Source organism: Chiloscyllium punctatum, chromosome 10 (assembly GCF_047496795.1).
Source record: "Chiloscyllium punctatum isolate Juve2018m chromosome 10, sChiPun1.3, whole genome shotgun sequence".
Taxonomy (NCBI): Eukaryota; Metazoa; Chordata; class Chondrichthyes; order Orectolobiformes; family Hemiscylliidae; genus Chiloscyllium; species Chiloscyllium punctatum.
This window is the reverse complement of record NC_092748.1, coordinates 75,141,455-75,397,432: the sequence shown is the minus strand read 5'-3', so window position 1 is coordinate 75,397,432 and position 255,978 is coordinate 75,141,455. Positions and strand designations below refer to the sequence as shown.

Genomic DNA, 255,978 nt, shown 5'->3' with positions numbered 1-255,978 from the left:
ACAGAATGTTTCACCTCATGTGAGGGGTCTAGGACCAGAGAGCCTATTATTAGAACAAAGGGCGACCAATTTAAAACTGAGATGAAGTGGAATTTCTTCTCTCAGAAGGTTGAGGGCCTTTGGAACTCCTTACTAAAGAGTTCTTGTAGTTAAGTTCTTATAGTTAAGATTGTGATAAATAGAACATAGAACATAGAAGAATACAGCTCAGTACAGGCCCTTTGGCCCTCGATGTTGCGCCGATCCAAGCCCACCTAGCCTACACTAGCCCACTATCCTCCATATGCCTATCCAATGCCCGCTTAAATGCCCATAAAGAGGGAGTGTCCACCACTGCTACTGGCAGGGCATTCCATGAACTCACGACTCGCTGAGTAAAGAATCTACCCTTAACATCTGTCCTATACCTACCACCCCTTAATTTAAAGCTATGCCCCCTCGTAATAGCTGACTCCATATGTGGAAAAAGGTTCTCACGGTCAACCCTATCTAAACCCCTAATCATCTTGTACACCTCTATCAAGTCACCCCTAAACCTTCTTTTCTCCAATGAAAACAACCCCAAGTGCCTCAGCCTTTCCTCATACGATCTTCCTACCATACCAGGCAACATCCTGGTAAACCTCCTCTGCACCCGTTCCAGTGCCTCCACATCCTTCCTATTGTATGGCGACCAAAACTGCACACAAAACTCCAGATGCGGTCGCACCAGAGTCTTATACAACTGCAACATGACCTCAGGACTCCGGAACTCAATTCCTCTACCAATAAAAGCCAGTACGCCATATGCCTTCTTCACCACACTATTTACCTGGGTGGCAACTTTCAAAGATCTGTGAACATGGACACCAAGATCCCTCTGCTCATCCACACTACCAAGTATCTGACCATTAGCCCAGTATCCCATCTTTTTGTTACTCTTACCAAAGTGAATCACCTCACACTTAGCTACATTGAACTCCATTTGCCACCTTTCTGCCCAGCTCTTCAGCTTATCTATATCCTGCTGTAACCTGCCACATCCTTCCTCACTGTCAACAACTCCTCCCACTTTTGTATCATCCGCAAACTTGCTCACCCAACCTTCTAACCCCTCCTCCAGGTCATTTATAAAAATGACAAACAGCAATGGTCCCAAAACAGATCCTTGCAGAACACCGCTAGTAACGGCACTCCAAGATGAACCTTTACCATCAACTACTACCCTCTGTCTTCTTCCAGCCAGCCAATTCCTAATCCAAACCTCCAACTCACCCTCAATGCCATACCTCCCTGTTTTTTGCAGTAGCCTACCATGGGGAACCTTATCAAACGCCTTACTAAAATCCATATACACCACATCTACTGCTTTCCCCTCGTCCACCTCCTTAGTCACCTTCTCAAAGAATTCAATAAGGTTTGTGAGGCACGATCTGCCCTTCACAAAACCATACTGACTATCCTTGATCACATTATTCCTATCCAGATGTTCATAAATCCTATCCCTTACAATTCTCTCTAAGACTTTGCCCACAACAGAAGAAGTGAGACTCACCGGCCTATAGTTACTAGGGTTATCCCTACTCCCCTTCTTGAACAAGGGAACCACATTTGCTAGCCTCCAGTCTTCTGGCACTATTCCTGTAGACAACGAGGACATAAAATTCATGGTATCATTCAAGTAAATCTCCTTTGAACTTTCTCCAGGGCTTTAACATCCTTCCTTAAATATGAAGACTAGAACTGAGCACAATGCTTCAAATGTAGTCTGAACAATGATATGTATAGGTGAAGTAACACCTCCTTGCCTGTGTACTCAATACCTCTACTTAGAAACCAAGAATCCCAGAAGCATTCTGAACAACTGTCTCAGCTTACCTAGCCACCTTCAGAGAATCATATATATGAAACCAATGGTCTCTCTGCTCCGGTACTCTCCTCAAATTTGTATGATTGAGCTTGCATTGTCTCTCCCTGTTTCTTCTAACAAAATACATCATATCCAGCTTTCTGAAATTTGAAATTAAAAACAGAAAGTATCTGAGAAACTCAGCAAATCTTGCAGCATCTCTGGAGAGAAAAAGAAAATTAATGTTTCGACTCCAATATGACTCTTCTTCATAACTGAAAGAGATTTTTAAAATGCTGCTTTTTATACTGTTGGCAGAGGGGAGAAGCAAGTGGAACAGATTATGAGGATGCCAAGTGACAAGTGGCGTTCCTCAAGGCTTAGTGTTCAAACCACAACTTTTCACTTTTCACATTACAATCAAGATGAAGGAACTGAGGGCATTCTGACTACGTTTACAGATGATACAAAGATAGGAAGAGGGACAGGTAGCATTGAGGAGGTGAGGAGACTGTGGAAGGATTTGGACAGGAGTCTATTATAAAGGATGAAATTATGACACATCTGGATAGTGGTAACAGGATAGGTCAGAGTCAGCGTGGATTTATGAAGGGGAAATCATGCTTGACTAATCTTCTGGAATCTTTTGAGGATGTAACTCTGAAGATGGACGAGGGAGATCCAGTAGATGTAGTGTACCTGGACTTTCAGAAAGCTATTGATAAAGTCCCACATAGGAGGTTAGTGAGCAAAATTAGGGCGCATGGTATTGGGAGCGAAGTACTAACTTGGATTGAAAGTCGATTGGCTGACAGGAAACAAAGAGTAGTGATAAACGGCTTAATTTTGGAATGGCAGGCAGTGACCAGTGGGGTACTGCAGGGATCAGTACTGGGACCGCAGCTTTTTACAATATATGTTAATGATATAGAAGATGGTATTAGTAATAACATTAGCAAATTTGCTGATGATACTAAGCTGGGTGGCAGGGTGAAATGTGAGGAGGATGTTAGGAGATTACAAGGTGACCTGGACAGGTTAGGTGAGTGGTCAGATGCATGGCAGATGCAGTTTAATATGGATAAATTTATGGTTATCCACTTTGGTGGCAAGAACAGGAAGGCAGATTACTACCTAAATGGAATCAATTTAAGTAAAGGGGCAGTACAGAGAGATCTGGGTGTTCTTGTACACCAGTCAATGAAGGTAAGCATGCAGATACAGCAGGTAGTGAAGAAGGCTAATAGCATGCTGGCCTTCATAACAGGAGGGATTGAGTATAGAAGCAAAGAGGTTCTTCTGCAGCTGTACAGGACCCTGATGAGACCGCACCTGGAGTACTGTGTGCAGTTCTGGTTTCCAAATTTGAGGAAAGACATTCTGGCTATTGAGGGAGTGCAGCGTAGGTTCACGAGGTCAATTCCTGGAATGGTGGGACTACCTTACGCTGAAAGACTGGAGCGACTGGGATTGTATACCCTTGAGTTTAGAAGACTGAGAGGGGATCTGATAAAGACATAAGATAATTAAATGATTGGACACTCTGGAGGCAGGAAACACGTTTCCGCTGATGGGTGAGTGCCGAACCAGAGGACACAGCTTAAAAATACGGGGTAGACCATTTAGGACAGAGATGAGGAGAAACTTCTTCACCCAGAGAGTGGTGGCTGTGTGGAATGCTCTGCCTCAGAGGACCGTGGAGGCCCAGTCTCTGGATTCATTTAAGAAAGAGTTGGATAGAGCTCTCAAGGATAGTGGAATCAAGGGTTATGGAGATAAGGCAGGAACAGGATACTGATTAAGGATGATCAGCCATGATCATATTGAATGGTGGTGCAGGCTCGAAGGGCAGAATGGCCTACTCCTGCACCTATTGTCTATTGTTTTGGAGGCCAGATCATTGAGTAGATTTAAGACTGAGATAGACAGATTCTTGAGTATCATGGGGATCAAAAGTTACGAGGAGAAAGCGGGATAATGGTGTTAAGAAACTTAACAGCCAAGATTGAATGGCAGAGCAGACTCAATGGGCTGAATGGCCTAATTTCTGCTCCTATGTCTTATGGTCTTATGATGCCCAGAGCAAAAGACAATGGGGTTGTTAATGGCAGTGAAGTTGAGATAGAGATATAAAATGGGTGTAAATGAGGAATTAGAAAGGAGAAAAGTTAACAAGACTCAAACAAGGCACTTTGAGGAGGATTTTTAAGTAGAAGAAAAAGATAATGCTTTGTAGTTATGGAATTCAATATTGAGTCCTAGCGGTTGTAAAGTGCCTATTTGGAAAATGAGGTGTTGTTTCTCTGACTTGTATTGTGCTTTGCTGCAACATTGCAGCAGGCCCAAGGCAGAATGTTAGCATGAGAACAAGGTGGGTCATTGAAATAGAGAACTGGCAGAAACTAGAAAAGATGGAACACTTTAGAATGACAAGTCATTCAAAGAGGGGACAAAGTTAGAGGGAAGGAAGGGAATGGTGAATGAAAAGCAGAATAGGTTAGATTTAGAATCCATTATTAGCTGTAAGTGTTGAGTGGGTGAACTATCTTAGTCTCTTTCCAAGCGTTCCAACCTCACAGATGCCAATTTTGTCTATGTTATGTGAAACCAAGAAATTATTGAAGGTATTGGATACAACTCCAACTACTGTCCTAGCAACATCCTAACTGCAGCATTGAAGACTTGTGTTTGAGCACCAGCTGTTCCTCTAGTTAACCTATTCCAGTAGGACAACAACACTTACATTTTTCCAGTAAAGTAGCAGATAAATGATGTATGTCCTATCCACAAAAAAAAAGCACAAATCCAATCCAGCCGTTTAATGTGTCATCAGTCAAGAGTATTATTAAGCAGATTTGCTTTGAAATAATCTATTGTGTTATTCAGTTTGGAATTATCAGTACCAACTTCTCAAGGGTAATCAGGGATGGGTAATAAATGCTAGCACCACCCACATCCCACGAGTGAATTTTAAAAAAGTGAGTCCTACTACATTGGAAAAACAACCCAGGAGTCAGCCAAATGCAGAATTCTGTAAACAAGCAATTGCAACATTTAAGGAAAACAGAATCAGGCTCCTCTGGACAAGTGTGTGTGCTTGGAAGCCAGTGCCTACACACATGCCCCTGAAGTGGTTTTATATGTAACATTTGTGATTGGTTCTGCATATCAAGATTAGATTTAACAACATGTTAGACAATACTAACCTAAATAGTCCCGAATCACAGAATGACGGAAATGTTGCAGTACAAAAAAGGACGTATGGTCCATCATATCTACACCAGTTCTATTACCTAATGCCAATCTCCTGTCTCTACCCCAATCCCTGCACATCATTTCTATCCAAATAATCAGTTAATACCCACTTAAATGCCGCAGTTGAACCTGCTTCCATTACATTCCATACTTAACAATTGTTGAGTGAAAATGCTTTTACCTACATCTTGTTTCTTAAATCAAACCTCTCTCATTCTTGTTCCTTTTATGAGCAGGAATATCATCTCCCCCTCTACTCTTCCAACCTGCTCATGATTTTGAAAATCTGTACCAAATCTCTTCTCAGCCTGTTTCTCTTCGAGAAGGACAGCCCCAAACTCTCTCCTCATAACTGGAGTTTCCCATTCCTGGAACCATTCTTGTAAATCACTTCTGCATTCTTTCCAATACAAACACATCTTTCCTATATTGTGGCACCCACAACTGTGGGTGAGCTGAGGTCTAACAAGTGAGGTCTCCAGCTGAGGTCTAACAAATGTTTTGCACAAGTTCAACATCAGAGAACACAGCATGGTTTAATAACTGCTCTCCACCTCTCCTGTCACCTTCAATGATCTGTACACAAATACACTCACAACCCTCTGCTCCTGCTCTCCATTTAGAGTTGAGGCCGTCTTAGATCTGGTATCCTTGCTGTCCATTCATCCACCATAGTGACAGAAGATATATTCCAATATATCACCCCAGAATCTACGAGCCCTTATGCTGTACATTAACCTTTTGTGTGACATCTCATCAAATGACATTTTGAAATTACCAGTATTTAAGATCTTCTGACTCCCCTTATCTCCCCCGTGAGTTAAAATTTTTGAAATAAAACATAATAAGTTGTCAAATGTAATTTCTCTTTCATAAATTACTTGATATTTTCTGATCATACAATGATTTTCTACAAGCATCGTTAAGAATTCCTTCATAAATTATTCCAGCATTTTTCAGACTATGCCATAAACTATGTGGTGCCCTCCTGTGTTGTTGAACAACAGCTGCCAGATGCAACAACACAGATTTTTGTTTGGTGACTTGCTCTTGCAGCCACAGAACTTATATGACAGCCCATGTAACTATATCTCCCTAACACACCTCCCCCATCCCATCCTTGACAATGAGGGATTCAGCAATCCTAATGTCATTGAATGTCAGGGGATGATGGTCAGATTTTGAAATAAATACAAGGATAGGACAGTGAACATGAAGTATGCAAAATTATTTTCTTTACACAGACAATAGGCCTAATTAAACACATCTGGTTTTCTGATGCTCAAAGGTAGAAGACAGAGAGTGGTGAAGGGTTGTTTTTCAGACTGGAGGCCAGTGGAGTGTCACAAGGATTGATTAGACTCCCTACAGTGTAAAATCAGGCCCTTTGGCCCAACTAGTCCACAACGATCCGCCGAAGAGTAACCCACCCAGACCCGTTTTCCCCTAACTCTACGGGCAATTTAGCATGACCAATTCACCTAACCTGCACATCTTTGTCATTGTGGAAGGAAACCAGAGCTCCCGGAGGAACCCACGCAGACACTGGGAGAATGTGCAAACTCCACACAGACAGTCGCCAGAGGCTGGAATCTAATCCGGGTCCCTGGCGCTGTGAGGCAGCAGTGCTAACTGCTGAGCCACTGTGCCACCCCTGGTGCTGGGTCATCGACTTTTTGCCATTTACATAAATGATTTGGATGCGAGCATAAGAGGTACAGTTAGTGAGTTTGCAACTGACACCAAAATTGGAAGTGTAGTGGACAGCGAAGAGGGCTACCTCAGATTACAACAGGATCTGGATCAGATGGGCCAATGGGCTGAAAAGTGGCAGATGGAGTTTAATTCAGATAAATGCGAGGTGCAGCAGTTTGGGAAAGCAAATCTTAGCAGGACTTATACACTTAATGGTAAGGTCCTAGAGAGTGTTGCTGAACAAAGAGACCTTGGAGTGCAGGTTCATAGCTCCGTGAAAGTAGATTGGATAGTGAAGAAGGCATTTGGTATGCTTTCCTTTATTGGTCAAAGTATTGAGTACAGGAGTTGGGAGGTCATGTTGCGACTGTATAGGACATTGGTTAGGCCACTGTTTGAATACTGCATGCAATTCTGGTCTCCTTCCTATCAGAAAGCTGTTGTGAAACTTGAAAGTGTTCAGAAAAGATTTACAAGGATGTTGCCAGGGTTGGAGGATTTGAGCTATAGGGAGAGGCTGAACAGGCTGGGGCTGTTTTCCCTGGAGCGTTGGAGGCTGAGGGGTGACCTTATAGAGGTTTACAAACTTATGAGGGGCGTGGATAGGATAAATAGGCAAAGTCTTTTCCCTGGGGTTGGGGAGTCAAGAACTAGAGCGCATAGGTTTAGGGTGACAGAGGAAAGATATAAAAGAGACCTAAGGGTCAACTTTTTCACACAGAGGGTGGTACGTGTATGGAATGAGCTGCCAGAGGAAGTGGTGGAGGCTGATACAATTGCAACATTTAAGAGGCATTTGGATGGGTATATGAATAGGAAGGGTTTGGAGGGATATGGGCGGGGTGCTGGCAGGTGGGACTAGATTGGGTTGGGATATCCGGTATGGATGGGTTGGACCGTAGGGTCTGTTTCCATGCTGTACATCTCTGACTATCTATCCACATCTTATGTAAAGTTAATAGAAGAAGTGATTTATTTTACTTAAACTATTCATATTTCTTTATGATTTTAGTTTGGTTCTACTCTTGTAATTTCCTACCAACCTTTTGGCATAAATAAATTTGCATAAACTTCCTGTTCTAGTATTTTAATTGCTATTAATTAGGTGCTAATCCAAAACAGATCTATGCTCAACCCCACCAGCCACATCCTCCAGAGTTCCCATCCAACATCCTTCTTCTTTATCTCCAATTTCCTAACCAGGTTCATAATCCGACCTGCAATTCTATGAGCTTGAACCTTAGCCTGCTATCCGCTGTAAGTGACTTTATCAGAAGGTACTCCATTTAAAAACAAACATTTTAATAGTCTACAGTCCACTACTTCAGTGAAATCTCAAATCAGATTAATCAGCATGACTTACCCATTTCAAATCCATTCTAGCTTGCTGATAACTGAACACTTTAAAGTGTTCAGTCATTCCACATTTACTTACAGATGTGAGTGATTTTGCAGAAATCAGATATTAGACTATCTGATCTGTAGTTCCCTGAAATTACTCTCTCCAAATCTTAAGTAGTAGAGTGACGTGCAGAACTTCCCAATCTATAGGAATGCTGCCCAACCAAGAACACTTTGGAAATAACTGCTCACATGGTAGCAATGCACTCATCAATTTCATTTCAAAATCTATGATGAAAACCATTTGCTGCAGGAGATTTTATACTCTTCAATGCCATTATTTCCTTCATTGCTTTTACTTTACTTACATGAATCTTGGAGGATACTTCCTTCATTTAATGTTGGTTTCCTTGGGATATTCTGGCATCAGGTTAGATTCCGGTTCAAATCTTCAAGTCAGCCTGAAACTCTTGGGTTTCTGAGAACTGATATCAACTGACACTACCAGGGAAGTAACAAGGAGTAAGAAAAACAGAAATTGCCGTTAAAACACAGCACATCTCACAGCATCTGTGAAGAGAAATCAGAGTTAACGTTTTGGATCCAGTGACCATTCTTCAGGAAAGAAAATTGGTATTTATGCAGCAGATAGGGGAGAGGACATTTACATAGGAGGAAGATTAAACAATATGTAGAGATCGAACCCAACGAGAGAGAAAGACAAGTGGACAGACAAAGGAATGGGGAAAGGTCAACCTGGGGAAATGAATAGCTGGAGTCAGAATATGGGAGAAGGTGCCTCAAGCCCTAAAATTGTTGAACTCAACATTGAGTCCAGAAGGCTGCAGAGTTCCCAAGCAGAAAATGCAATGCTGTTTTCCAGCATGCGCTGAGTTCCAGCAAGCCTGAGACAGAGATGTTGGCCAGGGAACAGGGTAGTATGTTGAAATGGGAGGCAACTGGAAGTTCAAGACATTTTTGGGGATTCTTTTGAGTATTCTGCAAAGTGGTCACCCGCTCTATGCTTCATTTCCCGCATTGTGAGCAGTGAATACTGGATAGCATGAAGTGCAGGAAAAGTGCTGCTTTACCTGGAAGCTGTGTTTGAGGGGGGAAGGAAGTAAATGGGCAGGTGTTACACATTCTGTGATTGCAGGGGAAGGTGCTGTAGGACTGTGGCAAAGGACTGGGAGTGAAGGAGAAGTCAACCAGGATGTCCCTGTGGAAGTCTGACAAGGGAGGGGAAGGGAATATGTGCCTGGCAGTGGCATCCTGCTGGACGTGGCAGAAATGGTGGCTAATGATCCTGTGGATGTGGATGCTGGTGGGATGGTGGATGAGGATGAGAGGAACCCTATCGCTGTTATGGGAGGAAAGACCTCTTCCATCAGACAGAAGATACAGAAGTTTGAACACATACACACACACACACACACACCAACAGGGTCAAGAAAAGCTTATTCACTAGCTTATTTGACTGATGAATGGACTCTCTAACCTCAAATAAAGTTGAGCTTGTTAATGTTGATCTTGCTTCGCACACATCCTGCGCAGAGTAACCTGTCTGCTTCTTCACCCTATGATCCGTATGTCCTTACTTACTATGATCTGCCTGGACTGTTCGCAAGCAAATCTTTTCACCCTACTTAGGTACACATGACAATAAATCAAATCAAATCAACTCAGATGCCACCAGTCTTGTGGCATTTTTCTAGCAATTTCTGTTTTTGTTTCTAATTTTCAGCATCCGCAGTTTCTTTTGGTTTTACATGTACTTGGGGGAAAAAAGATCCGCTGTACTTGTTTATAAATGATGTGGAGGTGCTGGTGTTGGAATAGGGTGGATAAAGTTTAAAAGTCCAACAGATTTTTTTGTAAGAACAAGCTTTCAGAGCGCTACTCCTTTCTCAGGTAGCTCGTGGGGCAGGATCATAGGACACAGACTTTATAGTAAAAGATCAAAGTATCATACAACTGATGTGATGTATTAAAAAATTTTGATTGGTGTTAATCTTTAAATCACTTCAAATGGGTTGCAAGGGACTATAACTTGGTGTTGTGTGATTTTAACCTTGTTTATAAAGTGCATTGCTTAAATCTATCAGTGCATCGGATCTAAATACAGAAAGACCAGCAGTGAAACATATCCTTTCACATTAAGGAAGAAAATGCTGTTACTAGATTGATGTGAGTGCGACTGATGTGAGTTCTACTTATAGTATTAAGTAAACATCCGGTATTTGGATAGTAATGACATCAACTCACTAAAGAAAACCTGACAACACATCAAGTTACTTTGGCCTCAGTATAAATAATTCTTATTTAACTGAATAGGTTGAGACTAAATAAGTGCAGTCCACTGTATGACTCTCTAATCTCTAATAATGAATATGTATTTCATTTTAATGTTGTAAAATCCAACATGAAAAGGAGTCAACATATTCTTTCCTCATGCTGTGTTTTCCCTGGATGCTTCCTCAGCAAAGAACAAAAATGTCCAACTGCATTGCAAAGCGCCAACTACATCTACTACATGGCAGCCTGAGGAATGGAAATAGCTATCACCCAATGCCCCTGTTTGTGTTTAGCAGAAGAGGTAGCAGCTAGTGGAGGTTACAGTTGGAAGGAGGGAAATTACAAAGGGAACACTGAGACAATGGTATGCCGACTGCTTGAATTTTCTCCCATTCTTTTGTATGATCCCACTCAACGGGATCACATGGAAGAGGATTCCACCAGAATGTGCCCTTGGACTACAATTTTTTTTCGCTCTTGACACTAGAAAATTTTTGATTCAAGTTTTCATGTATTGATGTTTCCCACATTACCCAGAGAAAAAAGTGTTGTCTACTTCTATTCTTTAAGTTTCAAAATCCATGTAACTGTTTGGGTTTACATATCTTATGGAACATTCAATTAATTGTTAAAGTTATGAGTTTTACTAAGAGCAAATTTCACTTTTTAAATAGCCCTTCTTCTCCTAGGCAGAGTGGGGGACATCACAAACAAGTACAGAATGATTTGTCACACATATAGAACAGGCAGAAACCATAATCCACGTTAGAAAGTAACATTGGATGAAAAAATCATGAAGTTCCACTTACTTTGTCCATATTCAGTTTGGATTATTTTTATTGCTGTGGCCTTTAGTGATGTACAAAGATTTGGAGACTACACATAGAGGAAGTAATTCATAATTTGCTTTTAAGGAACAATGCTTGAGCTAGCTTTTGATTGATGACCTCAATGATCAAAGGTCTATTTGTACAGTAATTGTGCAAATGCACTATGCATTATTGCACAAAGAGTAAGGACAGAGCTAGATGATGCCAGCGTTGTGTGGATCTGCTAAATGGAAAGTGACAATGGAAATTTAGCAAGAATGGGACCAAAGTTTTCATCTAATTCAAAGGTGCCATACCTTAGCCAAAACCATGCAGCACCCCTCGGTAAATGGGGCATCCATCATATATTATTTCCATTGGTAGGAGAGGCGAGGACCCAAGGGCATAGTCTCAGAATAAAGGGAAGACCTTTTAGAACAGAGATAAGGAGAATCTTCTTCAGTCAGAGACTGGTGAATTTATGAAATTCACTACCACAGAAGGCTATGGAGGTCAGGTCACTGAGTATATATAAGACGGAGATAGATAGGTTCTTGATTGTAAAGGGGATCAAGGGTTATGGAGAGAAAGTGGGAGAATGGGTTTGAGAAACTCATCAACTATGACTGATCGGTTGAGCAGACTTGATGGGCTGAATGGCCTAATTTATGCTCCTATGTCTTATGGTCTTATGGTCTTACTATGGAGTGGAATAGTGTTTAGGAGGTGGGAAGTCTTTCACTCAGTGGTGAATCATGAAAGCAGCAGTACGTTTTAAAGTACAGCTGCTTTGATTCAGAAATACTTTTTGTCATCCAAACAACAAAAAACCTACGGCTCTATGAATTTTAGGAAAGGTCTAAATCTTTAGAGTTTGAAAAAGATCTAAAGTTCTTTGGAGAGATCAGCTTCATTTCAAAAAACGTCCAGACACTGTTATGGAGGGTTCAAGGAACATTTTTTGAGAGATTCAGATATCCCTTTGAAATTGTTAATAGGAGCAGTTAACGTTTGTAAAAGAAGAGTGAACTTTTTGGAACTGTCAAGTCATTTAACTATACCACCCTTTAATTTTTTGGTGAGATGTAAAAACAATGTGCATTAGTCAGAGGGAAATGGGTCCGGGTGGGTTACTCTTCGGAGGGTCGGTGTGGACTGTTTGGGCAGAAGGGCCTGTTCCACACTGTATGGAATTTAAATCTAATCTAATCAAACAATTAGTGCTTGCAATTTCATTATGTGCTTTCTGGCATAAGCCTGAAGATTCTCATTTGAGAATCAGTACTGTATGGCCGCTTCCACATTCTTACAGTATTGTCAATAATATTTTATCATTTCTTTCGCTTTGCTAACTATGTTACAGCAGTATGAGATGTCTCTTTTAGATTATTCCCTGTGGAATACCAAATGACAGATTAAACCACTATTTTGAAGAAATTTATTTTTGAAATGTTTTGACCTCCTTAGAGATTAATTTGCCAACTCATTTTGAAATTCCCATGTTTCCCATCCATCATTTTTTAATCTTAGTCATAGATCATCCTGGGACAAAAGAGTAACTAAATTAAGGAGTAGAGGAATGTTTAAAAAAAAAGGGTAATGACAAAGAAATGGGACTAACCAGTTAAAAAACTTTTTTTTTCACAGTGTGTATTGCTAAAGCCTGTGGATTGGGTCTAAATATAGAAAGATCAGCAGTGAAAAAGTCCTTTTATCACAATGTAAAAATATGTGAGCACAACTTCTCGTACTGAACAAATATCCAGTAGTCAATAGAACAGGAACTACAGCCACTCTGTAAGAGCTGTATAAGAATTATAATTTACTTTAATGCAATATTCCTCTTTATCATGGGCATTTGATTACTTCTAAGTTGTCAGCAATATAGGATACTAGATAGCTTTTAAAAAACAAATTTGTGGTTTTTAGAACGCACATTCTACATATGTGGTTGCAAATTTACCCCTTACAATTTGCCTACTGATACAACAGGTCCACAGTCATCCACAAGGACACTTATGTCAAACTCCTGCTCATTGACTACAGCTCAACACTATTATCCCTTTCAGACTGATCTCAAGACTCCGAGACTTTTGTCTCAGCTCTGCCCTCTGCAACCGGATCCTCAAATTTCTGTCCCACAGACCCAAATTACTGAAGACAGACAACTGCATCTCCTCTATGATAACACACAACATTGGAGCCTCCCAAGGATGTGTCCTCTGCCCCCTAGGATACTCCCTGGACACTCACGAATATGTTGCCAAATTCTGAATGAACACCACCTACAAGTTTGCTGATGACACCATTGTAGTAGATGAGTCAATATATAGAAGGGAGATAGAGGGCATAATGAAGTGGTGCAATGAGAACAACATCTCTCTCAATGTTGGTAAAACAAAAGGACTGATCATTGACTTTCAGACTGGAGGCCTGTGACTAGCAGTGTGCCACAAGGATTTATATAAATAATAAAAGCAAATTACTGCAGATGCTGGAATCTGAAACCAAAAAAGAGAAAATGCTGGAAAATTTCAGCAAGTCTTGTAACTCTGTAAGGACAGAAAAGAGCTGACGTTGAGTCTAACTGACCCTTTGTCAAAGCTAAAAAAATGGAGAAGTAGAGAGGTATTTATATTAGGCTGAGAGAAGGTGATTCATGGCTCCAGAAGCAAAGGTAACAATAAAGAGGTGATAATGACAGAGATTATAGGGAGATTAGGAGCTGTGAATGACCAAGGCTGAAGCAGGTGCTATGTGACAAACATGTGGGGGATGGGTGAAGCAGAGGCAAAATGGAAAACAGGGGAGAAGGGTAGCAAACGGGGAAGAGGAGAGGAAAAAGGTGATGAGAGATTGGGGAGCGAGCGAAAGACAGACAATCAAGAAATAAGAGGTACAGAACAGTGAAAGAAATATATAATGTATGCTCACCATCCAAGTCCCCAAACACTCATTTCAGATTAAGCAGCGTTTCACTTGTATCTCTTTCAATTTGGTCCATTGCACTCGTTGCTCCCAATGTGGTCTCCTCTATATTGGAGAGATAAAACACCGACTGGGTGACCGTTTTGCTGAGCACCTTCGGTCTGTATGCAATCAGGTCCCGGACCTTCCCATGGCTTGCCATTCTCTACAGTCAGGCCTGCCTCAGCTGAGGGCCACACTCTCTCAGAATTGCTAGGTGCCCACTCTGTACAACATCCTCAGGAGAATTCATACTCTCAACAAACAGTATTTCAATTCCATCTCAAACATCAAAAACTAAGTACAACAAACTTTTATCTACCCACCTCTATAACCAACGCTCCTCAAACATTCCAGAAGATTCTCCTGGCCTCAGAATCTATTCCACCATTAGCCATGTGGCTGATGCAGCTGTCACTCCCACGCTGATTGATGATATCACTTCCGCCCCCATCATGGCCACTCCCACAACCACTTCCACCCTTCACAATTCCTCATGCATCACACGTGACATCACTTCTGCCCTTCACATCATCGCTGATGCCACATGCTCAGTGACTTCTGCCATCCCTACTGCCGTGGTCACCACCACTTCTGCCCCCACCAGTGCCACTCACCCGCATTCTGCTGACAAGCCCCCCACAGACCCCACTGTCACTATCTCCACCCCCCAGAATCCCGAGGGGAACACTACCCCTGCTCATGACTCCACCCCCATTCCCCCCACCATCACACCCACTCCCAGCTCTACACCCACACCAGATCCCAGCTCCCAGCCCTGCTGGGTTTTCACCATGCCCCCCAGACCTCCCCCTCACTGAGGACGAACGATCAGTCCTCAGCAAAGGACTTACCTTCATCCCCCTCTGTCCATGCATCAATGAATTTAATACACGCCGTGACGTCGAACAATTCTTCCATCACCTCCGCCTCCGAGCTTATTTTCACAATCAGGACTCCTGCCCACCTTCCTAGGACCCCTTCACCCACCTCCAACACACTGCATCCACCTGGACACCCCGCGCTGGCCTATTACCTGCCCTCGACCTCTTCATTTCCAACTGCTGCCGGGACATTAACTGCCTCAACCTGTCTACCTCCCTCCCCCACTCCAACCTCTCACTCTCACAACGCGCAGCCCTCCAATCCCTCTGCTCCAATGCCAACCTCACCATCAAGCCAGCAGATAAAGGTAGTCTGGTGCACTGACCTCTACACCACTGAAGCCAAACGTCAACTTGAGGACACCTCTTCCTACTGCCCCCTCGACCATGACCCCACCCCCCCATCACCAAACCATCATCTCCCAGACCATACAGAACCTTATCACCTCAGGAGATCTCCCATCCAGAGCTTCCAACCTCATAGTCCGGGAACCCTGCACTGCCCGGTTCTACCTCCTTCCCAAGATCCACAAGCCTGACCACCCTGGCCGATCCATTGTCTCAGCATGCCTGTCTCTTTGGTGGCTACGTGGAGCAGTTGATCTTCCGTTATTACACCGGCACCACTCCCCACCTCTTCCTCCGCTACATTGATAGCTGCATTGGCGCCACCTCATGCTCCCGCGAAGAGGTCGAGCAATTCATCAACTTCACCAACACATTCCACCCTGACCTTAAATTTACTTGGACCATCTCTGACACCTCCCTCCCCTTCCTGGACCTCTCCATCTCCATTAATGACGACCGACTTGACGCTGACATTTTTTACAAACCCACCGACTCCCACAGCTACCTGGATTACACTTCTTCCCACCCTACCTCTTGCAAAAATGCCATCCCGTATTCCCAATTCCTCTGCCTCTGCCGGATCTGCTCCCAGGAGGACCAGTTCCACCACAGAACACACCAGATGGCCTCCTTCTTTAGAGACCGCAATTTCCCTTCCCATGTGGTTAAAGATGCCCTCCAACGCATCTCGTCTACATCCCGCACCTCCGCCCTCAGACCCTACCCCTCCAACCGTAACAAAGACAGAAGGCCCCTGGTGCCTTCCTTCCACCCTACCAACCTTCGCATAAACCAAATCATCCGCTGACATTTCCGCCACCTCCAAACAGACCCCACCACCAGGGATATATTTCCCTCCCCCCACTTTCCGCCTTCCGCAAAGACCGTAGCCTCCGTGACTACCTGGTCAGGTCCACGACCCCCTACAAACCACCCTCCCATCCTGGCACTTTCCCCTGCCACCGCAGGAACTGTAAAACCTGTGCCCACACCTCCTCCCTCACCTCTATCCAAGGCCCTAAAGGAGCCTTCCACATCCATCAAATTTTTACTTGCACATCCACTAATATCATTTATTGTATCCGTTGCTCCTGATGCGGTCTCCTCTACATTGGGGAGACTGGGCACCTCCTAGCAGAGCGCTTTAGGGAACATCTTCGGGACATCAATCAACCACACCGTCCCGTGGCCCAACATTTCAACTCGCCCTCCCATTCTACCGAGGACATGGAGGTCCTGGGCCTCCTTCACCGCCGCTCCCTCACCACCAGACCCCTGGAGGAAGAACACATCATCTTCCGCCTCGGAACACTTCAACCCCAGGGCATCAATGTGGACTTCAACAGTTTCCTCATTTCCCCTTCCCCCCACCTCACCCTAGTTCTAAACTTCCAGCTCATCACCGACGCCATGATTTGTCCGGACTTGTCCTACCTGCCTATCTCCTTTTCCACCTATCCACTCCACCCTCTCTTCCTTGACCTATCACATTCATCCCCTCCCCCACTCACCCTTGTACTCTATGCTACTTTCTCCCCACCCCCACCCTCCTGTAGCTTATCTCTCCATGCTTCAGGCTCACTGCCTTTATTCCTGATGAAGGGCTTTTGCCCGAAATGTCGATTTCGAAGCTCCTTGGATGCTACCTGAACTGCTGTACTCTTCCAGCACCACTAATCCAGAATCTGGTTTCCAGCATCTGCAGTCATTGTTTTTACAACCTTTATCAGTATCCTGTTCCTGCCTTATCTCCATAACCCTTGATTACACTATCCTGGAGAGCTCTGTCCAACTTTTTCTTAAATGAATCCAGAGACTGGGCCCCCACTGCCCTCTAGAGCAGAGCATTCCACACAGCCACCACTTTCTGGGTGAAGAAGTTTCTCCTCATCTCTGTCCTAAATGATCCACCCGGTATTTTTAAGCTGTATCCACTGGTTCGGCACTCACCCATCAGGGGAAACATTTTTCCTGCCTCCAGAGTGTCCAATCCTTTAATAATCTTATATGTCTTAATCAGATCCCCTCTCAGTCTTCTAAACTCAAGGGTATACAAGCCCAGTTGCTCCAGTCTTTCAGCGTAAGGTAGTCCCACCATTCCAGGAATTGACCTCGTGAACCTACGCTGCACTCCCTCAATAGCCAGAATGTCTTTCCTCAATTTTGGAGGCCAGAACTGCACACAGTACTCCAGGTGTGGTCTCACCAGGGCCCTGTACAGCTGCAGAAGCACCTCTTTGCTTCTATACTCAATCCCTCTTGTTATGAAGGCCAGCATGCTATTAGCCTTTTCACTACCTGCTGTACCTGCATGCTTACCTTCATTGACTGGTGTACAAGAACACCCAGATCTCTCTGTACTGCCCCTTTATCTAAATTGATTCCAGTTAGGTAGTAATCTGCCTTCCTGTTCTTGCCACCAAAGTGGATAACCGTACATTTATCCATATTAAAATGCCACTGCCATGCATCTGACTACTCACCTAACCTGTCCAGGTCACCCTGTAATCTCCTAACATCCTCCTCACATTTCACCCTGCCACCCAGCTTAGTATCATCAGCAAATTTGCTAATGTTATTACTAATACCATCTTCTATATCATTAACATATATTGTAAAAAGCTGCGGTCCCAGTACTGATCCCTGCGGTACCCCACTGGTCACTGCCTGCCATTCCAAAATGGAGCCGTTTATAACTACTCTTTGTTTCCTGTCAGCCAATCAACTTTCAATCCAAGTTAGCACTTTGCCCCCAAAACCATGTGCCCTAATTTTGCTCACTAACCTCCTATGTGCGACTTTATCAAAAGCTTTCTGAAAGTCCAGGTACACTACATCTACTGGATCTCCCTCGTCCATCTTCAGAGTTACATTCTCAAAAGATTCCAGAAGATTAGTCAAGCATGATTTCCCTTTCATAAATCCATGCTGACTCTGACCTATCCTGTTACTACTATCCCGATGAGTTGTCATTTCATCCTTTATAATAGACTCCAGCATCTTTCCCACTGAGGTCAGACTAACTGGTCTATAATTTCCTGCTTTCTCTCTCCCACATTTCTTAAAAAGTGGTACAACATTAGCCACCCTCCAATCCACAAGAACTGATCCCGAATCTATCGAACTCTGGAAAATAATCACCAACGCACCCACGATTTCTCGAGCCACCTCCTTCAGTACCCTGGGATGTAGACCATCAGGCCCCAGGTACTTATCAACCTTCAGAATCTCCAACAGCAATTCCTGGCAAATATAAATTCCCTTAAGTTCAGGTCCTTCAGCCGCTGTTACCTCAGGGAGATTGCTTGTGTCTTCCCCAGTGAACACAGATCTGAAGTACCAATTCAATTCTTCTGCCATTTCTTTGTTTCCCATAATATATTCCCCTGCTTCTGTCTTCAAGGGCCCAATTTTTGTCTTAACCATTTTTTTGTCTTTCACATACCTAACAAAGCTTTTGCTCTCCTCCTTTATATTTTTGGCCAGTTTACCTTCGTACCTCATTTTTTCTCTGCATATTTCCTTCTTAGTAATCCTCTGTTGTGCTTTAAAAGCTTCCCAGTCCTCCGTTTTCCACTTATCTTTGCTATGTTATACTTTTTTGCTTTTAACTTTATATGTTTCTTAACTTCCCTCGTCAGCCACAGCCACCCATGCCTCCTCCTATGACCTTTCTTCCTTTTTGGAATGAACTGATCCTGCATCTTCTGCATTATACACAGAAATATCTGTCATTGTTCCTCCACTGTCATCCCTGCTAAGTTATTGCACCAGTGAACTTTGGCCAGCTCCTCCCTCAGAGCTCCATCGTTCCCTTTATTCAATAGAAAAATTGTCACTTCCGATTGTACCCTCTCCCTCTCAAATTGCAGATTGAAGCTTATTGTATTATGGTCACTACTTCTCAATGGCTCCTTCACTTCGAGGTCCCTGATCAATTCTGGTTCGTTGCACAATACCAGATCCAGAATTGACTTCTCCCTGGTAGGCTCCAGCACCAGCTGTTCTAAGAATCCACCTCAGAAGCACTCCACAAAGTCTCTTTCTTGAGGTCCTGATTCTCCCAGTCTACCTGCATGTTGAAATCCCCCATAACAACTGTAGTAACATCTTTGCGACAGGCCAATTTCAGCTCCTGATTCAACTTACATCCGATATCCAGACTACTGTTTGGGGGCCTGTACATAACTCCCAAGAGGGTCTTTTTACCCTTAGAATTTCTCAGCTTTATCCATACTGACTCTACTTCCCCGATTCTAGGTCCCCCTGCGCAAGGGACTGAATATCATCCCTTACCAACATGGCCCCCCTACCCCCTCTGCCCGTCAGTCTGTCCTTACGATAGCACGTGTAGCCTTGAATAATCATTTCCCAGGCCCTGTCCACTTGAAGCCACGTCTCAGTTATCCCCACAATATCGTATCTGCCAATTTCCAAAACAGCCTCAAGCTCATCCATCTTATTTCTAATGCTTCGTGTATTCATATATAGTATTTTTAATTTGTTACTGCCCTCACCCTTCCCATCAACTCCTATTTCACTCAACCTTACAGCATGATCCCTTTTTGAGTTTTCTGCTTCATTGATACAGTTGTCTTTCTTGACTTCCCTTGTTCTCACTTTCCCTTCAATTTCCTTCATAAACATCCAGTTTGTCCCCTCCCCTCCCCCCACTACTTAGTTTAAATGTAGCTGTGTTGCAGTAGCAAACCTGGGGAGACTGAGTGCCTCCTAGGAGAGCGCTTTAGGGAACATCTCCGGGACACCCGCACCAATCAACCACACCGCCCCGTGCCCCAACATTTCAACTCCGCCTCCCACTCTGCCGAGGACATGGAGGTCCTGGGCCTCCTTCACCGCCGCTCCCTCACCACCAGACGCCTGGAAGAAGAACGACTCATCTTCCGCCTTGGAACATTTCAACCCCAGGGCATCAATGTGGACTTCAACAGTTTCCTCATTTCCCCTTCCCCCACCTCACCCTAGTTCTAAACTTCCAGCTCAGTAACTGTCCCCATGACTTGTCCGGACTTGTCCTACCTGCCTATCTCCTTTTCCACCTATTCACTCCACCCTCTCCTCCTTGACCTATCACCTTCATCCCCTCCTCCTCTCATCTATTGTACTCTATGCTACTTTCTCCCCACCCCCACCTTCCTCTAGCTTATCTCTCCACACTTCAGGCTCACTGCCTTTATTCCTGATGAAGGGCTTTTGCCCGAAACGTCGATTTCGAAGCTACTTGGATGCTGCCTGAACTGCTGTGCTCTTCCAGCACCACTAATCCAGAATCTGGTTTCCAGCATCTGCAGTCATTGTTTTTACCTCTGCAGTAGCAAACCTGCCTGCCAGAATGCTGGTCTCTGACCTATTAAGGTGCAAACTGTCTCTCTTATAAAATTTATGCTTACCACAAAACATACCCCAGTGATCCAAGAATTTATATCCTTGTTTCCTGCACCAGTTCTGGTCTCCTTCCTGTCGGAAGGATGTTGTGAAATTTGATAGGATTCAGAAAGGATTTACAAGGACAACCCTGTTGTCAGGGTTGGAGTGTTTAACTATTGAATACAAATCATAGGGTGAAAATGAAAAACTTAGACAGTGCCATACAGGTTACATCACACAGAGCATGCACTAGGGAAGAGTTGAAAATGTGTTGCTGGAAAAGTGCAGCAGATCAGGCAGCATCCAAGGAGCAGGAGAATCGACGTTTCGGGCATGAGCCCTTCTTCAGGAATCAGCCCTTCTTCGGCTCATGCCCGAAACGTCGATTCTCCTGCTCCTTGGATGCTGCCTGACCTGCTGCGCTTTTCCAGCAACACATTTTCAGCTCTGATCTCCAGCATCTGCAGTCCTCACTTTCTCCTTTTGCACTAGGGAAGATCAATGTTAACAAAATCATCATTATTTGAAGTTAGAGAGTCCATTCATCAGTCTAATAATGGCTGGGAAGAAGCTGCTTCTGAACCTGAATAGGCTGGTATTATTTTCCCTGGAGCATCAGAGGCTGAGGGGTGCCCTTATAGAGGCATGGATAGGGTAAATAGACAAGGTATTTTTCTTGGGGTGGGGGACTCCAGAACAAGAGGGCATAGGTTTAGGGTGAGATGGAAAAAATTTAGAAAGGACCTAAGGGGCAACGTTTTCACGCAGAGAGTGTGTGTGCATGGAATGAGCTGCCAGAGGAAGTGGTGGAAGCTGGTACAATTATGACACGTACAATTATGACCCATCATCTGGATGGATATAAGAATAGAAAGGGTTTAGAGGGGTATGGGCCAAGTGCTAGCAAATGAGACTAGTTTAGAATATCTGGTTGGCATTGTTGAGTTAGACCGAAGGGTATGTTTCCACGCTATACATGTTTATGACTCTATCGCTTCAGAAAGAATGGAGGAGAACATGCCCCCGTCTACATCAGTGAAGGTGAGGTTGAGAGGGTGGAAAGCATCAAGTTCATAGGAGCAAAGGTAATCAACAATCTGTCCTGGACTTTCACATAGATGTGACGGTATAGAAGGCGGCACAACACCTCGTCTTTCACATGTGGCTTAGGAAACTTGACACGTCCATAACTGCCCTCACCAAACTTTACAGATGCACCATTGAAAGCATACTGTCCAAATACATAATGGCCTGGTGTAGCAATTGCTCTGTCCAGGACCGTTAGGAACTACAAATCATGGTGTGCACAGCCCAATCTATCACAGAAGCTGACTTCTATCCATGGACTCCACTTACACAGCTCGTTGCCATGGAATGGCTGTCAACATCATCAATGACCCTTCACATCCAGGTAATAATCTCCTGCAACTCTTCCATCAGGCAGAAAATTCAGAAGATGGAAAATTCACTCCAGTAGGTTCAGGAGCAGCTTCTTTCCAGCCATTATTAAACTTATGAATGGACTCTCTAACTTCAAAAAATGCTGATTTTGTTAACGTTGATCTTCCCTAGTGTACGCCCTGTGTGGTGTAACCTGTATGGCTCTGTCTAAGTTTTTCGTTTTCACCCTATGATTTGAATGTCCTTGCTTACTATAATCTACCTGTACCGCTTGTAGACAAAGCTTTTCACTGTACTTCGGTACACGCGACAATAAATCAAAATCAAATATTTAGCTGATTGATTTTTGTCACCTGCAGGTGATTCTAACTATATAAATTAAATTACAATTCTTTAAAAAATATACATCTAGGCAAAGATGACTAAAACTCAGATACAAGTACCAAACAGCATTAATTCAAATTGGAAAGCAATTCCTATACTCTTGCAGCCTGTCCTACAAAACAAAATTTGTACCAGCAAAGTTTCAGCATAAAACATTCCTCCTAATATGACTACATTGTAAAAAAAAATCAATAAGTAGAACAAAGAATCAAATTTATGATCTGAACTAAATCTATTCAAATGTCAAAAAAAACTGGAATTGTTACATTAAAACTTTTGGATTTAAGTTTCATGATTTGGCTTGATTGCTTGGATCATGAAGAAAAGATTTGTCTCAGTACTGAGCACTTCTTAAGCCATGTATAGTTACTGGCTTATTACCCAAAGAATGATGCTGTTTTAATACAGCCAAGTGGTAATCAAAGAATCAATAATAAAATGATTTCCTGATGCAGCAAGTTTATGAATATGTAGAAGGTGAATTAATGAAGATGTTTCAAGATGGCTGTGGTGGATTGGCGATGTTGGGGCTACTGAGCCCGGAGAACATCCACTTCTGTCTGCTTTTCATTCTCCTTTTCCTTTTTTCTTGTTACTTTTGCACTTTTTGCTTTAAAGACTTTTCTCTTACCTTTCCATTTTGGTTGCAGAAGCGAGAGTGGACACAGCGTGGAATGGAGGACAAGGATAACAGCACAAGGCTGAGATGCAGCGAGGCTGAGTAAATGATAAAGAAGAAGGCATCTGGTGGGCAGTAGCAGCAGTGCCAGGACAAGACGGATACAGGTCCACTACATCCCAATGGCTCCCGGCGAGCGAGGAGCAGGTCACAGGCTTAATGCCCTGGTTCAGACTCGCAGGCCGAGCCGAGGCTCCAGCTATGCAGCTAGGCCCAGATGCCTGATGACGGAGGTGAAGATGAAGGCAAGCAAGTATGGCCCCAGTGCAGGAACCTGTGGCACCAGCAGCGGCTGCATCAGTGAGATTGGCCGAGTATCAACTCACGGCAGTGGTAGCATTGGTGGAGGTGAGATGGTGCTGGAGAGTGGCGACTTTTTTCTTCCAGTGAAGTCGATGGTGTGGCAAAGCATGGTTGCAGCAGTGTAATCTGTTTACAGGCTGGGACGCAAGGCATTGGGGGTGGAAGAGCCTGGAATTAGGCTCATGGCTGAGCTAGAAACGGGAGCTGTTCTAAGGCCACCTAACTTTATTGAGATAAACTCTAAAATGACTTGATTGTTTTATATTTCTGGCTTTATATTCTGCATTTTGTTTAGTTTAGTTTCCCTACAGTATCGAATCAGGCCCTTTGCCCCAACAAGTCCACATAGCCCCTCCGAAGAGTAACCCACCCAGACCCATTCCCCTACCTTACATTTACCATTGACTAACACACCTAACACTATGGGCAATTTAGCATGGCCAGTTCACCTGACCTGCACATCTTTGGACTGTGGGAGGAAACTGGAGCATCTGGAGGAAACCCACACAAACACAGGAAGAATGTTCAAACTCCACACAGACAGTCACCCAAGGTGGGACTTGAACCCAGGTTCCTGGTGCTGTGAAGTAGCAGTGCTAACCACTGAGCCACTGTGCCACTCATTTATGGCTCATTTTCTGTGTTTAAAATGGCACCAGAGAGTGGCAATACTAACACAATTTTTCACTATATTTATAATAAATACATGTGATAATAAATCAAATAAAACTGGAAGAAAAGAGGATCAAATTATTTACGATATCATTGGAGAACTCATTCAAAAGATTGCATAAATATAGAGAACTGGTTAAAAAAACAAACAGGTGAAAGCAAGTGTCAGAATAACTTTGAAAAGGAAGCTATGTTCAAAACTATGTTTTTATTTTAATTGTCATATACTAATAGAGTGTCCACAGTGCAGAAAAATACCCTTCAGTCCGTTGAGTCTGCACCAATCCTCTTAAAAGTATCCCACCCTGACCCAGCCACCTAATGTACCCCCATTTTAAGCATGGCTAACCCACCTAAACTATGCATTCCTGGACACTATCGGTAACTTAGCATGGTCAATTCACCTAACCTGCACATCTTTGGACTGAGAGGGGAAACCGGAGCACCCAGGGGAAACCCACACAGACATAGGGAGAACGTACAAATTCCACACTGACGGTGCCCTGAGGATGGAGTCAAACATGAGTCCCTGGCACTGTGAGGCATCAGCGCTAACACTCAGCCATATGTCAGATGCTCAAAAGCTAAATAGGCTATATTACCATGTTTAAGCATTTCTGAACCAAGCTAATCAGAAATTTATGTGGAAGAAATTCTATCTGCCCATTTAGAACGATTGTGTGTCTGTAGTAGCAAAAATACCTTAACTAGGGCTAAAATATTTAGGCGTACACTGGCAAAATATAAAGCTTGAGGAAACCCTAGAACATATATGTTGGAATTCAACTTATTAGCTTATAGAGAACAACCTATTGACTGAAGCCATGAATCACCTAACCCATCAATGAACTGGCTTGCATGGACAACAGTAACAATAAAAAAAACACAATATTGGGCAAAAAAAATTGTAAATCCATTTATATGATCAGTACTTTTGCAGAGTAACTTGTAATAAAAAAGACTATGGGTAGAACCTTATTGAGGTTTGATTGACATGAGCTATGACACAAAATACAGCAAAACACATGAGAAATCCAATAAGATCTACTTGGCGGGCAAAAGTAATTTATATTGTTCTATATTTTAGCTAAGTTCTGGAAGTCAAGGCAAGATTCTTGCAAGGCAGTGGCAAGTTCCCTGTTAAGGGGGAATATTGCTTGTTAATGATCTTCATGCCTCATTAATATACAACTGGCTATCATACCACCTGCCATGAGCAAACTAGACTTTGAGAATTCTTGACTTGGAAGTCAGAGTAAAAACTTGGTGGCTTCAATTCACTGCTTGCTTTGAAAGTCCTCCATGTTGAACACCGGGCATCAACATATCAGTGTATGTACCGTGGGCACCGACCACACACATCCCAATCCATGCACGTTGGCAATCAATATGTACCAGCCTGTAAGAATCTTTATGGCACAACTCCAATTGACTTACAATATTCTTCTGCACTTCAGCACACACACCCAGCTCTTAGCCTCGACCAGGCTGCATCTCTGTGCAGTTTGCTTGCCCACTTAGCACTGACTTGCTTTGAGCCTAAGTGGTTACACATAGCATCCTTGCCCTGCCTTTTTATGCCTTGCCATTTCACGAAATACTATTCTCATTGTACTCTGATTGTTGTGCCAATTGGGGCAGGCATGAAACCAGAAAGCTTGCGAAGGTTGACAGCAGTCCTCGATCAAGTCAAGGGAGATAGCCTTCGCTCAGGAGGTTCCAGCTCACTAAGCCAAGGGCAACTTCTGACACCGGGCCAGTGGCTTGGAAATGTTCAGTCAGCTGCTCAGGGTGGTTAGAGTCAGGATTCCCTCCTCATGAGGGGTGAGGAGTTAAATGTCCAATGACTGTTTCTGTACTGTTATGAGCTGTTTTCCTCCTGGAATGAGAGACATGTACCAAGGGAGATAGAAGTATTTAACACAGCCATTACTTTTGGTTCAGGTGGGGAAGTGTGTCCTGACCTAGAGTGTATAGGGTTTGGGGTGGGTGACAATGAGACAGGCAAGGTATTCCAAGCAATAATAAGAGGGGTAGACTATGAGTCTTGGTGTGAGGTGGATACAGAAGCTGAGGTACAATGAGTGAGAGGTATCAGAGAGAAGATAGTTGTATTTATGATGGTGGTGTGAAGAAGGGAATTTACCCTTTTTTCTACAGTGCTGCAGATCTCTCCAGATGATTATGACTGCACTGACCCATGTGGGAAACTCAGATCAGACTGTCATGCAACGTCTGGGAGAAGAGAATGTCTGTGCTCTGCACCACTACCAGAACCTCCAGGACTCTGTCCACAAAGCTGGGTGCCAATTTTCCCTTCTCTGCCTTGCCCAGGGGAAATGTCAGGAACCACACAGTGGAGCTATTGACTGACAATGCTTGTCTAGGTGCACAATCGATGTCACTGACATCAGGAATGCCAGTCCATTCTGGAATATTCTGGAATATCCTAGAATCCGAAGTGGCAGCTGCTATTGGGGTGGCAACAGTAGTTGATAAGGCAAGTTTGATAAGATACGGTGAGAAATCTCACTGGCCCGCAAGGACACTCATTCTTGATGAGACTCGACAAAACAGAAACATCAAAAAAAGCAAGATTCAGCCCTGTAAGCCAAATGAATGTGTTTTTGAAGGTATAGTAGAATATCGATAACTAAACTTAACAAAAGTAAGATGTCTATAACTGATCATGTATAATTACTTCAGATTACAATGCATCAGTTTCGTAGTAATGGGCGTCATTTTTGTATTTTAATTATCATATTGATGCCCTGAAACAAGCTTGTTTTGTGACCAATATTATATTAACAAATTAACTATAACTACACTGAAATGCCTACTATTCTAATTTTCCGAAAGACCTCAGTGTAGATGGCCAGCAATCCTGCTGGAGAAAATTGGGGGGGGGACTCAATAATATAAGTTGGGGTCAAACAACAACAGGAACACAAACCCCACTCTCCCAACTCTATTTTTGCATCCATCTGAATTTTTTTTGTCTTAGTTTCTATTCTCTACAAACTCTGATGGTACAAATCAGGAGGTGGCTATTTCAGTGGTAATTATACTAATTCTTAATTGCAGTCAAGGAAAACTCAAAATAGATCTTGTGTTCATCCTTACCACAGTCACTTATGGGTCTTATAGGTTTATAATATTCCATGCCCTTGTTCCTGTAGGTGCATAAAAATATTCTGCTGCTCATAATTACTGTTTATATCATTCCAAGCCTTTGGTCATCTGTCCACAGAATGTGCTGGGCATAGTCACTGAACAGAAGTTGCACATAAAAAACTATGATTTTAGATTGCTCCATGTCCCCAGCAGATGGAGATATTCCATCAGTCTTGAAAATTAAAAATAATATCACTTCTGCGAAATTTTCATTTTTGTTTGGTTTTGATTCGCATTTATTGAAACCAGAAAGCTTGGGTGCAGCTGAATCAGCCAGATTTTGTTATATTGACCCAGTTTAATAGTCTTGGACTGCTCCCAGCTTCAGCTGACCGTTTGTTCAATAGAGGCAGAATTTCCATTATTTGAATCAGCTTTTACACAGGAGACTAATCTTTGTCTCTCATAAATTCTACATTGAAGAAATATTGTGAAGTATTGTAGCAGTTCCAGGCAAGCTTCGTGGATGCAGCTGTGGGGGTATAACTCTAACAAGTCAGCCAGAGGAGGGTTACTATGATCAATCCACCAGATAGCCTCCCTTTGAGAATGCGGATTAGCTATGTAGTGGACATGGTATTGGAGGAACCATTTAGAACTTATTAGCTTAAACTTCACCAATGAAAACTTGTGAAATTGCATCCAATTATATTGGCAAGTTCTGAGTTAGCACCACGAAAAGTAACCATCCAAGTATAAAATTATAGTAAAAATCTTGATGATTTCACTAAAGTGTTCTTTTGTAAAGAAAATCTGCTTCTTCATACCCAGTCTTGTCAATATTTTACTCTACTTACACAATATCAATACTGACCTGATAGTTCACTAATACTAATCTCGAGTTCTAATGAAACAATCCATTCTCAGGCCTTTCTGAAGCCTTAATCCAGATTTGGATCCTGGAGTAATTGAGTGATACTGTATTAAATAATTTGCTCAGCATTCTTTTTGGTTTAATATCAAACATGTATAGTAGCATCATGTGGTTGTAATCAGTAAGTAAATTTGGTCATCAGCCCTCATTAACATTAAATAAGGAAGCTGTCAACATAGAACATTACAGCGCAGTACATGCCCTTCGGCCCTCGATGTTGCACTGAACTGTGAAACCAATCTAAAGCCCATCATTCATATGTTTATCAAATGACCACTTTAATGCCCTTAATATTGGCAAGTCCACTACTGTTGCAGGCAGGGCATTCCATGCCCTTACTACGGTCTGAGTAAAGAACCTACCTCTGACATCTGTCCTCTATCTATCACCCCTCAGTTTAAAGCTATGTCCCCTTGTGCTAGCCATCACCATCTGAGGAAAAAGACTCTTACTGTCCACTCTATCTAATCCTCTGATCATCTTGACCTCTATTAAGCTACCTCAACCTTCTTCTAATGAAGACAGCCTCAAGTCCCTCAGCCTTTCCTCATAAGACCTTCACTCCATACCAGGTAACATCCTGGTAAGTCTCTTCTGCACTCTTTCCAATGCTTCCATATCTTTCCTGTAATGCGGCAACAAGAACTGTACAATACTCCAAGTGTGCTGCACCAGAGTTTTGTACAACTGCAATATGACCTCATGGCTTAGAAACTCAATTCCTCTACCAATAAAAGCTAACACACCATATACCTTCTTAACAACCTTATCAACATAGGTGGTAAATTTCAGGGATCTATGCATATGGACACCGACTAGCGATTATTACTATCAATTGGTATCTTGCACAATACAAAGGAAATATTACAACACCTTATATATATATCTGTTAAAGGGCAAGTGTACTTTACTGTTATTGCAATTTTAACAACGCCAAGCTAAAAAAAACTGAATGTGTTACAGTCCTTGGATGCGCTTTTGGAGGATTTGGTAGGGGAGGTAATCCTGATGAACTGTTGACAGGAGAAAATGCAGTAGAGCAGATTAGCACTGTTACTAACTTCATTTTACAGACCTGGCTACAATTTTCAAATGATTAGTGATATGATCAGGATTGCTAAGGGGTGACACACAACTCATCTCACAAGACTCTGCTTAACACTAAATTTCTGGCTGCTTCAGCACTCAAATTTTTCTAATCCACTTGAAGAAGGGTCACGGGACCTGAAACATTAACTCTGATTTTTCTTCAGAGATGCTGTTAGATATGCTGAGCTGTTCCAGCAACTTCTGTTTTTGTTTATCTAAAGCATATTCTACACGTTGCATCTTATCTCATTGCATCCACCACTGCTCTTAATTACATAATTCTACTACTAAGGCTCTCTTCATTCACTTCTCACACACCAACAATATTTTTCAGGATTGAGATAAACATGTTTAAATCTATTCTCGGGGTTCGTTCTTGCACTTTCACATCCTCTCTGCAGGAGAAGCTCACAACTAACACTAGGAACATCATGAACACAGGGAAGGGGATAGCATCATGATGATCATGGGACAGTGTTATGTCAGGGCTCTGGTCAGTGGCAACAGGAGACAATTGATCACACAGGGATTTTGGCCATCTGACATCATGTCTGAACTTAGTTGCTGCTAGTGAGGAACATTGCAGGTTAGAACCTGATTTACTCATGAAATACCTTAGCTTTAACTTAGCTAAAGATTAGCATATCTTCTCAGGTTGCCCAATCAATTGTGAGAATTGATGGGAAAAATCATCTACTCTATCAGAAAAAGGACTTCCAGTTAAAGACACCAATAGAATGGTGTAGAGTAACTCAGCTGTACTTGGAATTTGAGGCTGCAGAATGCTCAGGAATGATATAGATGTGTGGGAAGGCTGGTCCCCATGCCCCTCACTCTTACATGGAGGTCCTGCTGCAGTGTGATCATTGCCAAGGATGATAGTAAGAGAACAAAGTCTCCAACCAAACAAATTTGATTGGAAGTGATCAAGGCAGCACATGTTTGGTCTCCTAACCAGGACAGAGTTTAGAAACAAGTTCCAGAACCTTACAAAGGCAGGAAATATAAGTGAAGTAAGATTTTCACATGAGACGTCCTAAACTTTGACGGTTGGGACTTTGAGCTTTCTACTGCACAGCTCTCCTCAGAACTACACACCTTACAGCTGCACTCATTTCTCTCCATACAGGCACCGCAAAGTGCCCACCCCAAAAAGCCAACAGGCACATTTCCCTTCATTTTATTTTCCTCTCACATCATGTCTTATAGTTACCCTTCATAAACTATGATCTTTCCTCCTCTCTGTACAAGCATTACAAACACTCACACTTTTCTGCTTTCAGAAGAAAGCAGGCAGCTGAGGCACGGATGGATTTGGAAAAAAAATGATCCAACAGTGAAAGGTGTCTTGTCAGTCATTGGCAAAGTGTCAGTCATTGAAAAAACATCTTCTTTCCAGAAGCTGCAGGTATCAGCAGTAACCTACCAAGAGAGTCTCACTCAGGAGAGCTAATCCTCCACTGGTAGACTGCATTCTGAGGGGGGGGGGGGCGGTTCTTACCTTGTAACCATTGGATCCAGTCTACATCTACTCTGCTGTGATTCTACAACTGTTAATAATGATGTGGTCTCTCTTGTCCCTTATCAGTGGTAAGAAGTGGAGCTGTAGAAGCTGCTCCCATACCATGTTGAAAGAAAGCAGTAGAAAAGTGCAGCTGAAGGCAAGTGAACTGTTAGATATAGAGGAAGTCCCTTCCAAAATGCCTGCAATCAGTGACAGTAATCTCTGCTGGAAGAAATACTGTGAACCACATTCTCTCAACGGTTGTAGTTACACTTCAGTGTAACTATGAGCCTAAATAGTTACACTTCAGTGTAGCTGATCAAAATCTCTCCAGCTTGATACTTTCATGGGAAAAAGTCCTTCTTGCTGTGTCCTCATCTTGGAGATCCTTTTGAGTTGCTGATGGGTCAGGAAATAGTATGCTTACTGGAAAATCCGGAAATCATGGATAAAACAATTATTCTTTCCAATTTTTATGCACCTTAGTAACAGACTCAATGATTTTTCACTTGTTTTCAATTGCACAGCACAGAAACATGGAAGAGGGTGATAGGATAAGAGGTCAGGATTTTTACATCAATTTCAGGGAAGTTAGTCACCACAAGCACAAAAAGCCCCTCCTTTTGACTCAGAAATCCTTCTCCCACCAAATGACTTATTGTATTATAATTGGTGATGCGAATAGCCTGTATTACCAATACTACTGTTAGTTAGTTGTGCACTTGCTAACATTCAGTACAGTTTATTGCCTATTAAGTGCACCAGGATATCTTCAGGTTGTAAAAAGTGCTACATTAAAGTAATTTATTTCCTCTAAGTACAACAGAAGGAACACACCAAAAGAAAGTTATCCCTTACATTACTCAATAATACCTTTAAAGAGACTCTCCACAAGGCTGTGAAAAGTAAAGTTCAAGTGTGCTTTACCAGAGCAATGGAATTTCTTCTCTAAACTAAATCACACAGTATTAGGTGGAGTAGTCCCATTTTCATTTACGTAATCTTATGAGCCTAAATGGTTTGCATTGCGATGTCATCCATTGTCTGATGCTAACATAATTGCATCAACAGAAATCTATTTAGTTCCTAGTGGACAAAATAAGCTGCATCTGGGAGTTTCTGAAGCCTCTCCCACATGGTTGCACATGTGTGATAACTGCACATCATACAAAACTCTCCTTTACAGCCAAACTTTAATAAAAATGAGACTTAACATTATTATTTGTTCCGCTGCATGGAGACTGCTTTAGGTTTTTGGATGCAACTGCAATGTGAAAGTACACTGTGTGCTGTGGAAACCTCTATTTTCTACGTATAAGCCTTTCATATTTATATCCAATTTGATCCTTCTCATCTTAAATATTGTGGACCTACTCAGGATTATTATTGACAAACATAAATATCACAACAGTTGCACAGGCTGCTGGATTGGCTGAAATCACTTCAGACAAAGATTGGAATTTATAAATAGAGAACTTGAGAAGCAATTTTTGTCAGTTGAAATAGACACGTTTCATTGCCTAAATTAACATACAGATCAAATTACTTTGTATCAGATACGGTTCTTCTTACTGGCGTGCATCAATGTGAGGAAGTTTAACTGACTTGCTGTTCGGTCTCTGAAGGCAATCTCTGTGCTGATTGTGAGGGGGCATATGGAAATTTGAGTGCTGGAATACTATCTTCCACCCCCTTATAGCACCCAATACACAACAACAATACACTGCGTGAAGCAATTGTTGTTTATGCAAATTGTGAAAGTGATCCTTTCAACAAATATACTCCAATTGATCTCGAGAAAAGAGTTGTATTAAAAGGCACATATTATGGGAAAATCATGGGTGTGAAAATCTAAAGTTATAAAATTTCTTAAAAAGGTTGATCAGATACAGCAGATGAAACCCTATTTTTAATTTGGCCCTTTCCATTTTCTTGTCAGGTTTCTACCCTTACTTTTTATCTCCCGGAGTCAGTTATTGATGTTTGCGATGAAACTTTTTCATACATTATTTGGAGAACCCGGTGTTGAACTAGGGTGGACAAAGTTAAAAATCACACAACACCAGATTATGGTCCAACAGGTTTATTTACTCGCTTTCGAAGTGTTGCTTCTGACGAAGCTGATGACCAACCGATGAAGAAGAAGCACTTTGAAAGTGAGTAAATAAACCTGTAGGACCATAATCTGGTGTTGTGTGATTTTTAACTTTTTCATACATTGTTATTTAAGGGAATTTGTGTTCTAAAGTATGGATAAATAAGGTTTTGTTTTTCGGTGCAGTGAAGTTCTGATTTTCTTAAACCAAGTGTCAGAATGTAACTAAAAGCTAAATACAGCCTTCCCAAGAAATTATGTGACATAAGCAAATGACACAACAGCTACCTTGTGAGATCATTCTCTCCTCATAGTTGATTTGGATTCTTAATGACCCACAGAAAAGACAGGTGGCCAGGGGTCTGAAGCAGATTAAGTTCAGAAGTAAACTGTTACTCTCTCTCACATTGACATGCTTATTTTGACTACTTAGATGCTGCTAAAATAGTCTAAGACATCTTCAGGTCATCAGAGGTGGAAAGACTTATAAAAGAAACTGTCCTTCTGCTAGAATGGATCTTTTTTAATTCAATTCTGAAGGACAGGCATATTTTGGGCAGCACGGTGGCACAGTGGTTAGCACTGCTGCCTCACAGCGCCTGAGACCCGGGTTCAATTCCCGCCTCAGGTGACTGACTGTGTGGAGTTTGCACATTCTCCCCGTGTCTGCGTGGGTTTCCTCCGGGTGCTCCGGTTTCCTCCCACAATCCAAAGATGTGCAGGCCAGGTGAATTGGCCATGCTAAATTGCCCGTAGTGTTAGGTAAGGGGTAAATGTAGATGTAGGGGTATGGGTGGGTTACGCTTCGGCGGGGCGGTGTGGACTTGTTGGGCCGAAGGGCCTGTTTCCACACTGTAAGTAATCTAATCTAATCTAATCAGACTCAAAATATTATCTCTATTTCTCTCTCCGTAGATGCTGCCAGACATGCTGGGTATATCCAGCATTCTCTGTGTTTGTTTCAGATTTCCAGCACCTGCAGTATATTGTTTTAATTAATTAAAGTAAGCAACGTGTAGCAGGCAGAAAGGCACATTGCCATTTTCTCAAGGGTAATTGGAAGTGAGCAATAAATGCCACCCTAATCAGCAATAATCACATCCAATGAATAAATAAATCAGGGCATGGTTAGGAACATGGGACTGGGACATCATAGCCATTACAAAAACATGGTTCAGGGATGGGCAGGACTGGCAGCTTAACGTTCCAGGATACAAATGCCACAGGAAGGATAGAAAGGGAGGCAAGGGAGGAGGGGGAGTTGCATTTTTGATAAGGGATAGGCATTACAGCTGTACTGAGGGAGGATATCCCGGAAATACATCCAGGGAAGTTATTTAGGTGGAACTGAGAAATAAGAGAGAGATGATCACCTTATTGGGATTGTATTATAGACCCCCCAATAGTCAGAGGGAAATTGAGAAACAAACTCGTAAGGAGATCTCAATTATCTGTAAGAATAATAGTATGGTTATGGTAGGGGATTTTAACTTTCCAAACATAGACTGGGGCTGCCATAGCGTTAAGGGTTTAGATAGAGAGGAATTTGTTAAGTGTGTACAAGACAACTGTCTGATTCAGTATGTGGATGTACCTACCAGAGAAGGTGCAAAACTTAACCTACTGTTGGGAAATAAGGCAGGGCAGGTGACTGAGGTGTCAGTGGGGGAGCACATTGGGTCCAGCAGCCATAATTCTGTTATTTTTAAAATAGTAATGGAAAAAGATAAACCAGATTTAAAAGTTAAAGTTCTAACTTGGAGGATGGCCAATTTTGATGGTATTAGGCAAGAATTTTCAAAAGCTGATTGGGGCAGATGTTTGCAGGTAAAGGGATGGCTAGAAAATGGGAAGCCTTCAGAAATGAGATAATGAGAATCCAGAGAAAGTATATTCCTGCCAGGGTGAAAGGGAAGGCTGGTAGGTATAGGGAATGCTGGATGACTAAAGAAATTGAGGGTTTGGTTAAGAAAAAGAAGGAAGCATATTACAGGTATAGACAGGATAGATTGACTGAATGCTTAGAAGAGTATAAAGGAATTAGGAGTATACTTAAGAGAGAAATCAGGAGGGCAAGAAGAGGACATGAGATAGCTTTGGCAAATAGAGTTAAGGAGAATCCAAACGGTTTTTACAAATACATTAAGGACAAAAGGGTAACTAGGGAGAGAATAGGGCCTCTCAAAGACCAGCAAGGCGGCCTTTGTGTGGAGCCGCAGGAGATGGGGCAGATAATAAATGAGTATTTTGCATCAGTATTTACTGTAGAAAAGGACAGGGAAGATATAGACTGTAGGGAAATAGATGGTGACATCTTGCAAAATGTCCAGGTTACAGAGGAAGAATTGCTGGATGTTTTGAAACACATAAAAGTGGATAAATCTCCAGGACCTGATCAGTTGTACCCTAGAACTGTGGGAAGCTAGGGAAGTCATTGCTGGGCCCCTTACTGAGATATTTGGATCATCGATAGTCACAGGTGAGGTGCCGAAAGACTGGAGGTTGGCTAACGTGGTGCCCTGTTTCAGAAAGGTGGTAAGGACAAGCCAGGGAACTATAGATCAGTGAGCCTGAGGTCGGTTTGGGCAAGTTGTTGGAGAGAATCCTGAGGGACAGGATGTACATGTATGTGAAAAAGCAAGGACTGATTAGGGTTAGTCAACATGGCTTTGTGTGTGGGAAATCATGTCTCACAAACTTGATTGAGTTTTTTTGAAGAAGTAACAAAGAAGATTGATGAGGTCAGAGTGGTAGATGTAATCTATATGGACTTCAGTAAGGCAATCGACAAGGTTCCCCATGGGAGACTGATTAGCAAGGGTTGATCTCATGGAATACAGGGAGAACTAGCCATTTGGATACAGAACTGGCTCAAAGGTAAAAGACAGAGGGTGGTGGTGGAGGGTTGTTTTTCAGACTGGAGGCCTGTGACCAGTGGAGTGACACAAGGATCGGTGCTGGGTCCTCTACTTTTTGTCATTTACATAAATGATTTGGATGTGAGCATAAGAGGTACAGTTAGTAAGTTTGCAGATGACACCAAAATCGGAGGTGTAGTGGACAGCGAAAAGGGTTACCTCAGATTACAATACGATCTTGACCAGATGGGCCAATGGGCTGAGAAGTGGCAGATGGAGTTTAATTCAGATAAATGCGAGGTGCTGCATTTTGTGAAAGCAAATCTTAGGAGGACTTATATACTTAATGGTAAGGTCCTAGGGAGTGTTGCTGAACAAAGAGACCTTGGAGTGCAGGTTCATAGCTCCTTGAAAGTGGAGTCGGAGATAGATAGGATAGTGAAGAAGGCGTTTGGTATGCTTTCCTTTATTGGTCAGTTCTGAGTACAGGAGTTGCGACAGTACAGGCTATTGGTTAGGACACTGTTGGAATATTGTGTGCAATTCTGGTCTCCTACCTAGCAGAAAGATGTTGTGAAACTTGAAAGGGTTCAGAAAAGATTTACAAGGATGTTGCCAGGGTTGGAGGATCTGAGCTATAGGGAGGGGCTGAACAGGCTGGGGCTGTTTTCCCTGGAACGTAGGGGGCTGTGGGGTGACCTTATAGAGGCTTACAAAATCATGAAGTGCATGGATCGGGTAAATAGACAAAATCTTTTCCCTGGGGTCGGGGAGTCCAGAACTAGAGGGTATAGGTTTAGGGTGAAAGAGGAAAGATATAAAAGAGACCTAAGAGGCAACTTTTTCACTCAGAGGGTGGTACTTGTATGGAATGATTGCCAGAGGAAGTGGTGGAGGCTGGTACAATTGCAACATTTAAAGGGCATTTGGATGGGTATATGAATAGGAAGGGCTTGTAGAGGTATGTACCGGGTGCTGGCAGCTGGGACTAGATTGAGTTCGGATATCTGGTCGGCATGGACGGGTTGGACTGAAGAGCCTGTTTCTGTGCTGTACATCTCTACAACTCTTTGACTCTAAATAACAAAAAGGCCTAGGATCTCTTATTTCATTTGCTTCCTTTTGAAAAGTAAAGTAAAATATTGGGATGATTACACCACTACCTAGATTAAATTAGCTATTTCAGCACAAACTAGCCATCAAGACTGTGAATTTTCTATTTTCACATGTCATATGTTTTGTTTCACACTGTGGCTTCAGACAAGCTGTATTTTTAAATCAATATCACCAAGTGAGCTCAAGACATTGTACAAAGTGGTGAAAGTGGGTACTGCAGATGCTGGAGATTAGAGTCAAGATTAGAGTGGTGCTGGAAAGCACAGCAGGTCAGGCAGCATCCGAGGAGCAGGAAAATCAGCATTTCGGGCAAAAGTCCTTCACCAGGAATCAAGGGCTTTCCTGAAGAAGGCCTTTTGCCTGAAATGTCAATTTTCCTGCTCCTCAGATACTGCCTGACATATTGCACAAAGTGTTTGTTTTACTTGTACTAAATAATGCTACAGTACTGAGTTTACTGAGCTTCAACTAATACTTAATCAGGGGAGCCTAATGTCAGTGTATATTTTGGGGTCAGTTGTTTTGGCATTGGGAATTTTGAAACTACCATTTCAAACAAAATAGACTGCTATATAAATACAATGATAAGTTCCATTTGTCTAGAATTCACGAGGCAACAAAAGGCTCTTCTTACAACTATACGCTGAGATATTTAAACAAACTACCTACATCCAGATTTGATATTTCTGTCTCTGAACTGATAGTTCATATCTTAATTGATAAATTCCAAACCAGAGAATTGTTAGGCTGGGCAAAGAATCAACAAGTATTTTAAATCAAATATTGGGAAGAACTCAAGGACTCTATCGTGGAGCATGAAAACAAACCAACCTTACTGTAAAACTGCTCTTGAAAGCACATGGATATTTGCATTGAACAATCAGTAAATCGGACAATGCCGCAATGTAATACAATGATGAAAATGTAAAATAACATACAAGATTTCTTCATGAACAACTTTATATGAAGTTCAGAATATATATACATTTATGAAACTTAGGTTAGCACTGTAAATGTACTCCAAGAGGTCTGGTCTCTTATTAGAATGAGACAACTAGTGATGTGTTTAACCTGAAGGTCACAATGCCTCGTGTGAGGGCTGAGGCTGAGAAGGTGGGTCCTTCATAATGAACTTAGCTGATGTGGGAATTGAACTTAAACTGTTAACATTATTCTGCATTACAAAACAGCTATCCAGCCAAATAAGCTAACTGACCCCGAGAGCCAACAGCTGTCACAATAAGTGTTAACAGTTTCAGAATACTAAAATAAGTACTAATTTGAACAATAAACTATTAGAAAATCATGACTTCTGTTAAAGTCAAACATTCTACCAGCACTGAAACAGAGCCTTTCGTCCAACTCGTCCATGCCGAGATGATACACTAAATTAATCTAGTCTCATTTACCAATATTTGGCCCATATTGTCAAAATACTTCCTATTCATGTATCCTTCCAGATGCCTTTTAAATGTTGTAATTGTACCAGCCTCCACTTGTTCCATACATGCACCACCATCTGTGTGAAAACGTTCCACTTCGGACCCTTTTCCCCTCTCACTTTAAACCATGCCCTCTGGTTTTGGACTCCTCTAGACTGGGAAAAAGACCTTGGCTATTCACCCTATCCATGCCCTAAAGATTTTATAAACTTCTATAAGGTCACCCCTCAGCCTCCGACAATCCAGGGAAAATAGCCTCAGCCAATTCAACCTCTACCTATAGCTCAAGCCCTCTAATACCAGCAACATCCTTGTAAATGTTTTCTGCACTAGTTCAAGTTTAACAACATCTTTCTTGTAGGAGAGAGACCAGAATTAAATACAGTATTCCAAAAGTGGTCTAACCAATGTTTTATACATCCACAACATGACCTCCTAACTCCTATACTAAATGCACTGACCAAAAAAGGCTAGTGTTTCAGACATCTTCTTCACTACCCTGTCTTGCTGCAACTCCATGTTCAAGGAACTATGGACCTACACCCCAAGGTCTCTTTGTTCGGCAACTCTTCCCAGCACCCTACCATTAAATGCATAAGTCCTGCCCTGGTTTGTCTTTCCAAAATACAACACCTCACACTTATCTAAATTAAACTCCACCTGCCACTCCTCTGCCCATCTGCTGTACCCTGAGATAACCTTCACTGTCCACGACACCAACAATTTTGGTGTCATCTGTAAACCTACTAACCATATCTCCGATATTCACATTCAAATCATTTATATAAATGACAAAGAGCAGCAGGTATCCTTGTGGCACACTGCTGGTCACAGGCCTCCTGTCCAAAAAACAATCCTTCACCATCATCCTCTGTCTTGCATCTTCAAGACAATTTTGTATCAAAATGGCTAGCTCTCCCTGGACTTATTCTGATTCCAACCAGTCTACCATGCAGAACCTTATTGAATATCTTGCTGAAGTATGGATGGACAATGTCCACTGCTCTGGCTTCATCAAATCTTCTTTGTTACTTTTAACCAAAAGCACTAAAATTACAGTGATACATTTCCAAGTGAGAATGGTGAGTGTCATGGAGAGGGACATGTTTGTTACAGCTGGGGGACTTGCTTTCTAATGCAAAACAGAGTTAATTGGTTTAATGATGCAATGAAAAGCCTTTGTTAATCTATGGCATACACTTACTATTATATGACTGCAACAAAGTCGAGAATGTGGTGCTGGAAAAGCACAGCAGATCAGGCAGCATCTGAGGAGCAGGAGAATCGACGTTTCAGGCAAGAGCCCTTCATCAGGAATGAGGCTATCAGGAATGACAGCAACATCCTGTCCTTCATGAAACTGTTGAGAATTGTCAACTGCAAAGTGAATTTTTATATTTTGTACTGATCTTGTTGTGAAGGCAGAAGGCAAAGGAGTACTGATACCTGCTTTACATTAAACATGCAGGTCATTTTCAGCCATTACTCACATTGTACTTGATTACATGTCTCCATCTCAGATTCTATGCAGTCATATCAGGCAGTTTGTCTCCACTTTACTTGGGATTAACAAGCTGTGTCTGCGGTGATGACTAGTACCTGCTATTTGATGGTAGTAAATAGGCCAGTAGAGCAGGATTGGGTGGTTATTGCACAAATCTTATTAGATGCCTTCAGCATTAGAACAGTCCTTTGTCTCACTAGACTGCAATATCTAGGTCTGCTAGATTGTATAAACATAGCCCTTGTATAGATTTGGATCACATTAAATGATCCAATGTACAAACCAACTGAACAGAGAAAAAAATAGCTTTCAAGTGCAAAATAGAGTTAATTTATTAACAGTGAAAAAACTTCATTAATCTACCAAACAAACTTAACTTCTTATTCAGATCTCCTAATCTTGTGAGCCCTGGATGCACCACATTTAAATAACTGAACAATGGTTCCTCTTAATAGGAAGCTCTTAATATGCTGCTATTCTGAATGCCGGGTAAAAAAATTGTTTCTGCTTTTGGCAAGTTTTTGCTTGGCAAGGTATATAAGATCATAACACATATGAGCGGACCTAGGCCATTAGTCTGCTCCACCATTTAATCTTTAGCTGGCTGATCTGATAGTCCACAACTTTCCTGTCTTTTCTCAATAATCCTTCACTCACACTAATTAAAAATCAGTCTGGCCATGACTATACTTAATATCTTAGCCTCAATAGCCTTCTGCAGTAAAGAATTCACAGATTCACTACACTACCCCGCATTTCTATCTTAAATGCTTAACCCTACTTCTGAGATTGTGCCTTTTTGTCCTAGACTCATTCACAAGGGGAAACAATTTATTTGCTTTAATTCTATCAAGTCATTTAGGAATCTTGCATATTTCAATAATGTTGTCATTCTTTGATATTCCAATGTGTACAAACCCAATATTCAGTGTCTCCTCATATGAGTGTCCCTCCATTCCTGGTAGCTGCCTGGTGAACCTTCTGTAGATTATTTCTGATGACAATATATCTTTCCTTAGGTATGGGACCCACAACTATTTACCATATGTAAGTGTATATATGTTCACAGTATTCCAGCTGTGACCTGACTAACGCCTTGCACAGTGGCAGCAAAACCTCTGTACTTCTATATTTCTTTCTGTTTGTGATAAAGGTCAACATTCCATTTCCTTTCCCTATTACCTGATGAACTCAGATGCTAGTTTTGTTTTGTGATTCATGTAAGGAGAATCCAAAATCGCTCTGTTCTACAGTCTTCCTCCATTTAAATAACACTCAACTCATCTATTCTTCCTGTCTAAGTGCAACACATTACATTTTCCTATGTGATATTCAATTTGCCAAGTTTTTGCCCCATCACCTAACTTTTCTATATCGCTCTGCATAATCTTTGTGTCATCCTCACCACTTGCTTTCACACATATTTTTATGTCATCCGCAAACATAAATTTTCCTCATTCAAGTTACTCATAGTAAATAATTATGGTCCCAGTATTGATCCTTGTGGCATTACTAATTATAGATTGCCATCCTGAAAATGCCCCTCTCAATCCCAACTCTGTCTTCCAGTCAGTTAATCCTCTATCCATTCTAATATACTACTTTTAACATTATCTTATTCGAGTCATAGAGAGTCATAGAAATGTACAGCCATGCCGACCAGATATCCCACCTGCCAGCACCCGGCCCATTTCCCTCCAAACGCTTCCTATACATATATCCATCCAAATGCCTCTTAAATGTTGCAATTGTACCAGCCTCCACCACATCCTCTGTCAGCTCATTCTATACACATACCACCCTCTGCTTGAAAAAGTTGCCCAATAGGTCTCTTTTATATCTTTCCCTTCTCACCCTAAACATATGCCCTCTAGTTCTGGACTCCCCGACCCTAGGGAAAAGACTTTGCCTATTTACCATATCCACGTACCACATAATTTTGTAAACCTCTATAAGGGCACCCCTCTGCCTCCGATGCTCTAGGGAAAACAGCCCCATCCAGTTCAGCCTCTCTCTGTAGCTCAAATCCTTCAACCCTGGCAACATCCTTGTAAATCTTTTCTGAACCCTTTCAAGTTTCACAACATCTTTCCGATAGGAAGGAGACCAGAATTGCACACAATATTCCAACAGTGGCCTAACCAATGTCCTATACAGTCGCAACATGACCTCCCAACTCCTGTACTCAATACTCTGACTAATAAAGGAAAGCATACCAAACACCTTCTTCACTATCCTATCTACCTACGACTCCACTTTCATGGAGCTACGAACCTGCACTCCAAGGTCTCTTTGTTCAGCAACACTCCCTAGGACCTTACCATTATTTGCTTTCCCAAAATGCAGCACCTCGCATTTATCTGAATTAAACTCCGTCTGCTACTTCTCAGCCCATTGGCCCATCTGGTCCAGATCCTGTTGTAATCTGTGGTAACCTTCTTCGCTGTCCACTACACCTCCAATTTTGGTGTCATCTGCAAACTTACTAACTGTACCTCTTATGCTCGCATCCAAATCATTTATGTAAATGACAAAAAGTAGAGGGCCCAGCACCGATCCTTGATGCACTCCACTGGTGACAGGCCTCCAGTCTGAAAAGCAACCCTCCACCACCACCTTTGAGCCAGTTCTGTATCTAAATGACTAGTTCTCCCTGTATTCCGTGAGATCTAACCTTGCTAATCAGTCTCCCATGGGGAACCTTGTTGAATGCCTTACGAAGTCCATATAGATCATATCTACTGCTCTGCCCTCATCAATCCCCTTTGTTAATTCCTCAAAAAACTCAATCAACTTTGTGAAACATGATTTCCCACACACAAAGCCATGTTGACTATCCCTAATCAGTCCTTGCCTTTCCAAATACATGTACATCCTGCCACTCAGGATTCCACCCAACAACGGGGCGGCATGATGGCTCAGTGGTTAGCACTGCTGCCTCACAGCACTAGGGTCCCAGGATCGATTCTCAGCCTTGGGTGACTGTCTGTGTAGCATTTGCACATTCTCCCCGTGTCTGCGTGGGTTTCTTCCCGGTGCTCCGGTTTCCTCCCACAGTCCAAAGATGTGCAGGTCAGGTTGATTGGCCATGCTAAATTGCCCATAGTGCTTGGTGCATTAGTCAGAGGGAAATGGGTCTGGGTGGGTTACTCTTCGGAGAGTCGGTGTGAACTTGTTGGGCTGAAGGGCCTGTTTCCTCACAGTAGGGAATCTAATCTAAACTTGCCCACCACTGACGTCAGGCTCACTAGTCTATAGTTTCCTGGCTATTAAGTAGCTCCAAGTGTGGTACCTTGTTAAAAAGCCTTCTGAAAATCCAAATAAATTACATCCACAGCTTACCCTTTATCTCTCCAGTTTCTTACCTCCTCAAAGAATTCTAGTAAATTCAGACATGATTTCCCCTCATATGTATCTCTAACTGGTCTGCTATTATATTCTTTATAACAGGCACCAACATTTTCCCAGCAACAGGCATTGAGCTAACTGGCCTGCTGTTACCTATTTTTGTCTCCTTCCTTTTTTAAATAAACTTGATGCATTAGCAATTTTCAAATCTTCTGTGACCTTTTCCAGAATCAGTGGATTCTTGGAAGATTACTAGCAGTACACCCAACTATCTCTGGAACTACTTCCTTTAATATTGTAAAATGCATTTCATTAGGTCCAGGGAACTTATTAGCATTTAGCCCCATTAGTTTCCACAGCACTTTTTCACTCATGATATTTATTGCATTTATCTGCTCTCCTCCTATCCTACCCAATCATTTGTCATATTTGTCATCACAAAACGGAACAAATTAGAGGAAACCTACAACATCATCAACAATATCCTTAATGGCATAAAGTTCACCAAAGAGGAAGAGAACAACAGCAGACTCCCCTTCCTGGTTGTCAGAGCGGAATGAACAGTTAATGGAGAACTTCACACCAGTGTCTACAGGAAAGCAACACACACAGACCATATACTTAACTACAGAAGCAATCATCCCAACACCCACAAATGGAGCTGCATCAGGACATTATTTAAACAGGTCACACCACATTGCAGGACCCAGGACCTACAAGTAGCAGAAGAAAACTACCTATACAGTATACACAAGAAGAATGGGCACCCAATAAACACAGTCTGCCTATTTCTAAGCAACAAACTCAAACAAGCAGACACAATGCGCCCAGAAACTCTAGCCACATTACCATACATCAAAGACATCTCTGAAATGACTACCAGACTACTCCAACCCTTTGGCATCATGGTAGCCCACAAACCTACCAACACACTTAAACAGCGGCTGATGAACCTAAAGGACCCTATACAAACAACCAGCAAAACAAATGTAATTTACAAAATATTATGCAAGGACTGTAACAAACACTACATCGGACAGACAGGCAGAAAATTAGCCACCAGGATACATGAACACCAACTAGCCACCAAAAGACATGACCATTATCACTAGTATCCTTACATACAGATGACAAAAGACATCATTTTGACTGAGGCAATACATCTATCCTAGGACAGGCTTAACAGAGACATGCACAGGAATTCCTAGAGATTTGGCATTCGAACCAGAACTCCGTCAATAAGCGCATCGATTTGGACCCCATTTACCAACCTCTGAGAAAAAGAACCAGAAATGATATCACCCACCTTAAGAGACCAAGACACATAAAGAGAAGGCAGGACATAACACCAGCACTTCATCGGAGGCTCACTGGTGATGTTACCTCGCATGGTGAGGAAACATCTGAAAACAAACCTTCCAGCTCTGCAAGCAAACTTACAACGTGAACCTCGACCCAAGCTATAAATCTTCGCAAAAATCGCAAACTTGATGCAATCTTTAAATTCCCTGTTTGACCACAGTTAGCTTTCTCCCTTCCCAGAATCTTTTTTGTCTTATTGAGTTATATCTTTCCTGTGGCCAAATGGCCTATTTTCCTAAATGTCTTTCATTGTGCCTCAACCACTTTTACCGCTGAACACCTTTCCTATTCCACTTCAGTCAGGTCTACTCTCATTCATTTGTAATCACCTTTTTTTAAGCCTAGCGCATTTCTTTTCAACCAAAGTTTCTCTCTCTTACACTGAATGTATACTCTACCATGTCATGGTCACTGTTTCCTGAGGGGTGATAAACTCCAACAGAGACAGAAGGATAGAAACATACACAGACAGAGAGATAGCAAGAGAGAGAGCATGCGCGGGAGAGAGTGTATTTTAGGTGCTGGCCTGAGTTTCAACTGAGTCTGAGTTGGAAGGGGAGGCATTGTTGTCCCACTAGTTTCACTGGGCTAGTGATCCAGAACTCCACGGGTTCCAATTGTATCTTGGCAGATGGACAAATTTAAATTCAGTGAAGAAAGAATCTGGAACAAAGGTGACCATGTAACCACTGCTGATTATTCTAAACATTCATCTGGTTCATTAATGTTCTATTGGGAAGGAAATCTGTCACCCTTACCTTATCTAGTATACACATGAAACAGATCCGCAGCCTTCTGGGCAATTAGGAATGGGCCAGCATCATCCCATGGATCTTTTTTTAATTTTTAATTGTACTGCTCATTTCCCCTATAGCCACTTAAAACAATCCACCAGCTACTGCTGGGTGGTTTCCAAAGATGCTGCCACTTAATCTCATTAAAAAATCAATCCTGTTTCAGCTGTTGGAGGACATACAGTTCTGCTTGTTATGCACCAGACCAAACCCCCTCAAAATATATTAAGAAAGTAGCTTAGACCCTAATATTTTCTTATTTTAAAGGTAGATGTAACATGCTGTGTTCCAGATGCAATTTCATTGGTTGAATTACCAGATTTGAAGCAAAGCGTACTTTATTCATATGCTCTAGTTAAAATACAAAAAGGAAAAGAACAAAGAACTGGCTTTGCTGTAAATCTATTGAAATGCATAACAAAATATTAGATACAGTAAGCATCAATAATTAACTGTCCTAATATAGTAACATCCCATAAACACAATCTTGACAAAAAGGCAAATTCAGCAGTAGGCAGTGAACTCCTAGATTTTAGCTGTAAGTAGAGAGCGAGAAAATAGCTTCCATATCTTTAAGACTCCAGCGGTAACTGTTACAGAAAAGCTAAGAAACTAAAAATCCATACGTGCTTGACCATACCCATTCAGGTTGCTTCTATTATTCCAACATTAAAAAAACTCCCAAGACCTCACAATGTTTCCTTTATTACAGACTGCTCAGCACTTCACATTCAATCTCTCTCTTAAATGAAACCAGGACAAAATACACCTCTTAAAGCCATAATATCATCACACACTTTTTCATTGAATTCTAATAAAAATATTAAAAACTTAAACTTCACATTTCCAGTTTATATTTTCACATAAAACATGTTGTCAGTCATACAGCACAGAAACAGATACTTTGGTCTAACCAGTTCATGCTGAACATAATCCCATACTAAACCAGTCCCATCTGTCCACTTCTGGCCCACATCCCTCCAAACTTCTCCTTTTCGTGGACTTATCCAAGTGTCTTTTAAACATTGTAACTGTGCCCACATCCACCATGTTGTCAGGAAGTTCATTCCACGCGTGAACCATCCTCTGTGTAAAACGTTGACCTCTCACGTCTCTTCTGAACCTTCTCTAGTTTAGTAATACCCTTTCTATAACTGGGTGTCCAGAACTGGACACAATATTGCAAAAGAGACCTCACTAATGTCCTCTATAATCTCAACATGACCTCCCAACTCCCATACTTTAAGGACTGAGAAATAAAGGTAAGTGAGCTAAACATCTTTTTAACTACCCTATCTATAAGTAATGCAAACTTTAAAGAATTACGTACCTGAATCCCTAGGTTACTCTGTTCTACAATACTACCCAAGGCGAAAGTGAGGACTGACGATGCTGGAGATAAAAGTCAAGATTAGAGTGGTGCTGGAAATGCACAGCAGGTCAGGTAACATCCAAGGAGGAGGAAAATCAATATTTCAGGCAGGAGCCCTTCATCAGGAATGAAGCAGCCCTTCATCAGCCTTTCACCCTTCCTGATGAAGGGCTCTTGCCCGAAAGGTCAATTTTCCTGCTCCTCGGACGCTGCTTGACCTGTTGTGCTTTTCCAGCATCACTCTAATCTTGCTCTTAATACTACCCAAGGTGCTACTGTTAATTATGAAAAGTCCTACTCCTGTTTGTGGGACCAAAATGCAATACCCTAGCATTTATCCAAATTTAACTCAATTTTTCAGCCCACCCAGTTGATCAAGATCTCTTTGTAATGTTTGAAAAATTTCTTCACTGACTACTATGCCACCAGTTTTGGCATCAATCCACAAACTTACTAACCATGCCTTTTATATTCTTATCTAAATCATTTATTTAAATGAAAAACAAAAGAGGAACATCATTGGTGACAGATCTCCAGTCTGAAAAACAACCGTCTACCAGCACTTTTTGTTTCCTGCTGTTAAAACAATTCTGCATCCAATTGGCAAGTTCACCCCGAATCCCATGTGACTTAACTTTACAAATTTATCTACTATGCAGAACATTTTCAAAGGCTCTACTGAAGTCTAAGGAAAGGCTCATCAAACTTTTTGGTAACTTTCTCAAATAATTTAACTAAGTTTGTGAGACACAACTTTCCTCACACAAAGGCATGCTGATATCCCTAATTAATTTTTGCTTTTCTAAAAGTTTATAAATCTTATCTTTTAGAATCACCTCCAACAACTTACCCATAACTGAAATCAAACCCACAGGTCTATAGTTCCCCAGGTCCTCCTTGCAGCCTTTCTTAAACAAAGGTACAACATTAGCCACCTTCCAGTCATCGGGCACCTTACCCGAGGTTATAGATGATCCAAATATTTCTGCAAGGGTCCCTGCAATTCCGTCCCTTACTTTCCATAATGTTCATAGGATGCATTAGATCAATCCTAGAGATTTATCCACTTTTATATTCTGTAATACCTCCAGAACTTCCTCTTCTGTAATGTGAACTATTCTTAAAACATCAATATTTATTTTCCTAAGTGCTCTAGCCTGTATTTCTTTCTCCACAATAAAAACTCTTTAGATTGATTAAAAGATTCATTTGAACTCCAGTTGTCTATACCTAAGATAAGATTATCTTTTATTCTTGAGTAGAACCTCAAGATCTTTATTCATCTATTGTTCCTTAATCTTACCAGCCTTACCCTTCACTGCAACAGGAACATAATATTGTTCAACTCTTGTCTTGAAACCCTGCGGCCTGTCAGATGTCCTCTTACCTGCAGTCTACTCCAATCAACTTTTGAAAGTTCTTGTCTTACACCATTAAAATTTGCCATATTCCAATTAAAACTTTTAACTTTTAAAGAAGGCTTATCCTTTTTCACAACCATTTTAAAAGTAGTAGAATTATGGTCACTAGACCCAAAGTGTTCCCCTTTCACTTCAGCCACCTGCCCTGCCTTGTTGTCCAAAAGAAGGCCAAGGTTTGCACCTTTTCTAGCAGGAAGGTACACATTCTGATAAAGAAAGTTTTCTTGAACACATTTGACAAAGTCTTCACCAGAAAATCTTTAACACTAGGGTAGCCCCAGTTTAGGTTTGGAAAATGTTTAGAAATCCACTATTACAACTGCCTGGAACTGTATTCTTCACTGTCACTGAGGCGAAGCCTTGAAAGTCACACCCTAACTACACTGTCAGATATACAACAGTGGTTTAAATAGGTGGCTGTTCACTCCCCTCTTAAGGTCAATAAATCTTAACTGTGTCAGCATGTTCACACTCAATGAATGAATTACCAAAAATAATAACAGGTAAGACTCTGAATTGGCTTGACAGGAAGACTCAGTGTTGGAGGAATGGCCTAGTGGTATTGTCACTGAACTATTAATCCAAAGACCCAGGTAATATTCTGGGGTCCAGATTTGAATCTTGCTATGGCAGATGGTGGAATTTGAATTAAAAAAATATCTGGAATTAAGAGTCTAATTCATGGTGATCATGAATCCATTATTGATTGTTGGAAAAACCTATCTGGTTCACTAATGTCCTTTATGGAAGGAAATTGCTGTCCTTACCTGGTCTAGCCTTCATGTGATTGCAGACCTACAGCAATGTGGTTGACTCTTAACTTCCCTCTGGGCAATATATGCTGACCTAGCCAGCAATGTCCTCATCCTGTAAATGAATAACAAACTATGTTTCTTAGCTGACATATCTAGAATATGGGGCCACAATCTCAGGACCTTTTGATTATCAAATGTTGAATGCTGTGGATTCACCATGGGTATATCATGAATCATATGTTGTTGTGCTGTATCAGTTAGATATGATATAGAATCCCTACAGTATGGAAACAGGTCCTTCAGCCCAACAAGTCCACACCAACCTTTCGAAGAGTAATTCACCCAGACCCATTCTCCTGCATAATGCACCTAACCTCCACACCCTGAACACCACTGCAATTAACCTAATCCACACATTTTTGGATTGTGTGAGGAAACCAGAACACCTGGAGGAAACCCACGCAGACACAGGGAGGATGTGCAAACTCCACACAGACAGTCACCCAAGGAGGGATCAAACCCAGGACCCTGGCTCTGTAAGGCAACAGTGCTAACCATTGAGCCACCATGCCACCCCTGCAGGTTTGTTCGGGATGAACTAGACAGACGTTTCGACTCGCAAATAACCAAGGCACAAATCAAAGGGTGGTATTATTATCACAAGACTCCAGAGAGGTAAAAACAAGGACTGCAGATGCTGGAAACCAGATTGTGGAGGTGAGTGGTGCTGGAAAAGCATAGCAGTTCAGGCAGCATCCAAGGAGCAGTAAAATCGACGTTTTGGGCAAAAGCCCTTCATCAGGAATACAGGCAGAGTGCCTGAAGGGTGGAGAGATAAGTGAGAGGAGGGTGGGGGTGGGGAGAAAGTAGCATAGAGTACAATAGGTGAGTGAGGGTGGGGATGAAGGTGATAGGTCAGAGAGGAGGGTGGAGTGGATAGGTGGAAAAGAAGATAGGCCGGTCGGACAGGTCATGCGGATGGTGCTGAGCTGGAAGTTTGGAACGGGGGTGAGGTGGGGGGAGGGGAAATGAGGAAACTGGTGAAATCCACATTGATGCCATGGGGTTGAAGTGTTCCGAGGCGGAAGATGAGGCGTTCTTCCTCCAGGCGTCGGGTGTTGAGAGAGCGCCGGTGAAGGAGGCCCAGGACGTCCATGTCCTCAGCTGAGTGGGAGGGGGAGTTGAAATGTTGGGCCACAGGGCAGTGAGGTTGATTGGTGTGGGTGTCCCAGAGATGTTCCCTAAAGCACTCTGCTAGGAGGCGTCCAGTCTCCCCAATGTAGAGGAGCAATGGATACAATAAATGATATTGGTGGATGTGAAGGTAAAACTTTGATGGATGTGGAAGGCTCCTTTAGGGCCTTGGATAGAGGTGAGGGAGGAGGTGTGGGCGCACGTTTTGCAATTCCTGCAGTGGTAGGGGAAGGTGCCAGGATTGGAGGGTGGGTTGTAGGGGGGTGTGGACCTGACCAGGTAGTCACGGAGAGAACAGTCTTTGTGGAAGGCAGAAAGGGCTGGGGAGGGAAATATATCCCTGGTTGTGGGGTCCGTTTTGAGGTGGCGGAAATGTCAGTGGATGATTTGGTTTATGCGAAGGTTGGTAGGGTGGAAGATGAGCACCAGGGACGTTCTGTCCTTGTTACGGTTGGAGGGATGAGGTCTGAGGGCAGAGGTGCGGGATGTGGACGAGATGCGTTGGAGGGCATCTTTAACCATGTGGGAAGGGAAATTGCGGTCTCTAAAGAGAGGAGGCCATTTGGTGTGTCCTGTGGTGGAACTGGTCCTCCTGGGAGCAGAAACAGCAGAGGCAGAGGAATTGGGAATACGGGATGGCATTTTTACAGGAGGTAGGGTGGGAAGAGGCGTAATTCAGGTAGCTGTGGGAGTCAGTGGGTTTGTAAAAAATGTCAGTGTCAAGTCAGTCATCACTAATGGAGATGGAGAGGTCTAGGAAGGGGAGGGAGGTGTCAGAGTTGGTCCAGGTAAATTTAAGGTCAGGGTGGAATGTGTTGGTGAAGTTGATGAATTGCTCAACCTCCTCACAGGAGCACGAGGTGGCGCCAATGCAGTCATCAATGTAGCGGAGGAAGAGGTGGGGAGTGGTGCCGGTGTAACTACGGAAGATGGACTGTTCTACGTAGAAAACAAAGAGACAAGCATAGCTGGGGCCCTTACATGTGCCCATGGCTACCCCTTTGGTCTGGAGGAAGAGGGAGGGTTCAAAGGAGAAATTGTTAAGGGTGAGGACCAGTTCGGCCAAACGAATGAGAGTGTTGGTGGAAGCGTACTACTCGGGAGAGGAAGAAACAGAGGGTTTGGAGGCCCTGGTCATGGTGGATGGAGGTGTAGAGGAATTGGATATCCATGGTGAAGATGAGGCGTTGGGGCAGGGGAAACGGAAGTCTTGGAGGAGGTGGAGGGCATGGGTGGTGTCTCGAAAGTATGTGGAGAGTTCCTGGACTAGGGGGGATAGGACAGTGTTGAGGTAGGTAGAGATGAGTTTAGTGGGACAGGAGCATGCTGAGACAATGGGTCAGCCAGGGTGGTCAGGCTTGTGGATCTTGGGAAGGAGGTAGAACCGGGTTTGGGTGGAGGGCATGGCTGGTGTCTTGAATGTATGTGGGGAGTTTAGGTGGAGGGCATGGGAGACCCTCATAATGTTTTGGAGACCAATGTTTAAATTCTACCACAGCAGGTGGTGTAATTTGAATTCAACAAATATCTGGAATTAAGAGTCTAATGATGATCATCAAATCATTGTCGATGTTGGGGAACTCCATCTGGTTCATTCATGTCCTTTGGGGAAGGAAATTGCAAGTCTGCACATGACTCCAGACCCACAGCAGTATGGTTGACACTTAACTGCCCTCTGGGCAATGAGTGAATGTTAATAAATGTTAGCCTGTTCAGTGACTCCCACATCCCATGATTGAATGAAAACAAAAAACAGCTATGACCACATTGAACTTTTGTGGGAGGCTTGAGGGCAGTATGATCTACTCTTGTTCCTATTTCTTACCTACTTAAGAATAAGCAGATTCTGTACCGTCCATTTGTGTCAAAAACTTTGACATTACGATACATTATGAGACCTCAGAAGAGTGAAGTAAAGGCACATGTGGGACAAGGTAAATTGAGCAGATCAGGTCAGTGTCCCTTGTGAGAAGTTTTGCTGTACAGATGCATAATTTCTTTTTCCCAGAGTTGGGAAAGTTGCCAAAATATATATTTACAGCTTTATGCTGTATCTAGTTAACCAGTTTAGCATAGCTACAATAAGGATCTCAAACAGCTGCATTTTGACTTTGTGACCATATGTTTCTTGTTTGAGACATCCAGCCTTGTTCACGCCATCACACATTACTGATCTGTGACTTACCTTGCATCTTTCAAAGAAATATATTGTCGCTATCTCATGCAAAAACTTAGATTTCTTAATGTTTACAGCAACAGTAACTTAGAAGCTTCACATACTCAAAACCTTTGTTGTATATTGCATGGGAGGAGAAAGTGAGGACTGCAGATGCTGGAGATCAGAGCTGAAAATGTGTTGCTGGAAAAGCGCAGCAGGTCAGGCAGCATCCAAGGAACAGGAGAATCGACGATTCGGGCATCAGCCCTTCTTCAGGAATGAGGAAAGTGTGTCCAGCAGGCTAAGATAAAAGGTAGGGAGGAGGGACTTGGGGGAGGGGCGTTGGAAATGCAATAGGTGGAAGGAGGTCAAGGTGAGGGTGATAGGCTGGAGTGGGGTGGGGGCAGAGAGGTCAGGAAGAAGATTGCAGGTTAGGAAGGCGGTGCTGAGTTCGAGGGATTTGACTGAGACAAGGTGGGGGGAGGGGAAATGAGGAAACTGGAGAAATCTGAGTTCATCCCTTGTGGTTGGTACAGGTATTATGATGCCGGGGCTTCCAAAAGTTACCATTTTGCAAAAAGGTTGTTTTACAATAGGTGAAATGAAATATTTATACAGTTGCATTAATGGGAATAATTTCTTATTTGGCATGACTTTAGTATTCAAACAAAATAGAGGCCTGCTACATAAAGCAGTTCAGTAGTTATGACAAATGCACCATTGGATTAAAACTGTTAACCAACCTGACTTGTGATTGAACGTATTGTGCATGCATTTTTTGTGAATCTTTCATCACATACCATATCCCCTTGCTAGACTTCTCACAGCAAAAAGCAACATGTCTGTAAACTTGGGTGACATTTTAGAATGGGGTGGTAAAATAAAAGTAGCGTTTAATTTGTGAAATTACCATTTGATGATACCTTATAACATATTGTGGTTCACTTTTAACTAATCTTGTAAAAAAAATTTCATGAGATTTAGCAAATCTTGCAAAAGTAAAGATGTTGCAACAGAAAATCTGCCCACCTCACAATGATTAAGATATCATGCTTTTGAGAACAATTGAGGTAAGAATCCAGAGAGATTCAAAGTACATCTGTTATTTTATCATCTTAACATAGGAAACAGGAGTGGTACATTCAGTCCATCAAGCATGTCTCAGCATTCTAGATCATGGCTGATGATCTCCTCAAAACCCTTCTCAAACACTCACTCCTAATATTATCAATCTCCAGAAACGTACTGATTTTTTTGTCCTTTAACCTACCAAAATGATTGAATTTCCACAATGCTTTGGAGTAGAGAATTCTGAAAACTCACTACTTTGAAGAAGAAATTCTTTCAAGCCTCAGGCGATAAATGACCTAACTCTTATCCTGAAATTATGTCCCTTGGTTCCGGAGTCACTAACCAGGGGAAATATGCTATCCCGCTCCATTTTAAATATTTTCAGTGGTCTAGCCTCCAAAAATCTCTGGGGTTGAGAATTCAAGACATTCACTACCCTCTCAGAGAAGAGTTCCTTCATATTTCACATATAAATGTGTTCTTTTTTTCTGTAACTATGTCCCCTAGTTCAAGAAGCTCTCACTGGTGGAAACATCTTCAACATCTACCCTGTCTAGCCCCCTAACAGTCTTGCATTTTAATAACATCACCCCTCGTTCTTCAAAAATTTAATGAATAAATAAAACCTGTTTAACTGTTCTTAAAAAGTCAAAGCCTTCATCCCAGAAATTAGCCAGGTGTCATGCTGTCGCCATATTTGAATCATTTATATAAATTGTGAACAGTTGTGAACGTAGCATGACACTTGTAGTACTACACTAGTTATAGCCTACCATTCTGAGAATGATCAATTTAATCCTTCTCTCTGCAAATTAAGCAATCTCAATCCATAGAGGTATATTCCCCACAATCCCATGTGCTCAAATTCTGCTTATTAATCTCTTGTTTGGTGCCTTATCAAAAGCTTTCTGCAAATCCATATCCACTAGTTCCCCTTTATCTAAGCAAAAGTAAAATCTTTAGAAAACTTTACACTAAGATTATTTATTAGCCTTTTCTCACTACACAACATTAAATCCAAAATAGCCCAATTCATTGTTGACTCAACATATTGTTCAGGAAACTCATCACATTCAAATTCCAGATACTCATTTTCCACAGTATTAGTGTGGACTTGGTTAACCCAATCTACACTGAAAGTCAAGTTGAAGTCACACATTATTACATTATTACATGCATCACCAATTTCTTATAGCATCCTTGATATTAATAATACAATTTGGTGACCTTTGAACAATGCCCACCAAAATTTGCTTCCTTTTTTTGCTTTTGTTGCACTTAAACTGATTCTGCATTGTGAATCTTTGTCTATCTTATAGTTTTGCCCACTACTCTTCTATTTTCATTATGCTTCCCTTGAATCTGTTCTCCATCTTAGGTTCCCATACTCCGGTCAATCTTGTTTTAACGTTCTATAACAGTACCAGTAAATATCCCTGCATGAATGCTAATCTCAATCCAGCTAAAATACAATGCATTCATCTTGTTCAGGTCTCAGTTCCTGAGAACCAATCCTGATGCTCCAGAAATCTGAAGTCCTTTCTCTTACACCAGCTTTCCAGCCTTTACTCAATCACTCAATTTTCCTGTTTATGAAGAAGGGTCACTGGACCAAAATATTCACTCTGCTTTCTCTTCACATATGCTGCAGACTTGCTGAGTTTCTGTTTTTGTTTTGGATTTCCAGCATACACAGTTCTTTGGTTTTTGTCTCCTGTGTCAATGCTCACTAGCACATGGGATTTGGAACAATTCTGAGTCGACTGCTTTCAATCTTCTACTCAGCTCTGAAACCTGCTTCCAGGACCTCAGCCATTTTCCTAGCTAAGTCATTGGTAATAACAAGGACCATGACTTCTGGCTGCTTATGGTCCACCAGAAGAACAGCTTTCAGCTGTCTTGTAACATCCAGGAACCTTGCACTAGTTTTGTGACTGGCTTAATTCTTACACATTTTTAACTAGTTGAATAGTGGAGCAGGCTTAGGGTGTTGAGTGGCCTACTCCTGCTGCTGTGTTGCTCATTATTTTAGAAATTTAGATGGCCATGTACAATCAAGTGTGACACATCTGACAAACATGTGCATAAGTTGTTTTTCAAAAAATTGATTTTTTGCACATTTTTAATCTTTTGCTTCCAAATTAGCAAAATGCATCAAAAAAAAACATAGGAGCAAAAGGAGTATGAAATATTTTTGTAACTTCCATGTATAGAAAGAGTACAAGGCAGTCTCAGTGCAATGAGTGTTACACCAACCGGTTGCTTCTTTCAGTTGATTCACCAAATGGAAAGATATTATGGCCATGGGCTATTGGCCACATTGCCATCAGAAAGCACTTGAAAGTATTATTTCTCTTATACTTGAAAAATATACATTATTTATACCATGCCACAAATTACTGTAAGCAATGCCATCAAATTCAAAAATATAATTAAAATGTTTCAGGACTGTCCTGAGTATGATGTTTACTGCTCACAAATTCATGTTTAAAAATAAGTTATGTGCTGCAAGTTTAAAACACTTGATTCCTTATGAAATAGCTTTGGACATCAGGCACTGATTGAATAGTTGTTAATTTATGGAAAAATATACAATTTAATTCAAATAAAAAAAGACAAAACAATGCAATTAAAGTTGCAACTTTTTCTAATTCTTTCCCATTTTTCTTTGCTTTTGTCTCAAAAGTGTTTTGCCAGGCTGGAGATAGAGGGGCACTTTTTTAAAGCATAAGGCAGGTTTTACAGCAATCCAAAAGTTTTCAAGTCACTTCAGTTTTATACAATCTAAAATTAACAGTTTCCTTATGATGGAAATATTTTGTATGTTTTCTTTGCACCCTCTCAAGAATGTTGCTTAGTAGCATTGAAATCATGAAAGGTCATCACCACAAAAACTAAACATTACAAATGCTGGAAATGTGATATAAAAAACAAAAAGATTCCAGAAATACTTAGGGAGTCAGGCAGGATTTATGGAGATCCACTTCAAATCAACCTCAAAGAAGTCTTGTGGTAAAGCATGTTGTTACCCTGCCTCCGAGCCAGGAGCTCTGCATTCAAGCCTTACTTTAGCACTTGATAGCCAAGGAAGGTGTGTTCATGACATGACCAAACAGATCAAGTGCTGAAAATGTGTTGCTGGAAAAGCACAGCAGGTCAGGCAGCATCCAAGGAACAGGAGAATCGGCGTTTCGGGCATCAGCCCTTCTTCAGGAATGAGGAAAGTGCACTAGAATTGTGTACTAATTATCCAAACAGGTTGATCAATAATATCTGAAGATTTAGTGAAGGTCTCTTGTGGCATAGTGGTAGTGTCCTTCCCTCTGATCTGAAAATGTGTTGCTGGAAATGCGCAGCAGGTCAGGCAGCATCTAAGGAACAGGAGAATTGACGTTTCGGGCATCAGCCCTTCTTCAGGAATGAGGAAAGTGTGTCCAGCAGGCTAAGATAAAAGGTAGGGAGGAGGGACTTGGGGGAGGGGCGTTGGGAATGCGATAGGTGGAGGGAGGTCAAGGTGAGGGTGATAGGCCAGAGTGGAGTGGGGGCGGAGAGGTCAGGAAGAAGATTGCAGGTTAGGAAGGCGGTGCTGAGTTCGAGGGATTTGACTGAGACAAGGTGGGGGGAGGGGAAATGAGGAAACTGGAGAAATCTGAGTTCATCCCTTGTGGTTGGAGGGTTCCCAGGCGGAAGATGAGGCGCTCTTCCTCCAACCGTCGTGTTGCCATGGTCTGGCGATGGAGGAGTCCAAGGACCTGCATGTCCTTGGTGGAGTGGGAGGGGGAGTTGAAGTGTTGGGCTACGGGGTGGTTGGGTTGGTTGGTCCAGGTGTCCCAGAGGTGTTCTCTGAAACGTTCCGCAAGTAGGTGGCCTTTCTCCCCAATATAGAGGAGGCCACATCCGGTGCAGCGGATGCAATAGATGATGTGTGTGGAGGTGCAGGTGAATTTATGGCGGATATGGAAGTGTCCCTTGGGGCCTTGGAGAGAGGTAAGGGGGGAGGTGTGGGCGCAAGTTTTGCATTTCTTGCGGTTGCAGGGGAAGGTGCCGGGAGTGGAGGTTGGGTTGGTGGGGGGTGTGGACCTGATGAGGGAGTGACGGAGGGAGTGGTCTTTTTGGAACGCTGATATGGTAGGGGAGGGAAATATGTCCCTGGTGGTGGGGTCCGTTTGGAGGTGGCGGATTGTAAGTCCAAAATATGCCAATGGCAAGGGAGTAAGTGGGAGACACTCCTGGTCAGTTATGGAATGAAAATTGGAGTCTCTCTATCATTATTCACAGCTCTGGACTTGAGGGGAGGTGATAGCATGGCGGTATTATCACTAGACTAGTAATCTAGAGACCCAGGTAACGTTCTGGAAACCTAAGTTCAAATCCCTCCAAGATAGCTTGCGAAACTTGAATAAAAAAAAAGTCTAATGATGATCAGGATTGTTAGGAAAAAAAACAAACATCTGGTTCACTAGTACCCTTCCTTTAGGGAAGCAATACGTATCTGAAGACTACCAATAATTTGGTCAACATTGAAATGGCTTAGCAATCCACTCAGTTATGTATATCAGTTATAGACAGCTTGGATTGAGTGAATCCCTGGAGGAGTATACTTAAGAGGAAAATCAGGAGGGCAAAATGTGCACATGAGATTGCTTTGGAAAATAGGGTAAAGGAGAATCCAAAGAACTTCTATAAGTATATTAAGGGCAAAAGAATAACTAGTTAGAGAAGAGGGTCCCTTAAAGAACAATGTCATCATCTACGTGTGGAAACACAGGAGATGAGTGAGATACTAAATGAATATTTCACATCAACATTTACTGTGGAAAAAGACTTGGAAGCTAGAGAACTTGGGGAAATAAACAGTGATGTCTTGAATAGAGTTCATATTACAGAAGACAAGATGCTGGAAATCTTAAAGCACATAAAGGTTAATAAATTCTCGGACCTGATCAGGTGTTTTCCAGAATTTTGTTAGGAAGCTAGGGAAGAAATTGTTGGGCCCCTTGCTGAGAATTTTGTATGACTGATAGCCAGGGAAGATTGGATATTGGCTAATATTGTACCATTATTTAAGAAAGTCTGTAATAAAAGCCAGGGATCTAAAAACCAGTGAGCCTCATGTCAGTGGTGGGTAAATTAATGGAGGGGTTTCTGAAAGACAGGATTTACATGTATTTGAAAAACAAGGACAGATTGGGGATAGTCATGTGCATGGCATATCATGTCTCACTGACGTGATTAAGTAGTTTTTGAAGAGGTGACAAAGATGATTAATGAAGGCAGAGCAATAGATTTTGCCTATGTGGACTTCAGCAAAATGTTTGACAAGGGTCTGCATGGTGGACTGATTAGTAATGTTAGATCATATGGGATCCGGAGGAACTAGGAGATAGAGGGTGGTGGTAGAGGATTGATGCTTGGACTAGGGGGTCTGTAACCAGCAATATTACAAGGATTGGTGCTGGATCCACTGTTTTTCATCATTTACATAAATTATTTGGATGTGAATATAGGAGATTTGGTTAGTCAGTTTGCAGGTAACACCAAAATAGGTGGTGTAATGGAGAGTGAGGAAGATTATCTCAGAGTACAACCAGACCTTGATCACTTGGCCAATGAGCGGTAGGTGAAGTTTAATTTAGATAAATGGGAGATTTGGTAAAGCAAACTAGAGCAGGAATTATACAGTCAATCGTAGATCCTTGGGAAGTTTTGTGAACAAAGATACCTAATGGTGCAGGTGCATAGTTCTTTGAAAGTGGAGTTGCAGGTAGTCAGGGTGGTGAAGAAGGCATTTGGTATGTTTGCCTTCATTGGTCAGTGCATTGAAGATAGGAGTTGGGATATCATATTGTGGCTGTACAGGAAATCGATGAGGCCACTTTTAGAATACTGCATTAAGTTCTGGTCGCCCTTCTATAGGGAAGATGTCATTAAACTATAGAGGGTTAGAAAAGATTTACAAAGATGTTACCGGAACTGGAGGGTTTAAATTATTGGGAGAGGCTGGATAGGCTGCTGTTTTTTTCCTCTGGAGCAGCAGAGACTGAGAAATGACCTTATAGAGATTTATAAAATTATTAGGGGCATGGATAGGGTGAATAGCAAAAGTTTTTTTCCTAGGGTGGGGGAGTCCAAAACTGAAGGGCATAAGTTAAGGTGAGAGGGGAAAGATTTAAAAAGGATCTGAGGGTCAACTTTTTCATGCAGTGGTTGGTGTGTGTATGGAATGAACTGCCAGAGGAAGTTGTGAAGGTGAGCACAATTACAACATTTAAAACACATGTGGATGGATACACGAATAGGAAAGGTTTAGTGCGATATAGGCCGTTGTGAGCAGCAGGGTAGCTCAGTGGTTAGCACTGCTGCCTCACAATGCCAGGGACCTGGGTACAATTCCAGCCTCAGGCGACTGCCTGTGTACAGTTTGCACATTCTCCCAGCACCTGTGTGGGTTTCCTCTGGGTGCTCCGGTTTCCTCCCACAGTCCAAAGATTTGTTAGGTGGATTGGCCATGCTAAATTGCCCATAGTGCTCAGGGATATGTAGTCGGGTGTCGGGTCAGTGTGGACTTGTTGAGCCAAATGGCCTGTTTTCACACTGTAGGAATTCTATGATTTCTGTAAAACGCTGGCAAATAGGACTAAATCAGATTGGGATGTCTGGTCGGCATGGACAAATTGAACCAAAGAGTCTGTTTCTGTGCTGTATGACTCTACAAATTGCTAGGAACTGTCAAAAAAACCGAACAAAACCAGAAAAATCAATTGACACCTAACTAGGCACCAAACATTACAAGGAAAACGTCCCTATTGACCTAGTACTTACTAACATCTGAGGGCTCATGCTAAAATTCAGAAAGCTGTCTTAAGACTAGTCAAGCAGTAGCCTAACAGTCACTATATCATTCCTTACACATAATGACCCATACACCACGATCACCATCACTGGTAATGTCTTCTCCCACCAGGAGAATACACTCCACAGAGTGGCATACACTCAGGAGGGAAGTCTACCACATCGAGTCTGGTCTTCACAGAGTCCCACAGCATCAGGTCAGACATAGGCAAGAGACCTTTCTGCTGACTATTACTTACTGTTCCCACCATTGAGCAGCACTATTGATTGAGCTGATGGAGTCTGAAAGGACATTGCTGCTGGATTAGGTCTATGTCAGGTGGTGAGTGAAACAAGAGGGAAAAACATACTTGACTTCGTCTTCACCAGTCCATCTGCCGCAGTTGCATCTGGCTCTGATAACATTGACAAGAATGACCACCAAACAGTCCTTATGGAGACAAAATCACACCTTAGCATTGAGAATACAAATTTTGTTTATCACCATCACCATGCTAAATGGATAGACTTCAAATAACTTAGCAACAAGACTTTCATGAGGCACCATGAGCCATCAGTAGTAGCAGCAGAATTGAGATTACTGCTTTCAAGAGGTCTTGATTTTCAATCTTCTTCCTAGTTCTTTAGAATCTATTCTCAGAACCACATCCTTCTTGCAGATAATCAGCATTGATGTAGTCCACAACTCTGGATGCTCACTGTTCCCCAGAAGAATGTCCACCGTGTGGAAGTAGCAAGAACCTGACATACTGCTGCATGATGGGATACTTGACCAAGGTAAAAGGTATCTTGGCACTCAGGCTCTCAGTGTTAGTGGAAAAATGCTGTTAGAGATAAAGCCTGAGCTTGTGTAATTAAAATTTGATGAAATATAAGGAGTGTATCTGCAGCTGTTTAGTGGGGGTGAAACTTGAGCTTGTTAGTTTCCCTGTCCGTGAGCAACATCAATGAACAAAAGTGATAGCTTCCCTGTGCTTGTCTTTAACTTAAATTATTGTAAAGTGCTGAATGTTTGTATCATTGTATAAATACAGGCTGACTGTTCAGCGAGAGAGGGAGTGCTGTGAAACAGTAAAAACTGTAGCAGCCTTTCTATAAATTCATGAAAAATAAAGCTTGTTGAAACAAGTCTTGAAGTCTCAGACTAAGTAACTTCTTTGACATTCCACGACAGCCTTCACTCTGTCACCTGTGAGAAAACCTACCCTTCTGAAGTCACATCTGTGGTCAAAGACACCCTTATCTGTTTCCCCATCTGACATATCCCTTATCATTACTGCTCTTCCACTCTTTCTGTGCTCTTATTCAGCTGGGTCATCCAAGGCATCCCTCCAAACAGCCAATGCTCTAATTTGCATCCAGAGCAAATAAAAAAAGTGCAAGAGTCCCCTGAGAACGCTGGTTCTCTTGGGTTGCCTGGGAGTCACTCATTTCCTTTCTGATTCTATGCCCATAGTCTGTAATATGAGCATCTCTCCAAAAGGTACTATCCACATAGTTCTTCGCTTCATAGATTCACCAGTGACTCCCTTCCAGATATTTTCTAATCAACCAGTTTAGAAATGTTTGCACAAAGTGCTGGATGATGTAGGACTTGAAACCAAGCTTCCCTTGGATCAGAGGGAAGGAGAAAGTGAAGACTGCAGATGCTGGAGATCAGAGCTGAAAATGTGTTGCTGGAAAAGCACAGCAGGTCAGGCAGCATCCAAGGAACAGGAGAATTGACGTTTTGGGCATCAGCCCTTCTTCAGGAATGAGGAAAGTCTGTCCAGCAGGCTAAGATAAAAGGTAGGGAGGAGGGACTTGGGGGACCTCCCTCCACCTATCGCATTCCCAACCACCCACTCCGGCCTATCATCCTCACCTTGACCTCCCTCCACCTATCGCATTCCCAACATCCCATATTCCCAATTCCTTTGTCTCCGCCGCATCAGCTCCCAGGAGGAACCAGTTCCAAAACCATACCACCCAGATGGCCTCCTTCTTCAAGGACCGCAATTCCCCCCCAGACGTAGTCGATGATGCCCTCCACCACATCTCTTCCACTTCCTGCTCCTCCGCCCTTGAGCCCCGCCCCTCCAACCGCCTCCAGGACAGAACCCCACTGGTCCTCACCTACCACCCCACCAACCTCTATGTCCAGCGTATCATCCGCCGTCATTTCCGCCACCTCCAAACGGACCCCACCACCAGGGACATATTTCCCTCCCCTCCCCTATTAGCGTTCTGAAAAAACCACTCCCTCCGTGACTCCCTCGTCAGGTCCACACCCCCCACCAACCCAACCTCCACTCCCGGCACCTTCCCCCGCAACCGCAAGAAATGCTAAACTTGCGCCCACACCTCCCCCCTTACCTCCCTCCAAGGCCCCAAGGGACACTTCCATATCCGCCACAAATTCACCTGCACCTCCACACACATCATCTATTGCATCCGCTGCACCCGATGTGGCCTCCTCTATACTGGGGAGACAGGCCGCCTACTTGCGGAACGTTTCAGAGAACACCTCTGGGACACCCGGACCAACCAACCCAACCACCCTGTAGCACAACACTTCAACTCCCCCTCCCACTCCACCAAGGACATGCAGGTCCTTGGACTCCTCCATCGCCAGACCATGGCAACACGACGGTTGGAGGAAGAGCGCCTCATCTTCCGCCTGGGAACCCTCCAACCACAAGGGATGAACTCAGATTTCTCCAGTTTCCTCATTTCCCCTCCCCCCACCTTGTCTCAGTCAAATCCCTCGAACTCAGCACCGCCTTCCTAACCTGCAATCTTCTTCCTGACCTCTCCGCCCCCACTCCACTCTGGCCTATCACCCTCACCTTGACCTCCCTCCACCTATTGCATTCCCAACGCCCCTCCCCCAAGTCCCTCCTCCCTACCTTTTATTTTAGCCTGCTGGACACACTTTCCTCATTCCTGAAGAAGGGCTGATGCCCGAAACGTCAATTCTCCTGTTCCTTGGATGCTGCCTGACCTGCTGCGCATTTCCAGCAACACATTTTCAGGTCAGAGGGAAGGACACTACCACTATGCCACAAGAGACCTTCACTAAACCTTCCGATATTATTGATCAACCTGTTTGGATAATTAGTACACAATTCTAGTGCAGGTGAGTCTTGAACCCAGATCTGTGGTATAGGATGTAGATACACTACAATTGCATTTCAAGAACCCATCACTAACCCATCGAAACCTTCAGATAAGTTACTGTAGCTAGTGACACTATATGTGCACGGTTATCCAGGTCACCAATAAAATCCATAACTCCCTACATATTGCAGAATATACATTCCACATGGCCAAGTTACTCTGCTATGTCTCAACCTAACTTCACTTAGTAACTTTATTAAGCTGGTTTTGAATGTAATAAACTTCGCAGATAGTCCTATTTATTAGTATTCTATCACTTTTCAAAGTTTCGTACTGGTTGCAATAAACCTTACGCAAAACATATTTACTGAAATTCCAACATCAAGCTAATCCACTAACTGCATCTCAAAATCACACGACATTAGGTTTTAATCCAACAGGTTTATTGAAATCACAAGCTTTCGCAGCGTAATCCCTTCGCCTGACTGTGTGCCCTTTACTGACCCTGACTAGTCACGAATTAGTTTGAAATCACACAACACCAGATTATAGTCCAACAGACTATAACCTGGTGTGTGATTTTTAATTTTGTACACCCCAGTTCAACACCGGCATCTCCAAATCACGAATTAGTTTAGCTTCCTGTCACAGTAATTAACACCGATTGAACTATTTTTAGCTGATTGGCAGATTACTGCCACGACCAGGCAGTTCCCTGTTGAACAAAGCAAACTAACTTACTGCAATGTTGTTAGTTTCGTGCCAGAACCTGACTCTAAAATTCAACCCGAAAACAAAGCTTGCCTGAACTCACGCGTGAACCTAATTGGCTACTCTTTCTGTTTACGTCTCATCGTGCGCCTCTTCTTGCAACAGTATGCAAAAAAAAATTAGGTATACTGACAAATCACTGCTGGCCTCTGAAATAAGTTTCGGCCAATGCAGACCTGCATCGAGAATGCTTTACTTTAAGTGCATTTGCCGGCTGTACAAGCACGGCTCTATGGATCCCCTCAAAGTAGCCGTAGATAGCGACTTGGTTTGCAGAAGGGAGACAGTCGCGGAACCGCAAGGGTTAACGGTGCGCGCCGCGCTGATTGGGCCGGGATGTGCGAGGAGGGGTGGGGATTGGATGGCGCGGCGAAGGAGGCGGGGTCTAGCGCTGTCCCGGAGCTCGCGACTGAAGAGCAACAGAAGTGTTTTGGGGCGGCCGGCAGAGCACTATAGCGGCTGCACGGTACTCAGTCAGCTCGTAGCCATGTGAGCTTCAGTCCCTGGTGAATCCCAGAGGCACAGCGGGCGAGAGACAGAGGGAGAAAGGAAGGAAGGAGTACATGCGAAGTTAGTGCTGGGAGTTGGACATCGGGCATCGTTCGGCACTTTTCGACCCGGCCCCATGTCAGCATGAGTTTTCGAGAGCTCGACCGCACAGAAAAGTCTGGGAGACGCGAAGTGTCGAAATGTTTGAGTCGAAAGTCCGATTGTGATTGCTGCAGCCAAACGTCCGACTGTTTTTAACTGGAGACTTGAGCGCTGCTCGGATCGTTTTGGGGGGGGGGGGGGGGGAGAAGAGATATGTTTTGAATCCTTACGTCGACAGATGCAAAAAGCCATGTTCAAGAAAATGAGTTTAAATTATTTGTTTTTACCGTATCTAGTTTTTTACCTGTTGTTGCAAGACGTCAGCGGTAAGTTTAAACGATAGTTAAACCGTTTAGCTCGATGTCGTTAATTGTAAATACTAGTGATGTCAGAAGTGTGTCTTATGTTTTGTTGCTGACGCTTCACGTTTGAGGGATAAACCTTGATTTGATTTACAGTGTTGGCTCTGCTGAATTTCAGCATGAACATATCTGAAGATGTGGAAAACAAGCAATTCACACCCTTACTCAATGGTCACTCATAGGAAAGTGACGTCTTTATTTGTATCGCAGGTTCCAATATTTGTACAAGTGGACGTGCTACCTCCTGCAAAGAGTGTTTGCTTATTCATCCTGACTGTGGCTGGTGTGTTCAAGAGGTAGGCTGCTTAGCAAACTTAAAGATTTGCTATAAACTCACAAGCTATCAGTTTACGAACCGTTATATTTTGCTGTAACCTCCATTTTCACTGTTGAATGGAACAGTTAGGTTGGCTCGTGATTGAGGTTATTTGTCCTTTGGTTCTATGGCTGCTAATGGCAATGGCCTTTAGGGAAATATATGGATAAAAGTGTGGGAAATTTGTACAGCTTAGTAGTGTCAATAATAAGTAATTACGATTGCACTTTGTCAGTGAGTTTGTAATGTTCAGCCTGGCAGCAGATTATCAAATATAATAGAATTTGCTGAACAACTTTTCCTATTATGATGGGAAGTAACAATGAAAATTTACCAAATACTTTGACCGAGTGGAGGCACTGCAACATCGCCACTGGTAGAAAGGTATAATCGACAGATGAATTCTCGTAAATACAGTACGGACTTAGAGTTATATTGGAAGCAAAATATGTCTTTTTAAATAACTGGATTGCAAATCCATTATTTATTATTATTATTTTATTATTATTTTTGATCTTTAATCTCACCGGTGTGTTATGTCGATTTCAGCCACACGTACACGTCATAACACGTTTGTTATTAACATCTGCTTAAAATGGAATTTCAGATATGTGCCGTCACACGGCATGAAAAGAGTGGCATGATGTTTCAGTAAGTAGCACGACTACCTCATAGTGCCAGGGATTCGGGTCGATTCCAGCCACAAGGTGAACTGTCTGTGTGAGTTTGCACATTGTCTGCGTTGGTTTCTTCCCACAATCCAAAGATGTCCGGCTTAGGTGGATTGGCCATGGTAAATTGCCCCATAGTGGTATTAGGTTAGGTGCATTAGTCAGGATGAATGGGGATGGGTTTGTATGGACTTATTGGGCTGAAGGGCCTGTTTCCATACTGTATGCAAGTTACAGAATGTGTGAGAAGTTGTGATTCTCTTCGTTTTCTGGTTTATACCAATTAAGAGTTTTTCAGAGTCAACAAGGTCTAAGAATGTGTAGTTCTATGCTCCCATTTGGATTGAATCAAACAAAAATACTTTCAGGAACTCCGTAAAAATGTCTAGGTGTCTACTCGTTATAGAAAGGAGGAGGCAGTACTGATTCACAAGACTGATCTGCTGCCGTGATACATCAGGATGTTGTGTTCTTTAGATCTGTTTACCTGCCTTTATTTTATGACTTTTGTAAAGTCATGGTCTTCCAAAGATCTATAACTTGGTTTTGAACATTTCATTGATCCAGTATTCATTGCCTTTCATGGGAATGAGTTCCAGATTTCTGTGACCATTTGTATGAAAAGTGCTTCCTGATTTTGTTTCTCAATGACCTGTTCTGTTAATAGTATTATGCCCTCATGTACTGCTAGCCAACAATGATTGTAATTCTGGAGTCTGAACAAAGTTGTACCTAACTGAAGTCAAGAGTGTAGTTCTGGAGTGGAGTGCTTCATCAATTCCTGATGAAGGGCTAATGCTTGAAATGTTAATACTCCTGCACGGATGCTGCCTGACCTCCTGTGCTTTTCCAGGAGCTCACTCTCGAGTCTGACCTCCAGCATCTGCAGTCCTCACTTTCTCCTCCTTGTACCTAACTGAAATATTACTTGCTAACTGTTGAATTCTAATCTGTTTCAGATAACATCAACACTCTATTAGCTTATTTTTGGTCATTTAGACTAATTTGAATTCACTTGCACACATGGAAATGAAAGTCTTTTTTTTGCTCTTGTGCTTACAATCTCTACTGAGTTTTATAACTAAGATTGATTTGTCTTTGGTTCTGAAGTGGATGATTCTATACAATTCTTCTTTGAACTACAACTATCATAGTTTTGTTCATTCTCAAAATCTGCCTGTGATCCTTCAGCTCATTTGCGCTGTGTTTCTTCTAAGTTAGTGTCACCTGCAAATTTTTATGTATACCACCCTTTGTCCCTTTCTTCAAAGCTGTGTCAATAACAAGCAGACTTCATAAACCCTTCTCCAACAATAATTGCAAGGAAATCTTTGTCACAAAGCAGACATTCATTCATCTACAAAACCCCTTTCATTTCTACTGTGTCCAACTTTCTCCAAAGATCTCCCACCACCTTGCACTATTGCGGAACTTGGATACCTTTCTACTTTCTCTCTGTCTCCAATCAGATTCTGTACAACTCTTCATGTCCATATGATTCACCTTCTTTTGCCTTGATCCAATTAAAATGCTGGCTTTGTTAGCTGATATTGTTAATGGTTTCAACTTCTTGAGCTTTTTCTCTTCCTTTCAAATCTTCCATCACCTACCCTTTTCTCAGTATAAGCCATTCTTGACCCCTTCTTGATGCCCTAACTAATGCCCAATTTCCAATTGCCTTTTACTTTCCAAAGCCATTTAATGTCTATACTTTCTGCAGTTCCATGTTTGAAGCCATCCAATCAAGTTTCTAACTGTGCTGCAGTACTGAAACAGTTGCAAATGGATCCCATGACAGAGTGACCAAGATAAAGCATCTCTTCTCATTCTTCCTAACCTTTATACTGCTGACTGCAAATATTCACTTTCAACTTGTCCTCCATTGTCCAGTTTGTGTGGGATTTCCCTCACCTGGTTCCAGTCTTACCAACCAGCCATGGTCAGAAAATTAATTGTCGTGTCTTTTCCTTAAACTCCTGGTCTTTTAGCTCTGGAGTTTCCAAATAATCTGTTCATGGCTGCCTCCTATTTCTCATTGATATTCTGCCACATCAAAACTCCTCCGGTTCCACTTGTAAGCTCATAACATTCTTGATTCCACTGATGTCTCTGATTTGTTAAATTGTCCAAAATACAATACTAAAGCACTGAGGTTTGTTCCAATTAAATATTGGGAAAACCAAAGACATTACCTTCATTTTATTTCCCTAGTAATGAACACTATCCAACTTCCTAACAGCTATTTGTTTATTGACACTGTTTGCAACTTTGACTGCAACTGACTCTGACACTTGTCTTCCAAGCACATAGCTACTCCATCATCATAACTGTCTGCTTTTACCCTGCATCATTGCCCATTTCAAGACCTTTGAGCTAATCTGCTGAAACTATCATCCATGTTCTTAAATATTATTTCCATGCTCACCTGACCCACTTCCCATTTTCAGTGCTACATAAACTTGAGGACATACAAAATTCTACTACCTGTATTCTAACTTCCAACAAGTTCCAGCAATCATCACCTCTCTGCTGATTTCCATCAGCTTCTGTATGGCAAAACTTTGGGCGGCACGGTGGCACAGTGGTTAGCACTGCTGCCTCACAGTGCCTGAGACCCGGGTTCAATTCCCGCCTCAGGCGACTGACTGTGTGGAGTTTGCATGTTCTCCCCGTGTCTGCGTGGGTTTCCTCCGGGTGCTCCGGTTTCCTCCCACAGTCCAGAGCTGTGCAGGTCAGGTGAATTGGCCATACTAAATTGCCCCTAGTTTTAGGTAAGGGGTAAATGTAGGGGCATGGGTGGGTTGCGCTTCGGCGGGTCGGTGTGGACTTGTTGGGCCGAAGGGCCTGTTTCCACACTGTAATGTAATGTAATCTAAAAAAAAACCTCAATTTAAAATTTTGACTCTTGTTTTCAAATCACTGTATTGCCTCTCTCTCTTTCTCTCTAACAGCCTCCTGGCTCTTTCTGGTCTCTGATCCCTATTTTAAATGGCTCCACCTTTGATAACCATGTCTCATAGAGACCTAAGTCCTAAACTCTGAATTCCGTCCCTAAACCTCATTGATTCTTTATCTCTTTGTCCTTCTTTTAATGACCTGCAGACAACATACCTGTTTGATCAAGCTTTTAAAACACCTTTGAATCCAGCTTCTGCATCCCAATCAATTGCCACTAATGCCATAGGATTATCATGAAAAAAATGCACTGTTGTTTTGCTAATATTTTGATTTATTATTGTCATGTACCGAGGTACAGTGAAAAGTATTGTACTGCATGCGAACCAGACAAATCATACCTTAATAAGTACAACAAGGTAATAGAACAGAATGCAGAATATAGTGCTAGACCTGCAGAGAGGATGCAGTGAAAGATCAACTGTAATATATGAGAGGTCTATTCATACATTTGATAACAGCAGGGAAGAAGCTGTTCTTAAATCTGTTGGTACATGTCTTCAAACTTTTATATCTTCTGTCCGATGGAAAAGAGTATAACTGGAGTTATATGATTATGTTGGCTGCTTTCCCGAGGCAGCACAAAGTATAGATAGAGTCAATGGATGGACGGCTGGTTTTCATGATGGATCGGGCTGCATTCACAACTCTCTAATTTCTTGCAATTTTGGGCAGAGCAGTTGCCGTACCAATTTGCGATGAATCCCATAGGAAGTTTTCTATTTTTCTGTAAAAATTGGTAAGAATCATTGTGAATGTGCCAAATTTCCTGAGCCTTCTGAGGAAATAGAGGAATAGGTGAGCTTCCTTGACTGCGGCATTGACTTGGACCGACAAGATAGATCATTTGGTGATATTTACTTCTTGGAACTTGAAGCTTACAACCCCCTCCAATTCAGCAGCATTGATACAGATGGGAGTCTGTCCTCCACTCTATTTCCTGAAGCCAATAACCAGCTCCTTCATTTTACTGGTGCTGGGCGAGAAACTGTTGTCTTTACAGCATGCTCTCTGTCTCTTTCCTGTACCCTGTCTTGTCCTTGGTTGAAATCCAATCCACTCCATTGGTGTCACCAAATTTAGCTCTAACTCCATTTACAAATTTGGCCACATAGTCGTGAATGTATAAGGAGTACAATAAAGGCTGAGTGCACAGCCTTACAGGGCATTGATGTGGAGGGCTGTTGTGGAGGAGGTTTTGTTCTATACTAATCTATACTGATTATGGTTTGCAGGTCAGGAAATGAAGGATCCAGTTGCAGAAGGGGAGATCAGAGTCCTAGGTCGCAGAGTTCAGAGATAAGTTTTGTTGGAATTATGGTGTTGAATGCAAAGCTGAAGTCAATAGGAGTCCGATATAGGTCTTCTTGTTATCCACATGTTCCAGGGATGAGTATAGAGCTTGGGAGACTGCGTCTGTCATAGACCTATTTTTTGACCTTGGTGAATTGTAGCAGACTGAGGCGATCTGAAGGGTTGGAGTTGATGTGTACCATTACTAACCACTTAGAGCATTTCATAATGATGGGAATGTTAGAGCCACTGGATGGTAGTCATTAAGGCACATTGCCTGATTTTTCTTTAGGATGATACTGGTCTTCTTGAAGAAATGGGAACCTCACATCTTAGTAAGGAGAAATTAAAAATGTTGCCCTCAAGAAGCCAATCTAACATCTGCAGTGGTGACAGTGGGTACAGGTGCACCTGAATTTCTTCTCTTTTGTGGAATGGTCCACTCAGATAGTAACCCATTTGCATTCCCCATTCTGCCATGCTAACTAACTACATAGCCAAACATGATCTCCTCTTTATAAATCTATGCTCATTCTTTTCGATCAACCAGTGTGTCTAACTGCTCAGTTACTGTATTTAATGATATGCTTCAGTAATTTTCAATCTCTTAGTTATTCTTCTTCCTCCTTTAAATAATTAACAACATTCACAATTTTCTTTTATTCAAAAGTACAATACCTGAATGCAGAGAGTTTTCATGAGCAATTTTCTTTAAACCTTGGATGGAAGCCGTCTACTTCAAGATATTTCACTGACTTAAAATGCATTTTCTTTTTTTAAAACTTGCATTAAATGTAGTGACATTCCTACTGTGACCAGTGTTTAGATTCCACCGTGCTGATTTTTTTCCCCTTTTCTCATGTGAAAATAAATACAAATAATTCATTTAGTATATGTTTTATTAGCAGGAGTATACTTTCCTGCATCCATTTGTAGTGGATCTATATTTGCTTTTTCATTAAAGCCCTGTGCTTTGAGTTTCAATATCCCTTGCAGATATTTTTGTTTCATTTATACATCCCACCACTTCCTTTGTTAACCTTTTTAATAAAAGTCTCCAATTCTGGATTTTCACTTTTCATTGTATTTATTTACTTTTTTTCTCTTCCTTATGTACTCAAATATCTCTCACATATATTTACATTTGGTTACAATATTTAAGGTGCTCTTTGAATGATAGATTCTCAGGGACAATGCACAGATTGTTCTGCAAATTAAATCAAGTCTGCATCAGTAAGGATGACAATTAAAAGATCGTAATAAACACATATTTACATGGAGTTTAATCAATGCTTCATGGACTTTGATGTTCAAATTGCTTTTCTAAAAAGCAAAAATGTTCACTTTAATTGTTCTTTTTTTATATTCCACAATATTCTTACAATGAGTTACTTATAAAGAAGCATTGAATTGAAAATAAGTCTGAGTCACCACTTTAGAAGAATAAAAATATGTGTGTCTGTGATTTTGTTCTTCCCAATACGAGAAATGAGGCCAACATGAGGAATTTTTTTATTTTGCAATTTATACTTGGTGGTTGGAATAAACTTGATTTTTCAATTCTGAGCTAACAGTAAAGCTTAAAGATGGGGTTCTTTAGCTGAGAATTAACCAGAGGTCAGGGTGGTATTTTAAGCTTTTGAAAGTAAAACTGGAGTTATTGATTGCTGACTGTGAGCTACAAAGACTTTAATTCAATCAAGAAGATTTGAGGGTACTACAAACCACAGAAACAGTACAATGGTGGTTTAGAACTAAAAGGAGAGCTTCCAATTTGAAAAAATATGCTAATTGTCAAAGCCAGCTAATTGTTTGTTTGTGGTCCACACTTATTCATAAACCATTTTATGCTGGTACTTACCATGAAATGATTAAAAAGATCTCTGATTAAATTGGTGTGATAAGTGAAAGGACAGCTAGTCTGATTTTTAGTTATCAGTATCTGTGGGGATCAATACATTATTTATCCATTTGTGTGCAAACATTTTACATAATTCATTTATCTGTTTAAAGATTCCATATGATTTGATGGAGATGAATAACATTTCTAGTGTTGTATTAGATGAATAGTTATCTCAGTTTTGAAAAGTTGGATGTTCCATCCAACCTATCAATGCAAGATCAATTCTTAGGATAACATGAATTCTGATATTATAAACCAATGAATGAATTAACATAAAAAGAGATACTCAGCAGGTCTGGCAGCATATAATGGGATAGCATGGAACAGACCCTTCGATTCAACTTGTCCATACTGACCAGATTTCCCAAACTACACTAGTTCCATTTGCTTGTGTTTGGCTCTCACTCCTCGAAATCTTTTCCATTCATATACTTGTCCAATTGTCTTTTAAATGTTGTAATTGGACCTGCATCTACCACTTTCTTTGGCAGTTCATTCCACATATGAACCACCCTCTGTAGAAAAAGTTGCACCTCAGGTCCCTCTTAAATCTTTTTCATACCACCTTAAAATTATGCCCTCTAGTTTTGAACTCCTCCCACCATAGGGAAAGGACCATTAGCGATTTATCTTATCTGTGCCCCCCATGATCTTATAAACCCAAAAAAAGTGGAGAATGAAACAATAATAATTTGAGTCGAATGACTCTTTAGAATAAATTGTTTTTTTTCTCAACAATGTACTTAAATGCCAATTATATTGGCTCCAGTATGGTGTTTTGACTGTATGCAGATGGGCTTGAGTTTCTTCCTTCTCTGCTTTAAAGATCATTGTTTTTTGTCCATTAAAATAATTGAGTGGATATTTGAGGCTTGGAAAATAAAACCGTAACCTTTTGAAACTATGCAAGAACGATACCCACAGCTTGCATTTTTGTAGTGCCTTTAGCATTGCAAAACATCCCAAGTTAGTTCAGAGAAGATAAAATAGATAAACGGTGGCAACTGATTTTAGCCAATGTTGGTAGGAATTGGCAAGATTGAATGGGACTGGCACCATTTTACATTCTATCTAAAATCAGTGCGGAATAAACTTTATGGGACCCATTCTGCCTCTGTTCTACTGAAGTGATGGAGGATGCAAAAGGCATGAAAAAAACTAAGGCTTGCCTATGCTCAGACAAAAGGAATTGTAGTAATTGGGAGGGATGATATCAGGAGCAGCATGATGGCTTAGTGGTTAGCACTGTTGCCGCACAGCACCAGGGACCTTATAGAGATTTATAAAATCATTAAAGGGCATGGACAGGATAAATAGACAAAGTCCTTTCCCGGGGGTGGGGGAGCCAAGAACTAGAGGGCATAGGTTTAGAGTGAGAGGGGAAAGATATAAAAGATTTAACACAAAAGGTGATATGTGTATGGAATGAGCTGCCAGAGAAAGTGGTGGAGGCTAGTACAATTGTAACACTTAAAAGGCATCTGGATGGGTATATGAATAGGAAGGTTTTGGAAGGATATGGACCAGGTTGGGCTATCTGGTTGGCTTGGACGAGCTGGGATTGAAGGGTCTGTTTCTGTGCTCGATGACTCTATAGGAAATGTGGAAGAGGGAGAGACTGGCATGGACAAATAGGTACACCCATATAGGTCCCTCAGATTTTCTTAAGCTTGCTCTTCCACATGGGTCATTGTACTCCAGTTGAATGCAGTAGCTAATCTTCAACAAACCCACTCCCAAAGTAGACAGCTGTAACAATGACTGTTATAGTAATCATGCATTTTTCACGCTATTTAGGGTCACAATGCTGGTTGCTATGGTTTGCTGTCCTTGAGACTACCTTGTACAGCTACAACTCAGTTTTTATATTCTGTCCCTGCACAGTAGCACTTTGTCATATCAGTTTGCTTCACACATGCACAGAAGTTCAGTAGACTGAAAAAATCTTGGAATAATGGCATTTGAGGTTTGTAAGTACAACTGTGGATTGTTGATGTTCTTTTAGTATAATTGCAATTCTTTGCCGCCCAAAAACGTGAAGTAAAGATTTATATTGAATGATGGTAATGATGTTAAAGAGTTAAAAGTTGACTAGAAAATGCACAGGAAGCATACATCATGTGAAAAGGGCATTCTGTATTAGAAAAGCTGTAACAGTCCTAAGATAGTTAAGCAAGAACGGTGGTTGAATTGTCTTTTGTAACTCATTCTCTTGAAAAAACAATTTTCATGTGGCCTACTCTGTCCATTATAATTGCTGAAGTGTTCTTATCTTTTGTTTGCTTTTGATCTTTAAGGAATTTGGCAACAAGGGAAGCTTCTCATCAAGATGTGACTTTAGGGAAAGTTTGATTAAAAGAGGATGCAGTATTCACTTTATAGAAAGCCCTCAAAGCAACATACAGATAGAAAGAAACTTACCATTGAGCAATAAGGGATCAGGATCATCGCAATCAGATGTCATTCAACTTGCACCTCAAAGGATTGCACTCACACTAAGACCAGGTAAAATCTTGTATTACATTCTCATAGATTCATAACTTGAAAAGGAAAATTGAACTTCCAGCCTTCAGCTGAAAGGATGACACAATTTCATCTTTTTAAAAATATTTTAATCATGCTTTTAGGCATTACTGTATTGAACACTACTGTAGGCCATCTATACTTAAAATGATGGAAAAGAACTTCCCCTTTCATCTTTCACAGAATGGATGGAAAAAATGTATTCACAAGTATACTTTACAATTTCCTGTGAGTAGACTGGGAAATTTATGTGGAACCTTAGAATTAATCTTTGGCTTGGATATTTGCAGTCACTGTGTCTCAGAAGCCCTTAAAAATGACAGACTATTCTCAATTCCAGCACAGATGACCTCATTCCCATGCTTTCCAGTTTCAGGATTGCCTTTTTAAGGGTGTGGGCTGGATCAGATCACAAGTTTGCACCTGGCAGACCTGACCTGACTGATTTCCACTGCAGGGAATCAGTGCAATGTCCTTCTCCATAATTTTCGTAGAGTCAGTTCAGCTTTTTAAAAAAATGCAGTTTGAGGTGTCATGACCTGTAGTCTTAATGAAGAAACGTATTGAAATGTAATTCAAAGGATCCAACTTATGCTCCCCAAACCAGCTCTTATGGTCCCTCATGCTCAGGTATAGGCCCTAACAACCCCATGCAAAGGCATAACATTTTCATGTTATTCACTAACTATGCACTTCATTGAACTAACAAATACTTTTGTGAAAGTAGGATATGTGAAATAACTTATTTTTCAAAAGGCCACATTAAAACTCCTGACATCCCAATAATGTGCTTGATTGACATCTTTGGCTTTGCTCTGTGCTGTTCATTGCATAATGCTAATTTGTACAAGATGAAGAGGTTTAAGTTCTTGCACTTTCACTTTGTGATACTTTCAAGGATCTAGATGATTGATACTTCTATTGGGCTGTGCTTAAAATTAATATTTTTCTCAAATTGCAAAGTTATCAATGCATAACCTTTTTTTTAAATCTTGTTTTCACATATGGTATTGTCACTGGTTTCATACAGTGGGAAAGGAAATGTTGTACTTCAGGATGAAAACATGAGGGCCACAGTGGTTGTTTGAGGAGAAAGAAATACTTTGGCATTTCTCCAGAGGCAGGCGGTGCTGTTAATATTTTCTTGACTCCCACTACCTGCCTTGAGTTTGAAAATTCAGGCAGTGGCTTCTGAGAATTTAAACCTGGAACTATCTTTCATTGTGAGAGCAAACTATCCAAGTTTCCAGCCTAAGTACAAATACTCATGATTTTGTTTCTCTTTCAATCTGAGTGAATGTTCCTTCCGCATTTCTGCGTGGTGGACCGTACAGCATTTAACCTTTAGTGGTCCCTTCACTCCTGGATCCTGGCAGGCTGCCTGTTTCTGTGAGTTTCACAATTATTTAAAAGACCTGATCTCTGAGCCCATTTTCATGGCAATATGATTTACAGGAACTGTGTATCCAGGAAAAAAAACACTATCAGCTATCCTTGAGACCCCAACTCTCCTCATCTTGGAAGTAAATCAACATTTTGAAACACAACTATTTCAACATTCCCAACAATTCTCTGGGACATTAGAGACTAGCAGTCTGATAATAATGAACACAAATGCCATTACCTCCAAGTGTGAATATATTTATAACTCTTCTCAAGCCAAGTTATGACTTTTAAATCTTTAATAGTCACATTACCCAGAACAGTTGTTACATGGACCTTTGAATAGGTCACCTGGTTCCCTTCATTTTCACTCTGAACAAAAGGCAAGTCCTACAAAGTAACAATCTTATGAAGCTCTATACAGTGACACTTGATTCCATGCAATAATGCCAGAATACAACAAATTTATTTAACTGGCACCTTATGAACTGGCAAAAATTATACACCTCAGATACTGGAGGTTTTCTGTATTGTCACAATCTGTAAGATGTCCAAGTAGTCATTTAAGGGTGCAAATGAGAAAGGTCTCTGCCAGTAAATTTTATTTAAGGCAATGTTGCATTATTATTTAAGTGATTTATGCTGTTAATAAAGTATGAGAGGAGTGTGTGTATACCCTTTGCATTATATTTCTATTATTTAGTGTGTTTTTACAATAATTATGTGGACCTCTTGATCAACTGGTACACTCCTGGTTCCATAGGTCCTGGTTAATAAAATGTTTACTGTATTTGGAATTGAAAGCTCGGTCTGTGGAAGATCAATGTTACATTGTATCACCCAAACTGCTTTGTGATTTGTCTTTACCGTTTCTAGATAGATAAAACTTCTATCACAGTTTTATTTATTCTTACTATGAAGTATATGTTTTTGAACATTGCAGAAGATTGAAAGCAAGATAATAATAAAAAAAAAGACAGTAAACTGCTCATGAACTATAAGCTTTTGCTGTGGAAGGAATGAAAGAAGGTCATCAAGTTGAAAATATTTAACTTTTTTATGTGTCATGTAATTACAGTGGAAGTTAGACCTTGAGGTTGGATCATGGGAGCCTCTTAAAATATTTTTAACTTGTGCATTAGACTCATCCTATTTTGTTTGCGCATAGTCTCCAATGATCACTATACTAGAAAGCTGTCTTAACTATGTTAAACTAAATCAAATATATTTAAAAATTGCTTTAGTTGCTGCTGAATATTCAACAGGTTAAAACAATGTGGAATCAAAAATGTTGAAACAACAGTGCAAAAAATCTTAGTTTGACAAATTTACAGAGTCATAGAGATGTACAGCACAGAAACAGACCCTTCAGTCCAACCCATCCATGATGTCCAGGTATCCCAACCCAATCTAGTCCCAGCTTCCAGCATCTGGCCCATATCCCTTCAAACCCTTCCTATTCATTTACCCATCTAGATGTCTTTTAAATATTGCAATTGTACCAGCCTCCACCACATCCTCTGGCAGCTCATTCCATACATGTACCACCCTCTGCATGAAAAGGTTGCCCCTTTGGTCTCTTTTATATCTTTTCCCCTCTCCCCCTAAACCTATGCCCTCTAGTTCTGGACTCCCTGACCCCAGGAAAAAGACTTTGTCCATTTATCGTATCCATGCCCCCCATGATTTTATAAACCTGTGTAAGGTCACCCTCAGCCTCCGACGCTCCAGGGAAAATAGCCCCAGCTTATTCTACCTCTCCCTATAGCTCACATCCTCCAACCTTGGCAACATCCTTGCATCAAGGGGTCCACATAATTATTGTAAAAACACACTAAGTAATAGAAATATAATGCACAGGGTATACACACACTCCTCTCATACTTTATTAACAGCATAAATCACTTAAATAATAATGCAATATTGCCTTAAATAAAATTTACTGGCAGAGACCTTTCTCATTTGCACCCTTAAATGACTACTTGGACATCTTGCAGATTGTGACAATACAGAAAATCTCCAGTATCTGAGGCGTATAATTTTTGCCAGTTCATAAGGTGCCGGTTAAAAAAAAATTGTTGTATTCTGGCATCATTGCATGGAATCAAGTGTCACTGTATAGAGCTTCATAAGATTGTTACTTTGTAGGACTTGCCTTTTCTGAACCCTTTCAAGTTTTGCAATATCTTTCTGATAGGAAGGAACCCAAAATTGCGCACAATATTCCTACAGTGGCCTAACTAATGTCCTGTACAGTCGCAACATGACCTCCCAACTCCTGTATTCAATACTCTGACCAATAAAGAAAGCATACCAAATGCTGCCTTCACTATCCCATCTATCAGTGACTCCACTTTCAAGGAGCTATGAACCTGCACTCCAAAGTCTCTTTGTTCAGCAACACTCCCTAGGACCTTACCATTAAGTGTATAAGTCCTGCTAACATTTGCTTTCCCAAAATGCAGCACCTCGCATTTATCTGAATTAAACTCCATCTGCCACTTCTCAGCCCATTGGCCCATCTGTTCAAGATCCAGTAGTAATCTAAGGTAACCATCTTCGCTGTCTACTACACCTCCAATTTTGGTGTCATCTGCAAACTTACTAACTGAACCTCTAATGATCACATCCAAATCATTTATATAGATGATGAAGCGTAGTGGACCCAGCACCGATCCTTGTGGCACTCCATTGGTCACAGGCCTCCTGTCTGAAAAACAACCCTCCACCACCACCCTCTGTCTTGTACCTTTGAGCCAGTTCTGTATCCAACTGGCTAGTTGTCCCTGTATTCCATCAGATCTTGCTCACCAGTCTCCCATGAGGAACCTTGTCGAGCGCCTGAATTATATTTAAAGTAGCTTCTTTGAATCTGTGGTTTTGACAGAGCAGTTTCTGTTCAGTGTCAACTGTCAATTCTCCAAATATCTACAGAGCTGCACCAGTTACTTACTACTGCTAAAATTATTTTAGTGTTCTTTTTTAATATTAACATTTTTGTTTGTAGGAATACATTTTTACATATTTCCAGTAAAATATAATTTGTTTCAGACTAGAACATTTCAATTGTCGCTGCCAATTAGAGTATGCAATAACCCTAATTCATGATGGTTCAAATAAAGTGTCATTTGTTGTAGTATTGCAGATTCCAATTTGGTATTTAACAAAATTCAAATGATGGTTGACATTTAGTTGTCAGCCATCATCAACTAGTGTACCCACCATGACCACTACCAATCAGAGTCCACTTGCCAACTGATCACGCTCCACTCATAATACTGTCTTCAAGTTTTCGCATTTCTTTCAAATTGCTCTGAGTGCAAGACAAAACAATATCTGTCACTAATACTCATATATAAAATGCATTGAATGTTTTGAGTATGAGACATTGACAGGAGATTGACTAATACCAATGAAACCGACCAAATGCCAACATAAATGTGGATGCATGTCTGGTGCTCTCCTGCTGAAAATTCTGTTCTTCCATCATCTTTTTTCATGAAAAGAAATTTCCCATTAGCCACGCACACTTACATAGGTCTATATTTTCTCTTTTGTCCCTGAGCCTAAAAAATACGAGCATATGAATTTTTTGCAGTTCCTTGTGTGTACCTAATGGTGTTCATTTTTGTGGAGGTCATTATCCTTCCACTGATTTGATGGATTGATCACAACTACATGGCCAAACCTAATCCATAGCCAGTTAAGAGAATCCCACATCTGGGAATTGAATTCGGGTTAGGATGAGTATATTTTTATTTGTTCACTGGATGCCAGTATTCCCCATCCCTCCACATACAAACCATCCTCTGTGTGAAAGTAGATACCCCTCAGGTCCCTTATAAATCTTTCTTCTCTCATCTTAAAAATATGCCCCCTAGTTTTGAACTCCCCCACCTGAGGAAAAAAAGGCCTTCACTATTCACCTTACCGATGCCTCTCATGATTTTATAAACATCTGTTAGGTCACCCCTCGGTCTCTTACACTCAAGTGACAAAGGTCCCAGCCTATTCTTGACATTCAAACCCTCCAGTCCCAGCAATATTCTGGTAAATCATTTCTGAACCCTCTCTAATTTAATAATATCCTTCCTATAGTAGATCAACTAAAACTGTACATAGAACTCCAAAAGTGGCCTCACCAATGTCCTGTACAACCTCAACATGACATCTCAACTTGCATACTCAATGCTGTAAGCAATGAAGGCAAGTATGCTAAGTGTCTCTTGACCACCCTGTCAACCTGAGATGCAACTTTCAAAAAACCATATACCTGAACCCCTCGATCTCTCTGTTTAACACTATCCAGGCCCCTACCATTAACTCTATAAATCCTACCCTTTTTCTTGTTGTACCAAAATGCAAGATCTCGCATTTATCCAATTTAAACTCCATCTACTACTTTTTAGACCATTGGCCCAATTATCCCTTTGTAATCTTAGATAACCTTCCTCACTGTTGACTAGACCAACAATTTTGCTGTTGTCTGCAAACTTATTAACCATGCCTCCTAAATTCTCATTCAAATCATTTATATAAATAATAAACAAAAGTCACACGCACATACATAGATGTACACTTTCTCTTTTCTCCCTAAAAAGTAAGAACATCTGAATTTTTTGTAATTCCTTGTGTACCTAATAGTGTTCATATATATTTGTGGAGGTCCATATCTTTCCACTGATTTGATGGATTGATCATAACTACATGGCCAAACCTAATCCACAGCCAGTTAAGAGAATCCCACTGATCCCTGCAGAACATTGCTGGTCACTAGCCTACAGTCTTGAGGAAAAGCCCTCCATTATCACCCTCTGTCTCCTACCATCTCACCAATTTTATATCTAGTTAGCAAGCGCTCCCTGCATACCATGTGATCTAACTTTACTCATTAGTCTATCATGCAAAACCTTTCCAAAGGCCTTACTACAGTCCATGTAGACAATGTCTACCTCTCTGCCCTTGTCAATCTTTATGGTTATATCTTCAAAAAAACTCAATCAAGTTTGTGAGACATGGTTTCCTCCACACAAAGCTATGCTGACGATCCCAAATCAGCCCTTGACTGTTCAAATGCACATAAATCCTATCTCTCAGGACCACCTCCAGCAACCTAGCCATCTCTGATTCAGACTCACATGTCTGTAGATCCCAGGCTTCTCCTCACAAATGTTCTCAAATAAAGGCAAAACATTAGCCCCTCCAGCCCTAAGAACTACCCATCATGTTGTTGGGGAGAGAATTCCAGGATTTGGAACCAACAACAGTGAAGGAACCGTGATATATTCAAGTCAAGATTTAAACATTCAGTGTCAAGGTGTTTAGAATTAATTGACTCATGGCATTATCGAATATTTTATTTAGCAATTCTAACTTTGATTGCTCAACTGGTTTGGTTCAGCATTCTATCAAAAGGTCATCAGCTCTTAACATAAATAAAACATTTTTAAACAGCTGTGAAATGCTGAACAGTGCTAATATCTGTCATAATTCTGATTAACAATTAATCAGCCTCTTGCAGTAGAAATTTAACAAACATCTCTGTTCAATTTTCTATTGATCAGACCTCATTTGTTGTTGAAAGTAAATTTAGAATCTGCTACATTGCCCTAATTATAAAACATTGAAGTAACAGTATGTTAATTTTTTTTATTCAACAGAATTATTAGTAACTGTTTGTTACCCTTCTGGAAGAAGTGACATAAGGATAAATTAAGTAAAGCATATTTGCTGTGGATTCCATCAAGCATAAAAACTAACACACTGTTGTTTCTATCACATTACATAGACCATGAGACAACTTTTCGTATGCATGTACGGCAGGTGGAGGATTACCCTGTGGATTTGTACTATCTTATGGATCTTTCCCTCTCCATGAAAGATGATTTAGACAATATCCGTGTGCTGGGTACAACATTATCCCGAGAGATGGCAAAGCTCACCAGCAACTTTCGTCTGGGCTTTGGAACATTTGTTGACAAGCCAACATCACCATTTTCGTACACAGGACCGAAATACCAGAACAACCCATGTGTAGGGTGAGTGATTTTTCAGTGATTTCCTAAGTATCCTATCACAACAAAGGGATCCCTGGTAGCATTCAAGGGTAACATTTTCCACTAATTTATTTCTGAGAGTATATACTGAGCAGTTAAATCACGGACTTCTTAAATTATGTATTAATCACTCAATATTCTGGAAAAGCAATTTGTAGCTGATGCTTTTCAATTAATTGTCTAGTTCATTAATTTTCAATGGTTTGCATTATAATCTCATAATTTAAAAATAACCTGAAATGCTGCATTATTCCTGTAAAATTGAGGCTGTGAATCAAAACATTGTGGCTGGATAACAATTAAAGTTTTAGACAAATGTAACAAGGCAAGTTCATACACTCACTAAATCTGCTCCACAAAATATAACAAAATGAAATATTTTTGTCCTGTTTGAATTTGTTCTTTCATTCAATCACTATGTGCAGAGATTAAAAACTATTTGCACTGTCAGAAATCATGCCCTAACTTGACACATTGAGCATTTAGGAGTTTGAAGAAGTGCCAACTGACACACAATTGAAACAGAAGCATCTGTGGTTCATTCACATGTATCAGTTTGGTAATTCTGAGAGTGAAATAGAATTAAGGTTTGCTTAATATAAGCTTTTAGTTTCATGTCACCTTGCTCTTTACTTGATTATTTATGTTGTTTTAGGTCTTTTTGCACAAGAAAAGGGTTTCAAATATCTTGAAACACTCTAAAAGTGTTAACAATCCAGGTATTTCATATTTGGAAAGGGTAAATGAAAAATAAATAACTTGGATTTTTCTAGTATTTTTCATGTGTCTAAGGCCATTTATGAACAAGTGATTTGATTTGGTCTAGAGAATGTGAATATTTATTATTTTCTATACATAAGTATGTTTATTACATTCCTGTAACTTAGTTATTACTTTAATTCTCAAACTAAATTGCTAGTTAAATCTGAGATCAAGGTCTGTGTGATGTCATTCTGCAGCTTCTCAAATGTGAGAGGAAGAGCCTCTGTTGACATGGGATATAACTAGGAGCTAGAACCAACTAAAACTTGTTTTCTGGCAACCTAGCAATCGGGCTGGATGTGAATTGTTCATTAATGAAGAACATTCAGGCTTCCTTCCAAAAGTCGTCTGAAACACCTGAACCTAAAATATACTGAAACTTTAAAAAATTGGAAAACACAATCTCACCATTCTGTGAGGGACTTTTTGCCATTATTTCATCTCTTAGAAATATTTTTCAGTATTCTTCTGTGGTCTATAAAGCTTGATCATGCAGAGTTCCTTAACATCTTCTAAATTTTGATCTTTTATTAAATATCTTTGGAAATAGTGGTTCAGATCTTCCAATCAGCAATGATGCAATATGCATTGCTGCTACTTGTAAAGACTTGTGAAACCAGACTTCATTGCACACTTTTCAGCTGAGTCTTCTTTTTCAGGCTGAAGTAGCAATGAGTCAGTATGGCCATCCATGCTTGATGAGTATAAAGGATGAGAAAAGAAGGCACCCCCTTTTGTTATGACATTAGCTTCTGTATTTATATAAAATGTTGTGAACAGTTTGAATAGTTTTTTCAGTGAGTGGGTGAGAATGTGCATGAGTCAGTTGAGGATGGGAGGGAGAGTGGTGTGTGGCTGAGGGAGTGAGTGGGCAGACAAGTGGGTGGTGGGGATGGTAGTCAGGTTGGGTGAGTTCAAGGTTGCTGATGTAGCAGTGTGGAGGGGATAGTCTGGTATAGGTATTGTTGGGTAAAGAGACAGTTGTGTTTGATAGATTGGAGTGAAAGTGTTATGGGAGTAGATGGGTGCATCAGTTGTGGTACACAATTCAGAGATACTTTTTGCTGAGTTAGACCAGTATTAATATTTTCTGTGTAATAGTTAGGTTGGCACACCTGGTTCGAGTCTCTGACTCTCAGCTCATTATTGGAGACTTCTGTTTAGTTTCTGATCAGTACAAATAAGATTTGTGTGCGCATCAGGACTCCTGCAGGTATTGTCGCACACTGAAAAAGTTTGGCTTAGAGTTTGACACTATAGTTCTGGAAGATCTGTGCCTGTCTTTCTTGGTTGAAAAATGTAATGCTGGAAAAGGCTAACAGGTCAAGATCTGCTGTGCTTTTCCAGTGCCACACTTTTCAACTCTGATCTCCAGCATCTGCAGTCCTCACCTTCTCCTATCTTTCTTGACGCTTATAAAATCTCAGCAATTTAAGTATCATTACATGAAACATTTTCTCATTACTTTCTGATTACTGTAATATAATACATGAGGAAAATTGAAATATAAAAACTAGTTTTTAAGTTGGTTCCAACTAAGTTTGTAATTTAAACAGTGCTAGGAAAGAATCATCCTGCTTGATAGCACAAAATGGCAATAGTAGAACAGCAACCTGTTATGCATTCTACTGATTTTCTTCATTGACTTAAATGTTGCATGTAAAATTGTTTGCCAATTTATTAGTATTCATTTTGCACTCCCACCCAATGACATTTCTGATTTTATATTTATAACAACAATAGATTTCCCAATGCCTGCACCACCCAAATCATAAAATATACCATTTAATGATGTTTGGAGCATGTATTACAAATTTCCTGAAGGAAACTGGACAAGAATGGTAAGGTCCTAAGGAGTGTTGCTGAACAAAGAGACCTTGGAGTGCAGTTTCATAGCTCCTTGAAAGTGGAGTCACAGGTAGATAGGATAGTGAAGAAGGCGTTTGGTATGCTTTCCTTTATTGGTCAGAGTATTGAGTACAGGAGTTGGGAGGTCATGTTGCGGCTGTACAGGACGTTGGTTAGTCCACTGTTGGAATATTGAGTGCAATTCTGGTCTCCTTCCTATCGGAAAGATGTTGTGAAACTTGAAAGGGTTCAGAAAAGATTTACAAGGATGTTGCCAAGGTTGGAGGATTTGAGCTACAGGGAGAGGCTAAACAGGCTGGGGCTGTTTTCCCTGGAGCATCGGAGGCTGAAGGGTGACCTTATAGAGGTTTACAAAATTATGAGGGGCATGGATAGGATAAATAGACAAAGTCTTTTAGGGGGAGAGGGGAAAGATATAAAAGAGATCTAAGGGGCAATATTTCATGCAGAGGGTGGTACGTGTATGGAATGAGCTGCCCGAGGATGTGGTGGAGGCTGGTACAATTGCAACATTTAAGAGGCATTTGGATGAGTATATGAATAGGAAGGGTTTGGAGGGATATGAGCCGGGTGCTGGCAGGTGGGACTAGATTGGATTGGGATATCTGGTCGGCATGGACGGGTTGGACCGAAGGGTCCGCTTCCACGCTGTACATCTCTATGACTCTTAAGAAGTTACCAGTAAGGAGACTATATAAATATATTTTATAATAAATTCAGAATCCAAGTTTTGCTCCTTGGGTATACCTGTCTGTAACTTTGATGTTTTAGGAGTATAGGCTTTAATGGTCAGGCCGTTTTGTGACCTGTATGTTCCACTTTTCTAAATTAATCAAATGTCATTTTTCCAAATTGATCTCTCTATAATGGTTGTGACAAAGATATGATACCAAAGAAAGCATAAGCACAAAAATGAGCTGAACTGTGTTATTACTACATTGTTGAGAAGTTGAATATAGTACTGTCTTCTGAAGTGCTCAAATATCTTCCTCAATGAACAGTGTCAACTGTGTATGCCACAAAGACCAGTCTAGATGATGACAATTTTTGCATCCTCTCTTTCTACCCTGTTCCTTTCCTGAAGGTTTTGACGTTAATTGATTCCAGTAATGGTATTACAAGTAAACACAATAGAAGCAATGACTTTTTACTTACAGAACGTTGACCTTCAAGGATGGTTTGCTCAGGACCTGGAGGTAAAGTGAACTTAATTAGGTACAACATTGTGGATTGGAAATCTATCACTTTCTTGTCCCTGTCCAAATTAACTTCTGAGTGGAGAGGCTCAATCCCCCATCTTACTTCTCCTGCCAATTGAGGGATGTGACAGAGTTGGTCTATCAGACTAGTTAACTAGTGCAGTAATGTTATTATTTAGGCTCCCTAAATCTATACAGAATGTTGGGATGGCCTGGGGCACAGTTTGGCTGCTGTGGGCCATTCCCCAGATCTTTAAGAGATTCCATCCCCATGTCCCTCACCCCTCCCTTCCATTTACTCTGTTTGAGAACCCCCTCACCTTCCCCAAAATAAGTCCTTCCTTTCACAAGAGGGATCCTTTAAGCCTGGGGTTGGTGTCCCAGCAACAGCCACTGCATCTGCTGAGTTGTGGAACTGTCGGCCTCTGATTTGTGATGTTTTGGATTTTAAACATCTGAAAGCATGCTGGTGTCCAATCAGCTTCTGGTTGCTGGAAGATCTCACAGGCTTTCTCATTTTTGTAGGCTTTGTGCTTCTTTCCTGGAAAATCACTTTCGTGTTTAATCAGAAATCAGGAAAATCTTGACCCAGGTTGATATGGTGTTGTCAGTTAGAAATACTTTATTTCAGAAGACTGGAACAAAGTGGCTTCATCAGCAGTATAAGTAATACTTCTTGTAAGCTTATGCAGATCTTCTACTACTCATTTTTCTTATGATCTTACTACCTGTCCAGGGGCAAGATATATATTTGGCTACAAAATGTGAGAATTAATTTCACATTAAAATTCATATTGCAGGAAATAGGGAATTGATTATTCTGCAACTTTTTTTTATATCAGCCATTCTTCTTGCAGAGTCACGAATAATTCCAAGTGTCCTGCAGAGTATCTTTGTATGCACTTTGTTCTTGGGCAACTATTTTTGATACTAGAAATAGCTTGATATGGTCTTTAAAATGTGGAACAGTCATTTAAAAGTGGTTGGATATGGTCACTTTGGGTTTGTGTTTCCTAAATCATTTTGTGTTTAGTAATGTGTGGTTTACTAGACTAATGCATTGTCTTCCTGATGAAGGGCTTTTGCCCGAAATATCGATTTTCCTGCACCTCTGATGCTGTGATCCTGCACTGCTGTGCTTTTCCAGCGCCATTCTAATCTTGACTCTAATGCATTGTGTAGTCATCTTGGAAATCCATAGTCTGACGACCAACAATGATCAGAGCTTTTGGTGAGTAACAACTCCTTCCACATGTGATATTGAATTCCTTTTTTCAGATATCATGGAGAACTTTGGAAATACCTACTTATCAAAGTTCCATGGACTTCTGCTTGTGAGTTTGTAGACAGGGCTATTTATTGAATTACCTCAGTGACCTGCCTGTTACCCTCCTATCTGCCCACAACCTGTCCTCAATTTTGTGGATTGTGGTGGTGGCGGAGGAAGATGCAGGCCAGACCTAGGATGGCCCAACATCCCATGTCCCAGTAGAGTTCCTTAAGGGGCCAATTAAACAATGTTGATTTCCACCCCACCCTCTCCATCAAGAATCCCATAAACCTGTAAATCCCCTCATTCGAGAGATGACCTGAAGGTCACCACACCTCAGGGGAGAGGAGAAATTGAGAAGAAGAGTCCTCTGTCATAACCTTAGCTCGTGCATAAATTGAGTCCACACTGTGACATCACTCTGCTTTGCAAACCAACCACCTAAGCTAACAGAGTCCCTGTCTCCCTTTCCTGAGGAAATGTGTGCCCAATAAGCACACTCTTGAGCAAATTAGGGATATTTGTATCGTTCTTTTGTTCAAACATTTTCCTTCAAGTCCAGTTAATATCTAGTCCAAAACTCAGTTACGAATAGAGCCTTGAGTGATTTTTCTTTATCTATAGGTCAAGCTGTAAACTCTATTAAAACTATTGATGGAAGACATCAACTGGCCCAACAGAAATGATCAGAAGTGTAACAGCAGGTAGACCACTTTTTGGAAGAAATAAATGTTTTCTTTACTCTTTAAGCAGAAGGTAGGGTTGTTTATATCTTCGAAGATCAGTTCTGTCAGGGACACCACTTTTTTTTTTCTGGTCTAAAAAATAACATCTTGGAAAAGGTGCTGAAACCCAGACTATATCTGCTGTGCTGAGCTGGCAGCCCAAATAATCAGTAGACAATGTGGTTAATGCTATAATTATACCATTTTTATTAAAGGTAAAACATGAGGTCATTTATGAGTTGTGTTGTAGATGTGCTGGTCCTAGTGATCTGATAATAAAGATAGATGGTTCACAACTGAAGTTTACCAATAATTGGTAGAAAAGTATAATTGAATTAATATATTGAAAGAAATTAAATGTCATAGTTGAAATCATAGTTGACGTGTGCTTCTTCAACAGAATGTCATGAGTCTTTGAGATAATTATCATGATTCTTATAGTGACTGTAAAATACTCTATTGGACCAAAGTTAACCAATTGTCGGTCCAAAATCGGAATATTTTAGATTTACGTTAGGATTGAGGATTTCCAGTTATAAAGTTATTTTTCAAAGTTTGGGAGAAGATTTGTAGCTCGGGTGCTCGTTGTTGTGGTTCTGTTTGTCGAGCTGAGAATTTGTGTTGCAAACGTTTCGTCCCCTGTCTAGGTGACATCCTCAGTACTTGGGACCCTCCTGTGAAGCGCTTCTGTGATGTTTCCTCCGGCATTTATAGTGGTCTGTCTCTGCCGCTTCCAGTTGTCAGTTCCGATTGACAACCGGAATCAGCAGAGACAAGCCAGTATAAATGCAGGAGGAAACATACAGAAGCGCTTCACAAGAGGCTCCCATACACTGAGGATGTCACCTAGACAGGGGACGAAACGTTTGCAACACAAATTCCCAGCTCGGCGAACAGAACCACGACATAAAGTTATTTTCTTGCTTTTACCCTATTAGTCCTTTGCTGCCACTCGCTGGTTTGTGTTGTATGTGTATGAAGAAGTGGAAGTATTACTAATTCACTCTGGTGTGAATTTGAGTATAGCTTTATCTCTGTACTAACTGCTACCTTAATACTGTCATAACATAAGTTAATTTGTTGACTGTGACAACGACCACAGCAAATGTGTTTTAAAATTAGTCATCTTTAAACCCAAGGCATGATGAGGTTCCTGACACAGCAGAAAGATGGGCAGAGACCAGTTATGGCTGGTCCATCGTTTTGCTTTACTCAGCTCCTACACAGTAGCATCCAATGGAGTGACTATTTCTACATAAGTCGAGCCAAGCCAATCAGGCAGTTGTGACAAAATAACAAACCGAAGAAAGTGTAAAGAGAAAGAGACAATGAGAGCTTGAGCTACGGGTGACATGCAAAATGAGAAGCAGCTGGAATAAAATTAACAGTAGAAAGGAAAGCAGAAGAGGAAGCAGACGAGCCTAGTGATGGGAGGAAAATTGAGACTTTTGGGACAGTGGGAATTTAAGGTACGAAGGATGGGTATGAGTGACCGATATGGGAGCATCTCCTAAGACAGATATATGATTGGTCAGTTATTTCCATCAGTAGTGTTCCATTTCCCTTTTCCTTCGTAATTCTGTCTATCACCCACTCTTTAAAAATTCTCTCTATTTGTTTGCTGAGTCCAATATAACATTGCAAAGTGAACAGAAGATGTACGTCCAGGCAAAAAATTTTCAAACTTATAAAATTATAAAAAGTATGTTTGTCTGTATGCTGGATTTATTTACAGTTCTTGTTCCCAGCTGGTCATTTCAGAGATTACCAAAGGTATAGCAAGGAGGTAGTTAATCATGTAGGAAGAATAGGGAAGTTTTTTTTAAAGACTGCAGCACAGTACTATAAGAAAGGGGCATGACATTTGATGGATAAACCTCAAATATTTGTTGAAACAGTGGCTGGGTTTCCTAGGCTGAGGAGAGAACCCAGAGGTACTGGCATTGCAGAAATCTCGCCAAACCTAATGGCAGGACCTATTTTATAATTTATTTTCCTCCACTTTCTGCTCAACAAGACTTGGCTTGGCTCGATTGACGAGCTGCCAAGCAGGAAAAAGAATAGTTGAATGTTGCAGCTTGGAAGCAGGAGTTACTGGGAAACATTTGAAGGTATATGGGTGTAGAGTGGCCAGGAAACATCACAGATTGTGTACAAGCAATTGGGGAGAGAGAACCAAGAGCTATGTCCTGATAGCGTGGGAAGTCCGGCTACACCAAGTGGACTTCAATGTTTAAAGAAAACCACTCACCACCTTCTCGTGGCCACTAGGGATTGGCAATAAGTGCTGGCCCAACAAGTGAAACCCAGAACCCATGAGCAGTTTTCTTTTTAGAAATTGCAGCTGTTGCCAATTATGGCAAAAGAATTGTTTTAAGGGGCTAGGTAGATCTTCCTCTTGGCCTACAATCTAATCAACATTTACCAGTCTGAAATAACATGCCATTGTCATCAACGAGGAAGCAAGCCAGTTTACTCCCACTTCCCAGCTCTTTTTTTCCATAGCTCAGTAGGCTATGGCGTTTCAAGAGTATCTAAGTTTTGTTTAAAATGTGAAGATTTTTGTCTGCATCATACTTTTCTTTCCAGGCAGTGACTTCCAGACTCTCTCTCACCCTCTGGTTTAAAAGTAGTGTCTCCCCAGGCCCACTCTAATGCTTCGATTAATTATGGAATGTTTATGTCCCTGATTATTACCCTCTCTGCTTGTTAAACAAATGCCACCATATGTAGTCACCTCATAATATTACATGTAATTTAAATCCCCCTCCCCCCCCCCCCCCCCAAAAAAAAAAATTAGATTTATGTTTGGCTAGACATTTTGTCAGTTTCCACAGTGAATACTTTTGAAAATCCTTGAATTTGCTTCAAGGTATTCATTTACAACAACATACTTGAATTATACAAATCAGATATATGTTTAAATATTCATATCAATGCAGCTGCACTGTTGTGTGCCATAATCCTATTGTATCCACTAATTTCGATAAGCTGAGTAAAGCAGCTCATTCAGATGTTATTTTCAGTTGAAATCTGGCATTTTTTTGAATCAATGTGGTGTCATGGGCTGAATTTTATCAGATATTGGCTGTCAAGTTTAGTGGTTCTATGGAGGGTTTCTCCTCTTGAAACCCTACAAGAGTTCTCCCTTACAATAGACAATAGACAATAGATGCAGGAGTAGGCCATTCAGCCCTTCGAGCCTGCACCACCATTCAATATGATCATGGCTGATCATTCTCAATCAGTATCCTGTTCCAGCCTTATCTCCATAACCCTTGACTCCACTATCTTTAAGAGCTCTATCCAATTCTTTCTTAAATGAATCCAGAGACTGGGCCTCCACTGCCCTCTGGGGCAGAGCATTCCACACAGCCACCACTCTCTGGGTGAAGTAGTTTCTCCTCAACCTGCCTTCCTAAACCTGCTTCAAAACCTATGTGCTAGGCCTGTCAGGCACCCTGCTTGTTGTATTCTCCCACTCATTTGTAGGTGGCAATATTCTCCACTGCTAGAACTTCCCAGGATTCCCAGTAGCAGCACCATCTTTAAAATGCATCCAAACACGCACCCAGTGAAGAGCTGGCAATTCAGAGCTCCCCTGCAATGTTTGTGTGAATTGCCCCAAACATGTAGCGCAGAGAGAAATTGACCCCTTATTTGCCAAAAGGGACGTAGTGGGTATGCTGGTCCAGAGGAGAACCATTCTGTTCTCTCCGGACAAGCCAAGAAGACCATGTCACTAGACATTGTCACCTTGATTTGAGATTGCCATATGGGTCAGTGATGTTTCTATAGTCTAGAGGAACACCCAAAACTGCTGTAAGTAGGTCTGTGACCAAGAAAGTTCATGGCTTGTCACACTCACTATTGCTTGCAACATCTTCCTTCGCTCACACTTTCACCTATCCAATCCCTAAAGCATTTACACAGAATGGCCCATGCACTGCCTACTCACTCAGCTCTTGACACCTCACCACAAGTATTACTGCTATGCTGAATGAACATGCTGCGCATTCTATCGACATGCTGACGCAGTGAGTTCTGGTTTCAAAAGTCACAAGTGCATGGACGTCAGAGCTGCATGTATTTTAGAAAAAGAATATGAGGGAGTATTTCTCAACATCTTTCGTACAACACCTTCCGCAATAATAGCTGTATCAGCTACTTCTACCTCACTCCATCCTTACCTTTGTCTCACCCAGGAAAGAGCGGCCCACAATAGGGAAAAAAGAGCCAAGCTGAATGGTGGGGTGCCGGACATTCGGCTTTTTCTCTCCTATGATGAGAGGATCATGACTCCTACAGTGCCATGTGACTAACTCACTATTCTCAAGCCCCTGGGCTGATATTGGAGGTTGTTCTTTGACATGCTGTGAAGGGAACTTGGCCTGAAGGGCATCTTCCTTGATTTAATTCAGGATTACTTCCACTCCTGACATTTGAGACATGGTTATTTATTTGTTGCATGTTTGCCACATTATGTTGGTGACACATGATGAAGGTGTGAGATTGTGCAGAACCTGGCTGTATCAGCAACATGTTTGCCCTCTTGTTTGGCTACTAACAAGTATGTCGAGAGTGTGGTGCTAGAAAAGCACACCAGGTCAGGCAGCATCCGAGGAGCAGGAGAATCAACTTTTCAGGCATAAACCTTTCATCAGGAATCCTGATGAAGGGCTTATGCCCGAAAAGTCAATTCTCCTGCTCCTCGGGTGCTGCCTGACCTGGTGCGCTTTTCCAGCACCCCACACTCTACTCTGGTCTCCATCTGCAGTCCTCACTTTCTCCTACCGACAACAATGACAAACTGCCTTTGCTTTGTCAATGTGCTAAAAGATAAGCCAGGGCAGAAGTGAGCCTTTTAAGCTGTGGTTGAGAAGGGCATAGTGCAAAAAAAGACAAAGCATAGTAGGGAAAAGCAGAGCTGCTGTGGACAGGTGCCTATCGCTGCATACTAAGTGTCTTGACAGTAGCATTGCAGTGATAGGTGCTAATGTGTATTGAAGTGCAGAGTGATTTGTAAGTGTATCAGAGATGTGCAGTAATGCTGCTGTCCTGTGCCAATGTTCGTAGGTGTATGTGTGTGGGTGGTAGTGGTGGAGAGGAGGTGTGCTGTCCAGGTGTTCGCTGCTCATGCAGCATGGCTGAGATAATGTGAAATACTGTCCACAAAGGGTTAAAGGAGCAAATGCTGAGATAATCGCCACCCAACTTCTATGTGGCAGAAGAGCAAATGGGGAACGTGTATATTATAAGATGATACTGCTGATACATGCTGATGTATCAAATCAGCCTCTTGGCACTCAATAGTTAGAATCTCGCTGACATTGAACACTTGTTTGGGAAATGAGTCTTTTTGCTCCTGATGTCAAAGATCCCCATTGGCTTTTTCACATGACTTTTCTCAACTTTCTCACCAACATATATGTCATTCAGTGCATGAGAAGATTCTGTTCATAGACCTTGAATGATTCAAGCTTCAATTAATTTGTTTTTTAAATTGAAGCAACTAACTTCTCTTATTTGTAGGATAGCCCAGAATTTATTGCCCTGGCGAAGGCAGTGGTGAGCTGCCTTCCTTATCTCCTGCAGACCTGGTAACCTACAATGCTGTCAGGAAACAAATTCCAGGTGTGAGAACAGCAATACGTTTCCAACTAATGGACTGTGTCTTGGAAGGGAATTTGCAGGTGGTGGTTTTCCAATGAATTGGATCCTCTGCTTATTCTAGGTGGTAGGGGTTGTATATTTAGAAGGTACTGTCTGAGAAGCCTTAATGAAATATCATAGTGGATCTTATAGATGGTATTTGTATACTGCTACTGACTATTTGGTGGTGAAAGAAATAAATTTTGAAGGTGCTAGATAGGGTGCCAAAGAAGAACACACGCTGCCTTATCAAGCTGCTTGTGTGCTATTGGAACTGGATTATGATGACACTGTGCCTTTTAAGAGGTGTGTTCTGTCCTGTTTCTTACAGAGCGGTGTAGTCACAGCAGTGCCAAAATGGCTCCTCTGGACAGGTAGTCGGTAAACAGCTCTGAGTTTTCCTTGGGTGTTTTGTTTTTAAAGCTAGACAAAACAATCATGAGGGGATTTGGTCAGACTTACACGTTAGTTTTGCTTTCAGTTAGTTGAATAGGCTTTTTGCTGGCTGCTGGAGCTGAAAGCTTGAATTCCTTTGCTAGAGTGAAATCTTATTAAGAAAGGCTTCCTCTTTTTAAAAAAACAAACAAGGGGCAAATTGTTCCTTTCTACAGGACTGGAGAGAGGCAACACACGAGAATAATAGCTGTTGCTGAATTGCCTTTGTCAAGGTTGTGTTTATTGGATGCTGTCTATATTGGATCAGTTGATGCTTAGTGGTTAAATAATACACTATCTTCTTTAGTATTACAATAGAATGAAGTAATGCCAATTCTTTTTGTTGTATTTAACTGTAGTGTAAGAATAAATTGTGTTTTGATTTATAGCTTAGTGGTGGTGAAATCAAATCATATCTGGAACACACCACCGAACACTTGCCTTTTTGAAAAAAATTATAAAATTTAGGATCTAGGCTATCACCACAATATACGTTTGGAGGTTCTGGTCTGGTCCATAACAGCACCTGGCTAGGCAAGTCAGCAGTACTTCTTTTCATTTCTGAATTTTGACTTGTAGATGATAGACAGGCACTGAGAAGATTTTCAATGTTTCAAAACTAGCATTATAGTGCTTCTTCCAAAATAACAAACATTTATTTCTGCCAAGTTATTGCTACTTCGTTCATTGATCAAAATTATTAAACTTATGGAATGTAGTCAGTTGGCATTTGCAGTTATCAATTGCAAATTGTAAAGTCTTAAGATGGACTTGCTACTTTCAATATTTAACATTAATATTTTAATTGTTCATGATTACTGCAGTCATTTTCACTTCAGGAAATCTTGGGTCGTAAAAATATGTGCATCTTTTTAAAATAAAACGTTAAAGAATCAACTGGTATAGTTCTTCCGACAAGTTTTGAAAATTATGGTTTTAATTAACAATCTAGTTTAAATTTCAGTACGTCATTGAATTCATTTACCTGTGAAATGTTCTCTTCCATATTTTTTACTTTATTGAACATAAATTTGATTCATGTTAAAATCAAACCAACTATTTGTTAAATTTACGTGAAAATGTAACTTTGCAAAAATTCTTCATGCATTTCATTTTTTTGTCAGTTATGATAAATGAAAGCAAATCTTTATCACCCCTCCGGAAGGTTAGAACATGCACCAACATTGAAGTATTATTGAGCACTTCCTTAAGTAACAGTTTTATAATTCTAGCTCTTCTCATAGGCTATCAATCTCTTTTTTGTGATCAATTATTTAATGTGTAATTTTACTTGTAGGCCAAAGTTCAAATAGAAATGAATGAAGGAAATATTTGAATATTATTAAAATTTAGTTTAGTTATGGAAAACTTAATCTGTGTTATTAGCTATAAAAATCAGGAACCTAAACTCTTAAAACCAATAATGAGTTTCCCAAAAAAATAAATTGAAGTAGTTGCACTTTAGCCAATTGCAAAATGCTAAAATCTATTTAATTGGCACAGCATAAATCGCCACGCTCATATATGAAGATGCATCTTATTCTTGCTGCTGTCATGTCTTTTTATGTAGATATAAGCTGTTTCCACAATGTGTTCCATCTTTTGGATTCCGTCACTTGCTATCACTGACTGACAAGTCTGACAAGTTCAATGCAGAAGTTCAGAAGCAGATGGTATCTCGGAATCGTGATGCACCAGAGGGTGGACTTGATGCAATCCTGCAGGCAGCCGTTTGCAAGGTGAGGAGATTTCATCTGCAGATAGTTTTGCTGTGCTGTAGCAACCTGGAGGATGATGTGTGTAACATTGGCCTGGATTTATCTTTCATTATTGCCAGCTTTATCTGCTCTTATCTAATATATCTCTGTTCATTGTTGTTAATTCTTTCTAGAATTCAAAGGGAGAAAATTCATTCATATAGCTTGAAGCATTATATGTTACTACCTACATGGCCAACTCTGTTTTTCACCGATTTTATAATTGAAGAGAATTGGGCTGATATGATAGAAGCCCATGGTATTGCTCCTCCTAGGAGAAATCCACATTATATGTGTTGGGGACAAATTGGATTTGGAATCCAGAGATGGTTAAAATCAGAAGCTTTTTCTTACAAGCAAGCAGGAAAAGGTTCAAACACTTAAGTCTCTCAAAGTTCATTTGCCATGAAATTTATTTTATTGATTCTAAGAGAAATCAACACAGCTGGCTTCAAAACATTCTTGGCCTGCTTGTCTACTGCATTACATTATATTCTGGAAAGCACATTTTAGTGCATTTGTCAAGCGAGGAAATGGAAAAATACAGAAGTGTCTCAAGGTGAAAATAGCTTTGGTTTTGTCGCCAGTCACTCAATCATTATATTTTCCCCCTTGTGTGATCCTACTAGAAGCAATGCTATGCAGATAAATTTACTTCCCAAAACTTTTAGCTTTATTAGAGTTAACAACCTTTTTGATGAATCTTTGCTTTGTTATTTCACAAAATCAGTTGGGTGCTGGTACCTTAATTGGGATGACTTAAGATGAAGATTGTGAGCTAAATCTTATTCAATGTTAGTATATAGACCATGTTGATTTCCTGGTGACAAATTCCCAAGTTGGTCATTAGCTGTGCATTTACATGGTTCTCTTCAATAATATTGAGGAAACCTAGACAAACAATTCAGGTAATTGCCACTGGCATTGCCTGATTTGGGGAATTGATGTAGTGTAAGTAACACCACTTTGAAGCAAACAGTCATGAATATCTTTTCAGCCACATTTTTTCATTTTGCTTACAGCTCAGTGCCAAGAAATTAAATGCTTTTCAGCATGAACTATTCCCAAATTAATTTGAAATGTCTACTTGGTTCAGAGCGAAGTTGAAAATTACTTAGTGTTTTAACTTTTTTGGAAATGCCCATGAGGGTGGCATTGATACAGCTAGAATTAATTTGAGAATCCCTACAGCTTGCAGAGAGACTTTCATCTCTTGTGTCCACACTAGATTCAAAAAGATTTCCAAGATGAAATGAATATATCACCCAATCCTCTCAACTAGTTAACTCTTAAAAGGAAATGTAATGACAAGTCACGTTTTAGAAACAAATATGCAACTCTATGGCACAGAAGCCAAACATTTAGTCCAAGTAGTCTCTAACTGTACTTCTCCAGAAAAGCTTTTTCCAGGTCTAATCACTAATTCTACCCTGCCAAAAATCACATGAAACTGGGTTTTAGTCGAATAGGTTTATTTGAAACCACAAGCTTTCAGAGTCCAGCTCCTTCCTCAGGTAGCTAATGAGAGAGAATACATTGGACACAGAATTTTTAAGGAAAAGATCAAAGGGTCGTACAAATTATGTAAATGTATTGAAAAGACCTAGATGGCTATTAAGTTAGAATGGATGCAGATTTTGATCGATTCTTATGTAAATTTCAGAATTTCTTTCAAGTCACTGCCCCAAGATAACTTAAGATTTTATCAGTGTAAAGGTGACATTTCAGGTCAGACAATGCATTTTAGATGTGCCGTCTTGTTTCAAGTCGAGATCTTCCCTGCACCCCACTTCTCACTTTCAAACAACCATCAAATCTTAAACAGATTATTGTTCGCAGCAAATTACCTAGCCTTCAGGACAACATTGACTACAACACCTTGACAGTGCTGTCATGGCAGCCACTGCAAGACGTGCCAAAACATAGACATGGATACTATTGTTATACGTGAGGGCACCACCCACCAGGTGCACAGCAGATACTCATCTGAGTTGGCCAACATTTTCTAACTCACGCTGAGGCATGGTATATTGGCAAAACCATGTGGGTGCTACAACAACAGATGAATGGACCCCATGCAACAATCGCCAGACAGGGGTTTTCTCTCCCATTGGTGGAATGCTTCAGTCGTCAAGGACATTTGACATAGGATCTTCGGGGAAATGTCCTGTAAGGCAGACTTCGGGACATTCAACAACACGGACTTGCAGAGCAAAGACTGATAGTCAAGTTCAGTAGCCATGAGAAAGGCCTCGATCAAGATCATGGGTTTGTGTCACACTACAGGTGACCCCACAACACTACACACCCTAACACACATACATCTTGTTATGAGGATGTGGATGTATTGTACCTTTTAAATGAGTTAAAAGCTAGCAGTGACAGCACCAAGTTTTCTTAATAAGATACAATGTAACATATGATCCAGCTACTAGAGTGGCTAGGGTAGTTAGTTGCCTGGACACAAAAAAACATTTGCATTAGGCAAATAATTCAGTTTAAATTATACCCTGAAAAATACCAAACTCCAATCAAGTTTGAATTGAGTATATCGACAGTCTTAAAAGCCAATGACACAATCCGATGATTTAGGGGTATAAGACCAGGGAAAATTGAACAGCTGTGAGGAGACCTGCCAAACCAGTGACATCTGTGAGCTGCCCAGAAAAATAGCTCTTTTAAAGATACCTTTATTGATCAGTAACCTGTGAAGCAGAATCCCCAAGAAGAAGAAAAGAAGACCAGAATACAGAGAAGAACTGAAAGCTGCCGGGCTTCGAGATAAGAAGTTTTGTTTTGTAAATCTTAATCGGGAGTTTTATCAGACTAGTATTGTAGAAGGGCAAGGTAAAAAATAGGTTAAAGGAAGGAGTTATAAACAGTTGTTAGTTAATTATTCTCTGTTATACTTTAAGAAATAAAGTTGTTATTTTACTTTAACTAGTTATTGGTCTATCGAATTTTCACAGATTACTCCACGGGATAAATCTTTTTCTGTGTTTCTGATTTAAAATATGCAGGAGGGTGACAGTTTGGAGGCTCGTCATCAGGATTTGAATAGATTTTGGGATACGAAAATGCCAGCAGATTTAAACACTTTTTCAAATTAGTGTCCTAGATCTTTAAATAAAACATAGGTGAGACAATTTGTTTAATTTCAGTGACTTGTAGTTGATTTAATTAAAAGTGAGAGAAATGGCTCTTGAAATTACTATAGAGGTTCTGGAATTTGAACATGATTCTCAATTTGCCAAGAAAGTGTAGAAGGAAAGAATAAGGCCATACTTTTAGAATTAGCAAATAAGTTAGATTTGGGTTTAACCAAGGGCAAAAGTAAAGCTGAAATTGAAAGGGAGTTACTCAAACACTTGTATGTCAGAGAAACCGAGAAGTGCTATAAAGGTAGAAAATCACAATTGAGGAAAATGGAATTAGAAGATAAGTAGAGAGAGGAGAGAGAAAGGGAGTGAGTGGAAAAAGAGAGAAAAAGAGAGAGAAGGTTCTTGGCTGAGCAAAGAGAGAGAGAGGAAAAAGCGCTGAGCAAAAAGAGAACTTGAATTTGAGAAGTTGTAACTTAGTCAGCAAGGTCAGGTTAACAGGATGGAGATTAAAAGAGGAAGTAGGAATATATATAAATATGTCAAAACTCTGCCACAGTTTAATGAGAAAGATGTTGAAGCCTTTTTAATTTCATTTGAAACATTGGCTAGGCAGATGGAGTGGTCCAAGGATTTATCATTAATGAGGTCAGACTAAACTGGTAGGTAGAACTAGTGAGGTATTTGCTGCACTGGAGGCTCGTCATCAGGATTTGAATAGATTTTGGGATACGAAAATGCCAGCAGATTTAAACACTTTTTCAAATTAGTGTCCTAGATCTTTAAATAAAACATAGGTGAGACAATTTGTTTAATTTCAGTGACTTGTAGTTGATTTAATTAAAAGTGAGAGAAATGGCTCTTGAAATTACTATAGAGGTTCTGGAATTTGAACATGATTCTCAATTTGCCAAGAAAGTGTAGAAGGAAAGAATAAGGCCATACTTTTAGAATTAGCAAATAATTAGCAAATAATGCAGGATTTAACCAGTCACTGATAGAAAGGGATGATTGCATATGGAGTCTTTTTCTGATTTATCATCCGAGAGTGTGGTAATGTGTGAGATAGATGGACAGAAATTTAGCATTCCCCAATGTAAGATCAGGTTGGAGGTACCAATTTAAGACTGGGGAAGTTACACTCTGTCAATCACTCCCACTGTAAGTTCCAGGAATTCAAGAACATAGAACAGTACAGCACAGAACAGTCCCTTCAGCCCACGATGTTGTGCCGACCACTGATCCTCATGTATGCACCCTCAAATTTCTGTGACCATATGCATGTCCAGGAGTCTCTTAAATGTCCCCAATGACCCTGCCTCCACAACTGCTGCTGGCAACGCATTCAACTCTCTGTGTAAAGAACCCGCCTCTGACATCCCCTCTATACTTTCCTCCAACCAGCTTAAAACTATGACCCCTCGTGTTAGTCATTTCTGCCCTGGGAAATCTTCTCTAGCTATCGACTCTATGCCTCTCATTATCTTGTATACCTCAATTAGGTCCCCTCTTCTCCTCCTTTTCTCCAATGAAAAAAGTCGAAGCTCAGACAACCTCTCCTCATAAGATAAGCCCTCAAGTCCAGGCAGCATCCTGGTAAAGCTCCTCTGAACCCTCTCCAGAGCATCCACATCTTTCTTATAATAGGGCGACCAGAACTGGACGCAGTATTCCAAGTGTGGTCTAACCAAAATTTTATAGAGCTGCAACAAGATTTCACGAATCTTAAACTCAATCCCCCTGTTAATGAAAGCCAAAATACCATATGCTTTCTTAACAACCCTGTCCACTTGGGTGGCCATTTTAAGGGATCTATGTACCTGCACCCCAAGATCCCTCTGTTCCTCCACACTGCCAAGAATCCTATCCTTAATCCTGTACTCAGCTTTCAAATTCGACCTTCCAAAATGCATCACCTCGCATTTATCCAGGTTGAACTCCATCTGCCAGCTCAGTCCATCTCTGCATCCTGTCAATATCCCGCTGCAGTCTACAACAGCCCTCTATAATGTCATCGATACCTCCAACCTTTGTGTCATCTGCAAACTTGCTGACCCATCCTTCAATCCCTTCATCCAAGTCATTAATCAAAATTTCAAATAATAGAGGCCCAAGGACAGAGCCCTGTGCAACACCACTCACCACAGACTTCCAGGCAGAATATTTTCCTTCTACTACCACTTGCTGTCTCCTGTTGGCCAGCCAGTTCTGTATCGAGACAGCAATGTTCCCCTGAATCCCATTCCTGCTGACCTTCTGAATGAGCCTACCATGGGGAACCTTATCAAATGCCTTGCTGAAGTCCATATACACCACATCCACAGCTTGACCCTCATCAACTTTTCTAGTCACATCCTCAAAGAACTCGATAAGGTTTGTGAGGCATGACCTGCCCCTCTCAAAGCCATGTTGACTGCATTTAATCAAGCCATGCTCTTCCAGATGGTCATCAATCCGATCCCAAAGAATCCTTTCTAACACCTTGCAGACGACAGACTTGAGACATACTGGTCTGTAATTGCCGGGGATTTCCCTATTTCCTCTCTCGAAGAGAGGAATTATATTTGCCTCTCTCCAGTCCTCAGGTACGACTCCAGTGGAGAGCGAGGATGAAAAAATCTTCGCAAGTGGTGAAGCATTTGCATTTCTCATTTCCAAAAGCAGCCGAGGACAAATCTGGTGCGGGCCTGGCGACTTGTCAATCTTAATGTTTGACAAAATTTTTAGCACATCAGCTTCCTCTATCTTTATCCATTTCAGCATGCACACCTGCTCTTCAAAGGTTTCATTCACTACAAAGTTCGTTTCTTTCGTAAAGACAGAAGCAAAAAACTCATTTAGGGCTTCCCTACCTCCTCAGACTCCACACACAAATTCCCTATGCTATCCCTGAGCAGCCCTACTCTTTCTTTGACCATACTCTTATTCCTCACATAAGTGTAAAATGCCTTTGTGTTCTCGCTAATCTGTTCTGCCAAGCCTTTCTCGTGCCCCCTCCTGTGTCTCCTCAGACCATTTTTAAGCTCCTTCCTCGCCTGCCTGTAATCCAGTAGAGCTGAAAATGTGTTGCTGGAAAAGCACAGCAAGTCAGGCAGCATCCAAGGAACAGGAGAATCGACGTTTCGGGCATGAGCCCTTCTTCAGGGCTCATCCTGTAGAGCTGAGCTTGACCCTAGCATTCCTCCACCTTATGGAAGCTACCTTTTTCCTTTTGACGAGAAGCTCCACCGCTCTCGTCATCCAAGGTTCCTTTATCTTACCACTTCTTGCCTGTCTCAGAGGGACATACTTATTCATCACTTGCAACAGCTGTTCCTTAAACAGTCTCCACATGTCTATAGTGCCTTTACCACGGAACAATTGCTCCCAATCCATGCTTCCTAACTCATGTCTAATCGCATCATAGTTTCCTCTTCCCCAATTAAATATCTTCCCATTTTGCCTAATCCTGTCCTTCTCCATAGCTGTGTAGAATGTGAGGCAGTTGTGGTCACTATCAACAAAATGCTCTTCCACCACAAGATCTGATACCTGCCCCAGCTCGTTTCCGAGCACCAAGTCTAGAATGGCCTCTCCCCTCGTCAGCCTGTCAACGTACTGAGTTAGGAAACCCTCCTGAACACACCTTACAAAAACAGCTCCATTCAAATCTTCTGCTCGAAGGAGGTTCCAATCAATATTGGGAAAGTTAAAGTCACCCATTACAACAACCCTACTGCGTCAACACTTTTCCAAAATCTGCCGACCTATGCTTTCTTCCATCTCCCTGCTGCTATTGGGGGGCCTGTAGTAAACCCCTAAAGAGGTGACTCCTCCCTTGCTGTTCCTAATTTCCACGCATGCTGACTCGGTAGGCAGATCTTCCTCGACAATGTAAGCTTCTGTAGCTGTGATACCCTCTCTGATTAGTAGTGCTACACACCCTCCTCTTTCCCCCCCCCCCCCCCCCCCATTCTTTTCAAATGCTCTAAACCCTGGAACATCCAGCAACCCTTCCTGCTCCTGAGAAACCCATGTCTCTGTTATGGCCACAACATCACAGCACCAGGTACTGATCCACGCTCTAAGTTCATCACTTTTATTTCTGATACTCCTTGCGTTAAACCAAACACACTTTAACTGATACCTTGGTTCCTTGCCAGGAAAGTCCTTCCCACTAGCTGGTCTACCTCTTGCTATTGCCTCATCTGCATCAACTCCCACCTCCGGTATACAGCTCAGGTTCCCACCCTCCCTCCCATACTAGTTTAAACCCACTCGAACTACTCGAGCTAACCTTCCACCAGGACATTGGTCCCCTTCCAGTTCAGATGCTCCCTGTTCCTCCCCTCGCTATCTCATGGCACCGGTAGTAAACTAGAGAACACTACTCTGTTCGTCCTGCTTTGCAGCTTCCATCCTAACTCCCTGAAATCACTTTTTAATATCCTCGATCGTTTTCCTGGCTATATCATTAGTGCCAATATGTAACACGATTTCTGGCTGTTCGCCCTCCCTTTTTAGAACCTTATACACCCGATCAGAGACGTCCTGGACCCTGGCATCAGGGAGGCAGCATACCTTCCGGGAATCCCGATCCTGACCACAAAATCTCCTGTCGATTTCCCCTAACTATTGAGTCCCCTACCACGAGTACTTTTCTATTCTGCCCCCTCCCCTTCTTTGCCACAGTGTCCGGCTCAGTGCCAGAGAACCGACTGCTATGGCTTTCCTCCGGTATAACATCCCCCCCAGCAGTATCTAAAATGGTATACTTATTGCTGAGGGAAATGTCCACAGGGGATCTCTGCACTGTCTGACTGTCCCCTTTCCTCCCCCTAACTGTAACCCATCTACTGGATTAGTGGTGCTGGAAGAGCACAGCAGTTCAGGCAGCATCCAATGAGCAGCGAAATCGACGTTTCGGGCAAAAGCCCTTCATCAGGAATGCCTGATTTCGCTGCTCGTTGGATGCTGCCTGAACTGCTGTGCTCTTCCAGCACCACTAATCCAGTATTTGGTTTTCAGCATCTGCAGTCATTGTTTTTACCTTGTTGATTGTAACCCATCTATCCTTGTCCTGAACCTTGGGAATGACCAACTCCTGGTAACTCCTCTCAATCCCCCCCTCAGCCTCCCGAATGATCCGTAGTTCATCCAGCTCCAGCTCCAATTCCCTAACACGGTTTTCAAGGAGCTGGAGTTGGGTGCACTTCCCACAGATGTAGCCAGTGGAGACGTGTGCCATGTCTTCCACCGGCCACATTCTGCACGAGGAGCAAGCAACTGCCCTAGCATCCATACCCGACTTATCTGAACACCCACTCAGTACTAAAATAGAAAGCTTAATTCAAGTTGCTATAAAATCAATAACAAACTTATATTCAATAGAGGAAGTTAGAATGAACCTTACCTTATTAACTAGGTTAGAGGAGGAGGAGGGCGGGTGGGAGACTCTACAGTTGTAGAGTCTCTGGTTTAGCAGCCTTGCTGATATATATGGTCACTGTTTTCCTTCCCGGCTGCCCCCTGGTCCTCGCCACTTCCCCCGCTGCTCCTGCTGTGAAAGGGAAAACACCGCTGTCTGCTACCGGGAAGTAATTTTTTAAAAAAAAAACTGCCTTACCTTAGCTGCAGTCTTCCGGTGCTCTGCTGCTGCTCACACTCAAAAATTCAGTTTGTTTTTGGGAATGATTTAGAAGGATCCAAGGTGGTAGTGACACCCCTTGCTGTGGAGGAGCCCAAGGAAGACCAAGAAACTGAGGAGTTAAAACAGAAATATCCTGCTATTTTCCCAAATTGTGTGGTAACCAGATACCACCATTATAAGTCACAATACAAAGCGAAAAGTAAAGAGAAACATGAAGGAGCTGAGGTTGAGTTCGTGGATACCCTGTTTGACATAATGGTGCAGGAAAAACCTAAACAGGCAGAGGGTCAGACAGATGTGTTTAGTCGTGAAAGACTAAAGGACTTGCAACAGCAAGATCAGATAATAAAAGGTATACAGTATATGTGTTGATGCATACTCTGAAAAGGAGGCAGTGAATATTCCGGAGGGTTATTATCTGAAAGATAAATTCCTAAGACTGAAATGGAGACCACAGCAGATTAGTGCAGAGGAGAAATGGGCCGAAGTGTACCAGATTGTGTTGCTGGTAGCATTCAGACAGGAGGTGTCAATGGGTTGAACATGAACTACCTGTAGGAGGTCACTTCGGGGTATGAAAGATTCAGGTTAAGGTACAAAAACATTTTTACTGGCCTGGAATGCACAAAGCATGTGGTTAACTTTTTGTCGTACGTGTCATCCATGCAGTAATAAAACCAGCACCTTTGTTGCTAATTTCTGCATTTGGAGAACCTTTCACATGAGTTATAATTGATTGTGTAGGTCCCCTCCCAAGAACTAAAAGTGGGAATCAGTATTTGTTAACCATAATGGATATGTCTACCAGATTTCCGGGGGCAATTCCATTACAGTATCAAGGCAAAAAAGCTGGTAGAGGAGTTAGTAGCTTTCTTCACACGGTATGGACTACCCAGGGAGAATCAGTTGGACATAGGGTTTAAGGAGGTTATGGATAGCTTAGGTATACAGCACTTGACATCCAGTGTGTATCATCCTGAATCCCAGGGAGCTTTAGAAAGGTGGCATCAGACCTTGAAGACCATGTTGAGACATACTGTCAGGATTACCCGAATGATTGGGATAAGGTTATCCCATTTGTATTGTTTGTCATTAGAGATGTCCCAAATGAATCTACTTCGTTTACTCCCTTTTGAGTTAATATTCTGTCATGAAGTGAGAGGCCCTTTGAACTTAATTAAAGAAAAATTGACAGGACCAAAGTTGGAGATCTCACACTTAAGATTATGTATCGGAGATGAGGGAGAGACTAAATTGAGTAAGTGTGTTAGCTAAACAGCACCTAAAGAGGGCACAGTGTAGAATGAAACCGAGGGCAGTTAAATGCTCTGAGAAGTGGATGTTTTCCCGAGGGGATGACGTTAGTACTGTTACCAGTGATAGGAGATCCCTTCAAAGCCATGTTTAGTGGTCCCTATCAAATTGAGAAAAAGTTGTCAGGTGAACTATTTAGTAAAGGTGCCAGATAGGAGGAAAAAAGGTATTGGATATGTCATGTGAACATGTTAAAACCCTATTATACTAGAGAGAAAGAACTGAAGAAAGAGGTGTTAGTTACTGCCCTGCAGAGTGAGAAATCAAATCCAGATGATGCGGAATTTGATGTGCCTCAGAATAGATTTAAAAATGAAGAGGTCCTTAAGGAGTGGGATAGGTTAGTAAGCTATCTGTCTCAGGAGCATAAAACGCAGTTCAAAGATTAGTTATTGCAGGAGCATATGTAAGAATCAGATGGGGAGGACTGATGCTATAGTACATGAAGTAGACATGGGGAATACTGCTCCAGTAAAACAACACCACTATCAGCTCAATCCTTTCAAAGTCAGCCAGGTCCAAATGGAGATGGAGGCCATGCTCGACGAAGACATAATCGAGCCAAGCCAGAGGGAGTGGTGTTTGCCGATCATCTTAGTTCCCAAACTGCACGGGACTCGATGATTCTGCATGGATTATCACCGTTACAATTGGACTCATGTCCAATTCCTAGATTGGAGGACTGTATTAAGAGAGTCAGACAAGCCAGTTACATCACCAAATTGGACTTAATGCGTGGTTACTGGTAGGTACCTTTATCGGAGACGGCAAAAGACATTTCTGCGTTTGTAACCCCAAATGGGCTATATCAGTTTAAAGTGCTGCCCTTTGGAATGAAGAATGCACCCGCCACATTCCAAGGACTCATGAACAGAGTTGTGGCTGGGTTAACAAACTGTGCAGTCTATTTGGATAATGTAGTGGTCTTTAATAAGTCCTGGAAAGATCACACGGTACAGTTGGAAGAGCTCTTTGAACAACTACGAGAAGCAAAACTGGTGATAAACTTCAATAAAACTGAATTCGCGAAAGCAGAGGTGACATTCTTAGGACATAACATTGGTCATGGAAGGTTGACCCCACGGAATGCAAAGACGAAGGATATCAAGGAATTTCAATGACCAACCTCTAAGAAAGAGGTGCTTCGATTCTTAGGACTCAGCGGATTCTGTCGGAAGTTGTTCCAAACTTCTTCAGTGTAGTGGCACCATTAAGGAATTTCCTGAAGAAGAACACAAAGTTTCAGTGGACAGAACAATGCCATGAGGCATTCAAACATTTGAAATCAATATTAACCAGCAAACCAATTTTAGCTGCACCAAACTTTTCAAAACCTTTTAAAGTCGTCATCGATGCTCGTGACATAGGAGTTGGAGCTGTGCTCCTCCAGGAAGATGAGGATGGGATTGAACTGCTTTTGGTTATTTTTAGAAGTACCTTTCTACTCCACAACTGAAAAGGAACTACGGAGTTTGGTACTGGCCTTACAACATTTTAATGTGTATGTCATGAACAATGTATCAGAGACTGTTGTGTACACCGATCACAATCCACTTCCATTCATAGACTACTTTATAGACAAGAATATGAGACTGTTTCATTGACGTCTTATGTTACATTATGTTAATTTAAAAATCATGCATGTTGTGGTTCATAAGAATGTAATCACAGATGGCTTATCGTGGATTTAACTGATAGAGTTTAGATGAGATTTGTATTTATTTAATGTTGTATATAGACAGGTATATGGGAAGACGTTAAGGTGAACTTATATTAAAGTTATCTGTATGTGAGGGTAATATGTTTAAAAAGTAGAAAGAAAAGCCATCTTTTCATTGTGATAGTTCAATTTTTCTCAAGGGGATGGAGGTGTTATGAAGGTGTGGGTATACTATACCTTTAAGAGAGTTAATAGCTAGCAGTGACAGCACCAAGTGTTCTCAATAAGATACAATATAACATGCAATCCAGCTACTGGAGTAGCTCGGGTAGCTGGTTGCCTGGAGACAAAAAAACACACTTGAATTCCACCAATCAGTTTAAACTATACCCTGAAAAATACCAAACTCCAATCAGGTTTGAATTGAGTATATTGATGATCTTAAAAGCGCAATCCAATGCTTTGGGGGTATGAGACAAGGGAAAATTGAACAGTTAAGAGAAGACCTACCAACCAATGACATCTGCAAACTACCCAGAAAAGTAGCTCTCTTAAAGGTACCTTTATTGATCAGTAACCTGTGAAGCAGAATCCCCAAGAAGAAGAAAAGAAAAGCAGAATACAGAGAAGAACTGAAAGCTGCTGGGTTTTGAGATAAGAAGTTTTGTTTTGTAAATCTTAATCAGCGGGGGTTTTATCAGACTAGTATTTTAGAAAGGGAAGATAAAAGATAGGTTAAAGTTGTAAATAGTTGTTAGTTGATTATTTTGTGTTATACTTTAAGAAATAAAACTGTTATTTTACTTTAAGTAGTTCTTAGCCTATTGAATTTTCACAGATTACTGCACGGGATAAATCTTTTCTGTGTTGCTGATTTAAAATAAGAAGGAGGGTTTACCCCGTGTCATAACAATCTTTCTCTCCTTTGCCCCCTGCTATCTCTCTCGTGCTCTCTCTGTCTGTTTCATAGGCATACATTCCCCCACACTCACGCACACACTCTCATATATACTCTCACACACACACTCCCTCATACTCTCTCACACTCCCTCTCAAACGCGCGCACACACACACAGAATTTGTATTTGCACAGACATTCTATTTTGATCCAAAAGCGCAATCTGTAGACAATCAGTCAATATGGCATTTTATCAATTCCTATTTTGGAAATAAAACCAATCTGACTAGGGGTTGAGACACAAACAGACTTCAAACAAGGCTTCACACCTAAAATGCATTGTCTTATCTGAAATGTGACCTTTATACTGGTAAAATCTGAAGTTATCTTGGGGCAGTGACTTGAAAGAAATTCTGAGATTTGCATATTGATCAATTGAAACCTGCATCACCATTCTAACTTATTAAAGACTTAACAGCCATTTAGGTTTACTCTGTATATTTGCACAACTTGTATGACCCTTTGACCTTTTACTTATAAATTCTGTGTCCAACATATTCTGTCTCATTAGCCATTTGAGGATGGAGTGGGGCTCTGAAAGCTTGTGGTTTCAAATGAACCTGTTGGACTCTAACCGATGTCATGTGATTTTTGACTTTGTCCACCCCAGCCCAATACCAGTACCTCCATATCATCTACTTCTGCCCTGGCAACATATTCCTCTCTTTTTGAAGAAGTATGTATTAACTGTCATCTTAAATGCTATTGGATTCATGCACTTCATTTTCTGAGTGCCAGGTACTCGCCACTCTGGGTAAAGAGCTGTTTCTAAGTTCTTGATTTGATCTGCTAGTGGCTACCACACATGTATGCACCCATTTACTGGATTCACAAGTGGAGATCATCTTTCCATATTCACCCTATCAGACCATTTCAATAATTTTGAAGTTGTCCATCTGGTCTCCTCTTGCTCCTTTCCAGATATTCAATCTCATGTTATACTGTGGATGCATCCTGTATAAAAACATCAGAAAAATTGAGTCTAGAACTAAGAAAAGTTTCCATGGCAGAAGGGATTAGTTTAATTTGGCGTAATGTCGTCACAACATTGTGGGTCACAGAGCCCAATCGTGTCCTCTACAGATCCATGTTATAATGCTGTGGAGACGCCGGAGTTTGACTAAGGTGGACAAGGTGAACAATCAAACTATATCAGGTTATAGTCCACTAGGTGTATTTGAAATTACAAGCTTTCGGAGTTCCCTTCCTTCCTCAGGCGTGGGATCATATCAGGGTATTCTGAGTCAAACGTAATATCAAGATTTGATACAACTTGAGCCCAGGGACAGTAGGCTGTGACAAATTGGTAAACTTTACTGTGCAGGTTGAAAACAATGACTTTACTCTCCCTAATAATCAGTTGAAGAAAAATTTAAACTTAACCCAGGCTGTAATATTAGAATTGTAATTAGAAAGCACAAAGGTGGTTATGAAGAAAGCTGAAACTGTCTGTGGCTGATATCACAAAGGCAGCATACAATTGAACTAAAGGAGGTACCGAAGCTCAATTTCTGGGAGCCTCCAATAGAAGTTAGACTATCAGCAAACAAACATATACCATGAACTTCCTTAACTATATGCATCATAATCTTGCCAACATTGGACAAGTTAATAATGTATACCCTCTACAGCTTACATAAACAGTTAAGAAAAAGGAACCTTTGCCTTTTGTGTACATTATGATGCAATAAAGGATTGTGGAGAAAAAAGCTTCTTTGGATAATATTTGAGATCCAAGAGTTTGTTGTCTTTCATAATGGAAGTAGAGAGGTAAAACAAGAGGATGTTCAAAATATAATTTGTTGCACTGAAAAGACATCTAGTGAGTTGTTTTGGTTATTTTCCTTGGGTTTGATCATTGAAAGTTTAACAAATGGAAAAATTGTTGTTTAGTTATTTCCCTTTCATTGAGTCACATTCCTTCAGGTGGAGCTGCAGGGGAGACTGCTCGTGTTTATAGAGAAACAGTTCTGTGTCTGAAAAAAATCCTAAAAAGAATTTTTCCATTCCCTACTTTCATTCAGTTACTTTTGCTGCGGGAAAGTGTTCATGACTGGAGCATGTGGAATGCCTTCCTGATTCTGAGGTTAATAGATGATATACAATCCTATGCCAACAAAATAGGAAACTAAAATAAAAAGCATGTGACAGCAGAACCTGTTTGTAACGTTATGCAATTATTAATTACTTCCAGATACAAGTTTATCTCAGATCTTGCATGTTATTCATGTTTTAATAAAATTAACTGTGAAATTCCCTGAATAACCTGCTTACTGCTGGTAATTATAAAATTTGTTGGCAAAAATCTTAAAATGAATAACAAGCTTAGAAATTAATATGCTGAATCAGTAATGAAATTTGAGACATCTGTGCATTTGATTAATGCTCATGTTCAGTAACTGGTGTGAAAAGAAGTCAAATATTCATTTTGTTTCAAAACTTGCTCAAATGTACTAATGCTGAACCTGATAGATAATACAATTGGATTAATTATTTTGTTGTAGTGGTTAATTATAAGAATTGCTGCAGCAAATGGTCCCTATTTTACCAAACTTATTTATGTTAGCTATCCAGAGATTAGTTGAAACTTGCATATTCTGACCATTCACTTTAACTATGTGGACTTGGTGGCTGGTTTGAGAGCATCTCTAATTATAGCAGTGTTATCCTAAACTGTTTGTGTTTACAGGAAGCCAGACTTTAAAAATAACATTGGTAATTGTGACCTTATTTGCCTCCTAAGAAAAAAATAGGCTGGCGGAAGGAGGCTTCCCACTTGCTGGTATTTACCACAGATGATGTACCGCATATTGCCTTGGATGGCAAGCTTGGGGGTCTGGTACAGCCCAATGACGGACAGTGCCATCTCGATGAAAATAATGAGTACACTTCCTCAACACAAATGGTGAGGCTAACTTCTCCGTTATTTAAACGTAATATAGTAATATTTTGTTTGTTCAATGTTAATCAAAAGCGTCTTCTCCTGTGTATTATGTTACAACTCAATTAGGTACTACATTGGAAGGTGAGCTTTGCTATTCATGAAGTTGTCACAGTAGTTAAGAATTTTATAAAATACACAATGTTCCCCAATTAACTTGAGCTTTAGCCTCTGATTGATGGAGAGCATGAACAAAGTTTCTGTACTGAATAAAAATCATTATTCATTACAAATAAATAGACTAGCTACAAGTAAAGAGTTATAAAGTGTAATACCACAAATCCCCTATATAAACTCAATTTACTGTATCTCTCAGTAAAAAAAAAAATGGATGGAAGATAAACACCTATGAAGATGGTTCAGTATTCTTTATTCCCAGGTACTGTTTCTGAGATGAATCTTATTACTCTTTTTTTTTAATGACTAGTGTATTGCTTTAGTCATCTTTCTCTGAATGCTTCTATGGGCTGTTAAGAAATAGACAATAGACAATAGATGCAGGAGTAGGCCATTCAGCCCTTCGAGCCTGCACCGCCATTCAATATGATCATGGCTGATCATTCCCAATCAGGATCCTGTTCCAGCCTTATCTCCATAACCCTTGACTCCACTATCTTTAAGAGCTCTATCCAATTCTTTCTTAAATGAATCCAGAGACTGGGCCTCCACTGCCCTCTGGGGCAGAGCATTCCACACAGCCACCACTCACTGGGTGAAGTAGTTTCTCCTCAACTCTGTCCTAAATGGTCTACCCCGTATTTTTAAGTTGTGTCCTCTGGTTCGGCACTCCCCCATCAGCGGAAATATGTTTCCTCCTGCCAGAGTGTCCAATCCTTTCATAATCCTATACGTTTCAATCAGATCCCCTCTCAGTCTTCTAAACTCAAGGGTATCCAAGCCCAGTCGCTTCAGTCTTTCCGTGTAAGGCAATCCTGCCATTCCAGGAATTGACCTCGTGAACCTACGCTGCACTCCCTCAATAGCCAGAATGTTTTTCCTCAAATTTGGAGACCAGAACTGTACACAGTACTCCAGGTGTGGTCTCACCAGGGCCCTGTACAGCTGCAGAAGCACCTCTTTGCTTCTATACTCAATCCCTCTTGTTATGAAGACCAGCATACTATTAGCCTTCTTCACGACCTGCTGTACCTGCATGCTTGCCTTCATTGACTGGTGGACAAGAACACCCAGATCTCTCTGAACAGCCCCTTTACCTAATTTGATACCATTGAGGTAGTAATCTGCCTTCCTGTTCTTGCCACCAAAGTGGATAACCATACATTTATCCACATTAAACTGCATCTGCCATGCATCTGCCCACTCACCCAACTTGTCCAGGTCACCCTGTAATCTCCTAACATCCTCATCACATTTCACCCTACCACCCAGCTTTGTATCATCAGCAAATTTGCTAATGTTATTGCTGATACCATCTTCTATATCATTTACATATATTGTAAAAAGCTGCGGTCCCAGCACGGATCCCTGCGGTACCCCACTGGTCACTGCCTGCCATTCTGAAATGGAGCCGTTAATCACTACCCTTCGTTTCCTATTAGCCAACCAATTCTCTATCCAATCTAGTACTTTGCCCCCAATACCGTGAGCCCTAATTTTACTCACTAACCTCTTGTGTGGGACTTTATCAAAAGCTTTCTGAAAGTCCAGGTACACTACATCCATTGGATCTCCCTCGTCCATCTTCCGAGTTACATCCTTAAAAAATTCAAGAAGATTAGTCAAGCATGATTTCCCCTTCATAAATCCATGCTGACTCTGTCCTATCCTGTTACTATTATCCAGATGTGCCGTAATTTCATCCTTTATAATAGACTCCAGCATCTTTCCCACCACTGAGGTCAGACTAACTGGTCTATAATTTCCTGCTTTCTCCCGCCCACCCTTCTTAAAAAGTGGCACAACATTAGCCGCCCTCCAATCCTCAGGAACCGACCCCGATTCTATTGAAGTCTGGAAAATAATCACCAGCGCATCCACGATTTCCCGAGCCACCTCCTTCAGTACCCTGGGATGCAGGCCATCAGGTCCCGGAGACTTATCAACCTTCAGACCTAACAGTCTCTCCAACACCAAATCCTGGCAAATATAAATTCCCTTAAGTTCAGGTCCTTCAGCCACTGTTACCTCAGGGAGATTGCTTGTGTCTTCCCCAGTGAACACAGATCTGAAGTACCCATTTAATTCCTCTGCCATTTCTTTGTTCCCAGTAATATATTCCCCTGTTTCTGTCTTCAAGGGCCCAATTTTTGTCCTAACCATTTTTTTGCCTTGGACATACCTAAAAAACCTTTTACTATCCTCCTTTATATTCTTGGCCAGTTTACATTCGTACCTCATTTTTTCTCTGTGTATTTCCTTCTTACTAATCCTCTGTTGTTCTTTAAAAGCTTCCCAGTCCTCAGTTTTCCCACTTATCTTCGCTAAGTTATACTTTTTCTCTTTTAACTTTATATGTTTCTTTACTTCCCTCGTCAGCCACGGCCGCCCATGTCTCCTCCTGGGATCTTTCTTCCTTTTAGGAATGAACTGATCCTGCAACTTCTGCATTATACACAGAAATATCCGCCATTGTTCCTCCACGGTCTTCCCTGTTAAGGTATTGCACCATTGAACTTTGGCCAGTTGCTCCCTCATAGCTCCATATTTCCCTTTATTCAACTGAAATATTATCACTTCCGATTGTACAAGATGATGGGTTTCTTTTATAAGAAGTGTGCGACTAATAGCTAAATGCCACTCCTACAACAACAGTTGCAGGGGAGAGAAATGAAATTAGTTTCTTCAGAGTTAAAAATCACACAACACCACCAGGTTATAGTCCAACAGGTTTAATTGGAAGCACACTAGCTTTCGCAGCGACGCTCCTTCATCAGGTGATTGTGGAGGGCTCGATCGTAACACAGAATTTATAGCAAACATGTGCAGTGTGATGTAACTGAAATTATACATTGAAAAATTGATTGTCTGTTAAGCCTTTCATCTGTTAGAATACAGTGATAGTTTCACTTCTTTCATGTGTAAATCACAAAACCCTTTTTTTTAAAGTTGCATTCTCGGGTTAGCTGTTAACAATGGTGATAACTAAACAATATGTTGAAGGTGTTAGCCCCCTTTGGTCTCTGTCTATGACCTGATGTTTAGATTGATTCTAATCTAAAAAGTGAGATAACAGAGTTTTACATAAATTCATGCAGTTTTTGAGCAAAGTGCAATGTAACCCTGAAAGTACAAATTCACCCCACAAAATATATGTGTACATGTGGGTCTTTCTCTGTGTGTGTGTGTGTGTGTGTGTGTGTCTGTCTGTCTGAGGTGGGGGTTGTGTGTGTCTGTCTAGCGTGGGGGTTGTGTGCGTGTGTGTGTAATGAATGCAGAGTGTCTTAAGTCTGTGAGGGGGTGCATGTGAATGTGGGAGTGTGTGTCTATAAGGGTGTGTGTGGGTGTCTGTGTGCACCTGTGTCCGTGTGTATGTGAAGAGTGTGTGTGTGTGTAGTGCAATGGTGATCACCTGTAATGTGACATGAACCCAAGGTCCCGGTTGACGCCCTCCCTATGGGTACCGAACTTAGCTATCAGCCTCTGCTCGGCCACTTTCCTCTGCTGCCTGTCCCGAAGTCCACAGGCAGCAGAGGAAAGTGGCCGAGCAGAGGCTGATAGCTATGTCCGGTATCCATAGGGAGGGCGTCAACCGGGACCTTGGGTTCATATCACATTACAGGTGATCACCATTGCACTACACACACACTGACACAGGTACACACAGACGCGCACACAGTCACCCACACACACCCTTATAGACACACACACTCCCAAACTCACACATGCACCCCCTCAGAGTCTTAAGACACTCTGCACTCACTATACACACACACACACACCCCTACACTTTCTCACACTCTCAACCCCCACCCCAGACAAAGACCCACATGCACACATATATTTTATGTGGTGAATTTGTACTTGCAGGGTTACATTGCACTTTGCTCAAAAACTGCATGCATTCATGTAGAACTCTGAGTCAAAAACTGCATGAATTTATGTGAAACTGTTATCTCACTTTTTAGATTAGAATCAATCTAAACATCAGGTCATAGACAGAGAACACAGGGGGCTAACACCTTCAACATATTGTCTAGCTATCACTATTGTTAACAGCTAACCCGAGAATGCAACTTTTTAAAAAAAAAGGGTTTTTGTGATTTACACATGAAAGAAGTGAAACTATCACTGTATTCTAACAGATGAAAGGCTTAACAGACAATCAATATTTCAATGTATAATTTCAGTTACATCACACTAAATTTTTGCTATAAATTCTGTGTTACGATCGAGCCCTCCTCAATCACCTGATGAAGGAGCGTCGCTCCGAAAGCTAGTGTGCTTCCAATTAAACTTATTGGACTATAACCTGGTGTTGTGTGATTTTTAACTTTGTACACCCCAGTCCAACACCGGCATCTCCAAATCATAGTTTCTTCAGGTTTACCTAAGTGTGCAACTCTATCATTCTGTCTGTATCTCTATAGCTTGTTCCCAGCTCCAAGCTGTTCAGTTACCTGAAAACGCGTTACTGTTATTGGCAGGCAAAAAGGTCGCTGTGATTGATCTATAACTTCGTGACCAGTTATCAATCAACTCCTTGTTACTTGCAAGAGCTGCATCAAACATCCCTTGGCTCCATTATGTTGGTAATTCAAACTCCAGTTACTGCCTTTTCAAACAGCTCCTTACAATGCCTGGCATAGGTGTCGGGTTACTTGCTTTTCAAAACAGCAGCATTGTAACAAAATTTTCACTCTCATTTCAGTCCACACTTTTCAAAAATGCCCTTACCACTATCCCCATTTACACGACATATTGATTGATTTCCACTGTGATAAGTGACGAATGTTCAAACACCAATGTAACAGACTCTGTGCTTACTGTCAACTGCAGTGATAATAATGGTGGTGTTCATTTTCCTTATGCTCACTTGCCTTATTCATTCATACTTGGTATGTGGATGTTACTGAAGGCCATTATTGCTTATTCATAGTTGCCCTTGAGAAGGCAATAGGCCATCTTGAGCCACTATAGTCCATGTGGTGAAGGTACCTTAATTGTGCTGTTACATAGATTTCCAGGATTTTGAACCAACAATGATGTTGGAAGGATGACAGGTTGGAGTCTGGATGATTTGTGACTTTGAGGAAACTTGGAGATGGTTGTATTCCTGTGCACCTGTTGTACGTTTTGTTCCAGATGTATTGGGTTTGGGAGGCACCATTTGCAGTGAGATGCTGTATAGTGGATCCTGGTAGTGGTATATACTACAGCCAACTTTGATTGGCATGGTGGTTGTGAATTTTTAAGATACTTTATTTTAAATGTGAAGGCACATTTTAGGACAAAATCTCCTGCTTCAAGGTGTTTTTTTTTGTTGTTCCCACTATCTAAGCAGTTAAAAGTCCAGACTAATTTTTTTTGTTCTGTTGCAATCTACATAGAAAAACAAACTGTAAACTTTGCCTAACTTTTACATTTGTAATAGTTTACTCTTGATCTGTGATTGTTGTCAAAATGGTCTCTTCAATCTTCCAGGGTTATTTCCTGACCAGCATATTGACACAATTATGTCAGGTTAATAGTAAAATTGTATGTAAGGTATCAAGTGAATATCTTAACACTTATAATGCACATGGTTGTGTTTGAGTTGGTGTGGATTAAAATTCAATCCAATATGTTTCCTTTTAAAAAAATGCCAAACTAATGATAAAAACATGTGGAATCAGATTTCCAAAGGGATATTTTTGGTTCCACTGCATTCATTCCACTTATGAATGAATTATGTTCAATATGTTGGAGCTATTTGCAAAACCTCTGTATTTTAAAATTTACTCAGTTAGTACCTGTATTATTTGTTTGCATACTTGTGCATGAAAAGGTTTCGGGAGCTCGAAACAATTGGCTATCTGGGAATTATTACATTTTAACTTTTTAAAAATGATATATCATTAGGGTATATGGAATGGATGAAGAATGGTTTTGCCTTTTAAAAAGTAAATTATTCAACGGCCTGGAGTCCTACAAGCCATGCCTATTTTGTGTTGATTATGCTTATTTTAATGTCCCATAGTACTTTTAAAAAGATTTTTATGAAGCTGTACTGCTCACTAAGTAGAATGATTGATTATTTAATATCATTAGTTTTGTTTGTGCTTGTTTATGGAAGCTTGGAAGGCACTTGATAAGGTGTCACACCAAAGTTTAATATGGAAAGTAAGATCGTATGGGGTTGGGGTAAATTGTTAGCTTGGATAGAGGAATGGCTAATCAACAGAAAGTACATAATCTGTAGGCAATCAGTCAATATGACATTTTATTAATACCTCCTTTGGAAATAAAATCAGTCTGACTCCAGGTTGGGATACAGACAGACTCTAACCTTACACCTTTAATGCATTGTCTGAGCTGAGATGTCACTTTTTTTTATCCACTGATAAAACCTTAAGTTAACTTGGGGCTGTGCCGTGAAAGAAATTCTGGGATTTACATATTAATCAATTGAAACCTGCATCTCCATTCTAAGTGATTAAGGATTTAACGGGCCATCTAGGTTTGTCTAATACATCGCATCAGTTGTATGACACTTTGATCTTTTACTTATAAATCCTGTGTCCTATGTACGTGCAGCACTCCAAAAATTTGTTCTTTCAAATGAACCTGTTGGACTACAAACTGGTGTTGTGATTTTCAATTTTATCCTGCCCAATCTAAAACTGGCACCTCCACATCGTGATAACCAACAGAAAACAGCATCTGGATAAATGTGTCTTTATTTGGTTGGCAAGACATCACTAATCGGGTGATACATGTTTCAGTCCTCTGGGTCCCAATTATTTATAATCTATATTAATGACTTGCATGCAGTGGTAGAAAGTACTAAAGCCTTATTTGCAGATAAGATAGGTGAGAATGTAAGTTGCATTGAAGAAATAAGAAATTTATAAATGGGTATAGATAAGTTAGGTCAATGGCCAAAATTTGGCAGACAAAGTTTAGCAGTGAGATTCTCCATCTTGGTCAGATGAATAGAAAGGCGCTTTACTATCTAAATAGAGAGAAACTTCAGAGTGTTTGATGCAGAGGGTTTTGGGTATCCTCGTGCATCAATTGCAGAAAACTGGTACTGTATGTGGGTAATTAAGGAAGGCAAATTTAATATTAGCATTTATTGCTAAAAGAAAACCATATGCAAGTCAGGATGTTTTGCTGCAACTGTATAAGGCATTCATGAGACTGCACCTGAAGTAATGCATACAATTTTGGTTCCCTTACTCCAGTTCTGAGGAAGGGTCACTGGACTTAAAACATTAACTCTGATTTCTCTCCACAGATGCTGCCAGATCTGATGACCTTTTCCAGCAATTTCTGTTTCTGTTTCTGATTTCTAGCATCTGCAGTACTTTTGTTTTTATTCTGTATGTATGGAGTTTGGAATGAAAGAGAATCTAATTAGGTGTATAAGGTGTTAAAGGGAAATGATAAAGTAGATTGTTTCCTCATGTAAGGCAATCTAAAATGAGAGGTCATAGTTTTAGAATAAGGGGTAGCAGATTTAAAAGATGAGAAATTACTTGTATCAAAGGCTTTTGAATCTGTGGAATCCACCATACCATTATGCTGTGACATTGAGTTAAGTTTAAGGAGTGAGGCTTTCGTTTTAAGAGATGGATTGAAAGTTGTGGAGAGTGGACAGGTAAGTGGAGTTGAGGCTACGATGCATCTTGATCGTATCAAACGGCCAACACGCTCACTGGGCTGAACGGTCTACTCTGGCACCTAGATATTAAGTTCTCATGTATTTCTACTTTTTTCTCACCTTCTCTTCAGGATTACCCATCACTTGCACTTCTTGGAGAAAAGCTGGCAGAGAACAACATCCATTTGATTTTTGCTGTTACTCAGTCCCATTACATACTTTATAAGGTATTGTATGCCTTTTGATTCAAAGATTTTACAATTCATAGTTTGTTGTGTTTTTCTTCTAGTGAATCACTTTGTAAATGATCTGATGTTTATTCATGTTTCTTTTTTCTGAAGAATTTTACTGCTTTGATCCCTGGAACGACTGTAGAAATTCTTGACAAGGATTCAAAGAATATAATTCAACTGATTGTCAATGCTTACAGTGTAAGTTGATGATTGGAATCAAATGGTGCTTCAAATATATGCATTGTTATAATGAATTGTAAACAAAATTTTTCCATTGTAATATTGCTTAGACATGCATATTTTTGCCACATGCCTGAAACAGTCTGCCTGGAAAAGATGCATGATTATGAGATGACCAAGCAGATATGAAAATATGAAATCATGGTACTGTTTTATTCTCTACTGATCAAGTGGAGAGCTTGCTTAGTTTGAGAGAAATCTAGTTTTGAAAGTTTTATGTGGTGAGTTTCTGCAGTGCATCTTGTAGATAGTACACATGGTTGCTACTGAGTGTCAGTGGTGGTGAAGGGATGCTTGTGGATGTGCTTTGTCCTGGATGGTGTTAAACATCTTGAGTATTGTTGGAGTTGTACCCATCCAATCAAGTGAACAGTATTCCATCACACGTCTGAACTGTGCCTTGAAGATGGTGGACAGTCTTTGGGGAGTCAGATGGCGAGTTACTCTCTGCAGCATTCCTAGTCACCAATCTGCTCTTGTAGCTACAGTTTGTCCAGTTGAGTTTCTGGTCAATGGTAACCCCAAGGATGTTTTATAGTGGAGGATTCAGTGCTGGTTACACCATTGAATGACAAGGTACAGTAGTTAGATTTTCTCTTTATTGGAGATGGTCATTGCTTGGCATTTATGTGGCATAAATATTACATGCCATTTGTCAGGCAAAGACTGGATTTGTCCCGATCTTGTTGCATTTGAGCTTGGACTGCTTCGGTATTGGAGGAATCACAAATGATACTGAACATTGTGGAATCATCAGTGAACATTCCTATTTCTGACCTTATGATGGCAAGAAGGTCATTGGTGAAGCAGGTGAAAATGGTTAGGCTGATGACACTACCCTGAGGAACTCCTGCAGAAATGTCTTGAAGATGGCATGATTGGCCTCCAACCACCACACCCATCTTCCTATGAGCCAAATATGACTCCAACCAACAGATATACCTATTGATTCCAGTCTTGCTAGGGCTCCTTCATGCCACACTTATTTAAATGTGGCCGTAATGTCAAATGCCATCACTCTGACCTCACTTGTCACAGGCTTTGTGTCTTCAGTGTATGAAAATATGAAGCTAGACTGACATGCTTCCAGCCTGAGATGACAACAACAACAACAACCTCCCCTCGCTAGCATTCCTGTGAGGGACTATCTCCCGTCAGTTCCTGTGTCAGGGTGTAGATTGGGATGGATTCCATACATCTGGAATGCTTTGCTGTAACTATTTTGATTCAGCATTTTACTTGTTGAACCAAGAAGAGATCTGAGCCAGAAATTGCTGAACAGAAAAGAGAAGTAAAAGTTTCCTTTTGCTTAGGAGCATTAAATAAAACCTTTTTGAAATTACGACTTGTCTTGAATTTTTCGTCATGATAAATGGAAGGCCGTGAATAGAATGATAAGCAACTTTGTATTTGGCATTGCAAGGGTCTTCATTGGGATATTGAATTTATCAGCAGAAGTTTGTTATGCCTCCATTTGTTGGACACCCCAGGGATACAGTGATATATGACTTGCTGGATGTAATGTTCCCACCCTCAGAGTCAGCTAGCCTGGAGATGTGAAGGCACATGCATTAGTCAGAATGCTACCGTGAAAGGACCCCATCTCCACAGGGATTAAATTCCAGCTGAGAAGACCTAAGCTTCACCTTCCCACCTCACTGCCAGTTGAGTCCCTTAAGTGGTAAATGGCCAGTTAAGAACCACTTAAGGGCCTATTTCATCCTTAAATCTGCAAAAATGCCATCCTTGGCTTAAGTTCGTTTTGTTTGTATATTGAGCAAAAGATGCATGAAAGAGTTTATCTGGATTACTTGTACAGTTTCATTCTGTTGAAGATTCAGGCTAGCCAGAAAATTTATGTAAACCTTATTTAGGGGTATTTCTCCATTTCAGTGGTAAAGATACCTCAAATGTTTATATTTTGTATTTGAGTGTGAATGTTTAGAGTTATGGATCCAGTTTGTCAATTAAATTGTTAGTTAAAGAAGTATCTCTTAAACTTATAAATCTAAAGACTTCACTTTATGATTCTTAGGTTATTTAGATATTTTGGGCTGTCATTATGCATAAATTGAATGTATTTTGCAGAGGATATACTGTTAATCTAATGTTTTCCTTATAGCCTACATTTTATTCTCTAAATCCTTCCCTATCTAAATTGTACATGCTATATTTTCATCAACTTTTGAACCTGAAAATACTGGCTGTAGAAGTGATCCATTGTCAGTGCTTAAATGCAATGCGTGCCTAGATTCCCAAATTGCATGTTAGTTATGTTTCTGCTCCATTTCCTCCTGTTTTGGCACATACTTTGTTGTTTATCAGATGGAAATCTCAGCTCATTTGTTCCCCTAGCCTTCTAATGTTCTATGAATCTCTTAAGATATGATTGATAATGGATTTTATACTGCCCCAATATTGGGTGTGAAGTCAGAGAGAATAGATAAAAGCCAGCAAATGGCCTGCATGTCATTGGGCCTATTGAGGCCCTTAAGTGGCCAAAAGTCCTCATACCAATGGTTCCAGTTTACCTGTGGAGGCTTCACCATTTTAACTGCGTAGACTGGACTCCTACTTCTAAATGACACAGCACCACCACTACTGCTACCAACAGTACTGCCCCACCCCACCAACAAAAACATGCACACACTTTGAAAATGCATAGACATTTAGTTGCATTTTCTTGCCTGCACGCATTTATTTGAAAATGATGGTTGTTAGTTTTGCATATTTCCTTAGTTTGTCTAATTTCCCCCCAGAATTGTCAATTGCTTGGCTTATGACTTATTTCCAGATGCTGAAAGTCTTTTTTAAAACAGGATGAATGGTGAAATTAGCTTCACAAATTTTCATCATAATTGTCTCTCCCTGCAGCCATTGTTGGCACACATGCAATACAAATGGCTGCAGTGTCAAATTTGGCAGACCTAATTTTATAGATGATTGTTTTCTAGAAGTGTTTAGTTACATGATAATCTGTGGTATTAAATGAACTGAGATTAATGCATTCATTACATAGAAAATATTTTATTTTTCATATAAGTGCATTAAAGAATATATGTTATCCTTGATCTAGAGTGTTCGGTCCAAGGTTGAACTGACAGTAGGGGACCAACCAAAAGACATTGAACTTTCCTTGACAGCCACATGTCAGGATGGTGTTTCACGCCCTGGTGTTAGAAAGTGTGGTGATCTTAAAATTGGAGACACGGTAAGTGGTCACTTGTTATTCTGTGATAGTTAAGAGTGTCTAGGTAATTTCTTTTTAAGCCATCCTTCATAAAATTTACACAGTTTTAAATTAAGACGATCATCTATAATGAAAGGACAGATGCAACTATGTGATGCCAACGTTATCCTGCCTCAAGTAGTATTTCTCTTCCCCACACAGAAGTTATTGTGTGTGTGTGTATGCGTGTGTGTGTGTGTACATGTACGTACTGTCATGGCTCTCCTGTGTACCTCCCCTATGCCAGATAACACACAACATACTGGCAATGCTGCAGATCTGCAAGTTCTGTTCATTCATTCTGTTATGCAATCAATCAGATTAAATGGTTGGAATAAAAAGCATTTTTTAAATTATTTCAATTCAAATAAACAGATCATTTAAATCAAACAAAATTAATTTGAGTCATAGTTTCAAATGAAATTGACAATTTTTGTCCCTTTCATATTTTGTTCTCATTAATGATTTGCATTTGTAGAGTGAATAAATTTTCAAGTTACGAAGTGCTCCAGAAACACTTCTCACTACGTCCATGAAGTTCATTTATCTTAAAGACCACTCCATAAATGTTATGAATCCTGCAACATTCAACTCCTTTCTTCTAATTATCGAACGAGCATGCACTGTTTCTTGTTGATTTGTAGACATGCTCGGCTTGTCCTGTAAGCATTCATCTCTCTGAGTTGAGAGTGTGTTGCTGGAGAAGCACAGCAGGTCAGGCAGTATCCAAGAAGCAGGAGAATCGACGTTCTGGGCATAGGCCCTTCATCAAGAATGAAGAGCATTCATCTGTTTACCATGGCCTTTGCATTCTATCCTCTAGTTCCTGAAAGCAAAGCCTCCAAGGGCTCCTGCTTCTGCCTTTACCTTTCGTACCTTGCAGAATTGTTCAGTTTGTCTGGCTGCCCGGATGGGAAAAGCAATGTATTCTTTTCAACTCCCTCTCGCTCAAAATTTATTTTACTGGATCTGAATTAAGGCCTGAATTCTCCCCCTTCCTGGTCAGGAATGTTGATTTGAGAGTTCCCAGTGTTGCAACCTTGTACCATGTAAAAGTTCAACAAAAGTTCCACTTGTTGATCAGGGGCTTAGCTGAAAATGGGAGTCATGGTGAGTGAAGCTGGAAGGATTTTGGAGGCTGCTATCTGTGAAGGTAGGTGGGGCGAAAGACTGCCTTAGTACTTCAGCATATTGTTGAAGAAATTAAGAACAGAATGAAACAAAACGTAGCCCTCATTTTTCAATAATAACCCTTCTCTTCACCCCTCTATGTAACCCAGTGCCCCAACATTGTGATCTTATGCTCTCCATCACTTCATGGTTCCTTAGATTCCCTATGGCTCCCTATGTCTTCTATAGTCCCCAAGCCCCTTTATAGCCATATGTTAATTGTTGTTAATTCATGCCAACCATGCCCCAACCACCACGCTTTTTCCTGTGCCATCCTATGTGAATGCCATCTCCATGTGAACACTTCAGGTCCTGAAAAATTCACTATTTAGAAAATATTTTAAAAACCCATTCACTACACTTAATTACTTTTAATCCTTAATAAAACAAGCATTTGAGTTTGTAGTCTCACTGCAGAGTTTATAAGCATATGAAGCTGTCATTGATTTTAAAAAGTTGTGAAACCAATCATGCAGCACTAATCCTGTAATTATAACCTTCTGTTTTTGCCACATGACAGTAAATAGCAGGCATAGTCTTGTTATTTTAAATGCTGCAGACTGTTTTTCAAATTTATAAATGAACAGTTCTGATGGGTCATCAGACTGGAAACTTTGCTTTCTCATCACAAATACTGCTAGGCCTTCTGAGTTTCACCAGCAATTTCTGTTTATGTTTCAGATCTGCTGCATCCACAGTTCGTTCTTTTATTTCAGTACATATGAACAGATGTTCTCTTGCTTGTTTAAATGGGAACCAGGGAATAAGAAAATGGGAATAAGAAAAAGCTCAGAGGGAAAGTGAAAAATGAGGGGATGGAAGCCAGGGGGGCAAGTATCAAAAGAGAATGATGGCTAATATAAAAGCAAGCCAAAAACCTTCAAGAGACTTAAAAAGATAAAGTAAAATAAATGGAGAAATTGAACCATTTAGAACCAAAAAAGGTGTATTTTGCATGGAGGCAGGGGCATACCTGAGGCCCTAAATGAGTATTTATCATCTGTCCTTCCCAAGGGAAAAGATGGTGCCAAATCCATAGGGGAAGGAAAACTTAGTACTGGACTGATTAAAAATCTGTTTAAAGAGGAGGCATTAACAAACTGACTGCACTTAAAGCAGATTAATCAGAAGGATTGGATGAGCTGCATCTGAGAGCTGAAAGGTTGCAAATTGCAGGGGCACTGGACATAATTCTTCTTCGAGACAGGAATGATGCTAGAGAATTGCACATGTTACACATCTTGTTCAAAAAAGTGTGTACAGATAAGCCCAGCAACTGCATACTATTCTGGTTAATCTTGGAGGGTGAGAAATCTTTCAGAAATGTTTCAGTGATAGAAGTTAGCAGTCATTTTGATACGTGTGGATTAATTAAGGAAAACTAGCCTGATTTTAAGGACAAATCATTTATTTAGTTTGACGCTTTTGAGGTATATGAGAAGATTCATTGGAGTGTGGTTAGTGTGAAGTATATGGACTTTCAAAAAATGTTTGGTAAAAAGTCACACTATAGTCTTGTCCGTAGAGTTAAAGCTAATGGTACAGTAAGGATATTGACACTATGAAAACAGCTGAGTGACAGGGATTGGTGGAGAATGGCTGGTTGCTTTTGGAAAGGCATTAGTAAATGTTAGGACTCTGTAGGGTCAGTATTAGGTTCTTTCTTAATGATCTAGTCTTGGGTTTACATACCATTATTTCAGACTTTTCAGAGAATACGAAACTTGTAAGTATATGACCTTGGAAGGGGAGAGATAATCATCAAGAGGACATAGACATGGTGATAGAATAGATCAAATGTAGTGCAGCAAAATGTTTAGGTAGAGATAATATAAAATAAAGGAAAGATTGTAAAGTTGGTGTAGGAGTTGAGCAGCCTGGGTTTATGTATATAAATCCGTTAAGGCATCAGGGCAGGTTGATAAAGTGGCTTATACGTCTTGGATCCTGGCCCTTATAACTTGAGACACGAAATACAAAGGCACGGAGGCTATTGTCATAATTAGGAAGAATTGATTTTGTGACGTTGATTCTGGCTATTTTGGTACTGTAGCAGGAGAAGAAACCTGACTGAGTACTGATGTGGGAGGCAACAACATGCTCAAAGGCGTGAGAGAGGAATGCAGTGATAAAAGCAGAACGGCTGCTAGCACATGTAAAGAAATTGTTCAAAAGCAGCCTGAAGTATCCGAAGTAAAATTCCAAAGCCTGTTCATGCCTAGAAAATGGGTGGTAAACATCAGTACTTCTGACCTTCTTAATTCCTCCCACAATCATTCAATGGAATAAGAAAAGCATTGAGTAACCACAGCATGTGGCCATGGCTTGTTGTATTTATGCAGACTAAAATTTGTTCATGGTTGGTTGCAAATTCTGCATTTAATGTCAGAATGAATTTAGTACCATGATGCTGAGGGCTGTTTGCGCCATAGTATTTTGGTGTATTTTAATCCAAATATATAAAATTTGGATTAAAATAAGGTTAGTATTCAGTGTCCCAAATTTAGCCTAAATAGTATTTGGTGAAAACAGTAGTGACCATGTTAAAGTACGTGTTGGAAATAGCTGTGGAAGTTTTAGGAAAATGAGCTTTGCCTGTGTTTCCTTGAGCATGAATAAATGTGTTACACTCACATGAATAAAGGATTAGACAGAACCGTCAATATAATACAAGAGCGTGAATGATGGCTCGATGTATAGTGAAATATAAGAGGATCTATTGGACATCCAGCTGTTCTTCTGCTAATAGCAATTTTTATATTCACTTCAACCATTGTAAGGTTAACTCTATGGAGGCTTTGCCCACCCAGGTTAATGTTAAAATTACTGCCAGGCCCAAAAGTAGTATCCGATCCTGACCTGCATGATTAAGGAAAGACCTGTAAATTTTTGTGGATAATTAAGCTCTTCATCCAGAGGCTGCAGTAAAAATTACATTCAATAGGATATAGTTGGCTTGAAGGCAGGCAGTCTGCCTGGTAGAAATCTCAAGCAGATCTTTGTTTTTTAAAATACTGATTAACAAAATTAATATCTCCATAACCTTTCAATGGAAGCCCTTTTGTTTTGAGCAAAGTATAATGAAATATTTGCATAAGATATTTTGGAAAGATTGTGTGGCGTTCTGGACTGTGTGTAAATAATCTGCTACATTCAATTTCGGGCTATACAATTTTGTTGTTCACTCCCTGAGATGCATTGACCAAGATCATTGCTTTTAAGTGCAACAGTGTTAAGATTGTTGTATCTTTGAACTTTTATAGTGTTGCTTTCTTTAATAATGTTCTTTCTGTTCAGGTGTCATTTGATGTCACTGTAGAAGCTAGGAGCTGTCCGGAAGCCCAGACCAGAAATAGCTTCACCATTAAGCCAGTTGGCTTCAAAGATTCACTGAGTATAACGTTTGGTTATATTTGCAACTGTGACTGCACAAGTGGGATGCAAGCCAGCAGCTCCAAGTGCAATGGTAATGGAACCTATGAGTGTGGGATCTGTAAGTGTGATCCAGGCTTTCTGGGAGCCAATTGTGAATGCCAGGATGGAGAAACCAGTAATGTATTCCAGACGTTCTGCCATGAAGCAGAGGGAAGACCGATCTGCAGTGGCAGAGGGGAATGCAGCTGCAACCAGTGTGTCTGCTATGAGAGTGAGTTTGGAAGGATTTATGGGACTTTCTGTGAATGTGATGACTTCTCATGCGCGAGGCACAAGGGCATACTCTGTTCAGGTAAGTTCAAATTCTACATGTTTAATTGCAGTACAGTATGATTTCTGTTTGCATTAACCTTTTATTATTTTGTTCTGTGGGAAAGATAGCTATCTATATCTGGGAATTTTGAGTGACGTGGATAATCTGGCACGATTTTTCAGAAATTTAGTGCCTATGGCAAATAAGTGCTGAGTCCTGTCTTCTGCACTCCCCACCATCCTTTACCCTTACTACCACAATAACAACTCATCTGGTATTTGTCATGGGTTAATCTCTGGAAGCATGCCTGAAACTAGAGATTGTAATAAGTTTCACCATGTTTTGCTTTAAAACGAATGCCATTCAATAGATTTTAATCTTGTCAAATACCTCATTTCTTATAAAGGCAAACATTTATGTTCATAACTCCATATCAAAAGCAGTTAATCTTTTAATCTCTTTGATCTGGAATCAAACTGGAGTTAAATGCCAGTGTCTTCCATTCAGGTGCAAGTCTACTGGGAGGTAAGTAGAATGTAATGTGGGAATTCTGTGAAACACTGCCACATAATTTAATGGATAGTAACTTAAAAGGAAAGCTGTTCTAATTGTTTCTACTGGAACAAAGTTTTAACATATTTGTATTTGCAGCAGGTTAAAGTCTTCTCATATGGTTCAATGATTGTGAAAGGTGAGGCAGAGAATGGAGAATATGCTTTGGCAGTTGACATGTACAAGAATGGCTCCCCAAGATAGGGTAAAGCTGTTGGACTCAACAATCAATACCAACTTCACATTTCACACTCAAATAGTCAAGAACACTATGTATTGATATTGACAAGACAGGGAATGCAATGAGAACCAGCTACAAACCCCGTTTAGGTTAATATCAATAATGGGAAAAATTGTAGGAAGAATAACTTTCTAATTTAGTGCAGAGGTATAGCAATACCATAGTAATAAAATCAACTAGCTTTGGGTGCAGCTGATTCTGTCATCAAAAATGTAAACCTTTTAGGGATGTTCCACTATCTATTTATGAGTAATTCTCCATTATAAATCCTGCATAATTCTGTTAATGTCATAGAACATAGAACATAACAGCGCAGTACAGGCCCTTCGGCCCTTGATGTTGCACCGCCCTGTCATTGAATTAAACCAAAGTTTAGAAAAACCAGGATAGACCAGGTAACAAGTTTATTACAAAAATAAGCAATTGTACATCTAAGAGCTCCATGTTGATGCAATAATGAGTTTAGTGTCTTAGAGGAAAGATTCTTGGATCTCCACTATTCCTATAGTAAACACTCATATCAGAATTAAATATAAGCATGTAACATTTCCTAATAGGAGGAACAGTAGAGATTACAGGTAAAACAAAAGGTTTATCTGATTTCTGCTGGCTACACATTTGGGCAAATTAATGGCAAATAAAATTTATAATGTGCAATGAACAGTTTTGCATTTCGGTCAAAATGTGTACATCATAAACATATGCTAAATGGAATTGAATTTAGGGAGAACTTAAAACGGACTTGAAAGTGATAGACTCATCACTGCCAAAGTTTAAACTCTGAATATTGAGGCTGCATTTGACATCTTGTGTGCAGTAATGAGCATTTCATCTTAGAAACTTATAAAACTGTGAGGTGTACATTCACAAGTTTCATATATAAAGAGAGATTTGAGAAGTTAGGATCTTTGTTTAAAACTGAGAAGGCATGATTTGATAAACTTCAAGATAGAAAGAGTTACAATAAATTTAATGGTGACATTACTTCCATTGATTGGTAAGACAAGGGGGAACACAACTGCAAAATCAAACATAAAATGGGACACCAGAAAAAAAATGTTTTTACCCCGAATAGTTAGCGTATGACATTCTCTGCCAAAAATCTTCATTTAATGTGGAAGTTATCCCTTTAAAATGGAATTAGGCACTTGCATAATAAAGTGAGATACTTAAGGTTGAAGAAAGCAACCACAAAACCTGGATCAAAATATTGTCATTTTCTAATTCAACAAAAGTTAAATTAATGAATGTGAATGTAGTACGTGAAAAGCACATTTATCCATTAGAAAGGGACACCTGTATCTAAGAATAACAAGAATAATCTGTTCAATAGTGTATAGAAACAAAATCATTGGAAGTGTTCAAATGTGGAGGATTTCTGCAACAAATGGTTAGACTGATAGAATACTAGATTAACCGAATACTGTTATTGTTGTTTGTGTAAATTACAGCCAGTTCATAGCACGTGAAGCATTTTTTTTAAACAAATGAGTTTGTATTATCTAAATACGAAAGTCATGAAATTGAGTCAAATAAAATCATGCTAATGTTACAGAAAAACTGAATTTGAAAAACATTTATTGAGACAGTTGTGGCCACTAACAGCATAAACCTCAGATTGGCTATGACTGGCTAGGTACTAGTGTGATATGTGGATGCTCCAAGCTTTCAAAATGAGCAGATTATGATGTTAAACAACTGCTAATGTGGATTTGATGAATGAATGAACGAACCGTATCATCTACAGTAGTCCAAGTCACTTAATATCTTTTAAACACGCGCTATGAACATGTACTCAGCTGCATGCTGGTCTCCCCATAAGTAACATTAAAAAGTTAACTGTCCATTTGGAGAGGTGCTTTTGACTTGCTTTTGGGATGCAGAGTTAGTGAAATTATTGTTCATTTGTTGAAGGAATTTTATTAACATTCGGATTTTCAAGCAAGCTTTGTTATTGACAAAGATGTCGGAGTGGTTGATTAACCTACTGGGGAGAAACTTTGCTTCATTAACACTGGCAATAGTTGCAGTCCTTTTGAGACAAGTGTTATAGTGCTGTTGGACGCTGTGAGGCATAATGTATCTGTCTCCTGGGCTGCAGCAATACTTGGAAGTGGCACACAGACAATAGAGAGGAGAAGCAATGTGCAGAAAGTGATGCTGAGCTCAACTTGAAAGTTTTCACAGTTTAGTATCTGTGGTAGTGGCTGCGCTATCAGATCAATGGGTGGTTCTCCTTTATTAGAGAGCTAGTATAGCTTCAACCTAAGGCAGTAGCTCTTAGATATTTGATAGCAGACAAGCAGAAAGGAAGGATTGGGTGAAGAACAGTGGGGGGCACACTATTTGCAACTTGCGTTTCATATCAAATAGCAGAATGATGGGGAAATGGGATTTGAGTAGGAGCATAACCCAAAAGAAGCCTACCTGGCAGTCAAAGAACATTGCCAGTGGGCTAAATTACCTCATTGCAGGAAGACAGACTTCATTGAAAAGGTAAAAACAATAACTGCAGATGCTGAAAACCAAATACTGGATTAGTGGTGCTGGAAGAGCACAGCAGTTCAGGCAGCATCCAAGGAGCAGCGAAATCGACGTTTCGGGCAAAAGGCCTTGATGAAGGGCTTTTGCCCGAAACGTCGATTTCGCTGCTTCATTCATTGAAAAGGTGTCATGCCATCAGGATCTGCCAGTCAAATACCACCATCTAGAAGTTTCCCTCCAAACCTCAGCATCCTATCTTGGAAATATATTGCCATTCCTTCAGTGCTGCTGAGTCATAATCCTGAAACAAACTTTCCAGCAGCATTTTGGGTATACCTACCTTAAAGGGTCTGCAGCTGTTCGAGAAAGCAGCTCACAGTGGTGAGGTAGCACTGTTACCTCAGTGGCTAGCACTGTTGCCTCACAGTGCCAGGGTCCCAGGTTCGATTCCCGCCTCGGGCAACCGTCTGTGTGGAGTTTGCACGTTCTCTCCTGTGTCTGTGTGAGTTTCCTCCGGGTGCTCCGGTTTCCTCCCACGATCCAAAGCTGTGCAGATCAGATGAATTGACCATGCTAAATTGCCCATAGTGTTCAGGGATGTGTAGGTTAGGTGCATTAGTCCGGGGTAAATGTAGAGTACTAGAGGAATAAGTCTGGGTGGGTTTCTCTTCAGAGTGTCAGTGTAGACTTGTTGGGCTGAAGGGCCTGTTTCCACACTGTAGCAATTTGTGTTAAAAAGGAAAATACCACCATCTCAAGGGTATTTAGAAATGGGAAATAAAGCTGGCCCAACCAGTGAAGCTCACATCCCAAGCATGAATAAGAAATCTGATTGGCTGGCAGCTCCTGATGTGCTGGCAGTGTATAAACTCAATACTGCAGGCAGGCTCTTGAAGGAGAGAGCGTGAATCCTGATGTCAGGTTATCCTTTTATTTACTCATGGGACGTGAGTGTTCTGGTGGGGCCAGCAATCATTGCCCATACCTAGTTGCCATTGAAGGTGGTGGTGAGCTGTTTTCTTGAACTGCTGCAGTCCATGTGCAGTAGGTAAATGCACAATGCCCTTAAGGAGGGAATTCCATATTTTGACCCAGTGACAAGGTAAAGTCAGGATAGTGAGTAGCTTGGAGGAGAATGTGCAGCTGATAGTTTTCCCCTGTATCTGCTGCTACTGTCTTTCTCGATGGAAATGGTTGTGGGGTTGGAAGGCATTGTGTAAGAATCTTTGGTCGAATTTCTGTAAAACATGTTTGTAGATAGTAGCAACAGTGTGCACGAAGTAGATGCTTGTGGATGTGATGCAGGGGGTGTCGGGAGGTTTCCCTAACCACCCACCCCCCCCCCCCCGCCCCCCAACACCATTTTATACTTTTTGTAAAAACAAACATGGACTGCCCACTGTACCAACTGTATTTGGTATGGCTCGTGCTTTATCAGTGCAAGTTGAGTTCTCAATTAGCTCAGTTGATCCTAAATATTTTTTCTGGATTGCGGGTGGGCTGCTAATTTTGACTCCTGTCCACCCATTCTGAATTTGGATAGAGAACTTGAGAGCAGGTGGGTAGGTGTTTGGCTAGCCACCCTGGCCAACATTACATGTCCGTGTACCGAAAATGCATGCAATTGGGGTATGTCATTTCAAATCCACTGTCTCCCTGAAACCTCTGGTGATGTCAGATCCAACAACCTCAGTCCCTCTACAAAGCACCATCTCCTCCAGAGGGCTCAATTAATGCAAGCATGCCTAACCCTCAGGTTTTCTGCACCCTTTGCTAATAGCCCACCTTGTCCTGCAAGAGAGAGAAAGGGATGTCAGTGAGCTGGTGAGTGTGTTTTCATTATTTTTGGCTGATCTACCAGTTATAGGTAGATAACATAAATGTTGTGGAAGCTGTGAGAGGTGGGTGTGAAGCTGCCAGCATTAGTACATTTGTGAAAGTAATATGGAGCATCTGAGTGTTGGGCTTGAATTATGGGTGAGTAATGAATGTGTGGTGCGTTGAGCAGCAGGAGATGGGGAGCAGTATGTAGGAGATGTCCTCGGCAGACATATTCACTTATCTTGAGGGCCTTGTGAAGTATAGGATGTGGTGAGGTCACACCTGAAGTACTGTGTACAGATTTCATCTCCTTACTTGAGAAAGGATGTACTGGCACTGGTTTGGGTGCAGAGGAGGTTCACTAGGTTGATTCCAAAATTAAGAAGTTTGCCTTATGAGGATTGGGTAGACTGATACTATATTCATTAGAATTTGGAAGAAAGAGGGTGTATTTTATAGAAATGTATAAAGGGAGTAAATAAGATAGGAACAGGGAAGTTGTTTCCATTTGCAGGTGAAACTAGAACTCTGGTGCACAGCCCCAGGATAAGGGGGGCAGATTTAGGACTGAGTTAAGGATGACCTCCTTCACCCAAAGGGTTGTCCATGAAAAGATCAGCCATGATCTTATTGAATGGCGGAGCAGGCTGGATAGGCCAGATACCTATTCCTGCTTCCGTTTCTTATGTTCCTATATTGAACATCTTCCCATATTGCAGCCGAATTCCAGGAATTGACCTCTGTGGCTATCTCCCTTTTCATTATACATGTTGAGTGTTTCTAACCCATTCAGGAAAGATACATCTTTCTTCTTTCTGGCTAAATTACTCGTGTCTCCAATGCAGCACTAGAACACCTGAAGGCCCCTAAGGCCTGTTGCCGTGCCTGCCCTTCCATACAGATCTTTCAATGATAATTGGAGTCCAGTTGCTTGAGAGATGCACTCCTTTAAGAGGGAGAGCCTGTGCTTCCGATCGGCTAACTGGGGGTTGCACTTAACCACACATGATGCTAATACTCTGCTTGAATGTGCAGCCAGAGAAGTCTGCATTCCATCTGCAAGCTGAAATCATTTAGGTAAGGCAGCAGCATTCAGATAAATCATTGCTGCTTCTTGTTCTTGGCTTATCTTAAGGCTTGGTGATTTTTACTTTTGCTGTCTGCAGTAAAAAAAACTTTTTTTTATAAATGTCTGTTTTCAACTTGCACAGAAATTTTTAAGGTGCATTGGTGACATTGTGGATGATATTTTGGATAAATTATGAATTTATTTTGTATAACTAGTTTCTTTAGCAGTCTGTTTATATGTCTAGCTACAGATGCTCAAACTGAGGAATCACACACACCTCTGTAATTTAATGTTCTTACCATCTGCTATATATTTGCAGAGGAAATTTCCTGCTTCTTGTACTTGCACTTCCAAACAATGTGTAGATATTGTGACTGAAAATTTGGTTTTGAACCCAAAATCTGTAGTAAATCAGTGAAAACTTCACAATCCTGCAGACCCTAACCAAGGTTCTCTCTCATTCAAATTTTATAAAACATTGAAATGCAACTTGCGAGTTTATTCTCACTGAACTGTGGCCAGCTCTGATGTCAATTCAGACTACAGGAAGATCCTCTTGAAGGAAAAGTACACATACTGAAAGATAATATGTAATTTACCTGAGAATTATTGATAAGAATGGGGCACAAAATTCCTTATGCAAATTATAGAACCAAAATATGCTGCTAAACTTAAAACAGCTGCAAAAATGCTTGTTGCAATACTATTAATTCAAGATATATACTTTTGAAAATCTATTTTTCAAGAGTGAAAGTTGAAATCTACTTAACCCCATCAATTGTACAGTGTTAATTTATAGTTATATTTAAAATCAACATAGTGACTTTATTGATCTTTTTAAAGTAAATTAGAAAATCAAATGATTTGGAAGTACATATTGTGTTGTGTTCTAAGTTGCCCTGTAGCCAAAATAGAAGCCATCACTTGTGTGGTATCAGGACTGAAATTTCATTTAAAGACCAATTATTATCTTATATTTAAGTAGCTGTTTGTTTCTGTACATTTTAAGACATTGAATAACCCAGTTACACAGAAATCATGGAGCACTACTATGTTTTTAACTTGACAATGCTTTCCAGTTAACAAGATGGTGTCCAGTTAATCTTAATAATTGAGTACTTTAGCCTGAATTAATTTTAGTTTGATATATAACTTCATTTATATTATTTTCAAAAACTAAATCCAAATTTGTATCTCCATCTCCTTTTGTTTGTATCGAAGAAAGTCTAAATAAAACATCGACACGTTAACCTCGAGATTGAACTGATGTTAGCAGGAAGTAAGGTTATGAGGGGTCTGAGGCTGAAAGAAGTGTCTTTGTGTTCTGCTACCAGCAAAAATCTAATTCATGCAAACTATTAGAATACAACTGCTGGTAAACATTGCTGTATTGTTCATTCTTCATTTCAGAGCTGTGCTTTTTGTTTATTTTTAATTGTTTTTTATCAAGATAATTCTGAGGGAGCACACCAAATATTTGATATATACAATGCTTTTCTTTCAAATATGTTTGGATGTTGGCTTTTGTGTATTTCCTAATTTGACCATTTCAAATTAGAATTCAAGATAGCTATGCAGTTAATAGTTCTGCATGTTAAATTAGGGACTATTATGGCAAGAGGCTATGACATGACTTAGTCACACATTGACGCTCAAACTAAGCTTGACGTGGTGATTGAAGGATCTCTTATTCCTCCATAGATACATGATATGGAAGAGTATTGGCAGAAGCCTGAAAATCATCACTGTCCTCATTATAATTCTATAATTCAACTAATTGTTTCAAAGGAAAATAGTAGGCTGTATCAAATCATCTGCCATATGATCTGTTGTCTGAATTAGAAAATAGGGCTTGAAGTTAGTTGGGAACTGTTGTTTTGGCAATGAACTAACAAATTAACTGCTAACAAATAGATCTGAAAGGAATAATATAATGATCTTTTTAAAATTATCAATAATTCTTTCTAAGTGTGCTGAACATTGTCCATCTTATTTTGGATTATATTTTCAGTCTATTTATGCTGCCACAGTATGTATCAAATCCCAAATTTCAAAAGAACATTAAGCATGTCATTCAGTGCATCAGGCTTCATTCTTGAACAAATCTTGCATATTTGGTTAAGCACAGACTTGTCCACATGCCTTGAAGGAGTTGACTAAGTATAATTGAGCAAATGAAAATAAAGGTGTGAGGGCTTGCCCTCAACCCCAAACTGAATAAAGGCAACTGGTGGTAAGTTTCATGCAAAATGGAAAAATGGAACTTGCTGCTTCAATCACCTGGCTGTCCTCATTGATGCACCCACTTAATATAAAAGTGAGTCCTAATGACTGGGTAGGACCACAATAGTTTTTAATCTGAAATGATCATAGCCTGTGCCAGGGAGCTTTTGATCACTTCTACAGAGCAGAGGTGTGTGTGTGTGGTTTTGGTGGGGGGTGGGGGGCTGCTAGGCTCCCTGTAACAAACTGTCCAGCTTCTATACCCTCACACCCCAATCAGACCAAAAACCTCAACCTCAGCTCATAAGGCAAGCTAACTTGCCAAACACATTAGTCAGTTGGCATTTATATGTGGCAGTGTTGGTGTGTGGGGTGTTCTTTGCTCTGGCTATGAAATACCATGTTGTAAATATGACCTCGATTGGGTCCTTAGCAAATTAATTGTGTGCCTGACTCCATAAAGCAGATTGATGACAGAGGTTACAAAATTACAGATGAGCCTTCCCTTACTGAAGGGATTGAAGTGGGCAGAATTAGACAATGTGGAAAGGTGGTGAATCTTTGAGGAATTTTTTTAAATTACTTGAGAGTTATTTTTGTTTGCTTTGTAACCCAACAGCTGTATAGGTGATGGTGTTGAATGCTCTACTGTTATGGACCAGACCAAATCCTCAAACTGTATTAAGAAGATAGGCTAGACACTAACTTTGTTTCTTAAATTAAAGATAAGTGTAAGGCATTGTGTGCTGGATGCAATTCAATTGGTCAAACTGCCAGGTGTGACACAAAACACACTTTATGAATATGGTATAAATAAAATGCAGACTAAACAGAAGGAAAATAATTGGCTTAACAAAATAATATATGTATTAACTCCTACTAGTTAACTGTTCCACTATAGTAACATCCCTTAAACATTCTCTTGGCAAAGGCAAGTTCAGTAAAATAGATTGTCTCCCTGCAATTCTAGGAGCAGAAAGAAAACCCCAGCTTTTCGCTGTAACAGAGAGAAAAATAAAACTTTCCACATCCAGCTTCAAGACCCCAGTAACTGCTACTGAAGGCTAAATGTTTTTAAAAAATCATGATTCTGAGGGAGCTTAACCCCTACCCATTCATGCTGCTTCTGTTGTTCCAACTTTAAAACAAAACCAAGGCTTTGAGCTGTTCACTTTATTGACTTAGGAGCAGACTACTCTACACCTCTGTCACAACCTTTTCTTTTTTGAAAAATATAGGACAAAATAAGTGAGTGTATTCACTTTTTAATGAGGACAGTGACAAGCTTCATCCACCCGGTGATCATTTAAACTGAGAATTGATACCTAGTTCTTCCCATGTGCCCAGATGAATTAGTAATGATTGCAAATGTATGGTAATAAGGTCCTTGACATCACCTAGCCATTGAAAGCTCAAGGGGTAAGTCGGACATTCTCTTGCTCAAAGTTAAAAATCTTTTTTTTCCAAAATTTCTCTTCATTGCCCACATCACTCAAGGGTAGGAAAAATTGTCATTTCTTCCTAGTTGTGCAGTTATGTAGTATTGATGATCACTTCAATCATGCCTAACTTCCATGTATGTGGTGCATTACATAGGGCATGGAAAAATATGCATTTGACTGTAGCAACACTATATATACACCAACTTGTACACTTATGGACTAATTTATAGAATCACTACAAATCTGTTTAATCTGATTTCTATTTTATTCTGGCAGAAAATAACTTGATAAAGCACATTTACATTGTTGACCTCTAATGTTTACATACTTAAGTCCTTGAATGTTTCTCTAAAATATGCAAGTGCTAAGATACATGGCAGTCTTTCCACAGACACTCTTTCACTTATCTTATTATCCTTTCTCTTTGGACATTTTTCAATGGCTGGAACTCATTGTTGCTGTGATAACTAATTTGGAATTTTATAGGGGTTCACTGTGGTATGAATTGAATTTTACAAAACACAGGCTTTGGATTATGCAGAGCAGAACACAAGGTTTCTGTGGAGAAAGCTGATGATTAAGTTATGATGCTCTATGCAGGAAAATGTCATACAGAGAAGAGCCTCATGGGTTAATCACAGCAGTGTTACAGTGCAGAAGGAGGTCATTCTTCCAATGAGCGTTATAACCACATTTACTTTATTGAGGAAAAAGAAGAGAATACAAATCTTGTAAACGGCCTGAAACTCGCACTCAGCTTTTCTATTCTTTTTCATTAACTATGCCTACAGAAAAGTTTACATGATCTGAAATTCAGAAATACCTTTGGTAATTCATTGGAATCCATCATCAGTAACCAACCTTAATTTACAGCCTCCCAAATAAACTCAGTGCTGACCTTATGCTGAGAACGTGCACGCGAAAATCATTATCGACAGAAGATGTAAAGAGCAACTTTTACAAATTTTTTATACATAACAATGTTTAAGTTGTAGAATCTATCTCCTGATGGAATAATTGTGTAAGGTTATTTGGAGCAAGACTTCAATTATATAATCTCTGCAGTGCAGAAAGAGGACATTCAGCCCATCAGGTCTACACCAACCCTTCGAGCATCCCATCCAAACCCCAAACCCTACTCTATCTCTGCATTTACTATGGCTAATCTACCTAACCCACGCATTCCTGTACACCATAGATAATTTAGCATGGCCAATTCACTAAATCTGCACATCTTTGGACTGTGGGAGGAAACCAGAGCACTCGGTAGAAACCCATGCAGATGTGGCAAGAATGTGCAAACTTGCATTTATTGTCTTAAAATCCCAATAATATCAAAAGAAAGAAGATAAAGCAATAGGATGTATTTGTTTTTAAAGAAAATGTTTACTGATACATATACTATTAGCCATTAAGTACTTTTGAAAGATCTTGTAGGCAGTTCTGTACAACATAGGTTTGAACCAGTGACAGAAGAGTACACTCATTCATGACAACATATGTACTTTGCATTTTTAACATCCTTACAGCATGTTTATTACCAACTTATGGCATGTTATGGTTAGTTTTGTTGTAGGTGTTGACTTCTAATCAGAGCCGCTGACATGGTCTAAAATCATTATGTCTAAAATCGTCATAGCTAAAATCGTGTTTAAAGTCTGAACTAGTGTTTGTACTTCACTTCTAGAGGTGTTCTGAGGTTGCTATTTCATTCATCAAAACATTTTTTGTTCCTTGACATTCCTATCTCTTGTCTTGAAACACACCATTGTACACTAAAAGGCCCCATATGCTATTCTTTTAATTCAGTCTGGCTTTTCTACAGCTTTGTACTGCAAACTTACAACTGTATTTCTGTTATAAATGATAGTCAATTTACCAGGCAATTATGTTCATTTGACAGTAATCAAATAGTTGAGTTTTGCTGAGATTTGAGGTCAGTGTCTGTGTAATATAACCCTCAGGACATGGTTTTGGCATTCTTAAAAAATTGTACACTGTGCGAGTAATTATACTTATAGGACAATAGGAGTAGAAATGGGATATTTGACCTCTTGAGCCTGATTCACCACTCAACTAGATCATGACTGGTGTACAGGCTCAACCTAATTTTCCTGCACTGCCCACTACTCCTTAGACTTTCAGACATTAAAAATATTGTCTATTTCTATCTTAAATCTACTCAAGACTAAGCCTCCGCACCTGTTGGGAAAGAAAATTCCAAAGAATTACAATTCCCCTGAAAGGTGAAGGGATTCCACCTCATCTCAATTCAAAGTGGCCCATCTCTTATTCTGAGACTCTGGTTCCAATTCCTCCAACCAAGGGAAATAGTTTTCCTGCACTAACCCTGACAGGCCTGGAGTAAGTTATGAACATGAACAGTAAGTCATGAACTTAGGTTTCTATGATCATCAACATTTTCCAATCTCTCAACGTTAAAGAAATACTTTGAGGTTGTTGTGCAGTGATAGCGTCCCTATTTCTGAGACAGGAGGCCTGGGTTCTGAAAAGGCTGCATAGCAAATATCTATAAAGCAGACCCTACTCCTTTTTTTCTTTTAAAAATAAAAGCAGATCCTGTATAAAAAGAAATAAAGCGCTCCCTGGCACTGGTTTCCAAGCAGTGCAGTAGTACTGTCTGCACCTTTTGTAGAAGGAGGTCCGGATTCAAGTCCTATCTATACCAGATGTCATTGAACAGGTCAATTAAAAATATCTACACAACCTCTCACAGTTTACAAAACTCTGGAGTTAAAAATTTGTATTCATTTGTGGGATGTAGGCATCGCTGGCTGACCAGCATTAATTGTCAATCCCTCATTGCCTTTGAGAAGGTAGTGAGTGGTGAGCTGCCTTCATGAACCACTGCAGGCCACCTGCTGTGCGTTGACCCACCATATCATAGGGAGGATACTGTCCCAGTGACAGTGAAGGAAGGTGACATATTTCCAAGTTAGGACATGAATGGCTTGATGGGAAACTTGCAGGTAGTGGTATTATCATGTATCTGCTGCGTGTTTTTTCAGGTGGAAGTGGTTGGGGTTTGAAAGGTGCTGTCTGCAGTGCATCTTATGGATTGTACACACTGCTGCTACTGAGCTTCGGTGGTGGAGGGAGTGAATGCTTGTGGATGTGTTGTCTATGAAATGGGCTGCTTTGTCCTGGATGGTATCAAGCTTCTTGATTGTTAATGGAGCTGCACTCCTCCAGATAAATGGAGAGTATTCCATCACATTCCTGACTTGTGTCATGTAGATAGTGGACAGGCGGTGAGTTATTTGCCACAGTATTCCTACCCTCTGGTCTGCTCGTAGCCAGGGTGGCGAGTCCAATTTAGTTTCTGGTCAATGGTAGCCTCCAGGATGTTGATTAGTGGGGATTTTGGTGATGTAATACCATTGAATGTCAAGGGGCAGTGCCTCTTATTGGTGATGGTCATAGATTGGCATTGGTTTGGCACAAATATTAGTTGCCAATATTAGGCTAAACCTGAGTATTGTCCAGAACTTGTTGCATTTGAACATAGACTGCTTCAGTATCTGAGGAGTCACAAATTGTGCTGAATATTGTGAAAACATCAGTGAAATCTCCAATTCTAACCTTGTGACGGAGGGCGAATCATTGAAGCAGCTGCAGATGGTTGCGTCGAAGAAGACAATACTCTGAGGAACGCCTGCAGTGATGTCCTGGAGCTGAGAAGACTCACCTCCAACAACCATGACTATCTTCCTATGTGTCAGGTATGACTCCAAACACTGGAGGGCTTGCTCCCGATACCCATTGATTCCAATTTTGCTTATGCTCCTTGATGCCACATTCTGTCAAATGCAGCTTTGATATCAAGGACTGTCACACTCGTATCACTTCTAGAATTAAGCTCTCTTTTTGTCCATGTTTGAATTAAGGCTATAATGAGGTTCGAAACTGAGTGGCCCTGGTGGAATCAAAACTGGGTATCACTGAGCAGGTTATTGCTGAACAAGTGCTGCACTGTTGATGACACCTTCCATCACTTTACTGAGGATCAAGAGTAGACAGATGAGTTGGTAATTGGCTGGGTTGGTTTGTCCTGCTTTTTATGTACAGGACATATCTGGGCAAATTTCCACACTGTCAGGTAGATACCAATGTTGTAACTGTACTGGAAGTCCTAGGCTAAAGGAGCATTAAGTTCTGGAGCAGAAGCTTTCAGTACTGTTGCTGGCATGTTGTCAGGGCCCATAGACTTTGCGGTATCCAGTGCCTCCAACCATTCCTTAGTACCACAGAGTGAATCAAATTGGCTGAAGACTGGTATTTAATGCTGGGACTACTAGAAGAGGCCAAGATTAATCATCCACTTGACATTTCTGACCTGAAGATTGTTGCAAATGCATCAGCCTTATCTTTTGCACTTGTGTGTAGGCTCCGCCATCATTGAAGATGGAGATATTTATGGAGCCATCTCCTCCAGCGAGTTGTTTAATTGTCCACCATCATTCATGATTGGATGTGACAGGACTACAGCTGAGGTTTGATCTGTTGGTTGAGGGATTGCTTAGCACTGTTTATTACTTACTGTTTGGCATTCAAGTAATCCTATTTGGTAGCTTCACCAGGTTGTCAACTCATTTTTAGGTATGTCTAGTGATACTCCTGGCATGCTCTCCTACACACTTCATTGAACCAGACTTGATTCTGTACTTTGGTCATGGTTGAGTGGGGGACATGCCAGGCCATGATTGTGCTGAAATACAATTCTTCTACTGTTGATGGCCAAAAGTGCCTCATGAATGCCCTGTCTTGAGTTGCTAGATCTGTTCGAAGTCTGTTCCACTTAGCATGATGATAGTGCCACACAACATGATGGAGATTATTCTCAATATCAAGGCAGGGTTTCATCTCCACGAGAACTGTGTGGTGGTCACTCTTCTTGGATTCCAACAAGTTTGTCAAACATTTGATTTCTGAAAGGGAACAGTTATTCACTCTGCTTAATCCTATCATTACTTTCTACAGCATTCTTAATAACCCTTGCATTTTCTCTACTTCTGATATGAGGCTAACAGATCTGGAATTCCCCATTTTTCTCTCTTTCCTATTCTTTTCTTAAATTGCCTGGTTACATTTGCTTCCTCCAATCTGCAGTAACTGTTCCCGAATCTACGGTTTTGAAACTTTACCACCAATGCATTCACAATCTTTACAGTCACTTCTTTTACCACTGTGGCACGTAGATCTAGTCCATGTGATTTACCAACTTTTAGTCTCAAATTTCATCAAGACTTTTTTTTTAATATTACTCATTCTTATTTATACTAATTTCTTTCAGTTCCTCTTTGTCACTAGTCCTTTGGTTCGCTTCATTTTATTAGGCCAGAGGACGAACGTTAGAGTTACAGGGCTAGGCAGATACTTCACTTAGGTCCATTACCTTCAGATTGCAGAGAGGTAATAGCACAGCTCACAAATGTGGCTGCACAGATCACAACAATACTGACTTTTTCTCACAAAGATATGATCCCTTTTGTCACTTTACCTAACAGCTGTTTTCTAATGGAATGATACAAGACTGCTTCTATTGGCTGGTCTCTCAAGTCTCTTTGTTTTCTGGTAAGAATGCAAGTTTGAATTACACGTCTCTGACTCACTTTAGTGATTGCACTGATAGCCTCATTTCTAAGCAAAAGTGAGGGGCAACCATAATGCAGCAATTCTTGATATTTTTTGTCATTGGATTTGGATGTTGTTTGTTGCCCATTCCTAATTACCCTTTATGATTAGATACTTATTCCAAATGTTCTTTCTCTCTTTTTTTGTTCATTCACTGGTTGAGAGCACCACTGTCTAGGCCAGCATTTATTGCCCAGAGGGCAGTTAAAGATCAACCACATAGTTGTGTGTCTGGAGTCGCATGTATGCCGGACAGATAGGGATGAGATTAGTTCCAATAATTAGTTTATGGTTACCTTCTACCATCTACTGTGGTGGAATTCCAACTTGTGTCCCCAGAGCATTACCTGGATCTCTGGATTAACGTTCTAGTGATAGTACCACTAGGTCATCATTTGCCCATATGCTTTATCTATGAAATCATTCTGGTTGATATTGTTCACTGCAGCTCGGCACTGCAGGATATGTTGAGCTATTGCATTTACTAAGCCTCTGAGTCTTTCTTGTTAAACCTTTTCACATTTATTATGATATTGATTTGAATAAAAGGATAATCAATATTCAGTTTCCATCATTTATACTTGAGACCTTCTGCGAACGAAATGATTTTAAACAGAGACAAAAACAGACCTGAAATGGCTGCCATGATTTCTTTCCTGCATTTAGGCAAAGTCCTGGAAACCAATGTGGAATAAACAAAACTCTGAACTGAAACTAACGTTTCTATTTAAAGACATTGAAAATACGCAACTTAGTCAGGCGTCAGGATCTCTACCTCCTGTTTTAATTGACACTTTTATGATTCTTTAGTAAAGGTACACTTTTATGGGTGGCACGGTGGCACAGTGCCACAGTGGTTAGCACTGCTGCCTCACAGCGCTGGAGACCCGGGTTCAATTCCCGCCTCAGGCGAGTGACTGTGTGGAGTTTGCATGTTCTCCCCGTGTCTGCGTGGGTTTCCTCCGGGTGCTCCGGTTTCCTCCCACAGTCCAAAAGATGTGCAGGTCAGGTGAATTGGCCATTGCTAAAATTGCCCGTAGTGTTAGGTAAGGGGTAGATGTAGATGTAGATGTAGGGGTACGGGTAGGGGTATGGGTGGGTTACGCTTCGGCGGGGCGGTGTGGACTTGTTGGGCCGAAGGCCCTGTTTCCATACTGTAAGTAATCTAATCTAATCTAATTCCAGTATTGGGAGATTAAAGGCTCACTTGGAAGTTATATATTTTTAAAAGACACAAGATCACCGGTCAAGAAGGAATTATGTTTCATAACAGAAGAAGGCACTATCTCCCTGATTCCTCGTCATTTTGGAAGACAGCACTTAGTGAAGAAAAGCATTTTAATAAAAACAGAATGCTGGAAGTCTGAAATCAATACGGAATGCTGGAGGAATTCTGTGGGTCTGGTGGCAGAGAGAAACAGAGTTAAGGTTTTTAAGATGCGTCATTCCTTTTTTAAGAGGAATCATTCTGGTCTCAATATTAACTCTATTTCTCTCTCCACAGATGCTGCCACATGTGTTTAGTTTCTCCAGCATATTCTGCATTGGTTTCAGTGAAAAAGCAAATTGAATTCTGGCTGAATGTTTATTTTCCCAAAGATATCTATATATTCTGTTGCTGCTAAAGGTACAAGTCAATCTTAACAGCTGTAGTCTTGGTTAAAAATCTAACACCTTGAGAACTGTTGTAAGGATTTTAAAATTGCATAATCTTTTTTCTTCCTATCTATACCAAGCATTCTTCTTAAACTTTAAGCCTTTTTTGTGTGTGTGGTTGATGTCATGTTTTATTATTTTTCTCAAAGCACTCAAGAACACTTAGTAATTGGCTCCTTAATTTTGACTAGTACTACAATTAATTGGAAGTGTGATTATAACTGTGTGCTGAGAAAATAAAATAACACTTGTTGCAAGCAATGAATATGGGGGTTAATTAGAGGGGAACCAAATCAATCTCCCCAACTTGATTCATCTGGGTGTGACGCATTTGAACACTCATTCATGAAATAGATGTGTTGCTCATTCTTCTTCATTATATACAATGCATTACACTTCTTCTCCATGTTAGAGTTTACTTGCCACACACTTATTTAGATTAGTAAATTGTGTAGTTTCTAGCTACCTCTTTGAAATCTTCTATTCCTCCTAATTGGGTATGATTTAGTAATTTAGTAGTCTTCGTTGAGCTTCAGAATCTAAATCATTCATGTGGAATAGTGGTCTCAGAGTCCATGGGCATAAGTAATCCCCTGTTCTACCTATAACTCTTAACATGTTGTCTTTTCTCTGGCCACTTTCCATTGTTTTCTCCCAATTAGCTCAAATCTTATCCTTATGAAATCTTTCCCACTATTCAGTAGAGCTTTTAATTTAAATAGTAAGATTTTGTGAAACTTTGTGAAATGCTGTTTGTAAACCTTTCATGTACTGCTTTGAAGTCTTAAGTGCAGTTGACTTCAGTTTTCAGTTCATTAAAGAAATCAAAGCGGTTGATGAGTTAAAAAGTTTTCCAGCTAAAACAATAATCAATGCTGCATACTTAGTTAATTCTCCATTAGTAATTCCTGATAATTGATTCCATTATTATTAGATTAGATACCCTACAGTGTGGAAACAGACCCTTCAACCTAACAAGTCCACACCGACGCTCTGAAGACTAACCCACCCAGATCTACTTCCCTCTGACTAATGCACCTAGCATTATGGTCAATTCACCTAACCTGCACATCTTTGGACTGTGAGAAGACACCGGAGCATCCAGAGAAAACTCGTGCAGACACCGAGAGAACGTGCAAACTCCACATAGACAGTCGGCCAAGGCCAGAATTGAACCTGGGGCCCTGGTGCTGTGAGGCTGTAGTGCTAACCAGTGAGCCACCGTGCCACAGAATGGAAATAAAATTAATGGATTACTGCCATTTCTATTTAGCCACACATATTAAAACAGAAGGGTTTGAAAATATTGACATTGAAACAGATTTTTGCTTGAATCAGTGACCTTAATAGGGTGTCATAATTAATGAATACAGTTGATTTAGTCTTATAAAAGAAATCTGAATATAAAATTGGTCTCTTTATGTTCAGTTGTGACAGTATTTTACAATGCTGTGTTCTCCGCAGGTAGAAAAAATATTTAATGCACTCAGTACAAACTTGATACACAGCCAGTGTCTAAAGATTATAGTGCACCAAAACTGATTGCAGACTAATAATTTATCTGAATGGAAGATCTTGTAGCATGTTTGGAGTGGAGCAGGATAAATGCATTAACATATCTTGAAATTTATAAAATCATTGCAAAAGATTATTTTTAAAATAGCAAGAAACATCAGCAAATTTATTTGGAAGGTCTATCAAAAAAACATAATCGTTCAACGAAAGTATTATTCTGCAAAGTGCACAGAAGAAACAATCCTCTCTTATAATAGAGTTCTCCTCTTCTGGAGATGGAGAGAGCTGCAGAACTTTTTTAATGCTAATGTTTGTCTTCTACATTACGCAGTTCAGACATCATAGAGTTACATAACACACAAATGGATCCTTTGGTCCAACTTGTTCGTGCTCGCCAGATATCTTAAATTGATCAAGTCCCATTTGCCAGTATTTGACCTGTATCCCTCTAAACCCTTTCTATTCTTGTATTCATTCAGATGCTTTTTAAATGTTGTAATTGGAACAGCATCCACCACCTCCTCTGGCAGCTCATTCCCTACATGCACCACCATCTGCATGAAAAAGTTGCCCTTAATTTCCCTTTTAAATCTTTCCCCTCTCAACTTAAATCTGTATCCTTTACCTTTGGACTCCCTTATCCTCATCATTTTACGAACCTCTTATGAGATCACCCCTCAGCCTCCTGATTCACCAGGGAAGAAAGCCCCTATTCAGCCTCTCCAATAGCTCAAGTCCTCCAATCCTGTAACATCCTTGTAAATCTTTTCTAAACCCTTTCAAGTTTAACATCTTTCCTATTAGCAGGGAGACTAGAGTTGCACGCAGTATTCTAAAAGTGGCCTAACCAATGTCGATCACGCCACAATGATACCTCAATTCCTATACTCAGTACACTGACCAATAAAAGCACGCCTGCCAAATATGGCCTTCACCACCCTATCTACTTGTGATTTTACTTTCAAGGAACTATGCACCTACACCCCTTGGTCTCTGTTTGGTAACACTCTTTATGGCCCTACGAAGAAGTGTGTAAGTTGGTTTGCCTAACCAAAATGCAACACCTCACATTTATCTAAATTAAATCCAATCTGCCAATCTTCAGCAGATTGGCTCATCAGATCAAGGTCATGTTATATTCTGAGAAAACCTTCACTTTCCACTACACCATTTATTCTGATGTTATCTGCAAACTTACTAACCATACCTCCTATGTTCACATCCAAATAACTTATATGTGACGAAAAGCCCTGGACCCAGCACTGACTCTTGTGGCACACTGCTAGACACAGGCCTCCAGTCTGAAAAAAACCCTCTACCACTGTCCTCCATCTCCTACCTTCAGGCCAGTTTTGTATGCAATTGGCTCGCTTCCCCAGATTCCATGTGATCTAACCTTGCAAACCAGTCTACCATGCGGAGCCTTGTCAAACACCTTGCTGAAGTCCATATAGACAATGTCTACCACTTTGCCTTAATCTTCTTTTCACTTCTTCCAAGAACTCAATCAAGTTAGTGAGACATGATTTCCTACTTAGAAAGCCATGTTAACTATCCCGAATCAGTCCTTGCCTTTCCAAAAGCACGTAAATTCTATCCCTCAGAATCCCCTCCAACAACTTACCATCAACTTGACAGTACTGAAGAAGCTAAGCATGTTCTTGATTTCAATAAGTTGTTGGAACTCAGTCTCTTTCTGCCCATTATTTGTTTTTTGTCATGGAATTTTACTTTTCTCTTGAGCCATAGTGAAATTTCCAATCAGTGCAAACTTTGTTCTTACTGCAGTTAGAATCTGGTTTTAGTCAAATCAGACATCATGTTTCGAGTAGAGGGAATGAGCACCCCTTCACAAGTGCTTGTTATTGTAGTCTTTGAAGCCACTCAGGCACTATGGGATAGCAGCTTTTGCTGACTGGAGTTTCAGAGGTTGTTGAACAAGTACTAGTGCTAGAGTGATACAGAAGGTCATGAGCTCACATCACTGCACAACATTAGTTTTTTATTATGACAAGGTAATGCCAACAAGTCAAAACTAAAACTCTTTTCAATCTCAGTCATAGAGCTTCAGTATGTAGATGCCCTTCTGTTTTGACATCAACTGAGCTCCATGTCACTGCTGAGTTCTTCTACAAAGCATATAGGAAAACTGGTCTTTGAACACACCGGAGATTAAGCTTCCAACCTTCTCCATCAGCAAACCACTCCTCTCACCCACACCACCTCCAACAAGATGCTCCTCACAGGGTCAGTGTGGACATGATGGACTGAATGGCCTTTCTATGCTGCAGTGATTCTGTGATAAATAGCAAGATTATAGAAAATGTCAATAATTTTCCATTCCTAGGAAGTAGTATGTGCAAAGGCATTACACTGGAAGCTTTAATGTCAGTCTTAAACTGGTTGCCAGTACAATTAATTTGGAACTGATTAATGTTTTACTGAGGAAGCAAATCTTGTGTATGGAACTGCAAGATTTCCAGCATACATATTGGGCAGTGAAGGTAGATTTGCAGTGGACAGTAGTCGAGAATTCCCTGGCAGATTTATCATCTAGCAGATCAACTAAAGGGAAATAATTGCTCCATTTCAAAAGTAGATTTGAGTTCAGGGTGAGGTTCATTAAAATATGTCAAAAAATTCTTACATGGATTTTTCTGTGGGTTCAAGTGTAGAACATACGTCATCTAAAAATCTGAAATGTTACAATCTTTCCTGGGAGTACTGTCTCCTCTTCCTTCCTTATGAAACCAAGGAGCCAATTATCTACCTGCCTATGGAATGTTGGTATCAATCAGTCTACTGGGACAACAGTGCAGTGAAGCTCCAACCATAGGGATATAATTTTACTTCATATGCTTCTGTGACATAACTTAGGCATTTTATAACTTTAAAGGTGCTTTGTAAACATATCAGTGCTGTTCAATAGCCTATAAATCTCTCAACTTTAGTAATTTCTGTCTAGTTGGGAAAATGCCACTTTCCTTATATATTCATATATTTGCGCCATCCTTTTACTTTGATTCGAGAGATATGATAGAGGTAGCAAATTGTGTTTAGAAAGGAATTTTAGGAGTTGAGGAAGAGTGTGATCAACCATTCACAGCACTGAAGAGAGGCTACAATTGGTAGAAAATATGTTTGAAGGCTATTGGAAGCATTCCTCCTCTTAGCTCACTAGTGCCATAAAAAGTACTTGCCTACCTTCTTTAAGAGGCCTGTCCCATTTCTATTTTACTACTGGGTTTCCCAAACTTGGCGATACCAGATTGGCCTGAGTTTAAATTTAGATCTCATTCTCCGCTGCTTTTGGGGCATTTAAGTGTTATAGTCCTTCTCTGGGGCACCACAACATTTTTAGTGATTGTTTTCTTCCATGCTGATTAAATTTATACTTTCTATAGCACTATAAACAATTAATTAATTAACTGATTGTTTCTGATGGTCAATTAACCACGCAACTGCTAGGTTGATCAGATAGGATGCCACATTGCATGCAAATCTACATTTATTGTCTTCCCTAGTCCCTTGAGGTGGTGGCAGTAAGCATTTCTATTGTGGTGATGGTATTCCTATAAAATAGTTGCATCAGTAATTCCAAGATTTTGACCCAGCAGCACTGAAGGAATATATGTCCAATTTGAATATTGTGTGAGGAAACCTATTTAGACTCCAATGGTATTACTGCTCTTGTCTTTCATATTGGAAGATCAAAGATTGTTGAGCCAGGTGTCCTGTATTTGTAAGAATGTTCCGACAGCCTACAGTTTGAGGCTGCCATGCATAATGGTGCTTCATTGGTGGAGGAGTGAATACTAAGTTCTGATAATAGTGCTAATTGAACAAACTGCTATCTTCTGAACCTTCGTGATTGTTGTTGCAACTCCATTCCTCCAGTTGCTGAATATTTAATCACAATCCAGACTTTGAACCTTGTATATGGTGGAAATGCATTGAAGTGAATATAATCGCTTCAGTGATATTATGGCTGGCAGTTCATGAAGTCATTAGTCGCCTCACCCCATGAATAAATATTGGTGGGGAACATAACAAGTATGATGGCATTGAAGTTCAGAGTTATTAGTTAACCAGCTTCTTGTTAGGATTTTGCTCCATTGTTTCTTCAATCTCTAGATTGATACACTAACTTCTAATGTAGTATCTAAATCAGCAAACTTGAGCTACTTTAGGAGATGACACAGGTAGGTGTAAAGACTGACAATTGCTGTCAAGCATTACATTGGAACATAGATAACAGGTATGTTGCTAGGATCTTCCACTTCTATGTATTTACCTGGGTGTGGTGAATAAGCAGTCACAGTATAAATTTACACTTGTTTGTCATTTAGTTACCTAGAGTACATCATTGTGACATTGACTGATCTCTCTAATCCTGCAATGAGTTATTTGTAACTATAAGAACAGAGTTCTTGTTGCTAATCCAAAAAGCTGGTATGATCTATTTACTGCAGTTATGTTCTTTTCATTCTGTTCTTTTAGACTGATGATATAGTTCAGATTTTGGGTCTCTGCTCGCTCCCAGCGCTTTGCTGGATTTTAGTTCTTGCATCAGTAGATCCAGATGCAAAAAAGATAATTCCAAGACAAACATTGTGATACGGATGTCAGATTTAAAATAATTTAAATGAAAGGAGCTAGTTTATAAACCCTGGTTTCCTGGAATCACAACTGAAGTAATATAAAGTGCCTTTAGTCTCACACAGTAGGAGATATTATAATACATTTTTCTGATGTTTGTTGTTGATATGAGAGCTCTGAATTTACTTACTTGTTTTAGGTGAATTTGGCTTACTATGCATATTCCATAAAATTTAACGGTGTAATCTAGTATAGGGCTATGTCAGTGAGATTTTCATTGTATAGTGGCACCACTGTCGTTTGTTTTGCAATTTTGGATATTTTAACAACAAAGTCAGCTCCACAGTAATGGTAGTTTTGGAGCCACTGGTGCCAGTTGAAAGTTGTCTGTGGCTGTCTGCACTGAATGTTGACATTGTTAGCACAAGTGCTATAAACTTGGGCCAAAATATTTGCTTATCCCTTTACTTGATTCCAATGTAGTTGTTGTTTCCTTTAAAAGGGGCAGTAATAGCTTTGGGTCATGCAGGCTGTCTTGAACTGTTGCTAACTTCTTGCACATGTCCTACTGATGAGGCCTGCCATGTTCCAAGTTCATCCATTTCTATAATTTGTACATTACTTGTTACTATTGAAATGGCACACATATTGTCCCATCGTAAATACTGAAGAAAGATGTTGATTTAGTGACACTGCCATTTCTGTATTCCCCAGTCTTATCCTTCAAGGGACCAACATTCACTTTAGCTGATGCCTTACTTTTATATAATTATAGCAAAAGCATCTATCTGTTTTTATATTTAGTCCAAGTTTTCTTTCATAATTTGCCTTTGCTCATTTTATGACTTCAAAGTAACCATTTGGGAACCATTTAACGATAACCAATTTTCCAGCCTGCCACTCAACCTTACAGGTAGTGATGGCCCCATGGTATTATTGCTGGACTATTAATCTGGACACCCTGGTAATGTTCTGGGGATCTCTGTTGAAATCCCACTATGACAGATTATGGAATTTGAATTCAATAAAAAACTGGAATTAAAAGTCTAATGATGACTATGAAACCATTGCTGATTGTCAGGAAAAACCCATCTGGTTCACTAATGTCCTTCAGGGAAAGAAATTGCCATCCTTACCTGGTCTGACCTACATGAAACTCCAGACCCACAGCAATGTGGCTGAATCTCAATTGCATTCTGGGCAATGAGGAAGGGCATAGAATGATAACTTAGCCAGTGATGTCCATATCCTGTGAATTAATACAAATCACTATCTTAAATCTTTTGTTTTTGTCTTTCTTACCTTTAAAGTCCTTACTGAGCCATGAATATCTTTTCACCCATCCCCCACTCCACCACCACCTGCCGCTACTGCCCTCCTCTTACAATACAGTAGGAATTGCTGAGATTGTTCCCCCTACCATGTCAGGATTTCTTATAATAATGAAACTAGTATTTAACTTCAATGTTGTGCCGCTTATTATAATAGGATACTTATGAACGTTGAATTGATAGCCTCTAGCTCATCTGTCTGTGATATAAATGAGACGTGCTTACCTTCAATAAAAATATTACATCCTTCATTTCCTATTAATTGCAGACATTTGTCATTGAATATTATAAACTCTCTGCCACAGTGTTTGTCATTTACTTCAGACCAAATCCCCCTCAGGTTTTATTAATATGCTCCAATGTAGAAAGAGTTATGCCTATACTACAGATTTTAAAGTCCAACATGTACAGATTTATGTTGATTTTATGATTAATTCATTATTACATGACATCCCAATTAGTTTATATTTGGGATTCTAAGTATTTTTTCACTTGGGTGTGCACACAAATATTCAGGCTGGCATGAGTTCATTCATGTAACCTAATTGAATTTTATTTGGTTCACTGTTGCACATCTTGCTAATCACATGGCTTCATGGAAATATTCCTGTTTTTCTAATGCATGCAATAATTAGAGGTCAGGTTTTGGGAATATTAACACAACTTCAATGTCAATCCAAAAACGTTTAAGCCTTCATACTGAAATTACAGTTTAATATAAATCTAAACTTGGTTTAAGAAGCACATACTGCAGCAGTGGAATGCGCTCAGCAACTTAGACTGTGTCTGTGAGAATTGAAAAAAAATCCAGAGCATTTTTACGGTGCAAGAGGCCACCATTCAACCCATCATGGCTGCCCTGACTGTCTGAATGAGCATTTCATTTAGTGCCATTCTCAGTCCTTCACCCTGTAACACTGCAAGCTGTTTATTTTCAAATAACCATCTAATTCACTTTTGAATTCTTCAGTTCAGTTTACCTCCGCTATACACACAGCAGTGTATTCTAAATCCCATCCACTTGCTGTATGCAGGAAAATATTTTCCCCATTTCAATTTGTTTCTTTTACTAATTAATTTAAATCTGTGCCCTCTCATTCTCAGTCCTTTTGCTGAGTGAGACCATTCCATAAGACCATAAGACCATAAGACCTAGGAGTGGAAGTAAGGCCATTCGGCCCATCGAGTCCACTCCGCCATTCAATCATGGCTGATGCGCATTTCAGCTCCACTTGCCAGCGTTCTCCCCGTAGCCCTTAATTCCTCTAGACAACAAGAACCTATCAATCTCGGCCTTGAAGACATTTAGCGTCCCGGCTTCCACTGCACTCCGTGGCAATGAATTCCACAGGCCCACCACTCTCTGGCTGAAGAAATGTCTCCGCATTTCCGTTCTGAAATGACCCCCTCTAATTCTAAGGCTGTGTCCACGGGTCCTAGTCTCCTCGCCTAACAGAAACAATTTTCTAGCATCCACCTTTTCAAAGCCATGTATTATTTTGTACGTCTCTATTAGATCTCCCCTTAATCTTCTAAACTCCAACGAATACAATCCCAGTATCCTCAGCCGTTCCTCATATGCTATTTGCTTTGTCCAGACTTCATATGATTTTGAATTCTTCAGTCAGAACTCCTTTGATCCTCTCTTCAAGGAGAAGAGCCTTAGCATTTTGAATCTAAGGAGGTGAAGGCAGGAAAATGAGCGTGAGGAGTATCAACCATGATTGAATGGTGGAGCAAACTCAATGGGCCGAATCTTACGTACTTATGATTAGATTAGATTCACTACAGTATGGAAACAGGACCTTCGGCCCAACAAGTCTACACTGACCCTCCAAAGAATAACCCACCCAGACCTATTTCCCTACCCTATGTTGACCCCTGACTAATGCACCGAACACTATAGGCAATTTAGCATGGCTAATTCACCTAACCTGCAATCTTTGGATTGTGGGAGCAAACCAGAGCACCCAGAGAAAACCACGTAGACACTGGGAGAATGTGCAAACTCCACACAAAGTTGCTTGAGGCGGAATTGAACCGGGATTCCTGGTGCTGTGAGGCAGCAGTGCTCACCACTGAGCTACCGTGACACCTTTGATAACTAAAATTTCCCATCCCTTGAACCATTTCAATAAACCTCTTCTGAACTCTCTCTAATGCCTTCTCATCCTTAAAGTGCAGTGCACAGTATTGGATGTAATACTCCAGCTGAAGATCTTCTGGTGTCAGCATAAAATCAGCAAAGCCTTTTTGTTGTTAACTGTGCTCTCATTCTAGCCTACCACCTTCAATGAATTATGTACAGGTTCTTCTGTGCCTAGACGCACTTAAAAATTGTACCTTTATGATCATTATATATCTTTCAATGGTCAGCCTAACAATGTATCACCTCAAATCTCTCTGTAGTGAACTTCATCTGCCCACTTCATCAACTTGTCTGTCTTTTTGAAGTTCTATATTATCCTCCTCAGTTCACATTGTTTCCAAGTTTAGTATTATCCAGAAGTTTTGAAAGAAAGTCCTCTATACCAAAGTCTAGATCATTATATTTCAAGAAAGGCAAGGATCAAAGCACCTAATTCTGGGAGTGTCCACTATAAACCTTCCCTAGCCTGAAAATAATCATTAAAAATGGTTGTCTTTTGTCACTGAGCAAATTTGATATCCATGTTGCTACTGTCCCTTTCATTACATAAGCTGTAAATATGTCCACATTTCTGTTGTGTTCCAATGCATCAAATGCCTTTGTATACAGTACATCAGTAGCATTGCCCTAACCAACCCTTTGTTACCTCACATCAACTCCAGGAAGGTAATTAAACATTAGCTTCCATTATGAAATCTTTGTCTCCTTATTTATCCTACATTTGTCAACTTGACTAATAACTCTGTCCCAAATTATTGTTTCTAGAAATTTCCTTACCTACTGAAGTCAGGCTGACTATTGTGTCATTGATTTATATCCTTACACCCTTTTGAAACACCCTCTGACACCACTAATGAATCTATGACTGAAAAATTATTGCCAGTCCCTCTGAAATTTCCATTCTCAAATCCCTGTGTATCCTTGGATCTATTTCAGCTAGTGCTGCTGCCTTGTCAGTTTTCAACAGTACAAATCTAGTCTGATTCCAGTAAGAACCAACTCAGCAAGCAATCAGCAAATGGGGAAGCACCTGTTTGGTAATGAAGATAAATCATTTCACAAGTAACTCTTCAATAGAATTTGAAGCATATTACAGATGAACTATTTGTAAGAAGCAACAATGAGGGAAAAGGAGGAAATGTATTTTGGAAATTAACAAGATTGAACTGTAAAATGATTAGCTGGAGAACAGCAAATGGTAAGCTGATGTGATAATAGTGTAAGACTAAAGAAAGCAGGATTAGGGAAACTAATGTACAGTGCTAGAAATTGAGCAAATAATTCAAATAGAATAACTTCCACAAGAAGGAGCAAGAAATCTTAGATTGAAAATTACAGTCAATATCAGTAGTGTCAATAAAAGTTTGCCATCTCTGGAAGCGCTAGCACATCTACATTGCCAGCAAGGAGGGCAGTATTGGATAGGGCCTGTAAGAGTGGAGACATGGTGGAGTGGGAGGAAACTTAATTAGACTGAAGCCAGAATGTTAAATTCCTGAAAGTAGGATGTAGGTTTACCATTAAGTTGGTAGAAGATTGAAAGTAGATTTTACTTTCTAATGGCAGGTGGCAGAAACCTATTTTTAATCTCTCAGCATGTTGTACACACTCTAAAGCAAAACAAGGAAATATTTACAGTTAATCTCAGGCAGAGAGGCTGGTTTAAATACAGCCAATGTTGCTTCTGAAGCAGCAGAGAAGAAACCAGCAGAGAGCGGCGCGAGCTGGGTGGAAGTGAAGTTGGAGCACAGAGCTGGTCGGGAAGGTAAGTGATTGATATTTGAGTGGGTGTATTCTGGACCCCAGACCCTACAAAGTAGGGCCTCCCTCCAATCCTCCTCCTCTAACCTAACTTTTAAGGCCACAGGTAAACTACTCCTTGTTTTTGAGACTAAGTGTAGAGTAATGGCAACGCAGGCAGTGGAATGTTCCTCTTGCAGGATGTTTGAGGCAGGGGTGACCACCGATGCGGTAAAAACAATGACTGCAGATGCTGGAAACCAGATTCTGGATTAGTGGTTCTGGAAGAGCACAGCAGTTCAGGCAACATCCAAGTGGCTTCGAAATCGACGTTTCGGGCAAAAGCCCTTCATCAGGAATAAAGGCAATGAGCCTGAAGCGTGGAGAGATAAGCTAGAGGAGGGTGGGGGTGGGGAGTGGAGAGATAAGCTAGAGGAGGGTGGGGATGGGGAGTGGAGAGATAAGCTAGAGGACACCTCTTCCCACCCTAACTCTTGCAAAAATGCCATCCCGTATTCCCAATTCCTCTGTCTCCGCCGGATCTGCTCCCAGGAGGACCAGTTCCACCACAGAACACACCAGATGGCTTCCTTCTTTAGAGACCGCAATTTCCCTTCCCACGTGGTTAAAGATACCCTCCAACGCATCTCGTCGACATCCCGCACCTCCACCCTCAGAGCCCACCCCTCCAACCGTAACAAGGACAGAACGCCCCTGGTGCTCACATTCCACCCTACCAACCTTTGCATAAACCAAATCATCTGCCGACATTTCCGCCACCTCCAAACAGACCCTACCACCAGGGATATATTTCCCTCCCCACCCCTTACCGCCTTCCACAAAGACCGTTCCCTCCGCGACTACCTGGTCAGGTCCACGCCCCCAAACAACCCACCCTCCAATCCTGACACTTTCCCCTGCCACCGCAGGAACTGTAATACCTGCGCCCACACCTCCTCCCTCACCTCTATCCAAGGCCCTAAAGGAGCCTTCCACATCTATCAAAGTTTTACTTGCACATCCACTAATATCATCTATTGTATCCGTTGCTCCCGATGCAGTCTCCTCTACATTGGGGAGACTGGGCGCCTCCTAGCAGAGCGCTTTAGGGAACATCTCCGGGACACCCACACCAATCAACCACACTGCCCCGTGGCCCAACATTTCAACTCCCCCTCCCACTCTGCCGAGGACATGGAGGTCCTGGGCCTCCTTCACTGCCACTCCCTCACCACCAGACGCCTGGAGGAAGAACGCCTCATCTTCCACCTCGGAACACTTCAACCCCAGGGCATCAATGTGGACTTCAACAGCTTCCTCATTTCCCCATCCCCACCTCACCCTAGTTCTAAACTTCCAGCTCAGCACTGTCCCCATGACTTGTCTGGACTTGTCCTACCTGTCTATCTCCTTTTCCACCTATCCACTCCACCCTCTCCTCCCTGACCTATCACCTTCATCCCCTCCCCCACTCACCCATTGTACTCTATGCTACTTTCTCCCCACCCCCACACTCCTCTAGCTTATCTCTCCATGCTTCAGGCTCACTGCCTTTATTCCTGATGAAGGACTTTTGCCCGAAACGTCAATTTCGAAGCTACTTGGATGCTGCCTGAACTGCTGTGCTCTTCCAGCACCACTAATCCAGTGACCACCGATGCTCCTGCCGACTTCATCTGCAGGAAATGCAGTCAGCTCCTGCTCCTCACAGAACGCGTTAGGGAACTGGAACTGGAGTTGGATGAACTGAGGATTATTCAAGAGGCTGAGAGGGTGATAGATAGAAGCTACAGGGACATAGTTACGCCAGAGAACAGAGGTAGCTGGGTAACAGTTAGAGGTGGGAGGGGAGGAAGCAGGCAGTGCAGGGATCCCCTGTGGTCATTCCCCTCAACAATAAGTATACCGCTTTGGATACTGTTGGGGGGGGGAAGGCCTAGCAGGGGTAAGCTGCAGTGACCGGGTCTCTGGCACGAGGTCTGGCTCTGAGGCTCAGAAGGGAAAGGTGGAGAGGAGGAGAACGCTAGTTATAGGAGACTCTATAGCTAGAGGGACGGACAGGCAGTTCTGTGGACATGGACGAGACTCTCGGATGGTTTGTTGCCTCCCGGGTGCCAGGGTCCGAGACGTCTCGGACCATGTCTTCAGAATCCTTAAGGGGGAGGGTGTGCAGCCAGACGTCGTGGTGCACGTTGGCACCAACGACATAGGTAGGAAGAGGGATGGGGAGGTCATTCAGGAGCTCAGGGAGTTAGGCTGGATGCTAAAAGCTTGGATGGACAGAGTCATCATCTCTGGGTTGTTGCCAGTGCCACGTGACAGTGAGGCTAGGAATAGGGAGAGAGTGCAGTTGAACACGTGGCTGCAAGGATGGTGTAGGAGGGAGGGCTTCAGGTATTTGGACAATTGGACTGCATTCTGGGGAAGGTGGGACCTGTACAAGCAGGACGGGTTGCACCTGAACCAGAAAGGCACCAATATCCTGGGGGGTAGGTTTGCTAGCACTCTTCGGGGGGATTTAAACTAATTTGCCAGGGGGATGGGATCCGGACTTGTAGTCCAGCAAGTAGGTTAGCTGTTTGTTAGGATGTCCAAGAATGTAGGGAGGTTGTGGAGAAGGTAGCACTGATAGGAAATACTTGCGGACACAGAGATGGGTTCAAGTGTGTATACTTTAATGCAAGGAGTATCAGAAATAAGGTGGGTGAACTTAAGGCGTGGATCGGTACCTGGGACTATGATGTGGCAATCACGGAAACGTGGATAGACGAGGGGCAGGAATGGTTGTTGGAGGTTCCTGGTTACAGATGTTTCCGTAAGATTAGGGAGGGTGGTAAAAAAGGAGGGGGGGGGGGGGGGTGGCGTTGCTAATTAGAAATGGTATAACGGCTGCAGAAAGGCAGTTCGAGGGGGATCTGCCTTTGGAGGTAGTATGGGCTGAAGTCAGAAATAGGAAAGGAGCAGTCACCTTGTTGGGTGTTTACTATAGGCCCCCCAATAGCAGCAGAGATGTGGAGAAACAGATTGGGAAACAGATTTTGGAAAGGTGCAGAAGCCACAGTGTAGTAGTCATGGGCAATTTCAACTTCCCAAATATTGATTGGAAGCTCTTTAGATCAAGTAGATTGGATGGGACGGTGTTTGTGCAGTGTGTCCAGGAAGCTTTTCTAACTCAGTATGTAGATTGTCCGACCAGAGGGGAGGCCATATTGGATTTGGTACTTGGTAATGAACCGGGACAAGTGATGGGCTTGTTAGTGGGTGAACATTTTGGTGATGGTGACCACAATTCTGTGACTTTCACCTTGGTTATGGAGAGAGATAGGTGCGTGCAACAGAGTAGGTTTTACAATTGGGGGAAGGGTAAATACGATGCTGTAAGACAGGATCTGAGGAACATTAGTTGGGAGCATAGGCTGTCAGGGAAGGATGTCGTGGAAATGTGGAACTTTTTCAAGGAACAGATACGACGTGTCCTTGATATGTATGTACCTGTCAGGCAGGAAAGAGATGGTCGTGTGAGGGAACCTTGGTTGACGAGGGAGGTTGAATGTCTTGTAAAGAGGAAGAAGGAGGCTTACATAAGGTTGAGGAAACAAGGTTCAAACAGAGCATTGGAAGGATACAGGATAGCCAGAAGGGAGCTGAAGAAAGGGATTAGGAGAGCTAAGAGAGGGCATGAAAAATCTTTGGCGGATAGGATCAAGGATAACCCCAAGGCATTTTATGTGTATGTGAGAAACATGAGAATGACGAGAACGAGGGTAGGTCCAATCAAGGACAGTAGTGGGAGACTGTGTATTGAGTCGGAAGAGATAGGAGAGATCTTGAATGAGTACTTTTCTTCAGTATTTACAAACGAGAGGGACCGTATTGTTGAAGAGGAGAGTGTGAAACGGACTGGTAAGCTAGAAGAGATACTTGTTAGGAAGGAAGATGTGTTGGACATTTTGAACAACTTGAGGATAGACAAGTCCCCTGGGCCTGACGGGATATATCCTAGGATTATGTGGGAAGCAAAAGAGGAAATTGCAGAACCGTTGGCAATGATCTTTTCGTCTTCACTGTCAATGGGGGTGGTACCAGAGGACTGGAGAGTGGCGAATGTTGTGCCTCTGTTCAAAAAAGGGAATAGGGATAACCCCAGGAATTACAGGCCAGTTAGTCTTACTTCAGTGGTAGGCAAAGTAATGGAAAGGGTACTGAGGGATAGGATTTATGAGTATCTGGAAAGACACTGCTTGATTAGGGACAGCCAGCACGGATTTGTGAAGGGTAGGTCTTGCCTTACAAGTCTTATTGAATTCTTTGAGGAGGTGAGGTAAAAACAATGACTGCAGATGCTGGAAAGCAAATACTGGATTAGTGGTGCTGGAAGAGCACAGCAGTTCAGAAGGAGGTGACCAAGCGTGTGGATGAGGGTAGAACAGTGGATGTAGTGTACATGGATTTTAGTAAGGCATTTGATAAGGTTCCCCATGGTAGGCTTATGCGAAAAGTCAGGAGGCATGGGATAGAGGGAAATTTGGCCAGTTGGATAGAAAACTGGCTAACCGGTCGAAGTCAGAGAGTGGTGGTAGATGGTAAATATTCAGCCTGGAGCCCAGTTACAAGTGGGGTTCCGTAGGGATCAGTTCTGGGTCCTCTGCTGTTTGTAATTTTTATTAATGACTTGGAAGAGGGAGTCGAAGGGTGGGTCAGTAAATTTGCAGACGATACGAAGATTGGTGGAGTTGTGGATAGTGAGGAGGGCTGTTGTCGGCTGCAAAGGGACTTAGATATGATGCAGAGCTGGGCTGAGGAGTGGCAGATGGAGTTCAACCCTGTCAAGTCTGAGGTTGTCCATTTTGGAAGGACAAATAAGAATGTGGAATACAGGGTTAACGGTAGGGTTCTTAGTAAGGTGGAGGAGCAGAGGGATCTTTGAAAGTTGCAACTCAGGTGGATAGAGCTTGTAAGAAGGCCTATGGTGTATTAGCGTTCATTAGCAGAGGGATTGAATTCAAGAGTCGTGAAGTGATGTTGCAGCTGTACAGGACCTTGGTTAGGCCACATTTGGAGTGCAGTTCTGGTCGCCTCACTTTAGGAAAGATGTGGGAGCTTTGGAGAGGGTGCAGAGAAGATTTACCAGGATGTTGCCTGGAATGGAGAATAGGTCGTACGAGGATAGGTTGAGAGTGCTAGGCCTTTTCTCATTGGAACGGCGAAGGATGAGGGTGACTTGATAGAGGTTTATAAGGTGATCAGAGGAATAGATAGAGTAGACAGTCAGAAACTTTTTCCCCTGGTACAACAGAGTGTTACAAGGGGACATAAATTTAAGTTGAAGGATGGAAGGTATAGGGGGGATGTCAGGGGTAGATTCTTTACCCAGAAAGTGGTGGGGGCATGGAATGCGCTGCCTGTGGGAGTGGCAGAGTCAGAATTATTGGCGACCTTTTAGCGGCAATTGGATAGGTACATGGATGGGTGCTTAAGCTAGGACAAATGTTCAGCACAACATCGTGGGCTGAAGGGCCTGTTCTGTGCTGTATTGTTCTATGTTATGTTAAACCAACAGTCCATGACACACTGTCAGGTAAACCGAATACCAGAATACCAGAGGTGAAGGCAGGTTAGGATGGTGGCAACTAGGGGCTAGTGAGATGCATAGCTTGCAGTGTAATCAAATGTAATACAGACATATTTAAGAATGTCAGAGACTGTGGAGGATGTCACTGGTTTTTGTCACTTATCTAAAAGCTGTCAGTCAGGAAGACCTATGTGCTTGGGGTGAGTTCGAATGTTAGCACTTTAAAAGTCAGAATAGAATTTGAATTTTTACATTTGTGGATCTTTCCAGGTTGTTACAAGAGACTTATATGGCAATTTACAATATACCACTCACAGGTGTATCAGGTCAATCACCAATACCCTGTTCAGAAGAGCCAATAATTGGTGCAATTCACTGTAGAAGCTGAGATACAGGCAGCTAGAGAATTGAGTCAGTGTCATTGTGGGATTTGCACAAGTAGAAGGACCATTTGATTTGTGCTGGGAGCTCCCAGAATCATCCAGTGACCTGCATAAACCAAGCGCTGATCAACCCTGCAGGTTGTTAGGGGATTATGTCACCATTGGATACAATTTGGATGGACTTTTCCACCTTACCCATTACTGATGAACCTAGAACAAAGTTTACAGGGAAAGAAGATTGTCCCAAGTTGCAGATATTTCTGAAAGTGCACCCAGAATCTCAATGACACCCTGAAGCTAATAATTTGACAAGCTTAATGAAAGGCAGAATCTAAGCAGTGATTGTACAGAATACGCTGCTCATTTAGATACTGGCTTTCAAATGGCACAATGGGAAATGACTGAACAGAAACAAAAGCCTTTCATTTTCTCAATTTGCAATTGTGTGTAACCACTACAAATTTTATAGGTATGTGCTCACTTCCTAGGAGCTCTCTGACTCATGTATTTTCAGTCAGTCGAGTGTCACACAGTCAGTTGAGTACCAAGGTGTCGTCCACACAAGCACTGGCTCATGACGTGACATCTGTGACCAACCTACAAAACCCAACCATGGAGAGCTACAGTGCCCCTCGTGCCTCAGTGAGTGCAGCAATAGTAGAGGCCACTGGATTGCTGAGCTGAAGTTCTGTTTAGACTGATCTAATGCTTCAGTGCCCACTACAGAGGGTCTCCAGGATGATTGTGTGCCCTTGGCAAACCCAAATAACAAAGTGGTGAGAAAGTGGCAGATGAGGAGATGTAGGAACTAACTGTGTGAAGCCCTTCTTTTAACTTCAAGGATTTTCAGTGGAGAACACATGGTTATGCACATTTCTTTTTCCCCCACAATACACCACACATCAAGACAATATAAATAAGCACAAATGTAATGAGGGTGCAAGACCTGAGAAATCTAGATATATGTGCACATTAGTCACTAAAAATGGGAGGACATCTTCAGAGAGCAATTATGTAAAGTAAATGGTATTCTGAGTTTAATGAAAGGGATGTTGCTTCCAAGAGCAAAGAGGTTATATTGAACTAATAGTTTGCCCTTGGTGGAATTTTGCATCCAATTTTGAATGCATATTTTAGGAAGGATGTGAAGGCATTGGAAAATATGCAGTGGAGTTTTGACAAGGTTCCAGAGCTGAAGGATTTCAGATATGAAAGTAAACTAAGAAAAACTGGGATCCTTCTAGCAGAAGCGAAGGCTGAGAGGACTTCAATTGACCAATGCAAAAGCATAACAGATTTGCAAAGAGTGGCTAGGGAAAAACTGTTCAAACTGGTGAAAGGATTGAGAGAGACCACAAAATACAAATTCAAGATCACTGACAACAGGTGTGAGAGTAAAACTCTTCTTGCAGCATGTTGTTGAAATCTGAATGTACTGTCTGTGTGATGGATACTAGTTCAATTGAGACATTCAAAAGGGATTTGGATTATTATCTGAAGGGGAAGAATATGCAAGGTTATGGCAAGAGGCAAGGGTGTGGCATTAGTTAAATTTATCCCTCTGATACTGTTGTACCACAGGAGGAGAGGTGTGCAGGCACAATAATTCAGATTCTGTGAATTGCCTTTTAATGGAAGTGTTCCACACTGCTGCTACTGTTTGCATGAAGAAATGTTTCCTGACCACTCTTCTGAATGGAGAAAGTGAGGACTGCAGATGCTGGAGATCAGAGCTGAAAATGTGTTGCTGGAAAAGCGCAGCAGGTCAGGCAGCATCCAAGGAGCAGGAGAATCGACGTTTCGGGCATGAGCCGAAGAAGGGCTGATTCCTGAAGAAGGGCTCATGCCCGAAACGTCGATTCTCCTGCTACTTGGATGCTGCCTGACCTGCTGTGCTTTTCCAGCAAGACGTTTTCAGCACTCTTCTGAATGGCCTGATACTAATTCCTAGTAGATGTCCGCTTATTTTAGATTATTGCAAAATTAGATGCAATAGGAGGCAGAAACTGCAATGAGAGAATTAATTTCTTCCAAGAACAGAAGGCATCACAATGGAGTTCATTCGGGAGGTGATCTCACACTGCCTCAATGTGACAATACATGCAGTTTAGCTTCTCTGGGGTGCCAAACCTGACCATCTGGATAAACTTTAAAATCTACTTACTGTTAATTGGCATTGCAGTTTTCTTTTAAAAATTTCTGTGCACACGTTCTCTAAACATTTGTCATTTAACTGCTGAGTACAGAATTCTACACGTCCAGATCTTCTGAGAAAAATCAGAATTTTAACCAGGCACTATAAGCCAGGTTCTAGTAGGTTGGAACCGCTCTCTTAATCCTATATGCCTGAGGTCAATTGCAGTTGTTCACATGTAGCATTAACAAATGAAATAAATTTGCTCACACTAAGTGAAGATAACTGTGATGAATTGTCGATTTTTTTGTGTAGAATTGTAATGTAAATCTTGAACATCTACAGAACAGAATATTTTTGAAAAATTTGGAGACTGTTGAAGTAAGATTCATAAATAGGATTCCACTTTGCTTAATCACAACTTAATACCAGCTTTCATTACATTGGAAAATATTTTTATTGCATGCCACTAATTCAGGCTGACAGACAATAGATAAATACTAAAGTCTGAGGTTTTACTTCAACTTTCAGAAAAACAACTTGACAAAAGAATGGTTTCCTTCTGCAATTTGCTATACTTTAATAGTAGCTGAGATGCTTCCCACATACCCTGCAGCCAATTTAAATAAAAAGCTTAGATCAACAATTTTCTGTCTGTTCTCAAATGTTCACACTTCACCCATCTACAATTATCCTACTTCTCTTTTCTGTTAAGATATTTCATGGTTGACTTATGTTCTTTGTTTTCTCTATCATCTTTGGTGTTCAAAATTTTCAAATTCTATCTCCCTTCACATTTCCCCCTGCTGTCTCTCCATTTGTCTCTGTTTCTCTTTCCCCATAATTTCAAGTACTTTACTTTCTTTTTCTCTTCATAAGTCCTTTTTTTTGTTATTGAACTTTTAATTTGCTAATTTCAGGTACCCTTTCTCCCAATTCTAAATGTTGTGTTGAAGTACCTTATTTTTTATAAGATCTTACTTCTATTTCAATCTTTGGTGTAACTGTTAAATCCTTCCATTTAGGTTTAGTCATAGATTTTAAGTAATCACTTTATATCTTGCAGAAAGGTCTTTTCAACCTCCAAAGCCACTTTCAAATTCCATACAATAAACTTCACCATAGCACAGCTGCCCAGATCCAATCCATATCCTGTACTATAACAGGAAAGACACAGGACCCTATTAAAACCAGTGAATATAAAAATCTAAATGAGCCCCCAGTCTGTAGTGATTTAACGAGGTCAGCCAGCTGGACCTCATAGAGGATGAGTTAAGGGGGTCACGGCTGACAAATACAAACAGGAGAGTCCGAGGGTTCTGTTCACTCTGAGAGTTGTCTCTGGGGGACCTGGATCAGTGTCAAGGATAACCCATGTGTAAATAAAGGGTGACTTGGTGACAGGATACCACCCTCTGTGGAGTTATTTCAGTTATCACCCGCTAAATCAGATCCCAGGACAAGGCTTGATAGATCATACTTTTATTTGTAAAATCAAATTAAAATGAGTGCACAATGCTGCAAATTTGTCTGTAACAGTAAAATGGAAATTTATTACAAAAGAAATTATGTTAAAATGGACTAATCCAAACTACCTACTTTGGAAAATTTGTGGGTGACTTTAATCTTCATGTTGATTGGGTCAGTCAAGATGAAAAGGTTAGCTACAGTGATTAATTCATAGACTGTATAAGGGATAATTCCTTAACATATTGGTCTGGGAAACTAAGTCGGGATCATGCTATGCTGGATCTGGTAATGTGCAATGAAAAAGTTTAATAACTGACTTCCTATTAAAAGTTCCCTAAGAAAGTAGAAGTTATAACATGATTTAATATTCAATTTGAGTGTGAGAAACTTTAGTTGGAAATGACTGTTTGTTTAATAAAGGGAATTACAGTGAAATGAGGATAGATTTCGCTAAAGTGGACTAGGCAATTAGATTCCTGGCGAAGGGCTCTTGCCCGAAATGTCAATTCTCCTGCTCCTTGGATGCTGCCTGACCTGGTGTGCTTTTCCAGCATCCCCACTCTAGACTCTGATCTCCAGTATCTGCAGTCCTCACTTTCTCCTAGGCAATTAGATTAGCAGGAAATACACTGAGCAAGCAGTGGCAGACATTTAAAGAGGTAATTCATGACTCTCGGCAAAAACACAACCCATTGAGGAAGAAAGTTTCTGAGAGAAGGCTAAGCCATCCATGGCTAACCAAGAAAGTTTCTGTCGGGTGCTCTGGTTTCCTCCCACAGTCCAAAGATATCCAAAGCCTTGTTAAATTGTCCCTTAGTGTCCAAGGATGTGCTGGCAAGGTGCATTAGCCATGGTATATGCGGGGTTATGGGGCTAGGGTAGAGGGCTGGGTCTGTTGGGGATGCTCTTCGAAGGCTTGGTGTAGGTCCTGTTGGATCAATGGTCCCTTTAAGCATTGTAGGGATTCTATGAAACTGCTGTCCTCACCGAGTCTGGCCTACATGTGATTCCAGACCTTTGATTCCTCCAGGAATAGGCAATAAATACTGGCCTGACCAGTGATACTCACATCCTGTGAATGAATAAAAACTTTTTTTTTACTGTTGAGATTCTGTTGTAACTAACACAGTCTTAGCAATTGCATCAGTTTGGCAATCCATAAATAGATAACTAAATGCATACTTGAACATGTAAACTTCCAAATTCCGCAGACATTGGGTTGCAGGAAGGAAAATGATTTATGTAAAGAATAAAAAAAATTAGTTGGAATTGTTCTAAAAATGTGAAAAGTTGTTTTTGAAGCACAATGTAATGTGTGCCAAATCAGTCATTTATGTTTTGAGTATTCATTTTTCATACCAATAGCAAGATCATCTCCATGCCAAGTTTTGACTTTGCCAACCCAATCTGCTTACCATCTGTGTGAAGTGAATGCTCTTTCCTTAGCTCTCCTATTGGATATTGCACCACACCATAAGGGAAGAAAAACAAACCATATTGCCTCATGGAAGCATGCTGTTTCCCAGCCAAACCACAGTGGAGCAGAGGCGTCAGAAGTCAGAAGCTGTGAATTTGAAATGCAACATCCATCTCTCACTGGAGGGGAAGTCCCATCTTGATTTTGACCAATATGATTGGCCATAAGCACCAACTGCTCAGTAGTGGTGAATAGCCATGAAGAGGACAGCATAGATTCTCTGGTGAGGCAAAGCCAGAGTACTCCATTGGGGAGGGTTTTGAAAGTTCATGGAGTGGTGAGGTTGGGGTTTTCAGACCAGATAGTTGGGAAGGAATGGGGGAGGGTATGTTCAATGCGCAAAGGGCACCCTTGAAATTAGTAACCTCCTTAATTCCTGCTGTTTTATAAACACAAACAGCTTATCCACTCCCACCTAGCCACCCACGTTGACCATACTTCGGCATGGGCAGCACATTATCAGGTTCAGTTGAGCTTTTAACAGCCAATTTCAGAAGTGCATAGGAAGGTGGTGGGTTAACCACCCAGCCTAATGACATGACAGCCTACCAAAAGCACACCCCAAGAGGGGACATAATCTCCAGCCTGTGGTTAATTGTTAAATCTTCAGTCCCCAATATCCGTTAGACATTTCCAAGAGGATAATTTGTGATATTATTTAGTCAATTTACGCCACAAATAGCTGAATATCAAATTTGGATTTTCTGACCGTACTATTCGATAGTTTAGCTAGAAGGTGCATTTTATTAAAAAGGTGAAGAGTTGGACTCATGCTTCCTGCTGAATCCTAGCAAATTACTTGTCAACTAAGTTGAAAATTTGTTTCTGAAACAGTAAGAAAAGAAACAAGAGAAATGGAGACAATTTAAGTAGCTTGTCTGATAATTGAAAATAAAGGACAAATGGCAAAGTGGATTATTACACAGTTTACATTCATACTTGAGACCTAGGCTTTAATTCATTAATAAAATTAAAATCTCCTGTTCCTGTGTGACGTCAGTTTAGAATATCATAACTCAATTCCTTTTGGGTTTTTGGTCCATTACATGTGTTACAATCTGGCCAGAATTCCACACAGTCAGGTTTTGAACTCAGTGCAATTTATCAACATATATTTTTCTTAAAAGCCAATTTAAGATCACAATCTCAATATATTAAAGCATAGAATCCCTTTTAATTTTGAACAGCATGATTAGATCATGCCTTCTCTCTAAATTCGAAGGAATGTCGACCAATCTGTACTCATAATTTATCCCTTCAAATCCTGATAGCTTTCTGATAAAGTCAGTCAGCGTTTTTGCTTGCTGAACAGCACTTGTCAAGACCCATCAACTAGAGAACGAATTTTTAATCCCTATACCTTGCTCCATTCCTAACACCTGCAAGAAAACAACCAATTCAGAACTGTGTCATTTTTGCTAATAACCTCTTATGTGAAGTTTCACCAGTTGACCTCTGGAAGTCCTTCAAGATAATTTCTATGAATAATTTCTCTGTCTGCTGTGCAAAGGTCAGACATGATCCACACTCGAGAAATGCGTGCCGACTATTTGATTAACTGCAAATTGTTTGAGTGCTCATTCTCTCTAACTCTAACTCTAATTATAGATCCCAGTAACTTTCCACACTTAGAGGCTTGTAGTTACCTGGCCTTTTCTAAGTTTTTTTTTAAACGATGGAGCACCAGTTATAATTTTTTAACAAAGACACAACTCTGAATCTGGAGACTTCAAAAATATCTCTCAGCTTTTCTGCTGGCATGGAAATCAATAGGTCCTGGTGATTTGTCTAAAGTTCCATTACTTTCTCCATTTCCATGGGTTTACTAACATGAAATTCTTCTCCTTAACTTATTTTAGTTTATTTGTACTAATGGTATTCACCCTGTATCCCCACTGTGAAAATTGATGCAAAGTACAAATTTTACAAATTTATTCTTTCCTCATTATGTATCATTTATGCAAGTGCATCTACTTTTTGATGGGTCCAGGTTCCCATTTGTCACCATTTCTCTTTCAGTATATTTGTAAAAGATTTGTTGTTCTCCTTGATAAGTCGAAAGTGTTAGTTTTCATTTAGCTCTCCCAATTGGGAATGAATGAGAACTGGTAGATTATGTTGAATGACATGCTCAAGACAGTTATAGATATTTTCTGTCTAACTTATTCAGATATATTTTTACTCCCCTCTGGAGCAAGTGGGTCTTAAACCTGGGCCTCCTAGCTCAGAGGTAGAGACACTACCACTATGCCAGAAGAGTCCGTGTTGGTGAGTTTCTGCCCAGTTTCGAACCATTGACCTTTTGTATGTATATTACAGCATTTCAATCCAGTTATAAAGATGTTGATTTCTTCCGATTTGGATAATTGAGTGAACTTTAAAATAGTATGTACAGTCTTTGCTGCAATTTGGTGATTTGGCAGCTGTTCTAAAATTATTGTATGCAGTTGCACTGGAGTTCACAAAGTTAATGAGACATCTGCTGAAGAAATAGGAATCATGGGATTTATGACAATATCAAGAACAGTTTGAAAACAAACTGCAGTCAGCTGAGTATAATTCCACAAAAGTCTCTTGATTCTGTTTTTTTAAATTCCTCCCTGTAAACCTCCATCTCTAACTCAGTCATTGAGAACAGCAGTTTTTACTATATCTTAATTATCATGTGTCTGAAAGAAACAAGTACAAATCTAGTCTTCTACACAAATAAGCTTTGCAGTAAGACAGTCCAACTTTAATCTAATGTAACATTGTAGCAATTTTATCAAAAGGTACAAAATATATTTCCACTCCTTGCTCTCTGAATTCAGGTGTGAAATGAATATTCCTCGCCAAATGAAAATTAGCAGTTAAGTCTAACTCATTATGAAAATTGTTCAACATGCCCTGTTTGTACAATCAAAACTTTTCTGTCAAGTTCAGATTTCTCTTTTACTTTCTTGTTCAAGTTATGCTTTTTCTTTTGGAATTCTAGTACAAACTTTCACATTTCAGAATCCTGCCAACTTGGGAGCTACTGTTGTGTTAACAATATTCCAGTCCTTAGTTCAGGGTTAAACAGGTTTGAGCTGCCATTGTGTCCAGGGTGCAGGTGGAACTGGCAGTGAGAGCACAAAGCTTTTGGTGGGGACCAAATTTGTTAAAGAATATAAAGAATAGTTTAAAGCACTGGAGAAAAGATGTAAGGAAAACTAACACTGAGCAAGAAAAGAAACGTTAGCAGGGTAGCCATTAGCTTGGATGAGTCGAGGTTTCTTTTCAGACTTTTGAGATTGAGGCATGTAGTTCCTTAAGTTAATTAGTAAATGTTAGAATTTAGATTCTGTTCTTTATCAGTTTTACATTAGTGTGGGCTTTCCAACTTTTCTTTCAGGAAAGGAGCAGTCTGCATTTTAAGTCACCAGTAAATTCCAAAGAGCAGAAAGCTGCTGTTTTCACTTCAGTAAATCTTTGCCTTTTTATTCGGTGAACATGCAAAACTATCTGGCACATTATAATTAAATTTTTAGATAAGGGAGTAAATTTACTGTGCTGACATCTTGGTGCTGATCCTTTTTAGGTAATACAGTGTAATTTTGGGATGTATTTGAAAACTGCTAGTTTGAAACTGTGTGCTGATTTTGTTCACCTAGGGAATGCATTTGGCAAATCTAGTTTTGAGAAAGGAAGTTGCTGCTGTTCGGGACCTGAGTAAGTTTATATTTCGAGCTGTATCTGAATCGGATAGTGGCTAAAACCCATTCCATTTTAACCGTATTATTTACCATTACTTGCAGAAGCAGATGCAATTTGTAAGCTGGAAGAGTATTTATGTAACTGTCATTTATTTACAAACATTTTATTTCACAGAAAAGCTTGCAGTTAATCAAATAATTAGACTCTTTTCTGCCATGACTAAATTTGCAATTGTTGTCAGAGATCTGACTTTTGAGGTAATGTACCTAATGGTTTTGATGGCTGTGCAGAGTAGAGTTGCTGCACTAGTAATCCAGAGTCCCAGACAAATTCTACTACAGTTTTGTGAAATTTGAACTCAATAATACTTGGAATCAAAATCAAGCTTAAATGGTGACTATGTAACCATTGTGAAAACCCATCAGTTCACTAGCACAGTTTTAGAGAAGGAAATATGCCAGCCTTCCCTGGTCTGGCCTACATGTGACATCAGACCTACAGCAATGTAACTGACTCTTAACTGCCCTATGAAATGACCAAGTAAATCATTCAGCTGTATCAAAATTACTACAAAGTCTGAAAAAAGGAATGATACTGGACAGGCACCCAGCATCAACCTAGGATCCGAAGACTACTACAAATGTGGTCGACCCCACAAAGAGTTCCTTACTAACATCTGTTGGCTTGTGTCAAATTTGAGAGCTGTCCCCCGATGAGTCAAACAACAGACTAATACAGTCACATTCTCAGGGCAGAATCTTCCCAGCCCCTGAATGACTTGGTCATTGGTGAGAAAGTTGGGAGAATCACAGGAGATCAGCAGTGAGGAACTTTCCACTATTGAGACCAAACTATCACACTTTACAGACAAATATTGAATGGTGAGACAGTCATTTTGAAAAATCATTAGGCAGATGTACTGAGGGGCGGCATGATTACTCTGGGTGGGTAACTTCAATGAACCTCACCAGGCGTGGCTCAGTCACATTTCTAATGACTAATCAGGCAAAATTCCTCAAGGACATAACTACAAGACTGGATCTGCAAAGATTGTCATCATGATTAGGGAGGGAATTCCAAGCTTTTGACATAACAGTTCAGAAATTGATGCATTTCCATGTCAAGATGTTATGGCATGACTGAGAGAGGAACATGCAGATAGTATTCCCATGCACCTGCTGCTTTTGTTTCTCTAGGTTGTAGAGATTATGGATTTGGAAGGTACTGTGAACAGGGCTGGGAGAGCACAGCTCTCATATTGCAAAATATTGGGCCATAGGCATCAGAGTTCGTTGAGGTCAATAAATCTCTGGTCCAGATTGAGTAGCCAAAGCAATATAGCTGAAAGATTAGCTTTAAAGAAATTGGAACTTCCAGTCTTCCAATTCTGAGACTATTTTTTCTAAGGTCTTTCTTTTGGGTCAGTTTCATAGAAAGTTGCAAATCTGCTACTGCTGTCCTCCTGGCAGATTTGTGGTTCCACTTATTGCTATTTCAGAAGCCTGCCAGAAAACTATGATGGTGCCTGAAGGTCAATAGTAGCAGTTTCTACTTGCAGACTCACATCAACTGTCTCACAAGTGCTCTTAGTTGAAAATCTGACCAGAAAATGTTAAGTGAGATCGTTGGAATAATTTTAGATACAATTGGATGCTCTGTGGGGAAAACAGTGAGAGTCATTTAAGGTTTACTACCACAAAACTAAATACTGTTACGCTTCTCCATATTTTTTTCTGAGTGTATCTCTACATTAATAAATAGCGGTCTTAATTTTTTTAATGTTTTAAAGTAGGGAAATTCTGACGACATGCTGTGTTGACGATCCAAACGCTTGGAAATTTTAACCCTCATCAAAATAAATGCAAGAAACTAAAAAACAGCAATGATATAAAACAGAGTATTGACTCACTGTCCAGTGAGTCACCAGTGTTGCAAGTGTCAGAATAGATAGAATCTTTATTGCCACTGAGAGATTTCATAAAGCTTGCTACATCATCCCATACAGTTTAAAATCTATCAAAGGGCAGCTACACTGTGAGACTAAAATTTATTTTAGTGGGAGTTTTCTTGATTGTCCATTGTAACTTTTGCAAAGAAAATCTATTGAAATTCCCAAGCAACAGCTCAAAAGCTCTTTACCACAAAGGGACTTCATTAAAATACCTACTTTAAAGGTGCTTCTCTCAGGATATTGTCTTCATTCTCTCTTTTTTGCTATTGATGTTTACTTAGTATATTTTTCAACTTAATTTGCCTTTTTTTTCCCCTCACATTTTGATCTTTGGGCCTCCCACAGGCAGGAGTTCTCACTCCAGGCATCACCACAGCTGAAGCCAACACCTGCCACACCGCTCTGGCTTCTCCATGATGTCAGAAAATAAAGCGAAGAAAGGAGGGAGAGAGAGAGAGAAGGTGGGTCTTCAGCTGTGACGGGACAGTGCCTGAAGTGGGGACTCCTGACTACAGTATGTGGTTGTTGCTGCTGCACCCAGAGCAGGGACTTCCTGAGACCCTGGACACCTTGCAGAGACCTTGAATTTGTGTATAGAAGCTGAACTTTTATTTATGTAATTTCATGTTGTTATTTTTGCAACTCAAAATTGCGCCAGATTGTAGCGACAAAACACTTTTTTCACTGTACCTTTCTAGTCATATTTGACAATAAGTAATTCATAAATAAGCCAGAACTCATAGATATGCTGTTCACATTTATTTTGTGTAAATGCAATGCAATATCTTACATGGAAACTGTGGGAATAAGCTTTAAATTTACAGTGTACAACATAATCATTCAAAATATGCTGGGCTAGATGACCTTTGGCATCCAAGCTGCAATCATATCTGGACTTCTGTTTATATTGTCATCTTTAGAAATTTTATTGTTATCAAACTTTATGAGGTGAAATTGCCAGGACAAGAGTCTGTACTGGGCTCACAGTGACACAGTAATTTGTTTTATAGTGCACACATTTCCCAAGTGTCTTTCCCATTGATCTTGTTCTTTTGTTTGCTTATCTTTTTTTTCCCACTTCATTATTATGATTTTATTGAGGTATTGAAATATTATGATAAAGTTGTGTAACATAGTGGATATATAATACATATTATTGTTAGAAGTGGCAATTAGCAGAATCTTCAGATTTGCTTAGCAAGAAAGCATATACATTTGTGAACCATTCTTTATATTCTGGCCTCTTAAAAGCTGTATTGTACAAAGACACCTGAGGGCTCCAAGACCTGACACTGTCAATGAAGACTTATGTTGTTCAGTCCTTCCATTTGTTTCTTTGGAGATCTTTGATCTTTCTACCCAGTGGCATTACTGACACAATAAACTCCAGTTACAAAAGTTGTATGGAATAATTATTTTGAATAATATCACGCATGCAGGCTGTTTTCTTTTACTTCTACAAAATGGAAAAGGTTGTGTGAAGTTTATCTGAGATGTAAATATTTGACATTTTCCACAAATATGAATGAATTTGCAGCATATGTACATAATGACAGCAATGTGTAGAATATATTAATGAGCATTGATGCATTTGCCAAAATCAATGTTTCCCATCTGCACTTTGTTATAAATAATAAATGGGATATCTTCCTGTCAAATTAACAATTACATGATGCTGTTTAAATTTAGTTGGAACTCTCTGGTTTGTTTTAATGGCTGTCTGGTTTGCTTACCCCAAGGACAATCTGCATGAGCAGCAATATTTCAAATATAGTAACAAATATTTATTTTTAAAAATCTGTAATACAGTTTTAATGAAACAATATATAGAGTGACAGAAATAAACTTTTAAATCAAAACAGAACTATTTTAATTCTGAAATATTTGTTTAATATTAAGTGCATGTTCAATCAGCAATCATCATTGCTATGTTTGTGTTAGCAAGCAGGCTATTATTATTTAGGCTGTGTGTAACAGTCATGGTGGAATCACCTATAGGGTTCCTGCACCATGACATTGCATTATACAATTGCAGCTTTTATTATTGCTGTTTATAAGCAGATACAAATAATGGTCATTATCATTTTACCTTAATTTTTTGGTAAATTGATTAGTGAATATTGTAAGCAAGGAAAGAAATAAGTTGCATGATTGAGAGGGTGGCTAATAAATGGGGATTGGAGCAAATGGATAAGGGGCCTGGAACTGGGGAAAGTACTAGAGTTATGACACTTGGCCTGACCTTGCCTGTCAAAAGAGTCTTGGCAAGTTACTGCAGTACATGTTGTAGACATGACACACTGCTGCCACTTTGCACTGGTGGTGCAGGGGATGAATGTTGAAGCTGATGGATGGGTTGTCAATTACGTTGGCTGATAATCCAAGCACATAGACAGTTATTTTATTATTATCCATTTCAGTCAAGTTTTGTGTATTGTAAATATTAATGGACTTTAAGCATTTAGGAGAAACAATAAGTGCTGCATAACGTCCAACATCTGACATGTTCTTATAATCATTGTACCTATATGGTTGGCTCATTTCTGATCAGTGGTGACCCCTGCCCACAAAGTTGTTACATCTCAAAAGAGTTGCTGGTATTCTTGCTTGAAGTAGGCAACTTTGGAAGCCTTAAGCATCATGCCATGAATGCTGTCAACCTGAAATAAGCAGCAGAGAATGCTGAAAATGTTCAGCAGGTCAGGTGCAGGTAAGGAATGTAAATTCTCCATTCCTGGAGGTGGCAAGAAGTGTGATGAGTAAGGGAGATGAGGCGAGTTTGATCTGCAGAAAAGCTTACCCATCCTTGCCACCTCTGCTGGAGTCCATGGGATGCTTTTTTTTGTCAAAAAGTAACGGTCTTAAGCCATTTAAGGGCCTCAACTCATTACCTTCCTAATTAGCTGTCTTCCTGAAAGTGAGAAAGGTAGTTGATTATGGGATACCGAGACAAACTCCTTGCCATGTTGAAGGTAGTACTTCCAGTGCCACAATCTGGGGACAATCAGAAGTATGGATGGGAGGCAAGGCAGTGGTCTCTGAAAGCAGCCCCTTGCCTGTACCTCTGACACTAATCTTTCCCTGTGTTCCCATCTTGCAATAAGAAGAAAGAAAAGCTTCTCACTGCTGGTTCCTCCCTGAGGCCTCTGATTTGATCCAGTGGACTCTAGGCACCTAAAACTATATTCTCGAGGTCCGTGATAGAGTGAGCATTCTACCCTCTCTTGCTTGTCTGTTCTTAACAAGTTGCTTTGCAGGTGGTCCAGTGAGTTATCTCACTGATGGAGGTGCTTAGTTGTCTCCTACCACGTTTGCCCCACATATTGAAGAAAAATGGAAGATCACTCCAATATTTCAAGTAATTGATTCTTTTAACAAAAGGTTATTGACCCAAAATGCTAACTGAGTTTCTGTCTCCAAAGATGCTACATTCTCTGTTTTATTGGTACGTGTGCTGCCTGCAGACATAGGCTGATTCCAGGCAAACTTTCAAGGCTCATATTAGTTAATAAATTTTCAAAGATGTCCCGTGAGATTGCCATCTATGCAATCACCATCTCTGCAGCTACTTCCTTTAATATCCTAGAGTGCTTCCCATTAGGTCCAGGGAATTTTTCAGTCTTTAACCCCGTTAGTTTCCCTAGCACTTTGTCTCAAGTAATAGATTAACTAATTGCTCTCCTTCTTTTGTCCCTTTTTAAATATTTGATAGTTTTGGCATACTATTGGTGTCTTCTACTTTGAAGGCTGATGCAAAGTAGGTTCCCTACTATTACATAGGAGAAAGTGAGGACTGCAGATGCTGGAGATCAGAGCAGATTTTTTTTTTCTCTCCCTACTATTACATCCCTACTTCCTCATTCAGTATGGTGTCTGTGTTCACTTTGGCTCCTCACTTCCTTTTAACAGCTAAATATGCTCCTGCTGACCTTCTTGATATTACTTGCAAGTTTACTGACAAAGTTAATTTTCTCCCTGTTTATTATGTTTTTGGTTATCTTTTGTTGATCTTTGAAACTTTCACAACCCTTTAGCTTACCTCTAATTTTTTCCTATGAATAACTTTCTCTGGTATGATCATTTTATGCTGTCTGTTTAGATACAAGTGTTGCTGCCTAGTAATAGAGAATCATCCCAAATGTTAGTGGCTGAAGATAGGGCTATGTGCTGTGCACTATGCCTTTATAGCAGCTTCTTATATTTCTTAGCAGCAGCACTATGTCTCTAGTTGTTTAGGCAAAGCCACCTCATGAGGTCTGTGGGGAATTCTAACTTGCATAATATCCTGCTGTTACAGTTGTTAAAATTTGCGTGATAGTCTGAAAAAAGTAAAATAATATATTTATATAATAATTATAATTTATTTGAATACAAATTTATCATAAACCTCCTTCAGATAAGTTTCCTCTCAACTTCAAGACTAGTTTTGAACATGTGCATGCCCATTCTCCAGTGACTACAAAAGTAGCTATGAAATTTGTGACATGTCAAATTTGACTTATTCTATCTAATCGGGTATTATCAATGGGGTACAATATTTCATTCTGACTTCCTCCTCTCAGGGCATGGAGACTGTCATTGTGGTGAATGCAAGTGTCATGCCAGCTGGATTGGAGACAACTGCAATTGTTCGACAGAAATGGACTTGTGCCTGTCAGATGATGGGCAAATGTGTAGCGGTAGAGGAAACTGTGCATGTGGCCGATGTTCATGCACTGAACCTGGAGCATTTGGGGATACCTGTGAGAAGTGCCCAACCTGCCCTGATGCCTGTGGCATGAAAAGGTATGAAGAAAACCCCTTCAGTCTGTTTAGTCAAATGTGTGAAATCATCACTTATGCTGTAGTCAAAAGATTGTTTGATTTGAACACATTTTATAAGTGGAAAGGTCTACCTATAACTGGTTAATCCAATTTAGGCAAATATTACTTTTTGCTTCGCAATCATGGTTTACATTTTGATAATGTAAACGTGTGCTTCACTTAAATCAATTCATAGAAATGGTAGGTATTAAAATCAAATTGTTCCATGGAGCCTATGGTAACCTGACATTGAGATACATGCTGTTATGTGTTACTGAGCTTTACAAAACTGTAAATTTACTTTTGATTACTAGTTTGTGCTTAACTTGCTGACTGAACTCAGCAGAGCAGCAGTTGGGAATAGTAGAATGGGTTGCAGGGTGAGCTGTGAGGGGGTGGCTACAACACCTTCATTTAATGAGTAAGAGTGAATTCAACTTGCCAACCTTGACAGCAAATTATGCCGAAAATTGTGTACAATCATGTTTTGCTAAGTTGGCTCTTCTTAGCTACATATCCTCAGACTCTCCGTCAAGACCCAACATGAAGAAAAACTATGTAGGCAGAGCATTGAGGGGCTACAGGTTGCTTTTAAAGGGAGTGCAGCAAAGGTTCATGGGATGGCAGGAGGAGAGATTGAGATGAATAGGATTGTATTCACTGGAGTTTAGAACAATGAGGGAGTTTCATAGAAAACTAAAATTCTAACAGAGCTAGACAGATTATATGCAGGAAGGGTGTTCCTGAAGGTGGGAGAGCCTAGAACCAGGATAATAGTTCAAAGATAAGGGGTAAACCGTGGAGTTCATTACCACAGAAAGTGGTTGAGGATAAACATTGTCTTTTCAAGGAGATAGATATTACTGTTGTGGTGAAGGAGATTAAAGGATATGGGGGAGGGTGGGATTAGGGCATTTAGTTCGATGATCGGCTATGATCATAATGAATGGTAGAGAAGGCTTGAGAGGTCAAATTACCTACACTTGCTTCAATCTTCATGCTTTGAAATACATAGAAACATAGAAGGAAGAAAAGAAAATTTCAAAAGAAAGTGTATTCACTTTGAGTTGCTCACCAATCTTGTTACTGTAAGAAATGGTTCAGTGATGCCTCGTGGCATATATCTCTTGCTGAAGCACTGCTGAGAAATGTGAAACAATCCATTCATCACAAGCCTTCTGAAATGTGCTCAGCCTCAAAAGAAAGAGCAGCATTCTTGAAAGGAATTCCATGCATGTATCTTAAGAGACGCATGCAAAATTATAAATTAGCTTACCTCCCTAAACTGTCCTTTGGTCTGCTGTCCAGACTTGTTCCACCCACTTCTAAAGGCCTGGAGCCTCACACTAGAGTGAAACTTGATAAGTCATAATCAGCACGGAGAGCAGCACGATTCTATCTGAGGCATTTGCAGTCTGACCCAGCAATTGTATATGATCGCTGCACTGCTTTAATTTGGAGTAGCTTGAAGTATAATTTTGAAAAGAGTGCCTCGAGGGTGACTTTGATTGATATTTAAAGTCTTTTCGCAGGTGTATTCATTTCACAACTATGTGCATGAAAAATATTCTGGGAAAGCATTGGCCTCCAACTCTTCTAGCAGAGTTCAGAATAGTTCAACATAAGTTTCAACTTTGTGCATTGGCTAGAAGGTTCACCACATCAATTGACCCTCGTAAGTCATTCCAAAGAATGAGAGTGGCTTCTCTTTCAGATTTGCTCATTATATATTAATTTCAGTAATATCTTTTTAAAGATGTTGAATAACTACTATAACTGTAGGGGCTCTCAGCTGTCAGAAATTTGGTGGAAGCCCATTTACATCAGTATAATTCTTCCCAGGCAACTGAGGTAGGAAGAAAATGCCAACCTTGACAGCTTTTCATAAAATAAAAATTAGATTTGCCTCAGCTGTCAGATAATTGTGCCTTCAATTTTAAAATTACACCTTCAGCTACATGCATTTCAGAGCAAGTATAAAAACAAACCAAGCTGATATAGGTATCTCTAAAACCCACCTTGGTTATTGAGGTCTGAACTAATCACAAAAAAATTCCCAAGCATGGGGCAACAAATTTCAGTTAATGAAACTAAGTACATCAGTGTGTGGTCAGTGGAAAGGTGTAGTTGAATGGAGAAACTGAAGTTTGAATAACTAGTTTCCTATTTGTGTGTGCCATCTCTTACTTTTTCTGCATGCCTTTGCATATTATTTCTATTCAAGTAATCATTCAATGCCCTCTTGAATTTCTCAGTTGAATCTGCCTCCACCAGACTTGCAAGAAATGCATTCCATACCTGAACTACTTGCTAAGTAAAAAAGATTTTTCTCTCTTCATATTTGTTCATTTTGAAAATCAGTTTAAATCTTTGCCTCTCATTCTTGTTTCTTGTACAAGCGGAACCAATAATATGAATTAATGTAAACATTATTAATATACACCACTTGAATATGTTATTTCACATTCTTATAAAGATATGATCTCTTCATGAATTTTTCTACACATGCACTCATGTAAAGACCAATATGTAGTCATGTTGTAGGTGGGCTGGGATGTTGTCAAAGACTAAAGCTTTTTAAAATCGCAAACCTGACCATAGTCATCCAGTACTTGGTTTTGATGGAAACTGAACAAGTGGTGGAATCCAATCATGCCAACAGTTAATGTGGTTGGCAGCCTCTGATTTAACTTGGCCAGTTTTCCAAGGTTTGTTGAATTCTGGCAGCTTCAGGGAGGTGGTGTGTATATTTATGGCACTGTTTGCAGACCAAAGAGAGCTGAAGTGATTTTCCTCTGTCTAACACCCCACCCAAGATAAACCCCACAACAAGGAATCAGAGCCCCTCAGGATTGGTAACCTAACCTCCCAGCGCTTCCACCCTGCTCATGCAGTCTGCAAACTACCGGTAAGTTCTCCATGAACATTTGGAAGTTAAACATTCAGTCAAGTTGACATCTAGATGGGGAATCTGTCAGAGGGAAAAGATGCTTGCTCTAGATTCCAAAAATCTGGCCTTTACAACCCACCCTTGTTAATATCCAAGTTTTGACTGTACTCAATCGATGTTTGATACCTGTGTTCTCACCTTCATGAGAAATATTGATGAATTTTATGGCTTACACCCATAGGAGTTGCTTCTGTATACAATTAGATGGCTAGCATCGAATACAGTCCTTCATTAAGGTGTCTCTGATGGCAGAGTGCCTTTGTTTTTCTTGTGAAAATCAAAAATAATAAATCCATGTCACTGTTTGTTGCAGGGAGTGTATAGAATGTAGATTGTTTAATTCTGGGAGGCTGGCTGACAATCAGACTTGTCAAAAGCTCTGCAAAGATGAGATCCTGACTGTGGATGTCCTCAGTAAGTGAATACTTTTCTTGCTTTGCTTTAAAATTAGAATACATAATTACAGTGATGACTTAGCAATGACTAAACCTAGTCAGTGATTATAAAGTGGTTCTCAAAATTTGGATTATTTCGAAAAATCAAAACATTGCTTGCTCAGGATGTCACTTTGAAAGATTTGCTTGGTGGAAGGTAACTGTCATTTCTAAAAATTGTTCTCAATATTTAGATATTTTTTGATAATTTGTTGCAAATACAGTGGTTCTGTAGTGATTGGAACCAGGTGGACCTTGTTGACTGCGAGATCTCTGGGAATGTTAACCTGGGCTAATCAGGAAACCTTTGGAAAGCCAATATAAACAGGAGATTCAGAATCTCTTCAGTTCAGGGGACTGACTTTGAGCTGGCTGGTCTCAGCCAGTGTACTGAGCATAAATGGATGGATGGATGGACGGACATCAGTGCAACAGAAGAAAACAGTATGAGCCTGAAGAACATTTGCTTGCAACAGTCTTGCTGTTAGGGTAAGCATTTGTGGCATCATGCTTTTATTTGAGAAGCTTGGCTTGTTTGATCTGCTGTTGAAGACTGGACCCAGTATGTGGAAAGAATACTATAACTTTTTTCCGGGTGAATGACATTGGGGCAGATGAAAAGCAATGAGTAATTCTTCTGACTGTACACCTGCAGGATATTTGGTTATATGGGGATTAAATTTCTGAGAGGTATCAGACACTAAAACCTTCCAAGAGTTGATGGAGTTGTTTATAGAATATTACGACCCCAAAGCACCTCTAATTCTGAGAGGCTATTGGGCTTTATTTGACTGTTAGAGAACAGTTTCGGGATTTTTGACAAGGTTAGGGACTAGCAGAGGCATATGGTTTTGGGTTAACCCTGACTGAGATGCTGAGAGACTGTTTGGTATGTAGGATTAATGAAGTAACCATGCAGAAACACCTACTAGCTGAAGCCCAACTGGACTTCAAACAGGTGCTGTAAGTGGCTTCGTCATTTGAAAATGCAGCATGGGAGCTACAGGGCATCCCAATGGAAGTGGACATCCTCACTTGTCTGACTGAGCTTGCGGAACACTACTTGAGTGTAGGCAATCACAGAACCTCACACAAGGCGTAATCCTGAACAGAGGAACTCTAGGCCAGCCTCCAGCAGAGAGCCACAACAAAGCCAATCCTTGGCCAAGTGACTCAAAAAGCCTTTCAGGGTCTGGGCTGGCAAGGCATTGTTATTGCTGCTGGTACGCAGTCTCAGGACAACAAAGGAATCCTACAAGGCCTGACTTGTATGATTCCTTTGATGGTCCTGATGGTAGTAAAAGGCTCGGACACAAGCGTATTGGTGCAGAATTGATTGAGAACGATTCACTTAGATTGGCTCAACATTTTTCAACTAGAAAATGGTTTCTTCAGGAAGGGCTTGGGACTATCAGAGGGACCAAAGCCACTTTATGTATTGTCTAGGAAACAATCCCAAGATTTTGCAAGGCCTGTCGTATGCCATTTGCCCTGTGGACAAACGTAGAGGCAGATATAAGGAGCTAGAAAGCAAAGGAATCATCCAACCAGTGCAGTTTACAGAATGGGCAGCACTGGCTGTACTACTCGTGAAGCCTGATGGCTGTTTGCCTTCAGGATTTTGAGCAAATGGTAAACCATTTCTTGCAGCTTGATAAGTACCGAATGCCTCATGTAGAGGACTTGTACACAAAGTTGGCAGGTGGTAGGCTGTCCCTTACAAAGCTGAACATGAGCCACGCCTACCTGCAATTACAATTCATTGAGGATTCCCAGCTGTATGCTACAATTAATACCCATAAGGGTTTTTTTTTAATCAGTTTACAAGACTGCCATATGGATATCATCAGACTATGCCCTTTTCAAGTGGATGATGGAGGACATTTTACAAGAGCTACTCCAGATAGTATCTAGATCACATACTAATAATCAGGAAGACCAATACAGAGCACTTTGAGAACTTGTACATAGTGCTTTAAATGTTTCTCCCAGGCAGGCATACACCTTGGAAGGGAAAAATATGTTTTCCAGGCACCTCAAATGACCTACCTGGGCTGCAGACTCAACAAACTGGGTTTATGGCCATTGGAGGATAAACTGAGGGTGTTCAAAGGAACCCTGGATCCCACCTCTGTACTGGAGCTTAGCTGTTTCCTTAGCTTAATGAATTATTACAGAAAATAACATGGCCTCCATCTTGACACCTTTACACCTGGCATTGAAAAATTGTCAGCCTTGAAAATCGCCATAGCAAAGTGGAAAAAGCAGCTATTGTCATCTGAGGTGTTGGCCCACTATGATCCGAAGCAAGAGGTAGTGCTTACGTCTAATGGCTCCCCATAAGGAATCAGGGTAGTGTTGGTTCACCAGTGGCCCAATGGAAAGGAATGCCCGATATTTATGATTCCCAAACTTTATGATGCCAAATGCAAATATGCCAGATAGAGAAGGAAGATTGGGCGGTCATCTTTGGTGTGAGAAAGCTTTATGGACAGTAATTTGCCATAGTAACAGATCACAAACCACCTGCTAGGGCTACTGAAGAAAAGCAAGGCAATGCCACTTCTAGCTTCTGGTAGAATTCAGCTTTGGGCTGTTATTCTAAGTGCATACAAGATAGAGCACCATCCAGGAAGCCAAATGGCTAATATGGATAACTTCAGCTGCCTCCCAGTGGCTGATACTCCACCGGTGGTGCCTCTCCTAAAAGAGTTCATTTTGGTTTTAAACTTCCTGGACACCATTCCGGTCACCACTGACAATATCAGACTGTGGACACAAAGATTCTGTCCTAGAGAAACCAAAACAGCTGGTAGTAATGGGGAAAACAGATGGGCCAACATAACCCCATTTGAAACATTTCTAAACCCAATGGGACCAGATCACTGTGGAGGATAGCATATTACTATGGGGTGCAAGGGTGATTGTTGTTGCCGGAATAAAGGTTGTTGCCAGATCCTGGCTGAACTCCAGTAGGGTCATCCAGGGATTTCTGAGGTGAAAATGCTAGCAAGAAGCTATTTCTAGTGGCCAGGGTTGGATCGCTGGTAGGGCTGTGACCACAAAGGCAAAAATTGCCACCAGCAGTGCCCCCCACATTTGTGGGAATGGCCAGGTAAACCCTGGACTTTGTTGTATGTCGACTATGCCAGTTGTTTCATCATCTCAATGCTCCTGGTCATTGTGGATGCCCATTCAAAGTGGTTGAATGTCCATAAAATTGGTTTGGCAAACTCTGATGACAATTGAGATGCTGTGAAAGCATCACTTGCGATTCAACTAGATCATCGTGCAATGGTGTAGCTGAAAGATTGGTCCAAACATTGAAAGCAGGCTTAAAGAAGCGACCTACACTGTCACTTGATTCTGGATTAGAATGGTGCTGGAAAAGCACAGCAGTTCAGACAGCATCCAAGGAGCAGGAAAATCGACATTCAGCTGTATTCCTGATGAAGGGCTTTTGCCTGAAACATCCTGATTTTCCTGCTACTTGGATGCTGTCTGAACTGCTGTGCTTTTCCAGTACCACTCAAATCGAGAATCTGGTTTCCAACATCTGTGGTCATTGTTTTTACCTTTACTGTCACTTGATACCAAATTGTCCTGATTCCTGTCCAAATAAGAACCATCCCTCACCCAACAACAGGGATACCTCCGGCCAAGTTGCTGATGTGGATAAGGTTCCGCAACAGGTTAATCCTGATATTCCCATACTTGGGGCAGAGGGTGAAACGGCAGCAGGACTGCCAATGCCAGCCACAAGGCTCTTCTAAACGAGAGAGACAGTTTAATTTGGGTGATGAAGTTTGATGTCGGAACCATGGAAATGGCCTCTTATGGGTACGAGGCAAGGTTGATGCAAGGTCAGGTTCCATGACTTTCAAAGTTCGGGTAGGTGACACAGTCCTGATAAAACTTGTGGAGCACGGGAAAGCAGGAGAAGGAGCAAAACATACCTGGTCCCTCAGAGTAGCCAGAAGGCCTGTCAGAAACTGTAGGTTCTCCCCCTTCTGGTTAGAGTCAAGGAAATGTCAGAGTCCGAGATGGGTGCAACCTCAATACCGTTGCCGCCAGAAGAAGAGGAGGAAACTCTCCTGAGAAACTCCAGATGCAAGAGATGAACTACAGTCCGATATACGCCACCTGTCTGAATCTGAATCAGAGGGACTGGATCTGGGCTGAAAGTGTTGCAGGGAAAGCTACAAGGGAAAGACCAGGCCTACATCCCTAGACATAGTGGGGGCATTGATGTAGCGATTTGAACCAGATGGATCACTGCGAGATCTTTGATCGGGGTTGTTGACCTGGGCCAATATAAACAGGAGATTACACAGAGATATCGACTCTTTTTTTTCCCCCCCCCACTGCCACACTGACTGACTGGCTGTTACTACCTGATTTAAAACAAAAGGTAAACAGGAGATTGTCTCTGTGCAACTCTCCAGATTCCTAATCCCATTCTCCATCTCCAGCTCTTACTTCTGAATACTCAACACTAAAAAGCCGAGAAATAGGTACGCCTTTCTCATCCAATTTTTTTTTTATTGTCCAGACATGCTTTCTAAAAATTCTGGGTGGAATTGTGTACTGCTGCAAGCCTGCTGAGAATGCCCCTGATGATCTTACAATTAGAATTGCACAGATCTTCCTAAAGCAATGCACTTGGAAGTGTAAATTAGCTGATTTGTTCACTTACAATGTGAGCTATTAACACTTTTTTCTGAGTCTTCCATAATTGCTGCTCAGGCTTGGTGCTTAATGACAAAATGAGAGTGAGTGAGTAAATGAAAGAATAGTACCGACAATGCTGCTGCACTGAAACCACCATAGCAATATAAAGTTTAACTTTATGAGAAAGTTATCACACAAGTTATTCTTAATATCTAGTAGACTACATTTATTATGAAACTATCATAATTAATAACCAAAGCAAAGATAGTAACTCCATCTTCTGAAGGCCAATCTCTCTAACCCAGTTATTAATATTTCAGGATGAGCTCAAAATTAACTTCAGGGTCATGTGGCATACACTGAGTCTTGAATAGTAATCTCCTTAGTGAGTCCTTAAAAGCAACATTTTAAATAGTGCCCAAAATCAGCGTGAAGTCAGCAGATCAGTCACATGATTGCATCAGTGTTTATCCATTTTAAGACTTTTAACCTCCAGTGGCAGGCTGGAATTATTTTACAAGAACTCCAGCTCTTCATAAGCCAACCACAAAGAAATTATAAAATTCCTTGGCCATTTTTAGAATCGCAAGTGGGAATGGGCATGTCACTGTTGGCACAGCACTCTAACTTAGGGGTCTACCTGCCTGTTTTCCCATCCAGGAGTGACCTGCAAATTTCAGACCACTGCTTTGTTGCACTGTTGCCCAGTTAGTAAATAAAGTAAGATTTTGAAATCAAGCTTAAATAAACAGTAATTTCCTCTCCAAATCAATCTTACAAGAACTGTTTTAACCTTAGGATTTCAAAAACAATCCCTTCTCATCACAAATTATTAATAGTAAGCATGAAGTTTATCCTTAAAAATGCATTGTTAATGCTCATTCTAGCTGATTCCCTGAGATTTTGCAACGATGCAAGATCTGCAATGGGACAACAGTCTATCTGTAAATAGAAAAGATAGTATGCACAAATCAAAATGGCACTTTGCAAAGTCAGAGTGAGCTTTTAGTGATAATACAACCAGAATCCATAAGAAATAAGGGTATGATTAGCCCATTCAGCCCCTTGAACTTGATTGAATGTTCCTCATGTCTGCTTACCTCCCCTTTCCCCATGACCCTTGATTCCCCTACTGATCAAGAATGTATTTATCGCAGTCTTAAATTTACTCAAATACTTTGCCCCACTCCTTGGCAGGGAGACTAATGACTTTCAACCTTCTGATAGAATAAATTCCTTCTCATCTCTGACTTAAATTGCCACCCCTTTAGTCAGAATATGCCTTCTGCTGTCAGTTGTCTTCCATGAGAGAGAACGTCCTCTCAGAATTTGTTATGTCAAACCCTTAAGAATCCTATATGTTTCAATGAGATCAACTTTCATTCTTCTGAATTGCAGAGACTATAGAGTCCCAACGCCTTTAAACATAAGCCAATTCCTCCATACCAAGGATCATCTCAATGAACCTTTTCTGGACTACCTTCAATGAAATATCTTTGCTAAACAAGGGGATCAAAACTACTCATAGTGTCCCAAATGTAGTCTCACTAGCACCCGTACAGTTACAGTAAGATTTCCTTACTCTTATACTTCAACCTCCTTGATAAAGGGCCAACATTCCATTAGCGTTCCTGATTTCCTAGATGAGTTTCATGGACAAGTATTTCCAATTCTTTGTGTTGAGATTTTTGCAGCTTTCTCCATTTCAACAATACTCTGTTCTTTTGCTCTCCCGTCCAAAATGAACAACTTCACATTTTGCCACATTGACCTCCATTTGGCAATTTTTTGCCCACTTACTGAATCTATCAATATCCCCCTATAAAGCTGTTTGTATTCCCCTCACAATCTGCCTTGCTGTCTATTTTATTGTCATCTGCAAATTTGGTGACAGTACATTAATTTCCCTTCATGAAGTCATTAATAAATATTGTAAACAGTTGCGGTCCTGTCATTGATCCTTGTGGAGCTCCACTGGTCATGGGTTGCCAACCTGAAAAAGAATCCCTCCTCCACACTCGTTGCTTCCTGCCATGAGCCTTTCTATACTGATACCTTCTATCCAACACCATGGGCTCTTATGACATAATCTTTTGCAAGGTACCTTGTCAAATGCCTTCTAGAAATTCAAACACAGCACATCTACTCCTCTCTATCAACTCTGGTTGAGGCTTCCTCAAAAAAAACTCCAATAAATTAGTCAGACACTATTTCCCTTTCATGATGCAATGCTTACTCTGCTTGTTTAGATTATGATTTTCCAAATATGCTGCTAATATTGTACTTACTTATGATTGATTCCAATACTTTTCCAACAATCGATGATAAGCTAAGCATTCTTTTTGAATAGGTGTGTCATATTAGCAGTTGTCTAATTCCATGGTACTTCTCCAGAATCCAGTGAATTTGGAAAATTATAGCCAATACATCCACTATGTCTGTAGCTACTTCTTTTAGGATCCTAGGATGCAAGCCATCTTAGCCAGGGAATATTTTCTACCTTTACCTCATTACTTTGTCTGATATTCTTAGGTACCCTATTGTGCCATTTGCGCCTCAAATATATTGGTGTCCAGAAAGTTTAAAACTACAACAGACTCTTTCAGTGGAGGCACCACAGGTGGAGTATCTGCCAGTAGGAAGCTGCTCAAGGCATCGGTATTCATCATTTGGCTTCCTGGATGGTGTTCTAACTTTATATTTGTATGCACAGAATAAAGGCTCACTGCTGAATTTGACCAGAGGTTATGGGCAGCAGAGCCTTATCATCTTTAAGTAGCCTGAGCAGGGATTTATGATCTGTTACTTTGACAAATTTACATCCATGAAAAGGTATTGGTGGAACTTCCTCACACCAAAGATGACCGCCAAACCTTCCTTCTCTGTTTGGGTATATTTACATTTGGCATCAGCCAAAGTCCGGAAAGCGTATGCTATCGAGCGTTCCTCTCCATTGGGCCACTGGTGGGCCAACACTATCCTGATACCATGCAGCGGGGTATCGAACGTCAGCACCACCTCTCGCTTGGGATCGTAGAAAGTCAATATCTTAGCTGACGATTGCTGCTTTTCACTTCCCTAAATACTACTACTTGGCAATGCAACCATTTCCAAAGCTGATTTTTCAATAGCAGGTGAAAGGGTGTCAAGGTGGAGGCAATGTATGTATAAATTTCCCGTAATAATTCACTAATCCAAGGAAAGACCTAAGATCTAGTACAGACATAGGAGCCCAGGCATTTTTGATCACCCTCACCTTATCTTCCAATGGGTGTAACCCGGTTTTGTCAACTTTGTAACCCAAGTTGGTCACTTGGGGCACCTGGAACACACACTTTTCCCTTCTAAGGTGGGTACAAGTTCTCCAAGTGCTCTATATTGGTCTTCCCAATTATTAGCACATCATGCAGATAAAGGGCAACCTGTAGAAGACGTCGTAAAATGTTCTCCACTGTCCACTGGAAAAGGATGCAGGCTGATGATCCGCTAAACAGCAGTCTTGTATATTTTTACAAATCTGTATGGGTGTTAATTATGGAATGTTCTGGGACTCCTCATCTAGGTGTAATTGCAAGTACACATGGCACATGTCCAGCTTTGTGAAGTACCCCCCTGCACCCGCCCTTGCCACCAGTTTCTCACACAAGTTCTGTGTAGGAGGGATTGGGAATTTATCCAGCTGCAAAGCAGTTTACTGTTTGCTTAAAATACCCACAAAGACAAACTGGACCATCAGGCTTCACAGTCTGTACAGCTAGTGCTGCCCATTCCACAAACTGCACTGGTTTGAGGATTCCTTTGTTTTCCAGCATTCTGATTGACCCCTCTACTTTTGCCCATCAGGCAAATAGCCCCTTGCAGAATCATGGAAATGCTTCCTGGTCATCATCATTGGCCCCTTTTGTTAGCCCCAAGCCTTTCCTGAAACATTCCTGGGTATTTCATTAGGACTTCCGGAGGCAGCCTTTTCTAGTTGAAAAATGTTGCATCAACCTCGGTGAGTCTTTCTCAACCAATTTTGCGCCATCAAGCTTGGGCCCAAGCCCCAGTGGTAACTGCACTAACTGCTTCTCAGAGCAAACTGGAACTGAAGTCATTTACTTAATCTGTAACATTTCCCTGGTGTAAGTTCTCAGTCTGGCTGAGGTCTTGCATAAACTTCAGGGTTGGGAGCCAGATCGAATCTTGTTTAAGATTTTGTTCAGCCTACTGCCGCAATGGTATTGGCCTCCATGAAAAGCAGTGAACATTTAATCAGACGTTTATTTTAATTGGGGGTTCCAATTTGGATTTTGCTCAGCAATTTGATTAGATTCACTACAGTATGGAAACAGGCCCTTCGGCACAACAAGTCCACACCAAGCCTCCGATGACCCATTCCCCTACCCTATATTTACCATTGACTAATACACCTAACACTATGGGCAATTTAGATTAGATTAGATTCAATTCCCTATAGTGTGGAAACAGGCCCTTTGGCCCAACCAGTCCACACCTACCATCCGAAGAGTAACCCACCTAATGCACCTAACACTATGGGCAATTTAGCATGGCCAATTCACCTGCCCTGCACATCTTTGGACTATGGGAGGAAACCAGATCACCCGGAGGAAACCCATGGGGAGAATGTGCAAACTCCACACAGTCGCCTGAGGCTGGAATTGAACCTGGGACCTGGCGCTGTGAGGCAGCAGTGCTAACCACTGAGCCACTGTGCCTACATTTAGGGGAACTTTCCAGGGTGTGGTCTCTCCTGGAAATCAGTTTCTGAGTTCTTTTACTTGAGTCAGGTCTTCATTGGATGTCTTGAGCCCACATGCTAGCAACAATTACAATGGCTTGCCGGTCCGAATCCTGAAGAATGTTTTAACCAATTGGCTGAGCTCAGTTTTGTTGGATGCTGGCCTAGGGAGCTTTGCTCATGATATGCCTTGCGTAATGCTCTGTGGTTGCCTACACCCAAGTGATATTCCCCAAGCTCAGTCAAACAGTGAAAGGTGTCCATTTTGATTGGGATGCTCTGTGGCTCCCAATCTCCACTTGACACATTTTCTGATGACCAAGCCATTATAGTCCCTGTTTGAAGTTCAGTTCAGCTTCAGCTAGTAGGCACTTTAACATGGATGCATCGTTAATCCATATACCAAATGGTATCTCGGCATCTTATTCAGGGGTATCCCAAATCACATGCCTCCGCTAGTATCGTCAAAAATCCAGATACAAGATCCCCTGGTTCTTGAACAGTTGAGTAAAACTGATAGCATCTCAGAATTAGAGGATGTTTGGGGTCCTAATATTCTTTAACTAAATCTGAAAAGGTTTAGTATCTGGTGCCTCAAGGAAAGCTAAGCTCCTCGTAACTGAAAATGTTGCAGATCCACAAGCAGTCAGAAGGATTACTCATTGCTTTTCAACTGCCCCAATGGCATTTGCCTGGAAGAAATATTGCATTCTTTCCAGATGTCTCGGCTCAGTCTTAGCAGGATCGCACAAGTCAAGTTTCCCAAATAAAGGCATGATACTAGAAATGTTTGCCCCAACTCAAAGACTACCGTTGCAAGCTAACTTTCTTCAGGCACATACTGCTTTCTCTCATTGCCACTGAATTAACTGCATAGAGACCAATATCCTGTCACCAAGTCACCCTTTATTTGCAAGTGCACTGTACATGGGCTCTGACCAACCACCTCCAAGCCAATCCCTAGACCGATGAGACCTTTTAAATCTCTTGTTTATACCTCTCGGCCAAGACTCCCTGATTGGCCCAGGTTAACAACCCCAAACCAGGATTTCATAGTCAATGAGATGCAGCTGGCTCTGGTTCAAGTCACTACAGCATCCTTTGTAGTTATCCTTGAACCTGAATAATGTTTGCACACAAAATAACAAATTGAATCTAGTCTCCAAATCACAGCATTAAATATTCAATTTTACTTATTGGTAGAATGCCATTCCTGTTTATTACGGCCAGTGTTGCATTTTGGGTATGTTAGTAAACCACTGAGAATTACTGATGAGTTGAACCCAGTGAACAGGACATGCTGTTTATGATTTTTTTAAAATTAAAGTAATTTATGTCAAAATCTCTGAATTATGGTCGTGATTTTAGTATATGATAAAATCTCAGTATTCTATTTCTAATGATAGATTAGTTATCTTTGCACTTGGAATGAACCATTAATAATGAGACTTTAAGAGTTGGAACGTTGACTTGAATAGACCAAGATTGCACTTTTTAAACAATGGATTCTTGTCATTTTTGAATGAAGCCTCTTAATTTGATTGAGATTTAAGGCATTTATAATCTAGTAATGTGTCTGAGAATGTTCCTAGGTTGTGGCTTTTCTATAATAGTTTTGTTTGTGAATGCTACTCCATTATATTTCAGAAGTTTATCTTGAAATCCTAATGAATTACAGATGCGTGGAAAGTTTGCTTCCTCCAAACTTGACAAATCTGCAAAGTTGCGCAAAAACTAAAATAGCATCAGCAGTATGTAGAGACTAGTAAAAAGAACATTGTTCTTATTAAGGATAATTGGATCACTGATACTGGCTCTGCATTTCACAGAAAACAATTGGGCTTTCAGCCTTCCTGTTTTGTTGAAGTTGTAGCTGGCTCTTGCCTGAGGACTGAAGATTGTTCCCATCCTTTTTCAGAGACAGACGATCAGGATGCAGTTCTCTGTCTGTACAAGACTGAAAATGACTGTGTCATGAGGTTTACTTATTCAGAACACGACAGTGGAAAATCTGTTCTTACTGCTTTGAAGGAACCAGGTTTGTGTGTTTCTATTTTTATGAATTCTCTCTCATACAAACTCAATCTCCTTTCCACCCACACAAACATGCTTATGTTCTCACTCTTTTGCACAGCAGACACCTCGGATGCATCTGGTCAACTTGTCTGCCTCACTGACTTTTGTGGTGTTTTATCATAGCTTGCTGCTAAGTAAGAAAATAAGTCATGTAGGAGGTTATCTCATATGTAATACATGTTCTGTCTGTGTATACAAAGTTTAAAAACTGAAAAGTAGTGTTATATGGAAATTCATAGTACCACTAATCAAAGGTAACATTTCAATATTCCTCGCTTCACTCATCTGATTTTTTTTTCAGAGATAAAAGGGAATCATTTTTTTATCTGTTGTATTTGCAAGTCTCAATGTTGTTTGATTCCCCATAGCACTTCATTTGGAAAATGTTCCAAATGTAATGACACATAAATACAAAATTGTCAGTTCTCAGTTTGTTGGATGTCATGAATTCAAATTCAGGACTTGAGTATATGATGAAAATTGGCACAGTACTGGTGGAGTGTTTTTTTTTGGATCAGGCACAAATTTGAAGGCACACCCTTCTTTGGGTGGATGTTAAAAATCCCACGGCATTTCCAAACCCACAAAGAAAGTAAATAATTTGATCGTTTTTTTGTTGTACTGTTCATCATACCTAGTTGTGTTTGAGAAAAAGTTCAGTGAACATAAAAGCAACTGGTTGCTTTGAACTTTGGGTATCAGTGTGGAAAATTGTTTACAAATATAGCAGACAGTGAAGTATTTTGTGTGATGACACAAATTAAGAATTTTAAATCTGTAATGCTCAACATCTCAATTGATGGATATCTCAGAGAATCATGTGAGAAACAGTTATGCTGCTCTAAATCTTTGAGAGTGCAGCTCTCATGCTGTGTTTTGACCTATTTCATCTCATTATGGAGAAGTACAGTTCCCATCAGCAGTCATGAACTAAGCAGCTAACAAGGCAGCCAGGCTTTCTATTGTACAGAGACTTTAACTGGAAAGTGCCTGACTGCCAATGTCATTTAAGGATAGAAAATAACCTGGTTCTGTGCCAGGGTTAAGTGTTCCCTGACTGCTGAAATAAGAAATGTGTTACATAATATGAAAATTGTTGAGTGCACTGTTTACTTTTTGAGTGTGGCTACAAAACATACCTTATGCAAACCTTCATGGAGTGTTGTGGCTTTCGCTGCAAGTGACATCATACAATGTTTATATCTTCTATCTTCATTAAAGGTTATATAAGTTAACTTTTCCATATCCCCCTAAACCTGTGCTGCATCCTCTTTCTGTCCACTTTCAGTTAGACCATAAGACATAGGAGTGGAAGTAAGGCCATTCGGCCCATCGAGTCCACTCCACCATTCAATCATGGCTGATGCGCATTTCAGCTCCACTTGCCAGCGTTCTCCCCGTAGCCCTTAATTCCTCTAGACAACAAGAATCTATCAATCTCGGCCTTGAAGACATTTAGCGTCCCGGCTTCCACTGCACTCCGTGGCAATGAATTCCACAGGCCCACCACTCTCTGGCTAAAGAAATGTCTCCGCATTTCTGTTCTGAAATGACCCCCTCTAATTCTAAGGCTGTGTCCACGGGTCCTAGTCTCCTCGTCTAACGGAAACAATTTCCTAGCATCCACCTTTTCCAAGCCATGTATTATTTTGTACGTCTCTATTAAGTCTCCCCTTAATCTTCTGAACTCCAACGAATACAATCCCAGTATCCTCAGCCGTTCCTCATATGCTAGACCTGTCATTCTAGGGATCATCCGTGTGAATCTCCGCTGGACACGTTCCAGTGCCAGTATGTCCTTCCTGAGGTGTGGGGACCAAAACTGGACATAGTACTCCAAATGGGGCCTAACCAGAGCTTTATAAAGTCTTTGTAGTACATCTCTGCTTTTATATTCCAACCCTCTTGAGATAAGAGACAACATTGCATTCGCTTTCTTAATCACGGACTCAACCTGCATGTTTACCTTTAGAGAATCCTCGACTAGCACTCCCAGATCCCTTTGTGCTTTGGCTTTATTAATTTTCTCACCATTTAGAAAGTAGTCCATGCTTTTATTCTTTTTGCCAAAGTGCAAGACCTCGCACTTGCTCACGTTAAATTCCATCAGCCATTTCCTGGACCACTCTCCCAACCTGTCTAGATCCTTCTGTAGCCTCCCCACTTCCTCAGTACTACCTGCCTGTCCACCTAACTTCATATCATCGGCAAACTTCGCTAGAATGCCCCCAGTTCCCTCATCCAAATCATTAATATATAATGCGAACAGCTGTGGCCCCAGCACCGAACCCTGCGGGACACCGCTCGTCACCGGCTGCCATTCTGAAAAAGAACCTTTTATCCCAACTCTCTGCCTTCTGTTAGACAGCCAATCCTCAATCCATCCCAGCAGCTCACCTCGAACACCATGGGCCCTCACCTTGCTCAGCAGCCTCCCGTGTGGCACCTTATCAAAGGCCTTTTGAAAGTCTAGATAGACCACATCCACTGGGTTTCCCTGGTCTAACCTACTTGTTACCTCTTCAAAAAATTCCAACAGGTTTGTCAGGCATGACCTCCCTTTACTAAATCCATGTTGACTTGTTCTAATCAGACTCTGCTCTTCCAAGAATTTAGAAACCTCATCCTTAATGATGGATTCTAGAATTTTACCAACAACCGAGGTTAAGCTGATTGGCCTATCATTTTCCATCTTTTGCCTTGATCCTTTCTTGAACAAGGGGGTTACAACAGCCATCTTCCAATCATCCGGGACCTTTCCTGACTCCAGTGACTCTTGAAAGATCTCAACCAATGCCTCTGCTATTTCCTCAGCAACCTCTCTCAGAACTCTAGGGTGTATCCCATCGGGGCCAGGAGATTTATCAATTTTAAGACTTTTTAACTTTTCTAGCACTATCTCTTTCGTAATGGCAACCATACTCAACTCAGCCCCGTGACACCCTTTAATTTTTGGGATATTACTCATGTCTTCCACTGTGAAAACTGACGCAAAGTACTTGTTAAGTTCTCCTGCTATTTCCTTATCTCCCATCACTAGGCTTCCTGCATCAGTTTGAAGTGGCCCAATGTCTACTTTTGCCTGTCGTTTGTTTCTACATCCTTCAGCCTCAAACTTCAGATCAAATGCCTGCTATGTTGCCACTGGCCTGCATCTTCCAGTCAACAGCGATGCTGTGTACATGACAGGACCGTGTTCATTGTAACTGCTGGTGAAAAATTTCCCAATGCAATGCTATTGCCCATTTCTTTTGGGGTCCCCTAAACCTGGCTGCAGTAGAATTGCATGTTGCAACATCTGGGAAAGCCAGTTGATTGCAATAGAGTTAGCGGGAAATGTGAAGGTATGCCTCACTTTTTGCAGCAGAAAATGGATATTCACATACATTTACAGGTATAGACTTTAAATGAATAAGGTGAGTGAATATGTATTTAATTGGATTGGATTGGAATGGGGTTGATCAAGTGGAAGATTTTCCATGTTCTTTGCAGCTTGCAACACATTATCGATGAGGATGAGCCCCTTGCCAAGACCTTCCCTACGCCTCCACTTCTTGCCTTTAAACAACCTTTAAACAGATCATTGTTTGCAGCAAACAGCCCATCCTTCAGGAAAACATGGACCACAACACAGTACAACTCTGTCATGGCAACCACTGCAAGACATGTCAGAGTGTTGACATGGATACCACCATTACATGGGGACACCACCCACCATGTATGTGGCAGATACTCATATGACTCAGCCAACGTTGTCTATTTCATACGCTGCAGGCAAGGATGCCCCAAGGCATGGTACATTGGTGAGACTAAGCAGAAGCTAGGACAACGGATGAATGTATACCCTGCAACAAACACCACACAGGAACCTTCCCTCCCAGTCGGGGAACACTTCTGCGGTCAGGGACATTCAGCTTTGGATCTTCGTGTAACCGTCCTTCAAGGCAGACTTCGGGATATGCAACAACGCAGAGTGGCCGAGCAGATGCTGATAGCCAAGTTCGGAACCCATGAGGATGGCCTCAACTGGGACTTTGGGTTTATGTCACACTACAGGTAGCCCCACTGCACTATACACTCTCTCATACACACACATGCTCTTACATACTCTCACAATCGCACAGACCCTCTCATATACACACACACACACACACTCTCCTCATACACATATACATGCACACCCTACACACTCACCCATGCACACATCCTCTCACACACCTCGCAGGCTTATACTCCATCACACATTCACACACTTTACCAAGCATGCACACATGCAAACACACTCTCTGTCTTTCTCTCATGCATGCGTGCACACAAGTCTATGTAGTGAATTTGCATTTGCAGAATTACATTTGCAGACACATTCTATTTTGCTCAAAAAGCACACAACCTGCAGGCTATAGTTCCACAGCTACCTGATGAAGGAACAGCGGTCTGAAAGCTAGTGCTTCCAAATAACATCAGGTTTATAATCCAGCTGATTTATGTGATTTATAACTTTGTCCACCCCAGCCCACAACCAGTTCCTCCACATCATGGCCTTCATCAGTGAATGATTCACACAGCAATTTACACCACTTTATCCTCTTACCACTGCACCCCTCCCAACTACATTGTGAGAGTGGGCAAAAAGTCTTGGAAATGAATTTAATGAGGAAAATGAGAGATCATGAACTTTGGTAGGAAGAATCAGAATGCAGACTATTACTTAAATGATTTGGAATTGCAACTTTTTTTTTAAAAAGTGCTGTGCAGAGGGATCTAGGTATTCCTGTGTATGAAACTCAACATTAGCAAGTACGGACAGCAAGTGACTCAAAAGGCAAATGGCATTTTGGCCTGTAATGCTAGGAGGTTGAGTTTCAAAGTTGGGAGGTCTTGTTACGGCTGTGTTTGGTGAGGCAACACCTGAAATATCCGCATACAGATTTTGTCCCTTTGTTTAAGAAAGGATGTACTGACAATGGTGACAATTCAAAAAATTCAGATAGCTGATTCCTATAATGAAGGTGTTGATTTATCAAGAATGTCTAAACAAGTTAAGCTTATATTCATTGGTGCTTATGAAGTTGAGTGGTGGTCTTCATGAAATAAATAAGATTGTGAGGGGTTGACAGGATAAATGTTGAGAAGGTGTGTCCACTACTGGAGTTATCTTGAATGAGAAGACATGGTTACAGAATAATAGACTTTTATTTAAAACTGAGGTGCAAAGAAATTTCTTCTCCCAGAGAGTAGTGAATGACTGGAAGTCAGAGTATTGCGGAGGCTGGATCACTTACCTTCTCTTTAAATAAAATTTAAATACATTTTTGAAATACCAAAGAGTTGAGGGTTCTAATGGCACAGATGAGACTTGCACTAGTTCAGCCATGATCTTGGGGAATAGTGAGACACGCTTGAGGGTCCAAAATGCTCTTTTTTTTATGTTTCCCCCTCAACATAACGTTTCAATAGAACTTTGTTTTCCTCATTTCTTAATTACTTTGCTAATCCTCTTCCCACACAATCCCTGATTCAGTCACTTTCAACCTAGCAACTTAACAATTCCTAGACAACCTTTCTGAATTTTTTAAAAATTCGTTCATGGGATAGGGTATCACTGGCTAGGGAATCATTTATTGTCCATCTCCTAGTGCCGAGAGGACAGTTAAGAGTCGATCACATTGTAGCCAGACCAGGTAAGAATGGCGGTTTCCTTCCTTAAAGGACATTCGTGAACCAGATGGATTTTTCCTTACATTCAGCAATTGTTTCATGCTCCTCATTAGACTCTTAATTCCAGATATTTATTGAATTCAAATTCCACCATCTGCCGTGGCAGGATTCACACCCCGGTCCCCTGGTTGCCTGGGTCTCTGGATTAACAATGCAGCAATAATATCACTAGGCTCTTCTGGTGGCTCTTGTCGGTATTCTGGTCTTCAGTATATCTTGGCCCTGTGTCACAGACAGTTGGTTCCTCTCCTGCTGCTTCGGAAGCAGCACTGGATGTACTTAAACCATCTTTTCTCCCTGACATTAACCACAAATGCGAAGCAGGCAAATTACTCGTTACTTGTTGTGCTTTAGAATGTGTGCACAACGTGCAGATGGATTAAAAATAGGTTTCTGCCACTTGCCATTAGAAAGCAAAATTTACTTTCAATCTTCTGCCAATTTAATTTCCAATTTTCATCCTGCTTTCAGGAAGTTAACATTCTGCCTGAAATTAGTGAACCAAATGGGGTTTTCCTGACAATCGACAACAGATTCATGGTCGTCATTAGACTCTTAATTCCAGATTTTTATTGAATACAGATTCTACCATCTGCCAAGGCAGGATTCAAACCTGGGTCCCCAGAACATTATCTGGGTCTCTGGATTAACAGTCCATCAATAACAGTACTATGCTGTCAACTCCCTCTAGTGCTTCATGCAACCGAGTTGTTCAAGTGCTTACAGTGTTTCTCCTCCTGCATTGGGATCGTCATTGCACATCCTTTTCAATTAATACCCCAGCTTTTCTTTCCTTGATACCTACCCATGTTATTCTAACCATTTGGTTTGTCTCGAGCACCATCTTATTTTTGATTATGCGTAATTATCTCTCTGCCTTGATTAATCCGTTCATAGGTCAACCCTTCACTTGTTATTCAGTTGTTGACACTTTACTCACACCATTTGATACTTCTGATCACCTGCAAAAACTTGTTATCCAGTCTGTCGACAATCCATTCACACTACAGTGGGCTCTGATATAACACGATAGTTATGTTCTCGTGTGACCTTGAGTTTTAAGAAAATCATGCAATAGCCGCGCCATTTAAACTAATGGGGCTGGAATCATGTTATAGCCAATACAGGTAAGCAAAGTGCATGTCATACAAATAACCGTCGAAGTTATTCAAAAGCGTTAAAGCCATTTTGCATTGAGGAAACATGGTTATAGCAGATTCTGGACTAGTGGTGCTGGAAGAGCACAGCAGTTCAGGCAGCATCCAAGGAACAGCGAAATCGACGTTTCGGGCAAAAACCCTTCATCAGGAATAAAGGCAGTGAGCCTGAAGCGTGGAGAGATAAGCTCGAGGAGGGTGGGGGTGGGGAGAGAGTAGCATAGAGTACAATGGGTGAGTGGGAGAGGGGATGAAGGTGATAGGTCAGGGAGGAGAGGGTGGAGTGGATAGGTGGAAAAGGAGATAGGCAAGTAGGACAAGTCCAGACAAGTCATGGGGACAGTGCTGAGTTGGAAGTTTGGAACTAGGGTGAGGTGGGGGGAAGGGGAAATGAGGAAACTGTTGAAGTCCACATTGATGCCCTGGGGTTGAAGTGTTCCGAGGCAGAAAATGAGGCATTCTTCCTCCAGGCATCTGGTGTGAGACAGCGGCAGTGAAGGAGGCCCAGGACCTCCATGTCCTTGGCAGAGTGGGAGAGGGGAGTTGAAATGTTGGGCCACAAGGCGGTGTGGTTGATTGATGCGGGTGTCCCGGAGATGTTCCCTAAAGCGCTCTACGAGGAGGCGCCCAGTCTCCCCAATGTAGAGGAGACCGCATCGGGAGCAACGGATACAATAAATGATATTAGTGGATGTGCAAGTAAAACTTTGGAAATGGAAGGCTCCTTTAGGACCTTGGATAGAGGTGAGGGAGGAGGTGTGGGCACAGGTTTTACAGTTCCTGCAGTATAGGGGAAAGTGCCAGGATGGGAGGGTGGTTTGTTTGGGGGCGTGGACCTGACCAGGTAGTCACAGAGGGAACAGTCTTTGTGGAAGGTGGAAAGGGGTGGGGAGAGAAATATATCCCTGGTGGTGGGGTCTTTTTGGAGGTGGCAGAAATGTCGGCAGATGATTTGGTTTTTGCGAAGGTTGGTAGGGTGGAATGTGAGCACCAGGGGCGTTCTGTCCTTGTTACGGTTGGAGGAGTGGGGTCTGAGGGTAGAGGTGCGGGATGTGGAGGAGATGTGTTGGAGGGCATCTTTAACCACGTGGGAAGGGAAATTGCATTCTCTAAAGAAGGAGGCCATCTGGTGTGTTCTGTGGTGGAACTGGTCCTCTTGGGAGCAGATATGGCAGAGGCGGAGGAATTGGGAATATGGGATAGTTTTTTTGCAAGAGGTAGGGTGGGAAGAGGTGTAATCCAGGTAGCTGTGGGAGTCGGTGGGTTTGTAAAAAAATGTCAGTGTCAAGTTGGTCGTTATTAATGGAGATGGAGAGGTCCAGGAAGGGGAGGGAGGTGTCAGAGGTGGTCCAGGTAAATTTAAAGTCAGGGTGGAATGTGTTGGTGAAGTTGATGAATTGCTCAACCTCCTCGCGGGAGCACGAGGTGGCGCCAATGCAGTCATCAATGCAGCGGAGGAAGAGGTGGGGAGTGGTGCCGGTGTAATTACGGAAGATCAACAGACTGTATTTGTACTTATCTGTTGACACTTTTAATTGCCTGGAATTATCTTGCCATTATCTCTCAACTTGTATATTCTGTGCCTGTGTGCTTCCCTCCACTTTACCTGATGACGGAGCAGCACTTCAAACATTGGTGATTTTAAATAAACCTGTTGGATTGTAACCTAATGTCATGTGACTTTTGGTTTTGTTCACTCCTGCCACCACCAGTACCTCCACATCATGGTTTTCCTTTCCTTGTCATCAATGTCAGTTTCCAAGTGTGTTTTTAACATTGAACTGCCCTCGTGAGGTTCTCAGGGATATGTTGACCAATGGTTTCCTGTCCTAATTCCATCATATTATCTTTGTAGATCAAACTTCTTTGGATTCCTCCATTTCATCATCTAAACCAACATCATGAGAGTCACCTTCCATGTTAACCGACAGTGCCCAATTCAGTTCCTTTCAGGGCTTCCCTCGATCCCAGAACAATCTATATTCCATCAGGCTATCAAAAGCAGGACATTTCCTGGTTCTGCATATAGGACCTGAGAGATATGGTCATGGATGTTGGAATTTTCATTACAGGGTCAACGTTGAGCCTGGCAACATTGAAAGAGTGCAGAGGTTGCCAAGTGAATGGTGTGGGGGTGGGAATCTGTACAGAAGATCTGCCTTTGTGCTCTAGTACTTACTTTTAAAAAGATAATAAAACAAAATACAGCTCTTAACACTCACAGCCACTATACCCATTGCATCCTTCATGCAAATCATGTCGCAACGGCTTCAATACCTCATAGTCTCTATGTAGACCTATGCCTCTCCAGCCACTCCAAAATCCTCTTACACTCTATCCTAATCATCATATCAACATAGTACACCAACCCATTTCCCCTCCACTATTACTCCTTGATCTTACGTTGATCATGGGCAGACCACAGGACACATGGAAAGATGAAATGAAATAACCTAAGTGTCTTTTGATGGGTTCACTATGTTAAAAATACTCCCACTCATAAAACAAATTCACTACATTTAACTTCCTTCAACTAGGTAATCTCTTATAACCACAAAGTTTCATTGAAGTGCACAATTGCTTATAAAAACATGCATTAGTCTTCGTGATCCCACTTCAATGAGTCTATAACCACTTAAAACTGTTAATCAAATTGTGAAATGACAGCTATACTGCAATAATAATAGAAGATTGTGAATTCAGTCATGCAGGACTAATTCAGTAATGGTAGCTCTCAAGAATAGAGTGAAATAACCAGAATGTTTTCAATGCTTCATACATTTTTGTTCAAGGATTTGACAGTCAGGAGTTTTAAATACCTTGACAACTTGACATTTTTTCTTTCGTGCTTTTGACAAGTCTGTTCCCTGTTCCTAAACCTGGGCCTATTGGGTCTAATCTGGTCACATCGTGTTTCACGTGCCTGGATTACCAAAAGCAGATGTGACCAGAGATAGCTGGTGGTTTATATGGATAGCTGTCTTCATGAAACATAAATGTACAAAATACAACCTTGTCCCATACCGAATCCTTGCAAAATGATAGGTTCACGTTTCCATGGGGACCTCTTAAGACAGTAAGACATAGGAGTAGTCATAGGCCAGTCAGCCCATTGAGTCAGCTCTGCCATTCAATGAGATCATGGGTGAACTGATAATCTTCAACTCCACTTTCCTGCCTTTTCCCCATAATCCTTGGTTCTCTTACTGATTGAAAATCTCTTTAGATCAACCTTGAATACAATAAATGATCCAATAAATAATTTCATAGATTCAATACACTTTGAGAAGAAATTCCTCCTCACCTTTTCTTACATGAGAACATTTTATTCTTAGAATATGCTGTTTAGTCCGAGAATCTCCCAAAAAGGGCAACAACCTGTGTCTTTATCTACCCTGGCAGGTTTCTCAGAATCTTGTGTGTTTCAATAAGGTTGCCTCTCATTCTTCTAAACTGCAATGAGTACAGGCCCAACCTACTCAGTTATTCTTTATCTTTAAATCTTCTCTATACTGCCTGCAAAGCCAGCATACCTTTCCTTAGATAAGGAATTTAAAAGTGTTCAGAATTGATTTTTGGACTCCTGCACCTTTTTTGGAATGAAGCTTTTATTATTGCAAAAATCTCAAACCTACTATAAACCAAATCATCCGCTGACATTTCCGCCACCTCCAAATATACCTCACCACCAGGGATATATTTCCCTCCCCACCCCTTTCCGTCTTCCGCAAAGACCGTTCCCTCCGTGACTACCTGGTCAGGTCCACGCCCCCCAACAACCCACTCTCCCATCCTGGCACCTTCCCCTGCCACTACAGGAATTGCAAAACCTGCACCCACACCTCCTCCATCACCTCCATCCAAGGCCCTAAAGGAGCCTTCCACATCCATCAAAGTTTTACTTGCACATCCACTAATATCATTTATTTTATCCGTTGCTCCCGATGCAGTCTCCTCTACATTGGGGAGACTGGGCGCCTCCTAGCAAAGCGCTTTAGGGAACATCTCCGGGACTCTCGCACCAATCAACCACATCACCCTGTGGCCCAACATTTCAACTCTCCCTCCCACTCTGCCAAGGACATGGAGGTCCTGGCCCTCCTTCACCTCCGTTCCCTCACCACCAGACGCCTGGAGGAAGAACGCCTCATCTTCCGCCTCGGAACACTTCAACCCCAGGGCATCAATGTGGACTTCAACAGTTTCCTCATTTCCCCTTCCCCCACCTCATCCCAGTTCCAAACTTACAGCTCAGCACTGTCCCCATGACTTGTCCTACCTGCCTATCTTCTTTTCCACCTATCCACTCCACCCTCTCCCCTCCTCCCCTGACCTATCACCTTCATCCCCTCCCCCACTCACCTATTGTACTCTATGCTACTTTCTCCCCACCCCCACCCTCCCCTCACCTATTTCTCCACCCTTCTGGCTCTCATTCCTGTATTCCTGATGAAGGGCTTTTGCCCGAAACGTTGATTTTACTGCTCCTCAGATGCTGCCTGAACTGCTGTGGTCTTCCAGCACCACAAATCCACTAAAAGGTGTTAGCATGTGGCTGTTCTAGAACTGTATGTAGTTGAAAAATGAAAAATTGAAGCTGTAGCTTTTGGTCCATCCCATATTTTCCGATTGATTCCATCCTTCTGCTGTGCTATTTGCTTAGGCTGAATTAGATGGTCGATGATCATTCTTAACTCAGAGCTGAAGTTCAAGCCCCATACCATCTATTATCAAAAATATTTTCATTCTTGAAGCCAATTTCAACAAGAAGTTGTAGTTTTTATAAAATACTTTTAGTAACAACAGTGTTTTACAGGAAATGTTCCAAAAATAAAATGAGTATTTATTGCATGGTACTAGACTTTGAATTCTGTTTTTGCAGAATGAAGTAGACCTATTGAGCAATTCTTTTATTTAATGGTCTGTTCTTATTTTACAGAATGTGCAAGTGAAACTGATCCAGTAACCGTATTGATAGCTGTAGTTGGTAGTATTTTGACAGTGGGCATTGTTTTGCTTGCCATTTGGAAACTGGTTGTCACTATTCATGATAGAAGAGAGTTCGCCAGATTTCAAAATGAAAGGTCCAGAGCCCGATATGAGATGGTAAGTTTTTTAAGTTATGTATCAATATTCGAGAATTGCTATCGGAATTATTGAGCAAATGATGTATTGGCAGGTAACCAATGACTTTTGAACACAGATGTCAGAGTCCTACAATATTTCTGCAATACCTATGAGTTTAAAATTAATTGATGTCTTATTTCCTTTTCTATTCATCAGATTCTTTCAGTCTCTTCAGCTAAATCTTTCTTTACTGGAAACTAGACAATAGATATTTCTCCAAATGTAAAAACTCTGTAAAAAGATATTTGCAGATTTTGACATGTATTAGGAGAACATGTGATATGATCAAAACTGATGTTACTGTTAGACAAGTCAGCTTCCAGAATGAAATCTGGCTTGTAGACCATATATTGTTTTTTTTTCCAAATTAACATGATATCATTTCTCTGAAACATAGCACGCCAGGTCGAAGATTTGATTTTAACCATTAATACCTAAAGGTTCATAGCTCCTTGAAAGTGGAGTCGCAGGTAGATAGGATAGTGAAGAAGGTGTTTGGTATGCTTTCTTTTATTGGTCAGAGTATTGAATACAGGAGTTGTGAGATCATGTTGTGGCTATACAGGACATTGGTTAGGCCACTGTTGGAATATTGCATGCAATTCTGGTCTCCTTCCTATCGGAAAGATGTTGTGAAACTTGAAAGGGTTCAGAAAAGATTCACAAGGATGTTGCCAGGGTTGGAGGATTTGAGCTATAGGGAGAGGCTGAACAGGCTGGGGCTGTTTTCCCTGGAGCATCAGAGGCTGAAGGGTGACCTTATAGAAGTTTACAAAATTATGAGGGGCATGGATAGCATAAATAGACAAAATCTTTTCCCTGGGGTGGGGGAGTCCAGAACTAGAGGGCATAGGTTTAGGGTGAGAGGGGAAAAGATATAAAGGAGACCTAAGTGGAAATGTTTTCATGCAGAGGGTGGCGCGTGTACAGAATGAGCTGCCAGAGGAAGTGATGGAGGCCGGTACAATTACAACATTTAAAAAGCATTTGGATGGGTATATGAATAGGAAGGGTTTGGAGGGATATGGGCCAGGTGCTGGCAGGTGGGACTTGATTGGGTTGGAATATCTGGTCGGCATGGACAGGCTGGACCAAAGGGTCTGTTTCCATGCTGTACATCTCTATGAATCTATAAAAGACAAAATTGTTTGCCTAACCCTAACAATGTTACCCAGATTCTTTTCTGTATCACATTTAGCAATTTCTACATCAAACATAGTACTTTTGTGAGATACAATCTGCTTTGCATTCAGTCTGCTACTGACTTGCTCAACTGCTGAATTTTTTTTTTGTGAGAGAATGGGCCTGGTCTTCAAATTTTGACCAAAGCTGACTGTCTGGAAGCCTCTGCCATCTTCAGATTGCACTTAACACAGGTTCTCCCCAGTGAGTTAGAGGTCACAAAAGAGACTGTGAGATGCTCAAAGGAGCTGGTAGCAGAATAGAGTATTTTGTGAATTTAGTAGGCGCTCACCTAAACCATAAAATTAAACACATCTTCGGCCTTTGAATTAGATTAGATTAGATTAGATTACTTACAGTGTGGAAACAGGCCCTTCGGCCCACTAATTAGTGGTTGGGCAATAATTGGAACAATGCTAAATTCACTCATGCAAATTCTATCTTATTTGGTTGGTCCGTGGTTTTGGTGGGGACAAAAAAACTGCATAAGATTCCACTTTTAAGTACTCTTTGTTAACTCTCACTTTGTTTTCCCTTTCAGGCGACCAATCCACTGTACAGACAACCCATAACCACACATACTGTGGAGATTCTTTCATCAATGCATAACATATCTTACAATGGTATAGTTGACTGAAAATGGGGAGTAGGACTGCATTGATAACTGTGCCATCAATTTGTACCTAACTGGGATTTCGTTCCTGAATTTGGCAACTGGAAATTCTGCCATTCGTCCTTCGTTGGCAAGGTTGAAATGAACTGCATTCTGCACAGAAGAAGACTCAGTACTAGGCATCTGCCTGAATTAGACAAAATATCTTAGTCAATAGTCCAAAGCACACAATTCTATTATTCTTGGACAAGAAAATATTTCATTAGGTTTATTGCCTAGATATGGGATGATGGAAATAAAAATTGCAACTTTTTTGGCACAGGTAAACTTTTCAAGAAAGCTTGTTTTGATATGACAAAAAATATAAAGCTTGGGACTTTTAAGGCTTTTTTAAATAACAAAGTTGGTTACATTAAATCTGTGACAAATGTTTTTAGCATAACAAAAACTAACAAGTAGTTAATATGAGCACAATACCTCTGAATTGAGCAGAAATTGGCATTTTCTACTTATATCTGCTTAGCAGAAATAAAATCATATGGCAACATTCCTTTGATTGTAGAAATATCGGGATAGTCTTCACTGATTCCACCAGCTGAAAACAGTATGGTAACACCCTAAAATAACAGGATAATGCTTCCTGCCTTGTTACTATTTCCAATCTGGTTGGTGCCAAGTTCAGACAGATGAATCGTGAGTCAGGCTGTAGACCATTTTAAGAAGCACGGGTTCAGTGTTGTACCATGTTTGTTATTTTAGTATTGCATTTGTAAACGCCACCCAGTATCGAGTGGCAGTCCAACTTGAGGGAAACTATGTGTAAATAACTTTAAATTTGACATTGTGGAGCTGTAAGGAACAGGAATGCTCCTCACTTGGGTCAGTGTAAAGGGACTGGCCCCCTGCCACATGTGGTTTTCTTCCATTTTAAACTGCCTCCCTGCTCTTTTCAGGCTAGATTGAATTTGCATTGATGGCCATCAGACTGCCCAATTTTGCCGTGGCCTAGAGTGACTGGGCTGCCACAGAGTATTCATTTTTGCTTGCTGCTTTCTGGACCTGTGATAATGAAGTAAATAAAAAACAATGACTGCAGATGCTGGAAACAAGGACAGAACGCCCCTGGTGCTCACCTTCCACCCTACCAACCTTCGCATAAACCACATCATCCGACGACATTTCTGCCACCTCCAAACTGACCCCACCACCAGGGATATATTTTTCTCTCCACCCATTTCTGCTTTCCGCAAAGACCGTTCCCTCCGTGACTACCTGGTCAGGTCCACGCCCCCCAACAACCCACCCTCCCTTCCTGGCACCCTCCCCTGCCACTGTAGAAATTGTAAAACCTGCACCCACACCTCCTCCCTCACCTCCATCCAAGGCCCCAAAGGAGCCTTCCACATCCATCAAAGTTTCACCTGCACATCCACCAATATCATTTTTTGTATTTGTGGCTCCCAATGTGGTCTCCTCTACATTGGGGAGACTGGACGCCTCCTAGCAGAGCGGTATAGGGAACATCTCCGGGACACCCGGACCAATCAACCCCACCGCCCTGTGGCCCAACATTTCAACTCCCCCTCCCACTCTGCTGAGGACATGCAGGTCCTGGGCCTCCTCCACCGCCGTTCCCTCACCACCAGACGCCTGGAGGAAGAACGCCTCATCTTCTGCCTCAGAACATTTCAACCCCAGGGCATCAATGTAGATTTCATCAGTTTCCTCATTTCCTCTTCCCCCTCCTCACCCCAGCTCCAGCCTTCCAGCTCAGCACCGTCCCCATGACCTGTCCTACCTGCCTATCTTCCTTTCCATCTATCCACTCCACCCTCTTCTCTGACCTATCACCTCCATCCCCACCCCCATTCACCTATTGTACTCTATGCTACTTTCTCCCCACCCCACCTCCCCTTCTCATTTATCTCTCCACTCTGTAGGCATCCTGCCTCCATTCCTGATGAAGGGCTTTTGCCCATGTCTATTTTCCTAATTCTCAGATGCTGCCTGACCTGCCTTTCCAGCAGCACTCTAATCTAGCCTGTGATAATGAAGCCTATCCCTCAAAATGGACTATACCTCCTTGGAAGTATCCTATGCAACTGACAGCCCAAGCCTCCCCATTGTAATAGTTTACCTCACTGTGCCACAGCTATTGTTTCCTGATTGGCTATACTAGGCTACTGATGCAAAATATCAATGTTATATAATTTTATACTAGTTAAAGAGTTTGTAGAATTTTATTCATTGAAGTCCTGATGAGACTTGTGAAAGGTGACTGATTGTGTCAACATTCTGGCATTAATGCTTGTTATTTTGTTTGATTCTTTTACGCATGAAAAATAGCATGGATAGCACTGTGCTATTAAAGTGCTCTGGAACAGATTTCATTTCGGTGACATGAACTGCCTTGTACTTTCTAAAATGTTAATGTAGTCCAGTTATGCAGCATCTTTACTTGTAAAACCATGTTAACACAGAAAATAGCACTTTCAAAAATTATTTCAGTTAATCAACTTGACATCAGTAATACAATATGATAGTCCAAATTTCTTTTTGCTTACAGTCCTACAGTTTCTCCTTATGTACTTTCTATAAACCTTTGCTGTTCATTGGTTGCAACAATTCAACTTTGGTGTCATATTCTGGTTGTCTAACCATTCATGTGGCATGAATCAACATGTTTTGTTTTAAAAAACGTTCTTGGGTATAGTAGTGCTAATCCTCATTAACATAAAATGACCAAGAAATGAATTGGTGCCTTAGGTTAACCTATACCCCTGAGAATTGTGGTCGTTGTTAAATATAGCCAGTATTACATATTATTTAGCAGGGTATTTGGTTCCTGTTGATTTTGAAGTACCACATTCTCTCTGACTGCCAGTGATTTAATACACAACTCATGTAAATTAATGGCAAAGAACTTCAAAAAAAAGGATCAAGTAAAATTGTAAGTGCCTTCCTCCAACTGACTTAAATAAATGAAGCATCCCCTTCTAAGATTATAATTAGTATTTTGTAAACGTGATAAGGTTAGAGGATAAATCAGTTAACTCGTATATTTAAAATAAGTTTTATGAATAGGAATATGAATTTTTTTTCTGTATTTGTGCCCATGGGAGACTACCTCAATCACTACTAGCACACACTATCTGAAGTTTTATCTGAATCTGACATATTTTGGGAGTTCTATGAATTTGGAAAATCTATTTGATGGAATCAAGCACAAAAAACTATGCTAAATCTACACAAATACTTGGTTAGGCTATGGTTAGAATGGTACATTAATTTTCAAGATTGTCCTTTGGGAAGGGTGACAAATCAATCAAAATAATTTTAAAAACTTGAGACATGATACACTGTTCATATTAGAACAGAGAAGATTGAGGAATCAGTGTTCAAATTATGAAAGGATTAGTAAGATACAGGATAAAGACATTTTCAGTAGTAATTCAGTAACTAGAGGGTATACCTTTGGAATTGTCATGAAAGAACAAAGGGACAGTTGAGAGACTTTTACACAGGGAGTTGTTTGAATGTAGTTTAACCTACTAGATACTAGGTGAATGAAGAGTACATTTACAAGATGTATAATCCTGGACCAGACTGCCAAATTTATGTTATGATAAGACTTGCATTCAGTAATTTTCAAAGAAGAAAAAGTGTGAGATCCCAGGTACTTAGAGAATAAAGCCCCAAGATTCCATGGTTTTGAAGATTCAATAATGAGTGTTGCTATACAAAGAGAAAACAATAAGTAACCTGTAATATATGTAGCTTAATATGTATACCTGAGGGGAACATGTTATGTTCAAACAACACACAGAGCATATCAAGTAGTAAATGCAATTTCTCAGCAACGTGCTCCCAGATGTTAGTGACACTGAATTGCTAATTCTCCTTCAGATTTTCTGAGGGGTTTCTGTTGTTCTTGTTAAAGACTTAGCTTCAGAACTTCTTCATAAACTTTCTGTCCCAGACTGTTTCAAAATGGCTCACATTCTGGTAGTTCACTCTCCCACCTGGGACAATGATTCTGGATATCTACTCTATCATTTAATCAGCAGCAAAATTTCAGCTTGTTCACAGGCAGCCAGCTTCATCAAGCTGGCTCTGCCCTCCTTTCTCCAAAGTTAAAAATCACACAACACCAGGTTATAGTCCAACAGGATTAATTGGAAGCACTAGCTTTCAGAGCACTGCTCCTTCATCAGGTGGTTCTCCAAGCTTTGATCTTGCTCAGCTGCACAAAGCAAATCCTCTGTTCATTGGCTGCCTTCACCCTCACATTCAGCTGCACTGAACTATTAATGGCACATGGCTTATTCTGAATCCCACAGTTTCCAGAATCTTCTCCTGAGCCATAAACCCAAAATGTAGTTGTACTGTTGTGTCTCCTCTGACTTCTCCTGAATCTTGGTGGTTCAGAGCCTACTTATAGCTGCACCGTTTCAGAATGAAGCCTCTTCTCCCTGCTTCTAAGAAACTGACTGACCAGCAGCCTGAAGGCAAAAAAAGCTGCTTCCTAACTGCCTTGATCCAAATGACTAAATAGACAGTTCAGTGACATATTGAAAACCTCTCAATAATCCTCACTTTGTTCCTAATCAGAATTGAATGTAACTGCTATTTTAAAACATCAAATATCCCCACTCCTTGGAACTCTGTTGGTTGAATGCTACCATTTTCACAAGTTGCTGGCTTACACAGTATAAATTGCATACAACAAAACAACATGCAATAAATGGACTGCAATAGTTCCAGAATGCAGCTCACCTTCTCAAAGACTGTTAAGGAGAGGAAGTAATTACTGGTCTTACCAGTGATGTTCAATTTCTACGAACAAGAAAAGATTATTAGTGAAAATGGTTTCCATGATAAAGAGAATTGTGTAGATATTTGGAAAGTAGGGAACATAAGATCATGTGTTTAGACAGCTGCCTCAAGTGCAATGGACCAAATGACCACTTTCTGTGCTGTAATATTATGATTCTAGGTTAGTTTTTTTTATTTTTATAAGCTTTTCTTTACCACAATTGTTTCGCTGTAAAATTCTAGTGACTTTTATCAATCAATACATTGTTTTCCAATTATATTTTTTCCTTGATTTATTAAACTTGAAGTATGAAATATTTTTAAAATTGTATAGCACAGAAGGAGGCCATCCCCCCATTGTATGTGCACTGGCTTTTTCAAAGTGTTTTCTCATTAGTCCCACACTCCTTCCTGGTTTTCCTCTAATAGTGCTGCATGTTTCTTTGTGAATATACTCAGGTTTAAAGTTAGTACAGAATCTGTTTCTTAAGCATCCAAGTTTAATTAAAACATGAATGATGTTCAAACTAAGTTTGGAAAATGCAAAACAAAATCTGCAAGATGTTTTGCAAAACACTATCGGTGCTTGGGGAAAATAACAAATGAAAACAATCATTTCCTGCCTCTGGTAAGTGAGATTAGTGTTTCTGTCTGTCACTTTGAAAACAGGTCTAATTGTGATTGTTTACAAAATGGCTCAACTTAAAATATTAGATTTCTCATATCACTAGCTGGCATCTTATGCCTATTATTAATTAATCTATTTATTTCCTCATGAAGGTTTTCAGTTTCACTGAAGTTGAATGTTCCAGACAGAGAACATGGTTTCAACAAAGGGATTTAGCCAGCTCACTGTATTGCTAGAACACTCCCTTCATGGACTTTATCCTGTCATCTTTGTGCACATTAGGAAACAGTTCGTGGATTGTAAAGGTGTACTAGCACATAGTTAAATTATTCAGTTGTCAAAATGTTCACTACCTTACTAGAGAGTGTACTGACCTTTCAAGAATTCAGATTTCACTTCAAGCTGAGGACGAGATCAACCATGATATTGTTGAGTATTAGACCAGGTTCTTTTTATTCTTTCGTGGGATTTAAGTGTCGTTCACACTGCCAGCCATATGTTGTCCATTCCTAATTGCCCAAAAACAGAGTGGGAGTAATTAGTGCCCATAATTAGGGAGAAGTTATGAGTCAACCATATGTGGTCTACTCCAGCACTTATTTCTCCTCTTATGTAGATTCCAATCAATAAATCACTAAAAACACGAGACTCATACAAAAAAATTATAAAGCTAATGAAATGTAGTTTTTAACTTTAAGGGACTGAAATACAAAGGGATAAATATGATTGTTTTGAACTGTTCTGGTTAAAGCAGGAATACTGTGGCTACAGGATCAGGACAGAGACTGGAAATTCTGTAATGAATAATTCAACATTCAATGTCTATCCACCAAATGCATAGCATAATCGGGAATATGATTAAATGCTCCACACGTACCTAGATGAGTGCAGCTTTAACAACAGTCTAAATGTTATACAGTCAAAGTGTGGAGCTGGAAAAACACAGCAGGTCATGCAGCATTCGAGGAGCAGGAGAATCGACGTTTCGAGCAGAAGCCCTTCGTCAGGAATAACACTTCAATGGTAAAGCAGCCTGATTGATCAGAATGCTCTTCAACACCTTAAATATTTACTCTCTCCATTAAAGTACAGGGACTCAAGTTTTGTATCATTTACAAGGTGCACTTTTGCAACTTATCACGGTTCCTTCAGCACCTTCCAAATTTGTGTGACCTAAAAGAGCACTAAAGACAGCAGATACATAGGAGCACCATGACCTACAAGTTTCCCTCTAAGCCACACAATGCTGACTTGGAACTACATCACATTCCTTCACTGTTCTAGGTTCAGAATAGTGGTACTCTGTAGGTGTACATGCAATAAATGGACTGCAATAGTTCCAGAATGCAGCTCACCTTCTCAAAGACTGTTAAGGAGAGGAAATAATTACTAGTCTTACCAGTGATGTCCAATTTCTACAAACAAGAAAAGATTATTAGTGAACAACATCCTTGTAGTACTAAACATTTTCTCATCAGAGCCACAATTCCCTGGCCAAGCTATTACACTGCAGTTATTACAATAGTAATAATGTGGGAAATTGACCGGATATTATGCTTGGGCAGTATATGTGTATAGCTTTGGCCATCCATGAGATGCTTCATTCCAGGCATCAAGATTTCACTAGGTACGATGTAGCCTAGTTAACTCTGATGATCCTGTGGCCATCTCTAAGCAGTGTCTGTCCTTTCCAGTAAATAAGATTAATAACTACTTAAACCCAATTGAAAGGCAGTACCTCCAACAGTACAGCATCCTTACTGTAACTTGACTAAACTGCTACCCTAACTTTCAGTTCACAAATTTTTCACTCAGAAGCGAAAGTGCTGCTGTGGATGCACAGTTGACACCTGTCGATATCATACTTTGCCATTAATCACAATCTCAACTGAATCCACCAGATCAAAACTGGGAACGCAGAAATTGGGTTCTCCATGATGATTAGCTTACATGAGTCCCTTCAGTGATTGTCTACTGATAGCTTTTCCTGTAAGAAGGTAGATGAAGACCAAAAATTCGGAAAACAAGTGATATATGTCAAGCAATTTACATGAATCTATGAAGGCACGTCATAGTAATATGTTTCTAATTCAAAAGATTTTTATGTGACAATATCAATGTGTTTGCAAGGCACAGGGCATTCTGCAAAATAAAAGGGCATATCGGTAGCTACAAACAGCTACTACTGTCTGATGCTGTATACATTCTGATGGTATGCTGGATTGAAGCAAAGTTCAGTTGGCATATGATGTAAGGGAAATTTATAAATGTAGCAAAAATTAAATCACATTTGACAATCTGTAAGCTGTCATTGGCAGAGTTTGTCTCCATAAGAATGCTCTGCTGTGCAGGGTTTCCAAACTATTTCAAATTCTTTCAGGCAGTTGCAAACACTTGAGTTCTCCTTCTTTAATTTGATGGATTCATTTCTCTTCCATTTATAGCAGGACCAACCTTAAGGACAGTCACCAATTCTGCGACAACTGTTAACTGTTACTGACGTAGAATATTTAATACCCCAGAAATGCAATATATTCTGAAAATTAGTTCAGCCCACCCACCTTTACAGCAAACGTTCATTCTTAAGCATTGAAAATATAAAAAAGTGTCCATACAGCTAGTGTGACAGAACTATAAATCAGTTCCCGTGTGTACGAAACACATTATTTGAAAATAAGATAAGCTGAGTGTGTTTCACTATGATTACATTGAATAAGTACTAATGAATGATTATTGTTTCTGAACTATTCAAATCATACTTGAAATCATTTATGTTGTAAATTCCTGGGACTTTGGAAAAATAATCAGTAAATATTATAGTAAACCTACCGTTTTAATTTTCCAACTCCAGTTATTGCAAACTACTACTTCAACACCAGCTGCATAATGGCACCTCACTCATGCCAAAGCCAAGGGATACACTGTCAAGAGGGAGTATTTAATGCTAAGAAGGGTTTAAGTGGATTAAGCACTCACCATAAAGCTGTCATTGTCCTTACCACTCAGCACTCAGTCTCATACAGCAAATAGCAAATAGAAGCAATGTTTTCTCTAAGTGTCTCTGCAGCCAAGGGGATGTACTGCACAAACCAATTGACATATCAACAACCTGCCCTCCACTTTCAGAAGCCAATGCCAAACATAGACCTTGGGGGTTCATGCAGCAGAAGAAATAATTTGAGGGAACATTGGATGGAAATAGTAGACTAGAAGCTCCAGTTTGTTTTAATTAGGGACACGAAGAATTATTGTTATAATCATAGAATGGTTGTAGCACAGAAGGAGGCCATTTGACCTGCAGTAAAGCATTGGATTTAGGGTGGTTCCTAGACTTGTCAACATCATAGTGTATTTAGTTTTTTTTAAGTGAGAATCTAACACAGATAATCTGGTTAGCTGTAAATTAATTTCATAGAAATTTATTTTTAATTAAGTAGTTGCTAGAGAATAAAAGTGTCAGTCAGCAGGGTAGTAAGGAGCTCCTGCAGAATGTGGGATATCAGTTGACAGTTCAAATGGCCCTGACTACTACATCTGCAGGAAATGCATCCAATTGCAGCTCCTGTCACACCACATGGATCAGTTAGATTGGATAAACTTAGGAACATGCAGGAGTACTAGCAATGTGGTCACACCCCTAATGTTCAGGCAGATAGATGGGTGTTCGCTAGAAGTGGCCAACAGATAATGCAGGAGGCCCCTGGGGCTGTACTGTTGGGGGAGGATTGCCTATTGGGGGATGGTGACAGCAGTAGCCAGAGTGGTGCCACCACAGCCTGCCCCATTTTACATCAGAGAGGGTCAAAGTACAGTAGAATACTAGTAATAGGAGACTTTATAATCATGAGCACAGACAGGCAGTTCTGTACCCACCAACGAGACTCCAGGATGGTCTGTTACCCTCATGGTGAAAGGATAAAGCATGTTTCTGTTGCAATGTGTGACGTTCTCAAAGGGAGAGTGAGCAATCAGAAATCAGTGTATACATCCATTCATACTAATGATACAAACAGGAATAATGTTGAGATCCTGCAAAGGAAATTAGCTATGAAATTGAAGAGCAGGACCTCTATGGTGTAATCTCAGGATTATTTCCCGTGCCACTTGTTAGGTTATGACTACGAAGAGGTGCTGTACGAAGAAGAATTTCACCCATATGGATCATTGGGATGGTCTTCCAGGGCAAGTGGGACCTGTACAAGAGGATGGGTTGCACCTAAACTTGAGGGACACCAATATCCTGGCAGATATCCTGGCAATATCCTAGTGTCACTCGAGAGAGTTTAAACTAGTGTGGCAGGGGGATGGGAGCCAGAGCAATAGTTCAGCAAGTAAGGCGAATAGAAGAACGGACAGGTAAAGGTTACTGATTACAGCAGGACTGGTGGTCTGAAGAGTACTTGCTTTAACTAGAGGGGTATGTCAGGTAAGGCAGATGAACTTAGAGCTTGGATTAATACATACATAATGTTGTAGCTACTACAGAGACTTGGTTGAGAGAGGTTGTTGTGGGTCAAATTAAACCCCATGCAAATATATCAAGGAGATAGGGCTTAGATTAGAGTGGTGCTGGAAAAGCACAGCACATCAGGCAGCATCTGAGGAACAGGAAAATCGACATTTCAGGCAAAAGCCCTTCATCAGGAATGGAGGGCTTTTGCCCAAAACGTTGATTTTCCTGCTCCTCGGATGCTGCCTGACCTGCTGTGCTTTTCCAGCACCACTCTAATCTAAACTCTAGTTTCCAGCATCTGTAGTCCTCACTTTTGCCTATATCAAGCAGATAGCACAGTCCCTAACTTTTATCTTATGTAAAGGCAAGGGTAACATGCTGTGTTCTGTTTGTAAGGCGAATGGTCACACTACTTGGCTTTAAGCAAAACATGCTTCATTCTTAGCCTTCAAATAAAATATAAACCAAAGAAAGAAGAATTGGAATAAGGGCTAAGGGGTGACCCTGTAGAGGTTTATAAAATTATGAGGGGCATGAATCGGGTAATCAAACCAGGTCTTTTCCCTGGTGGGGGGAGTGGAGTCCAGATTTAGAGGGCATAGGTTTAGGGTGAGGGGGGGAAAGATATAAAAGGAACCTAAGAGGGAACCTTTTCTAGCAGATGGTGGTACATTTATAGAATGAGCTGCCAGAGGAAGTGGTGGAGGATGTTACAATTACAATATTTAAAAGGCATCTATGGTTAGGATATGATTAGGAAGGGTTTAGAGGAATATGGGCCAAGTGCTGGCAAATGGGATTAGATTAAGTTAGGCTATTTCATTGGCATGGACGAATTGAACTGAAGGGTCTGTTTTGTGCTGTACATCTCCATGATTCTAAGTCTACTGGAAACTTAACAGGATAATATATTATTGGATCATTTGCTGTTTAGTAGTGAAATATCCCATAAACTTGGCAAAGGCAAATTCAGTAAAGTAGGTTGTCTCACATGCAAAGTTTCTCCAGTCCAGGAGGAAAGAACATAGAGAAAATTCTGGCAGAGGGAAAAAAAAATCAAGCATTCTACTGTAGTAGGGAGAAATGTATGGTAGCTTCAAAACCTCAGCAACTGCTGAAAGCTAAACTTAAAACCCTGTTTCTGTTGCAGCCTGACTCCACCCATTCATGTTGCCTCTATTGTTCCAACTTAAAAAAAGACTGCAAAGGCCTCATAAGCTGTTTATTGACTTTGAATAGATAGTTGGTACCATGACTCAAAACTGCTCTTCAAAAAAAAAGGACCATAACACATCACTAAAAGCCATTGTATCATTACAAGTTACAAGATTAGCAGTTTACCATTTCAAGATTTAGGTGTTTTAGACAAAATAGAGAAGGATGTAAAAGAGATGGGAGTGTTGTGCTATTGATTAGGGAGAATATCACAGCTGTATTAATGGAGAACACTTTTGGAGGCTCATCTAGTGAGGCTATATGGGGAGATAAGATATTCGGGCTAGGAAGGGGGCAATCATTTGGAAGGGATCGTACTACAGGCCACCTAAATACCAGCAAGAGATAGAGGAACAGGTTTTTGGACAGATTATAGTAAAATGTAAAATCAACAAGGTTGGTTGTAGTGGGTGATTTTAACTTCCTCTATGTTGACTGGGACTCCAGAGGCTTGTATGCGGGAGAAGTCTTTTGGTACAAAAGATTAGCCCAATGAGGAAAGGGGCATATTAGACTGAATATTGGGGAATGAACCTAGCCAGGTGCCAAAGTTTCAGAGGGGGATCATTTCAAAAATAGTGACCATAATTTGTAACTTTTAAATTATATGCAGGTAAGTATAAGAATGGTCCTCAGGTGAAAGTACTGATTGGGGGAAGGCTAACTACTACAATATTAGGAACTGGGGAATGTAGATTGGGGATGACTATTTGAAGATAAATCCAGACATGTCATGGAATCTTTTAAATGCCGTGTGATTAGAGTTCAGGTCCTGCATGTTCCAATGAAAATGAAGGATAAGGAAGGCAAGATTCAGGAACCTTAGACAACAAGAGAAATTATGAACTCAGTCAAAAAGAGAATCAAGGAAACTGAAGACAAACGGAGCCCTTAAAGAATACAAGGAAAGCAGGAAAGAACTTAAACAAGGAGTTAGGAGGGCTAAAAGGGGCCATGAAATGTCGTTGGCAAACAGGATTAAGGAAAATCCCAAGGCATTTCATATGTATATAAGGAGCAAGAGGGTAGCTAGGAAGGGTAGGTCCACTCGAAGACAAAGGAAGGAATTTATGCATGGAAGTGGAGGAAGTGGGTGAGGTCCTTAATGAATAAACACCTGGCATCAGTATTCACAAAGGAGAAGAACAGGCTAGATGTTCTAAAGAGGGCGATGTTGATATTCCAGGGCCTGTCAATTTTTAAAAAAGTTTGGTGTTTGGAAAAGCATTTTGATGGACAAGTCCCCAAGACCTGAGAGGGTCTATTCCAGGATACTGAGGGAGAAAATTCTTAGGGCCTTGTACAAAATATTTGTATCCTCTTTAGTAACAGGAAAGGTTCTAGAGTAGTGGAGAATAGCTGATTCTGTTCTTTTGTTCCTGGGGATAATCCAGGAAATTACATGCCAGTGACCCTTATGTCAGTGCTGGGAAATTATTGGAGAAGATTCTTAGGGACATTGTTTAGTCACTTTTGAAAATATATGAACTTAATAGCAATAGGCAGCATGGCATTGTGTGGGAGGGGTTAAGTTTTTGAGCAAGTGACAAAGATGATTAATGAGGGTAGAATAGTGGATGTTGTCCACTTGGAATTTAGCAAGGCCTTTGACAAGGTCCCTCATGGCAGGCTGATATAGAAGGTGAAGTCACTGGTGAGCTGATAAAACGGTCACAGTACTGGCTTGGTTATAGCATACAGAGAGTAGCAGTGAAAGGTTTTTCTGACTGGAGATTTTGGGACCTCTGTTGTTTGTAAAAAAAAAGTGATTTGAAGGAGAATGTAGGTGGCCTGATTAGTAAGTTTGCTGATAGCACAAATGTTGGGGAACTGCAAAGATTGAGGAGTATTGCTTGAGGATATAACAGTTTATAGAGAGGAATGGAGACTTGGGCAGAGAAATGGCAGATGGTATTTAATCTGGACAAATGTCAGGTGATACAGTTCAGAATGCCTAATCCAAGAGGGAAGTTTATGGTATAGAGGGATCTAGGCCTACAGGTTCACAGTTCCCTGAAAGTGGCAACACAATTTGATAAGATGGTCGGGAAGGCATATAGAATGCTTGCCTTCATCAGTTGGGGCATAGAGTGTAAAAATTGGCAAGTCATGTTGCAGCTATATAGAGCTTGGGCCACATTTGAAATACTGTATACAGTTCAGTTCACCATTCTTTTTCACTTGAACATCAAAGGTTGAGGAATGATCAGCCAGAAGTTTACAAAATTATGAGAGGCACAGATAGAACAGATAGTCAAGTCTTTTTCCCAGGGTAGAAATGTTAATTACTAGGGGACAGAAGTTTAAGATAAAAGGGAGAAAGTTCAAAAATGTAAGAGGTAAGTTTTTTCACACAGAGAATGCACTGCCAGAGGAGGTGGTAGAGATAAAAGCAAATATAGCAGCAATGTTTAAAAGGCATCTTACAGAGACATATATAGGGAGAGACTGGAGGAATACAGACGACATAGAGGCTAAAAGATTAGAAATGAATCTTGAGTATAGGAGTTGGGAAGAAATGTTGAGGTTGTACAGAACATTGGTGAGGCCTATTCCGGAATACTGTGTCCAGTCCTGGTCGCCCAGTTATAGAGAGGATATTATTAAGCTGGACAGTTTTATTTAAGAATCCACAGTGTGGGAACAGGCTGGTAGGCCTAACAAGTCCACATCAATTCTCTGAAGAGCATCCCACCTTGACTGACCCCCCTCCCCCACCTATAATCCTGCATTTCCCATGGCTAACCTACATGTCTTTGGACACTCTGGGCAATTTAGCATGGCCAGTCAACCTACCCTTTGGACTTTGGGAGGAAACTAGATCAAACCCACAAACATAGAATGTGCAAACTCCACACAGTCACCCAATTCTGGAATTGAAATCAGATCTCTGGTGCTGTGAGGCAGCAGTGATAACCATTGAGCTAATGTGTCACTGAGCCAGGTTCAGAAGAGATTTACCAGGATGTGGCAGGGTATGGAAGGTTTGAGTTATGGAAGGTTTGAGTTATAAAGGGGCTAGGACCTTTTCACTGGAGCGTGGGAGGTGGAGAGGTGACCTGATAGAAGTTTATAAAATAATGAGAGGTTTAGATAGAGTTAGTGGTAGTTATCTTTTCCGTAGGATGGGCATTTTCAAGACTAGGCACATTTTTAAGGTGAGATGAGTGATTTAATAAGACACAAGGGACTAATGTTTTACACAGAGAATGGTTCATGTGTGGAATAAACTTCCTGAGGAAGTGGTGGATGTGAGTACAGTTACAATGTTTAAAAGACATTTGGATAAGTACATGAATAGGAAAGATTTGAAGAGATATGGGCCAGGTGCCGGCAAGTTGGTCTAGTTTAGATTGGGATTATGTTTGGCATGGACTGGTTGGACTGAAAGGTCTGTTTCCATGCTCTACAAATCTGAGTGTCGGTACAGTTTTGGTGGGCCAAAGGGCCTGTTCCCTTGCTGTTCTTTGTTTAACTTTCAAAAGCAACTGGCTAATTCCATTCCATCTCATATTCACCACAAACTTGCAACTTATTTTTCTTCAGGCGCTTCTCAGTTCTCTTTTGAAAGCCATAGTTTTTGGTGAAATTTGTTTCCACCATTCCTTACAATTCAGTTGTGCATTTATTGCAGTTCATCAATATTCACTTGAACATGACTTCATTGTGAGCAATGTTTGTTTGACAACATGGAAATTGGCTTGAAATTTGAATAGAGGAGGACTTGATTTGTTTTTTTGACACATACCCTGTGGTACCTCAGAGTAAGTCAAGATCCTATGAATTTTGTTTTATTTGTTCATGGGATGTGGGTGTCACTGGTTAGGGCAGCATTTATTGCCCATTCCTAATTGCCTAGAGGGGAGTTAGGAATCAAGCACATTGCTCTGGCTCTGGAACCACTTTAATGTGGAAAGGATAACACCTGAAAAAACATCCATCAGAATTTACATGCCTGAGAATTACAAAGCAGTCAAATGCAGCTTTTTTTCAGAATATTTACTTCCAACATCTATGTTGTGAACATTTTTTGTACTTGTACCATGATCAAATATAGTTTTTCTTTTAGTCATTCACAGGATGTGGGCATCACTAGTAAGGTCTATACTTTTTTTTTAACCATCCCTAACTGCCCTTGAGAAGACATTGGTGAGCTGCTTTCTTGAAGTGATGTAGTCAATGGGATAATGATGTGCTGTATGAGGAGAGATCCAGGATTCTGACCAAGCAATGGTGAAGGAATGGCACAGTATTTCAAGTCAGAATGATGTTTGACTTGGGGAGAGATTTGCAGTCAGTGGTTCTCCACGCACCTGTTGTTCCTGTCCTACCAGAGGGTCAAGGTTACAGATTGGAGGACAGTATCCAAAAACCATTAGCAAGTTGTTGCAGTGCACCATGAAAATTAGTGGCTCTCTTCAACTTTTTTGGTTGAAGTACTCCTTTTCAAGCGGATTAGTAATTTATGAACCAACCCAGACTAAATTACAATGCTATATAAAGCTCAGGATATGATTGTACTGCAGATTATACAGGGAGGTATGGCCCAGTTGTGTTATAATTAGACCGTTAATCCAGAGATCCAAGTAATGTTCCAGGGACCCAGGTTGGAATCCTGTCATGGCAAATAGTGGAATTTGAATTCAGTTAAAATCTGGAATTAAAAGTCTAATGATAACCATGAATTTCTGTTGATTTTTGAGAAAAAAAAACTTATCTGGTTCAGTAATGTCTTTTAGAGAAGTAAACTGCCATTCTTACCTGGTCTGGCCTAAATGTGACTCCAGACAGCAGCAACGTGGTTGACTCTTAACCACCTTCTGGAATAAGCAATAAATGCTGGCCTAGCCAGCGACACCCTGATCCCATGAATGAATGAAAAAAAAAGAATATTTTTCAAATGTTTTTATGAAAACAGGCAGTTACTGGCAATTAGATAATGTACCATCTTGCTCAGAGCAAGGAGAGGGCAGAAGTCCATAGAGAAGAAAGAATGAAGAAAGTAGTTGTGCAGAAGGAAAGCAGGAGCATGGGAGAAACAGAACATGGAAGAAAGAAGGAGTGCAGGGTAATGGATCATGGAGAGAGCAGACACAAGAGAGACCAAGAGCCCAGAAATCTGGAGCATTGTGAAGCAGGACCAGGAATAGAGCATGAGAGAAGCTGGGGAAATAGTAGGATGTTAGCAGGGCAACAGCAAGCCTTCAATTAGCATTTGTTTATTTACTGTTGACCATGGCACCTTGACAGTTGTCCACAATGTCCACATATTACCAGCCCAATGTCAGGGATCCGCTGAAGGTGCTCTATGAGCTCCAGATTGAGAGCTACTGTCTGAGGGTTTTTAATGAGGTTACAATAGAAAAAATGATTGCATTGGCATAGACCCCTTGATTCTGGAATGGTACCCATAGATTGGAAGGTAATAAACTCAGAACCTGTTGGTAAAGAAAGATGGAAGACAGAAAACCCAGAACTATAATCCTGACATCGCGAACAGGCAAATATTAGAATTTTATTATTAAGGCAGGACAGCAGAGGATTGAATTCATATAGTATTTTGACATAGTTTTATAAAAGGGAAATTGCATTTGATAAATCTCTTGAAATCGGAGGTTGTAGGTAGTAAGTTCAACAAGAAAGAAGCAGCAGACATTGTATATTGGAATTTCTAAAATTGGGTTCAATAAGGATATTACACAAGAAGCTGTTCTACAAAATTAGTCAAATGGAAATGGTGTAATCTATAAGCATGGATTAAAGGTGGCGTGGGCAAACTAATTTCTTACAGGAGTTTAGAAGTATGAAAAGGGAGAGGAGGAGGTTACTGTCATTGGACAGACACCCTCTCCCTCACAGACACACACACTTCCTCACACACACTGTTTCTCTCCCCCTGTCACACACACACACACACTCTCTCTCCCTCACACACACTCTCTCCCTCACACACACTCTCCCTCCCTCACACAGACTCTCCCTCCCTCACACTCTCCCTCCCTCACACACACTCTCTTATCCCTCACATAAACCTTCTCCCTCTCCCTCTCCCCCTCATCCACACACACACACACACACACATACTCTCTCTCCTTCTCTCCCTCACACACACTATCTCTCTCACACGCTCTCTCTCCCCCTCACACATACACACAATCTGTCTCTCTCACACACTCTCTCTCTCCCCCTTCACACACACTCACTTTCTTTCCCCCTCACACACTCACTTTCTCTCCCCCCTCACACCCACCCACACCCACACACACACACTCTCTCTCTTACCCCTCACACACACTTTCTCTCCCCCTCACACACACAGTCTCTTACCCCTCACACACACTCTCTCCCCTCACACATACACATTCTCTTTCCCTCACACACTCTTTCTATCTCCCTCAGACACACACTCTCCCCTCATGCACACACACACTCCCTCTCTCTCCCTCTCCCTCACACACACACACACATTTTCCCCCTCAGATACACATATTCTCTCTCTCTCTCCCCCTCACACACACACTCTCTTACCCCCTCTCACGCACACACGTGCACACATGCACACTCACTCTCCCCCTCCCACACATTCTCTCTTACCCTCCACCCCACCCCACACGCACACACATTCTTTCTCTCTCCCTCACACACACTCTCTCTTACCCCTCATACACACACTCTCGCCCTCCCTCTCACACACTCTCTCTCTCTCACACACACACTGTCTCTCTCTCCCTCCCACACACACACTCTCCCACTCAGATACACACACTCTCTCTCCACCACACACACACACACTCTGTTACCCTTCACACACAAACTCTTTCCCCCCTCTCACACACATACACACACTCCCCTTCACACACACTCTCTTAACCATCACACACACTCTCACTCTGTCTCCCCCTCACACGCACCCTCTCTTCCCATCACACACTCTCTCTCTATCCAACCCCAACACACACACATACTCTCTCTCTCTTTCTCACTCTCTCTCCCCCTCTCACATGCACTCTGCCACACACACTTTCTCTCTCTTCACATCACACACACTTTTTCTCTCTGTATCCCTCACACACACTTTTTCTCTCCCCCCTGCACCCGCCCCCCCCCCCCCCCACCACACACACACACACACACACATCTAAATCTATACGTTCTGTTTTGTTCAAAAAACACATGATCTGTAGGCAGTCAGTCCATGTGGCATTTTATAAATTCCTACTATGGAAATAAAACCAGTCTGACTCCAGGTTAAGACAAGACCCCACAGTAAATACACATTGCCTGACCTGAGATGTCACCTCTTCTGTACTGATGAAATCTTAAGTTATCTCAGGGAAGTGACTTGAAAAAAATTCTGGGATTTGTATATTAATCAATCGAAACCTGCATCTCCATTGTAAGTGATTAAAGATTTAACAACCATCTTAGGTTTGTTTAATACATTCACATCAGTTGTATGACCCTTTCATCTTTTACTTATAAATACTGTGTCTGATGTTCCCTGTCTCACTAGTACCCAAAGGAGGAGTGAGACTCCAAATGCTTGTGTTTTCAAATAAACCTATTGGACTATAACCTGGTGTTGTGTGATTTTTGACCTTGTCCAATCCACTCAACCACTGGCACCTCCACATTATTTGTGCATTGGAGCATCCCTTTGAGGATAGTAGCCCTGCCTATATCCTACTCTCAAGGAATGTCAAAATCAGTCCTCCACCCCCTCACTCAGCCTTTGCTAAGGTTGTAAAACCCTTCCCACCCAGTGTACCTTTTTTATGTGGGTTCAGGGATCCATGGACTCTTATTTTGATCCTGGTTGCAGTCCCTGCAACATCCACTACTGAGTTCTGGCCCTGTCAGGATTACTGGAGCTGCTGGAAAATTAGATTCGACTACCAAGGGGTTGCAAGTTGCACTTTGCACCAACTTAGCCCATCCCAGGCATGTTGTGGTTGTGGGACAGACTTGTCTAGATTTCTTTCTGGGGAGTATAGGGAAATTATTCACTGGCCCACCCCTTAAATTTCTGTGGTCATGTTATCTGAGGAAAGAGGTACTTGCTTTAGAAGGAATATAACATGAGTTTACTAGTCTGAATCCTGAAATGAGAGAATTGCCCTGCGAGGAGATATTGAGCAAACCAGGCCTGTATAGCTGGATTTTTGAAGAATGACAAGTGATTTCATTGAAACACATAAAATTCTTAAGGGACTACAGTGTGGAAGCTTTGATCATGCTCCCCTCAGCTGGAGAGTTTAAAATTCAGTGTGCTGTCTCAGAATAAGGGATCAAGCATGTAGGACTGAGCTGACGAGAAATTTATCCTTAAGAGTGGTCTTGTTAACATATAGTAACCTTGCTGCCCTTTATTGTCCAGTTTAATGGGTCACTTTGAAATTTTCAAAGGTTGCAGGACATTGAGGATTACTTTCTCTCAATTTAATGCTTTTCTAACACTTAACAGGGTGAAATGCAACTATGAACAATAAAGGATCAGTGGGCCGTGAAACATTTGAATCTTGCATTCCCAGAAGAACTACTGTTGGTTTCCTGGCGTGCTTAGAATTTGTCTGAATGTGGATGGATTTAATTTGGCTGATACCCTTAACCCTTTTGTTTAAAATAGATCATGATAAAACTGGCAATGTTTTTGCTGTTCTTATTTTGCTTTCTTGTACCTCTTGTTTTGTTTTTCATATTAGCTGAAGACGGGATTCGGCTCAGCTGGAATGCCCTTCGAGTAGCTTAACTTGCCAATATTTATTGTCTGAGTTCTGTGATGACAAATGGCCAAAATACTGATGGACAGCTGCAGTGCCTGGAAGTGCATCCAGCCTGAGTCAAAACTTTCAGCAGAAAAAATTAGCAGGAAAGTTTTTAACTTGCATGTTTGAACAAAACTGGTTCCTCTCTACCTCTCCAAGAGCAACATTCTATATAAAATGTATGAATTCATTCATTCATGACAAAGAGGAGATTCTTCCATCTAAAAACACAAAACAAAGACATGTGTCTTTGTATGCAATTCCTTGTAATTATCACATTAGCCGTCTTTACTAATTCACAGTTTTGTACACAATTATGCCAAACTGATTTCTCCTTTTCTGCACAGCAGACTGAATTTCCCAGGGAAAGGTCACTGTTTCCAGTAATGGAATTCACTAGCTGCTGTCATGATTGACAGCAGCTGTTATTTGGTTCATTGCACAGCGTTCTCTTGGCTTAACATGGTATTCATGCATTTATTCAGCACTTTGGTTATTGCAAAAAGGAGGTAGGCATGCCAGGCTAATCTGTAAAAGCATTTGCCATATGTTGGCTGCATTTATTCAATATGATACCCAGAATGCACTATTTCTAACAAGAGTCCTATTGCTTTTGACTGAATGTAAATGGATTATTCTCATTGCCAGTCCTTGGACCAAAACCCATGACTGGCTGGAGGTGGAGCTGATGCTAACCAGAAACAAAAACAGAACATACTGGAGAAATGCAGCAGGCCTGACAGCATCTGTAGACAGAGAAACAGAGTTAACATTTCAAGTCCAATGATCCTTAATCAGAAAATGCTCTGATAAAGGGTTCTCTACTGAAAAAGGGTTACCAGACTTTAAACTTGAAACTCAGATCTGCTGAGTTGTACCAGCATTTTTTGCTTCAGATTTCCAGAATCCCAGTTCTTTGTTTAATATTGATGCTAATAATTTTTTAAAATTTGGGGTCAATTGGTTTGGTAACTTGTTTTGACAGGTCAATTTATTTTAAATCTTTAATCATGAAAATTTAAATTATTGAATACCATTCTTCAATCTCATACAAACCAAATGAACTATGTTTCTTTGCAATATTGTTTTGATCACTGCATTTGGGAACAATGTCTTAATGCTGCCCTCTTTACCTCCCACTATTAGGGAGCCAATTTTCCTGTGGAAGAGAGAATCAGAACTAAGCTGATCATATCCACCTCCAGCCTGCATGGGAGCAGGATTTTATAGCCCATGGAGCATAAATTGATCACACTAGGGTCTGCCTCCCGCACTCTTGAGATAGGAGTGAGATAGGCTGACACCCAAGAGAGCAGTTTAAAAGGCCATTTACAAGTACATTAGTCTCTCAAGATTATCTCAAAGTTATGTTAAAAAGTCATATTTCCTCTCAATTTACCTGCTCAACCCATGAATCCCATATGCCCATTCAGTGTCTATACCACCTCAGCCCACCATGTCCTCTGGCCCCTATCTCCCACAATCCCATATGTACATTCCAATCTTTATTCTGCTGACTGCATTTAATAAAATAGATAATCAGTGCTGTTAACTTTCTGATTTGCTGCCTGTGAGTGTATTTCAAAGCGATTGTTCGTTTACCCTGCTTAATGGCATTCCAAATGAGGAACGTCTGAAGATCCTTTGACTTGGCAATGGATTGCAATTTGCATTGAGAAGGAGGAAATCTAGGCCACAGAGGTTGTTGGATCTTTTGTGAGCAACTTTCGTTGAATTAATTAGCAAGAGTTGTCACATAAATACTGGTGAAATGTGGAACAATAAAGGATCATTTCAATCCTTTACCATTACAGAAAATTATTTATTGCTGCGAGCTTGATTTTCTCCAATTTATGTTTTATTGTCTTTTTTACAGATGTGGTGGTGCAGGGCAGCAGTGATTTGTTGAGAAGTAACTCACAGAGTGACATGGGCCATTTAGCTCTTATGCTGAAGGGCAAGTTAATAACTGGGTCTAAAGCCATTGTGTGGTTTTTTTAAAAACCAAATTACTGCCACTATGCAGATTGCCCTACTTATGATTATTAGTTGGTGAATATAAGTGTCTCAAAGTAAAAGATTTATTTTCAGTACACTTAATTTTGCAGAGGGGATTTAATTTGGACTGTTTTAAGTAAGTTTTGTAAAGAGATCATTCCAATTGCATTGTGTGAAAATGTCAGCATGACTAGTAGATAACTTTATCAAAAACTGGAACTCACTTTCTGAGTAGCTTCCAGTAGACAGGTCCTGATTTGTTTTACTAGTAGGCACAGAGACTGTAAATAAAAGTAAAAACTGAAAATGTAAAGGTGTATAAATATTTCAGGCAAAATGTACTATTTAATCATTAAGCAAGCCAAGACACAGATGAGAGATCAGAGGCAGAGAGATTAGACCAAGAGATCAGAAAGAGTAAAAGATCAGAGAACAGAGAGATATGAATTGAAAGAGGGAGGTTACAATGTGATCACAGAGACATTGAGAGGTTTATAAACCTATTATCACATTGAACCGAATGACAATTTCTTAAATTAGAATCCATCTGCAAGGATGCCTGCAGCCATTGAATAGAGACATCACAAAATATTTAGTAACAACAGAAGAATTAAATATCAGAAAGAATATAGTATTGGTTATAGCTGCATTGACACACAACAGCTATTCACACACATTTAGTTTTTTTTAATATATTGAAAGAAAATTAAAAGAGTGTTTTTCATAGAATCCCTACAGAGTGGAAGTAGGCTATTCAGTCCACACTGACCCTCCGAAGGGCAACCCATCCCATCCCTGTAATTCTGTGTTTCCAATGGCTAATCCTCCAATTTATTTGGACACTATTGGTAATTTAGCATGTCCAATCCACCTAACCTATGCATCCTTGGACTGTGGGAGGAAAATAGAGCACCCAGAGGAAACGCACACAGACGCAGGAAAAATATGCAAACGCCACACAGACAGTCACTCAAGAGTGGAATCGAACCCACATCCCTGGTGCTGTGAGGCATCAGTGCTAACCACTGAGCCACCATGTCACCCCTTTCTTCAAAGTTTAATGTGAAAATTTTGAGTTAGTGGTAAAACAGTTATGTAATACATGAGGTGATTAAGAAGTTTAAAATATACCACTCAAAAATCATTGAACCTTTGGACAAATGAAAATGTGTCTTTTGTCTTAGATGTCAGACGCTTATTTGTGTTATGATCACATGTTTTAAGAACCTCTCAGCAATTCAAAACTAGTACATCATGCAGACGGGTATCAGCTTAAGTGGCATAATGATTTATAAAGTCTGCATCATGCCTGAAAGAAACACCTGGCAATTACTAAGAAGCTTTTATTTCAATGTTCAGTTGAAGGTGAATCTGTAGCCATGTGAGGAATATTATTGCTACCTAAACAGAATGTCTGACAGGAACATTGCCATCAGGCTTTTCAACATATTGCACTCTTTGTTTCGTCAGAAAAAAAACCTCTGAAATCTTGTCTATCAGCATGCAGCTGTTGAATGTTTAGCATTTCTGCCCCAATGGCTAAGATTCAGTTTTTACATAAACGCGAACTGTTTCAGATCTAAATCACAGCCAGTCACAGCATAACAGTACCTCTTTATTTTTCCCAAAGGTCCGTTTTAAACTCCAACTTATTATTTTCATCTAAGACAAGAAGAAAGCTTTTCAAATATATTTATAATTAGGACAATTCCATACAATTTCTTGTCCCATTGTCAATCTACATGGCTAAGGGGCATTCACAGGTATAAAGATTCATAATAATATCAGCCTGACAATTTTTGTGCAAATAAAGATACCTTTACAGAGGAGCATTTGCAATTCTCTAATATCTTAATATTTGCATGACAGTCAGTTTTTTGGAAATACATGAACAAATTGCATAAACCACTATAAAGTACAATATTGTTTTACTTGCTTATTATATAGTGAAGATAAAAGCTACTTTATTAGATTTTCTTCCAAGATAAAGTTTGTGAGGATGATGTTCCACATGATGCACCTCATTGTTTAGAAATATTTTATCTGTAAAACAACTTATCTTGCTATCAAAAAATAACCCAAAAGAACTAAAGATGTTGTAAATTAGAAGCAAACACAAAAATTGCAGGAAAAGCTCAGCAGGTCTGAGGAGGCCTTCTCTTTACCATGGACATGCAATCCCTTTACATGTCTATCCACTACCAAAATGGCCTCAGGGCACTCTGCTTCTTCCTGGAGCAAAGCCCTGAAACATCCACATCCACCACCACCCTCCTCCACTTGGCAAAGCTCATCCTCGCCCTCAACCACTTTTCTTTTAACTCCTCTCTTTTTCTTCAGGTCAGAGGGATGGCCATGGCTATGTACATGGGCCCCAGTTTATGTCTGTCTCTTCATGAGATATGTAGAACACTCCTTGTTCCAGTCATACTCTGGCCCCAACCCACAACTCTTTCGCTTATTATCAAAAGTATCATCAGTGATGCTTCCCTCTCTCATCCAGAATTTAAAAAGTTAATTGATTTCGCTTCCGATTTTCACTCTGCCCTTACTTTCACCTGGTCTACCTCTTATGCCTCCCTCCCTTCCTTGACATCTCTATTTCAATTTCTGGAGTAGACTGGCCACTAATATCCACTATAAACCCACTGATTCCCACAGCTATGTGAACTATACATCCTGTCACCCTGTGTCCTATAAGGACTCCATTCCATTTTCCCAGTTCTTCTGTCTCCATTGCACATGTTCCAATGAGAGCAACTTCAACAAGGAAGCCTCCAAAATGTCCACCTTTTTCCTCAGCTGAGGATTCTCCAGCATCGTTGTCGACAGGGCTCTCAACTGGGTCCAACTCATCTCCTGCAATTCTGCCTTACCCCCCTCTCTTCCATCCCACAACAGTGTTAGGATTCCCCTTGCCGAACATCTATGAGCTTCCAGTTCCTTGCCACTTTAACACACCACCTGCTCCCTGGTCAACATCGCTATCTCAGGTTTGCTGCAGTGCTCCAATGAAGTTCAGCATATGCTGAAAGAACAATACCTCATTTCCCACTTGTGGACCCCACAGCCCTTTGTATTCAATGTTGAGTTCAACAATTTTCAGGCCTGAACTCTTCCATGTTCTAGCCCCCTACCGCACACACCGGGTCGTTTATCACTACATATTGTTAGCCACTAGCAGTCTCCATTAACAGTCATTCACTCTCCCAACTGCATTGTTATCAACTTCTTTGTCTGTCCAACTGTTCTCCTCTCTAGCAATTTTTGAGAAGATTTGTAGCTCGGGTTGATGATAAGTATGTAAGTTAGCTCGCTGAATTGAAGGTTCGTTTTCAGACATTTTGTCACCATGACTAGGTAACATCATCAGTGAAAGTCTCCAGTGAAGTGCTGATGGCATGTCCTGCCTCTCTATTTATAGGTCTTGGTGTCTTATGGTGGGTGATGTCGTTTCTGTTTTTTTTCAAGGGAAGATAAATGGGATCTAAGTTGATGTGTTTATTGATGGAGTTCAGGTCAGAAGGTCATGCCTCTAAGAATTCTTTGTTTCGCCTATCCTAGGATGTGTGTATTATCCCAGTCAAAGTGGTGTCCCTCATTGTCTGTATGTATGGAAGCTAGTAATAGTGGGTCATGTCTTTAGGTGACTAGTTGGTTTTCATGTATCCAGCTGGTAATTTTCCTGCTGTTTTTTACTATTCTTGCATGGTATTTTGTAAATGACATTAGTTTTGCTGGCAGTATCTAATGAATCCTTTAGATTCATTAGCTGTTGTTAAATTGTGTTGGTAGGTTTGTGGGCTACCATGATGCCAAGGGGTCTGAATAGTCTGGAAGTAATTTCTGATATGTCTTTGACGTAAGGTAATGTGGCTATAGTTTTTGGTTGCGTTGTGTCAGCTTGTTTGTGTTTGTTTCTGAGGAATCAGTGGAATGTGTTTATTGGGTACCCACTTTTCTTGAAAACGTTGAATAGATATTTTTCTGCTGCTGTTTGTAATTCTTGGCTGCTGCAGTGTAATGTAGCTCATTGAAATAATGTCTTGATGCAGTCCTGTTTGTGGATGTTGGGATTACTGCTTCTGAAGTATTTGGTTTGTGTTTGTTGTTTTTCTGTAGTCACTGGTTTGAAGCTCTCCGTTTACTGTACGTTTGACCATCACGTCTAGGAATGGGAATCTGTTGTCTTTCTTCCCTTCTTTTGTGAATTTTATGCCTGTCAGGAAATTCTTTCTTCTTTCTCTTTGGGCTCTAGCCTTACTTATTGTTTATTCCTTGTCCCCTCCCCTCACCCTATCTTCTGCATACAAACTGGTATTTTCCTAGCTACCATCAGTTCTGAGGAAGCGTCACTGGACCCGAAACACTAATTTTGATTTCTCCTCACAGATGTTGCCAGACCTGCTGAGGTTTTCCAGTAACATCTGTTTTTGTTATCTTGCCATCATTGTTGTTGTTACATCGATATGGTTTCCAATGTGTATTGAAATGAAAGTGCAAGTATAATTTGGGAATCAGATTGCAAGTCTGATTCATGAGAATGAAAATAATACAAAACAAGGAAGTGGTTTCACATCAATCCTTCAAGATACCAGCTGGTTTAAAACTTCATCCGGTTGTGTTCAGCATTGTAAAAACTAAAATAAAGTACTGCAACTTTGTTTGCAGTAACTTGCAACTTTAATATCCTGCTCCTAATATGCTTCATCCATGCAAAGTTTAGTACAAGTTGTTTTGCTGTAACATACATTTTGTTAACACGAATTTCACTATAACACAATTGACAAATTGGGGACATTGATTCTAAAGTGCAAAGTTTTAAAAGGTACATTAGTTATACCATGATTCCAGCCCCATTGGCTTAAATGATGCTGCTATTACGCAATTTTCTTATAACACGGGTTTGCACAAGAACAGAACTACCACATTACAGCAGATCTGATCATTTTCAGTTGTAGGAGGAACATCTGTATTTGTGTTGTGTCTAGGAATGTGAGACAAACCAACACTATGCTGACAGATGATGTTGGCTAAACATTTGGGATTCTGGCAGGACCAGAGCTGTATGGCTCCTGAAAACACCAGTTCTGCCTGGCATGGCTATATTCACCTGAATGGGTGCAGGAAGGGATGTTCAAAAGTCAAATATTATTATCAGAGAGCTTATTAATAGCATGTAAATTGGTGATATTGAGAGTTTCAATAGGGATGCGCAGGCTACTTAAATTGTCTGGGACGGACCAAGTGATGGGAGACAAACACAGGATGGGCCAAACACAGCTAGTTGTGACTGCTTCAGGAAATTATTAGCAGCCAAAATGATTTAAAAGGAATCAATGGATACTTATTCATTCATTGAGCAACAGGTGTCTTGGGCATTGTGCACAGACAGAGCAGAGTGGCCAATCAACCCTCAGATTGTACAGGGCTAGTTTTTACTTCTGGTATTGTGAGTGCAAGAGAGCAAAGGATTGGGGTTCATGAGCAATTGAATAACCTACTGATCATAAGGAAGGCAACAGCTGACAATAAGGATAAGGCTGTCTTATTTAGGTCCAGTCAAGATGAGGTGCAATAGCCTTTGCAGGAAAAGTGGAGCCCTAGATACATGAAAGATCAGGAAGAAGGGAAAAAATGTTAGAAGCCATGATATGCATATGATTTGCCAGTGAAGAAAGAACGTCCTGAAGATGACTGAGGACCAGAGTGGCAGGTGACTTCAACTCTTGCCACTAAAATTTATGCCCACATCATCAAAAAAAACTCTAACCTGGTAGTACTTTGGGAGATTAGGTATACAGGTAACAAAGGAAATATAATAATTTTTTAAAAATTATTTTCCAGGATGTTACATCATTTATTGGCCATCCCAGTTTGTACCTAAGATGGTGGTGATGGTGGAACTGTTAGGAAGAGAAGTGTAGAGCTTTGACCCAGCAACAGGGAAAGAGCAGCAATATAATTCAAAGTTAGGATGTTTTGTGGCTTTGAAAAAAAAACTTGCTGGTCGTGGTGTAAATAGTTATTTGCTGCCTTTTTCCTTCTAAATGGATTGCTGTTCATTTTGTAAATGCTAAATATTGCTGTCACTGTATATCTCTGGTGGAAAGAGGGAATGCTGAAGGTGGTGGACAGGGTGCCAACACAAATGGGCTCCTTTGTTCTGGATATTGTCATGTTTCTTGAGTTTTGTTGGAGCTGCACTCATCCAGTGTTGAAGAGTATTCCATTATGCTCCTGACTTGTGCTTCACAAATAGTTGATAAACTTTGGAGAGTTAGGAGGTGAATTACTTTCTGCAAAATTCCAATCCTCCAACATAGTTCAGTTCTAGTAGACTGTAATCTCCAGAATGGAGGAGAAAGTGAGGACTGCAGATGCTGGAGATCAGAGTTGAAAATGTGTTGCTGGAAAAGCGCAGCAGGTCAGGCAGCATCCAAGGAACAGGAGAATCGGCGTTTTGGGCATCAGCCCTCCTTCAGGAATACTGAAGATTCCTGAAGAAGGGCTGATGCCCGAAATGTCGATCCTCCTGTTCCTTGGATGCTGCCTGACCTGCTGCGCTTTTCCAGCAACACATTTTCAACTGTAATCTCCAGAATGTTGATTCTACAATGATAATGTCAATGAATGATGCATAGATTTTCTCCTTTTCGAGGTGGTCATTACCTAGCTCTTATGTATCGAGAAGTGTAGTGGTGACATGTTCAACCAAGAGGTTCAAGAGAGCTTAGACGATTATGTAAATCGAGGCAATATTCAGCATTCTGGAGAAAAGGTAGGAGAATGGCACTAAGATGCAATGCTCACTCAGTACCAATGCAGGCATGATGGGCCAAATGACCTCCTCCTGTATCACAACAATTCTGCTATTGAGTAAGTGCCACCTTGTAGAGCTATCAACAGCATCTTCCATCAATTTGGTGCTGCTCAAGAGTAGGCTGATGAGCGCTATTTGGCCAGATTAGATTTGTCCTGCTTTTTCTGAATAGATCATATCTAAGTAATTTTGTGAGTTGCCAAATGGATGCCTATGTTGTAGTTTACTGGAACAACTTGCCCAAGTGGTTCTGGTTCTGGTGCACAAATCTTCAAAATTACTGATGAATTGTTGTCAGAGCTCATACCTTTGCAACAGTCGGGTCATTTCCCAAAATAAACTGAGTTCCTACTATAGGAATTTGTTTATTCTCCAACTACAGCTTCTTAACTTACTAAGTCACTCCTTAAACCAACTCTCTATGATAGGACAAGTTTGTAACCTCCATATATACCACCAATTAATACATCTTGCTACAAAGCATATCACTTCATATTCCATTGCATTAAACTACATCATTTTATCAGTCTGTCTGTGTACTCCTGCAATTTACTATTATTCTCCTTATAGTTCACCATACTTTTGAATTTCATGTCATCTGCATCTTTAAAGTTATACCCAAGTCCAGATCAAAAAAATGAGAAAATATGCAAAAGTGGAGGCTAATATTTGTTTGTAGCATCAAAAAAATAAATCGGGGATTGTGGAGTTTAAGACAGATTTTGCAATTATTATTGTTCCTGACATTTAGAGAGAAAATGCTAATTGGGGAATTATGAATGAGTTGGTCTAACAGAAGCATTTTGTGGATGCCATCAACTTTCATCCAAAGAACACAGTGAGCTTAGAGATAATGTAGCTTCAGAAAAATTGGACAATGCCTTGCAACTAAAGCCAATAGATTAGAACCATGACTTGCTTGGATGTTCAGATTGAATCTGGTAAAATTCCATTTAAGTTTGTAACTGAAGTTAAAGATCTGAAGAATTCATAACAGCTTGGTTAACCAGGTTGTAGACACAATAATGAATTCTGTTCTGTATATTTTGTTGGATTGACATTTCCTGGCATTTCATGGAAGATCAATGATTTTGTTGTAATGTCAACAATGGTATCAAGAGTTTGCATTTCTATTAATGCCTTTACGGTATGGAGAATATCTAAACACTTTACAAATGGAGATAGCTAGAATAACAGACATTGAGTCATGGGTACAGATTAGCAGGAGTGAAAAGCTCAGATTCTAACAGGGACTTCAAGTGTGTGGGATACTAGAGTAGTGAGGGTGGTGGGCGGAGAGAAAAGAAGTTAGTCAAATTCAGGTTTTGTGGTGTCATTTGTTTATGTGTTGAACAATTTATGATTATTCGTGCTTATGTGATCTTAGACTTCATTGTTTGTACTTCCAGAAGGCAATGAAATAAAGGTATTGTTACCCATTCTATATTTTTATCTCCAGTTATAACTTTATGCAATGAACAAAGATAGAAAAAAAGGTTAAACTTATGCATGCCAATCACTAGTAATTTTAGTGACTTCACATTCCCAGTGGGGAGCTGTACAAGAAGGGACATGCCTGCATTCTCCTCAAATGCAAAGCCCACTGGTGGAATTTATCTTTAGTCTTGATTACTTTAAGTACTGAGTTATAATTTCTTGAAGTTGGTACATATGTTGCCCAATATTTCTGAATATCAACCATTAGATGAAACAGTTTATCCAATAACACACTGCTCTGATTATCATTGGTTTATCACAGATGTGATCAGAACTGTGTAACAAGGTGAGCTGAACATAATTCCAGTAAACAAAATTTTGACTTTGGCAATAAGGTAATGACGGATGTTTAATATCAAAGCCATTGTATATTTAAAATTCTGTGTAACTCACAACATACATAAGACCAAAAGATATAGGAGCAGCATTAGGCCATTCAGTCTATTATGTCTTCTCTGCCATTCTATCATGGCTGTTAGGTTTCTCAGTGCCATTCTCCTGCCTTCTCCCAGTAATCCTTGATGCCCATCGTAATTAAGAACTTATCTATCTCTTTCGTAAAGATATTCAATGACTTTGCTTCAACAGCCTTCTGTGGCAATGAACTCTGCAGATTAACTACCCTCTCGCTAAAGAAATTACTTCTCATCTCAGTTCCCTTCACTTTGAGGCTATGCCTTCAGGTCCCAGTCTCCCCTACTGGTGGAAACATCTTTTCCATGTCCACTCTATCCAGGCCTCTTAGTATTTTGTAAGTTTCAATCAGATTCCCCTGATCCTTTTAATCTCCAATGAGTACAGACACAGAACTTTCAACTGCTCTTCATATGACAAGCTTTAATTCTTGGGATCATACTTGTGAACCTCCTTTGGATGCCTATCCTTAGATGTGGGGCCAAACTGCTCACAATATTCCAAGTGGGTTCTGACAAGATCCTTAGAAAGCCTCAGCAGTAGAACTTCTGGGAATCCAAATAAATCACATCCACTGGCTCTTCTTTGTCTAACTTGAATGTTATCTCCTCAATGAATTCTAACAGATTTGGAGGGCATTACCTCCTCTTGACAAAAGCAGGTTGACTCAATTTTACTATGCACTTCCAATTACTCCACAAACTCATCCTTAGTCATGGACTTTAAACCCTTACCAATGACCAAGGTCAATCAAACAATATAAAGCAAATTCCTATATCAATGTTGTCAATGAAAGAAAGTTTTATAAAACAATAAGTCTTGGCCTTTGTGGCAATGACTGTATCCCAAGACTGGGATGCCCAGATTTAAGTCCCAATGCTCCAGAGGTGTGTAATATCATCTTTGAACAGGTTGATAAGAAAGGTAGGTTAAATAAAATACTTATGGAAAAATTTAAAACAATAAACTCTGGGCTCTTGTGGCACAGTGGTAGTGTACCTAACTCTGGGCTGTGGAGGCTGGGGTTAAAGTCCCACCTGTTGCATCTCTGAACAGGTTGATTAGAAAATAAACAAAACAATATCTCTATACTGTCTGTCTACCCCTCTTCCGTGGTTATGTTTGTCATTGGAGAGGGAACACAATGTCCACCAATGGTCTTGATGCCTTAGAGAGAGGTGGGCATCACATCGGAAACACTGCTTTATTCCCCCCTCCACCTCCAGTTAGATTTAGTTCCTTCTCGGTCTCCCTACCTCTCCCTCACTTAGATGGTTTGCCCATAATGGCTTTTGCATGTAAATTTCTAATTGACTACACAGGTATTTTATTGGTAGCAGTTAATAGTTAAAACCAAAAAACAAATCACAGAACAAATGGGTGCTCCATTTTGCAACAAGGTCATCATGGTCCTGGTGGATGGGATGGTGCTAAGTAGGCCTAATTCTCTTTCCCGAGGTTCGCCAAATTAGGCCATGCCACCATCTCAGCAGATTAGTGCAGTCTCTACAGCCTAGCAAAACACTCACCGGTGCAAGAAGATGGTAAATGACCTTCTTCACTCTGCCAGGGTAAATGCTACCAACTTCTCTCCACTACTTCAGATTCACTTTAACTTTGCTACTGCACCCACCTCCCACCAACGCTCATGCTCTACCAGCCTCACTGTTGACAGCAGCAGATTCTCTCTCAACCCAACTGCCAACTCTGCTACACCTGCATTGGCTTCTGCACTGCCCACTCACTCACCTGAAAGAGCTCACCACCTTTCTCTCACCTGCAAAAGCATTAGCGTCTGTACCAGTCAATTTAACTTCAGCCAATCCTCCCCTCATTCTCATCAGTGGAGGAATCACCCATTAAAAGGGCTGAAATAGCCAGGACCAGTGGTAGGGTGCCTGAAATCTGGTTCCTTGCCCCTTAAAGGTGTGGACCTTGGCACTGACCAGCAAAAACCAGGCCATTACTATGAAGATGGTAAAAACAATGACAGCAGATGCTGAAAGCCAAATACTGGATTAGTGGTGCTGGAAGAGCACAGCAGTTCAGGCAGCATCCAACAAGCAGCAAAATCGACGTTTCGGGCAAAAGTTTCCTGATGAAGGGCTTTTGCCCGAAACGTCGATTTCGCTGCTCGTTGGATGTTGCCTGAACTGCTGTGCTCTTCCAGCACCACTAATCCATTACTATGAAGATGTCAAACCAAGTAAGATGTATAGTTCATTGTCACGCTACTCTCTTACTGTCCATTTAATGTTGGCATGTCACAATTTCTGACCCTTGATCACAACACTTTCTCTCTTTTATCTCTTTCAGGTACCAGCAGATGTCCACAGTGGCTGCAGTCAAGCCAACCACCCCGCAACACATGCCTTCCCTCCACCTCTAAAGAAGAGAACAAAGAGGAAACAAAGGCATGGTTACCTCCTCCACTGAGATACAGGCTATTAGACTAGACAGGATTGAGGTTCATAAGGAGGACGCGTTAGCAATTCCAGAAGGTGTGAAAATAGTGAAATAGGATTCCCTGGGAAGCTAGGGAGGAGTTTGCAGAACCTTTGGCTTTGATCTTTATGTCATCATTGTCTACAGGAATAATGCCAAAAGACTGGAGGATAGCAAATGTTGTCCCCTTGTTCAAGAAGGGGAGTAGGGACAATCCTGGTAATTATACACCAGTGAGCCTTACTTTGGTTGTGGGTAAAGTGTTAGAAAGTATTATAAGAGATAGGATTTGTAATCATCTTGAAAGGAATAATTTGATTAGGGATAGTCAACACAGTTTTGTGAAGGATAGGTCATGCCTCACAAACCTTATTAAGTTTTTTGAGAAGGTGACCAAACATGTGGATAAGAGTAAAGCAGTTGATGTGCAGTATATGGATTTGAGTTAAGCATTTGATAAGATTCCCCATGGTAGGCTTTTGCAGAAAATACAGAAGTACAGGATTGAGAGTGATTTAGCAGTTTGGATCAGGAATTAGCTAGCTGAAAGACGACTGAGGGTAGTGGTTCATGGGTAAGGTCCATCCTGGAATTCAGTTACTAGTGGTGTACGGCAAGGATCTGTTTTGGGGACACTGCTGTTTGTCATTTTTATAAATGACCTGGATGAAGGCGTAGAAGGATGGGTTAGTAAATTTGCACATGACACTAAGGTCGGCAGAATTGTGGACAGTGCCGAAGGATGTTGCAGGTTACAGAGGGACATAGATAAGCTGCAGAGCTGGGCTGAGAGGTAGCAAAAGGAGTTTAATGCGGAAATGTGTGAGGTGATTCGCTTTGGAAGGAGTAGCAGGAATACAGAGTACTAGGCTAATGGTAAGATTCTTGGTAGTGTAGATGGGTAGAGAGATCTCAGTGTCCATGTACATAGAGCCCTGAAAGTTGCCACCCATGTTGATAGGATTGTTAAGAAGGCATATGGTGTTTTAACTTTTATTGGTAGAGGGATTGAGTTTCTGAGCCATGAGGTCATAGAGTCATAGAGATGTATAGCATGGAAACAAACCCTTTGGTCCAACCTGTCCAAGCCGACCAGATATCCCAAACCAATCTAGTCCCATCTGCCAGCACCCAGCACATATCCCTCCAAATGCTTCCTATTCATATACCCATCTAAATGCCTCTTAAATGTTGCAATTATACCAGCCTCCACCACATTCTCTGGCAGTTCATTCCATACACGTACCACCCTCTGCGTGAAAAAGTTGCCTCTCAGGTCTCTTTTATATCTTTCCCCTCTCACCCTAAATCTATGCCCTCCAGTTCTGGACTCCCTGACCCCAGAAAAATACTTTGTCTATTTATCCTATCCATGCCCCTCATAATTTTGTAAACCTCTATGAGGTCACCCCTCAGCCTCCGACGCTCCAGGGAAAACAGCCCCAACCTGTTCAGCCTCTCCCTGTAGCTCAAATCCTCCAATCCTAGCAACATCTTTGTAAATCTTTTCTGAACCCTTTCAAGTTTCACAACATCCTTCTGATAGGAAGGAGACCAGAATTGCATGCAATATGCCAACAGTGGCCTAACCAATGTCCTGGACAGCCACAACATGACCTCCCAACTCCTGTACTCAATACTCTGACCAATAAAGGAAAGCATACCAAACGCCTTCTTCACTATCCTATCTACCTGCGACTCCACTTTCAAGGAGCTATGAACCTGCACTCCAAGGTCTCTTTGTTCAGCAACACTCACTAGAACCTTACCATTAAGTGTAGAAGTCCTGCTAAGATTTGCTTTCCCAAAATGCAGCACTTCGCATTTTTCTGAATTAAACTTGATCTGCCACTTCTCAGCCCATTGGCCCATCTGGTCCAGATCCTGTTGTAATCTGAGGTAGCCCTCTTCACTGTCCACTACACCTCCAATTTTGGTGTCATTTGCAAACTTACTAACTGTACCTCTTATGCTCACATCCAAATCATTTGGATACCAGTTCTGTATCCAAATGGCTAGTTCTCCCTATATTCTATGAGATCTAACCTTGCTAATCAGTCTCCCATGGGGAACCTTGTCGAACGCCTTACTGAACTCTATATAGATCACATCTACAGTTCTGCCCTCATCAAATAGAGGTTGGCAAACGTGGTGCCACTGTTTATGAAGGGCGGTAAAGACAAGCCAGGGAACTATAGACCGGTGAGTTTGACCTCAGTGGTGGGCAAGTTGTTGGAGAGAATCCTGAGGGACAGGATGTACATGTATTTGGAAAGGCAAGGACTGATTGGGAAAGTCAACATGGCTTTGTGCGTTGGAAATCACGTCTCACAAACTTTATTGAGTTTTTTGAAGAAGCAACAAAGAAGATTGATGAGGGCAGAGCAGTATTTGTGATTTATACGGACTTCAGTAAGACAAGGTTCCCCATTGGAGACTGATTAGCAAGGTTAGATCTCATGGAATACAAGGAGAACTGGTCATTTGGATACAGAACTGGTTCAAAGGTAGAAGACAGAGGGTGGTGGTGGAGGATTGTTTTTCAGATTGGAGGCCTGTGACCAGTGGATTGCCATAAGGGTCGGTGCTGGGTCCTCTACTTTTTGTCATTTACATAAATGATTTGGATGCGAGCAAAAGAGGTACATTTAGTAAGTCATGTTGCATCTGTACAAAACTCTGCTGCGGCTGCACTTGGAATATTGTATACAGTTCTGTTGATATCTGTCCTGTTTCACAAATCCAGGCGACATAAGTTTTCTGTACAACAGAGTCACTTTATTATCAGACAGCCAGCAAGAGATTCAAAGTGTCTCTAAAGTAGCCGAGTGTCTACTTGTAGTGACTCTCCTTCATGAATCTCTGCCTTGCAAACAGAGACAGTATATTTAATAGGCATTCGACAAAGGTATATCAATCACTTGTCATTACATAGTTTAAAGCAAGTAATTATGAATTTACAAAGCTTGATGAATGTCAATGTCCTGTGATAATGTGTGATTGGATTACAGAAACTGATTATCGTATTGTCCATGATTATGTGTTGATGGGAAGAGATTAAGGAAGAAGGGTTCTTCCTTCAGTAAATACCTATGCTAATATGGAGGGGAAGTGAATGGGGGATTCACATACCTATGTTAATATGGAGGTAAGAAGGGGTAAGCTTAAGGAACCTTGGATGACGAGAACAGAGGAACTTCTCGTCAAAAGGAAGAAGGCAGCTTACGTAAGGTGGAGGAAGCAAGGATCTAGCACAGCTTTAGAGGATTACAGGCTTGCTAGAAAGGAGCTCAGAAATGGACTGAGGAGAGCCAGGAGGGGGCACGAACAAGGCTTGGCAAGAAGGATTAGGGAGAACCCAAAGGCATTTTACTCATATGTGAGGAATAAGAGAATGATCAGTGAGAAGGTAGGGCCGATCAGGGATAGCGGAGGGAACTTGTGCGTGGAGTCTGAGCAAATAGGGGAAGCCCTAAATGAGATTTTTGCTTTGGTTTTCACCAAGGAAAGGGAACTTGTTGTAAATGAAAACTTAGAGGAGCTGGGAAACAGTCTTGACCAGATCAAGATTGATGAAGTTGATGTGTTAGAAAATTTGGAAAACATTAAGATTGATAAGTCCCCAGGGCCAGACCAAATTTATCCTCGGCTGCTCCAGGAAGCGAGAAAGGAGGTTACTAAGCCACTGGCGAGCATATTTGTCTCCTCACTCTCCACGGGAGTTGTACCGGAGGATTGAAAGGAAGTGAATGTTGTCCCACCTTTCAAGGAGGGTAAGAGGGAAATCCCTGGCAATTACAGACCAGTCAGTCTTACATCTGTGGTCAGCAAAGTTGAGGAAAGAATTCTGAGGGACAGGATTTATGACTATTTGGTAAAGCATAGTGTGATTAAAGGCAGTCAGCAGGGCTTTGTGAGAGGCAGGCCATGCCTCATAAATCTTATTGAGTTCTTTGAGGAAGTGTCAAGACAGGTCGACGAGGGTAGATCAGTGGATGTGGTGTATGTGGATTTCAGCAAGGCATTTGATAGGGTTCCCATGGTAGGCTTATTCATAAAGTCATGAAGTATGGGATACAGGGAGATTTGGCTATCTGGATTCAGAATTGGCTGGCTGACAGAAGGCAGAGAGTGGTTATAGATGGAAAATATTCTGCCTGGAGGATAGTGTTGAGTGGGGTCCCGCAGGTGGGGTCCCGCAGGGCTCTGTTCTTGTGCCTCTGCTGTTTGTAGTTCTTATAAATGACTTGGATGAGGAGGTTGAGGGGTGGGTTAGTAAATTTGCAGATGACACAAAGGTTGGAGGTGTCATCGATAGTATAGAGGGCTATTGCAGGCTATAGCATGACATGTACAGGATGCAGAGCTGGGCTGAGAAATGGCAGATGGAGTTCAACCTGGATAAATGTGAAGTGATGCATTTTGGAATGTCGAACTTGAATGCTGAATATAGGCTTAAAGACAGGATTCTTGGCAGCATGGAGGAACAGAGGGATCTGGGTGTGCAAGTACATAGATCCCTCAAAATTGCCTCCCAAGTGGATAGAGTTGTTAAGAAAGCATATGGCATTTTGGCTTTCATCAACAGGGGGATCGACTTTAACAGTCGCAAGGTTTTGCTGCAGCTCTACAAGTCCCTGGTGAAACCACACTTGGAATATTGTGTCCAGTTCTGGTCACCCTACTATAGGCTTTGGAGAGGGTGCAAAGAAAGTTTACCAGGATGCAACCTGGACTGGAGGGCTTGCCATATGAAGAAAGGTTAAATAAGCTCAGACTTTTCTCTCTGGAGAGAATGAGGATGAGAGAGATTTGATAGAGGTGTACAAAATAATGAGAGGAATAGATAGAGTCAATAGCCAGAGACTTTTCCCAGGGCAGGATTGATTGGTACGAGAAGTCATAGTTTGAAGATATTAGGAGGAAGGTACAAAGGAGACGTCAGAGGTAGGTTCTTTACGCAGAGATTTGTGAATGCATGGAATGCATTGCCAGCTGAGGTGATGGAAGCGAAGTCATTGGGGACATTTAAGCGACTGCTAGACTTGCACATGGATAGCAATGAGTTGAGGGGTGCGTAGGTTAAGTTACTATATTTTACATTAGGATTCAGTCTCGGCACAACATCGTGGGCCTAAGAGCCTGTTCTGTGCTGTACTTTTCTATGTTCTATGGAGAGGGATTAAGACAATGGGAGCGGGAGGAATTTTAACAGGGCTGTGACCAGAGCTATCAGTCTTGTCTGGAAAGGGCGAATTCCTCTCTGGGGTTATGGGGGAATCCACGTATGTGTGGCTCCAATAGGTTCTATTTCTAATATTCAGTCAGTCACTCCCCTACTGAGGTGTTCTGTCTGGATTGTAAGAGTACAGGCCTTCAGTTGATACTGCAGATAGGCCTTTGGCAGAGGAATGTTTAATCCTTGAGTCCCCAGTGTGTCCTGAAAGAGAAGCAAAGTATGGAACTGGCCCCACTGTGGCATTTTAACTTCCTCATTTCCTACTTTTGATCATTTGATGATCAACCAAGTCCCCTCAGAGCCTATTGTGAAAACACTCAGACAACAGTGGTCATAAACACCGGAGCACCAGAATGCAGGAGATCACAATTACTATTGTTATTCCGATATGTGCCAGCAGGCCTCCCCATCCTCCAGGAATGCCCCTTGGTGATCACCATCCCAGGCCATCGCTGAACCTATTGTCGATAGTTTGGAGAGTCTGGATTTCCCACGTTATGTGTTTAGAGAAATCAGTGATGTTAGTGGACTCATCAGGGATGTAGGTGCAACATTTCAATAGCACAGGTACCACCCTCCTTGGCTAGCAGGAAGTTCAGTGCCAAATGATTCTGGACAGCCATAGTTCTAACTGCAAGCAGCTTTGCATTAATTTCAGTTAGGGCACTAGCCGTATCATTGGCGACCCTTTCCCATACAGTCCTGAGCTGGCTAAGTTATTGGGAATATAAATAGATTCCTGTTGTGGGGGGGGGGGGGGGGGGGGGGGGGTGGAGAACATTTCCACCCAGGTGATGAACCTGGCGAGGGACCTTCTGGATCTCGGGGATGAGGGCAGGTTGCCCAAAACTAGAATGTGGGGTACAACATACCCAATGTAGCATGACCCCTCCCAATCTGAGGGAAGTCAGAGGTAGGCTTTCAACCCGCAAATGAAGTATGTGCCATTGTAAGCTGTCAGGATGGAAGTAGTGCCCCCCTCCACAGCCTGGGAGCAGGATTATTCCAGAGGTAGCCTGAGGTTCTGTTGGGGATGATGGACCAATCAAATATAATGTACCTGTATTCTCTTAAGTTCTGAATAGATTCGACCCAGGGGATGGGAGAAGAGTATCTACCATAAGTGCCTTTGGTGGCTTCCCCTCCCACCTGAAACAAATGGTGTAGTCGATGGTGTTGTTGAGAACTACAAGGGATGGGGGCCGAGGTAATTGGTTGTAATTAGGGTGATACCAGCCCCTGAATGGGGTCAGGATATACCCGACAATTGCCACTCTTGTGCATCATCGGTGTTAGCAAGATCACCAGGCGAGCTTCGACACAGTAGCTATTCAGTCAGTTTGTGCCATCAAAAAGGTATGGGCCACAAAGAGATTCCTCCCACGAAGTGGGGTGGCACGTGGGCACATACCCCGCAGTGGGTGTCTCTCTCCGTTACGCAAGCTGTCTGATAGGCTCGGTGCAAAAAAGATATTATGCTGAGGGTAGTCATTTTGGGATCCATCTATTCTCAAGGCCCCCTCTCCCAAAGTCACCAAGGTCACAAGTATGGAAAACATCCTTGCCCTTAGATGTTGTCTGTTTCCACGCTGTCTCTTTTGCAGTCAGTTCTGTGTATCCACAGAGGTGCTACTGTGTATTCATAGCCGTGGGAGTGGTTAGTAGCACCTGGAACAGTCCTTTCCATCTTGGGTCCCAGCTTCTTTCGTTCCCAGTCCTTTATCAGGAAAAAGTCCCCTGGTTCAGCAGCAGGGTAGTCTCCTTCAGGCAGATCATCGCTTTCTCTGTAAGCCTGATGTACCTGTGAATAGAAACTTTGGACAGTTTTGGTTAGCCCCTGTAGGTATGCCCTCATGTCCTCTCCCAGGGTGTTCATATCTAGTCTCTCGGGGAGGGGGGGGGCGATCGGACTATCCCAGGTCCCCATGGGGTCCTCATGGGCTTCCCCTAAACCACCTCAGCAGGAGACAGGCAGGTCTTACTAGAAGTGGTAACCCTCATCTGGAATAGGGCTGGGGGGAAGGATCTTCAACCAACTTAGACCTGTTTCCTGTTTTAGCTTCACCAGCTTTTTTTTTAGGGTACCATTTGCCCATTCCACCACTCCAGCCGCCTTTGAGTGGTGGGTACAGTGGAATTATTGTTTTATCGCTAGTTCCCTGCAAATTCCCTGATTAATTTTGGCCAAAAAGTGCGGCCCATTATCTGAGCTAATAGTCTCCGGGAGTCCATATCGGGGAATTATTTCCCTCAGCAATATTTTCACTATCGGTACAGCCATGTTGTCCATTGTCGGGATTGCCTCAATCCATCTGCTGAAGACATCTACTATTACCAAGCCATACTTACAACATTGTACTCTGGATAGTTCTATAAAATCTAATTGTAAACAATGAAAAGGCTCACCAGGCAAGGGGGTAATCATGGAACTGCAAGGCATCCCCTTTCCAGCATTTGCCTTTTTGCAGATCAAGCATGCTTTGGCTCGTTTCTCAGCCAATGTTTTGGGAATCAGGGTGCCACCAGGTTTGTAGGTGTGTACAGTTATGTACATAATCCACCAAGGTTGGTAAAAGCAAAGAAGGAACACAGACCTGTCCCACAGTTTGGTATGAACATCAAGGGTGTACCCTACCTGTGACTCACAGTCTGTGTTCCTCTGCAGGGGCGTCGCCCTGTAAGTAACGTATCTCACCTAGGTCTGGCATTCCCGTCATACATTTTGTAACGAGGTGTTGCTGTGAGCCCAACAGAACCGGGAAAGTAGGGTGTAAGACTGCCTGCTTGGCGGCAGTATCTACATGCACGTTGCCTTTGGAGATTCTGTCAGCTGCACCAGTGTGAGCTGATCATTTGATCACCGCTAGGCTGGACGGTAACTGCAAGGCCTGCAAAAGATTATGCACAAAATCAGCGTTACTAATGGGTTGGCCTTTGGAGATTAAAAATCCCCTATGCTCCCATAAGGTGCCGTGGTCGTGGGCAACACTGATAGCATAGCGAGAGTCTGTATAAATATTGGCCGAACTCCTTTCCGCTAGGATGCAAGCCCAAATGAGGGCAAACAATTCAGCCTTCTGTGCTGACAGTGGAGTCTTGAGGCCTGCACATTCATCCACTTCAGAATCCATAGCAAGCATGTATCTGCAGCATCGCTACCTGTGGCTGAAATAAATGAGATGCCATCCACATAAAAAGTGAAGTCTGCATGTTCAAGTGGCTGGTCTGTGGTATCCCAGTCCCAATGAAATTCATCAGTACTGGCTGAAGGTGTGTTGTGATCGTGGGGCAGCTGAATAAACTCAGTTTTTTTATGACCTTTAGAGCATAACTTGGGGTCATTATGGCCTTTCTAGTAATAAATAAGGGCTCTCCTCATCTATGTCCTGGTATTCTCAGACCAATCCATATTCATTTGTGTGTACTATGTCTGCGACACTCAAGGTGCTCTCTCTGAATCTGTCACTTAAATCATCGTAAGTGTGGACTGGTCCCTTTGTTCTTGCCCCTTAGTAACTTGTTCTGGTGACAAGATCATTCAAAAGAGGGCAAACAGATCCCATGGTGTTGCATTGTCCATTTGAATCTGGGTGGCATGGTGACACAGTGGTTCGTACTGCTGCCTCACAGCGCCAGAGACCTGGGTTCAATTTCCGCCTCAGGCAACTGTCTGTGTGGAGTTTTCACATTCTCCATGTGTCTGTGTGGGTTTGCTCCGGTTTCCTCCCACAGTCCAAAAATGTTCAGGTTAGGTGAATTGGCCATGCTAAATTGCCCGTAGTGTTAGGTGAAGGGGTAAATGTAGGGGAATAGGTCTCGGAGGGTTGGTGTGGGCTTGTTGGGCCGAAGGGCATGTTTCCACGCAGTAAGTAATCTAAGAATGATGATATGAAGAATTGTGGGCCAGGCAAATTGGGCAAGTTTATCTTTGGGAATCCGGAGCCTAATTCATTATGATGATCATCTCTTGAGGTTTCTAGGGGACATAGACCCTGATAATTGGTGGCTCATCTTCCTCATCTGCCTTGGGGTTCAATAGCTTTCTGATGGGGAGTATAGTTTTTTTTTTTGGGGGGGGCGGGTGGTGACATGGAGATGGTGAACTCCAATGCAACAGTAACAGTGTGCTGCTGGTTTCCTGGAGCGCATCTTAACCCGATCAGCTATACAGGTTTTCTCAGGACTCGGACACAGCCGTGGGGATGGAGTCATACGTAGCTCAACAGGAGGTATCGATGCACTAGAGTAACATCCCGTTCCCCCTCTACTTCGGTATCATTCTCTTCCTCCTCAAACAAGGTTGGTACGCCACACCTGAGCTTGGGATCCCGAGAAGTGCTTAGGTTCTGTCTCTCCGGCTTTGCTGCTTTAGCCCTCTTGTTTATCTTATTCAGCTTTAGCTTCTTTATGCTGTTTCTTCTACTCCCTTCTTTCTTTAACGTCATTAATACATCCAACTTCAACAGCTAAGAGAAGTATTGCCTCTAGTACTGCCTACTGTCCAGAAGTAGTAGTGTAAAGAATCGCATCAATTAGATTTGTCCTACTCCTAGGCAACTTATCGAATAAAAATAAAGGTGGCTCCCGCAAAGAAGGTTATTCAACCTTTTGTTTCAGTGCCAGCGCTTTGCATGAGGAACACAAAGTCTCACTTTCCCTTAACAATTCCTCACTTGCTATGATACCGAAATGTTTCCTCATTTTGCCATAACTTCTGTCACCAACTGAACATTAATCAATGCAGCCATGCTTTAAAGTAACCATGAGGCAATGACACAGATCACTGCCAATGTGGAAAGGTATAAAGCCTTGCCATTTAATTAATTAACAAACTGTGATAATGCAGTTCAGGATAGTACAAATTGTTTTAAAATATTGAGTAATAAGCATTTTTACTTATGGAAAACTGAACAATTGACTGGACATCACTCTGTGAAATAATAAGAATGAACAAACAGATTTCAAAGTCACAGAAATGATTCAAATCTGTTTGGTGTTGTACATATGAAATTGTAGCAGAATTGTTCAATTAAGTGCATATCCCACTCAGCTGACCAAATCACAGGTTTTTTTTGTATTGAGTCGGAATTTTGTTAAGTGTCTTCAATGTAAACTGGAAATTCATTTAATCAAAATCCAGTGCTATAATGTAGAATGTGCACAGTATCCAACTCTGAACTCCATTATAATTACCTAGTTCTAGTCTTTCAATTTAAATCCCTAATTTGTTTTTTTTCAAGCAGTTCTGATCAGTCATTGCTCATTTATAATGTCCCAGGTTGTGAAATGACTGAAGTAGCATTAATAAAAGTCTTGTCAAGATGCCTAATATGCACAAATAATAACTAACATAAAGACACAGATATTTACAACAGTATCTTAACCTTTGTTACTTTTTTTTTGCAAGATAATGTTGAACTGACCCTTCAGTTCTCAATGAGGAAGGGACATTGACATTGAATAAAGCTATGAATGGCACTCCATACTGACAAAGGAGACGAAGCAGTCTTAAAATTAAGTGGAGGTAAACGGATCCGAAACAAAGATTCAATTCAACCAGTATCATTTTCTGAAAACAATATTGTTGGTTTGGTATATCCAGATCCACCTTTACACTCTGTTTTACAATGTTTTAAATTAAACTATATAAAATTCACTGTAATTCCTCCACTTAATGAACAAATGTTAAAGTCTGAGGTGATTTTCCTCAATGTGAGGTTTGTTAAGGATGTCCCTGGGGGACAGCCTTTCTCTGGCATTTTAGAGTTTCAGCCCAGTGTTCTTTAAGAAAACAAACCAGAGACAAAGAACAACAACACATACCCACATTGACATGACTAAACACTGGCACACTGGTCAATTGTTCCAATGTGATCGCAATTAAAAGTGCCTGGAATCAATTCACCACTCAAATAAAAGCTTCCAACACACATACCATCACAATCACTTAAAAATTCAAATGGGATATCCTTTAATTTGTGTATAAAAATATATTAAAATGACCAATCTCTTAGAGGGGCTTACAACCCTGTAACCATTTTCCTGATCAGGTATTTTCCCACAGATTGTCCCCCTTCCTAACTACATAGAGGGACTGTCCCATTTTACCTTATGAGTCATTGCTCTGCTGTCAACAATTTCCACCGGCCATATCAATACAGCGAGATGAGAAATTTTCTAAGCCTGCCCTCTTTCCTTATTATATATTAATTTCCATCAGCCATATCTGAAACAGACAGCTCCCTAAACCGAATCAGTCAGGTAGTAATGAACACTTCCCTGATTGGAGTCCCCAGTCCTGACCTTTTTCCTACAGGAACAATACAGAGTAGCCAATGTTACCCGCAACAATTCAGAGCAATCTGACAAAACTTTCCCATCGTATGGGCTGGGTCCGGGTGGTTCGTTTGACCTCTTCAAGGTACCAGTTCCACTGGGCGAGGGACAGATTGTCTGGCTGAACACAAGGAGCAGTCTGGGTAAAATACCCTGAGACGCCCTTACCATTCTGTTCTGTTCAAGTTAGACTTTCGTGTCACTTACTCAGCTCAGTGAAACATTCCCTATGTTGAGATCTGTGTCACAGCACCAAATGTTGATATGTATTCTGTTCCACAAATCTGGACGACACAAGTTTTCTGTACAACAGCAGTAGCTTTATAATGGGAGAGCCGGCGAGAGATTCAAAGTTTCTCTAAAGTAGCCGAGTGTCTACTTGTAGTGACTCTTCTTCACGAATCTCTGCCTTACACACAAAGACAGTATATTTTTTGGGAATTAAACAAAGGTATATCAGTCACATGGGTGACTGTCATCACATTGTTTAAAGTAAGTAATTAAGAATTTACAAAAAGCTTGATGAATGTCGATGTCCTGTGATAACATGTGAATGGATGACAGAAACTGATTATCGTATTGTACATGATTATGTATTGATGGGAAGAGATTAAGGCAGAAGGGTTCTTCCTTCAGTAAATGGGGGATTCACATGCATAGGCTAATATGGAGGGTAAGTAAGATAATGGGAGTGGGAGGCATTTTAACAGGGTTGTGGCTAGGGCTATCAGTCTTGTCTGGAAAGGGCAAATTCCTCTGTCTGGGGCTAAAGGGGGAATCCACATGTGTGTGGCTCTAATAGGTTCTATTTCTCAGATACAGTCAGCCTCCCCATTACTAGGGTGTTCTGTCTGTATTGTAAGAGTACAGGCCTTCAGTTGATACTGCAGTAAGTCCTTTGGCAGTGGAATGTTTAATCCTTGAGTCCCCAATGTGTCGCGAAAGAGAAGCAAAGTATGAAAGTGGCCCCTCTGTGGCATTTTAACTTCCTCAGTTCTGGTTGCCGCATTAAAGGAAAGATGTGAAAACATTGAAAAGGGTGCTAAGGAGATTTACAAGGATGTTGCCTGGTATGGAGGGAAGGTCTTATGAGAAAAGGCTGAGGGATTTGAGTCTGTTCTCATCAGAGAGAAGAAGGTTGAGAGATGACTTAATAGAGACATACAAGATGATCAGAGGATTAGATAGGGTTAACAGTGAGAGCCTTTTTCCTTGAATGGTGATGGCTAGCACGAGGGGACATATTTTAAATTAAGGGGTGATAGAAATGGGACTGATGTCAGAGGTAGCTTCTTTAATCAGAGAGTAGTAAGGGCTTAGAATGCCCTGCCTGAACAGTAGTAGACTTGCCAACTTTAAGGACACTTAAATGGTCATTGGATAAACATATGATCATAATGGAATAGTGTAGGCTTCAGATGGCATAATGGGCTTCAGATTGGTTTCACAGGTTGGCACAACATTGAGGGCTGAAGGGCCTGTTATACTGCGCTGTAATGTTCTATATTCTAATGTTCTATGCTCTACATCAGTTCAGATACTAACAAGTTGATCGGTATTTTTCATAGATTAGAGTTAGGAGCACCAACCAATGAGCACTGCACTTCCATATCACCAGAGAGGGCTCTCAGAGGAATGATAAAGACCAGTCATCTGCTCAGCCCCCAGACAGGAGACAACCCCAGAGGGCCAACCATTAACAACTTCATAGAATTTCATAAGCAGACCCAAGAGAAGCTGCCAAATTTGTCAGCAGCACTGGGCAATGTGTTTAGGAGCCAGCTGCTTCAAGCATCCCAGCCTCTGACTGCTTCCATGAATAGGTTGGCAGCAGTCTTAGACAGCCAGCACTCTGAGAATCTGCTAGAGTAATGCAAGATTTACACTCCAACATTCCAACCAACAGTCCTCATCATTGACAGCAAAGTACCTTGACTTCAGCCTGGACCCAAACCCCCTACCTCCCAAAAGCTTCTTCTCGGGACAGTCCAGACGAAGGTGAGCCTGCCACCCTCAGCTCCCTGGAAGTTAAGGCTGAGGAGAATGCAGCTGCCTCTGGGCTAGACACACTCAGCATGTCTGGGTCTCATGGATAAAAGCACTGGTTGGGTCACCTGACCAAACCTCCAATGTGATTTGACTCCACCTCAGCTACAGACCCTGAAATTCCACTCAGACTTTAGTGAAGTTAAAAGAAAGACAATCTTCTGAGTACATGTCACTGCAAATGTGTTCACATTTGTAAGTGCATAACCATTTTTTGACTTCAACCGTGTGCGAGCCTCTGTCTAACTGCAACTGAAAAATAAAAGATTCACAGTTTTAAAGAAGATTTGTAGCTCAGGTTAAGGGTCAGGTTGTAAATTTGTTCACTGAGCTGGAAGGTTTGTTTTCAGATGTTTCATCACCATGCGAGGTAGCATCATCAGTGAGCATTTGGTGAAGCGCTGGTGTTCTGTCCTGCTTTCTATTTCTGTGTCTTGGTCTATTAAGGTGGGTGATATCATTTCTGGTTCTTTTTCTCAGAGGTTGGTAAATGAGGTCCAAATCGATGCGCATATTGATAGACTTCCAGTTTGAATGCCAGATCTCTAGGAATTCCCGTGCTTGTCTCTGTTTAGCTTGTCCTAGGATAGATGTATTGTCCCAGTTGAAGTGGTGTCCTTCTTCATCTGTATGTAACGATACTAGTGATAGTGGGTCATGTCTTTTGGTGGCTAGCTGGTGTTCATTTATCTTGGTGGCTAGTTTTCTGTCCAATGTAATGTTTCTTACAGTCCTTGCAGGGTATTTTGTAAATGACATTAGTTTTGCTGGTTGTCGGTACAGGGTCCTTTAGGTTCATCAGTGGCTGTTTCAGAATCTTGGTAGGTTTGTGGGTTACCATAATGCCAAGGGGTCAGAGTAGTCTGATTGTTATCTCCAAGATGTCTTTGATGTAGTGTGGGTAGTGTGGCTAGGGTTTCTGGGTGTGATCAACAGCTACTGATGAACCTAAAGGACCCTGTACCAATAATCAGCAAAACTGATGTCTCTTACAAGCTAAATCCATGGCTACAGGAAAAGTCAGGGAGTTGCGGTCACTATCACCGAAATGCTGTCCCATCAAGAGATCTGACACCTGACCTGGTTCGTTGCCAAACACCATATCCAAAATGGCCTCCCCTCTAATTGGCCTATCTACGTATTGAGACAGGAATCCTTTCCAGACACATCTGACAAAATCAGCTCCATCCAAATTATTTACACTAAGGGATGGCACGGTAGATCAGTGGTTAGCACTGCTGCCTCACCGCACCAGAGACCGATGTTCAATTCCAGCCTCAGACAACTGTCTGTGTGAAGTTTGCACATTCTCCCGGTGTCTGTGTAGATTCCTTCCAGATGGTCCAGTTTCCTCCAACAATCCAAAGATGTGCAGGTTAGGTGAATTAGCGATGCTAGATTGCCCATAGTGTTTAGGGATGTGTAGGTTAGGTGCATTGGTTAGGGATAAATACAGGATAATAGTCTAGGGGAATGGGTCTGTGTGGGTTACTCTTCAGAGGGTCAATGTGGACTTGTTGGGCTGAAGGGGCTGTTTCTACACTGTATGGATTCTATGATTGTATCAATATTAGGAAAGTTGAAGTCACCCATGACAACAACCCTGTTACTTCTGCAACTTTCCAAAATCTGCCTCCCAATCTGCTACTCCATGTCTCTGTTGTTATTGTGGGGTCTATAGAAAACTCCCAATAAAGTGATTGCTCCATTCCTTTTTCTGACTTCCACTTATAAAGACTCAGTAGACAAACCCTCCTCAATGACCTCCCATCTCTACAGCTGTTAAACTATTCCTAATTAGCAATGCCACTCCCACACCTCTTTTACCTCCCTCCCTATTCCTTTTAAACATCTAAACCCCAGAACATCCACAAACCATTCCTTCCCCCGTGATAGCCAAGTCTCCGTAATGGCCCCATTATTGAAGCTCCAATTACTGATCCATGCTCTAATTTCATCACCCTTATTCCTCGCACTTCTTGCATTAAAATAGACACATTTCAACTCCTCACATCGACTGCCACTTTGCCCTATCAACTGTCTATGTTTCCTCACAGACTCTCTGCATACTGTATCTGCCTGTTCACCAGCTACCCCATCCTCTGATCCATAACCTCAGTTCCCATATCCCTGGCAAATAAGTTTAAATCCTCCCGAAGAGCTCTAGCAAACCTCCCACCCAGGATATTGGTACCTCTCCAGTTCAGATGCAATCCGTCCTCCTTTTACAGGTCCCACCTTCTCCAGAAGGTATTCCATTGATCCACATATCTGAAGCCCTCCCTCCTACACCAGCTCTGCTGCCACACGTTCAGCTGCATTCACTCTCTGTTCCTAGCTTCACTAGCCCGTGGCACCAGTAGTAACCCTGAAATTACAATTCTGCTCGTCCTGCCTTTTAGCTTCCAACTTAAACTCCTTATATTCACTTTTCAGGTCCTCAACCCTTTTCCTAGCCATGTCATTGGTACTGATGTCTATCATGACTTTTGGATGGTCACCCTCCCCCTTAAAAATCCTATAGACTCGATCCGAGACATCCCTGACCCTGGCACCTGGGAGGCAATATACCATCCAGGAGTCCCGTTCACAACCACAGAATCTCCTGTCTGTTCCTCTAACCATTGAATCTCCTATCACTATTGCTCTCCTCCCCACTTCCCTTCTAAGCCACACAGCCAGGTTCAGTGCCAGAGACCTGGTCACTGTGGTTTTTTCCCTGGAAAAATTTAAAAATCACACAAAACCAAGTTATAGTGCAACAGGTTTATTTGGAAGTACTAGCTTTTGGAGTGCCTTTTCTTCATCAGGTAGCTAGTTGGGCAGGACCATACGACACAGAATTTACATCAAAAGATCATAATGTCATACAACTGATGCAATGTATTGAACAAACCTAGATTGCTGTTAAGTCTTTCATCTTTTAGAATGGGCTGCAGGTTTTGAT

General features: G+C 41.0%; 1 protein-coding gene and 1 long non-coding RNA gene across 3 annotated transcripts; one reads left to right on the top strand and one right to left on the bottom strand.

Annotated features, from left to right (window-relative positions):
- Positions 1-64,505: 64,505 nt before the first annotated feature.
- itgb5 (integrin, beta 5) lies at positions 64,506-208,987 on the top strand. Its single transcript, XM_072579543.1, has 15 exons — positions 64,506-65,019; positions 65,266-65,351; positions 74,491-74,698; positions 81,888-82,137; positions 95,638-95,806; positions 111,227-111,388; positions 119,318-119,413; positions 119,528-119,617; positions 122,736-122,870; positions 127,356-127,785; positions 177,448-177,670; positions 180,952-181,052; positions 192,403-192,522; positions 204,375-204,541; positions 206,286-208,987. The coding sequence occupies exons 1-15, from the start codon at positions 64,932-64,934 to the stop codon at positions 206,379-206,381; spliced, it is 2,421 nt and encodes an 806-aa protein (XP_072435644.1). The 5' UTR covers positions 64,506-64,931; the 3' UTR covers positions 206,382-208,987.
- LOC140482302 (uncharacterized) lies at positions 106,830-214,714 on the bottom strand. Of its 2 annotated transcripts, XR_011961700.1 has the most exons (4): positions 214,630-214,714; positions 212,175-212,309; positions 211,134-211,193; positions 106,830-107,087 (listed from the first exon to the last, which is right to left on the bottom strand). It is a non-coding gene; the product is annotated as an uncharacterized lncRNA (long non-coding RNA). The 2 variants fall into 2 exon arrangements; XR_011961702.1 differs by lacking the exon at positions 211,134-211,193.
- Between the last annotated feature and the right edge of the window lie 41,264 nt (positions 214,715-255,978).

Excerpts from the sequence above, each read along its gene's own strand:
- itgb5 (XM_072579543.1), top strand. The coding sequence starts at position 64,932 with ATGCAAAAAGCCATGTTCAAGAAAATGAGTTTAAATTATTTGTTTTTA. Across the intron at positions 74,699-81,887 it reads TGCACTCACACTAAGACCAG|ACCATGAGACAACTTTTCGT; the intron begins GTAAAATCTTGT and ends CACATTACATAG. Across the intron at positions 204,542-206,285 it reads CCAGAGCCCGATATGAGATG|GCGACCAATCCACTGTACAG; the intron begins GTAAGTTTTTTA and ends TTTCCCTTTCAG.